We start from the raw sequence: 255,000 nt of genomic DNA, 5'->3' as shown, positions 1-255,000 counted from the left end.
GGATCAGGATCAGGATGATGTCAGGATCAGGATCAGGATGATGTCAGGGTCAGGATCAGGATGATGTCAGGATCAAGATCAAGATGATATCAGGATCAGGGTCAGGATGATGTCAGGATCAGGAAGAGGGTGATGTCAGGATCAGGATCAGGATGATGTCAGGATCAGGATGATGTCAGGGTCAGGATGAGGGTGATGTCAGGATCAGGATCAGGATGATGTCAGGATCAGGATGATGTCAGGATCAGGATGATGTCAGGATCAGGATCAGGATGATGTCAGGATCAGGATCAGGATGATGTCAGGATCAGGATCAGGATGATGTCAGGATCAGGATCAGGATGATGTCAGGATCAGGATCAGGATGATGTCAGGATCAGGATGATGTCAGGATCAGGATGATGTCAGGATCAGGATGATGTCAGGATCAGGATCAGGACGATGTCAGGATCAGGATCAGGATCAGGATGATGTCAGGATCAGGACGATGTCAGGATCAGGATCAGGATCAGGACGATGTCAGGATCAGGATCAGGATCAGGACGATGTCAGGATCAGGATGATGTCAGGATCAGGATCAGGATCAGGATGATGTCAGGATCAGGATCCTGTGTACGTTTGAGTTCACACCATAAAACCTTTGTCTGTTTTGTTGTCTTCAGTTTAGGGTCGGACGTTTGCTGCGTCCTGCGTCTGTCCGGACCTCTCAAACAACAGTATGCTCAGGTGAGATCTGCACCACCAACACACACACACACTCACAGACCACATCACCATGGTAACTCCGATGATCTCATGCTGGTCTGCAGGAACACGGACTGGACCTGGACCAGTTGCTGGGCCCTGGTCTTTATAAGGAGCAGTTTCGGGCCAATATGATTTGCTGGGGAGAAACTCGACGACGGCGTGACCCTGGATTCTTCTGTCGCCTAGCAACCAGAGGAGCATGTCAACCAGTCTGGGTACTCCTGTATCCAAGCAACTCAAAATGAACTGTGCCCTCACAAGCGTCTCTGATTGGTCAGGTGGTGAGTGATGCTCTGCTCTGATTGGTCAGGTGGTGAGTGACGCGCGGCGGCTGTCAGACCTTCAGTGGTTCAGGTCGGAGTTTCCTCAACAAACTCGAAGTGTCAGAGTTCAAAGTTCAGAGGAAACCAGGACAAAGAGGGGGTGGAGCTTCACTGCAGGTAAGACGTGTCTATGTCTGTGTGTGGGGGAAGCTTTGGACTCATTGGTTACCTGTCTCTCCACCAAGGTTATTATAGTTTTGAAATTTTCATTAGTTTTAATTTTTATTTAGTTTTTCAGTTTGCTTTTTTATTTCAGTTTAGTTTTAATTAGTTCAACAAGTGATTTTGTAGTTTTAGTTTTTCCAGGTATTAAGAGAAAGCTTCGACACCAAATATGGTTCATCAAGTGCTTTAATTTCATTCTTTAACCATCACCTGCAGGACAGGAAGTAATCGAGGGAGAAAACGAAAAGACGACGAAGCTGAATTTATCTGCAATTCACTTTAGTTTGAGTTAGTTTTGCATTGTTCATTGTAGTTTTTATTTAGTTTTTGTTTTAGTGCAATTGTCGTTTTATTTTTATTTCAGTTACCTAAATTATTTTTTCATTGCTAGTTTTAGTCTTAGTTTTCATTAACTATAATAACCCTGCTCTCCACCCGTCTTTCCTTCAGGTGTGGATGACGCGGAGTCAGAGTGTGGGTTGGACAGTGGCGTTGCATTTGATTGGATAATCAGTAATGAGGCCAACGCCCCCTCATTAGATGAGCAGCTGCATCCAATCCTGAGGCTGGCTGAGGAAGCAGCTTCATCACCAATCATCACGGATCAATAACATATTGATCAGATCCGATCAGTCTGTTTACGCCAGGTTTCCAGAGATGGGTGCGGTCACGTGATGGAGTCGTGGTCACGTGACGGAGTCGTGGTCACGTGAACCTGCTCGAGAGCAAAGTTAGATGTAACAAGTCTATTTAGCTGATGGCCACTATGGAAACAGTCACACACACAGTGCTGTGTGAATGTGAGGAATCAAACCGCCGACCTTCAGACGAGTTGCTGCCTCCAAACAGAACTAGAAAACAAAATGTGATAAATAAAATGTTTTCAAAGAAGTGTTTCATTTTTTATCCATTATTTTTAAAGCAGAAATTAAATTAAACGTTTGTTCAAAGTAGAAAACAGTTCAATTCTTAAGTATCGTTTATTGATCCGATGCTGAACATGACCTCATGAAATATTATGAGTTAGTTAGAATAAACTATATTATGACATGCATGTAATAAAATGTTGTAAAGATTTAACATTCAAACTAAAAGAATAAAACACAGTCTCAGTTTAGATCTAAATACCAGTGACAATGTTTTAATTTATAAAATCTCGACATGATTTATTACAATGAGTAAAACAGTGACGGCACCAGATTCCAGGTTCAAACGTTTCCGGACTTTATTCATGATCAGGTCAAAGGTCACCTGTAGACTTGGTGTGTCTCTGATTGGCCCCTGGTAAACCTCATTTGGCAGTGGAATGCCTCACTGTGATTGGCTTCTTTAAACCATTCACCCAAAAACAAAATCTATATATCATTAGCTGACAGGAAGCTAGTGCTAATCAATCAATCAATCATTAATTATTGTGTTATTATTATTATTATAAGAAATCTAATCAGAGTAACAGAAAACTTTCAGACAAACAATTAGTTTCTTGTGGGTTAATTAGTTGTTAACGAAGGAATGGTTGTAAGTCACTGATAAACTCCCTTATTGACAAAAACATCAGCAGCTCTTGGTCTGGCCCCTCCCTTCAGTGGGGGAGGAAAAAGGGGGTGTTTGAGGAGCAGGGTCGGAAACTTCAAATGTGACTTAAGATTCAGAGAAGGAATCACTAAGAGGAGGAGGGGAGGACACAAAGCAGCCAGCAGAGGGTGTTAAAGGATGAGGGGGAGGAATGTTTTGGCCACAGAGCTTGAACCTAACTCCTCAACATCCACCAGAGGGAGCTGAAGGAGTAACAAAGGGTCAGCAGCAGGAGGCGCTAGTATAAAGAGTGAATGGAACATTTGGCCACAGAGTTCCCTGATGTCGATCAGAGGGGGGGGGGGTTCAGCAGGAGTTGAGTTCCTCCATCGTCTGATTCAGCGTCGCCTGAAGCTCCATGTTTGCGTTTCTGGCTGAAGTCAAAGTATCTGAAAACAGAATCAAACAGTCAAATAGGAATCAGTGCGACTTCCAGACCACAATCTACTCGTCTGCTTTCAGTCGAACCTTCCAAGTCATCGATGGTTTTCTCCAGTTTGGCCACTGAACGCTCGGCACACTCCGCTCTGCTCTCGGCCTGGAACAGACGACCAGTGGAGACGGAGTTTTAGTAACTTTACGATGGATGGAAATACTCGTGAATATTTGATTAACAATATTTGTGCCTGACCTCTTTGAGTTTCCCACTCAAGTTCTTGATCTCCTCTTCATACCGGTCCTCTTTCTGAGAATACTGAGAGAGAGAGAGCGAGAGAGCGAGAGAGAGGTGAATCTGTGTTTTGTGTCTGAATCAGGTTTGACTCCAGTTTAACACCAATAACAACACTTTGAATTTTGACTCCAGACATTTTAAGACCATAACGAATTCAATGTCAGACGCATGTTTTATTGTTTTAATCAATAACATGCGTCTTGTCGATCAGTCGCATGTTATTGGTCTCATCGATGAGCAACGTCCTCTGTTCTGAGCTCAAGAGGAAAACTAGAGAAACGTTAACAGGACAGAACGAAGGTGAGGCGGAGTTAACAACACGTTATGTCACGTGAGGTCAGGGGGAGGAGTTCCTCTGCTTTGATTGACAGCAGGTGGGAGATACCTTGTCTTCAGTTGCCTGCAGGCTCTTCAGTGATTGGTCAAAACTCCTCAACTGCTCCTCCAACCTCCGAACATTACTGACAGACAGACGAGTGGACAGACGGACAGATTATTAATTAATAGAAGTATATATCAGTATAAATATATACATGTATATATACATGTATATATATACATATATACAAACCTCTCAGCTCGCTCCGCTCTGTCTTCAGCTCGTTCCAGCTCTGCTTCCACCATCAGATGTTTACGAGCCACCTGTCAATCAAACATTACTGACACAGGGTCACAATGAGGGTACAGACACACAGACACAGACCATGAGGGTACAGACACACAGACACACACCATGAGGGTACAGACACAGACCATGAGGGTACAGACAGACAGTCACGATGAGGGTACAGACTCAGACCATGAGGGTACAAACACAGACCATGAGGGTACAGACTCAGACCATGAGGGTACAGACACACAGACACAGACAATGAGGGTACAGACACACACACCATGAGAGTACAGACACACAGACACAGACCATGAGGGTACAGACACACAGACACAGACCATGAGGGTACAGACACACAGACACACACCATGAGGGTACAGACACACAGACACACACCATGAGGGTACAGACACAGACCATGAGGGTACAGACAGACAGTCACGATGAGGGTACAGACTCAGACCATGAGGGTACAAACACAGACCATGAGGGTACAGACTCAGACCATGAGGGTACAGACACACAGACACAGCCCATGAGGTTACAGACACACAGACCATGAGGGTACAGACAGACAGTCACGATGAGGGTACAAACACAGACCATGAGGGTACAGACTCAGACCATGAGGGTACAGACACAGACCATGAGGATACAGACACACAGACACAGACCATGAGGATACAGACACACAGACACAGCCCATGAGGTTACAGACACACAGACCATGAGGGTACAGACAGACAGTCACGATGAGGGTACAGACACAGACCATGAGGGTACAGAGAGACAGTCACGATGAGGGTACAGACAGACAGTCACGATGAGGGTACAGACACTCTCTGACCTCCTCATATTTGCGGTCAGCCTCCTCAGCGATCTGTTTGGCTTCTCTGAGCTGAACCTCCAGATGCTCCATCTTCTCCTCGTCCTTCAGAGCTCTGTTCTCGATCACCTTCATACCTCTGAGAGACAGATGGACAGGGACAGATGGACAGAGACAGATGGACAGGGACAGATGGACAGAGACAGATGGACAGGGACAGATGGACAGGGACAGATGGCATGTTATAGGAGGCGTGTGGTGTGGGGGTTTGGTGTGGGGGTGTGGTGCATCTCCGACCTCTCGCTCTCGTCCGCAGACTTCTCCACCTCGTCCAGTTTGTGGAGGGCGGTGGAGAGTCTCTCCTGAGCTCGGTCCAGATTCTCCTCACTGAGCTGCAGACGACGACCCAGAGCTGTCACCTCCGCCTCCGCCTGCAAGACACACCGCAGGGACACAGTCCGGGACCCATCATCAAAGTGTGTATCATCAAAGGCTTCATGCTGAACTGAACTCCACAGATACACTACAGACACTACAGACACTACAGACACTACAGATACTACAGATACTACAGACACTACAGATACTACAGATACTACAGATACTACAGATACTACAGACACTACAGATACTACAGATACTACAGATACTCCTTTAACGTTCACAACATTCTTTGTTCAGATATTTGTGGCATCTGAACAAACCTGATGCACAAACAAGTCCACTGAGGAACCAGCAAGGAATCAAAGGTCGGTGATTCGATCCCAGTCTTTCCCATCCGCATCCCAAAGTGCCCTTGGGATAATGAAAACTGCCCCTCATAGAAAAAACACAGACTCATTCACAACAGCATCAAACCCTCTTCTTTATTCAGATGAGAGGTGGAGCAGCTGGGTGCAGCAGACAGAGACAGGAAGTGACGTGCTAACTCTCACACATGCACCTCCTCCGTAATGTCGTGGCTTTGGCACATGGAAAAGCTAACTTGGTTCCTAAAGGTTCTCATAACTTCAAACCAGCCCTCGCACCAGGTCCAACTTGGTCAAAAAGGGAAAACTGAGGAACGACAGAGGAACAAACTAAGAACCACTGAGCACCTGACTGAACCCCTGCTCCACCTGTACAGGTGTGTGTACCTCCTCTTTGCTCCTCTTCTCCTTCTCCACCTCCTTCTGCAGTCGCTCCGCCCTCTCCTCGGCCTCCTCTGCCTGATCCTGCAGAACCTTGATCTTCTTCTTCACTGCATCGATGCTGTTCACTCCTCCTCCACTCATCTTCTTCTTCTACTGCACAAACAACAGACGCCCTTTGCCGTCACATCATTGGTTCAAACGTCTCATGACGACCACACTGGATTTATATGTGTTTATAATGTCTGTTGATCTTCAGTTGCTGTAGAAATCATTTTAGTAATATTGAGACCAAACATTTGAGGCAAGTGAAATAACTTAAGTTAAACTTTAGTTCAATTCTAATAAAGAAAAATGAACTGAAACGATGTGTTACACTTTCTGCATCGTGTTTAAAACAAGTCAGATTCTCATAGATTTTCTCTTGTTTGATGACATCACAGTAATCACTAACATCAGCTGCTGGTTATTTTATTTCGAGTCCAGTTCACATGAAATGTGAACTTTATGTAAAACGTATGTGACAACAGGTGCGTTTGGCTTTAAGCAGTTCTGTGCAGCGCTGGTTTAACGTGATGCATGCTGGTTAGACTTTGTGATGTGACCCTAAAACATGGCGGGAGAGAGCCAGCTGCAGTGAGACTGTGGGTGTGGCTTGATGCCCCAGTAGTGAACTGTGAAGTGGCTGCACAGGGTCAGCCATCTTAAGTGAGAATCCAAACCGTAAGAAGCAGTCATGCTCAATTTAAAAGGGAAGTGGAAACTGCAGAGAGGAACTGAACCACAATTCATCAGTTTGCCGGAAGTTGGCAAAGAAAATACCCATCAGTCACTGCGCCTCGCTGGAGCACTTAAAGGTACAGTGTGTAGAATTTAGTGACATCTAGTGGTGAAGTGTCATGTTGCAGCTGAACCCCTCACCCCCCTCTCCTTCCAAACATGAAGAAGAACCTGTGGCAGCTTCAGTTTTCATAAAAACTCAAAAGGTTTTAGTTTGTTCAGTCTGGACTAAAGTAAAAAACATGGTGGCCTCCGTAGAGAGGGTCCCCTCCATGTAAATAGAAAGTATTTAAATATAAAGTATTTAAATATAAAGGTTCTTTTCTGAGGTAAAGAATTCATATAATTTAGATGAAATGAATTAGTGAAAACATCATGAGGATTATTCTACATTAAATTTCTGCCAATAGACACCAAAGACTCAGAGCGCACGCTATTACAGATCACAAAGGAGTTCACATACATCTCCGGACTTATTCTGCATTAAATTCTTTTCTTCATTATGACAAGTTACATCTTGTAAATTCACATTTTCAAGTAACAAACATTCCAACACAATATGTTTAGTCATGGTAAAAGTTTTTGTTTCAATAGCCAATGATTTTATTTGAAGAGGGCGATTGAACGTTATATTTCCACAGCAGTGGTGCCTTATTATTCATATTTATATGTTTCTTATGTGGCGATAACTAAAGGAGAAAAAAGATCTATGTTTCTTTCTGCACTCATGTTAGACTGTGTACTTATACTGTGTACTTATACTGTGGCCTTATTTTCAGTTTACTTCGTTTTTCTTTGTGCAGAAACACGAGGATTTAAAAAAAACATCTGTTTCATCTACAACAAAAGATGACGTGAGTTCTGTCTGTACTGCAGCCAGGATGACGTCAGAGGATCGATCTTAAATGAAACCTCGTTGATACACCTGAGGTTATTTACCAGCTTCTAATGACGTCATCAATCATCGATCGTGTGTAAGATGGTGACTCGTCGTGTGTTCGTAGAGAAAAGTGATGATATTGTTTGCGTTTGAGAAAGTGATCGATGATTATTGATTATTTGAGTGACGTGCTGATGATCAGCAGTTAGCACGTTAGCTACTGGTGCTAACCGCGGACCAACGCCCTGTTAGCCTGTTAGCCTGTTAGCAGAGTGCAGAGCGAGCAGGGACCATGTGAGCTGTGTGATGTTTGTCACCTGTTCGAGTCCCCTGAAGAAAACACACCTGAGCCCGTCACTGCCCGGTTAGCAGCAGGTTAGCGGGTAGCAGCAGGTTAGCTGTTAGCAGCAGGCTAGTTGAAAGCGGCTAACGGTGCAAAGCTGCTGTCTCACTTGTATTTGTAGAAACCGAACAGAAACAGAGTCTGGTCTCTCCGTCTGCGTGTCCTGGGCTTGTTCTTGAGTCCTGGTCCTGGTTCTGGTCTTGGTCTCCACTGTTTCCTGGTCCAGCCAACTCCCAACTAACCCCTCTTCCGGGTTAAATTCCCTCCACAGGATGTGACGTAACACGCGGGGTTTGAAAATAAAGTGGTTTCTGGTGAAATCAGAATCTGAATCAGTTTCATGAATTCAATCACGAATAGATTCGATTTTTACTTTGATCAAAACAGAAAGATGTAAAACCCTGTTACCATGACAACAACTACCAGCACAACTATGATACCCACGTGTTCAGTGTTTCCAGCAGCTGCTGTCACAGTTCTAATAGACTTTACTACACATCTGTGTATTTACTGCTCCCCATGGTACACACTAACCTTTACATACAGGCTGACGCTAACACACCATGACTGGGACAACTCAAAGTAAAGTATGACTCTCGATGGTCGCTTCACTGATGAGAATCAACAATTCACGATCGATCATTAGTTTAAAAAGCAGATCGATTGATAGAATAACTATGGAGCAGAAGAGAGAAGGTAATGTCAGACAGTGTAATGAATAAACCTCCAACTTAAAGATGAAGCCTTTTATGATTTCATGTCCAGAAATAAAACCACAGACACATTTTCCAGCTGATTAGATTTATAAAAAAAAAAAACACACAGTCAGAGCAGGAAAATAATAAAGTTACGGCAAAAAACATTTACACTTTTCTTCTCAAATCTTTTTACACAAATGTCACTTTACAGACGTAAACATGAAAATAAGAAGCTGCTGCATTCGCTACATATTGAATCAGCTCAGTCAGAGTTTCAAACTGTTGCCCAACATCTCAGCCTCATGATCAATACTACACCAATATTCATAATAATCATTAATATTACAGCATAATTACATCACACATGGAACGTTCTGAAGAACAGAAACTGTTAGAAAAATAAAAACAGTTTTTTATTTGTGGAAAATCATCAAACTGATAAAGTCCAGTTTTTTTTGTCTTCTGTTAAACTCGTGGTTGAGTCCAGTTTGAAAATGATAAACAGCAGCGCCACCTGCAGGTAGATCGCATGATACAAAAACACCTGAAATGTTTTTTACAGTTAAAAGATGATGAATCTGTTTGATAAAGATCCACGAAATTCACGTTTGATACGTTTTGAATCTTATCAATAATTTTTTTGCATCATGTGACAGATTCAACTTCATCTTGTTCTTCATCAAAATTTTAACATTGAGTCACTGAAAGCATCATCATCATCATCATCATCATCATCATCATCAGTGTTCCATTTAAAACACTGAATCATCATATCATCCAACATCAAACAAACTCCGAGCCAGGACAGTGTCATGGCAACAGAGTCGGTGGCGACACAATCCAATAAGTTTGTAGTTGATCTGGTTCTGACTCTAACGTTTCTACAAACATGGTCAATGACAGCATTAAATAAACAGATTGGTCGTCCAACCGGCCAATCAGAGAGACAGAATCTGTAAAGGTTCTATACAAGTGACAAATCCAGGCTAACATGCTAACAGCTTCAGTCATATAATAAACAGCTCTGACTCAGAGACTCAGAGACTCAGAGACTCAGAGACTCAGAGACTCAGAGACTCAGAGACTCATTCAGTGGCAGCAGCAGGATTTAACCCTCTGAAGATTCAGGACAGAAATGTAAAGACTCAATGGATCATTGTGGCCCCGCCTTCTTTTATAACCTCCACTGGAGCATTTGTGGGAGGGGCTCCAGCTGACCTGATGATGTAAACAGGTCACAAGATCTTTTCTTCATGAACATTCAGTAAAAAAACAACAGCGTCTTTGAAATAGGAACATTTGTCATCATCAGCTGGTGACATCGAAGCGACATCAGCAGAGTTCCTGAGGTCAGGTGGAGGTGTGTCACTAACTTGGCTCTGCTCCACACTCGCTCTCCTCTGGGATGTCCTGCAGGTCTGAGAGGTCAGAGGTTACAGGTCACCATTGGAACCAACCATACAGCGCACTGATCAATAATGAACAATAGCTAATATATTCATTAACAAACAATACACTGATCAATTCATTCTGTAGATCAGATACCAACCTCTTGGGCTGTCAGAGCGGGGAGAGATCATCATTTCCTCCTCTATCTCCTCCTTTCTCTCCTTGCAGCCATCTAATTGATCAACTACATTCTGACTGGCCAATGGCACAGTGGGGCGGGGCTCCAGTTCCCTGCTGCCACGCCTCTTGCTCACCTGTTGACACAGACACCTGAGATTAGCTTAGTTTAGCTTCATTTAGATCAGATTCTTAGTTTAACATACCGCTTCCTCCTTGATGACATCTTTGATTTCTCCATTGCCCCTCCTCCTGCTGCCTCGTTCCACCTTCTCAGGCTCCTCCTCCCTCAGATGCAGGCGTGTCAATTCCTGCTGCAGGAGCTCCACCTGTTGCCGTAGCAACATTGTCTCCCCACTGGTGTCTAATCCTGTGTCCCGCGAAATAGAGCGACACATGCAGGGACCAGAAACGGGACCAGAGGTGGAGCCTTGGGTGGAGGGGGCGGGACCTGCTCTGACTGACAGCTCCAGGATTGAGTCTTGACAAATCACAGCAGCCTGGGGGTGGAGTCAGTGGGCCATTAACTATTACATCATCATTACAGGAGTAACTGACATTCAAATGATCAATGTTCGATAACAACAAGGATAAAGACAACTCACCTGCAGGGCGTGAAGATGGAGGTTCAGATTGACCAATAGCTGACGGGCTTCCTGTGAAGACGAGTCAGCTGTTAAAAACTGCTCATTTTTGTTCAGATACGTAAATATTTATTTCCCACACAACCGCATCACAGCCAGCTCACAGTCAGATTAACGCCGGATCACGGCAGGAGATTTTCCTGAGTATCAGGGTTTCAGTCACTTTCTTCTTCAGGTTTTATGAAGAGACATAAGGGAACTCTGGTTCTTCACGAACCATCTTCTTTGACCACAGTGAAAACGTCTCATCAACAGGAAGATCTTACCTCTGACCTCTCTGACCTCTAACCTCTCTGACCTCTCTGACCTCTGACCTCTCTGACCTCTCTGACCTCTCTGACCTCTAACCTCTCTGACCTCTAACCTCTCTGACCTCTCTGACCTCTAACCTCTCTGACCTCTGACCTCTCTGACCTCTAACCTTTCGTGATTGTTTCTATAAAGTTTTGCCAGTTGACAGTTTTGAATGGGGTTTAGTGTTTTAGCATTTTAGAAGAAGTGTAACTTTATTCACCTTCAAGAACGAGTTTAATGTGATTATGATTCTTTATTAAACAAGGACAAACAACGGCTGGATGGATTTCTGTCACATGATCAAGAAGTGATGACTTTTACCTTGTTTGCAGTTCGTTCCTGCAGCTGGTTCCCGTTTCTGTCCTGAGAGACAAAAACAGAAAATAAACTTCCTGTTCAAAATGTACACTAAATCACATGGTACCGTTACTATGGCAACAGACAAGATCAATATGTTTGTAAACAATAGAGAAACTTTTCATTCCAGATCATTAAGGAATAAAACTTGTAGATTTAATTTTAAAAACCTTGAGGGTTTTTGTTTACCTGTGACGAGGTGTTGTTCAGGTCAAACGAGCCGTTCAGAGAACCAGAGTCACCGTCTGAGACACAGGTGAATGACAGTGTCATCAGTCAAACACTAGGTGGCAGTATCAGTATTCACAGACAATTCGAACTGTCAAAAAGCTTCAATCTGAGAATGTTATGATTCAGGTGATGGTGAGGAGCAAATATAAGAATATTATTGTTAATTATAGTTTTTGTACAGTGATTCGTTTCAAAGGTTATTAACTAATGACAGAAATGTGATGACGAGTGACAGGCTGACTCACTGCTGAGCTTCTGGTTGCCGTTGGTTACAGTCGATCTCTGCGTGTTGGAGTCAAACAGCAGCTTCGCCAGTTTGTCGACTGAAAACCAAGAAACAGGTTCAAAGCTCAACGTGGTCAAAACAAAGTACTTCAACAGACGTCAGATCAAACAGAGCGGCACCTTCAGCGAGGGCGGCAACGAGCAGCGGCTCCCCCCGAGGAGCGTGAGGAGTGTCGGCCCTGAAAAGGTTCCTGCAGAGCAATGAGCTGGAGGAGCTCCTGGTGGAGGAGGTGCTCACCTCCATACCTCCTCCTTCTTCTGCTCCTCCTCTTGCCTCCACCAGGTCAGAAAACAGAGTGGCGCGCTCCTGCAGTAGCTCCAGCACCTCCCTGTTCTTCTGCTGGATATCAGCTGAGAAAAGGAGAGGAAATGAGGAGGAGAAAAAACCCACAATGATCACTTTTTTGAGAGAAAGAGCAGAAGAGGAGGAGAAGGTGCAGTAAGAGGAGTGGGAGGAGGAAGTGCAGTAGGAGAAGTGGGAGGAGGTGCAGTAGGAGTAGGATGAGGTGCAGTAGGAGTAGGAAGAGGTGCAGTAGGAGGAGAAGGTGCAGTAGGAGGAGGAGGTGCAGTAGGAGGAGGATGTGCAGTAGGAGGAGGAGGTGCAGTAGGAGGAGGAGGTGCACTACCTGTGATTGTTCTCAGTAAAGCTTTGTCTTCAGTCTCAATGAGAGGAAACTCTTCTCTGGACAGACAACTGAAAAAAACATTATACAATGAAGTACTGAGTACAAGACACTACTTCACCCTGTACTGTATGAATACCAGAACTACTGAATGTAGTACTGACCTGAGAGCAGTACTACAGTATTACAGTACTGGCCTACTGAATGTAGTACTGACCTGAGAGCAGCCTGCTGGATCCACATCATCCAGGTACGGCGGTCATCTTTGGAGGAAGCGTGCAGTTCATACATCACTGGAGGGGTGGAGTCACTGATCAGGTACATCCCTCGCTCCTGATTGGCTATGTCTCTGACAATCAGGTTAGTCAGAGACAGCACTGGAGACTTATCCTGAGACAGAAAGACAGGTCAAACAGTCAGACAGGGTTCAGGAGGTTCAGGAGGTTCAGGAGGTTCAGAGGGTTCAGGAGGTTCAGAGGGTTCAGGAGGTTCAGAGGGTTCAGGAGGTTCAGAGGGTTCAGGAGGTTCAGAGGGTTCAGAGTGTTCAGAGGGTTCAGAGGGTTCAGGAGGTTCAGAGGGTTCAGAGGGTTCAGGAGGTTCAGAGGGTTCAGGAGGTTCAGGAGGTTCAGAGGGTTCAGAGGGTTCAGGAGGTTCAGAGGGTTCAGGAGGTTCAGGAGATTCAGGAGGTTCAGAGGGTTCAGAGGGTTCAGGAGGTTCAGAGGGTTCAGAGGGTTCAGGAGGTTCAGAGGGTTCAGAGGGTTCAGGAGGTTCAGAGGGTTCAGGAGGTTCAGAGGGTTCAGAGGGTTCAGAGGGTTCAGAGGGTTCAGGAGGTTCAGAGGGTTCAGGAGGTTCAGAGGGTTCAGAGGGTTCAGAGGGTTCAGGAGGTTCAGAGGGTTCAGGAGGTTCAGAGGGTTGATCTGATTTGTTGATTCTGTGTCTTGTGGACAATGTGGAATCTGGAAGACCAGCAGGAAGACCAGGGCAGGGGGACAGAAGTGATGGAGGTCGTCAGTGGAGGGTCAGTGAGGTTTCAGACCTCACGAGTATTTAGAATGAAACATCAAGAGAAACCTGAGGAGTCGGAACCGTGTGTGTTTAAAGTAGAAACGATCTGTGGCCTCCATGTTGATCAGACACTTCTCCTGGTTTACTTCTCTACACAACGTGGGACGTCCTGTTCTTCACATCAGGACGGGACCAGTTCACACTGGAGTCTGATCCGGTTCACGTTTTAAAATCAGTTTCAGTGTGGATGTAGTCTATGTGGCAGAGAGAGGTAGAGAGACAGGAGAGAGAGGTAGAGAGAGGTAGAGAGACAGGAGAGAGAGAGAGAGAGGTAGAGAGACAGGAGAGAGAGAGAGACAGAGAGAAAGAGAGAGAGACAGAGAGAGAGAGAGAGACCAGGTGGGACTCACCAGTGATGCAAAGGTGAATTTCTGATCTTTGTCCTGAAGGAAAACCAGGATGTCTGACATCAGCAGCACCTGCACATCTGGACAAAAGCACAGGGGCTGGTGAGTAGGTGTAAGCCCCGCCCACACAGTTACACCTGTGAACAGGTAAACTGGCGATACTACCTTTCATTCTGGAGCCCTGGACCTTCCAGAGGAGTGACCCCTCATGAAGGAGCCTCCTCCTCAGTAGCTCTCCTCCTTTGAACACTCCTCCTCCGTGGACCTCTGCCCGAGCCCTCGGGTCCAGACGGGCCTGGATCTCCTGCAGCCTCCTGGTTCGGTCCAGCTCCAGAACCTCCTGATCCACCGAGCTGATCAGACCCTTCAGGAGCTGCAGTGCCTTGCTCAAAGCCTGCACCTCCTCACTGCCTAGAGGTCACAGAGACAAGAGAGACATGGTCACATCAGAGGTCAGAGGAAAGATAATTAATAACAATATTTCTGTAGTCTGAACAGAATACTTGTATACAGTGTGAGAAGAATATTCATGTACATATACACAGTTCCTTGAGTTTAGTTCTGTGTGTGTGTGTGTGTGGTCGAGCTGTGATACATCTCCTTGAGCAGCTGTGATGTCCTGCAGGGGGCAGCACTGGTTCCCACTGTACCACCACCTCCACTGGGTGGAGGGGGGGGTCCCAGTCCGTCCAGTCTCTTTAAGTCAGCAGTCGTGATGCTGCAGCCAGCAGAGTCACAGTAGGTGATCTGGAGCGCCCCCTGCAGTCCCCTCAGCACACACTCTGACCTTTGTTATAAAGTGATGGGTGTGGTTCATTGTTGCACCAGGTTCTTATGATGTCACACGTCACCTACCTTTAGTGTTGTCGAGGATTCGCTGGATGATGACGGGGTACTTGGTGATTCGTTGTGTCACCAGCAGGATGCACTCCTGGACGCCATGACGACGCAGCAGAGGACCACGACAGACACGCTGAGCATTATGGAGCAAAAGAGGTAAACAGAAGTTTACTTCAATCCAGTTCAAACTCAAAGGTACAATAGGTGTAAACCTAGACTGAAAAAGGATCATGTCAGCAGCAGGTTTAAAGGGGGTCAAAGTGAATCTGAGTCCAAATCAGTTCATTCAAGATGAATACAGGGAAACAAACTAAATACAGTTTACACAGACTGACAGAGACTCATTGACTCAGGACTGAAACCAGATCTGGTTCAATCTAAACAGGAAGAAAGAGTCTCATTCAAATCTGTCAAACCACCAGATCAAACTCAGCCGAACCAGGTTCCTGTCTAAACCTGGTCCCAGAGATTCAGTCCAGGACCAGGTTTTATCCTCACCCTGACTAACTGCTGCAGTCTTCGGTCTCGAGCAAAAACTTCTTTGTAGAGTTTCACAGCTTTCGGGTGTCGACTGCAGAACTCTGAGTAAAGTTTCTTCATGTCGTCTGCACACGCACCTGAAAACTGCACACACACACACACACACACACACACACACACACACAATTACATCATAGAATATATACATTTTTGCAGGTTTTAAAAACCAGGACTCTTCATGTGTAAAAAATGTTTGACTCAATCATGACAACATGTTTCCATGTGTTGTTGCGTGGTCTCTGCCCCTCAGTCACCGGTGCTGTCATACCTGTCTGAGCAGCAGGTCTCCGATACTGCGGACAGTGAAGTTGCTGGAGCTGCCCTCCATCAGTCCCTCCTTCCTCTTGTTCAGCAGCTCAGACAGGAAGTTGGAGTGGAGCTCCAGCAGCTGGTCCAGACAGGGGAAGATGGTGTGAACCACACCCGCCTCCAGCATCACCTCTTCCTGCATCCCCCGCCGGTAGACGCCCTCCATGATCCGCAATGTCCGCACGTGATGAAACTCCGTCTGGATCAGCTCTGAGAGACAGACCATAAACTAGTTAGTCCTGATGTGTGTGTGTGTGTGTGTGTATATATATTTACACATGTTTGTACCGTAGATGACGTCCTGCTGTTTGATGAGGTCTTTGTGAAGCGTCTGCAGGAACTTTGGTTCGACAGCGAGACTCCAACTGTCGGCCTGAACACAGCTGCCCTCCACCTGCAGCTCCTCCAGCAGGGGGCTCCACCACCATTCACCTGCATACAATATGCAACATATTACAAACACAGGAGACAGAGGTCCCACTGTGTTTCCCACAATGCATCATGATAAATAGAGTCCAACCTAGGGTCAGTAACTAAGTAATATCTCCCATCATGCATTGTGCTCTCTGCCGCGAGCACAATGCTATAAACATATAGATAAAGGGCCCATTCTAGTTATGAAAACAACAATTTGTACAGTTTAGATGAAACAAACTTGTGAAAACATCTCTAAGATTATTTTATATTTAATTTCTAACTATAGATAATTTCACCTCAATCTTACACACTGGACCTTTAATCCAGTTCCGCAGCGCCCCCTGCTGGTCATGGGAGTATGTTTTAATAAGCTGTTAGCTGCCAGCGTCTCGATGGTGACCCCCGCAGGCCAGAAAGGACCACTAATGTTTTCACTTCTGATACTGAATCACTTGACATGTACCATGTGACACTGAACGAGCCAATCAGCTGCAGGCGTCACAGAGGGACGTGTGATTGACAGATGATTGATCAATAACTGTGATTGACTGACCGTCGTCAGTAAGGGACTCCATTGACAAAGTTCTGCTCCTGAAGTTTAAAGACTCGGTCGACTGAGAGAAAATCTTCCTGAGACCTGCAGAGTCCTCCAAACCCCTGAGAGACAGACAGAGAGAGAGGTGAGAGACAGGTCAGAGAGAGAGGTGAGAGACAGACAGGTCAGAGAGAGAGGTGAGAGACAGACAGGTCAGAGATAGACAGGTCAGAGAGAGAGGTGAGAGACAGACAGGTCAGAGAGAGAGGTGAGAGACAGACAGGTCAGAGATAGACAGGTCAGAGAGAGAGGTGAGAGACAGGTCAGAGAGAGAGGTGAGAGACAGACAGGTCAGAGAGAGAGGTGAGAGACAGACAGGTCAGAGATAGACAGGTCAGAGAGAGAGGTGAGAGACAGACAGGTCAGAGATAGACAGGTCAGAGAGAGAGGTGAGAGACAGGTCAGAGAGAGAGGTGAGAGACAGACAGGTCAGAGAGAGAGATGAGAGACAGGTCAGAGAGAGAGGTGAGAGACAGACAGGTGAGAGATAGACAGGTCAGAGAGAGAGGTGACAGACAGGTCAGAGAGAGAGGTGAGAGACAGACAGGTCAGAGAGACAGGTGAGAGAGAGAGGTGAGAGACAGGTCAGAGAGAGAGGTGAGAGACAGACAGGTCAGAGAGAGAGAGGTGAGAGACAGGTCAGAGAGAGAGAGGTGAGAGACAGACAGGTCAGAGAGAGAGAGGTGAGAGACAGGTCAGAGAGAGAGGTGAGAGGCAGGCGGGTCAGAGAGAGAGGTGAGAGACAGGTCAGAGAGAGAGGTGAGAGACAGACAGGTCAGAGAGAGAGAGGTGAGAGACAGGTCAGAGAGAGAGAGGTGAGAGACAGACAGGTCAGAGAGAGAGGTGAGAGAGAGACAGGTCAGAGAGAGAGGTGAGAGACAGGTCAGAGAGAGAGGTGAGAGACAGACAGGTCAGAGAGAGAGGTGAGAGACAGACAGGTCAGAGACAGACAGGTCAGAGAGAGAGGTGAGAGACAGACAGGTCAGAGAGACAGGTGAGAGATAGACAGGTCAGAGAGACAGGTGAGAGACAGACAGGTCAGAGAGAGAGGTGAGAGACAGACAGGTCAGAGAGACAGGTGAGAGACAGACAGGTCAGAGAGACAGGTGAGAGACAGACAGGTCAGAGAGACAGGTGAGAGACAGACAGGTCAGAGAGACAGGTGAGAGACAGACAGGTGAGAGAGAGATTATTATTTGTTGTTTTACAGGAAACCTCTTGATAAAATTACAACAATAAAAGAATCATGTATAAAAACAATTATAGATAAAATCATAATATATAGTAGTAAATAGTTCTGGACTGTTGCCACGGCGATAAGATGTGTTTGCTCAGTCTCACCCTGCGATGTTATTGGTGGAGACGCTCTTAGCGAGCGAGAGTCCAGAGCGAACTCGTTTTGAGCCGAGCAGCGACTGACGACGTTCGGACGGATAGATGGCCGAGCTCGGACGCTCCTTCATCATTGGAGCTGGAGACGAAGAGAAGAAGACATAAAGCTTGTTGTTCTTTCCCATGATGCAACTGGTCTACCACTGTGTCAGACTGACAGGATAAGAGACAGACAGGCTGAGAGACAGACAGGTAGACTCACTTTTGGTCCGGAGGGCGACGCTCTGCAGAGCTGAACTGTTTCTGGCCATCGACAGCTTCTGTTGCTGTGAGAGAGACAGACAGGTCCCCAAAGAAGACAGACAGGTCATTGGTGAAGACAGACAGACAGATAGACAGACAGGTCCCCAAAGAAGACAGACAGGTGATCAGTGAAGTCAGACAGACAGACAGACAGGTCTCACCCTCTGTTTCATCTTGGCACAGTTGGCCAAACTGTCTCTGCAGCGGTTGTGAATGGTGACATTGCAGGCTGAGAGACAGACAGGTAGAGACAGAGACACCTTTTATTGTGTTGAGCTTTGATTATTAACAATTATTCAAAATGACCACAGATGTATGTTGTGCATGTTTAACATGTATGTTGTGAGGATGTTACCTGGGCAGCTGAGCGCCTCCTTGGCGGTGATGCTCCTGTTGCAGGACGAGCATAACGTGGTGGAGGACACAGTCAGAGACGTGAACAGGTGACCGTTACTGTACCTGGCCTCTCGCTCCCTCGCCTCCTTCTCTCTCACCTTCAGATGCTCCTTCTCCTTATTCTGATCAAACACACGATCAATCACATCTGATCAATTCATCTTCACATGTGTTCTACAGACCAACAATCACAACAATACTACAGACCAACAATCACAACATCACTACAGACCAACAATCACAACATCACTACAGACAAACAATCACAACAATAGTACAGACAAACAATCACAACAATACTACAGACCAACAATCACAACATCACTACAGACAAACAATCACAACATCACTACAGACAAACAATCACAACATCACTACAGACAAACAATCACAACAATACTACAGACAAACAATCACAACAATACTACAGACAAACAATCACAACATCACTACAGACAAACAATCACAACATCACTACAGACCAACAATCACAACATCACTACAGACCAACAATCACAACATCACTATAGACAAACAATCACAACATCACTACAGACCAACAATCACAACATCACTACAGACAAACAATCAAAACAATACTACAGACAAACAATCACAACATCACTACAGACAAACAATCACAACAATACTACAGACCAACATCACTACAGACCAACAATACTACAGACAAACAATCACAACAATAGTACAGACAAACAATCACAACAATACTACAGACCAACAATCACAACATCACTACAGACAAACAATCACAACATCACTACAGACAAACAATCACAACATCACTACAGACCAACAATCACAACATCACTACAGACAAACAATCACAACATCACTACAGACCAACAATCACAACATCACTACAGACAAACAATCACAACATCACTACAGACCAACAATCATAATAATACTACAGACCAACAATCACAACATCACTACAGACAAACGATCACAACAATACTACAGACAAACAATCACAACATCACTACAGACAAACAATCACAACATCACTACAGACAAACAATCACAACAATACTACAGACAAACAATCACAACAATACTACAGACAAACAATCACAACAATACTACAGACAAACAATCACAACATCACTACAGACAAACAATCACAACAATACTACAGACCAACAATCACAACATCACTACAGACAAACAATCACAACAATACTACAGACCAACAATCACAACATCACTACAGACCAACAGTCACAACATTACTACAGACCAACAATCACAACAATACTACAGACCAACAATCACAACATCACTACAAACAAACAATCACAACATCACTACAAACAAACAATCACAACATCACTACAGACAAACAATCACAACATCACTACAGACAAACAATCACAACATCACTACAGACAAACAATCACAACAATACTACAGACCAACAATCACAACATCACTACAGAATTGTGATTGGTTGATGGCAGTTTACCGACAAACACCCAATCACAGCCTCACGTTGTATTTGTTTCCGTGGTGAAGGTTTATGTTTACAGGTGACGTGTTTGTTCATGTGACATCATCAGACGTGTCAGTAAAACAACAGAAAACTGTTCACTCATCAGAACGACAAATAAATACTGATCAGCTGATCAATCAATAAATAAAGAGCTCAGTGATGGAGGGAAAGAAAGAGAGCTCTGTCTGAGGGAGGTCATGAGACAGAGAGAGAGGAGAGAAGGGAGTGAAGAGAAGACAGAGAAGAGAGAGAGACAGAGAGGAGAGAAGAGAGAGAGGAGAGAAGAGAAGAGAGGAGAGAGAGGAGAGAGAGAGGAGAGAGAGAGGAGAGAGAGGAGAGAGAGAGGAGAGGAGAGAAGAGAGGAGAGGAGAGAAGAGAAGAGAGGAGAGAGCGGAGAGAGAGAGGAGAGGGGAGAGGAGAGAGAGGAGAGAGAGAGGAGAGGAGAGAGAGAAGAGGAGAGAGAGGAGAGGAGAGAAGAGAGTGAAGAGAAGACAGAGAAGAGAGGAGAGAGAGGAGAGAGAGAAGAGGAGACAGAGAGACAGAGAGAGAGAAGAGAGGAGAGAAGAGAGAGAGAGAGAGAGACAGAGAGACAGAGAGAGAGGAGAGAAGAGAGAAGAGAGAGGAGAGAAGAGAGAGAGACAGAGAGACAGAGAGAGAGGAGAGAGAGAGGGGTGGTTACTACTGAATGATCTGAGTAGAGAAGTAACAAAGTAGTGAAGTAATAGATTACTCACAGTAATGAAGGTGCAGATCAGCTCATTCTTGATTATTAATTCGTATTGAAATGTGAAGCTGCCGTTTATGTTTCACTGTCACTTCCTGTTCACACTCATCACTTCCTCTCTCTTCGTGTTGAAGGTTTTCTCTTGTTTGATATTTTCTTATCGATCGTATTGAATCTTGTTTTCATGTTTTCACTGATAACCGGATTCTTTATTGATCCTCACTTAAAGAAATAAAGAATAGTTGTTTCTAATCTGACAGTGGATTCATGAATCCCTCCCTGACACTTCCTGTATGACCACACTATAGTTGTGAGGACGCTCCGACCCTAACCCCACTGGCACCAATCAGTTTCTTTTCACAGGTCAAAGGTCAAAGTGGGCAGAAGATGGAATGAAGACATCTCCACACTTCCTTTTTCTCACTTCTTCTACAGGAAGCCTGTTGAACTTTGTCCACAGAGGTTCCTGTCCCAACCTCGGCGTCCATTACAAACATCGCTCTACTCCTATAAGTATTAATAACAGATGTTTAGAGACATTATCTACACGTCTTAGATGTCCCCTAGTCCTAAATCACCTTCTTACAGGCCGTGAAGGTTTATGTATCAGGCATCAGAGTGGAAACCTTCTTTTCTCCTTGTTTACCATCTGTCCTCAGTCTGTTGAGCTCGTTGATACCAACTCCGGACCTGAACCCCCCCCCACAGCTCACAATGATGTACTGAACCTAAATTGGTCCTCATAAGTATAGAAAGACGTGCACGCACATACAGACACGCGCACGCACACATATACGGCTCCCCTCCCCCCTCGTTTCCTCCTGCAGGACAAAGCGGCCACGCTGCTGTTAACGGACACACACTAACACACACAGACACACACTAACACACACAGACACACACTGACACACACAGACACACACTGAAACACACTGAAACACACGCAGACACACAACTCACACATTTAAAACATCGAAGCATCTAAACTGAGGAAAAAGTCGTTTCCCGTTTCTGTTCAACTTCACCGTCTCTCTCTCTCTCTCTCTCACACACACACTCTCTCTCTCACACACACACACTCTCTCACACACACACACACACACACACACACACTGATCACGGATCGATCTTCTTCAGAACCATCGGTAACATCTGTCTAACGGAACACACGGTGTTTCGAGACGTGAGACAGACAAAGAGAGAGACACGGAAAGTGACGCGGACTGACCCACAACCCCCCTCGGTGTGTGATCGGTAACGTGTGTGTGGTCTGATCGGATCCCGATCACAGGGATCGATCAGTGAAGTGTGTACTTGTAGTTTCGTGTGGACGCACCTTCAGGTTGATTTCCTTCATCCTGTCCTGTCTCCTACTCTCCAGCAGCCGGGACATCCCCGCCCTCAAACCCAACACACCTCCGCTGATCGATCACCCGCCCTCCCGCTGACCGATCACTCATCGATACTCGATCTGCTGATCGGGAGGATCCGTTCGGTTCTGGTCCCGGAGCGGTCTGCGGTCTGATCCCCGGGGGCGGAGCTACTTTCTGACTGACAGCGCTTCTGTCTACTTCTGACCAATCACAGCTCAGCCCGCTGCTGTCGCTCTCAGCCAATCCCCTCACCGTTCGCCTATTAAACCCCGCCTACCAGCATCTGTCAGGGAGCGCTTGTTTAAGACACCGGCGCGGTGACGCTTCGGATGTTGGGTGGAGTTAGTCTCTATGACAACGTGTCAATGTGCCACAGGAGCCTTACAGCCAATCAGAGAGCAGCACGAGGTCACATGACACCGGTGACGAGGAGCACCGCCCGCCCCGCGGATTGCTGCTGTGCGCCGGTGTTCAGATAAAGCGAACCCGCGAGATTCTGAGCGGAAACACAAAGAAACACGAGACAATATACAGTACACAAATACTGCGTTACACAAATACTGCGTTACACAAATACTGCATCACTCCACACAGTACTGCGTTACACCAATACTGCATCACTCCACACAAATACTGCATTACACAAATACTGCGTTACACAAATACTGCATTACACAAATACTGCATTACACAAATACTGCGTTACACAAATACTGCATTACACAAATACTGCCTTACACAAATACTGCCTTACACAAATACTGCGTTACACAAATACTGCATTACACAAATACTGCGTTACACAAATACTGCATCACTCCACACAGTACTGCGTTACACAAATACTGCATCACTCCACACAAATACTGCGTTACACAAATACTGTGTTACACAAATACTGCGTTACACAAATACTGCATCACTCCACACAGTACTGCGTTACACCAATACTGCATCACTCCACACAAATACTGCGTTACACAAATACTGCGTTACACGAATACTGCATTACACAAATACTGCGTCACTCCACACAGTACTGCGTTACACCAATACTGCATCACTCCACACAAATACTGCGTTACACAAATACTGCATTATACAAATACTGCAATACACAAATACTGCATCACTCCACACAAATACTGCGTTACACAAATACTGCATTACACAAATACTGCATTACACAAATACTGCGTTACACAAATACTGCATTACACAAATACTGCATTACACAAAAACTGCATCACTCCACACAGTACTGCGTTACACCAATACTGCATCACTCCACACAAATACTGCGTTACACAAATACTGCATTATACAAATACTGCAATACACAAATACTGCATCACTCCACACAAATACTGCGTTACACAAATACTGCATCACTCCACACAAATACTGCGTTACACAAATACTGCAATACACAAATACTGCAATACACAAATACTGCAATACACAAATACTGCATTACACAAATACTGCGTTACACCAATACTGCATCACTCCACACAAATACTGCGTTACAAAAATACTGCATTACACAAATACTGCGTTACACAAATACTGCAATACACAAATACTGCATCACTCCACACAAATACTGCATCACTCCACACAGTACTGCGTTACACCAATACTGCATCACTCCACACAAATACTGCGTTACACAAATACTGCATCACTCCACGCAAATACTACATTACAAAAGTACAGTGTTACACAAATACTGCGTTACACAAATACTGCATCGCTTTACTCAAATACTGCGTTACACAAATACTGCATTACACAAATACTGCAATACACAAATACTGCGTTACACAAATACTGCGTTACACAAATACTGCATCACTCCACACAAATACTGTGTTACACAAATACTGCATCACTTCACACAAATACTGCATTACACAAATACTGCAATACACAAATACTGCATCACTCCACACAAATACTGCGCTACACAAATACTGCATCACTCCACACAAATACTGCGCTACACAAATACTGCATCACTCCACACAAATACTGCGTTACACAAATACTGCATCACTCCACGCAAATACTACATTACAAAAGTACAGTGTTACACAAATACTGCGTTACACAAATACTGCATTGCTTTACTCAAATACTGTGTTACTGTGTATGTAGTAGGTCACTGTGCCTAGCACTGTGGATCTAGTGCTGTGTGTACTACTATGAGTAGAACTGTGTAGTACTGCGTGTGCAGTACTGTGGGTAGTCCTGTTCGTAATAATGTCTGTAGTACTCTCTGTAGTATTATGTGCAGTATTATGTACTACTGTCTGTAGTATTGTGTGTGCAATACTATGTGTAGTAATGATATTTCCGTTCAATCCTTTCATATAAAACCAAAGTCTGTGTTTCACTATGCAACAAACAGGAACTCACTTCTGACCATTATAGAATTAGAGAACTCGACCGCTCCGTCCACTGAACGAAGCCGCCGCCGTGAACCTGGAGATTCTCCATCAAACCTCCTGAGTGAAGATCCAATCTGTGGGAGAAGTTCAGCTTCTCATCCCTCACAGAGACACTGGAGACTTTAGCTTCTTTAGCTTCTTTAGCTTCTTTAGCTTCTTTAGCTACTTTAGCTACTTTAGCTTCTTTAGCTACTTTAGCTACTTTAGCTACTTTAGCTTCTTTAGCTACTTTAGCTTCTTTAGCTACTTTAGCTTCTTTAGCTACTTTAGCTTCTTTAGCTACTTTTGCTACTTTAGCTACTTTAGCTTCTTTAGCTACTTTAGCTTCTTTTGCTACTTTAGCTACTTTTGCTACTTTAGCTACTTTAGCTTCTTTAGCTACTTTAGCTACTTTAGCTTCTTTTGCTACTTTTGCTACTTTTGCTTCTTTAGCTACTTTAGCTACTATAACTACTTTTGCTACTTTTGCTACTTTTGCTACTTTAGCTACTTTAGCTTCTTTAGCTACTTTAGCTACTATAGCTACTTTAGCTACTTTAGCTACTTTAGCTTCTTTAGCTTCTTTAGCTACTTTAGCTTCTTTAGCTACCAACACGTGAACAGCTGAAGCCCCATTGAAGATGAGCCGACCTCTTATTTAACATTCAGTTGGTTTCAGGCTTTTACACAACACTTGTGTTTAGTGTTTCCAGTTGCCATGTAGAAATCTGAAACCTCTTTATGTTTAGTTTTTCAGATGCAGGACCACAGCTGTGGTCACATCGTGGGTCATTGACCATGATCACAAGACTTGTGGACACACAACATGTCTCCTCATCTTCATCAGTAACTCCTCCTTCATCTCTATCAGACATGTCCTCATGTACAAATACTTTAAACCTGAAGTTACAAACTGTTTCTTCTAATGTAGAGAATCTGTTGTTGTGTTGATGTCTTCAGTTCATCAGCATCTATTGTCCTCGTGTCCTGGAGACGGATCCTCACATGAGACTCTGAGCTTCAGTTACTGCTCAGAAAGTGTCTCTGTAGTTTGACTCTTGTTGAGTGAAGGACAGAGGACGTTGCTGCTTGTTGACATCGATGAGACAAACTGGATATGAGACAAACTGAATGTGAGACAAATCAAATGTGATGATTGATTGATTGACCTTCCTGCAGCAATTCCAGTTATCAGTTAATGTTTTAATCCAGATGTTCAGAATGTCCCTGGTGCAGTGACGAGACCTGACACCAAGTAGAGATGCCACTGCCTCTGTGTTATTGAAACCAGCATCTACTATATGCCTCAACACCAGAGTCCATAAATCAATGATTCTACCAAACGCCAGAAGAGGGCAGCTCGAGGCGAGGCCATTAGAAAAGTTACAAAAGGTCTGTTCACTCACACATTTACAGTTTCCAACAGAAACAGATGCTTCTAACCTCAAACTGGCAGTTTTTATTAAAAGAATACTTCAAATGTCTCCATAGCACATCACGTGCCTGTCTGGAAACACTGCACCGAACCATGGCCACCTTCCTCACAGGTTGCACTTCCTCCAACAAGCCTGTAGGGGGCTCCATGTAACCAGGTGATTAATGATCAGAGCTCTTCTTCTCCCTCTGAATCCCAGTAGTTTTCCTTTCACCTTTAAACTCCCTCTTCGCTCCATCTTGTAGATTTTACTAGAAGACATGGAACCGGTTCTTTCCCACTGAAACTCAGGAAACATCATTTTCTCTGTTTATCTGAAGAGTTTGTCACAAACACGAATAGATACTTCCTGTAGCCGTTTCAGAGTAAAAGCGTTTCACTTTCTGGATCCATTCATTTGTTCTAAGGGGGCTTTGTTTGTTATCGACAAACCGGAAGTTGCAGGTCTTTGTGCGTTAGAGTCTTGACATTAAGTTTAGTTCATGACTTGTATCCGAGGAAACACGGAGATAAACCAACAGGAGGGTCACAGGGGATCCACAGGGATCCACAGGAGATCCACAGGGGATCCACAGGGATCCACAGGGATCCACCACAGATCGACGGGTTGGTGACATCAGCTTTAAGAGAACTTTCCCTTTAACTCACCTGACGTGACCACACCTGAGCTTCATTTCCGGACTGTGTGACCACAAACAGCAGAAGAAGAAGAAGAGGAAGAAGAGGAAGAAAAGGAAGAAGAGGAAGAAGAAGAGGAAAAGGAAGAAGATCACCTCCTCGGTCAGTGTGTGACCTTTGACCTGTCGATCACTTTTAATCCAGTTCTGTCTCATTCCGGTTAGCATGTTAGCATGTTAGCACCGAGCTAATGGCCAGTTTCCATTGAGTTCAATTATTGGTGAAGTTATTTCTGATCACTGATCATTAACACACACGTGATCCTTAATAACGACGTAACACTCGACTCGAAACCGAGTTGGTTCGTTTGTTGTTGTTTACGTCTCATCTGAATCACGTCATGGCCGCCATGTTACGGTCAGTGACGTCATATGTAGCAAACGTACCTGTAGACTGACCTTCAGTCACGTGACCAGGGGCCTGTACTGTAAGTTAAAGGTTCAGTGTGTAGAATTTAGTGACATCTAGTGGTGACGTGTCATGTTGCAGCTGAACACCCCTCCCCTCCCCCTCTCCTTCCAAACATGAAGAAGAACCTGTGGCAGCTTCAGTTTTCATAAAAACTCAAAAGGTTTTAGTTTGTTCAGTCTGGACTAATGTAAACAACATGGCAGCCTCCGTAGAGAGGGTCCCCTCCATGTAAATATAAAGTATTTAAATATAAAGTATTTACATATAAAGTATATAAATATAAAGGATTTAAACATAAAGTATTTAAATATAAAGTATTTAAATATAAAGTATATAAATATAAAGTGTGTAAATATAAAGGATTTAAATATAAAGTATGTAAATATAAAGTATTTCAATTTAAAGGGTATTTTCTGGGGTAAAGAAAACAACAATTTAAACAATTTAGGTGAAGCGAACTCGTGAAAACATCATGAGGATTATTCTTCATTAAGTTTCTGCCGATAGATCCTCTCACCTGAATCTCACACACTGGAGATATGAGCACATTGAAGGGGCGGGGTTTACTGCATATGACCAATCACAGACATGGACAGTTTGACTGACAGCAGAGCTGAGGATCAAACTGCATAAGAAAACAAAAGAAACAGTTCCAGCTGCTAAATGCAGGAAGAACATCTGGTAACACATCTGGGACTGTGTCCATGTTTTTATAGTAAAACTCAGGGATGGGCAGTGCTTATGATACATGTATTTCAAATACATGTATCATAAATACATGTATTTCAAATACATATTTCAAATACAAAATAGTATTTTGTAATTGGAACTTGATAGGTTTGATGGAAAATCATTCATATTTGACACAGTCGTTTTTTTAGATCAGAATATTGAGGTTCAGAAAACTGATGATCCAGAGAAGAAGAAGCACAAATTGAGAAACGTGTTGGTCAGCAGCTCTCCTTCCACTTGTAGCATAAATTGCTAAAACATTCTTTTAACATTTCCTGTTTGGTTTTAGTGTTTGTTTTAGTTTCCGTGGCTAAATCTAATTTACTGAGTGTTTTAGCTAAATTTTTGACCTGAGCAACATCAGCAGCCCTCACAGTTTATGTTTGGTTGTGCACGGCTTTCACACTGAACTCTGCAGAACTCTGCAGATCCTCAGTATTATCTCCAGAGGAGGTGCATGTGTTGATGCTGCTTCTAGTTACCATGGTGATTTACCTCGATAAGAAGTGAACGAGCTTCGTAGAACTGAAAACTCTGAATTAAACCTGAAGTTAACCTGATAACCACAAATCCTGCTTCTTAGTTCTGTAGGTGTAGATAAACAAACATGATGAGTCTATGATTAAATGATTTAATTTATTTATTATAAGTCTAATCTCAGTAAAACCAAAAACACATTTATATTGATGAACTGTCCACACAGGAAACTGGACAGAAGACAGAGAATGAGAAGACACACTGAGGGAGAGGACGAGGTGGTGACATCATCAATGACGGAGTCTAGCACGCTGCAGTGGCCTGGAGACAGACAGATAGGTGGAAAGACAGGTGAAGGACAGACAGGTGGACAGACGGGTGGTAAGATGGGTGAAGGACAGACGGGTAAAAGGGACAGGATGAGTGTGAGGTCAAGCGAGGAGACAAGTTGGACAGAAAGTGAGAGAGAGCTGATGGCAGATAGGCGTAGGAGGTCGGGATCAGTTGGAGAGTGGGAGGGGTTGACGACATACCTGGAAAAGGAGGTGGAGCCTACAGAGAATCACCTCCCAGAAAAAGCTGCTCAGGTGTTTAGTCCTGCAGTGACCGTCCTACCCTCCCTGTCCTCACCCAGACAGAGTGAGGCATTCTGGGATATGGAGTCAGAGAAGAGTCCCTTCCTGGGTCCCAGAAGAGCATCGCAGGACTACAACCAACATGGCTGCCAGTACGAGTGGACCAAAGACACGTCCCCTGCCAGATGTAAGTGAGACGTTTACTCACCTGTCTCACCTCCTCTCCCCTTCACCTATAACTTGTCTGTATCTCAGGTGGGCGGGGCTGTCCCAGTAGAGACATCCTGAAGATGGGTGTATCCTTGGTGACCTCAGCGCTCTTCTTCCCCTTCCTGGTGTGGGGGGGATTTGTGTTCCTGCCGTTTGACGCCCCCTTGCTGGATGGCGCCCCCTTGAGGCTCGTCTACACATTGCGCTGCTCGGTGTTTGCAGCCACACCCATCGTCCTCGGTGAGTCCAACGGACATCTTCTGTCAGTGGGTGTCTCCATAGCATTCGTCTCACCCATCCGTCTCTCACCTGTCCGTCTCAGGTTGGTTGGTCCTGGGCGTCACTCGGCTCCGCTCGGGCGTGTTGCGGCCTCTGTTTGATGATGAGACGAAGGAGGCGGAGCTTTATGATGTCACCATCCACTACCGCTTTGTCTCTGACTCCACCTCCTTGTTCCTGATCTACTTCCTGCAGCTGGTTGTCATGGCAATGTACCTGAGCCAAGAACATCTGAAGCTTGTCCCCCTGCTGACGGTCGTCTTTGCCTTTGGACGGTAAGTCATGTGACACGTTTTTAAACATTGAGAGGAGCGAATGATTTACGTCTCAGGCGGATTTCACCTGGTCATTTCAATTGCGATTGATTTGTGTCTCAGGCTTATTTACTGGGTGGCTGCTGCTTTTGGGAGCAGTGTTCGTGGTTTTGGTTTTGGCCTCTCTTTCCTGCCGAGTCTTGCCATGATGGTCGCCAACATCTACTTCATCTTCACGGTGGAGGCGGCAGGTTCCATTTTCAGCCTCCTGCCTCCTCCTGAGACGCTGACTCCGCCCTCCGGCAGACAGAGGTTCTGGGGATGATCGACAACTTTTCTGTTTGTAATCATTTGTTTTTTAAACTGATTTTTTATGATCTGAAACCAAAACACCAAATAAGAACAGTTGTTTATAAACCCCGCCTTCTTTACGTATAGCCACACCCACCTGATGTTTGTTTGGAATCTTTTATCTTTTCAAGTTTCACAATAAAAGAATAAAACACATCACTTCCTGATTCTGTGTAAAGAGACAATGAGTGTTCACACATGTTTGTGATCTGATGTGGTCTGTGAGGTCTGATGTGGTCTGTGAGGCCTTTGAGGTCTGTGAGGTCTGTGAGGTCTGATGTGGTCTGTGAGGTCTGTGAGGTCTGATGTGGTCTGTGAGGCCTTTGAGGTCTGTGAGGTCTGTGTGGTCTGAAATGATCTGATCCTGACTCTGATGAAACAGTTTTATTGTAAAAACATTAAATAATCTTGAAGTTTGATATCTACACAATTTACAGAGTCGAACCTTTTCACAATAAAAGTTCTTCAGATACAAATTGAACTGTTTGGCTGCTGTGTCTCTTCTGATTGGTTCATGTCAGTCCTCCTCCTCATATGCTGCTGGCTCATTGGGCGGAGCCTCGTCCTCAGAGCTGGTCTGACGCGCGGCCGTCCGAAACAAACGCATCAAATCACGAAACCTTCGAGACACCTGGAGAAACGTGGGAACGTTACTGACGCCTGTTTAAAACCTCTCACCAACCAATCATACATTTACATTGAGCAGACGCTTTTGTCCAAAGCTACTTACAATAAGTACATTTGTCACAAGAGAGAAACCACAACATATCACCGTCGATGGGGTAAAACCAAATATAGAAACAATAGTCAGGCCCTCATCTGAGGATCGTAACTGCTATTTGTGAAAGATTCTTTAAGTGCATAAGTTCTATGATGAAGTGCTAATCAGACGATCATACAAGTGCATCATTTTATTTGTATTATTTTTTTTGGGGGGGGGGGTTGGGAGGGAGTCATGCTATGCAGGGTCGAGTTGAAGTCTAAACAAATGAGTCTTGAGTCTTTTGCAGATATGAAGAGCGATTCCGCTGTCCTGACTTTGGTCGGGTGTTTGTTCCACCACTGAGGTGCCTGAACAGAAGAGTCTCGACTTCGCTGTGCGTCCCTCCATCGCTGAGAGCAAACAAAGCAGAGAACGAGCAGTCACTCACCTCACTGGAAGTCTTGTTGCCAAGCAGAGTAGAGATGGACTGGAACGTGTTCTGATTGGCTCCTTCCTGCTGACACGTGGTCAGGATGACTCGGTCCGCCTCCCTGAGAAACAACAGGAAGTTTAAACACAGTGTGCTCCTCCTGCTGAAGGGGAGACGTAGGAGGAGGAGGATCAGTACCTGGTCCACAGAATTACTTTCTCTCCACTCGCAGTCAGAGAAATGTTCTTTGCACAGACGGGGAGATCAGGAGGCGCAGAGGAGGGAGAGGTGGCAGAAGAGGAGGTGATGTAAGAAGAGGAGGTGATGGAGGAAGAGGAGATGGAGGAGGAGGTGCAGACAGAAGGAGACGAAGAGGTAACTGATGTAGAAGTGAAGATGGAGGAGGACACAAAAGAAGTGTTGGTTGAGGAGGTGACAGAGGGAGCGAGAGAAGAAGAGGAGGTGATGATGGGGGGTTGTAGTGCCTCCTCTCTTCTGCTCCTTGTCATTGCAGGACTCTGGTCTCTGTTCTTCCTCTCATCTTCATTGTCCTCATCGTCCAGCTCCTCCTCCTTCTCATCAGTCAGACGGAATGAGCCTTCCCATGATGCACTGCTCTGATCTGATTATATATATATACATACACACACACACACACACACACACACACACACACACACACACACACACACACACACACACACACACTGGTTTTGTTAATAACACCACAACTGGTTGTACAGGTGTGTGTGAACAGGTGTGTGTGAACAGGTGTGTGTGAACAGGTGTGTGTGAACAGGTGTGTGTGACCTTGAGGTGGACTGTCTTCCACAGACTGCTCCAGATATTTGTCTCCTGATTGGTTGTGGACAGTGGTGATGTCAGAGTAAAGAGGGTCCAGACTCTTCATGGCTCTGGACACGCCCCCTGAGGTCTGGAGGGAGAATGAAGAGTTGAGTTTCTGTCTGAGACCGGTTCACACCTGGGCCCTGAACTACGAAGCTGGATTTGTGGTTATCAGAGTAACTTCACAGTTTTCAGTTCTCTGAAGCTCCATCACTTGTTATCGGGGTAAGTCACCATGGTAACTCATGGTGAACACAGTGAGAATACATGTGAATGTGATGGAAACACAAAGGAGATTATATTCAGGTGGACTCTTAATGACTGAACAGTTTTACTGTAAAAACACTCCAGATGTTTAACAGATGTTCTTCCTGCGTTCAGCAGCTGGAACTGTTTCTTTTATTCAGATTATTATTATTCAATAGTTTGAGTTAACTTAACGAGTTGCTAACCAGCGTCATGTGACCACAGCCTGACTGTGATTGTTAGGTTCAGCTGGATAAAGAGATCCTGGATATGTTGAACCAACTTCATAGTACAGGACCCTGATGAAAAATGGAGGACAGACCTTGTTGCCAAGACAACGAGAGCACCCTTTCCTCGTGTGTCTGCGGATCTTTGTGTTGTGACAGGGACATGGCCAGTCTTTATCCGACCAATCACAGTCCTGGAAACACACACGTGGTCAGAACAGAGTGAAGGTGTGAGAATAATAATGACTGGAAGCTTTATTGACCTTGTAATTTTTGTGGGCAGCCATCTTCCTCCTCTGGCGCCGGCTCGTAGCTGGTTGGATTTTTTGCCCCTCCTCTTCCTCTTCAAGTTCTGGGAGTGTCACTTCCTCAAAGCCACCACTGGCTCCGCCTCCTGAGACCGGGACAATGCCATCCCCACTGTCTAAACCACACACTCCCTCTTCTGGCCAATGAGCTTCTTCGAACTGTCCGGGAAAGGCGGGAGGGGGGCGGAGGTCGTCAAAAAACACCCAGAATTCTGCTTGTAGATGGGTGTGGCCTTTTAGGAGTGTGACCATCTGAGCTTTCAGCTGAGAACCAAGAGAACAGGTGATTATACTTCAATACGCAGAAACATAGCTGATCAATAATGTAAACAAACAGCTGCTCAATAATATCAGATCAATACCCAGATTGATAGATTGATTAGTTACCTCATGGATGCTGTCTGGACTCAGGTCAGGACTTGTCTGAAGAGCTTTGATGATTTTCTGATAATGTGATGGATTTTCTCCAAAACTGATTTCTAACTGTCGCAGGAAACGCCGGCTGCGATCAAAGGCCTGCTGCTCCTCCCACTGCAGAGACATACGTAATCAATACCCCAGATAATCAATACATCTGATCAGAGACACAACAAATGGCGCTCCCTGTGCTCACCAGGCCACACTGCAGCGCCTGCTCAGGTTGCAGGAATGCGGCAAAGTCTCGGAGGAGGTCAGTCCGATCTCCCAGGATGCACTGCAGTCTTCTGAACAGCAGCACCACTCCCTGTCCATCTCCCACCTGCTCAAACTTGTTCAGCAGTGACACAAACTCCTCCACCTGTGCAGGTACGTCCTGCAGCGCCTCACGCACCTGCCAACACAGAGACCGAGGTTAACGCGGCACAGAGCGCCCACATCGCCGACAGTAACGGTCGTCCTCTCACCCGGCTCAGGTAACTCTGGGCAAACGCCACGTCTTTGCTCTCTCGCTGCGGGTCGTTGTCCAGGATGTTTTCATCAAACAGCAGCAGCAGTTTCGCAGAGTCTTTACTGCGACGCTCCTGACGACGACTCCTCAGGCTGCCAAGAGGTCGGGTGCGACCTGCAGAGACCGAGAGCTCAGGAAAAACACCACCTTGACATTTGGTGACACAACAGAACGACCTCTGACCTCGACCTCTTCCAGGACACCTTCCTCCTCCTCTGGGCGTCCCTTCTCCGGATGGCATCTCCTCATCTCCTCCCACTGTACGACTCCTCCCCTCTTCGGACTCCCCCCCTTTAGGCCCCTCCTCCTCCTCCTCCTCCTCCTCCTCTTCCTGAGAGCCAGCGGATGTCGGTGAATGATCCTCCTCCGAGTCTCCGTCAGCACAGAGACGCCGCTCTGCCGCCAACCAGGTCAGCTGCTTCATGGTCTCCTGAAAGGTCAGAGGTGTCATGTGTGTTCAAAACAGAACACAACATACTAAGCTCATCTTCAGACACGTCACTGTCGCAGGACTACGACGACAACGACTCTAAGAACGACACATATATATATATTTATTTAAATATTTATTTATTTATTTATATATTTAAATTTATTTATTTATATTCATTTATTTATTTTTATTTATTTATTTATATTTATTTATTTATATTCATTTATTTATTTATATTTATTTATTTATTTATATTTATATATTTATTTATATATATATACTGAGCTGTGATGCTCTGCTCATATTCACATTAAGTTCCAATGCATTATGGGATTAAAAAAAAAAAAACCCAAACCCAAATTTTTAGGTGGTGCATAGTCAGCCAGCCACCCAGTCAGTCATTAATACAGTCAGTCAGTCAGTCAGTGAGTCACACAGTCAGTCAGTCAGTGAGTCACACAGTCATACAGTCAGTCAGTCAGTTAGTCATACAGTCAGTCAGTCAGTCAGTGAGTCACACAGTCACACAGTCATACAGTCATACAGTCAGTCAGTCAGTCAGTGAGTCACACAGTCACACAGTCATACAGTCAGTCAGTCAGTCAGTCTGTCAGTGAGTCACACAGTCATACAGTCAGACAGTCAGTCATACTGTCAGTCAGTCAGTCATACAGTCAGTCAGTCAGTTCGTCAGTCAGTCAGTCATACAGTCAGTCAGTCAGTCAGTGAGTCACACAGTCATACAGTCAGTCAGTCAGTGAGTCACACAGTCATACAGTCAGACAGTCAGTCAGTCAGTCAGTCAGTCAGTCAGTCAGTCAGTCACACAGTCATACAGTCAGTCAGTTAGTTAGTCAGTCAGTCAGTCAGTCATACAGTCAGTCATACAGTCAGTTAGTCAGTCAGTCAGTCATACAGTCAGTCATACAGTCAGTCAGTCAGTCAGTGAGTCACACAGTCATACAGTCAGTCAGTTAGTCAGTTAGTCAGTCAGTCATACAGTCAGTCAGTGAGTCAGTGAGTCACACAGTATACAGTCAGACAGTCAGTCAGTCAGTCATACTGTCAGTCAGTCAGTCATACAGTCAGTCAGTTAGTCATACAGTCAGTCATACAGCCAGTCAGTCAGTCAGTCATACAGTCAGTCAGTCAGTCAGTCAGTCATACAGCCAGTCAGTCAGTCATACAGCCAGTCAGTCAGTCATACAGTCAGTCATACAGCCAGTCAGTCAGTCAGTCAGTCATACAGTCAGTCAGTCAGTCAGTCAGTCATACAGCCAGTCAGTCAGTCATACAGCCAGTCAGTCAGTCATACAGTCAGTCATACAGTCAGTCAGTGAGTCACACAGTCACACAGTCAGTCAGTCAGTGAGTCATACAGTCAGTCAGTCAGTTAGTCAGTCATACAGTCAGTCAGTTAGTCAGTCAGTCATACAGCCAGTCAGTCAGTCACACAGTCAGTCAGTCATACAGCCAGTCAGTCAGTCAGTGAGTCACACAGTCATACAGTCAGTCAGTTAGTCATACAGTCAGTCATACAGTCAGTCAGTTAGTCAGTCAGTCATACAGCCAGTCAGTTAGTCAGTCAGTCATACAGCCAGTCAGTCGGTCACACAGTCAGTCAGTCAGTCAGTCAGTCATACAGTCAGTCATACAGTCAGTCATACAGTCAGTCAGTCAGTCAGTGAGTCACACAGTCATACAGTCAGTCAGTGAGTCACACAGTCATACAGTTAGTCAGTCAGTCATACAGCCAGTCAGTTAGTCAATCAGTCATACAGCCAGTCAGCCGGTCACACAGTCAGTCAGTCAGTGAGTCACACAGTCATACAGTTAGTCAGTCAGTCATACAGCCAGTCAGTTAGTCAGTCAGTCAGTCATACAGCCAGTCAGTCAGTCATACAGTCAGTCAGTCAGTCAGTCAGTCACACAGTCAGTCAGTTAGTCAGTCAGTCATACAGCCAGTCAGTCAATCATATAGTCAGTCAGTTAGTCAGTCAGTCATACAGTCAGTCAGTCAGTCAGTTAGTCAGTCAGTCATACAGTCAGTCAGTTAGTCATACAGTCAGTCAGTTAGTCAGTCAGTCACACAGTCATACAGTCAGTCAGTCAGTCAGTCACACAGTCAGTTAGTCAGTCATAGAGTCAGTCAGTCAGTCAGTCAGTCAGTTAGTCAGTCAGTCACACAGTCAGTCAGTTAGTCATACAGTCAGTCAGTTAGTCAGTCAGTCATACAGTCAGTCAGTCAGTCAGTCAGTCAGCAGCTGAAGGGGCCTCATAGTCGTCGAATAGAACAGGAAATAGAATCTTCACATTAGAGCTGAACTCCCATCATGCACCCTGCCTCTGTTTACCTGCAACTCTGGAACAGACAGCACCGACTCCTCCGACGCTGATGACATCACTTCCTCCTCGTCTTCATCCTGCGTGAGGTCATCAAAGTCCTCCTCCTCTTCCTCCTCTTCTTCCTCTTCCTCCTCCTCCTCTCCGTGTTGGTCCTGATCTTCATCCTTATTCTTCTCTCCCTCCTCCTCTTCCCTCTCTGCTCCCCCGTCCTCCCTCTGTCCCTCCTCTCGCTCCTGTCTCTGCTCCTCCCCCCCACCACCACCACCTGTTTCCTCTCCTCCTCCTCCTTCTCCTCGTCCCTCTTCGTCATCTCCACTAGCCTTCTCTCCTCCACTCAAACTGACCACTCCCTCCATCGTCCAGTCCCCCTCCTCCTCCTGACTCTCCTCCTCTCCTGGGGGGTGGGGCCTGGTAGAGGTCTGCTTCACCTCTGCCAGCCCCTCTCTGATTTGTCTGTGGAGCTGTTGACCAGATACATGTTGGGAGGAGGAGGTGGGCGGAGCTGGCTGCGTCAACACCATCTGCAGGAGGAAGCAGCCAGGCTTTATGGTGGCAGCTGAGCAAGGGATGATGGGGTTTGTAGTGGACAGTGAGGGGAGGGGTAGTATAAGGGGGGCCGTACTCTGCTGTGTCCTCTGGCCAATATGAAGACAGGACTGCTCCGCACAGACAGGGTGAGAGGGGACTGGATGATCAGCAGCCAATGGGGCGGCCCCACAGACAGGAGGCGGAGCCAACAGAAGGGCTCCTGAAACAGGTGAGTCGGAGCGTAACGTGATACCTGGAGGAGAGAGAGACAGGTAGCTGTTTGGCTGCACGACTACCCGTCTGTCCGCCTGTCTCTCTACCTGTCTGTCCGCCTGTCTGTCCGCCTGTCTCTCTACCTGTCTGTCTGCCTGTCTGTGTGCCTGTCTCTCTACCTGTCTCTCTACCTGTCTGTCTGCCTGTCTGTCTACCTGTCGGTCTGCCTGTCTCTCTACCTGTCGGTCTGCCTGTCTCTCTACCTGTCGGTCTGCCTGTCTCTCTACCTGTCTCTCTACCTGTCTGTCCGCCTGTCTCTCTACCTGTCTGTCTGCCTTTCCCTCCGCCTGTCTGTCTGCCGGGGCCTTAGCGAGTGGCAGCAGAAAAGCATTGTGGGCCAAGTTGAAGAGGCGTCTTTGGCGGGGGGGATGGGGGCGGGACGTCTTGCTGAGGTAATGTGGGTGGAGCCTGAGGGTGCAGGTCGGGGGGAGGGAGGGGGGGTAAGAGTTGGAGCCCAGTCGGGTCTTCTGGACGATCTGTTGACTGTTCTACAGGTGAGAACATCAGAGAACAGGTAGAACGTGACCAGGAGGTGAGTTAACATATTATATTTGTTAGAGATGAGTCTAACTGACCTTGAGCCAGCTGGGCATGTTGGAGGTGTTTCTGTCCACTGGGGGGCGCTGGTCTCCCGGTTGAACTCTGCTGCAGACGCGTGGCAGCGGTGGAACGACATGATGAGTCATAAACAACTGAAAACACAAGAAGAACTTCAGCCGTCACTTCCCTTACAGCTGTTGTAAGATTCAGACCATGAGTAGTGATGTCAGTGATGTCACAGTGATGTCACAGTGATGTCACCTTGATGACGTTGTCTGTTGGCCCTCTTGGTCCGCTCATCTCTTTGATGTGTTTCTTTAAACTCCATCGATTCTTACACAGCAAGTACGAGCTGATCAGATGATCCAAGTCAACAGCCCCCTCGAAGTGCTTCAAACCCAGAACAATTAGCCTGCACAGATGCATCATGGGAGACATGACAGTATGTGAGCATCAGACTCTCAGTGTTGTGCATTTGTTGTGTGGTCGTGTTGATGTACCCGTCTTCTCCTGCAGTGTAAATACTCCTCTGGTGTTGGCTGTGGAGGGCAGGGTTCAGGCTGCACACAGGAAGTAGTTCTGGGTAGAGAAAGACAGGTCGTGTGGCGAAGAGCCAGGCGGCGTGTGGGGGGAGGAGAGGGAAAGCGTGACCTGGAAACAGAAGAAGAAGCTGAGACGCTGACGGGTCATTTCTCTGACAACACAAACGCTTGGTTCTCCTCCTCACTGTTGGTAGCAGGCATCATCCTCGGAAGCCACCGTTTGGATGCAGCTGGATCTGCAGCAGCTGGTGGTTGCTCCGCTCTCTGCTCAACCTCCTGCAGGAGAGCCAGCGCCCCCTGGAGGTTACACACTCTGAAACTGCTGGGGAGAAAAAGGTCCTCCTGACGTCTGGCAAACTGCTGCAACTCATCCTGGAGAAGGAGGTGCATGTGGTTATGTTTCTGACGACATTTCCTGATTGAAATCAGGCGGCAGCACAAGATTTTTGATTATCGACGAAACTTCAGGTTCATCTTTGTCCGTTCCTCAGTTCTTCAGTTTTCATTCTATCAGGATTAAGCATGTATGTGAAATGGACTGAAAACATAAACACACACAACTGAAATGATCACTAGTTCAGTTACAGATTGTGTTAATGAATCTTACTGTATTTATCAATGTGTTATCATCTGACCTGTATTTTTTCTATATTTCTTATAATAATTAAAAATAATTTTATTAAAAATTGAAACATCAATTCAGTGTGGTTCCTTTTGAGTATTTCAGACATCAGCTCAGGTGAATTGTTTGGTGGACTCACCAGGTAACGTTTGGTGATGCAGGCTTCCTGTTTCAGTGCGTCGACGTGATGACTGAGCAGGTGAACTTGAGTCAGCAGCTGGATGTGCTGTGACAAACATTCAGTCAGTTCATGATGAGTTTCTAACCAGTGGTGTGATTAACTTATAATAATGGTTTGTTTGATTTAGAATCATCACAGCACAGAAACAGCTGTTAAGAGTTACGATCGACCTTTTCATAATAATGGACTCGTCTCTGTACTCGTCCTGTTGGATCTTAGTGCAGTAAGGTGGGGGAGGGTATTTAACGTACCTGCTGTATCTGCTGCTGCAGCTTTAGTTTCTGGACAGAGTCCAGGTGGAGGGCGGGGCTAACCAGGCTCTGCAGCACTAAGATGGGCGAGGTCAAGTTGAGATGTGGGGTGGGTGTGTCCTTCCGATGTATGTTGTCATGGTGATGGTTGGTCGTGTCCTGCAGCGCCCTCCTCTGCTGCAGAGCTTCGTACTGCTTTTTAAACATCTGCCGTCGCTCAGTTAATAGGTCGGCTAACGGCGCCTCGAAACTGCAGACAGAACACTCAACACTCAACATGTTCTTATGGTTCCTCATCTGTTCTACAGGTTCCTCATCTGTTCTACAGGTTCCTTATCTGTTCTACAGGTTCCTCATCTGTTCTACAGGTTCCTTATCTGTTCTACAGGTTCCTCATCTGTTCTACAGGTTCCTCATCTGTTCTACAGGTTCCTCATCTGTTCTACAGGTTCCTTATCTGCTCTACAGGTTCCTCATCTGTTCTACAGGTTCCTTATCTGTTCTACAGGTTCCTCATCTGTTCTACAGGTTCCTTATCTGTTCTACAGGTTCCTCATCTGTTCTACAGGTTCCTTATCTGTTCTACAGGTTCCTTATCTGTTCTACAGGTTCCTCATCTGTTCTACAGGTTCCTTATCTGCTCTACAGGTTCCTCATCTGTTCTACAGGTTCCTTATCTGTTCTACAGGTTCCTCATCTGTTCTACAGGTTCCTCATCTGTTCTACAGGTTCCTCATCTGTTCCCTCAACCGTTCTATGGGTTCCTCATCTGTTCTACAGGTTCTTGAACTGAAGTCTGATCAAAGATTGAACAATGTGCTGTGTTAACAGATTCTATTATGACATATCTGACAAGAGTGAAACAGTATGTCGCCCCCTGCTGTACTCTTCTTCAGTTTCTGTTTGAAGAAGCAGCAGCGAAGGACTTTTCTTTTCCTCCCGACCCAAACAGTAACAGCACGTCTCTGCTGCACCGTCCCAACGGGAGGACGCCACTTTGATTGTATGTCTGGACCATTCATATACACAAAACAACATTTATCATCAATAAAATCAAAAGGCAGATGTCTCCTCTCTGAGTCTGGTTCTTGAGGTTTCTCTCTGTTAATGAGGAGTTTCTCCTCCACAGACTCAAAGTGCTGCTCATGGTTCAACTGTTGGTTTCTCTACATGAAGAAGATCTGAAGCTCTTCACCTTCTCTGTGAAGAGTCTGGAGATCATGGATGTTAGGATTTGGTGCTATACAAATAAAACTGAACTGAATTGATTAGTGATGATCAACAGTGGGGGGGTTGTCCAGTCTGATATAGATGAATGTGTTTAATTAGATAAATGCTTTTATACAGATGAATATTTATATAGATTCCTGTTTATATAGATTCCTGTTTATATAGATTCCTGTTTATATAGATGAATGTGTTTATAGATGAATATGTTTATATAGATGAATGTGTTTATATAGATGAATGTTTATATAGATGAATGTTTATATAGATGAATGTGTTTATATAGATGAATGTTTATATAGATGAATGTGTTTATATAGATGAATGTTTATATAGATGAATATGTTTATATAGATGAATATGTTTATATAGATGAATGTTTATATAGATGAATGTGTTTATATAGATGAATGTTTATATAGATGAATGTTTATATAGATGAATATGTTTATATAGATGAATGTTTATATAGATGAATGTTTATATAGATGAATATTTATATAGATGAATGTTTATATAGATGAATGTGTTTATATAGATGAATGTTTATATAGATGAATATGTTTATATAGATGAATGTGTTTATATAGATGAATATGTTTATATAGATGAATGTGTTTATATAGATGAATATGTTTATATAGATGAATGTGTTTATATAGATGAATATGTTTATATAGATGAATATGTTTATATAGATGAATGTTTATATAGATTAATATGTTTATATAGATGAATATGTTTATATAGATGAATGTTTATATAGATGAATGTGTTTATATAGATGAATGTTTATATAGATGAATGTTTATATAGATGAATGTGTTTATATAGATGAATGTTTATATAGATGAATGTGTTTATATAGATGAATATGTTTATATAGATGAATATGTTTATATAGATGAATATGTTTATATAGATGAATGTGTTTATATAGATGAATATGTTTATATAGATGAATATGTTTATATAGATTAATATGTTTATATAGATGAATATGTTTATATAGATGAATGTTTATATAGATGAATGTTTATATCGATGAATGTGTTTATATAGATGAATGTTTATATAGATGAATGTTTATATAGATGAATGTGTTTATATAGATGAATATGTTCATATAGATGAATGTTTATATAGATGAATGTGTTTATATAGATGAATGTTTATATAGATGAATGTTTATATAGATGAATGTGTTTATATAGATGAATTTTTATATAGATGAATGTTTATATAGATGAATGTGTTTATATAGATGAATGTGTTCATATAGATGAATGTTTTTATCCTATACATAGGAATGTCTTGAAGTGTGAGAACAGACGTCTCTGTTTTACCGTAAAGCTTGAGGGATGTTGAATTTAGGTGCAGCCTGTGACGGGGCCTCCTCTTCCTCTGCTGGCTCCTGCCCCTCAGCTCCCACCTCCTCCTCCTGGAGCTGCAGAGTGACAGCATCACATGAAGTGACACAAAGAGGTATTTACATTAAGTTGCCGATAAACTTTAAACATAAATTCTTGTATCTGCAGTTTCAGAAACGTCTTTCTCATTCGTTTCTGGTGGAAATTAATTTATTTCCACAGGAGACATTTTTGCTGTAATACCATGAGTGACCAATGCTCCTGAGCGGTTCCACTATATCCTGGTCTTGAAATAACCATGAAGTGAACTCACCGTCTCAAAGAGCTCGTCCAGCAGCTCATTGACTTCCCTCTCTGAAGAAAAAGAAGAAGAAGAAGAGTGACCACAGCGCCGCCTCAGTGGTGATTCAGAGACTTCAAGAATTCAAGTCCATAGAGTCAACATGTCGTCGACAGGTCTGATCTGAATGCACGGATGAGTGAGTGAGACAGGGAATGGATGAAGACACCTACTGGTGATCTGGACAGCTCGGTCTGTTCTGTAGTCCTCCAGGTCAGGTTCATCCATGTCGTCCAGGACGTTGTATTCAGGGTCATCATCATCATCTGCTTCCTCTAGTGATGTAATCAACCCCAACAACAACAACAGACACACTTCCTGTTTGTTGGAGCAGACAGCAGGAAGCTCTGGTTCCTTCAGGACTACAGTCAGAGCTCAACACACACTTTTTTTCTATAGATGAAACCCAATTCATAGCTCGGACAAGGAGCCAGACTGAATGATCATGTGTGGCTGCAGCTGAGTTGCTCATCAGTAAAACTTGCATCGTGTTGAATTAAAACTTTACCAAATCGCTGGTTCAACAAATATGAAGAAGTAGTGAGTGATGGACAATTTGAATTGTGATGTAATTTAAAAAAAATGAAACTTCCTGCAGTAACACATTCAATACCTTTGTCCACATAATACATGTTACACATATTTACACATTCATGTCTGGACTTAAGCAACAAATGATTGAAAATAAAAATGACAGTTTGGTTCTGGTGTGACGATAATAAAAAAATAAATAATGAGGCAGACTAAATAAATGTGATCGTCTCAGACTCTAACCTTCATTGTCAGGGACCATGAGACCCTGCAGCCACTTCGTCCAGTGACGGTCCTCCTTCTGCAGGGCGGCGCTCAGGTCGTACATGTCAGCTGTAATATCAGGGGCCAGAAGCTCCGCCTCCAGCTGACCCAAAGGAATGTTGACCAGACGAACTTTAGAGCGTGTTCGGAACGCCAGACAGCCTTCATCACCTCCGTCATCCTCATCATCTTCTTCAGCCTTCCTATGCAGAGACTGACACACAGACCGTTACTGTGTAGGCGGGGCTTCATGTTACCATGTTTAAAGTGTTGCTGAAGCTAAAACTTGCCAGATAAAAGGTGAGGGTGGAGCTTAATGTGACTTGGTCAAATGTGTGAGTGGGGCTTGGGTGGTGTTACCTGGTTAAAGGTGAGGGTTGCACCAGAGTCGAGCTCCTCCTCCACAGCATTGAGTCTATCCATGAAGGATTCAGCAGGAGTTGAGAGGAGCTGCTGACAGGTGGAGATCATCATTTGCTGCCTCAGATGACCTGGAGAGCTCTAAACAAGGAAAGAGGTCAGAGTACCTGTAGGAGTCAGAGGTCAGAGTACCTGTAGGAGTCAGAGGTCAGAGTACCTGTAGGAGTCAGAGTACCTGTAGGAGTCAGAGGTCAGAGTATCTGTAGGAGTCAGAGTACCTGTAGGAGTCAGAGGTCAGAGTACCTGTAGGAGTCAGAGTACCTGTAGGAGTCAGAGGTCAGAGTATCTGTAGGAGTCAGAGTACCTGTAGGAGTCAGAGGTCAGAGTACCTGTAGGAGTCAGAGTACCTGTAGGAGTCAGAGGTCAGAGTACCTGTAGGAGTCAGAGTACCTGTAGGAGTCAGAGGTCAGAGTACCTGTAGGAGTCAGAGGTCAGAGTACCTGTAGGAGTCAGAGGTCAGAGTACCTGTAGGAGTCAGAGTACCTGTAGGAGTCAGAGGTCAGAGTACCTGTAGGAGTCAGAGGTCAGAGTACCTGTAGGAGTCAGAGTACCTGTAGGAGTCAGAGGTCAGAGTACCTGTAGGAGTCAGAGTACCTGTAGGAGTCAGAGGTCAGAGTACCTGTAGGAGTCAGAGGTCAGAGTACCTGTAGGAGTCAGAGGTCAGAGTACCTGTAGGAGTCAGAGTACCTGTAGGAGTCAGAGGTCAGAGTACCTGTAGGAGTCAGAGTACCTGTAGGAGTCAGAGGTCAGAGTACCTGTAGGAGTCAGAGGTCAGAGTACCTGTAGGAGTCAGAGTACCTGTAGGAGTCAGAGTATCTGAGTAGGAGTCAGAGTACCTGTAGGAGTCAGAGGTCAGAGTACCTGTAGGAGTCAGAGTACCTGTAGGAGTCAGAGTACCTGTTGGAGTCAGAGGTCAGAGTACCTGTAGGAGTCAGAGTACCTGTAGGAGCTCATGGGTCTTCTGGTCTTCTGGTCGTCTGGACTGAAATATCCTGAGAGGCGAAGACAAACTGTCTCCATCACTGAGGAAGATCTACACACGCACACGCACACACACACACACACACACACACACACGGTTTCATGGTACAGTAACAGAAGGTTACAGCAGATGTGAAAGGTCAAAGGTTCACTAACTTCTTCAGCTGTGTCTTCATCCTCTTCTTCATCATCAGGACAATACTCTTCATCATCGTCATCCTCGTCTTCATCAAGATCAATGTCAACAAACTGAGGAGGCTGCGAGATGGACAAGTGAGAGACAGAGATGTGTTAAGAGAGACAGACAGGTAAGAGACAGACAGACATAAATCATTACTGTAACTCACCTTGACTGTGTTCACAGCTGACAGACTCCAGTTCAGTGGCTGCAACCAGACAGACAGGTGGACAGAGAGACAGACAGGTGAGAACAGTGGTTTAACAAATTTGTTTTAATGTAAAGTAGCAGAGAGGATCATGGGAGGTTGAATTCACCTGTCCTTCCTGGACAACCTGTTTCAGTCTGGACCGAGTCATCTTAGGCTCCTGATGGAAACAGACAGACAGTCAGAGAGACAGGTACAGAGACAGACAGGTAGACAAGTTGTCTCTTCACATGATGAAACACGGAGACTCACAAACATCGGAAGGTCCTGAGTTTCTCTGATGGTAGTTTTCATCATGGCCACAACATGTTCGTGTGTAATCACCTCCTGACACAGATCACGACACAAGTTACAAACATGATGTGTGTAGAAAGTTATACATGTTACATATGATGCTGCACAAAAGATCTGATCACCATTGTGTGCATTTATACGTGTGTGTGTGTATATTTTTGTGTTTTGGTGCATGTCACTCACATGCAGGATGGCCCGTACATTGCTGGACGTCAGGTTGTGCTGTCTGGACTTCCTGTCCAAGTCGATGTCCAGTCGTCCCAGTTCATCCTCACTGGACTCGCTCCTCTCTGTGGTGACCACCTCCTCCCTCGTCACCCCGCCCACCTGTGGTGAACGAAGCAAGTGTGTTCTTACCACTGAGGAACTTCCTGTGCGAGGCTTGGAGACTGTCGCTGACTTCCTGTCCTGTCTAAAGACACTTGCCAGTCCGTCCATCTTCAGACATTTAAAGAGCACAGGACAGACATCTCCGGCTGCTAGACGTCTCCGGCCTGTCCTCTGAAACACAGCAGATCAATACTCACTAATAAATATAGTCATAATAAATATGCCAAGTAAAACCACAGATACGATCGTATAACTGAGACGTTACAGGTCAGGTGGGTTCTGTTGAAGCTCCAGCAGCTGACAAAGGTTCATCCTCTGAGGAGAATCTAGATCTTTCAGAAACTCCTCAGAGGATCTCAGAGGATCTTGTGGGTCTCTGAAGACCCTGGTCCTCCTCAGAGACTGGAACGATCCACAGCAGCTCCACGATAACAACATGATGTCATGGTTCAAAGGAAGGGACTGGTCAGTGGGAGGAGCTTTACACAGTTTGATCTCTTATCTCCAACTTAACCTGGAGCCGGTCAGCTGGTAAACATGTTACCATGGTGATTTACCTGGTAACAAGGGAACGAGCTTCATGGGACTGAAACTCCTTCAGGTTAACTGACCCGGGTCACAGGCGGAAGCGGCTCATTCAGAAACAGCAGCTAACAGACGCTAACAGAAGCTAAGCTAACCCAGTATGAGCCACTGAGCTTACTTATTACCGTGTGTGCTGGTTTATGGCGGGAAGAGGGATGAAAGAGAGACGAGCAGAGAAAGAAAGAAAAGAAAGTTTGTGTTTTACCGTCTCACTGATGTCGGCAGCCATCACTCCGTCATGTTAGCAATGTTAGCTCAATTAGCTCTACTTCCGCCAACAACAATGACACTTCCGGGCCGAGTCCTTCACAATAAAAGTAGAGTGTCGGGAGGTTTGGGTTTTGTTGCCACCTGCTGTTCAGGGTGAGGAACAACCACGATCACAAACCACCACAAGAATGAAACCAGGGGGTACTCCATCAGTGGCTAAACGCTAATCCTGGCTTACTTTGACAAGTCAGGCTTATTTAAGTGAGAGATCCGCTCCATGACTTCAATGAATTCTTGCTCAGTCACCATAGTTACTTATACTTCAGAGTTAGCCTGCTCCGTATCACGATTACTGTCGAGCAGTTGAGACGGAGTCTGATCCTCTGACGTGATCCGAGTAAAAAAAACAGAGACATCAAGTCGGACACCTTTTACTTCTTCTTGTAGCATCAGAGACGAGAACAATGAGCGATCTCACAGCTTTTAAGTTTTAAGTTGCAGTCAGGGGCAGTTCTGGGATCAGACCCTATGAAAATAAGACATGGGGGGTGCAGGGTTGAGAGGATAAGAGGGTGAAAACCTTCAGATGTTCAACACGACTAACAAACAAATAAACTATGTTAACTACATTTATCTGCTCACACACTCACTCAACAAGTCCAAGAACACAGTGACGATAAAACCACAAAAACTTTGGAAAAGAAACTCCTACTGGAACAAGACTCACACACACACACACAAACACACACACACAGACAGACATTTTATTGTCGTTGTGAAATATGAAGTTCTGGTGTCAATTAAACTTACATGTCTGTGGTTGGTCATATGCAGTAAAAAAACAGCAGTCGCTTGCCTTTCCATAATTGCAGAGCAACACACACACACACACCTACACACAGGTATGAATGCTGACAACGGCGTAGGCTCCGTGTGTACCTACGGCAAAGCTTCAACGCAGATCTGCGATTGTTAGGTTAAGTTGAGCTGGATATCAGAAAAGATATCCAGGGTATGTTGAGCATGCTTCGTAGTTTAGGCCCCAGATGTTTATAGTATGTTTAAATAAATATTAATGATGAAGATTGAGGTCAGTTTCTACTACGTCAGCAAATCCTGTGTGTGTGTGTGTGTGTGTGTGTGTGGTAGGGAACTGTATGTTGCTATGGAAACACTTCTGCAGGAATCCAGCACATTGTTACCATAGAAACTGTGTTTCCATAGTAGTAACAGTCAGTGTGTGTGTGTAGTTCTTCCAGCTCTGTGAAGACCAGTCAGAGTTCTTGTCCTCACACAGTGAAGACAAGTGAGGACACAGATTTATATTGTGATCAGGTTTAAGGTAGTCCGGGTCCCTAACCCTCCAGGTCCAGGTCCAGGTCCAGGTCCAGGTCCAGGTCCAGGTCCTGACAACAGACTGTAAACAAATGAATGCACACGTCTCCACTTCCTCTAAACATGAAGATAAATTGTCTCTGATTGAAACTCTGCCACCTTGTGGTGATGACGTCACTTAAAGTCAGCGTCTGAGCAGTGTTCGTGGAGTGGAGCCATGGTATCAAGGTCCCGCCCACACAAGCTCTCGACCAATCCTGAGTCAGTGTCAGCTGTCAATCACAACGCCTCAGCCCGTCTTCATATCATCAATAACTGATGAACCCGAAGTGATGAGAGACACTGGGACAAACCCAGAGACTGAGGAGGGGACAGAAACTGTTTGTCCCATCTGCAAACATGGAGGAGGTTTATGACCTGTACTGCCGCCAGACACCAGGGGGCGATGGAGATGACGTGACCGATTGACTGTGGTGATCAGTGACTATCGATTGAACAAATGAAGTGATGGGGGGGGGGGTACCTGGATGTTGCTGGAGCGGCTCTGGAGGAGGGAGGGGGGAGGGGGAGGGGGAGGAGCGACGCAGCGGCTCAGTCTCAGTCAACATCGATAACTAACGATGAACGTTCTTCATCTCTGCGGTAAGAACACACTCATCTTCATCTTCATCACCTTCAGCTGACCGTGTGTGTGTCTGTGTGTGTGTGTGTGTGTGTGTGTGTGTGTCTGTGTGTGTGTGTGTGTGTGTCTGTGTGTGTGTCTGTGTGTGTGTGTCTGTGTGTGTGTGTGTGTGTGTCTGTGTGTGTGTCTGTGTGTGTGTGTGTGTGTGTGTGTGTCTGTGTGTGTGTCTGTGTGTGTGTGTGTGTGTGTGTCTGTGTCTGTGTCTGTGTGTGTGTGTCTCTGTGTGTGTCTGTGTGTGTGTGTCTGTGTGTGTGTCTCTGTGTGTGTGTGTGTGTGTGTGTGTGTGTGTCTGTGTCTGTGTGTCTCTGTGTGTGTGTGTGTGTGTGTGTGTGTGTGTGTGTGGGTGTGTGTGTCTGTGTCTGTGTGTCTCTGTGTGTGTGTGTGTGTGTGTGTGTCTCTGTGTGTGTCTGTCTGTGTGTGTGTGTGTGTGTCTCTGTGCGTGTGTGTGCGTGTGTGTGCGTGTGTGTGCGTGTGTGTGTGTATGTGTGTGTGTGTGTGTGTGTCTGTGTGTATGTGTGTGTGTGTGTGTGTGTGTGTCTGTGTGTGTATGTGTATGTGTGTGTGTCTGTGTGTGTGTGTGTGTATGTGTATGTGTATGTGTGTGTGTGTAAATATAGAAATCACTGCGTCAGAGGAGACTGACGTAAAAAGAACAGAATTCCTCCACAGTCGGACACCTTCATCCTCCTCTTCCTCCTCTTCCTCCTCTTCCTCCTCATCCTCCTCATCCTCCTCTTCCTCCTCATCCTCCTCATCCTCCTCTTCCTCCTCATCCTCCTCTTCCTCCTCCTCAGTGACTGTATATAAAGACGATCACTGACTGTAGTTAACAGACCAGCTGTTTGGTCAGTAGTTGGTTAACCGCTTGTTTTGTTTTGTCGTCTGCATCTGCACATCCTGCAGGGATCAGACGACACCGTCACAGATCCTCAGCATTATCTGCTCCGTCATGATTGGCTGTTCACAGGTGAACTGACGTTGTTTTCTCTCCTCCTCATGTGACGTCTCGTGAAGGACGGCTGGTCAATGTTAAGCTCGGTGGTCAGGAAGTCTGAGGTGACACAAGGGATCATGGGAGATGCAGGTCCCCTGCAGACCGAGGGAAATGCCCTCCTCAAAGCCGTCTTCCAGGGAAAGCTGAGGCTAACCCGCCTGCTGCTCGAAGGTGGTGCCTACATAAATGAGGGCAACGAGCGTGGAGAGACCCCCATCTCTGCCGCCTGCTTGGGGAGCTACGACGACCCGCAGACCCAGCAGAGAATGCTGCGTTACCTTCTGGAGAAAGGTGCGGACCCAAACATCCCAGATAAGAGTGGAAGGACAGCGCTGATGCATGCGTGTGCAGAGAAGGCGGGGAAGGAAGTGGTGACATTGCTGCTGGAGAACGGAGCTGATCCCAGCCTCAAAGATTACTCTGGATCCTCCGCCCTGGTCCATGCTATTAACAAAGGCGACCACGACACCCTGCAGGTCCTGCTTGATGCCTGCAAGGCCAAAGGCAAGGAAGTTATTATTATCACCACTGACACGTCTCCGTCAGGAACCAAGAAGATAAAACAGTACCTCAACTCTCCCCCCTCCCCAGCTATCGTGGATAAGTTGTCTCCGGACTGTATGTCTCCCTCGGAGGTGGAGATCGCTACCTCCTCACCAGGAAGAGATAAGAGCGACGAAGGAATCTTCAGCTTTGCCCTGACCTCAGCTTTACCTTTACCTTCAGCTCGAGCTCCAGGTGAGAAGAGGCCACCACCTCGCAAACTGCTGAAGAGGCTGAACTCGGAGCCCTGGGGCCTGGTGGCGCCCTCTGTGCTGAGCAGCGTTTCTCCGGACCGGGTAGACAGAGATCTGGAGGAGGAGAGTTGCTGTGATCTCAGCAGGACAGTTGCTGATATTAACGGCCTTTCTATCACAGAGCCGGTCAGACCTCTGCTGTCACGACGACACAGCATTGAAACCCATGACCCCTGCTCCCCCAAACTCATCGACCGGTCCTGCTCAGAGGACTGCCCCACCCTCTCTGGCTCTTGGGCTGACAAAGTTCAACAACACCAGATCTTGTATCGTAGGAACACAGCCCCGGAGTCACAGGAAAATGCTGGAGGACCGGTGGCAGTTCCAGCTCGGGTGCTGGCTTATCCGAAACTGACCCGGATGGAGCACTATGAGTCAGACACTCACCTCTGTCCAGAGTCCATCCCTGGATCTCCAGACTCGGGTCGGGTGTCTGTGGAGCGGAGAAGGTACAATGCCTCCCCCTTGTCCCTGTTCACCAGTTCCCCCAGGGAGTCTCTGGAGAACATCCCCAACTCTGTGTCCCCCATTACCGTGCGCCGCCGTCCCCCAGGAATCCTGGAGCGAAGGGGCTCTGGAACTCTCCTTCTGGACCACATCTCCCACACCAGACCTGGCTTCCTGCCTCCACTCAACATCAACCCTCAGAGACCCATCCCTGATATCCGTTCAAATGGCAAGCCCCCCTCCCCGGTTCACTCTGCACACAAGATCCTGGTCCCAGTGGCCCCGGCTTCGCCCAAAAGGGGGCAAGACTTCAAGATGAAGAAGAAACTCACGAGAAGACACTCAATGCAGACGGAGCAGATGAAGCAGCTCTCCACCTTCCAGGAGATTCTGGCTGAGAAGGTCATTGAGTCCAATGGAGATTGATGACAGGAGGCTTCAGAGCAAGGCATGATGGGTAGCTGCAGAGATGTAACCATGCATCTGATGAACATTTAAAACCACATCTTTTTATCTGTGGAGAGCTGCACCTACGAGGATTTCTTAGAACTGAAGAGTTCCGACTCAGTTCATTTAAACCGGATTTAAATCTGAAACTAGAATCTGATCCTGAGTCAACATCAGTTTAATTTAAAGTTGTAACAAACAGAACGTCCTGAAAATTCTGACGATGTTTGACGATGAAAACTTCATATAGTGAATCTCAGAGGTGACACCTGTTTGAACAGCTTCAGGTTTGTTACCCATTCACATATGAATCTAAGATATTTTTACGTCACCACTGAACTGTTGATGAATCCAGAGTCCGGACTTAAGATGAGCAGGTCTCTTCTGTTCAGGTCCCAGTCGCTCAAGTTAACTCTGAGCTGAACCGATCACAAACTCTCAACAATAGAACATTTCCTTCAGTCGTGTATAAAAAATATTTATTTCACAGAGAAAAGCTTTAATGTCTCCTGTTCCATGATTTAAACTTGACGATCAGATGTGGTTGAGATGAATTTACTTTGAAACTGAGGACTGTGAAGGCAGCACCACCTGCTGGACAGATACAAACAAAGGAGAAAATATAAAGTCAATGAAATTCACATTTGGTCGTTAAAGTTAAATGTCACATTTTTAAAGACAGGTCAGAAATGAATGGAATTATTTGGTTTCATAAAATCTTGCTTCACAGAAAGGAAACATGAAACTGTGGAGTTCAGGTTCCATCGAAGTTTTCTGGGTTCAAATGTCTTCAGGTTCCTGAAGCTTCCTCTTTGATCTACTTCAGTTAAAAACTGATGAATGTGAAAATGCTCAGACTTGATGTTTACAGATGCACTAATTTGCACCAAGGTTGTGTCCATGTTCCAGCTGAAGAAGAAAACATGATGTTGACGGTCGGAGGCTCTGAAAACTAAAAATAACGTAATACATTTTGTTTTCATTCATTCATAATGAATCGACTTTGCTGTTCATACAGTAACTTTTCACTGTTTCAGTGTAAATGAATCTTTATTTCACAGAGAAAACGTCGCAACACACAAATCTTAAAGTCGAACTTCCAAAGACGTTGTGTTGTCTGTAAATACTGGAACGACTCCTGGTCCACAACAGTTACAGGTCAAAGGTCAAAGGACCGAGTCCAGTTCAGACTGATCCAGGATAAAAACATTTCACAAACTGAAACTAAAGAAAGTTTCATGAATGATGAAAACGAGAAAAATAAACATTAAGAAGCCTGTGACGTCGTCGTGACGACCAGGCAATGAATCAAACAGGCACACATCGTCATTAACAAACTGCAGCTGATGATCAAATCAAACACACCCCGAGTTCAGCTGCTCCATCAATTCCCACTCATCGCTGGGGTTGCCATGGTTTCTGAATCTTCCCTGTGACGGGAAAGATTGGATCAATTGAAAAACTTCAGGAAGTGAAATTGTAGTTTTTCTCCTGGTTCTTTTACAGGACACTTTCCTCAGCTGATTCACTGGAGTTGATGTTGATCTGGATTCCAAAACTGTTTTTCCATCTGACATGATGTGAACAGTGGATCCGGGACTAACTCTGAACCTGATCTTCATCTGAAACCTCGGACACATTCGCATAAATGTTCCTTTGATTTGTATGTGAATAGAAAGATCAAAGGCTCCAGGAACCATGAGTACTGAACTCTAAGAGCTTTGTGTCTTTGAACAGAAAGATTTTAAACTTTCAGGACGGAGTGTTCATCCTTATCTGGTTCAGACTGGTTGGATCTGATTCAGTCTGGTTCTGGTTCTGACTGGTTGAATCTGGTTCAGACTGATTGATTCTGGTTCAGACTGGTTGGATCTGATTCAGTCTGGTTCTGGTTCTGACTGGTTGGATCTGATTCAGACTGATTGATTCTGGTTCAGACTGGTTGAATCTGGTTCAGACTGATTGATTCTGGTTCTGACTGGTTGAATCTGGTTCAGACTGATTGATTCTGGTTCTGACTGGTTGGATCTGGTTCTGACTGGTTGGATCTGGTTCAGTCTGGTTCTGGTTCTGACTGGTTGAATCTGGTTCAGACTGATTGATTCTGGTTCTGACTGGTTGGATCTGGTTCAGTCTGGATCTGGTTCTGACTGGTTGAATCTGGTTCAGTCTGGATCTGGTTCTGACTGGTTGGATCTAGTTCAGACCTGCATCCGAACCGTGCTGTTGTTGATGCTTGAAGTTTAAACTAAAAGTATTTTTGTAATCCCATCATCTGACAGAAACGTCTCTATTGAATCTGTGTGAATCTATTTTTCTTCTTTCACTTTGGTTGTGAAACAAACTGTGGAATAAAAACTTGTTTCATCTTCTGTTGTAACAACTTTCACAGCCTCATGATTATATATATCAATATATCCTGGTCTCACCCGGTCCTCAGATCGAAGTGGACTGATGGAAAACCAGCAGGGACGACACTTCTCTAATTTAATATGATCATTTAGTCTGAAACTAAGTTCAACACGGAGTCGTTACTTAACCAGGTAACCAGCCAGTTACCCAACTAGTCAGTCAGTTAAATTTGAGGATCCACCACATTGCTTTTTTTTAAAAGAAGAAACAGACAAATATCAGTCAGATGATATTATTGATCAGATGTTATTGATCAGAAAAATTTAAATGACTGACAGTGATATGCAGGTCACAAAGATAGGAAAAAGATGCTTCACTCTAATTCATATTGAAGGATACAAAAACACATTCTGTAGTGACACATTAAAACCCACTCAAATTTAAACAGTGAGACATCTTTTCACCAGACACTCTTTTAATTAGAGGACTACAGTTCAGGTTGGTGCAGATAGAACTGAAGGAAGAAGAAATCTCACTTTGTTGAACAGAAAGATTCCATAGTGACATATCATTACAAAGATGGGACAGATTCTTCACTGTATAATGAAAGGTTGATTATTAGGCATTTGAATTGGTCTCACGTTCACAAAACATCATAAAGCTTATTTGATTGAATATAAACAGAGATAGGAGTTAAAGATGTGTCACTCTGTAGGACACAGTGGCATATAAACATAGTGTAATGAGATGTAGCAACAGAGATAGGAGAGTAAAGTATGAGCATCACTGGGTTCATTTTTTGAAGAACTTCTTGTTGAGCAGGAAAATGAGCAAGTTGACATTTATCTTCGCCTTATCAAACATCTTCATCACGGCCACGCCCTCATACTGCAGCTGCAGCAGATCCTGCAACACACACACACACACACACACACACACACACACACACACACACACACACACACACACACACACACACACACACACACACACACACACACACACACACACGTTTTAGTGGTGACCATACCAGCAGGACTGATGCTTCCAGTAACATGATGAACGTTGGCCTGGTCTGTACCTGGTATTTGAGCAGAAATTCTTCCATCTCAACTCCGAGGAATCGAGTTTTGACTCTGAAGCTTCCTCTCTCTGGTCCAGGAACGATGTCAAACACCACGTTTTTAAACCTGGAACCGGGAAACACACATAACTGTTTACGACTCTAAAACAGTTGACATTAAATGGAGAGTTCACTGAAGAATGAAAATTCCTTGATTATCTCCTCCACACTATGATGGAGGGGGGGTGAAGAGCACAATCCAATACAACTGAAGTACTTGGTGATCACTTCTTCAAACGAAGGAGGCATGTTCACATTCACACACACACACACACACACACACACACACACACACACACACACACACACACACACACACACACACACACACACACACACACACACACACACACACAAGCTCTTGCCCAAGGGCATGCACAGGGTGCACAGTCACATCACTACTTCCACTAGTGGACATTAAGGCTAAAAACACGATGTGAATGACGCCATTTTGAGCAAATTTGATGTCGGGCTCGTGGACACTTGTTTCTGAAGAATCCGTCTTGTTACTTCAGTTGTGTTGGATTCTGCTCTCACGCTGCTCACGCCTGAAACTCCAGAAGTGTTTCATAGTGGTGAGTAGATAATGAGTTTTTAACAGTTTATGTTAAAAAGTGTGACATTTATAATTTGCGTTGTATAATAACGTGACGTATACACGTGTGTTCTCACTGTGTCGGAGGCAGGTCTTCGATCTCCAGCAGAACTCCCTTCTCCTGCAGCCGGGTGGCGCTGTAACTCAGCACAGGAGGCTTCTTCTTCCCTGTGCTCTCTGCGGTCTTCTTTTTGTTGGATTTACTGTCAACCAATCACATTGAGTCAGTGTTTGAATGAGGAACTCAAACAGCCAATGAAAGTGGGACGTTCCATCTGTACCTGGCAGTCAGATTGTCCAGACAGGAAGTGATGTAATGTCTGTAGTAATCAACCTGTTCAGTGTGGAAGCTGCTCTTCACCTGCAGACTGCTCAGAGTCTGACGGAGCTTTAGTAGCTCCGCCCCCCGACGCTGACGGTGCAGACGCTGCTGACGAATGTCCTGCGAGTGGGGGGATGGGGAGTCGTGAAAGTTACATCAACCATGACAAGTCCGTCTCTATGGGAACCGATGTCATTTAATCTGCTGAGGATCATTAAACTGGTGGATAAGCAGGTTTTAAAATCACATGATGTTTAGTTGTAAAAACAAATGACAATGGTTCTTCTGTTGTTCCACCTCACGATCGATGATAACGTCACGAACTCAACTAATGAAACTAATGAACCGAAACCTGAACGAATTTCAGCATTCAAGTAAAATGTCTGAAATATTTTTATTCAATTATTAGAATGTCGAGAACATGTAGATACTTTAGTTCTGTGAAATTCTTTTAATTAGATTATGTCTTTATTGTAATTTAAATCAGAGGCTTCGTACAACATCTGACGGGTTTTAACCGTTTCATGAAGGATTTTTTCAACAGCTCTGATTGGTCAGCAGTGGAGGAACAAGAAGTGTGTGTGTGTGTGTGTGTGTTGCATCACCTTGGCAATCATCTGTAAGATTTGATTTTCACTCTGAGGTGATGTCAGGACGCCGAGTCCCTCTAGACGACGAAGACTCCTCAGAATCTTCCTCTTCTTCTCCTCCAGACTAAGGTTGCCGTTAGCGACCAACGACTGGTTTCTCTTCATCTTTTCAGGGGTTCGCGCATCTTGTCGTGCTCGTCGCTGCATCAGCCAATCATGGCAGACTTCCTGTTTGGACAGAGCACTTACAGTTTCTGTCTACTGTACAACTGTAACCTAACCTGACCAAACTTCACCTAAACTAACTTAAACTGTAATAACCTAAATTAATTTAACCTGAACTTATGTATTCCAACCTGACCGGACTTATCCTGGCCTAGCTTGACATAACCCAACTTGACCCAACTTAACCTAACCCGTCCTTCACCCTGTCCTCGTCTGTGACACATCACGGAGCACCAAATGCCAATTTGCCTCCGAACCGTGACTTTTGTTGGCAACTTAAAAAAACCCATTAAAAACTTGTTTGTGGCTGGAGGCTTAACGAGCTCAGTTACCGTAACATGTCAGCTATTGCTACACAGTTTAGCTAACATTTACTTAGCAAGCTCTTTTCCTAACTCTGGCTTTCGTCTGTTTCAATCACTTCTTTACTTCAACTGTTAGCGACCAGCTCATCTCATTAACTCCTGTAACGATGTGAGGGTTAAGTCGCTGTAACTTTATAAACACGTATGAAGGTATGAGCATGTGTGAGTTACCTGGTCATGTGATGGGGATGTTCTCAGGATGTAACTCAAAGTGTCACCTGGTTGAGTCCTGATGACGTCGATGATCAGCTGCTTTGTGCTAATTTTTAAAGAAAGTTTTAAAATCATCATAAAAGGCAAAATAAAGGACTGATCTTAGTCCCATGAGCAAGATGACAGACTCGTTTACATGAGCAGGTGAAGCTAACAGGCTCAGTTACCTGAGCAGCAGACCTCTGGCATCTGGTTTGTCATCAGAATCGTTGAAGATGTCGAACTTGTTGGTGAGAGTCAGAGAAACTTCGGTCTTACAGCTGTGAGTCAGAGCCGACTCTGGGTCTGATGAAGATAATGAAGACTCTCCTGGAGGACAGAAAACATTCAGACTCAGATGGGTTCAGCCCTGAAGATCCTCATGTTCCTCATGGTGGCGCTGATTCATCGAGTCCTGAGGCTGTTCACAATTTACAGATTTAGTCACATCAGATCTCAGGATCTCATATCTATAGAGAAATCTATATAGCACAAAGTTACAATTAATAATAATTCATATTTATAAACAGACTGCGGAGCAGAGTGAAGTTAGAAACCTGTGTGTTCATCCTACCTTGTTTATCTGCACTGAAGATTTTATAATCCAAGTTTTTCATCAAATGAAACTGAATTTTCTTTATTACTGTTCACATGTGGTTCATATAATTCTGAATGATTTACTGAACTGATGTTATTGTTTCATACAGTTAAACATACAACAATCTTACTATTGAACAAATCACGTGTTAAAAGGAAACTCAACACTTAAACACTGAACTTTCTCTGTGATTTAAAATAAACACAAAGACAGACAGAGAGATGCTTGTGAAATTAATCGGTAGATTATATATTCTGTCAAACATTCATTTATTGTATTTATGCTGCGGCTTTGTTTCTTTGTTTAATTAATGAATCAACTATCAATGATAAAGTGGAACAATGCTGTAGAAGTTGCAGTACCAATGAGTTCCTGCAGGGGGGGCACTGGTCCCAGGTCTCGCAGCAGCAGTCTGAGCGGATCAGAGGAGTCCGCACACAAAACGTCCTGATGCTCCAACAACAGCTGAGCAAAGAAACAGAGGAAACAGTAAACTGCGTCCAGGTGCAGACTGAGGTCCAGGTGCAGTGTGTCCTCACCTTGTGTGTGTTGAGCAGCTCGCTGACAGAGATGTAGATGACGGGTCTGCTGACGACGAGCAGCTCGGAGAACTCATCCACACTGAATCGCTCCTCAGGTTCAGGAACGTCACACACACTCAATAGGAACTTCCTGTTGGACGCAAGGAACCATCAGATGTCGTTCTGGAGAACCTGAACCAGTCATATGGTTACCATGGTTACACGGACACTGACCTGAACCTGTTATGAGTCTGGCTGATGTACTGGTTCAGAGCTCTGACGTGGTATCCGTCTCCGTGGAAGCGTTTGTTGGCAGCGCCGTGTTGCAGCATGCGAGCAATGGAGCCCAGGACGTGTCGCTGCTCCGGTTGTAGGGACGAGCCGGCCGACCGGTCCACCACATCGAACCCGTCCGGAGCCACAATGGCCGGGTTCATGTAGCGATAGTAGACCAGGTTACCTACGATCTGTTCAAATATTTAGACATGCTCAATTTAGACACGTGTATGTTTATATGTTCATTTATATGTTAATGTATTTCACACATGCATGTACATCAAATATATATATACATCACATCAAATGTATATTTTTTTTCCACAGGTGAAAGAAAATCAATAAATCAATCACTGATAGGTGATAGGTAGTAATAGATGAAATAAGCTTTTATTGTGAAGGAGCTCTTCTGGGCTCCACTTCCTGTTGCTCACCTTGTAGAGCTCATCGTCGCTGGCGTCAGGAAACTTTGTCTTCAGAGCGTCTCTGAGAACCTTTGCTGTATAACGTAAACCATACCTGAGAGGACAACGTCAGGAACACAGGTGAGTGGTGAACAAGGGAAGTGGTGGACAGGTGAAGTGGTGGACAGGTGAAGTGATGGACAGGTGATGGACAGGTGATGGAAAGGTGAAGTGGTGTAGACGTACGGCAGCTTGTGCAGGTTGCATGTGATGGCGTTGAGTACTCGGTCTGTAAGGTTCTTCAGGTTGATGATGGAGACGTCGATTCTTCTCTGAACTTCAGGGTGAGACAGAGCGTCCTCAGGTGAAACATCATAAGGTAGAGTGCTAGAGATGGGTGAGATAGACAAGACAGGTGAGACAGACAGAGGGGTGAGACAGACAGGTGTTCATGTGTGTACTCAGACTCAGTTCAGACCTCTTATGTCCGGTCTGGCTCTCGGTCTGGTTGATCCAGGTCTTGTAGACGTCCACCGGGTCAGTCCTGATGCTCAGAGACCGGTCCTGCAGGACGTCCTGCAGAGCAGGACACAGCGCCTCCCGCAGAACGTTCTGACCATGAGCGCGACGGTAAAAGTTCACCAGCATCTTGATGACGGTGGGATTTCCTGTGACCACATCCTGAGGCTGATCCACCTTCAGTCTGACACCATCACACAGGTTATTGATGAGTGTGTATTCAGTGTGTACGTGTGTCAATGTGCATTACTGTACGTGTGTCACCTGATCTCGTAGCGCAGCGCCTCAGTGAAGAGCTGCAGCAGCAGGTACGCCTCCCGGTGGTCGGAGCCGTAATTAAACAAACTAAACACCAACATCTCCATGAAGGAGGTGGAGCGAGTGTGAGGCATCAAGAAGATCAGCTGAGCCAGGTAGAGAGGCTGCGTCTACACACATGAGGAGGTGAATAAGAGTGTGTGTGTGAGTGTGTGTGAGTGTGTGTGTGTGAGTGTGTGTGTGTCTCACCTGCAGCAGGTAGAACAGGTGTGTGTGTGTGTGTCTCACCTGCAGCAGGTAGAACAGGTGTTGATAGGCCTCCAGTCTCTCTCTCCTCTCTCGGCTCAGAGCCTTCAGTCCTTTACTTCTCTCTACGTCCATCATGTCCGACAGCTGCTCCTTATTCTTCCTGGTCAGCTTCTTACAGTGAGACACCACTTCCTGTTACAAAGGGCGTGAGGTCACTTCCTGTTAACAAGGCTGTGAGGTTAGAAGAAGAAAATGCACATTGTGGTGTAGTGAGCCCAACGTTCTGATACCACATTTTTGTTATGGGCATCAAATGCACGTAAGTCGATGTTGCGACAGTCAATCAGCGCAGAGACTGAAACTCACTGGACTCAGTCGTGGCACTGACCCGACAGCAGGTGAGCAAGAGGGCGATCGAACTGGTCACTGCTCAGCCTGAGGTGGCACTGTCATTTCACAAGCCGGTGAAAGTCCCCGAGCTGTGAATACATTTGCGTCTCGCTGGGCATGAACGCACCATCACATTCAGATTTGGTTTGTGAGACTGCCCTCCTGTTTTCCTGTACCTCTGTGAATACAGTGCCCACTTCCCGTCTCTAGGATGTGAAGCTCTGTCAATGTAAATCACGATGACTGTGCTCTTTTGATTGTAGCTCTCACGTCACATCTGTCCTGTCGTTCGTCTCAGATCGGTTCTGTGCAGCAGATTTACCGTATTCTGGAAAACCAATAAAACTCACTCACTCCTGCAAACTCCACTAAATATTGGGGTCTTGGGGTCTGGTGGGGGCGTGGTTTGTGGCTGAAATGGTAAATGTTCTGTTTTTAAACAGATCTTTTCTCTTCTCGTTTGCACTCGAAGCCCTTTACAGATTATTTCCATTCACACGTTCATACAGGACATCTATGGGCAGCACTTTTTTTTAAATTAATTTATTTTTTATTCGGGGCTCAGTATCTTGCCCAAGGACACTTGCAGACAGGGACTGGAATCGAACCTGTGAGTGCAGCTACTCGTCGTCTGAACATGAACAGTGTTGACCTGTAGGTGGCGTCTCACCTGCAGTGTGGCTCGGTTCCGGACCAGCAGGCCAATCTTCAGGTCCATCAGGTCCAGGTCCGCCTCCAGCTGCCGGTTGAAGCGGATGCTCCTCACCACCTCCTCCCTCAGACGCAGAAGCTCCGCCTCCTCTCTGATGTCACCGTCACCGAGGTCGAGCAGGTGAACAAACTTCCTGACCACAGACAGAGGGGGCGTGTCCGAGTGCACTAAGACAGGAGACCGGTGGGAGGAGGAGCAGATAGAGTCAGTCCACATTGAAACAGGATTAACGAACCCGGATCCAGCGGATCATTAGTGAACTTACCCAACATCCTGTACTGATCTCTGGCTCTGCTCGCTCTGAAGAACGACTGGATCTTTATCACAGCGCCCTCCTGTGGACACACACAGCAACTCTGATTAACACACAAGATAGACAAATGGACAAACAGGCAGACAAGTAAACAGACAGACAGACAGGTAAACAGACAGACAGTCAAACAGGTAAACAGACAGACAGACAAACAGACAGACAGGTAAACAGACAGACAGACAGACAGACAGGTAAACAGACAGACAGACAGACAGGTAAACAGACAGACAGACAGGTAAACAGACAGACAGACAGGTAAACAGACAGACAGACAGACAGACAAACAGACAGACAGGACTCACGTTACGTTTGAAGAAACTCAGTCGTGCTCGATATTTTCTTTTCATCAGCCACATCTTCAGGAATGACTGAATCTGTGAACATATGAAACATATCATCATGACAACATGTCAAGTTGCAGAAATCCCACATATGTTCTACGACGACAACACGCTTCACACATGTTGATGAAAAGACAGTGACATCTCACAAACTAACATGTTGTGTTTGTTACCTTGACGACGGCTCTCCAGTTCATGTAGAGAAACTGCAGCCGCCGTCTGTACGCCCTCTGCTGGACAAACCTCCTCCAATGAGACTGAACACACACAAACACACGAGACGTGTTATCTGTTCTCCTGATGTTAATGGATTAATCAGATCAGTGATGTCTCACCTGGATGATGACGACAGCAGGGGTGTGGTTGATCAGGAAACGTTGTCGAGCCTCCAGCTGTTGTCTGATCAGGAACCCTCGACATGCAGCCTGCAGACGAACAACGAGGGCTTCTCTGCTCCTCCAGAGGGCGCTGCGACTGTACAAACCCGACACACTGCTGATAACGTCCTGCAGGTGGAGACATGACAATACTACTGTCGACCAATCACAGAGAAGAACAGTAATGTCATGTGTGCGTCCCTCAGGTGTTTCTCACCTGTATGTCGTGTCTGTCCATGAACACACTGTTGTGCGTGAAGCTGTCCGGTTGCTCCCAGGTTCCCTCAAGTCGGTTCAGGTGAAAGTAAAACAATGAGCCGTCGTCCGTACGGACTCGAATCCAGGAACTTCTGTTGTCTCCTGGACACACAAGCAGATTGTGTCACACGGAGTCACAGATCAGAACCAGTCACTCCTGATACTGATCAATATCTTTACTGTTGAAGAATCAATCAGTTTGATCAGGAACTTAATCTGGGTTTGTTTCAGACTGCCGTCATGTCCAGGTCAGGAGTCAGAGACAGGTCAGGGGTCACATGGTGTTACCTGTGTCCATCTTGTGTGTGATCAGGTTGTGTAGTTGTCTCTGATATTCCGCTGCACATTCTCTGATGATTCCCTGAAGTTGAAGATCAGGTAAAGACAAAACACGAAGAGTCTGAGAGTCTCTGTTCTCCTTCACTGCCTGGTTTACTGCTGCGACTGACAAACACACTACACACACACACAAAATCAATAAACTGCTGTGACTGACAGACACACTATACACACAATCAATAATCGACACTCGCACAAAGAGGTGATAACTAATCTTGGTGAATAACTCGCACCAATATGGTTGTTTCTGTTATCTCCGTTTTCTTCTCTGTTGTGTTTTCTCTTGTTTAACTATGTACGTGCTATTTGTTAAACTAAATCTCCCTCTTTCAATTGTGTATTTTCTGTTGGTGAACACAACATCATTACAATAATCATGACTCACACTTCAAAGCTCTCTGACTCTGTTGATTGGCTCTCCTCACTTCCTCCTGGATATCAGCCAAACACAGCTCAGCTCCTGGGTCTCTGCTCACCTGATTTGAGAGGAGGTCACATGACTTCAGGCTGACAGGGATTGGTTGTGGAGTAGAGGTCAGAGGTCAGAGGTTACCTGAGCTTTGTGCTGACGTGCTCTGCTCAGCAGCGTCAGGTATCGACGGGCGTTGTCAGGTAGAACGTCCTCCAGGCCACAAGAGGGCAGCAGCAGAGCAGAGAGCAGCTGCTGACTGTCTCCTCTGATCACAGCCTTGTTAATCACACCCACAACTACGAGATCTGAGGTCACAGGTCAAAGGTCACAAGTCAGGTTTGGTGTGACGTGTATTGTTGTTGTATAGTTGTGTGTGTGTGTGTGTGTGTGTGTGTGTGTGTGTGTATGCATACTCTGTTGTGCGTCCTGCACCGAGCTGTTGACGCTGTTGATTTCCTCCTGCAGCTGATTCCAAGTGAGTTGAGCTCCGCCCCCTTGCTGCTTCACACCTGCCATGTGTTCAAAGTACCTGAACACGCCACAGACACAACATAAACATGGTGCGTCCTTGTGTTCAGTGTTTTGTTGTTTGTTAGACAATGTTCTGTTCTGTAGTTGCTGTGGCCCAAGAAAAATGTCCCCATGGGAATGAAGTATAAACAAAGTATATTTGATTTGAACACACCACATACATGTACAGGAACACACCAGACATGTACCTGAACACGGAACACACACGAACACACACACACACCTACCAGTGTCGAGCTTCAGCCATCTCATCTTCCCATTATTAGAATTGTTACTTTTACACTTGGTTTTATTTGTTATTTAATAAATTACAGTGAACCTGACGCAGGCTGCGAGTCAGAAAGACCCCCCCGCCCTTCACACTGTGGTGAAACAGTAAGACATTAAAATAGAGGCTTACAGGACAAACCCTTCTGATGATGTCCTGCCTCTATAAGGACAGACAGACAGACAGACAGACAGACAGACAGACAGACAGACAGACAGATACCTGTCCAGCAGGGTGTCATCTACATCAGAGAGTCCTGCAGATGAACTGACCAATGAGGAGCTGAACTGCTGCAGGTTTCCCGCCTCCAAAGACTGATTGATGAGAGCGACAGCTGACAGCATCTCCACAGCAACGAAGAGCTCCTCCTGCTGCAGCTCCCCCTGGTGGAGAGCATGTGGACCATGAGTGCTGGTCCATCAGTTACACCAGCAGTAGCCACCTGTATGGACGTCTCGTGTGTGTGTGTGTGTGTGTGTGTGTGTGTGTGTGTGTGTCTCACCTGTCCACTCTGTCTCTGCAGCAGCTGAAGTTCTCTGTGATACAAAGCAGCAGCAAAAGGAAACACCTGAGGCAGCTGGAGGTCAGAGGTCATCAGACAGCTGAGTGTGTGTCTGGGGTCACTGCGACGTAACGCAGCATTGACACTCTGCACGGCTGCTTGCACTGAAACACACAGACACACAATTAACTCATGAAACACAGATGGGGTGTCAGTCAGTCTGATTGGACGTCAGGCCTCCTGGTGGTTCAAGGCGGTGCCTCCCTTCTGAAACATCAGGACACCTTGGCTCGTGTTGGTGCAATGACAGTAACTGTCCAGCAGGTGTCACTGTGGTGGGACACTCACTGTTTCTGGCTCTCTGGGCCTCTTCATTGGCGAGGGTGATGCTGTCCTGCAGGTCATCAGGGTCCAGAGGATCAAGGCAGCCCTCCTGGTGTCAGAGGTCACAGAGGGGGGAGTCATGTCACGTGTATTCATATATATGTCTGAATTTATTTCAGTGTTCACATACCAGCGCCCTCTGCTGGCGGTCTACTGACAGCTGGTCCAGGTACCAGGGGCCGTTGTCAGTACGGAGGCCTCTGAGGGCCAAACATGGCAGCTGCAGAGCAGACAGCAGAGACAGCTCATCTGCAGAGTCCAGAGCTTCATCCACCTGCTCCACGGCTGAACGCACTGAAAAGAAACAAATCAATAATCACCTCTGGTCACATTGATCAATCATCAGTACTCACACTGGTTGATACTGATCGTTTCTCACCGTTAACGACGTTGATGTTATTCTGAATTTCTCTCTGAGTCAGAAACTCTTCATACATGTCTTTATCTTCTGAACCTGCACACTACACACACACACATACACACACACCATGTGATGTCAGTGATAGAACACGCACTCTGCTGACTGGACAGACTGATTGACCCTCACCCAACTGCTTGCTCGTTCAGCTTTTCTTCTTCTAGCCTGAAGCAGCATCTCCTGATAGACACTCATTAGCGCCTCCTGTAGGTTACGCAGCATGGCGTTAGGATTCCTTAGAGCCCTTGTGGTCACACCCACTTCTCCTCGGTCCACTGCTTCGTTGATGGCGATCACTGCTGCATGGACTGATGGGAGAAAAGAGAAGGGGAGGTTCCAGTGTGATAATGAGAGGAGAGGCTCACAGCCAATCAGAGGGGTTCTCTTTACCTGCAGCCTCGTCCACAGAAAGCTCATTGGCCAGGATTCCTCCAATCTTGTTGAACGCCGGCATCTGGATCCCATATTTATCCAATTCCAACTTCATGTTGTTGATCTCCTCCTCTGGAAACATGAGAAAAACATGTGACTTGTGTGTAGATCAGACTCACAGTGAAGGCAGCAATGTCAACAACAATAACTCTCGTCACGTATAAAAGTAAAAAATGAAATGAAGCCGTTGATCAAAGTGTTAGTTGTAAACAAACCGCTTCATGTCCAGTGTTTCATTCATTATCGCCACTGTTGCAGCGCCTCTTTCTAATTCTTCGTGCCAGTTTCATGAACTAAAACATTTTAGAAACTTGGTCCATAACATTGTTAGACATGAGTCTTTCTCTCCTCAGTCTAAGAAGCTCTACACCTTCATGCATGTGCACTCTGGTTAACAGAATATTCTGAATGACCATCTCTACATTTAGACTTAAAACATTCCTCTTTGATAAAGCTTATAGTTCTCGTTAGATCACGTCAGACCCTAACCATCTCTTAATTATGTTCCATTATTCCTCTCTCTCTCTCACCCCCCCTCTCTCTTTGTCTGTCCATCTCTCAATTCAATAGGCGTTATTGGCATGACATTGACATGACATTGACATGTGTTGCTAAAGCACAATTACAATTATGTTGAAACTACTATAATGTATTAATATAAATTACAATGAACGAAAGAAAACAGGAGATGGAGCTAAATACAACATATCACATGTCTAAGTTTCTTTTATTGTGGCAGGAAGTGACGTATTTAGCTGCCAGCTCTGCCCAGTCTTTGTTTTTCTCTAGAATGACGGGAGATGTCTCTCCCACTCTCATATATATTGAGTATCTGACTCCGGAGCTGCAGGATCCAGACACTCAGCATGTAACGTGAATTATGATCTGTTAATGTACAAATAAAATGGAATTGAATGAGGTCAGTGGGAGACACTGATGATGTCATTCAGTTTGTTTGTTTTTTACCTGTAAACTTGACTTTCCCATAGAGGTCATGGATCTGTGGAGCCACGCCCAGTCTGTAGAGATACAGGCTGCAGAACGACAGGAAGACAGACAGACAGGTGAAGAGACAGACAGACAGGTGAAGAGACAGACATACAGACAGACAGACAGACAGACAGACAGACAGACAGACAGGTGAAGAGACAGACATACAGACAGACAGACAGACAGGTGAAGAGACAGACAGACAGACAGACAGGTGAAGAGACAGACAGACAGACAGACAGGTGAAGAGACAGACAGACAGACAGACAGACAGGTGAAGAGACAGACAGACAGACAGACAGGTGAAGAGACAGACAGACAGACAGACAGACAGACAGACAGGTGAACAGACAGACAGACAGGTGAACAGACAGACAGACAGGTGAAGAGACAGACAGACAGACAGTTGAAGAGACAGACAGACAGACAAAAAGACAGACAGGTGAACAGACAGACAGACAGGTGAACAGACAGGTCAAGAGACAGACAGACAGGTGAAGAGACAGACAGACAGGTGAACAGACAGACAGACAGACAGACAGGTGAAGTCACCTGAGTGCGTGGATACAGTAGACAGTTCTGGGCATGTTCTTCTTGTCGTACACGTCTGTTGTTTCAGGATAAAAGATCTGAAAACAAACACTGGTGATCAATAAATACTCTGATCAATAAATACTCTGATCAATAAATACTCTGATCAATAAATACTCTGATCAATTGATGCGTTCACTGACCACTGGCAGTCCTAGCTTCGTCATGGCGTTCCTCCAGTGATTGATGTTGTCAGTGTGACGGAACTGAAGACCAACAGCCTGAACAGATCAATACAGACGATTGTTGATTGTGTTGTGTATCAACATTGTGTGTCTGTTGTGAATCAGCGTGTGGCTGTGTGACCTGGTATCGTTGTTGCTCGGGGTCATAGATCTTCTTCAGAGGGACGGCGCTGGGAGCGAATCGACGACCCAGTTTAGCGAGAATGACTCCGTTCCTGAGCCCCTCCTCTAGGTCAGTGGGAGCCGGAAGCTCCTCCCCTAGACACGCCTCCATCCACCTAAAAGAGTAAAAACAGTAGAATTACTGCACATTACTGCACATTACTACACATTACTGCACATTACTGCACATTACTCCACATTACTGCACATTACTCCACATTACTACACATTACTGCACATTACTACACATTACTGCACATTACTGCACATTACTGCACATTACTGCACATTACTCCACATTACTACACATTACTGCACATTACTACACATTACTGCACATTACTACACATTACTCCACATTACTCCACATTACTCCACATTACTACACATTACTGCACATTACTACACATTACTGCACATTACTACACATTACTGCACATTACTGCACATTACTCCACATTACTGCACATTACTCCACATTACTGCACATTACTGCACATTACTACACATTACTGCACATTACTGCACATTACTGCACATTACTGCACATTACTCCACATTACTCCACATTACTGCACATTACTCCACATTACTACACATTACTGCACATTACTCCACATTACTCCACATTACTGCACATTACTGCACATTACTCCACATTACTCCACATTACTCCACATTACTGCACATTACTGCACATTACTGCACATTACTACACATTACTGCACATTACTGCACATTACTGCACATTACTGCACATTACGATGATCCAGGTCTGGGAGGAGATCCCCCAGGACTCCACCCTCCGACTCATCAGGAGCATCATGTTGCTGTCAGGAGACCATCCAGGCACCAGAAGGCCACACCCACTGAGTCACATGATGACTTGATTCGCACGTTGCCTCAGCGTTGGTTTCACTTTGTTCCTGTTCAGGTTTGAATCCAGCCTCACTGGGTCGATGGTTTCTAGAACCTGGACTGATCCCGGACAGAACCACCAGAACCTGACACCAGGTGTGAACACTCACCTCTTGGCCTCCTCCAACCGGCACAGGTACTGATACGCAACATTCTGGACCCTCTGTTCATCCATCTGCTCTGCAGTCAGACGCTCGTCTACACAACAGACACACAACGTTAACACAAAGACAGACACACGACGTTAACACAAAGACAGACACACAACGCTAACACACAACACAGACACACACAACACAGACACACAACGTTAACACAAAGACAGACACACAACGTTAACACACAACACAGACACACAACGTTAACACAAAGAGAGACACACGACGCTAACACACAACACAGACACACAACGTTAACACAAAGACAGACACACAACGTTAACACAAAGACAGACACACAACGTTAACACAAAGACAGACACACAACGTTAACACACAACACAGACACACACAACACAGACACACAACGTTAACACAAAGACAGACACACAACGTTAACACACAACACAGACACACAACGTTAACACAAAGACAGACACACGACGCTAACACACAACACAGACACACAATGTTAACACAAAGACAGACACACAACGTTAACACAAAGACAGACACACAACGTTAACACACAACACAGACACACACAACACAGACACACAACGTTAACACAAAGACAAACACACAACGTTAACACACAACACAGACACACAACGTTAACACAAAGACAGACACACGACGTTAACACACAACACAGACACACAACGCTAACACAAAGACAGACACACAACGTTAACAGCTGCAGGTTAGTTAACAGCTGGAGGTTAGTTAGCAGCTGCAGGTTAGTTAACAGCTGGAGGTTAGTTAGCAGCTGGAGGTTAGTTAACAGCTAGAGGTTAGTTAACAGCTGGAGGATAGTTAACAGCTGGAGGATAGTTAACAGCTGCAGGTTAGTTAACAGCTGGAGGTTAGTTAACAGCTGGAGGTTAGTTAGCAGCTGGAGGATAGTTAACAGCTGGAGGTTAGTTAACAGCTGGAGGTTAGTTAACAGCTGCAGGTTAGTTAACAGCTGGAGGTTAGTTAGCAGCTGCAGGTTAGTTAACAGCTGGAGGTTAGTTAGCAGCTGGAGGTTAGTTAACAGCTAGAGGTTAGTTAACAGCTGGAGGATAGTTAACAGCTGGAGGATAGTTAACAGCTGCAGGTTAGTTAACAGCTGGAGGTTAGTTAACAGCTGGAGGTTAGTTAGCAGCTGCAGGTTAGTTAACAGCTGGAGGTTAGTTAGCAGCTGCAGGTTAGTTAACAGCTAGAGCTTAGTTAACAGCTGCAGGTTAGTTAACAGCTGGAGGTTAGTTAACAGCTGCAGGTTAGTTAACAGCTGGAGGATAGTTAGCAGCTGGAGGATAGTTAGCAGCTGCAGGTTAGTTAACAGCTGCAGGTTAGTTAACAGCTAGAGGATAGTTAGCAGCTGCAGGTTAGTTAACAGCTGGAGGTTAGTTAACAGCTGGAGGATAGTTAGCAGCTGCAGGTTAGTTAACAGCTGCAGGTTAGTTAACAGCTGGAGGATAGTTAGCAGCTGCAGGTTAGTTAGCATGTAGGACTCACAGCGGTTCTCCGCAGCGGTGTGATCCGCCATGTTGACGGTTCCGTCGGTTTCTTCTCGGTTGAAGTCGTTGTTCGGTTGATTTCGATAAAAACGTGAAGAAGAAACTCGAACGTTACCGACGAGACGAAACCTTCAGAATGTTTCCGGTGTTTGAAATCTCCCGCCACTCTATGATTGGCCGGCCGGTCAGCTGCCATTCTGATTGGCTGGAATCTTGTCGCGTGGAATTGTGGTCTGTGTAGTTTTCATATGATTTGAATGACAGCAGAGATGGGCGGGGCCAGACTTTATAAGTTCGGTACCAGATACTTTTTGTTAGAATTTTACTGATACTGATAAATAAAACCGCTAAAATGTGCATATAACTAAATATATAAAGTAATAAATAAAAATATTGTTCAAAAACACAGATTAAATAATAGTAAAAAGAAATAATATTAGATATAAATTAAATATTACATAAAACTCAATTTATACATAAAAAACATAAATTATTCAAATTCGCACTCCTGATTGTGACTGAAAGAACTTGGCAACTTGCTTACTTTTTGATTCTTTATAAAGATTTCCTCATCCTTGTCTTATGATAGCAGCAAATAATCTTTTTACATAAGAATCACACTTTATAAAGAACACTTAACAACGGTAGTGTGTTTTTAGTTTGTATTTTTGTATGACTCATTGTCTCTCCTGGCGTGTGCTCTCATTTTCTTTCCCCCAGAGCAAAAGTTCTTCACCTGTGAGTATCACTTTTATTTCCATCTATCGCTGCATGTTTGCATCAGTGTTTGGTGTCTGATTCCCTGGAACAACATTATATTACATGTGTATCAAACTCCTGCCGCAATCCTCCCCTGGATGTTCCGGTGTTTGCTGCAGAGGACTCCTGCTGGCGTGCTGTTCCCTCACAGGAGGCTGATGCAGTAACAGAGGATTCACTGGTTGATGCCTGTCCATCACAACTGCACAGGGCGTGTATCTCAGTGATGAGCCGCGTTCTCATGGTTTCCACATGTCCAGGATGACAAAAGACAATGTTTTTTAACCTAATGTCCAGAGAGAGTCTGTTGTGTGCAGCTACATGAAGTGTTTCATGAGTGCAAGTCTGAATATGCCAGTCCTGGTCAATAAAATGTCCTGTCACAGTCAAAGAAGCTTCAGTTCCTCACTGTCCACATATTACTTAAAAACCTCACATGTCATTGTCTTTCAGGGTTGTTTAGATGTGTTCAGATAGCTTTGGAATTTCACATGACATCAAGAATTTCCTCATTCTACTGTAACCCCTCCCCCTCGCATCTCCTTCTTCCCCAGTCCCCACCCCTTGCAGCACCTCCTCAGTGTCAGTGTTTGGCTGCTGTGAACAGGATCCTGAACCGATCTGGATCAGACGGAGGTTCTGTTCTTTGCTGCTGTTGTGTTGGAGTGAAAATAGAACATGAGAAGACGAGCAGGAGAACAGGAGACTGCGACCTAGGAGAACACATTCAGGTAAGAACACAGAGACCAGGTCTGAGATTCAGGGTCGAGGTGAAGGAGGTGAGGTCACAGCTGCAGAGAGGTGGAAGGTGGCATCATGAAAACATGCTAACACACTGATCCTACACACACACACACACACATACATGTGCACGTGTGTTTAGTATGACAGGAGCTGTGAGGATCAGTTGCCATGGGAACTCCTCATTCTTTCCACATTCTTATCACTGATATTTAATCAGCACAAAAACAACTGACGTTAACAGACAGAAAGGTGGTCTACAGACGTCCAATCAGAGCACAGCATATAAACTGGCATGGTTCTCAACCTGAGGGTCAGGACAGTAGTGCAGGGGCGTCACAAGATTAAATTAAGATTATTTCAGTTTTCTTTTATTCTGCCTTGACATACGAAAACATTCTGTGTCAAACAATGTAACCGTCACTGTCCGCTTACTTCTGTCCTTTACGTTGTCATGGCTGTTAAATAATACATCCTCTAGAGGGCAGCACAGAGTTGCGATAAAGTTCCCCTTGTCCCGGGTCAAGTTTCTTTTATTGATCTTGTTTCTCCTCTAAAGGTTCCACCATTGTTGAAGTGTCTCCATTGTGCCCTGTGGTCGTCTCACTTTAACTGTTGGCTACACTGATCTGTAAACTTGAGAAGACGTAAACAAATACAGGAAAAATTAACACAGAGTTGACAAATCTAATTTTCACAACACAAACAACAACACAGCAACACAAACAGCGTAAACAACAACAGTACAGTACATTTCAAATGAAAAAAGTTTTTCTGTTCGTCAGAACTGTCCAATCATCAAACCTCAGTCTGGACTCCTCCTTTTCTGCAGGATGTCAGGTGATTGGTCCATTCTGAGGTTGTCGCCACTGTCTCCACCCAGCAGCTATGTAGCGCCACCCCCTATAAACATATCTCAGCCCCGCCCCCTCTCAGACTGGGAGGCTCCCAGTTTCACTCAGGCTGCTCAGTTCCGTGTCGTTGCCACCTTGGTCCTCTTCCTGTTTGCTGCCTGCAGTAACCTGGCCCTATTGGCCAGTGTCTGGTGTGGGCGTGGCCGGCGGCTGGCATCTCACTTGCGCCCGCTAATGCTGAGCCTAGCATCGGCTGACCTGATGATGACATTCGTGGTGATGCCTCTGGACGCAGTGTGGAACAGGACGGTGCAGTGGTACGGAGGAGACGTGCTCTGTAAACTGCTTTGCTTCCTGAAGCTGTTTGCCATGCATGCCTCGGCCTTCATCCTCGTTGTCATAAGCCTTGACCGCCAGCACGCCATCCTGCACCCGTTGGATGCTTTAAGCGCTCACCGCAGGAATCGACAAATGGTTCTGATGGCCTGGAGCCTTAGCCTGCTGCTCGCATCACCACAGGTAGATATCTTGACATTTTTCTTGTGTTTTCTGTGTGTTTGACGTGTTTGATGTGTTAGCTGTGTCTGATGTATGAGATGTGTTTGATTTGTTTGACGTGTTTGACGTGTTAGCTGTGTTAGCTGTGTTTGACGTGTTTGATTTGTTTGACGTGTTTGCTGTGTTTGATTTGTTTGACGTGTTTGCTGTGTTTGATGTGTTTGACGTGTTTGATTTGTTTGATGTGTTTGATTTGATTGACGTGTTTGCTGTGTTTGATGTGTTTGACGTGTTTGATTTGTTTGATGTGTTTGATTTGTTTGACGTGTTTGCTGTGTTTGATGTATTTGATGTGTTTGACGTGTTTGCTGTGTTTGATGTAATTGATTTGTTTGACGTGTTTGCTGTGTTTGATGAGTTTGATTTGTTTGCTGTGTTTGCTGTGTTTGATGTGTTTGACGTGTTTGCTGTGTTTGATGTAATTGATTTGTTTGACGTGTTTGCTGTGTTTGATGAGTTTGATTTGTTTGCTGTGTTTGATGTGTTTGACATGTTTGACATGTTTGATTTGTTTGACGTGTTTGATTTGTTTGACGTGTTAGCTGTGTTTGCTATGTCGATGTGTTTGACATGTTTGCTTTGTTTGCTGTGTTTGCTGTGTTTGATTTGTTTGACATGTTTGCTGTGTTTGATTTGTTTGACGTGTGTGATGTGTTTGCTGTGTTTGATGTGTTTGACGTGTTTGCTGTGTTTGATGTGTTTGATTTGTTTGACGTGTTAGATTTGTTTGACGTGTTTGCTGTGTTTGATGTGTTTGATGTGTTTGATTTGTTTGACGTGTTTGACGTGTTAGCTGTGTTAGATGTGTTTGATTTGTTTGACGTGTTTGCTGTGTTAGCTGTGTTTGACGTGTTAGATTTGTTTGATGTGTTTGATTTGTTTGACGTGTTTGCTGTGTTTGATGTGTTTGATGTGTTTGATTTGTTTGACGTGTTTGCTATGTTTGATGTGTTTGACATGTTTGCTGTGTTTGATGTGTTTGATTTGTTTGACGTGTTTGATGTGTTTGACATGTTTGACGTGTTTGCTTTGTTTGGCATGTTTGGCATGTTTGATTTGTTTGACGTGTTTGCTGCGTTTGATGTGTTTGACGTGTTTGATGTGTTTGATGTGTTTGACATGTTTGCTTTGTTTGCTTTGTTTGATGTGTTTGATTTGTTTGACGTGTTTGATGTGGTTGATGTGTTTGCTGTTTTTGGCATGTTTGATTTGTTTGACGTGTTTGATTTGTTTGACGTGTTTGATTTGTTTGACGTGTTTGCTGTGTTTGACATGTTTGACGTGTTTGATTTGTTTGATTTGTTTGACGTGTTTGCTGTGTTTGGCATGTTTGATTTGTTTGACGTGTTTGATTTGTTTGAAGTGTTTGATTAGTTTGACGTATTTGATGTGGTTGACGTGTTTGCTGTTTTTGGCATGTTTGATTTGTTTGACGTGTTTGATTTGTTTGACGTGTTTGCTGTGTTTGACATGTTTGACGTGTTTGATTTGTTTGATTTGTTTGACGTGTTTGCTGTGTTTGGCATGTTTGATTTGTTTGACGTGTTTGATTTGTTTGAAGTGTTTGATTTGTTTGACGTGTTTGATGTGGTTGACGTGTTTGCTGTTTTTGGCATGTTTGATTTGTTTGACGTGTTTGATTTGTTTTACGTGTTTGCTGTGTTTGACATGTTTGACGTGTTTGATTTGTTTGACGTGTTTGCTGTGTTTGGCATGTTTGATTTGTTTGACGTGTTTGATTTGTTTGAAGTGTTTGATTAGTTTGACGTATTTGATGTGGTTGACGTGTTTGCTGTTTTTGGCATGTTTGATTTGTTTGACGTGTTTGATTTGTTTGACGTGTTTGCTGTGTTTGACATGTTTGACGTGTTTGATTTGTTTGATTTGTTTGCTGTGTTTGCTGTGTTTGGCATGTTTGATTTGTTTGACGTGTTTGATTTGTTTGAAGTGTTTGATTTGTTTGACGTGTTTGATGTGGTTGACGTGTTTGCTGTTTTTGGCATGTTTGATTTGTTTGACGTGTTTGATTTGTTTGACGTGTTTGCTGTGTTTGACATGTTTGACGTGTTTTGATTTGTTTGACGTGTTTGCTGTGTTTGGCATGTTTGATTTGTTTGACGTGTTTGATTTGTCTGAAGTGTTTGATTAGTTTGACGTATTTGACGTGTTTGACGTGTTTGCTGTGTTTGACATGTTTGACGTGTTTTGATTTGTTTGACGTGTTTGCTGTGTTTGGCATGTTTGATTTGTTTGACGTGTTTGATTTGTTTGAAGTGTTTGATTAGTTTGACGTATTTGACGTGTTTGACGTGTTTGCTGTGTTTGATGTGTTTGATTTGTTTGACGTGTTTGATTTGTTTGAAGTGTTTGATTAGTTTGACGTATTTGACGTGTTTGCTGTGTTTGATGTGTTTGACATGTTTGACGTGTTCTCTACAGGTAACGGTTCACAGCTCCTGCTTTAAAGCTTGAACATGAAATCTCTTCAGGAATGTTCTGATTAAAAGTGAAGCCCCCCCCCGCTGTTAGCTCTGCTAACTGTGCCCTTTGGTTTCTGTAAGAAATACTAACAATGCTAAGATGCTATGAGCTGGAAATAGTGAAGCTTCGTAAACAGTGAAGACTCTGAGGCCTCCACGAGACACACCACACACAGTGAGATCAGAGCTTGTCAGGAAGCAGGTCAGGTCAGTGACTTTGTTGAAGAAACAGTGAAACACAGAGTTTTTGTTTCCTCCTCCACTCTGACCTGCTCTCACTTTAACTAACTAACACTCATCACTAGTTATCAGGACCTGATCAGTACATGAAGTTACTTAGTTTATGAGGCTCATTTAAACATCATGTAAATGAGTCGTCAGTACAACTATAGACTGTATATAAAGTACACAGTCTATAGAACATCACAGTCAGGAGTCACAGTGTTAAAGTGAGGATCTGTCATCTAAACCATCCTGTTTACACCTGGTGACATAAACCCTGAGCCAAATGTTTAATATTTATTCAAAAGCTATTTTTGTGAACAGAGCCAGAGAGTCATGGTCCAGTTGAACAGGATGAACTTTGCGTCCATTTGTAAAAAAACACACAAACAAATGTACTTTTATCAGAAGCTCAATAATTTTAACATTGATTTTACTTGTGTGAACTTGTTTTATTGAGTCAGTGCTCACTTTTACTTTTACCTGTTGTCTTATTGTCCATAAGAAAGAAACAGTGAATGTAGGGCATCGTTAAAGTATGACTGACCTTCCTCGTCCTCATAAGACGAGATCTCTGAAGAAGGTCTGTCTTGTTGGAAGCAGATTCTCTCGGACGAATAGATTTAAAAGCTCATTTGTCCCTTTTTATATTGTATTTATCAACATTGTATTTTTTGGATTGTCTGTTTTGTCATGCACTGATCCACTTCAGGGACAATAAAGATTTTTTGACTTGACTTGAATACGAGTACGTCTTTCCTTCCCTGGTTGTCTCTCCTGCTGTGGGACAGTGGCAGGACAAGAGGAATGTCCTGAGATGATAGAGTTTGAGACTCTGTGAACAAAAGGACTCTATAACATCAGTGTGAAGGTTCCAAACGTACGCGCTCTCTATAACCTGTCTGTCTCTTTGACCCTGTCTCCAGCTCTTTATCTTCAGGACCATCATGGTAGACGGTGCAGACTTCACTCAGTGTGCATCTCACGGCAGCTTCAGTCGCCGTTGGCAGGAGACGCTTTACAACATGTTTCACTTCACCACGCTGTACATTGTCCCCCTGCTGGTCATGAGCTGCTGTTACAGCCGGATACTGCTGCACATTCACCAGCAGCACCTGAGGGACAAAGGTAACGCACCTGAAACACATTGAAAATACTGCATTACATCACTGATGACATCCTTCCTCAGCAGGTGAATCGTATCTGCGTCGCAGTGGCACTGACATCATCCCGAAGGCTCGAATGAAGACTCTGAAGATGACAGTGGTCATTGTGCTGTCCTTCGTCGTGTGCTGGACGCCGTACTACCTGCTGGGGATCTGGTATTGGTTCCAGCCTGAAATGCTGCATGTCACACCCGAGTATGTCCACCACGCCCTCTTTGTATTTGGGAACTTGAACACATGCTGTGACCCTGTCATCTACGGCTTCTACACACCGTCCTTCAGGGCTGACCTCGCCGTCTGCTTCCGCCAGACAACAAGGGCTGCCGGTGCCTTGCCACGGACGCCAGACCGACTGTCTGCCAGGCAGCGTCCTCACAGCAAGGAGCACGGCCCGCCACCAACAACCACGCAGCCGACTGACACCAACTAATCTGAGGAAAGGTCTACACCAACATGAACCAATCAGAGGATAGGTCTACACCAACATGAACTAATCAGAGGATAGGTCTACATCAACATGAACCAATCAGAGGATAGGTCTAAATCAACATGAACCAATCAGAGGATAGGTCTACACCAATCAGAGGATAGGTCTACATCAACATGAACCAATCAGAGGATAGGTCTTCACCAACATGAACCAATCAGAGGATAGATCTACACCAACATGAACCAATCAGAGGATAGGTCTACACCAACATGAACCAATCAGAGGATAGGTCTACACCAACAGGAACCAATCAGAGGATAGGTCTACACCAACAGGAACCAATCAGAGGATTGGTCTACACCAACGGGAACCAATCAGAGGATAGGTCTACACCAACATGAACCAATCAGAGGATAGGTCTACACCAATCAGAGGATAGGTCTACACCAACATGAACCAATCAGAGGATAGGTCTACACCAATCAGAGGATAGGTCTACACCAACATGAACCAATCAGAGGATAGGTCTACACCAACATGAACCAATCAGAGGATAGGTCTACACCAACAGGAACCAATCAGAGGATAGGTCTACACCAACAGGAACCAATCAGAGGATTGGTCTACACCAACGGGAACCAATCAGAGGATAGGTCTACACCAACATGAACCAATCAGAGGATAGGTCTACACCAATCAGAGGATAGGTCTACACCAACATGAACCAATCAGAGGATAGGTCTACACCAATCAGAGGATAGGTCTACACCAACATGAACCAATCAGAGGATAGGTCTACACCAACATGAACCAATCAGAGGATAGATCTACACCAACAGGAACCAATCAGAGGATTGGTCTACACCAACGGGAACCAATCAGAGGATAGGTCTACACCAACATGAACCAATCAGAGGATAGATCTACACCAACATGAACCAATCAGAGGATAGGTCTACACCAACATGAACCAATCAGAGGATAGGTCTACACCAACAGGAACCAATCAGAGGATAGGTCTACACCAACATGAACCAATCAGAGGATAGGTCTACACCAACATGAACCAATCAGAGGATAGGTCTACACCAATCAGAAGATAGGTCTACACCAACATGAACCAATCAGAGGATAGGTCTACATCAACATGAACCAATCAGAGGATAGGTCTACACCAACATGAACCAATCAGAGGATAGGTCTACACCAATCAGAGGATAGGTCTACACCAACATGAACCAATCAGAGGATAGGTCTACATCAACATGAACCAATCAGAGGATAGGTCTACATCAACATGAACCAATCAGAGGATAGGTCTACACCAACATGAACCAATCAGAGGATAGGTCTACACCAACATGAACCAATCAGAGGATAGGTCTACACCAACATGAACCAATCAGAGGATAGGTCTACACCAACATGAACCAATCAGAGGATAGGTCTACACCAATCAGAGGATAGGTCTACATCAACATGAACCAATCAGAGGATAGGTCTACACCAACATGAACCAATCAGAGGATAGGTCTACACCAACATCAACCAATCAGAGGATAGGTCTACACCAACATGAACCAATCAGAGGATAGGTCTACACCAATCAGAGGATAGGTCTACATCAACATGAACCAATCAGAGGATAGGTCTACACCAACATGAACCAATCAGAGGATAGATCTACACCAACATGAACCAATCAGAGGATAGGTCTACACCAACGTGAACCAATCAGAGGATAGGTCTACACCAACATGAACCAATCAGAGGATAGATCTACACCAACATGAACCAATCAGAGGATAGGTCTACACCAACATGAACCAATCAGATGATGATGCAGAAATTTAAAAGTCAGATTTTAGTTGTGATTGTTTTGGTCAGATTTGATTTATTAATTTATTTATTGTGATATTTTAAATATATGTGATCAATGATTCATTAATTCTTCTTCATTAATCAATAATATTTACTGAAAATATTTACGTACTGTTTGTTATTCAGAGCCGTTTGCTTTGCTCTGATTGGCTGCAGCTTCCAGACCCACCGAGTCATGTGACCGTCATCAACCATCACATGACAGAAAAATAAAGAACAGAGAGTTTCTACATCAGTTTTATTTGGTTTTATGTGTCAACAAATATTCACAAATAGTCTTCATCATCTTCATCATCTTCATCATCAGAAACATGATGTGAATCAGTGACAATAAAAAAAATCATTTCATCAGAATTTAATGTAATTTAACATTTGTAAATGTTTGTAAATCTATTTGGTGTAAATCTGTTTAAAATCACGTTAAAGCTTTTGGGAAATTTTTGTTTTTTAGACACTATTAAAAATAAAATGTTTCCGAGAAAAGAAATCAGTAAATTAAAGCTTCACTTTTCTCATTGGTTCTAGCTTCATTCACTAAGCAGCATCAGGTTTTCTAACCCTTACGTTTGTGAAATAACATGATGATGACCTCATAGTAACGTGATAATTACTTCATTTAACATATTATGACGTTAAATTAAGTAAAATGTGTGGTTGATCATTTGCTCGACCTTCAGCTGAAAACAACTTTTATCAAATTCTAGAAACATTTTCACACTTTCATTCAACTACAAGAAAAAGTTAAAAATATTGAAAACAGGAAAAACATGTAATAATTTGAATATTATCAGTAACAATCATAAAAAAAATCATTTTGACAGAATTTCCTCTTCTCAGAAAAATCTGAACTGAAAGAATCAAGTTCTGTCAACAAAACATTTTTATAAAACATTTTCTGTTGTTGTACTCTGACGCTGACCAACGACCTTTGACCGTGAGGACAGAGGACATGACTCTGAGACAACATGACCTGATTTGACCTAAACGATACTTGATGTAACTGTGGTTTGATGGCAACCATGGCAACTGAATGACATTTCATCAAAGTGACGTCAGAGATGTCAACATGTCTCTACAGATCTGAGTCAGTGTCGTGAGGTCACAGCCTCACTGGGTCACAGTTGTTGGTTCACAGGGTCATGGGGTCAAGAGGTTGTGGGGTCACTGTCAGCAGCAGAGACAGAAGATGTAGAGACATTCAACCATAACCTGAACTCACAGACTCTGGTTGTAATAATTATTATTGATCGTTTGGTCGAGGCGTTTCTTTCACTCTTTTGGTTTTGACCGTTTGCAGACGGATCCTGACACACGAAGCTTTTTATGTCACAATATAAAAAATGGTGAAAATTCACTGAATATATAACATGTGTTTTGGTTCAGTTTGTTCTTCGACTCTGAAACAAGAAACCGAGCAAAAACAAACAGTTTGAACAGCAAAAACTTTTTATCTTTGGACATCTATCAGCTCGCTTTTAAATTTAAAAGTTTTAATTTCTAATTTTGGCTGAAACTTTTCAGAAGCTGTGACGTGCTCGTCTAAAGAAAAGTTCTAAAGAAGTCAGAGGTCAGGTCAATTACGGGTGACGAGGCTTCAAACACCTGCAGGCAGGTGACAGGAAGTGGTTTGCCTCCGCAAAAAAAAAACATCGAAACTTTCAAACTTGAGACAGAAAAGTGACAAGACGTTCTGTTCAAACTTTTCTGTTTCACACGTTTTTCTCTTGGCTGTCGACCCTTTGACAGTTTTGTCGACCTCAGATCTGATCAATTTCCTTTGTTCTAGAACCAGAAGCTGAATTTTATTTAAAGGAAACTATTTCAGACTCTGACAAAGTGGCTGACGTCACTTCCTGTCAACTACAAATCAAAATGATGACAAGTATCATAAACAGACTGAAGTTATAAGTTAGTAAATATGTAAAATTACTGAACAAAATAAAACTTTTGTTTGTCTGAATCGTGGAGGAAGTAGCTTCAGTCTGACAGGAAGTGTCAAACAAAAACAAAGTCAGAGAGCTGAAGAGCGAGGGGCGGGGTCAGACAAGCAACATTCAGATTTGAAGGGCTTCAGGGTCAGGTCGGGGTCAGTTTGGCACAAAGAGGTAGGCAAATGACAAAGTGGCCTTTTGGTTTCAGGGAGGTGACCAGCAGCAGGAGACTCGGGGTGTTTCCAGTCTGAGGTCGCTCTCTTTGGAGGTAGTTTGCTGGTGAAGCGGGGGGTGGGGGTGGGGGACTGTCGGCTTTCTCTGCGTTCTGACTTGAGGTGAGAAGCACTAAAAGGCTAAAGCAGAGGACAGTTGACGTCCTCCTCAGACGCCTGCTGACCAGAGACATCATAAATCACTTTGGCTCTGGGCCCCAGAAGATGGACACGCTGCAGCGACGCCCCCTGCTGACGGCCCGTCTCTGGTCAGACCGGCTGAAGGACTCATCGTCTCAGGAAACTCGGCACTGACGGTGACTAAATTAAAATGAACCAAAGAAAAAAGGTTTTGGTTTCAACAGCAAACATCAGCAAGTGATGTCACACGGGAACCGTTCACATGAGCTACATGAAAAAAGAATCTGACTTTGGTTTCAGTGTGAAGAAGAATTTCTTCATCTGAACGTGTGCGTTTTCATCCCTGTGACATCATCATCTTCATTAATCTCAGTGTGTCCTTCAGGGGGGTGTAAGGCTGTCAGAAGCACAGGAGCCGGGGGGGCAGGGGGAGGTTTATCCAGTGCCTGTGATTGGCTGGACGGGTGGTGTTGGTTCAACCATGACCATCACTGGAGGAGGGGCAGAGTCACATCTCTGTGGGAGGAGTAGATGGGTCAAAATTAACAGAATATTTACCAGGAAATGAAACGTGGTAATCAACGAGGCAAAGAGACGTCAGAGACGTCAGAGACCAGATGAGGATTAAACGTGATGAGGAGGGAGTGAAGCCACAGACAAAGAAGATTCTCACTGATCTCACAGACTCAGTTAAAAGTCAGGAATCGTTTGAGAAACTGCAGAATTGATTTCAAACTCAACTTATTCACATGTGCTGTTCTCCACAGCTGCCCCCCCCCCGATGTGTGTGTGTGTGTGTGTGTGTGTGTGTGTGTGTGTGTGTGTGTGTGTTACCTGGCTGAGCTCAATGTTTTCAGGTGTTTGACCTTTAGGACCTCTGACATCATTAAGGGTGGGTGGAGCATCCCAGCTCACTGCCTTCCTACAGAACAGGCTGAAAATAGAAAAACTATGAAGATGATGAAGATGATGACGAAGATGATGAAGATGAAGATGAGGAGGATGAAGATGATGAAGATGAGGATGATGATGATGATGAAGCTCTTACCTGCGTCTGTATCCCAGCAGGATGAAGATGATGCAGCAGAGGATGCAGGCGAGGCCACTGTGGAGCCCGACCAGCAGAGTGGAGACGGATCCATCAGACTGATCACAGTTACAGGTCGGACCAGCTGAGAGAGACACACACACACACACAGGTCAGGGGTCAGAGTTCAGAGGTCAGGGGTCAGGGGTCAGGGGTCAGGGCCTACCTGATACTGTGTTTCCTCTCTCGTCCAGAGACACGAGGCGCCGGTTGGCTGGACTGTCTCCATTCCCATTAAACGCCACCAGCTGGATTTCATACACCGCTGCAGGTTCTACAGGAAGTCAAGAAAAACAGATCAGGTCTGATGTGTTCTGGACTCTGGTGCTGCACATGAACCAGTTCCACTAGATCCTCATGGACCTGCTCTGACCAGCAGCCTCAGCAGAGCTAACAGTTCAATTAGGTTGATTCTACGCTGAGGTCAGGGGACACGCTGAGGTCAGGGGACACGCTCAACATGTGGAGGGTCCTCACACTTCTCCTGGATTTATTCAGGAGCTCAGGAGAAAGACACATGATCCTTCAGAGAAGAGACAGAGAGACACTGACCCAGGTGAGACACTGTGTGTGTGTTGATGTGAGCAGGGATGGTTTCCTGTCCCTGGACGTTGGGGTTAGAAACCCTGCGGTACTCCAGTCTGAAGCCCTCCAGCTTCCCGGGCACCGGCAGGTCCCAGTACACCTGCATCGCCGTCTGGTTCAGAACCTTCGTGAAGAAACTGGGAGAAGTGGGAACTGTGGGATGGAAAGAGACAGAAAGATAAAGACACAGAGAGACAGAGAGACGAAGAGAGACAGAGACACAGAGACACAAAGAGACGCATGAGGACAGTGTTAGGACATGAGGACAGAGTCAGGACACGGGGACAGAGTCAGGACATGAGGACAGTGTCAGGACACAAGAACAGTGTTAATACATGAGGACAGAGTCAGGACACGTTAGGACACGAGGACAGAGTCAGGACAGAGTCAGGACAGAGTCAGGACAGAGTCAGGACACGTTAGGACACGTTAGGACACAAGGACAGTGTTAGTACACGAGGACGGACCTCCTCCCAGCGTGGTGGCTGTGATGCTGTTGGACCTCTGACTTCCTCCCAGAGCAGAGTAGGCCTTCAGGTAAAGGTCGTAGGTGGTGGCCTCCTCCAGGTTGTTGAAGTGGTGTGTGAAGGTGGTTTTACTGACGGCCTCCTGCAGTTCCGCACTGTCCGGCTCTGAGGACACACAGGGGACATTCAGGTAAATCCAACTTTTGTCTCCAGCCAATCACAGAGAAGGAAACAATCATCTGACCTCCGAGTCGTCGTATGTGCAGAACGTATCCGATGATCATGTGACTGACGTGTTCCATGGGCTGATCCCACGTCAGCTGCAGGCTGCTCGAGCTCAGGGCCGTTGCCCGGAGCCCGGTGGGGGCCTCAGGGAGTTCGGGCCCCTGGCTGATGGCAAGACGAGCGCTGGCCTGGTTTGTACCGACGCTGTTTTCAGCGATGCACTGATAGATGGCCTCATCCTGAGGTGTGATGCGAGTGATGGCAAGTGTCCTGCAGGGGGAGACAGAGACGTTCATTCTTCGTCCTCGATGACATAAATTCAGTCAATTAACTCTTTAAGGTTCTCACGTGTTTCCATTGGTCAGTTTGACGTTGCCGCTGGGTGTCAGCAGTTTGCCGTTCTTCAGCCAAATAAGGTGTGGTTCAGGGACGCCGGACGCTGTACAGCTGAAGACAACACTGCCCCCTGCTGGTCTGGAGACAGACTGAGGCCACTGCACAAACTCTGGAGGAGCTAGAAAAAAACAAAATATGATATAATTTCTTACTTATATACTGTAGAAATATTTTAGATACAAATAAATCATAAATAATAATATAAAATATAGAGATTATGTGTATATATACATATATGTATACAAATTATATGTTAGGATATATAATATTATGTCATATTATACAGTAAGGTTGTATGTCTGTAAAGTGTGTTCTCTTATATTAAATTATATTATGTTATATGACATTATGTTATATTATATTATATTAATAATATTACATTATATTATATTTTATTAAATTAAATTACATAATATTACATAATTTTATATTTTATTACATATTACATGTGTTCCAATACTTCTTCTTCTTCTTTGTTTTCAGATCTTTTTATAAACTGTGGTGCAGAGTGAAGTTAGAGAACTTTGTGTTCATCCTTCCTGGTTTATCTGAATATTGTTCACATGTGGTTTATATAGAAGTTTGAGTGATTTACTGAACTGATGTCGACTGTTTCAGTCTGTTTAACAACCGACAACCTTCAGACCCAGTTCACAACTTTTCAAAATAAAAGCTCTGTGATGCAGCTGACTATAAAAGATGTTAACAACAAAACAAACACTGTGCTTTTACTTTGAAGCCAAATTGTCGAACAACAATGATTGTGTGAATGTTGTTTCCATGACAACAATCAGCTCTTTTCTGATTAGATAAAAACAATCAGCTGTAGTTGATCTGAGGACCAAAAGAAGACGTGGTCAACTGACTGAAGACACACTGCCCCCCCCCCCCCCACTGACTGAAGACACACAGACACACACACAAATAAATGAGTTCATGTGAACTTGAACTTGTCTGTGACCTTTGACCCCTGAACACATCCTGCATCAGACAGACAGGTGCTGTCTCGCCTCCCCTCTGTCTCCACGGTAACAAAGAGTCTCTGTGTCCTCCATTAACCTCCTCATGCTCCGCCCCATGCCCCTCTCAGAGGGGGGTCAGAGGTCAGGTGGGGAAAGGGGGAGGGGTGAGGGGGGTGAATAGAAAGCATTTATCAATGGGGGGGGGGGGGGGGGGGGGGTCATTAACAGAGAAATAAAGTTGATTTGTGAAGGAGGCGACACACACACACATCAAGTTCAACAGTAAACACACACACACACACACACACACACACACACACATTAAGTTCAAAAGCAAATACACACACACACACACACACACACACACACATCAAGTTCAAAAGCAAACACACACACACGCACACACACACATCAATTTCAAAAGCAAACACACACGTCAAGTTCAACAGCAAACACACACACACACACACACACACACACACACACATCAAGTTCAAAAGCAAATACACACACACACACACACACACACACACATCAAGTTCAAAAGCAAACACACACACACGCACACACACACATCAATTTCAAAAGCAAACACACACGTCAAGTTCAACAGCAAACACACACACACACACACACACTGAAACGTTTCTTCTCTACACTTTGAGGAACAACTCAGTAAAAAACTGAGGATGTGTTGACTTATGTGCTGTAGTTCTGGTTGTGTTGTGGTTCTGGTTTGTGGTTTTGTTGTAGTTGTAGTTGTAGTTCTGGTTGTGTTGTGGTTCTGGTTTGTGGTTTTGTTGTAGTTGTAGTTCTGGTTGTGTTGTGATTCTGGTTTGTGGTTTTGTTGTAGTTCTAGTTCTTGTTGTGTTGTGGTTCTGGTTTGTGGTTGTGTTGTAGTTGTAGTTCTGGTTGTGTTGTGGTTCTGGTTTGTGGTTGTGTTGTAGTTCTAGTTCTTGTTGTGTTGTGGTTCTGGTTTGTGGTTGTGTTGTAGTTGTAGTTCTGGTTGTGTTGTGGTTCTGGTTTGTGGTTGTGTTGTAGTTGTAGTTCTGGTTGTGTTGTGGTTCTGGTTTGTGGTTGTGTTGTAGTTGTAGTTCTGGTTGTGTTGTGGTTCTGGTTTGTGGTTGTGTTGTAGTTCTAGTTCTTGTTGTGTTGTGGTTCTGGTTTGTGGTTGTGTTGTAGTTGTAGTTCTGGTTGTGTTGTGGTTCTGGTTTGTGGTTGTGTTGTAGTTGTAGTTCTGGTTGTGTTGTGGTTCTGGTTTGTGGTTGTGTTGTAGTTGTAGTTCTGGTTGTGTTGTGGTTATGGTTTGTGGTTGTGTTGTTGTTGTGGTTCTGGTTTGTGGTTGTGTTGTAGTTGTAGTTCTGGTTGTGTTGTGGTTCTGGTTTGTGGTTGTGTTGTAGTTGTAGTTCTGGTTGTGTTGTGGTTCTGGTTTGTGGTTGTGTTGTAGTTGTAGTTCTGGTTGTGTTGTGGTTCTGGTTTGTGGTTGTGTTGTAGTTGTAGTTCTGGTTGTGTTGTGGTGTCAGCCTGGATGAAGTGCTCATTGTGAAGTGTGACTCTTCACATGCTAATCCTTATTCTAATGAAGCTCAGTCTGAGACACAGACACACAATGAGCCTGTGTGACCTCTGACCTCTGACCCCACCCCTTCTGATCTGCAGCTGGAGCGTACGTGAATATGTTATTGTCTGAATATGTGTTTATATATGATGACATATGTATATATATACGTATATGTATATATATACGTATATGTATACATATACGTATATATATACATATAAATATATATGTATATGTAAATACATACATAATACACATATATATATAATGTATATATATTATCTATGCTATATAAATATCATCAGAACTTTATTCTCACCTCCTCTCTTTGACCTTCAACAGGTTCCACATATTAGCTACTACATTATTTATTTTATATTATTTTCATATTCCTCAGTTTTTGTCTTGATCTCTGTCTGTATATGTGTGTACTGTATACTGTATGTGTATATGTGTGTATGTGTATAGATGTATATGTGTGTATTGTTGTAAACAAATGTGTGTTCACCTTGAACGACGAGTCGTCCGAGCGCTGTTCTTCTCGAGCGACTTCCTGGTCTGTTCGCTGAACAAACATAAACTCCTGAATGTTGCACAGTCGCATCAGAGATCATCAGGTTTCCTGTTCCCAGAACCTGGATCCCCTCCACACCCATGGAGCGGCCATCTGCACACACACAGACACACACAGACACACACACGATCAGATCAGGTGATAAAAACACAGAGTTCAGGTGTTTGTTGAGTTTTATGGTGAAGCTGTTACCGAGGCGACTCCAGGACACAATGGGGCGGGGGTTCCCTGTGGCGATACACTCCAAGATGGCCGTCTGGTGGATGTTGATGGTGAGGTTCTGAGGTCCAGACAGAATGACAGGCTCCTGGTAGATTCTGGATCCTGCAACTGGACCCAGAGAAACCAGAAACCTTCATTAGCACAGAAACCACATCAAACCTGACTCTGCCCTCAGTCTGGTCTGTCAGTCTCTTTGCTCTCAGTTTGGTCTTACCAGTCACAGACAGCTGGGCCTCGTGGCTGTATCGAGTGTTGGCGATGTTTGAGGCGACACAGCGAAACAAACCACTGTCCTTTCGCTGAACGCTGGTGATTTGCAGGATCCCGTTAGGGAGCAGAGTGTACCTGTACGTAAATATACATGAACAGAACATGTATTAATACACGTTATTCATTTTGCATGATGTGTTAGTGTGACAGTTCCAAATATACCTGGGGTCCGCTGTGCTCAGTGGGCGTCGGTCTCTCTGCCAGGTAATGTTGGCCTCTGGAATTCCATTAACCTGACAGGTGAGTCTGGACACACCCCCTTCATCCACAGCAACAGACTCTGGGTGAGACAGGAACTTAGGCAGGGCTGGGGGGGGAGTGAGGTCATTATATATATATGTTTCTGTATGTTACATGTATGTTTCTGTATGTTATTTGCAGTGACTCACATGCGAGCTGGACTCGGGCCTTGCGGCTGATCAACATGCCGTAGCGGTTCTGGGCGGCGCAGTCGTACTCTCCTGCATCCGCCTCGTTACTCTCTCGTCTCTTGGAGAAGTTTCTGATGAGCAGCGTTCCGTTGCTGAGCACCGTGGCCTTGATGCCGGATTCCACAGGAACACCATTCCGTCTCCAAGTGATGGAGATAGGTCCCTCCCCTTCTACCTGACAGTCAAGCATTAGGGGGCGGTCCCGCACCGCAATGATATCATTGGGTTCTTTGAGGAAGGCCAGCTCTGATGCTCCGCCCACACCTGAGAGGAGGAGACACGCTTTTACATCCAGGAACTTTAGAAAAAATAATAGAATGAAGTTTCAGCTCGACTGATGGATGATGTCATTGTTATTATTATCATTATTATTAACAACAGAAAATACTCACTGAGTGAAATGATGAAGATGAGAATGATGATGAAGATGATGTGTCACTGTATCGAACACACGCTGCTCAGAAGTGTTTCTTTATCAGTCTCATGTGATTGGTGCTTCAAAGGCTCATGGGAAATGTGATTTGGTGATAAGAAAAACCAGAAGCTACAGATTTTATATCAAAATAAACACACACACTCACATCCTCCTCCCCCATCACTCAGGCGACAATGCCCCCCCCCCCCATCCTCCATCTTGAGCTGGCCCCAGCTGGTCTGTGGAAGAAGGACAACCTGTGATGTCACCCCCCCCTGCACTGACCCCCCAAAAACCTCCCCTAGAACTCCGCAGACCCCCTCCCCTCCCTCTATAGTATGAATGACAACAATAATGACAAAAGTCTGAAGCAGACACAACAGCCCCCCCATCCCAAAAAACACCAGGACCTCGAAATACACCAGACAACCCCCCCCCCACCCATCCTGCAGCTGCTTCACTTAAATTCATTCACGTTCTTTTGTTTCAAGTTCAAGTTCAACTGGACTGAGAGCCGACACTGAGCCGACAGGATGAACAACTCAGGGTCACATGCTGGACGAGAATCAGCACAGCTAACAATCTGCTCTGGACTCATATTCAGGTCCTGGTCTGAAGTGAACCTGCAGACAAACTCACCAGAAAGTGATTTATTTACGTGTGAAAAGATGAAGAACTGGATGAAACTAAACTTGCTTTAGTTAAATGATGTCAGATTAAAACCTTGGCCTCAACGTTCTCTTAAATTCAACCTGTATCATTGATTTCAAGGCCAAAACACCTGATGACGCCAAGGTGCACAACTGAAGTTATGTCCCTAGCATCACATCTGTGGTAACCTAAATTGTGCTGAAGACCTTCAAACGTATGAAAGACATTCACTCTCTAGTCGGATATTCTAAGATTGATGGTTTCATTTTTTTTTCACACAAATATCAAAACTGATCCAGACGCTGCAGGTTGAACTCAACTAACAAGAGTTTGTTGCAACAGTTAGAGAAGATTCAAATAATCCACCTGACCTGTTTTTTAGCACTTGGATATACGATGACCTGGATGACTGAGAATCTTCACAAACAAATAATAAAGTTACTCTGGAACCAAAACCTGAAACTGAGTAGAAGTATGAAGTGTAAGAGAGTAAAGGTGCAGAGTAAGGATTTGTTGCAGGTTGTGGCTGATGTTGGGAATTTGTGTGAAAAATGAGGACGTGAGGACATGAGGACGTGAGGACATGAGGACGTGAGGACACAACTCTTTGTAAGTGGTCTGATCTGCTGATGGGGGGGGGTCGTTAAAATCACAGAGCAGACGGTCCACCCCCCCCTCCCTCGTCACCCCGACCTCTAAATCCCTAAAATCCTTGTCGACCCTGAAAGGTCGTCAGAGGTCATGAGAGCCTCGGTTCAGCAGCCCTCCCTCTCTTTCTGTGGTCTATTGTCGCACGCCCAGACTCTGACCGTGACCGTGAATTTCATGACGCGACAATAACCTACCCCCCCCAACACTCAGATACACACACATACTCACAGAGAGACACACACTCACACACATACACAGAGATACACACACACACACACACTCACACACACACACACACACACACACACTCACACACACACACACACACACACACACACACACTCATTGGCATCATGCATCGTCTCGCCTCACTCTAACCATCACAACTAGATAAGTAACACAAACCCTAAAAGTCCTCACCCTCAACACACACACACACACACACACACACACACACACACACACACACACACACACACACACACACACAGTCTTTTCATTAAACTGTTATCCGCCTCATGACTTCACATTTCATTAATAATCATAACCATAGTAAACATGTCAGACCTGAGCAGCAGATCATCATCATCATCATCATCATCATCATCGTTGTGGTCGTCTGGCTCCGCATCTTCTTCATGAGTTAAATCCAAATCATCAGAAACATCCAGAGGTTCATCACAAATCTCCTGTTCTTCTCCTCCTCTCCTCTTCCTCTCCTCTTCCTGCTGTTGATCCTCTGATCTTCTTCTTCTTCTGATTCAAACTGGCCCACAGTGACTGACACTGGGGGCGTGGTCTCCGTGAGGGGTGGATCCACATGGTCCACAGGGACCAGGGGGCGGGGTCACTGATGAAGTCGACCTGAATCTGACATTTATAACAAATAAAAATGGAAGGATGGAGGAGAGATGAGAGGAGAGATGAAGGAGATGAGAGGAGAGATCAGAGGATAGATGAGAGGAGAGATGAAGGAGATCAGAGGAGAGATGAAGGAGATGAGAGGAGAGACGAGAGGAGAGATGAAGGAGATGAGAGGAGAGATCAGAGGAGAGATGAGAGGAGAGATGAGAGGAGAGATGAAGGAGATGAGAGGAGAGATGAGAGGAGAGATGAGAGGAGAGATGAAGGAGATGAGAGGAGAGATGAGAGGAGAGATGAAGGAGATCAGAGGAGAGGTGAAGGAGATGAGAGGAGAGACGAGAGGAGAGATGAAGGAGATGAGAGGAGAGATCAGAGGAGAGATGAGAGGAGATGAGAGGAGAGACGAGAGGAGAGGAGAGACGAGAGGAGAGATGAAGGAGATGAGAGGAGAGATGAGAGGAGAGATGAAGGAGATGAGAGGAGAGATGAAGGAGATGAGAGGAGAGATGAGAGGAGAGATGAAGGAGATCAGAGGAGAGATGAAGGAGATGAGAGGAGAGACGAGAGGAGAGATGAAGGAGATGAGAGGAGAGATCAGAGGAGAGATGAGAGGAGATGAGCGGAGAGATAAGAGGAGAGATGAAGGAGGGATAGAGGAGAGATGAAGGAGGGATGAAGGAGATGAAGGAGGGATGAAGGAGATGAGAGGAGAAATGAAGGAGGGATAGAGGAGATGAGAGATGAAGGAGGGATAGAGGAGAGATGAAGGAGGGATAGAGGAGATGAGAGGAGAGATGAAGGAGGGATAGAGGAGATGAGAGGAGAGATGAGAGGAGAGATGAAGGAGATGGGAGGAGAGATGAAGGAGATGGGAGGAGAGATGAGAGGAGAGATGAAGGAGATGGGAGGAGAGATGAGAGGAGAGATGAAGGAGATGGGAGGAGAGATGAGAGGAGAGATGAAGGAGATGGGAGGAGAGATGAGAGGAGAGATGAGAGGAGAGAGGGAGAATCAATCATTGATGTCTGTAGATCAGTAAAACATTCATGTCGTTCATGCTGCAGTCCGTTAGGTGGCGCTGACGATCCGATTAGACGCCTTAATCAAACTGAAGAAGAAGAGCAGGATGTAAACAAAGATGGTTAATGTCGTGCGATGCTTCACTGAGCAGAAAATCTGTGTCTGACTGATGAAGAGGAGACACGTTGACCTGACGGTCAGACACAAGCTAACTGCTAACAGTTCTACTGGTGCTAATACAGAGCAGCTAACTGCTAACAGTTCTACTGGTGCTAATACAGAGCAGCTAACTGCTAACAGTTCTACTGGTGCTAATACAGAGCAGCTAACTGCTAACCGTTCCACTGGCGCTAATACAGAGCAGCTAACTGCTAACCGTTCTACTGGTGCTAATACAGAGCAGCTAACTGCTAACCGTTCTACTGGTGCTAATACAGAGCAGCTAACTGCTAACCGTTCCACTGGTGCTAATACAGAGCAGCTAACTGCTAACCGTTCTACTGGTGCTAATACAGAGCCGCTAACTGCTAACCGTTCTACTGGTGCTAATACAGAGCAGCTAACTGCTAACCGTTCTACTGGTGCTAATACAGAGCAGCTAACTGCTAACCGTTCTACTGATCAATCAATCAACATTTATTTATATAGCACCTTACAACAACCAAGGGTTGACCAAAGTGCTTCACAATTGCAAATCAAACATACACAAACAGCAAACACGAGAGAAGAACTTCAGTTTCAGTTGAAGGCTAAATCAAACAAGTATGTTTTTAGCCTGTTTTTGAACAGAGGCAGGTCAGTGGTGGTGCGTAGCTCAGAGGGCAGTGCATTCCAAAGTTTGGGACCTGCTACTGCAAATGATCGGTCACCCCACTGTTTGCTCCTGGACCGGCGGACCTCTAGCAGGTGCTTCAGGGTTTCGCTTATGTAGGTGATCCTAATACAGAGCAGCTAACTGCTAAACGTTCTACTGATGCTAACAGGATACACTGTATTACACAGTATCACGTTTTTAATGTGTTCAACTTTAGAAACTCTTTGACCTGAACATTAACGTGTGTACGTGTTAAATATTGTTGTTGTTGTTGTTGATACGTACTGAAATCAACAACAGGTTCTGTAAACACGATCCACAGTGTGGAACAGGAGAGCAACAATATTAGATATGATATGATAATATTAGATAATATTAGATATAAAACCCACACGTGTCACACATGTTCTATGAAGATCACATTGAAATCTCATCAGTTTGATGTTCTGTGCAGTCAGGACTCACATCCTGCGGCAGCTGATCTGGTTTGAGGAGCAGCTGTGATGGCGGGTCGTGGTCGTGGTCGGAGGATGATGAGTTTCAGTGTGGATGCTGTCGGCATCAACAGAGGAGACAGTTTACCTCCGACCATCCAGCAGCCGACACCTGCATTCCCGGTAAGACACCAGGACCTGACGTCTGTTCTACGAAGTGAGTTCAAGAAATCCAGGATTTCTTTATCCAGCTCAACTTAACCTAACAATCACAGACAGGCTAAGTTGTCACACGACGCTGGTTATCATCAACTCGTTAAGTTAACTCAGGTTTTCCTCATCAAGATCTGAGTGTGTGCACATAAAAGGGTCGGAGTTTACTGTCTATGACCAATCACAGACATGGACAGTTTGACTGACAGCAGAGCCTCATATTTCACAACGAGGATCAAATTATCACATTATAGAAATTAGAGGAGGTGGAGTATAGGTCTCCTGATTCACACTGACTCTAAGGACACAATGTCTCTGAGGACACAATGTCTCCGAGGACTAGGGCTGTCAAAATTGCTCCAAAATGACGTTCGAATATTCTCTCTAAAAAAACACATAGGTTTGAACCATTCGAATATATGCGCATGCACATCATGTCAATAACAGGAGGACAAACTAATACAACGAGACATAACTACTTGTATAGGTATTTTTATCTCAGTTTTAACATAAAACATATCTACACATTACAAAATAAGTAAATGAACTAACCGTAAAACTAAGACCATAAAAAAAGACCGCTCCGTCGCTCGCCCCCCTCTCTCTCTCTCTATGCGCGATGCGCACACTGATTTAAATAAACAATCTGTTAATAACGGTCGGTAATAACCATAGACTGTAAAGGTAATAACTGGTCTCTGTGGCTGACATGAGCTGAAGGTAGCGGGAGTGTATGCTGCGAGTTTAGGAGGCACGTCAGCCAGAGCTGTGTGTGTGTGTATGTGAGTGATTGAGTGAGTGAGACTGCTGCCTGCTGAACAGCAGGTCGCAGGGAGAAGGATCTGAAGTGCCCGTGTTTCGGCCACAACACTCCGCCGAACCGAACCGATCCGAAACCAGCCCAAACTTTTATCCACCCGCCTGGAAACCCTGGTCGCGTCTCACTTTCAGAAGAGTGACGCTGTGCAAGTGCAACTCCTGTCCCTGACCTGTCATTCAGTGCGCCCACTCGACAAGCAGCCGCTTGTGTTTTTTTCCAAAGTCGAATATTAATTTTCACAATCGAATATTCGGTTTTTTTTAATATTCCAATATATATTCGAATTTAGAATATTCGTTGACAGCCCTACTGAGGACACACTGTGACGGAAACCTCTGACATCACTACTCAATAAAAACACATGGACATATTTTCAGGACCTGACTGAGTGTATTTGTTGTTTTGGGGACAGGAGGAGACAGGGGGATCTGGAGACAGAGAGACTGAGACGTACTGACTGAGTTAGAGATCAACTGAACCAACCAGACGTTGTTTAAACTTCTCTTATCCGTCCCTTTAAGGAGAGTGTATAACAGTGTAGAGCCACTTTGGTGAGTGTTTGAGTCCCAGAGAGAGAGGGGGGGGGCTGTCACAAGGTCTATACCCCCAAGTACTTCTTAAAGGATCAAAGTACTTAAGAATGTGTGGTTCTCCTCCGCTAACACTCCCAGTACATCAGTATCAGTAAGTGAAGCAAAGAAAAAGTTAAAACAATCCCAGATGTTCTTCCTGAATTTAGCAGCTGGAACTGTTTCTTTCCTTTTGATTTGTATTATTCAACAGTTTGATCCTCAGCTCTGCTGTCAGTCAAACTGTCTGTGATTGTAATCTGTAATAATACAGATTCAGAATTTAAAAAACTTGTCAAACTTTAACAGATGAATCATCAGTATCACATGCTCTGTGAGACATTCTTCATTAGATGAGTGCTTCTGACAGCAGTGCATTCTGGGAGTCGTAGACAACTGTTTGTGTGTGTTGTCCAGGCAATGGAGAACAAGCCCCTCCCCCTGGCGGCTGGCGAGGAGGCGGAGTATATGTTGGCTCTCAAACAGGAGTTCAGAGGAGCCATGAGGAGTTTGCCCTGCTTCATCCAACCAGCTGCCCCTCACAGAGGTCAGAGGTCACAGCATACACGTCCTCACTAACATGGTTTAAAGCTCACAGATTCTAATAATCCATATGAATTTCATAGAGAAACATGTTTGAATCATAAGCTTCGTTGTGAAAGTCTTTTGTTTCCTGCACAGATGTGGAGAGGTACTCTGATAAATATCACAGCTCGGAGCAGACGGACAGTCTGATCGACTGGACTCCAGGTCAAATCAATACATATTTATTGATCCTTTGATTTGTGCTTTAACATTCAGCTGTAAGCTCAATACTGTGACCAGTGGAGGGCGCTACAATCCTGTCGTCCAATGAGAGCAAGAGAGAGTCTGACAGGTGGTGCTTTCTGATTGGTTGTTTCAGACTGGAAGAGATTACCCAGAGAGCTCAGAGTCGTCAGGAAGCCTCGCAGAGACGGTCTGTACTCAGAGTAATCTGATTACACAGTAATGTGATTAAACTCTTGTGTCAGTAATATATATTTCAAGTGGAGTGTGGTGTCTGATGGGCGGATGGACTTGTCTTCCTCAGGTGTGTCGGTCAGTCGCTTGGTTCCATCAGGTCAGAAGAGACAAGTAAAGGAGAAGGAGGAGATTCTGCTCAAACTGGAGGTGAACAAACATTCATCAATAACCTGCTGGTCCACCTTAAACACCTTAACTGTCTCTTCCACCTTAAACATGTAAACTGTCACTTCCACCTTAAACACCTTAACTGTCACTTCCACCTTAAACATGTTAACTGTCACTTCCACCTCAAACATGTTAACTGTCACTTCCACCTTAAACATGTAAACTGTCACTTCCACCTTAAACACCTTAACTGCCACTTCCACCTTAAACATGTTAACTGTCACTTCCACCTCAAACATGTTAACTGTCACTTCCACCTTAAACAAGTTAACTGTCACTTCCACCTTTAACTCCGATAAATGTCACTTCCACCTTAAACATGTTAACTGTCACTTCCACCTTAAACACGTTAACTGTCACTTCCACCTTAAACACGTTAACTGTCACTTCCACCTTTAACTCCGATAACTGTCACTTCCACCTTAAACATGTTAACTGTCACTTCCACCTTAAACACGTTAACTGTCACTTCCACCTTAAACACGTTAACTGTCACTTCCACCTTTAACTCCGATAACTGTCACTTCCACCTTAAACACGTTAACTGTCACTTCCACCTTTAACTCCGATAACTGTCACTTCCACCTTAAACACGTTAACTGTCACTTCCACCTTTAACTCCGATAACTGTCACTTCCACCTTAAACACGTTAACTGTCACTTCCACCTTTGTTGGTTCCACCTTAAAGAGTCTGGAGCAGAAGGAGCAGCAGGGGAGCTCAGAGGAGGAGGAGGGAGAGGAGAAGAAGAAACAGGAGGAGGAGGAGGCTGAGGGAGAGGAGGAGTACGATGAAGAGGAGTTTGGAGAGGTGAGTAAAACTGCTCAATTATCAATATTGGTGTTTAATCAGATCTGTCCATTAATCTGGTTCAGGTCGTTGAGGGAACAGGCTCAGAGACGTCTTGCTCTTGTGGGAGGATCCTGAGGCGTCCCCAGGCCTGATGGGATATGTAGTCTCTAAGCTCACACCTGACGCAGAAAACAAAGACACATCTGTTCTGACTACACCTCGGTTCTAAAGATGACGACATCATCATCTATATATATATATATATATATATATATATATATATATATATATATATAATAAGAAGTATCTTATTTCACTTCATGGTTGTTGTTGTTCTGGGTTTGTCCCCTCGTGGTTGATGCTCTCATTGTGAGTCGCTCTGGATTAAAGAACAGCTAAATAAATGTCATGTGACCTCGGGTGGGGGTGGAGATAGACCAGTGGATTGAAAGCTTTGCTGTGCAGCTCCGCCTCCATCTCTCTTCACTGCTGGTGCTCACCAGCGGGTTCATAGATCGCTGCCTCGACAGAAACCAGATGTCCCCAGTTCACCCTCACTACTCGTGATCAGTGAGGTTTGTTAGATGTACTTTTATGATCCACTCGTGTTCAAACACTTTGTGTTTGTCTGCAGGAGACCGACTACATCATGTCGTACTTTGATAACGGAGAGGAGTTTGGAGGAGACAGTGACGACAACATGGACGAGGCTATTTACTGAACACACTCCGTCCAGCAGCTGTTTTCAAAGACTCAAACGACTCTGTGGACTCACATCTCACCAGCGTTTTTCAATATTTTATATGTCCGTCTGTTTGTTGGAGAATCGAGTGGCAGTTTGTTCACGGGTTGAGCGCACACTCTACGATTTTAGCCAGTTTTTACCCCAAATTTTTGAGTCATACAATTTTTTCAGCATCGTTGTGTGTCGTCCGGTCTACAGGGCGATCGAGCAGCAACTCAACGCTCCAGACTCACCGTCACGTGTGCCGATACATTTCTGACATGTCAGAATTTTCGGTGGGTTGAAGACCACAGAAGACTGAAGTGTCCTGTAGGGGGCGCCGTCTCTGACAGACCTGATCATTCATCTCAGTAAACTAATGAATCAAACTGTAAATAACTGTTGTTTGTAAAAAAGGTTAAAAAAGTCGGGTGAATTTACTGTTGATGTGAATCAGCTGCTTTTTAATAAACATTTTAAATGAGTCTAATGTTTCTCATTAACGCCCCCTGCTGTTCAATTGTACCATAACATGTTTAAAACCCTGTTGTTTGTTTACATAATTCACTGACGTACGCCAACGTGTCGGCCATGTTGGAATCAAGTTGACATTCTTTTAACTGCCTGATGCTTGGAGGTCGGAGGTCAGGGGATCAATGACTTTGACCTAATGTTGTGACACTTTGCTGGTAGTCGAGTCATGTGACATAAGAACCAATCAGGAAGAGACATGTGCGTCAATTGAAAAGTTTCAGTTTGTCCAAAGAAAAACTTGTGGCGTTACCATAGCAACAGTTATGAGTATCAGTGTGGGCGGAGCCTCACTCTTTTCTCCAGCTGCTCAGAAACATCAGGAACAAACGTCTCAGATGAACTTGTAGGTCAAAGGTCAGCTTCACAGTGACGTCGTGTTCTCTTCTGTTTACTTAGATCTGCTTCATGTCAACACTAACTTCCAACAACATTTAAATCAACTTTATTTACAGTCACTGATTTACAAACACCCGCACACTGTACAAATAAACAGGGTCAAAGGTCAGCAGGAAACAGCGATCTCTGACCTTCAGCTTCCATCATGTGCTCAGTCGGTTTTCATCTGTTCAGTTTGTCATCAAACCTGCCACGACACAGTCAACAAGAACCTTATGAGAACCTCAGGAGAACCAACAGAATGGTACAGGTACCGTAGAACTCAATGCAACAGTGTAATTCAGTTGAGCACAGTAGAAAAGGAGAATATAGTCGTAGTACACAGTAGAACTATATAAAACACAGTAGAAAAGTAGAAGTAGAGTAAACAGACGTAAAGCAGAATGTGTCTATTCGTGTTGATTGCAGTGGAATGACTGTGAAAACTAATTTCCCCCGGTAGACAAAGACAAAACAGTAGAACACAATAGAGGAGTACAACACGGTAGAAGAACCGTTGAACAGTGGAAGGACAGTGGAGGTACATGAAAACACAGTAGAACAGTAGGAGCACAGTAGAAGTACAGTAGAACATAGAACATAGTAGAACAGTAGAAGTGCGTTCTCACTGGCGGATGGCGTCAGGGATCTGGAGTCGTTCTGTGGGGATGATCTGTGAAAGCTGCTGAAGACTCTGAACAAAACGAATCTTCCTGCTGAACTTGTCACTGTGGACACAGGTCAGAGGTCAACCACAGGGTCAACTCTGTGCTGCCCTCTAGTGGATGTATTATTTAACAACCATGACAACGTAAAGGACGGAAGATAAACATTTAGAAGAAGTGATGATGTCACAAGTGTGAGTCCCACCTGATGAACGGTTTGACGACAGTGATCAGAGCCTTAATGTACCAGGCAGGATGAACAACCAGCAGCCCCTTTAGATCCTTCTTCAGCCTGGAGACACACATGTCACACATCTGTTACCATGGAAACAGGACAGCTCCACCCCGCAGAGATGTCCTGCAGAGTAAAACCAGCGTACCTTCTGTCGATGGATGTGTAACACTGATGAAGCCACTTGATGGAGGGAAGTTTGTTTCTCGGTGCCATCGCACACAGGTAGACGAGTAGGTAGTTCTCCGAGACCATCAGGTCCAACGTCCCCACGATGTACCTGTCCATAAGACATGTCTTCACACACATTGTCCTCTCTCTCTCTCTCACACACACACACACACACACAGTGACACCATGTTTGTGTTCTCAGGTTGATGAAACTTGTCGACTCACCTGAACAAGTTGTCCATGACATACTCATAGTCGTCCACCGTGTTCTCAGGCAGGTAACAGGAGGTGAACAGGATGATGGCGTTCATCCCGTCCCCATAGTAACCTGACAACCAATGAGAGGAGTGTGCCACACCACACAGGTGATAGGTGTTACAGTTAAACTTTAAACTTTATGAAATTCTTTTTACACTCATGTTTTCATTTTATACATGCATTAACCCACAATCCCACACATGCACATGCACATTTTTGGAGAGAGATGGTAGAGTGATGGGCAGCCCCCAGGAAGAGCGCCCTATGAGCAATTGGGGGGTACGGTGCCTTGCTCAAGGGCACCTCAGCAGTGCCCAGGAGGTGAACTGGCACCACTCCAGCTACCAGTCCACCTTCCATGCTTATGGTCCATGCTGGACTTGAACCGGCCACCCTCCGGTTCCCAAGCCAAATCCTTATGGACTGAGCTACTGCTGCCCTGTTGTTGTGTTATAAAATAATAAAAAGTCTGGGGAGAGGACATTCAATATTTGTATTTGTTGAACAGTTCAGTATCTGGCCTGTAGTTACTGCTCTCTGCCTGCAGTGGGCAGTGCATGTGTCAGTTTCAGGTAAGAAGTGTTTGACCTCTGACCTCCGTGGGACAGGACCTGCAGGTATGGCTCCAGGACACTCATGTTGACCTGGTACTCCTGTCCGGAGATACAGAACTTCCTCCAGCGGCGCCCCCTGGTGTCCACCTGGTCCAATCCCATCAAACTATCTGAATGCTCCACTGGGCTTCTGACCACGCCCACAGCCCCACCCCTCTCCATCTGAGAGAGGTCATCTGTCAGAAAAGGTCAGAGGTCACATGGTCACATAGAGACAAAAAAACGAGCAGCAATGACAAAATAAATCAGCTGATGTCTGACTCACCATCCCACTCCAGCTCGCCGCTGTCAGGCAGAGTCCCGGTCTCACTGCCCGACGGTGTCTCCAGCGCCTCCAGGTTGATGTCCAGTGACGGCGTGTCGTCTGGCGTCGCAGACAGAGCGGCAGCTGAGAAGCCATCGTTACTGGGGTCATGAGAATCTCTGCGGCTCAGAGTCAGGCTGAGAGACGGGGCCGCCAAGCGCTTCTTGGCCCCACCCACAGCCGTACCTGATAGGGCGAGGCTGGTGGATGGGGCTACTTCGAGCAGGGGTGGGGCAGGAGAAGCAAAACATTAAAATAAATAAAGATGAAATTAATAAAACATTATTTTCTGAATCTGTTTGTCTGAAATATTTTGTTGATTCATGTTTGAACTTGTTTCATGTTGTGAGTTGATCAGAATTTAAATTATTCATGGTCTCAGGATGTTCAGCTACTCACCTCCTGACGGACGCTCTGCTTCCAGACTCCCACAATCCTCTGGGAGAGGCCTGGATCAAACCAATTAAGTTCATTCAAACTTCATATCAATCTAAATATTTGTAAATAATTCTCATCTTTCGTTTCTCTACTTCTTTCACAGTGGCGCCGCGAGCAGCATGTGGTCATCAGTGTTTACATGTCTCGTGTCTGAGCGTCCTTGTTTGTGTTTAACAAGCTGTGGTCGGACTCTGTGTTTCTGTTGTCATGGCAACAATTGGACTGATGGATTCAGGAGACAGATCTAAGACAGATGAGGAAACAACCTGAGGAGGTCAAAGGTCAAACATCACCGACCTGGGGAAACCGTCATCCTGCCACTCCTCCCTCAGCTCCATGTCCTGGATGTTGGGGGGGTCTGAGGCCCCCACAGGGCCCCTGCAGGAACAACAGAGATCATCACCGTCATCAAGTGAGGACCCCACAAGACATGAATACCTACCAAACACACACTCACACACACCAACCAGTCTGACCACTCTGATTCACCTGAGCAGGTGAGGGGCGGGGCTCCATTGTTCCTCTGTTTGTTGTTAGTGAAGCAAAGTGACACGCCCACTCAGATAACCCCACCTCTGTGTGCCTGTGTGTGTGTGTGGGGGGGGTCATGTTTCCAATGTGTTACCTTCAGGGTCCGACAGGACGAACAGCTGCGGTTCTGTGATTCTAAACCAGGAGAAGTGTCTGATCAACATGGAGGCCACAGATCGTTTCTACTTTAAACACACACGGTTCCGACTCCTCAGGTTTCTCCTGATGTTTCATTCTAAATACTCGTGAGGTCTGAAACCTCACTGACCCTCCACTGAGGACCTCCATCACTTCTGTCCCCCATGTTGGTTTTCACCAGCTGACCCCCCCTCCTGCACCACATGATGAGGGATGTTCATCTAAAGAGACGTCAACGTTACTTTGGTTCAGATTCAGGTCACATCTGTTCAGACTGAGCGTTTCAAGAAATCACATCTGATTTAGAGCCACGTGTCCCCAGGTGTCCCCAGGTGTCCCCAGGTGTCCCCAGGGGACTCCAGGGGACTCCAGGTGTCTCAAAGTACCGCAAGGTGTCTCCAGATGTATCGTTAGAGGAAGCTGTAGCACCTAGCAGCAGACCCTGATGCATTGTGGGTAATGTAGGCATCAGATATTGCACAGAGAAAAACTGACGATATGAACGATTTCAGACTTCCTGTCTGATGACCCACAGCAGACAGGAAGTCAGCTGACATCACTAACATGGCACGACTCATTCACTGAGCGTCTGAAGAAAGAACGCAACACGACAACAACACAACTTCAAACAAACGTCCTCTTTCTTCTGGTACAGGAAACACAGTGTTACTTTTACATACCTGTCCGTGTGGCCACTCATGATGTCACGATGATGTCACAGCGTGTTCTGACCAACATGTATGTGCCTGCTCAACGATGTGTGTGTGTGTCAGTGTCACAGCTTCCTCTCTCTCTGAGGGAGTTCCCACTCGGCCGCCCTCTCTCTCTTTCTGCTCAACAGGTTCAGTTACATTTCACAGCAGAGCTGCCGTCTGATTGGTCGACACTCACCTGCTCTTTGTAGACAGGTGAGACAGGATATCAGATTCCTCTGACTTTATAAATATCAGCCAATCAGCTGCTAGACGTATTTAAAGAACAAGGACCTGACGGGAGTCCTCAGGGTCCTAATGCTGACAAATGTATCATGTTTATATACAGTCACTGATGGTCTTTACATATGATCAGATTATTGATCATATTAACAGATTCATCAGATTAAAGAACAGAGTTCATGTATTCATTTGTATAAAATACATCTTACTTGAGAAGTTTTAATGTCTCAAACATGTTTTTTGTTTTTTCGTTGAGTTTTGATTCCACCATCAAGTACAAAATAACATTTATTACATTATAATGAAAAGAATTTCTTGTAAATGAAACTGTTTTCAAACAGAAGACACATAATAACTTCCTCTTACTGCAAACTCATAATTTCCTGTTCCTGTTTCACAATAAAAGTCTTTCCAACCCTTCAGTCCTGCTCTTCAGTCAATGTCTTATTGTGAAATATCCGCAGGGAGTGTTACAACATAGAAGAATCAGATTGATGTTGAGATCAGGCAGGTGAGGGCAGAGGAAAGGTGAGGACAGGTGAGAGACAGGTGAGGACAGACGACAGGGAGATAGGTAAGGATGCGGGGGACAGGTGAGGACAGAGGACAGGGGAGACAGGTGAGGACAGGGAGATAGGTGAGGATGCGGGGGACAGGTGAGGACAGAGGACAGAGGAGACAGGTGAGGACAGGGAGACAGGTGAGGATGCGGGGGACGGGTGAGGACAGAGGACAGGGGAGACAGGTGAGGACAGGGAGACAGGTGAGGATGCGGGGGACGGGTGAGGACAGAGGAAACGTGAGGACAGGGAGACAGGTGAGGATGCGGGGGACGGGTGAGGACAGAGGACAGAGGAAACGTGAGGACAGGGAGACAGGTGAGGATGCGGGGGACGGGTGAGGACAGAGGACAGAGGAAACGTGAGGACAGGGAGACAGGTGAGGACGGTGGGAGACAAGTGAGGACAGTAAAGCAAGAGAAACATGGAGTCACCACTTTCTGACACACGACGGATGCGATGACAACTGTGAAATAAAATCTTTATGTTGTTGAATTGATTGAATATTTGAATTGATCAATAAAACGTCAATAGCAATATTCAACCAAACGATCAAACAAAACTTTATTGATCTGACAGATTTCTGAACAGGGTTCAGGGCAACAGTGACGTTAATACTAAAGTAAACCGAGCTCAAGCCCAATTCATGCTTCTGCGTCGGAGCTACGCCATAGGTACGCACGTAGCAATGGCGTGTGTTACTAAGCGGATCATGTTGGAGCTGATAGATGTTGAAGAGCAAATAGATTTTATTAAAGAACTGCAACAAAATAAAGACGTTGTCCGTGTTCCTTCCTTCATCTCAATTCAAAAATGGCACGCCTTCTGGAGATGCTATCAAGCGGACAAATCACAGCTCTGATCTGCGTCGCCTTGACGCATAGTTTCATTTTTGGGGAGGTGCACGTCAGAGAGTACAACGTAGGGCTCTGCGTAGGGTACATGTCTACACGTGGGCTATGATGTAGCTTCAACGCAGAAGCATGAATTGGGCTAACGATGTGTGCTAACGTGTGTGCTAACTACGTTAGCGATGGAGCATGAATATTGTTAGACTTTTCCTGGTCCTCAGCTCTCTGAAACTGCTGCATGTTCGGACTGGACGACTTCATGTAGGAGAACGATTTTACATGAGACAACAAAGAGAAGGAGCACTCACTCTGAGGGCCTGAAGGGGGCAAGAGAGACAGACATTATGTTGGACTGACTCATATATCTGAAAATGACTTAAGAACATCTGTATGCTACTCCACGCTAGCAAGCATGGCATTTTGATACTCAGATAATATAGTGAAACAAAGTGTTGCGCTCTGTCTTCCTTCTGTTCAGGGACAGTTTCACTTAAGGTTCATTATGTTGGTTTTTCTCTGAAAGCGGTCCCTGTCGGGTGGGGTGACAAAAGGCCGAAGCTAGCTGGTTAACATGCTGATTTGAGTCAACATTGGTGTTTTCATGTCTAGAAACAGATTTTAGCAACTGTAACAAACTTTGACAAACCTTCAGAAATTTTAATCTGCATTGATTGTTGTCATTATCAACGTTTCAGTTGTTAATAATTGATTATTATTATTATCCCCTGAAGCCCCTTTGGATGAACAGTGACACTGCAAGACTAAGAGTCTGGTGTCAGAGTCTGAACCGATCCAGAAAAACACACCAACCTCCGACTGGTTCTGAAGATTTGGTTGTTGGTTCTTTTGACATCGCCCATGTTCAGATTTGAAACATAAACAAACTCCTAATCGTCTCGGTTCCTTCATCGTTTTCAGACTTCCTGCTGAGGTCAGAGGTCAGTTCCCTCCTCTGTCAGCCATCTTGCTGACCTTCTCCACCAGGTCCTGAGTGCTGATGTGCGGCAGGCCGTCGTCCAGGGGACAACCCTCCACCAGACTGTTCATTGGAGTTGGAGGGACCCGAGACTCCTCCTCCTCCACATTTCCCAGGCAACCATCTCCGTCCAGCTCCTTCAGGAAAACTTTCACGATGGGGAGGACCTTCTTACGAGACGCCAATGTGTTTCCTGGATTTAACAAACATTGTGTCAGTAGAAATCAATCAATAAGAATCTGAAGGAACCAGTTCAAACTCTGCCTCCACCGACCAATCAGGTTGCAGCGTCTCTTCTGAGTTACTGTTGAATAAAGGCGACCTTTGACCTTCGACCGTCATCACATCTTTTTATCCAGTTTACTTTTGTCATTATGTTTAAAGTGTCGCAACTGTTACTATGGAACCGTTGGTCACTGGACGTCACAACATTTTCTAGCGAAACTGTGGAAACGTGGTTTTCAATCTTGGACAGGTTACCTTGCTGATAGGCTGTGATGTGAGGATGGGGGCTGCTGATTGGACAGAGATTGAGGGCGGGGTTACAAGCCTGTTCCAGGTAGTGGCTCATCTGAGGAGGGTGGACAGCTGTGATTGTCATGGCAACTCAAACACACCCATCAGTCAAGACGATGTCCGATCATGTTTACCTGTTGCCTGCAGGTGCGGCTGTGGCTGAACACAGCAAGCTCTCTGATTGGCTCTTTGCTCTCAGTGAAGGAGATGGTCATCAGCAGCAGCAAATCAAATCCCAACCCCTGACAGAAACCTGAGAGCTCCGCTTCCAACTCCGCCCTCTGAAGGAACTCCTAACACACACACGTACACGAGTGTTGTACAGTGTAGTTCAGTATCAGAATCAGAAAAAGTGGTTGGGTATCGGGAGCGCTCGTAACAGGCAGCACACGACTTTGTGCATGCGCACTATTCTGATGCAGTACAGTCATACATTCTATGCAGGGCAGTATGCAGTATAGTGTGTACTGACCTCCAGTGTGATGTAGAGAACAGAAACAGCAACATTGAGACTTCCTGAAACAGCTTTCATGTCCTTCAACAACATCTGTTCAGTGTTCAGACCTAAGGACAAAATACTGCAATAAATACAACAAAATGCTGCTGAAAATACCACAAAATACTATACTACTAAAACATACCAAAATAAATATTACAAAATACAGAAATAAATACTTCTCATAATGCAATGAATACCTTAAAGAACAGGTGAACTCACCTGAGACGTCAAACTTGGCACTCTCCAGCAACTGGAAGAGAGCGCCTCTCTGTGGCAGAGTGGGGAAACGATTCTCCAACATGGAGACATACTGACTGTCTTTAGGAGTCACTTTGCCAGCAGCAGGAGCCATGTTGACACAGTCCAACACCACGGCCGCTATACACACACACACACACACACACACACACACACACAATGTGTGGTTGCACAATGGTTGCACTCTGGAGCCGTGTTCATACAGTATGTCAACAAGCAACAACGTCCTCTGTCCTTCACTCAACAAGAGTCAAACTACAGAGACACTTTCTGAGCAGTAACTGAAGCTCAGAGTCTCATGTGAGGATCCGTCTCCAGGACACGAGGACAATAGATGCTGATGAACTGAAGACATCAACACAACAACAGATTCTCTACATTAGAAGAAACAGTTTGTGACTTCAGGTTTAAAGTATTTGTACATGAGGACATGTCTGATAGAGATGAAGGAGGAGTTACTGATGAAGATGAGGAGACATGTTGTGTGTCCACAAGTCTTGTTGTGATCATGGTCCAGGACACACACACACACACACACACACACACACATACACACACACACACACACACACACACACACTGTTTACCGTAGAGCAGCTGAGCGAGCTGCTGGTTCAGGATCTGTGGAGCTTTCTGGATGATGCGTTCCGTTACCAAGGTAGCGCAGGATCCCACTGTTTCCACAGTAACAGGACAAGAGGGAGAGGGCTCTCTCTCCAACAGGTGATGGTCGATCACCTCCACCACCGCCCCCTCCAGGTCACTGTCTGAACTGTAGGAGAGAGACAGGTGTGCTCATCTACTTCAGAAACCAGACGTTCATGGATAGAGGTTTGGAGATTTCTCGATTCTTAGATACATCACGATGCAGACGTGTACTCTGCATCGATGCAGTGACTGAACATTATCGTGTTTTCAGCTACGTTCATAGTTTCAGCGGGTTTCCATCGCTGAATAATTCTAACACCGTTATTAGGACACGTACAGGACTGACATTTACTTTGCTTCATCAGGTTTTTGAGATTGAGAGGCCAGTGAAGATGCTCACCTCTAGTCATGGACGAGGATACCTATGCAGGCTAACATACTTGTCACATGTTGTTTACTTGTCATGTGCTGTTGTTTACCTGGGTAAGACGTTGTGGTCGACCAGTGTCAGCTGCAGGCGTCCGTCTCGGTGCAGGACTCGGAGGTCGAGCTGGTCTCTGAACATCAGGAGTTCTGGAGACAATCCAGTTTGTTGCAGCAGGAAGACGACATCTGAACGCAGCAGCAGCTCTGACTGACGGATGTTCATCAGAGGGAGAGCGAGCATTTCACTGGGCGAAGTCTGAGAGAGAGAGGACGGTCCACTTTTAATGTGGAAAACTGACAGGAAGCAATTATTTGATCAACAGACTGATCTCACCTTGGACAGGAAGTAGGCGTAGGCCAGGGCGGACACCACCGAGTCCACATCACACGCCTCGTTACCCAGAACAATGTGGAACAAAGGACCAGGCTGCTCTGTGTTCGCCTGAAGGACGAGAACCACGACGCACCGTTTAAACACGGAACATGGAGCTCAACATTAAAACTACATAACCAGAACACATTCATCACATGATGATAACATGATGATCACATGACGAACACATTCATCACATGATGATCACATGATGAACACATTCATCACATGATGATCACATGATGATCACATGATGAACACATTAATCACATGATGATCACATGATGATCACATGACGAACACATTAATCACATGATGATCACATGATGATCACATGACGAACACATTCATCACATGATGATCACATGATGAACACATTCATCACATGATGATCACATGACGAACACATTCATCACATGATGATCACATTAATCACATGATGAACACATTAATCACATGATGAACACATTAATCACATGATGATAACATTCATCACATGATGATCACATTACTCACATGATAATCACATGATGAACACATTCGTCACATGATGATCACATTCATCACATGATGATCACATCAATCACATGATGATCACATTAATCACATGACATGATGCATGCATGATTGTCCTAACACAATGCATGATCATCCAGTGTTGCAAAAACGTCACCAGGTCACGTGACCTTAAAAGATCGCCTGTGTCGTCACAGCTCTGCTCTGATTGGCTGAAGGCTTCAGTGACATGAGTATTTTAAAAACATCTGTTTCATCTAGAACAACAAATCAAAAGCTGGGAGATCGGTCGTTGTTCGTCACTGACGCTACGAGAAGTTAAACGTGACGTCAGAAGATCAGTCAGACCAAGTCGAACACATCTTTTAATCACATGATTTAATGACCGAAAGTTTATTGTGAAAAGTGTAACTGACCGGAAGTCATTCAACCAGTATGAGCTACATAACCTGAGCTAACAGGCTAACACAGCCTGTGTGTGTGTGTGTGTGTGTGTTACCTGCACGGCTCGGTGGCAGCTCGATAGAAACTCCTCCATCTCCCTTTAGCGGTTAGCAGTTAGCGGTTAGCAGTTAGCGGTTAGCAGTTAGCGGTTAGCAGTTAGCGGTTAGCAGTTAGCAGTTAGCGGCTCCTGTCACTTCAACCTGAGCGTGAGTGTCGTTAACATGGCGGGTAAAAGGTCATGTCGCCTTCAGGGATACATTCAAACCTCGGACATACGAGAGTTTGGTGCTGCACGTTAAAAATGAGCTGGACAAGATTTAACAGCTACGTTCTTACAATTCAAATTATACTAAAACATATTCTTATTTTTTGAGTAAAGATTCAATCAGAAAGGTTGTACAATATCCGGAACAAAGTGAAGGAACATAACAATTTACAAATAAAGTAAAATACTAACTAAAACTGTGATGACATTACACTGCTGAAAACCAGTTTTCTTCATGTTGTAGTAACATGAAGAAATATTAGTTTATTTTAAAAATCATCAGATTGTAGTATGTTCATGTTTCAGTTTATATCACTGATGTGTTCACATGATTGTTTCTAACAGTCATTTCTTTGTCAGGTGTAACTATGAGTTGTTCTATGAGGTACAAAACTGGATTCTTTAGAAAAGTTCAATTTTATATATTATTACAGAAACTCAAAGTCAGGTCAAAAATATTTTACAGGTTTCATTGACCAATGTGTCATTTCAATGTTGTAAAAATAAAAGACATCTTGTTTATATGGTCCAAGTTGATTCTGTTAGGGTGAATGCAGCCAATTGTGGAGACAATGAACGCAAATGACAAATCTAATCTATATGTCAGATTCTGTTTCTGGCTCTAAAACACTTAAAGAGTCACCGTGTAAAGGGTCCTGTACCATTTCAATTGTAAAAAAAACTACTTTCCATCAGTCAGTGAAGGCATTCTGGGAAATGTAGTTGTTGATCATTTATTAAAAGGAATTAAACAGATAAACATCAGTTTTCACTCAGGTCAGTTCTGAGGTGTGTTTTTATTGGCTGTTCCAGAGTCAGCTGATCTCTGAGCTAAAACAACATTCATGTTCAGGTTCAAAATCTGATCTGAGCAGTTTTACATGTAAAAACTTAATTTTTCAATCAAAAGGATAAAAGCAGTTTTTATATTTCTCTTGTGAAGTTTGAATGTTCCAGTGTGATGTTTAGTTTCTGTTCATCCTCAGTAAAAAGAACATGTGACAGGATGTTGTTGCCTGTAATGAAGACTGCAGCCTGTTGGGGGTGCTGCTCTGACTTGACACAGACTGTTGAGTTGTGTCGGCTCGTCAGAGACGAGCAGAGACCAACGTCACTCAGGGACATTTAAACGCAGCATTAGAGACACTGTCAGGAGTAGCTGACCTCTGACCTCTGAGGACGATGCCTTCGCTGACTCAAACATGTTGTCTTTATGAATGACATCATCATATTCAGTCATCAGCTGTTTCCTCTTCCATGTGTTGAGAGCTCCGTTGACCTTTGACCCCAGAGACCAAGTCTAGATCTTCTCCACATAGTTTCCAGGAAACATTCCCTCTCTGGCTCGCAACCGGCCGAACCACCAACCAGACGGATCTGAGGACACACACATACACCTGAGGACGAATCCAAGACTGAGACAGATTCAGAGAACAAATCAGAGACAAGAGTACGAGTCCAACACCGAGTTAAAGTCCATGACAGAGTCAGAGACGAAGGATGAGTCTTTCACAGAGTTTGACACCAAGACTAAGTCAGAGCCTGGGGATGAGTCTGAGTACATGACCAATCTGAGACAGACCGAGACTTAGTCCAAGACAGAGCTCAGGACTTAGTGTGACACTGGGTCCAAGACCAATCTTAGACAGTCTGAGACCAAGGAAAAGTCTGAAATCGAGTCTTCAGATAGCAGTCTGACTTTAACTACGGACGACTAGTCTAAGAACTATCTAAGATGAGCCAGCCACCAGGAGGCGTCATGCTGACTATCTTTATTTACAGTCTGTTGTATGAGCAGTACCTTCAGTGAGTATGTCGATGACATCATCAGTGTTGAAGCTGAGCTCGTCTGTGTCCTGGGCGTCGTAGGCGTACAGAGCTCTGCACTGAGGACACCGAGGCTTTGGTTTGGGAGCAGGTTTAGGTCGACCTGCTCCAGGAAGAGGCTTCACCTCCTTCGACCGGCGTCGCTGCAGCCTGCAGGCAACACACAGGTATTACACCACCATATTTATTCAGTGTAGCAGAGAGGGCCTGGAGAGCTTCTGGTCTGAACCAGACAGACTCCAGGTCACTTAAAACCTGAATAACATCTGATCTTAAGGGGATATTTAACCCGATTCCATTATGAGGATACAGGTGAGTCACAGTTCAGTGGGTCACTTCTGGTTATACTGGTTCTAACGTCCAGTAGTTTTACTGGATCAGTTACTGACCCTCACTGAAGACAAGGGTTATATCTGTTATATGAGTGGTTGTAGCAGTGATACCAGATTTGCACTGGTTAGTGGTGACCCTGGTTGTTCGGGTAACACCGGGTTGCTCCCAGAGGTCTCACCCTGCAGCGCCCTGTTCAGGGACGTCCATGAAGCCCATGTCGTATTGTTTGGGGGCATGGTGGCTGGGGCGGCGCTGGCTCTGGAAGCGGGGCAGACTGGGTTGCTCCATGCTAGACTGCTGCCTCAGCAGGGTGCCTCTAGAGGAGGCGGGACCTCTGGGCGCTCTGCCCCCTCTTGAGTGAGGCGCTAAGGAAAAAAATAATAATTCAGACCAACATTGAAAACATCGGGTGATGTCTTGTTTGGTTATTTCTTTCTCTAAATGGTACCTGAATTGTACTGATTGCTGTGTGGAGCCTGGTTACCCATGTAGCGGCTCTTTCGGTTGTCCTTCCTCGTCGGTCCTATGAATCAAACAGACAGGAAGTGACAAGGAGCAAACAAAACAATGTGACGATGACTGACTCATGTCAGAACTTACGTGAGTTCTTGGGCAGGCCTGGTCCAATGGACACCTGCAGCATCTTTCCACTGAGCTTCAGGACCGCCTCGTCCCCCTGACCCACCTGGAACTGGATCTGTCGGGATCCTGCAGAGCTGAACGGACCCCAGCCCCCCTTCTTCACCTTAAACTCCAGACTACAGAAAGTAAACATGTTTTATCAAATCAGTTTAAATTCTTTTGATCAAATTAGCGATTATTAGTCTGAAGTATTATTCACATTTTTATATTTCAGGTGAAGGGTTTAAATTAGTTCAGTTAGTTTTCAGTAAGTGAGTTGGTTTAAACTGTGACTCACAGGTTGTTGAATTTCAGTGGAAGCTTCCTCTCAGTTTTCTCATGAAAACGTTTGACAAGTAAACTGAGGAATTCCGTTTTAAAGATGCTCTGAAGAACGCTGTCATACTCTTCCTCATGAACGACGAAGAAATCATCCTGCAGAGAGCTGACAGACAGAGAGACGGAGACCGTTGTTTTGTTACATCTGAAGAATCAGTCACCTGTTACTTCAGTTGTGTTGGATTCTGCTTGAACTCTGTTTCCCCCTGAGACTCCACAAGTGTTTTGTGGACTCAAAAACTTCACTGATTCTACTTCTAGTCCCACTCGTGGTTCTCTTTGTGGTGTTGATGCTGGTTCTAGTTCTACCTATGATCTAATTCTGGTTTTGTACCTCAGTGAAACAGACTGGATCTTGTTGAGTTCGATCTTCCTCTTGAGAACTTCCTGGATCTGACCTTTATCTGGACCCTGTTTCACTTTCTCTCGACCAATCAGATACAGGAACTTTGGTGTTAGGATCAGGTCTCGTTTCACCGTCTGTGGGACAGAACCGAGAGTTCAGTTGGGCGTTGTGTCTGAAACAAAACCTACTCCGACTCTTCCTGAGTTTTTACCCTAAATCTTCGGTCGTATTTCACCACCACGTCAGCAAAGTCAATCCTCTCTCTGCGGCCGACGAACTGTCTGATCTCGGGATGGTTGTCTGTTCCAATGTAGTCACCCACAAAGTTCCTGTTGATGCTGTTACTGCGACGTTCCTTCTTGTTCAGCAGGACGTCGGACGCTGGAAGAAACCACTCATCACTTGTTAAAGAGAAAGATGCCGTCCAAACCTGTCAAGCCGATTCCTAGTCACATCTTAGACAACAGTCTTACCTTCCTCCCTCATCTTGACATACTTGCGGACAGCGATGTGTTTGCGCCACGCCTTTTGGATGACCCGAGCATAACCATTGTACTTCCTCTCTCTCATCTCCTCCAGCAGGAAGAGCTGCAGAGAGAATAACAGAAGCACTGAAACATTTCAAACTGAACAGTCTAGTTCAGGACAGTTCTGATGTTCTGGTTCTCATGTAGAACTTCAGCTCCTTCGTCTTGTCTTCATCATCAGGGACAATTGGAGGTTCAGTGTCTGGATCGTGGACAACTTGTTCTCTCTCCTGAGTCACAGCTTCTACTTTGAAACTTTACCATGGGATGAAACACTTCCTGTACACTAAAGTTTCATACCGACTCTGGAGCTTTGATGAAGACCTTGGTCTTGCCAAGCTGGAACTGGTCCTGGTCCATGTTCACACAGTGGAGGAGGTGCAGTACTCCTTGGCGCTCGTCACCCTTCCACCGAGGCCAGGTCTCTTTGGTCAGGATGGCGTACCTGCAGCACATTCATGTTTGTTGTTCTGTTACTGAGGAACGTTTCTCCCTTGTTGAGGGAACTGTTGTGTTTCTCTATAATTTATGTAAAGTGTCTTCACATAATGTGTGTTGGGATTTCATGATATACAGATAAAACTGAATTGAATCCCTGGGATTCTCTGGTAACATGTCCAGATCAAACTGGGCCCTTCTGACGATGAGCGTTATGAGGATAATAGGACCTCTGACCTCTGCAGGAACTTGTTGAAGACCCGTCTGTAAGCATATCCAGCCCGGCGGACCCGGATGTTTTCTCTGAGGCCCAAGTACTCCACTTGGTGTCGGACTCTGTTGTCCTCCCAGTCTCGAGGTCGTTTAGTCTCGTTGGGTTTGATGCAGCGGATGTAGTGAGGCGTGCACTTCATCAGGGTCTGGACCAGAGTGTTGGCTTGTTTCTGAAAGATAAGGGCAGCGTCGTGTTGTTGAACGTTAATGTATTAACTTTGAGTTGTATTATTTATTAATTAATCAATTCAGTTCTATCACACTCTCTCACCTTGATCTTGCTGCTGGCGGTGGACGGACGCCCTCTCTTCTCTGCCTCCAGGTTCTCAGGGAACAGAGCTCTGATGAACGGACTGAGCACAAACACAACACACACCAACTTGATCCGTCACAAGGTCTGAACCTTCACACAAAATGTCAGATATATCTTAACAGGACAAATCTCCAAATCTCCAAAGGACAGGTACGTCCCGCAGGACAGGTGCATCCCAATACTTACAATTCGCTGCTTTGCATCAGCTCTATGATGTCATTGAAGAGTACGTCTCTATTCCTCTCACAGAAACCGCTGACATCATATGACACCTGCAGAGATAGACGGACAGATTGACAGGTGAACAGGTAGACAAGTGAACAGGTAGACATTTAAACAGGTAGACAGATAGAAATGTGAACAGGTAGACATGTGAACAGGTAGACAGGTGAACAGGTAGACAGATAGAAATGTGAACAGGTAGACATTTGAACAGGTAGACATTTGAACAGGTAGACAGATAGACATGTGAACAGGTAGACATGTGAACAGGTAGACAGATAGAAATGTGAACAGGTAGACATTTGAACAGGTAGACAAGTGAACAGGTAGACATTTGAACAGGTAGACATTTGAACAGGTAGACAGATAGACATGTGAACAGGTAGACATGTGAACAGGTAGACAGGTGAACAGGTAGACAGCTACCTTCCCAGCGTAGTGGTGAACCACGAACCCTCTGTTCCAGCTGCTGAAGTGTTGGTGAGTGCCGATCTGTCCCTGAAGTTTCTGTAGCAGCGTCTGATCTGCTCCTTCTCCTTTAGCGTGCATCGTAGCACAAACATCATCCAGGATACTCATGATCCCAAGAGGATTCTGGGAAATTATGAGAGGGTCACCATCAGTGTGATGATTAGAAGGCAATGTAAGAAATATTTAAAACTCCCTGACAAGCAACATTTTGTAAAATGGTTGGTCTAAGAACTTTTCAATTCAATTTATTTGCACATCATCAAATCATGATAAACATCAAGGTTCTTTACATATGAAGGTCGAGACTTTAAAGTTGTAGAGAAACCAACAGTTCAATTGAGCAGCTCTGACTCTTTAACTGGAAGAAAGACTCAACGTGGAGAGAGAGGTTCAGTATCTTGCCAAAGGACACTTTGGGCACAAGGGGGAGACGAGGGATCGAACCCCGACCCTCTTGTTAGTGGACAACTCGCTCAGCATATATAATATAAACCTTATTCTACAGTTGAGAAGACTTCATCTTCATCGGTGACCTTTCTGACCACAGTCTGTTCTATGATTGGCCGACTCACCAGTTTGGACTCGATGAGGTCACACACCACTTTATTGTTAAAATACTCGATGGGCGTCCATTTGATTCCCTCCTGAACATATTCCTCCTACAGACAGAAAAAAACAGGCGACATAGAGGAGATCAAATGATTGACAGAACAGTCAAAGATGTGTGTGTTTGTATAATGATGTCACGATGGGTCACCTGTTCGGCCTTTAGTGTGAGTTCAATAAAAATCTGCTGCAGCTTCTCGTTGACAAAGTTAATGCAGAACTGTTCAAAGCCGTTTTTCTGAAAGACGTCACAAAACTAAAATTAGATCACAATAATATAATATAAATAACATCAGTCACTACCTGTTCTCACCAGCAGAAGTCAACACCCCAACAGATTTCACTTTCATCCTCTACCAGAATTGATTTCCTAAATTTCCCAGAATGCTGTTCATTGACCCTAAAGGCAGGAACTTCTATCTACCAGTGTTATATTCTACTTTCTCTCTTTGTACGAGCCGATCATTGTAAGAACAATTTAATAACCAGATGAGTTGTAGTCAGATCAGCCCTAAAGGCCGTGGTTAAGTTAGCGCAGGTTCAGAGTAATTCGGCCTAGATTAACTGTTAATACTAACTTGGTTTGTATTAACTTGGTTTAGATTAACTCGGTCAAGATTAACTAGGTTTATATTAACTGGGTTTAGATTAACTCGGTCAAGATTAACTGGATTTGGATTAAGGGCTAGTAAATTCATGTAGCAGGTGAACCAGTGAAGTATGAAAGTTGTAAATACCTGGAAGATCTCAAAGCCGTAGATGTCGAGCACGCCGATGTTCAGGTCTTCCTGGTCCTTCTGAATGGCTTTATTAACGCACTGACACACACACACACACATAAATAAAACAATAAAGTGACGTGTAAAATGACAGGAGTATGAAATTGGACGTAAAGTGAGAGCAGAGAGTTAAACTGACGTCGACAAGGAAGTCGAAGAGTCGGGCGTACAGAGCTTTGGACAGAGCGTCTCTGGAGAAATACGCCTGCTCCGTGTTCAGCGTGACGGAGATTGACTCGGTCTTCCCGCCCCACTTACTGTCCATAATCCTGCTGGTCAGTTTACTGCAAAGACCGTCCTGATGGATCCCCAAAAGAAAGGACGGGAACGCCAGGACTGAGAGACAGGGACAGAGAGACACAGTAACATTAGATCATATGATTGCAAGAACACAAGAATATGAGATCATGAGAACATGAAAACAGGAGAACATGAGAAGAGGAGAACAGAAGAACATGAGAACATGAGAACATGAGAACAGAAGAACATGAGAAGAGGAGAACAGAAGAACATGAGAACAGAAGAACATGAGATCATAAGTAGAGGAGAACAGAAGAACAGGAGAACAGGAGGGACAGAGAGACACTGTAACATTAGATCATAAGAACACAAGAACATGAGAACATAAGAAGAGGAGAACAAGAGAAGAGGAGAACAGAAGAACAGAAGAACTTGAGAACAGGAGAACATGAGAACAGAAGAACATGAGAACAGAAGAACATGAGAACATAAGAAGAGGAGAACAAGAGAAGAGGAGAACAGAAGAACAGAAGAACTTGAGAACAGGAGAACATGAGAACAGAAGAACATGAGAAGAGGAGAACATGAGAACAGAAGAACATGAGATCATAAGTATAGGAGAACAGAAGAATAGGAGAACAGGAGGGACAGAGAGACACTGTAACATTAGATCATATGATCACAAGAACACAAGAACATGAGAACAGGAGAACATAAGAAGAGGAGAACATGAGAAGAGGAGAACATGAGAAGAGGAGAACAGAAGAACATGAGATCATAAGAACACAAGAACATAAGATGAGAACCACGTAAGGTCTAGTTGCGGATCTTACAGTCCTGACTTTCAACCACAGCATAGTTGTTTTCTTCTCTGAAACTGATGTTTCCTAGATGAAGAATTCCTGCAACGAGTTGAAGAACCGAGTCCTGATCCTCCACAGACAGACCCACAACTGACATCGCCCCCTGCAGGACAGACAGGTTAGAAAACAGACAGACAGGTCAAAAGACAGACAGTTTAATAAACAGGTCCACAGACCATCGTGTCGCAGAACTCCTTCTTATCGTTGACATCCTCCACTGTGTAGGTTCCTGATTGGTTGAGGTAGCTGTAGTAGTCAGGGGTCGTGACCCCAAGGTTCTCCCTCTGCTCCCCACTCGCCCCCTCCAACAGCTGAGGGCAAAGGTCAGAGTAAAGTCACATTGAGGTCATGTTGTAGCACATGTTGTAGCACATGTTGTAGCACATGTTGTAGCACATGTTGCAGTACATGTTGTAGAAAATGTTGTAGAAAATGTTGTAGCACATGTTGCAGTACATGTTGTAGTACATGTTGTAGCAAATGTTGTAGCACATGTAGTACATGTTGTAGTACATGTAGTACATGTTGTAGTACATGTTGCAGTACATGTTGTAGCACATGTTGTAGCACATGTTGCAGTACATGTTGCAGTACATGTTGTAGTACATGTTGTAGCACATGTTGCAGTACATGTTGTAGCACATGTTGTAGAAAATGTTGTAGAAAATGTTGTAGCACATGTTGCAGTACATGTTGTAGTACATGTTGTAGCAAATGTTGTAGCACATGTAGTACATGTTGTAGTACATGTAGTACATGTTGTAGTACATGTTGTAGCACATGTTGTAGAAAATGTTGTAGCACATGTTATATAAAATGTTGTAGCACATGTTGTAGCACATGTTGTAGCACATGTAGTACATGTTGTAGTACATGTTGTAGCACATGTTGTAGCACATGTTGTAGCACATGTAGTAGCAAATGTAGTACGTGTTGTAGTACCTGGTAGTAGATGTGAAAGTTTCTTTCTCCTTCATTCTGTGAAACAACTCGACTTTTCTCCAACAAGAAGTTGGAGATTTTTCCTCCATCAGGAGCTCCGCCCTGACTAAACTGGATCTCAAAGTATTTACCCTGAGAGGAGGAGACACATCTGTTTCTGTAAACATCTGTTTCTGTTCACATCTGTTTGTGTGGACATTTATACATTTACTCACAAATCTGCTGGAGTTGTTGTTGCGGACAGTCTTGGCATTACCGAAGGCCTCCAGCAGAGGGTTGGACTGCAGGATGATGTCTTTAACATGCTACACACACAGTCACATGTTCATCAGCAGCAAGTAAAACACTGTACTGTGTACTAATCAATACTCTAATCTGTACTTTGACTAGTAGTCTGAGAAATATTGTGTACTGACCTGTACTTTGTCTCCTCCTCCAGACACTTTGGACACGTAGCTCATAATATATTTGGCAGCAACAGTTTTTCCAGCTCCACTCTCACCGCTGAGACAACAAAGATTCAAACAACAAAGATTCAAAAAGTACGTTATGGGTCGAGCCCTGGGTTCTTCTCAGTTGGACGTTTCCGATGAACTTCCAATGAAAGGCGGGAGGGGACCATGTTCCTGAACTACCTCAGCTGACTCTCCTCCGAGGTCCCCCTATCTCTGCCTTGTGGCTCGGCTCCCTGTTCACCACAGCAGCGTTGTACGACACCCACATTACGGCTGATGCTGCACAAATCCAACTCTCTATCTGCCGCTCCGTCTTCTCCTCACTCGAGAGTAAGACCACAAGATACTTAAACTCGACAGCAAACCTCCCCCGTCTGCCCCAGAGGTCACAGTGCGATGAAGCCAACAGAACCTCATCATCTGGAAAAAGAGAGGATGCAGTTCTGAGGTTCCCAAATAGGACACCTCACCACGGCTGTGCCTTGAAATCCTGGATATGCAAATCATGAGCAGAATTGGTGACAAACCTGGTGAAGTCCAACACCCACCAGTTTGACTTAATGGAGACGATAGAGACAAAGCTCTCACTTTGCTTATACAAGGACCACCTGCCACCCCATAATCCCATAGTACCCCCAGTGTCCAGAGGCTCATGGACGATGCCATTGGCCGACAGCCATCACAATGTTGACCCACCTTAATGATGCCCCGCCCCTGATCGACACTGACACGGGTGCGGCCTGCCTGTACTACAACATACAAGCTACAGTGGAATCAACCGTATGTAGAGATCAAGGGACAGAATCGTTGCATTTAGATAATCTGCTTACAGTGATCACTTCAGGTCTTTTCATGTTTGGACGTCAAATATTTTTTATAGTTGTTAGCGTCTCTGTCAGTAATTTACTGCTCCTCTGTGTCTTGTATTGGAAATGTGTCTTTTGTGTAGGTATTACTGCATGAGCAGATGTGTATGTGGAGGACTGACCGAATGGTTTATCTAAAAGGGCATCTCTTGGTATCTCTGGTTGGGATCAAACACCCGGGGTCTCACAGAGGGGTCGTCCACAGAACGTGTGAACACATAAGGACAGGATGTCTCCTCCACTGATTGAAACTACAGGAGGGTAATAAATACCTTTGCATGCTTAGTGGGAGGGGGCTGTGAGTATGAGAACACAGATGATCCTACGTTCTGTGCTCATGTGGACATGTCCTTCAGGTGATTGTACTGAGTCCATCTGCAGACGCTGAATTAAACTCACAGAAGCAAGAGTTTGACTTTGTGCTTGTTTCACAGAGATGATCACCACAGTCTCCATCATTCATCACTGAACCAGCTCCTCTACACACGTGTGTGATCACGTTTGTGTCTGTGTGTGTGTCTGTGTGTGTGTCTGTGTGTGTGTCTGTGTGTGTGATGTTATACTTCATACATCACCTGACCCTTTAAGACATGACTTTATGTATGTTTGTTACATGTCTGCTGAAGCGTGTGTTTATTACCTGATGATGACGCACTGGTTCTCGTTGTCAATCATCATGTTTCTGTACATGTTGTCTGCCAGTGCGTAGATGTGGGGGGGGTTTTCATACTGGGCCTGGAGGGTGGGGGGATGAGGATGGTTAATGATGTCATAAATTCAGACATTTGTGAGTGGTTATCTTACCGCTCCCTGGTACAGCTCCACCTCCCTCTCAGTGAAATATGGAAGCTGTTTGAACGGATTCACTGAGATCAGAACTGGACCGATGTAGGTCTGACACCAGGTCAAGGACCAGAACCAGAAGGTGTCATTTATCTCACATTCTGCCGTCACGTAATAATCATTTGAAAACTTTATTTCCAATCAAAGACCTGAAGTGATTCGATCAGAACGTCAGAGGATACAAAGATGTAGTCGTCCATGTATCTCTTCTTCAGGTTGTCTGTGATGGCGTCCTCGCTGATTTTGGACAGAAGCACCATGTCGTCCACACCACTCACCTTCACATTCTGGGCCAGCCAATGGTAACGCTCCTTACTGCCCTGAGGGGGGAGAGGGGAGGAGTCATACCTAGTCTGTGGATCGCACAAATGTTAGACTTAGACACACACACACACACACACACACACACACACACACACACACGCACACACAGTCAGTCGCACAGTCGGTCACACAGTCAGTCAGTCAGTCAGTCACACAGTCAGTCAGTCAGTCAGTCAGTCGGTCACACAGTCAGTCACACAGTCAGTCAGTCAGTCGGTCACACAGTCAGTCAGTCAGTCAGTCGGTCAGTCAGTCAGTCAGTCAGTCAGTCACACAGTCAGTCAGTCGGTCAGTCAGTCAGTCGGTCACACAGTCAGTCAGTCAGTCAGTCAGTCACACAGTCAGTCAGTCAGTCACACAGTCAGTCAGTCGGTCAGTCAGTCAGTCAGTCAGTCACACAGTCAGTCAGTCGGTCAGTCAGTCAGTCGGTCACACAGTCAGTCAGTCAGTCACACAGTCAGTCATACAGTCAGTCATACAGTCACACAGTCAGTCAGTCAGTCACACAGTCAGTCAGTCGGTCAGTCAGTCAGTCGGTCACACAGTCAGTCAGTCACACAGTCAGTCGGTCACACTGTCAGTCAGTCACACAGTCAGTCGGTCACACTGTCAGTCACACAGTCAGTCAGTCACACAGTCAGTCACACAGTCAGTCAGTCAGTCACACAGTCAGTCACACAGTCAGTCAGTCAGTCGGTCAGTCAGTCAGTCGGTCACACAGTCAGTCAGTCACACAGTCAGTCGGTCACACTGTCAGTCAGTCACACAGTCAGTCGGTCACACTGTCAGTCACACAGTCAGTCAGTCACACAGTCAGTCACACAGTCAGTCACACAGTCAGTCACACAGTCGGTCAGTCGGTCACACAGTCAGTCGGTCACACAGTCAGTCACACAGTCAGTCAGTCGGTCAGTCAGTCAGTCGGTCACACAGTCAGTCAGTCAGTCACACAGTCAGTCAGTCAGTCACACAGTCAGTCATACAGTCACACAGTCAGTCAGTCGGTCGGTCAGTCAGTCAGTCGGTCACACAGTCAGTCAGTCAGTCACACAGTCAGTCGGTCACACTGTCAGTCACACAGTCAGTCAGTCAGTCAGTCACACAGTCAGTCACACAGTCAGTCAGTCAGTCGGTCACACAGTCAGTCAGTCAGTCAGTCGGTCAGTCAGTCAGTCGGTCAGTCAGTCAGTCAGTCAGTCACACAGTCAGTCAGTCGGTCAGTCAGTCAGTCGGTCACACAGTCAGTCAGTCAGTCAGTCAGTCAGTCACACAGTCAGTCAGTCAGTCACACAGTCAGTCATACAGTCAGTCAGTCAGTCAGTCACACAGTCAGTCAGTCAGTCGGTCACACAGTCAGTCAGTCAGTCAGTCGGTCAGTCAGTCGGTCAGTCAGTCAGTCAGTCAGTCACACAGTCAGTCAGTCGGTCAGTCAGTCAGTCGGTCACACAGTCAGTGAGTCAGTCAGTCAGTCACACAGTCAGTCAGTCAGTCACACAGTCAGTCATACAGTCACACAGTCAGTCAGTCAGTCACACAGTCAGTCAGTCGGTCAGTCAGTCAGTCGGTCACACAGTCAGTCAGTCACACAGTCAGTCGGTCACACTGTCAGTCAGTCACACAGTCAGTCGGTCACACTGTCAGTCACACAGTCAGTCAGTCACACAGTCAGTCACACAGTCAGTCAGTCAGTCAGTCAGTCACACAGTCAGTCACACAGTCAGTCAGTCAGTCAGTCACACAGTCAGTCACACAGTCAGTCAGTCAGTCAGTCGGTCAGTCGGTCACACAGTCAGTCGGTCACACAGTCAGTCAGTCAGTCGGTCACACTGTCAGTCACACAGTCAGTCACACAGTCAGTCACACAGTCAGTCACACAGTCAGTCATACAGTCAGAAGGATCCAGGATTTTTTAAATCTCTGTCTTTAACTTTGTGTGTGTGTGTTTGGTGGGACACACCCCTTCCTGAATTCCCAGAATTCCTCAGTCTTGTGGGATCTTGTCGTGTTGAGGATCAGTGAACAGTGACGCCCCGACATGTTCCCCTCGACACACTGCTGGTGTGTGTGTGTGTGTGTGTCTGTGTGTGTGTGTCTGTGTGTGTCTGTCTGTGTGTGTGTGTCTGTGTGTGTCTGTCTGTGTGTGTCTTGCATATTTTAATCTGATGATCAATAAATTGATTGACAGGAAACATCCTCCTCCAGCTCACTTGGCTGTCTTCTGATTGGCTTAGGCCTGATGAGGGGTTTGGTCTGACAGGTCTGACAGTGGTCTGGTGGTGTTCTGGGGCCCCTGGTGGTCTGGGGGTGGTCTGGGGCCGGTCTGGGGCCCCTGATGGTCTGGTGGTGGTCTGGGGCCCCTGGTGGTCTGGTGGTGGTCTGGGGCCCCTGGTGGTGGTCTGGGGCCCCTGGTGGTCTGGGGCCCCTGGTGGTCTGGGGGTGGTCTGGGGCCCCTGGTTAAGCTAACATGTGCATGAAGCACAGACTGTTTGCATCATGATGTTTGACCCTGTTCACTTTCCGTACTCCCCCGAGGACGGAGTCTCAAACAGTCACGACCAGTTTCATGTAAAACTCAAACTTTTTTTTATTCATTCAGATTCTTTGATTCATTTTGTTTATTTTTATTTGTAAATGTTTTTTATTTTCTAAATCAACAATGACTTTTTTTCAGATCCTTCTGTTTCAAAAACAGCAACAGATCTGAGATCTGATTCTGATTCACTGTAAACCAGGTCCTGATCCGGGACCAGGTCCTGGATCAGGATTAGAACCGGGACCAGGTCCAGGATCAGGATTAGGTTTTCGTCAGTCTTTTCTCACCGGAGATAAAAAGTGAACTCACCATGTCTGCTCCTCCTGCTCTTCACTTCCTGTTTCAGGTAAAAGTTGAGACGTCTTGAGTTGGTCTCAGGTGAATCCAGGTGGACTCAGACTGAACCCGGACCAGAAGAGTCCGGATGAGATGGTTCAGTTCAGTGGACCCAGACTGGTTCTGTAGCTCCGAACATGTCCCAGTGTTTCTGCGTCTGTTTTTCTTCAGTCTCTAAACTCTGCAGGTGTGGACAGGTAGAGTCCCGCCTCCGCCCCCTCCCTGTGGAACTTTGGGTAATGAAGTCCGGATGGGGAACAGCTGGAGCTCTGCTGCCCCCTGGTGTCAGAACACAGGCTTTGTCTCATGTAACTCCACTGATATTTGTTGTTTTAGACAAGAGACAATGGGACAAGATGGAGGAATGTCCCTTCTTGACGATTTGTTTAGTTTAAAAGACACATTATTATTATATTATAATAATACTTATATTAATATTATTTTTTAAAGTTTACACACTGCTGGGCCCCTGGTGGCCCCCAGGTCTCTGGGAGTTGAGGTCCTATGAATGTTTACGCTGCAGAAAGTATCGAAACAGTTGAATTTTAAAGCGTCTGCAGGTCCTGGTCCAGAGGCCTGAACTGAGAAGCAGGTGTGGTGTCTGTGGTGTGATGTGTAGTCCTCCCCATAAAAGAAATGTATCTTTAGGTTTGAGGTCCACAGGTTTTGAGGAATTTGGAGAAAGCCTGAACGTATGGTAGGGCATTAGGTCACAGTTCTAAGTGCTACACTAAATTTGAGCTAGTGCCTTCTCTTTTTCTGTCACCGAACAAATGAGAAGAGCTGGATGAAAACCAGATGTGTTTTCTTTAGGTTTATGCAAACAACACTCCGATATAAACGAGGAGTTAAAGTTGCCCCCTTAGAAGAGATTCACATTGACTTCGGATCTCTCCATAGGCAGATTGCATTGCTTGTATTGATGCTGAACTTTTTGTAATAAACATTTTATACAATTAAGACGGTGTCATCGGAGGTTCCTTCATCATCTTCACATCATCTCCACCCCAATATACGACACAGGATTTGTGGTTAACTTCAGGTTTAATTCAGAGTTTTCAGTCCCATGAAGCTCGTTCCCTTGTTACCGGGTAAATCACCATGGTAACATGTTTACCAGCTGACCGGCTCCAGGTTAAGTTGGAGATAAGACATCAAACTGTATAAAGCTCCGCCCACTGACCAGTCCCCTCCTTTGAACCATGACATCATGTTGTTATCGTGGAGCTGCTGTGGATCGTTCCAGTCTCTGAGGAGGACCAGGGTCTTCAGAGACCCACAAGATCCTTTGAGATCCTCTGAGGAGTTTCTGAAAGATCTAGATTCTCCTCAGAGGATGAACCTTTGTCAGCTGCTGGAGCTTCAACAGAACCAACCTGACTCGTAGGAGCAAAGTACTCACAGTACCACAGACTGCATGTACTTGTGTTACCTGTTCACTGTGGCTGATGCAGAGGAGCTCAGTCAGTCATTATTTTACACCTTTATCACAACGTCTTTCACTAGTTCTATTGTTTTCTACGAGTATCTGGTAGTGATGTCATGAGAACCGATACTTCGGTACCAAGCCGATGCCGAAATTCTAAAAATGTCACAGTACTCTTTGCAGTACCTTTTGTAGTACCGTAGGTACTGAACAATACTGGCCCGTCGCTGTTGCTGCTTCAGTCCATGTCCAGTGTCCTTGTCTCAGGCTGTGTTGTGTCCTCACCCCCCCACTCACCTTCGCTCACTTTACACATTAACAATTAACACTGATCAGAAGTTATAAGAACCTGAACTGGACGTTTACTTTGTGTTTGTTTGATTCTCTCCAGAGTTTGAAAAAATCAGACACAGACACACAACTCGGCACACAACTCGGCTACTACTACTACTGTACTACTGTACTACTGTACTACTACTGTAGTAACTGCTGCTTGCAGCCTTGCACTGAAGTTTGTGTGTGTTAGTACAGTGCGTGTGCAGTTATAACTGAAATCTCTTCATTTTCCTTCATGTTCTGTTTCATAATGTTAACAGTCTTGTCTATTTTTTACTTGAAGGCCACTGTTGTTTTTTGAATGTTCAAATATTTTTAATAAAAACCTGTGTGTTGAAGCACATGGGATTTATTGTTATGTTTTTACTGTGGTATCGAGAATCATGGAAATGTTAAAAGCATATAACATGATACTCGGGATGTCAAGATACCAAAGATGTAGTAGACGATACAGATGACAACTATCAGTATAGAGCAGAAATATATTTAAAGTGTTTTGATATATAATAGATAATAATAGTGTGACAATCAGTTTGTTTGTGTGTTTTATTTCTGCAGCTGAGCCTGAAGCCACCAGGGTTTCACCTGAAAGACTAGAAGTGTCCCACAGTGAGAATTCATGCAAATGATGTGATGGAGACACCGATGAGATTATTTCAGATCCATTCTAGTTAACATCAGTTTTACCATAAAAACAATCCAGATGTTTCATCAGCTGTTCTCACTCTGGTTGGTGGAGGCATAGAAAATCTTTGTACATGTTTTGGCAGCTTGTTGTTTTGTTGTTGTTTTGAAGCTCGTCTTCACTCTGGGTTAGATGAGTAGAATTTGAAAAACCTTTATTGACAGGATTGACATTGTGAGTGTGAAACATAAAAAGAGGTTTCTGACTAAACAGTGATTTTACTGGAAAATTCACTTCATTTAATAAAATACTCAAAACATCAGTGGATGAATCAGCTGATCGACACACGTCCACACAGTTTGTTTAATGAGTTTGACATCATCTGCAGTTAAAGGGCTAACACATGAAAAACAGCAGCGTGGTCCATTCCACAGTCTGTGGTTGTTTGTGCTCTGCTCAACAGCACTGAGGCAGCTTCCTGTTCTCAATCTGTAAAACCATGATCACGTTCACATCTAAAACTGGGCTGCTCTCTGATTGGCTAAGAGTCCGACTGAGTAACCAATGAGGAACTCTGCGAAGAAGAGGAGGAGGAGCTGAAAACAAAGTAGAAACAGAAAAAAAGAAAAACAAAAAGTGGAATAAAACCGGCTCAGTCTCTGCAGTCGAGTCATAAAAGCTTCAGTCTCACACACGGTGCGGTGGTGCAGGTCACATGATGCCGTTGGTGAGGTACTGGAAGCCGTCGTACAGTTTGGTGGTGAGTGACCTCATGGACCCGTCGACCAGCTGATCAATCAGCAGCTGCAGCTGCTCCTCCGTCAGACTCATGTGGAAACGTTCCTTCAGACCTCGCATGGTGCTGGAACCGTGGAAACACGGCAGCTGAGTCCCTGAGGGTGAGAAACCAGCCAGTGTCAGGAGTGTGTGTGTGTGTGTGTGTGTGTGTGTGTGTGTGTGTGTGTGTGTGTGTGTGTGTGTGTGTGTGTGTGTGTGAGTGTGTGTGTGAGTGAGTGTGTGTGTGTGTCTGTGTGTGTGTGTGTGTACCTTGCTGCATGATCTCCACAATCTGCAGAACTCTGTCCATGTGTTTTCTGGCTCCGATCAAACCCTGAAGCATCAACATCTTGTAGTAGTTGAACATGTCTCCTTCTGGACCCCCCATCACCTGAAAACCACAAACAGTGTTTCACTAAAAAAAGACCACACCCTCCTCACAGACCACACCCTCCTGCCCAAAGTCCACTTCAACTGGAGAACGTCAGTGACCTCCTGATGGATCCCCAAAACGCCCTTTAGTGTACAGGAGAACACGTTCTACACAAGCAGAACCTCATCACTCAGCCCTGGAACCTAATCGTGACCACGAGAAACTCACATCCACGAACTCAGCTGTGAGTTTGAAGGCGGACGTTTCGAAGCCAAGGTTTTTGGGTGAGCTGGAGAGGATGAAGCCGAAGTCAATGTGGATGATGTGACCTTCAGCATCCAAGAGGATGTTTCCGTTGTGCCTGATAGGACAGAGGAGAACACAGGAGGGTGAGAAGTCATTAGAACTTATCTACAGCATTTAATCCCTCAGGAACATTAACCTCTGGGAACCAGCTGGGGTGCACGGGTGATGTCATGACCTCACCTGTCTTTGACCTGCAGCAGGTAACAGATGAGGCTGTACCCAGCACAGCTCTGTACAAAGTTCCTCTGAGCGGACAGGAAGGCCTCGGTGGTCGGAGCTCCATGTTCCTGCAGGAAGTAGTCGAGCAGAGACAGCTGGCTCTGCTTCTTCACCTGGTGGAGCGACACAGCGTTCATCACAGGCTCGATCATCCCGCTGTCTGAGGACAACACCAGGATCTTGTAGGGCTTTATCCAGAGGGGAACACGCTCCTGTTCCCAGATCGACTACAGGTGAGGACAGAACAGGTGAGTTTCTCATTGATCAGTGCGTGTTGGTCTTGTGATCTGTCATGTGTGTGATGTCACAGCGTTACCTTGAGCTGCTGCAGCACCTGAAAGGCGAGCAGCTCCTGCCTCAGGTCGTCCCCACATTTGACAATAACAGACAGAAGCCTCCAGTTTGGGAGGTGTCCATACGGAGATCCTTCTCTGATCCTCCTACAGGACACACATACACACTGCAGTCAGTAGAGACGACACCCGGACAGGAAGTGGACGAACTGAGGTAACCTCCGACGTCAGCTGACGTCAACATGCTGACAGAAGTTCCCGTGTCAGTTTGGCGTTAAAGCTCTGAACGGAGACAGACATCACAGCGGCCCCATACACACCTGGTATCAACATGTGGTTTTTGTGATCCGATCACAAGTGGACAGCTCTGAGTTCAGGTCTGATATCCGATCAGATATAATTCTGTATATAGGAGCAGGTAAGTGAGATCGGATCACAAATAGTCACAGGAGACACATTCAAGACACATTTTAATTCCAGGCACGTACTTAACACTGGGGACTTGTGATCGGATCTCTGAGGACGGATGTTAATACCAGGTGTGAACGGGGCCAGTGAGGTATCAACTGAACGTGAAGATGAGGCAAAGAGCTGAATTGCTGGTTAGGAATTGATTGAAAAACTAAAATCTACTCGTGGAAGAGTCCGGAGTTCATCATGTTGACACACAGTCTGCAGGGGCGTGTCCCTGAATGCAGTGCCACCTACCGGACCTTCTCTTCCCACGGCTCCTTCAGGGCCACAGCCGACGGGTCTTCCGGGTCCCGTTTAAAGGTGGTGGGGGCCTGAGCCAGCTGCTCCGAGAGACGGCGCCTGAACAGAAAACACACACATACGTAAACTGTATCCACAGATTAACTCTGAATTTGTCAGGCTTCTTTCAGACATTTGCTGAACTGAGATCCTCCAGAGAGGCTGTGTGTGAAAATGCAAGTGCCCGAGTAAGAGCTCTTTCTTTGCTTACGCCATATTTGGCTTTTGTGTGCATGTAGACTTTTAGTATGAATGCTACGTTTAATAAATGAGGTGTTTGGAGTGGTTACTGACCTGATGTCTCCAGCGGCGATGAACACAGGCTCTTTACTCTCCAGACTGGTGATACTGTCGACAGAGAACTGACTGATGTTGTCACAGCTGCTGGTGTGAACCTCTGGAAGCTGCAACAGATCAAGAAACAGCACATCACTGATCAACAGGTCCTGACTCCGCCTACAACTGCTGCAGGCGTTCTAACTGCTGACATCACATCCTGTCCGAGAACACTTGGGTGCCATCTCACCTCCACCTGCAGCTCCCCGATGTCATCGACAGACCAGGCCTCGTCGTCATTGTCGTAATTTGGGACCACGGAGAAGCTGCCGGCTCTCTGCTCCGCCGACATGCCGCAGTCCGGCAGATTCTCCACGGAACGTGTGCTCCTGATCCGGTTCTCCGGGATCCGGATCGGAACACTGGACGTCTCAAAGTTCTCACACTCCAGAACCTCCACATAGATCAGGTATGGTGCCTGAAACAGATCATGTGACTGATCAACAAGGTCACAGTAACGTCTTGTGGACACACTCCATGTGTGGTTTCTCTTTCTTTGTGTGGACATGTAGCTTCATTGAGGTTAGAAACAGGTTAATATCAAATTATATCAGAGAGTGTCTTCAGAAAGACAAACGTGTGTGTGTGTGTGAGTCTCTAACCTTGTCTTTGGAGTTCAGAACCACGGCCTGTGTGTGCGGCACTCGGACCACGTGGTGATCAAAGGCGGCAGTGGGCAGCCACACTCGAGCTGGCAGCTTGTGGTTGAGCAGGGACAGCTCGGAGATCAGTCGCTGAGTCTTTTGCTCTTTGGTCGGCAGCGTCGCCAAACGTTTCCCAATCCCCATGAGAGACTTAATGAACTCCCTCTGAGGAGCCAGACGCACCGGCTGCAGACAGACAGGAGGAGGACAGACGGACAGGTAGAGGATAGACAGACAGGTGGAGGTTTGAGTCTCTCTTCAGGTTTCACGTCTGTCTCAGATGAAAAAATAAAAGTGGAGCTGCAGCAGTGAATCAACAAATTCATTGCTAAAATAATCATCAATTAATTGAGCAACAGAAAAATATTTAAATGTTTGGATCAAGTTTTTTTCAGTCACGTGACTGTTTGTAGATTGAGCTGGTGAACGGCTCGTGGCTCAATAATAATCCATCTCAATAATGATTGTAGATGGATGTGATTGATTGTTTTGAGTCACAGCAGCAGCTTTTTGGACATGAGACACAACGTGTAGACAGACGATGATGTTCACATGTTTCATCAGAGACCAGTCGCTGTCCGACAGAGCAGAGGACGAATCCATCCCACACCAGGTGATTGGATCCAACAGAAAAACTCAGAATCACTGAACAAGAACCAGAACCCAAACACTTAATTTCCCACAATGCACCCTGGAGGGAGGTCGGAACACGAAGCAGGTGAACTTACGGGACCAGCCTCAAACTCCAGACTGTCTGAGCTGCAGCTGCTGTCCTGGAGGTCAGAGGTCAAAAGGACGTGAAGAAATAAGATCAATAACTTTGAATTGATTTGTTAATAACAAAAATAATGAACAGAATAAATAGTCATGTGAATCTTTCCTCAGACTGATCGTTGCTGCAGCTCCTCCTTTCAGCCTCTGTCTCAAACTGTTTAGCTCCTGTCTCTTTAAGACCCCCCTCCTGATAAAGCCCAATCTGCTCTGATTGGTCAGCTGGTCCACTCTGTTGTGATTGTTCAACCAGTTTTAGTAAGTGTAGGAAAGGTTAACTTAACCTGGTTGTGTTTTGTTTGTTTAACCCTATCAGCTGGTCTACACAACTGTTCCTGGTCTCATGATGTCACGTGACATCACAGCAATGTGGAAGTAATATTACAACGATGTCCTGATGAAGAAGTGACAACACAGCGATGAGGAAGTGACATTACAATGATGCACGATGATGAGTGTGTTACATCACGCGATGAGGAAGTGACATCGTGGTGATGAGGAAGTGACATTACAATGCTGCACGATGATGAGTGACATCGAGTTATGAGAAAGTGACATCACTGTAATGAGGAAATTAAATCACGTGGTGAGGAAGTGACATCATGCAAAAAGGAAATTAAATCATGTGATGGGGAAGTCATCAGCCAGAGGAATGAGGAGAAATTTCATGTCCCACGTATGTTCTTGTGACATGTGCAGTTTTGTTGATATAAACAGAAACTGGTGGCGTCTCATGTGTAGAGGGACCTGAACCTAAACCCGGACCAAGGGCTCCATTTATGGTTTAATGTGGGCGTGTAGAGGGCGGGGCATGAGGTAGATCCACGTATGCACGTTTCCAGGTGGACTGTGATTTATAAAGGGATCACTGTGTTAAGTTGTGCCTGTGCACGGTTTTATACATTTTATAAATATCTGTTTTTTAAATGAGGCCCCTGGTCCTGGACCTTGTCCTAAATCTAGATCTGGTTCTGGACCAAGTCCTTAACCTGGAAGTGGACATGGTTCAGGACTTGCTCCAGGTCCAGGTGGTACGCAGAGACCTGGGCGGGGGTGTTACCTCGTCCTGGCTGCTCTCCACCTTTGGGTTACTGGCTGTCCTCTTCAGGTTGCTGCTCAGGCTGATGCTGACTGTGGCATCTGACTTGGAGCGCTGGTGAGTTCGTTTGGAGGGCGACAGGCCGTGGTCTCCTCCAAGGGGCCCGGGGCCAGCGGTGGGAGACGTTATGGGACAGAAAGGTGTCAGAGTCAGGGGTTCCCTGCGAGCTCGAGCCCCCGCAGGTTTGAGTTCATCGGACAGGATGAGTTTCCTCAGTTTGGTTCCTCTGGAGTGACGCTGAGTGGAGATGTGCATGTCGGAGGAGTACGCTCCAAGAAGCCAGGCACACTGAAGACTGAAGGAGATGCTCTGTCTGCAGCGATGAACCTGCAAGACATCAACACAGGGACACAGTTTGACCTCTGACCCTTTAAACCAACAACTAGATTCAACCTGAGACGAGTCACATGTACCCTCTGACCTCAGGGGGCATTTACGCAGTGTCAATCATCTCAGGTGTATTTATGACCACCAGAGCTGTAGAGTCTCAATACATGAACTGAAGTTCACATGTTCCTCACATGTTCCTCACATGTTCCTCACATGTTCTGGAGCTTCTGTATGTGAGAATAAATGTCTGAGTCAGTGACTCTGGGCATTTTCTGGATCTTCTCCTGGAAAGACGAGGAGGTTCCAGATGTTTTGGTGATGAGGGCCGACGCCGGTGTGGACGAGCTGTAAACAACAACACTGATCTTTCCACAGCACAATTTATACGCCATGTCCCGCCTCCTGCTGCTCTACAGGCTCCACCCCTTGCCTGAATGTCCCCCCCCACATGTTCCTGTTGTTGTGAACGAGTCGGACGATCTGCTGCTTCACAACATGACTACGCAACATTTTACACAGTTCGTGTCTGAAAACATCTTGAGTCCTCATGTCCCCAAGGTTCAATTGGCTGTAATACAAACCTTCACCACTAGATCACTAAATCCTTCACACTGAATCTGTAACTAAAAAAGAAACTTCTTGGCTCCACCTCTAACTGCTGTTACCTTGGTAACCATGTTTTCAATAACACCCTTTGATGATGTCACTGATGACATCTTTATAAAGTCCAGGTAGTTGTTGGGTATTACCTGCTGGTTTCTATAGTGACACCAGGTGATTGTAGGTAGTGACTGAGCTCTGATGAAGACTATGACGTGTCTGAAAGGTCAAACAGGTGAAGTCAAAATAATTATATGAATTATATTGAGTTAGGCTCCACCCACACCCAGACCACACCCACCACGTATGGCTTGATGGCGTCCCCGACGTCCTCGTCCATGTGGATGTACATGTTGAGCAGCTGCGGCAGGAAGAAGTCGACCTCCTCGTGGGGGAAGCTGAAGAGCCGGTTCCCGATGTACGCCTGGACGCCAGGCTCCTTCGAGTTGTGCAGGTAAGATATCGCCATGGAAACATCAAACAGCTTTGACTCAAACAGGCGGAGCAGCCACGACTGTTTGGAGGGATTGTGTCTCTGCCGCCGCCGGGCGCTTTTCACTGAGCCGGGGGCCGGGCCTTCTGGGTCGTCCTCTTCCTCGCGGATCTTCGTCGGTTTCACGGCAGCTGTCAGGGCTGCGGGGGGGCAGGGGGGATCTGGACCGTTCTGCAGGTCTGTGACATCGCCCTCCACCTGCTGCAGCTTCACCTTCTGCAGCACCTCACGACACGCCTGCTGAGCCACCTCGGCGTCGATGACCAGGGTGAGCTCCCCTGCCCCCTCACTGATCACACCCAGGGGAGGGGTGAGGGCCTGGGGGGGGGCGCACGATGACGAGGGCGTGGAGGGGAGAGAGAGGGAGGACGAGACAGAGAGGGAGGGGCTGTTCTGCTCGGAGGGGGCGGAGGAAGGCTCTGACTCTGTGTCGTCCATTGTGGCCGCTGGGAAGCTCCGCCCTCCTCCACTGAAACACACAAAAAAAGATCCACGGTCAAAGAAGAGATCACGGATAAAGAGCCGGGTCCCGCGTGTTAAAACCATGTGTTAATACTACATGTTAGTACTACATGTTAATATTACATGTTAATACTACATGTTATTACCAGTGGTTAATACTACATGTTAATATTACATGTTAATACTACATGTTAGTACCAGTTGTTAATACTACATGTTAATATTACATGTTAATACTACATGTTAGTACCAGTTGTTAATACTACATGTTAGTACCAGTTGTTAATACTACATGTTAGTACTACATGTTAGTACTACATGTTAATATTACATGTTAATACTAAATGTTAGTACCAGTTGTTAATACTACATGTTAGTACCAGATGTTAATACTACATGTTAGTACCAGTTGTTAATACTACATGTTAGTACTACATGTTAGTACTACATGTTAGTACTACATGTTAGTACCAGATGTGTACTGAGTGTGTGTGTGTTTGAATTGTAGAATGTTTCAATGATCATTCTTTGTTCACTGTGATAAAAGAGCTGAGACTCTGAGTGGTTTAATTCCAACACAAAGAGAGACACACACAGACACACACACACAGAGACACACAAAGACAGACAAACACACACTCACACACACAGAGACAAACACACACACACACACACACACACACACACACAGAAACACAAAGACAGACAAACACACACTCACACACATAGACAAACACACACACACAGAGACAAACACACACACACACACACAGAGAAACACAAAGACAGACAAACACACACTCACACACATACACACAAACACACACACACAGAGACAAACACACACACACATACACAGAGAAACACACACACACACACAGAGAGACACAAAGACAGACACACACACACAGACACACACACACACACACACACACACACACACACACACAGAGACACACAGAGACACACACACACACACACACACAATACAAAGTTTAAACCCTCCGGACAGTTAGCCTAGCGTTAGCTTAGCACACACTATTCCACAGCTCCAACCCTCCATTAAGCTAACAGGCAGCTAACACTTGCTAGTTAAGACACAGTCACCATTAACCAGCTACCTAGAGATTAGCACTGTTGATAGCTTACAACACAAAGTGAACCAGCTACATGCTTTAATAACACGGAGACCGTTAGCATTAGCATTGACCGGCAGGTATAAGGCTAAGTGTTTTCGAAGCCTAATGCTAAGCTAACGTTAGCCAGGTCAGGGGCCCAGTGACGTGCTCAGGTGAGTTGTTGTTACCTGGTGACGCTGCAGAGTCTCTCAGCTCAACTTTTATGTCCAGTTAGTTTCCATTGATTCAACACTTATCTGCTGCTGCTTCCGGTCTGACTGTGCTGTTAGAGCGCCCCCTGCTGCACCGGATGGACGCTACTGACCATATGTCACTTCTTTATATTATGACTTCACACTGACGTCAAGCTGTCTGTATATAATAGCACAGTTGAAAACTTTGGGACTTTAGTTCGTTCCTAAAAAACTATTTAAAACAACAAAAAATAATCAAAGATTTATTTTAAATCTTTTCCTTCCAATATGCAGTTTAAAGGTTCAGTGTGTAGAATTTAGTGACATCTAGTGGTGAAGTGTCATGTTGCAGCTGAACACCCCTCCCCTCCCCCTCTCCTTCCAAACATGAAGAAGAACCTGCGGCAGCTTCAGTTCATAAAAACTCAAAAGGTTTTAGTTCGTTCAGTCTGGACTAATGTAAAAAACATGGCGGCCTCCGTAGAGAGGGTCCCCTCCATGTAAATATAAAGTATCGTCAGAAACCAGATGATGCCACAAGTGTGTTCTCTTCATGAGTCATGACATCACAGACGAGCTGATGGTGCTCAATAGTCATAACAATAATAATCAATAATAAGTCTGATCAGATCAAAGTCAGTTTGAAATAATACACCGACTGTTGTTATTGTTGATGTTACATATTTACTATCAGGTTATAAATGATCATGTTGCATCATCTGAAACTTGATGTGAAAAACTTTTTAATCTAACAATTTTCTAACTTATCAGAACATCATTTTCACGTTTTTCACAAGTTATCATTATATCGCAATAATAAGTATATATATACATATATATATACTTATTATTGCACACATATATATATATATGTGTATATGTGTGTGTGCAGCTGAATATATAACATCATTATATTCCATATTCCATTATGAGTCAAGGAAACCAGCAGACTTTGCCAGACGCTCAGACTGGCGTACAGAGCACGTTGATTAACGTGCACGCTCCACATGAGTAAGAGAGCAATCATCATTTGTTATTGAAACTCCATATATCGTTTCAAAATGTCTCCTCCGAGGAGAGGACCATGCTGATTGACTGTGATCCACAACCTCCGCCATTGTGCCTTGATGATAAACAGAGGCGGCCCCAGCACAGAACCCTGGGGAATTCCAGTAGTGACTGGAATTGGCTGAGATTTGAAAGATTTGAGTCGGATGAAGTTAATATATATTTATAGTAAAGACATACAGTTTTATCAGACACGGACAAGAGGAAACAAATGTGAGACACTGAACTTTATTGAAACACCATGAGTTTACAGTGTGAGCAGCAGGAGGCGCTGCAGGAGACACACTTGATTGACAGGTTAGTTTTATTCAGAGAAAACAAAGAGCCTATGTTTGTGTTCAGAGAAACAAAGAGAAGAAAGAGGAATCATCTCAATGATGTCACAGAGATGTTATGCTCTCACACCCAGATGTCGGACGTGCAGTCTCCTCCTGGATACCTCAGCTCATGGGCGAGAACCGGACCGCCGGGTTCTTTACCAAAATCCACTAGGAAGTTCTCGTTCAGGGTCAAACCTCCGCTGACAGAGTTCACATCGATCTGCATCATCACCGAGCCGTCTCTGAACACACAGGTCAGAGGTCAGTACTGGATGATGTCAGAAGTCACGCACTTGATAATTTCAAATATTAGATGAGGTAAGAGGTCATGTTCCTGATGAGGTCAGAGGTCACACACTACGTGAGGTTGAAGGTCATGCACTAGATGAGGTCAGAGGTCACCTACTTGATGAGGTCGGGGTAGAACTGTTTGTCCCAGCTGCTGAACAGAGATGTCGTCACGTACAGTCTCCGACCGTCCAAACTCAACTGCAACATCTGAGGACCTCCAGAGACACGCCTCCCCTGAGAGACAGACAGGTGAGATAAAGAGTGAGACAGACAGAGGGGAGAGAGTGAGACAGGTGACAGCTCAGTATATAAACATCATCGGAACTTAACAGAAATATAAAAATCTTTTCAATCCTCTGACTCTGGAATGCACTCAAACTATCAATCAACTCAATCAATCACCGCAGAGTGAAGGTGGACTCGGACTTCCTCTGCGCATTTCTGTCTCCTTTCCTAACTCCTTGCCCTTTCTTTCTGTCTCACCTGAATGATGCGTGGGCGGGGCTGCGGCTGGTTTTCGGGGTCCTCCCGGACCCTGACTGGTCCGTCACTGACAATACTTCCTCCTAGAAACACCTGGAAAAGACAGACAGGTGAACTGTCTCACTCTGGTGCTTTACCTGATCACCATCATCACTGGACAAATGTTATGACATCTTACCTGGCCAACCAATCGGGGGTTCTTCCTGTCTGTGATGTCATACTGTCTGATGTCACCGTGCAGCCAATTACTGAAGTAGAGGAAACGGTCGTCCAATGAGATCAGGATGTCTGTGATCAGACCTGCAAAAACAGACAGACAAATCAGACAGACAGGTCAGACAGACAGGTGACAGGTCAGACAGACAGGTGACTGGTCAGACAGACAGGTGACAGGTCAGACTGACAGACAAGTACCAGGCATCTCTGGCAGCTTCCATCCCTCCACCTTCTTGCTGGGGACACTGATCACCTTCTCTGCGGCCCATTGACCGTCCTGAAGAAACAGAACCAGAGAAAACCAGATGAAGATTTATTATTAAAACCAGATTAAACCCTGATCTTTAAATCAGATTAAATTTGAGATCCAACTGATCGACAAACACTTGAATCTCAGAAGGATGAAGAAACCAGAAGGCCGTGGTACTGACTGGAGCTTTGTAGAATCTGAAGACATTTGATTGTAGAGCACAGCCCACGTAGCCCTCGGTGGCGTCGGGGTCGTGGAGGAATCGGACCTCGAGAGGAATAGCGCCCTCTTCACCCAGATTGAGAGTCTGCAGCTTCCTGTGGGTGGTCCAGTCCCAAACATGGATGGAGCTGCCGTAGTGACCTGGGAAACAGACGTGTTGCAGGTAGTTTGATGTTTGCACATTTGTAAAGTTGAATGGAACTTAATGTTAAACCCTGAGGTTCTGACCAGAACCTAGAACCCTGTGATATAAACTCTGGTGGGATCAGATCTCTGCTGGTGTTTCCAACGTAACCCTCTGTGACAATCGGGTTGTATTTCTGGATTTGAACCTTGAACCATGTTATACTGAAAGAGTCTTATTTGAATACAAATGTGGGTTCATGTGGAACAGATTGGACTATTAATGGCTTCTGTATAAAGAACCCTGTGTTCTGAATTCTTGCAGGGATCAAGAACCCTGTTGTTCCTCATAGGAGACTTGAACTTAATGGAACTGACTGAAGATTTACTGGTACTACTAGAACCACATGAATTATGATATAAAGTTACAGGAAGAGAAACCAAACCACCGAACTGAGCAGAGCATCTCGAGGATCAGGACCAAGACTGTATTTTAATAACGACCTGTATTTTCAGGTCGTTAAAGGATTAAATGTCTCTGGCAGGAAAACGTTGACTCCTCCCGACTCACCTTCCTGGACGTGGGTCGGATTAAAACCATCGGCCAGAGCTTTAGGTGCGCCCCATTCAGTGCTGATCATGACGTTGTGTCGAGGTTGGTACCAGAAGTCGTACCCAAAGGGCACTGCTTCGTCTGGTTGCTCCCAATTCCCGACCACCTCAAACGTTTCACCATCCAGCAGAACGAATCCACCTGAGAGGACAACAGCAGCTGTAGCACTGAAACTGTCCACTAGAGGCTGCTAGTGGATTAGGTCTGTCTCTCACCTTTGCCGTTCCCGGACGGATCTCCCATGCAGCTTATCATGATCTGACCGTTACCCAGACAATGAGATGTGTGAGGATTCGCCAGGTTACATTTCCAGAACAGATCCACGGGTTCGACCATCTGAACACAAACAATCCACTCAGTGACGGTGACACCTAGTGGTTGGAGGCTTCATGTCTACAGGTTGTCAGTCTGTCTCATTCTTATGAACACGATATCTCAAGAACACTTTTAAGGGGAATTTCTTCAAATGTGGTACAATAGTTCACATTGTTGGGGTCAAAGGTCACTGTGACCTCACAAATCCTGTTTTGCCTCATGAACACAATATCTGAAGAACAGGAGAGAGAATCCTCTTTAATTCTGCACGAAGGATTTCGATCTCAAAATGCTTCAAAATGGTACAAATGTTCAATCACACTCAAAAATGAACAGATGAGAATTCAGAGGTCAAAGGTCAAGGTCGCTGTGACCTCACACTCTGAGGTGTGAACGATCCCCGACCTGCTGCAGGTGAGCGTGATGTTTACTTCTTGTTCTTCAGCGTCTCAGAGGAAACATGTTAATGATCAAACTGTGACTCAGCAGAATCTGAGGACAACAAGTCAAAGGTTTTTACAGCTGCAGTCCGACCTCAGCGTGAACCTTCTTTTTCCCTCTGGGTCTGAATCATCCAAACACGTGTTCAGCTCTGAGTTCACGTGGAAGACAAGGAGGACTCAGATGGTTCAGACCAGGACTCGGCTGAAGACCTCTGACCTCAACAGTTTCATCGTAAAATATCTCCTGTGTTCGTGCTGACTGAATAAAAACCTGGACACAGACATCTTTATTTAAGATCTGCTCACATGATCACGGATCAGGTGTGAGCAGCTCTGTCACTGGCCTCTCACTGATTGGCTGAGCTGCGCAGGTCGTTTGTACCTTGTGCAACTGCGGTGCTCTGGGATTCGACCCGACGTCGACCACGTAGATCCTGGAGGAGATGAGCGACGGCAGAATCAGACGGTTTCGGGTCTTGGAGACGTCTCCGAAGCAGCTGCTGCAGGCGTTCCAGCCGGAGTGATGTAGCTCGTCTCGAAGGTTCGGCATTGGCAGCCGATGGATCACCTGCGAGGACGGAGGTCAAAGGTCACAGCGGGTTCAAAGGTTGTTTGATTTTTTGGTTTAAAAATGCAGCAGTGACCTTACCTGACAGTAGGTGGCAGACTTTGGGTCGATGTCGACCGTTGCCAGGTAATCTGGTTTCAGGATGTCAGTGTTTCGGTAGATACACGGAAGGTAGACAATCTGCTCCCGAGGACCTACAACCACACAACAACACAACTGTCTGTATGTCTGTGTGTGTGTGTGGTGGTGTGTGGTTGTGTGTATGTGTCTCACCCTTCATGGCATCCAGCGGGCTGCGGTATCCTGGTCCACATCCTGAACAGCTTGCTGAGAATACACAACAACATGTAAAAGACATGATCCTGAGGGGTCAGAGGTCACAGTCTGATCTCTGCTGGACGACGTCCGGTCAGATTCAGGATCAGCAACTTCTCATTCTCCGACTTCACTTCAGCTTTTATTTATCAGACGATCACACAGCAGGAGGTTTAATAATCTGACACACAACGACATGACAACACACAACTACACAATACACAGAGGTTTATTAATGATCACACACACTCACACACGCTCACACACACACTCAGACTCACTCACTCACACACTCAGAAACACACTCACACACACACTCACTCACACACACACACACTCAGACACACACACACACACTTAGACTCACACTCACACACACACACACACTCAGACACACACACACACACTCAGACCCCCCCCCCCGCAACACACACACACTCACACACAGACACACTCACACACACACTCACACACAGACTCACACACAGACACACTCACACACTCACACACAGACACACTCACAGACACACTCACACACACACTCACACACAGACACACTCACACACACACTCACACACAGACTCACACACAGACACACTCACACACTCACACACAGACACACTCACAGACACACTCACTCACACACACACACTCAGACCCCCCCCCCCGCAACACACACACACTCACACACTCACACACACTCACACACAGACACACTCACAGACACACTCACACACACACTCACACACAGCCTCTCTCTCTAGGATTTAAAGGGACAGGACCTGTTTAATTGCAGCTTCAGTTTGAACAACAATAAAATCAAAAGAATCAGAAAATGATGAACGAATTGATTCTGGTGTAAATTCACTGCTGCTCCTGAAGGTGAAGACGAGCTGGAGGATAAACTTCTCTCAGTTTGATTTCATGAGAACAAACATTTTCCACATTTCGTTCATAGCCAGTCGATGGTGCTAGATCTAAATTACAGGTTAAATAAAGAAATTAACAGAACTTTCAGAGAAATGATTTTCTCCAGAGACAAAGTTTATCTGATTAAACATAATTTAAGATTTATGCTGTAGTTCGTTAAAGAGCAAACACACACTGGTCTTCCTGTAGCTGTAAGGACTCACTTTTTATCTTCATAACTAAACAACAAGAATATGATTCCAAACAAAATCCAACCGCTCACACAGCCACTGATGCTGTGGGGACCTCAACATGTCCTCAACATGTACGAATGACACACTTCTGGAGTCTCAGGGATAAACTTTGTTAGAGCAGAATCCAACACAACTGAAGTAAATATGTGTTGTTGAAAATGTGCTGAAATATTTATTGAAGCTTGACGAGGAGGAAATCAGAATTCATCCACACAACATCTGAGCATGATTCCTGCCGTCACACTTCAAACCCCAACAGATCCTTTCATCTTTGGTCTGCTCGTTCCTCTCAAGTGTAGCTTCTGGTTCTGGAGACAGTGTCTGGTCACAGTCTCATATCTGTGATGTCCAGGGAGTGAAGCCTTAGACCTTCACCAAGCTCTCACACTTCTCAAACAGCCTGTTGCCCCAGAGAGGACACCATGAGAGGACACGAGACAGTGTCTACCAACATAACATAACAATTTGAATGATTCTTCAGACGTATAAAACAGGAAACACACAACATGTCTCCATCCTGCTCCTGTGATGTCATCAAGTGTCCACAAGCCCCGACGTTCAAATTCAACTGGAAACGACGTCATTTACATCAAGTTTTTAGCCTAAATCTCTGCAACTGGAGGGAGCGATGCTAACGTGCACTCCGCGCACGCCCTTGAAAGAAAGTAATGAAGTAGCATGAACGCGTCTGAGGAAGATCACAGAGGACCAGTGGAATTTGAATGTCGGGGCTTGTGGACACTCGATGACATCACAGGAGCAGATACGAAGACGTGTGATTTCTGTTTTATTATGTCTGAAGAATCATTCACATTTACTTCCGTCGTGTTGGATTCTGCTCTAACAAAGTTTACCTCTGAAGCTCCAGACGTTTCAACCCCCCCCATCATGCAGCTGAGTAGATAATGAAGTTTCATTTTTCAGTGAACTATCCCTTAACAACGTACAAAGTGGAGTGGTAGAGCTCACCCATGTTGCAGCCGCTGGTCTGATCAGGTTGTGAAGGTCTTTCTCTCACCCTCTCTCTCTCTCTCTCTGTCTCTCTCTCTCTGTTATATAATCAACGAATCAGAAAGCAGCTGAGGAGCTGAACATTAACCCTGTGACGCCCACAGATTTTATTCATAATGAATCAATCAGTCAATTTGTTATAATGTGTTGAATACACACACGTCTGTGTATGTGTGATTGTGTGTCTGTCATCTGTGAGTGTGTGTCAGTTTGTGTGTGAGTCTGTGAGTGAGTGTGTGTCTGTGTGTTCTTTTCAGTAATGATTGACAGTTTAAGGTTCGTTTGTGGTTGAAAGTATAAAGACTCTGACCTCAGACTGTAAATAAAGATGGACGACATGACAGCTCCCAAAGTGAAGCCAACTCATCCCTATCGCCCCCTGGTGTCTGGCTGCAGTATAGATCATAGCCCATCCTCTTCCACGTTAGCAGGTGGGACATGGACCAAACTAAAAATTCAAAGTAAACTTTAAATAAATGTTTGTCCAAGGTGTTTTCTGTCGTTTGAAGTCGTTCTTATCTCACTGATGTTTGTTCAAGAACAATTCAATTTGCTCACTTGTTAAAAGCAACAGATGAACATGCATAAATATTAGGTGTTAATAATCACAATGAGTGACCCAGAGAGCGTGAACAAGTTTTATGGTCACATTGTTCCCTGTGATACTTGGTGTTAATGAAGATTAACGTGGAGGATTAAGTGATAATTACCTGAAGTCAATCACAAAAAGATGTCACTCCGCCGGCCTCTGCTCTGACAAGAAAGTTTCACCTCGAAACGCCTCAGAGGTTGTTATGACGACAGCCTTCTGGCCACCACCTTCACCTGCGGTTTGAACCACAAATCAAACACTGTAGGTCACGAACTGTCTGAATTTAGTCTCAGGGAGGAAGTTAAAAATTCCAGAAAGATTTTGATTGGATGCAGAATGAGTCATCGAACAGTGAAGTTTCCTTACAGGAAGAAAAATAACGATTGAAATGAGAAATTCAGAGATTCGACCTGGAACATGAACCAGTGAGTTTGACTTGATGCAGCGCTGACTTAACATGATGCATGCTGGTCCTAACACAATGGTGTTAACACAATGCATGCTGGTCCTAACACAATGGTGAGGTTACTTCATTTTGTACCCGTAGGTAGATCTGTTTTGCAGCAAAAAGAAAAGAGGAGGGATCGATTCAAGAGTTGAAAATGATAACACACTGTCAGAAAACAAGACGACAAAAACATGACAAAAAGTGCCAAAATGTTTCGCTATCAATAGAAAAATTAGAAAAGGACAAATGTGGCTATAACTCGTTCAAGTGAACAACTGCAGCTGGAACTAAAGTATTTCTACAGCGGTCTGTTTTACTCTTGGTACTATAAATCTTCGACCAGAGGGGAGAAGCTGAAATTCCTCATGCAGAGGATGAGTCATCATGTGTAGCGGAGCTGGCTGTCCTCTGTAACTGGTGTACAGGGACCAATAATCAGCCGACTGGACCATTTCTTTTAAAGACAGTTGACCAAACCATGACACCAAAGATGTCTGATACAACAGACTCAATAAAAGAATGATTTGTCAATATGAAAATAAAACATTTTCCTTAAACATCACAAACATTCGTGACCCTTTTTGCAAAAGCTTCGCTGTTTGCTTCAAAGTTCAGTTTGGAGTCAATCATAGTCTCAAGCTATTTGTAAGATTACACACATTCCACAGTTTGACCTTTTGAGAAGTGTGTCTTCAAGTGTTTTCTAAAGTCAATGACCATGTCCTTGGTTTTTGAAATGTTGAGTTGGAGGAATGACTCCTCGCACAACTTAACAAAGTGCTCAACAACTGGCTGAAGCAGACTCACAATCACTGAATCATCCGCGTACTTTAAAATGATCCTATCTTTAAATGAGCTCTGATTTCTATTTGTATGACGGATAAAAAACAAAGGAGAGAGCACACACCCTTGTGGTGAGCCAGTTGAAGAGCAAACTTTATCTGATAAAAATCTATTCACTCTGCCTCTTTGTCCTGTTTGTTCAAAAGTCTAAACTCCAGCTCACAAGATCCAAACTTTAATGTTCTAAAAGCTGACAGGTTAAACAGCTGATGAAAAATCAATGAATAAAAAACCTCTAAGTGTTTAAAAAGCAAATTGAGGAGAGTGAGTGAGGCGTCATGAGGCACAATGCATGATGGGCCTAACACACTGGTCCTAACACAATGCATGATGGGCCTAACACACTGGGCCTAACACAATGCATGATGGTTAGAATTTCTGTCCGTTTTCATCCAGTCCTGCAAAAAAGGTCACATGACCTTAAAACATGACAGATGTTCTCCAGCTTCAGCAGCTGTGACATCACAGCTCTGCTCTGATTGGCTGAAGGCTTCAGTAACACGTGTCTAATGTTTTTATTCTAAGAATTCAGATGTTTTCTGTAAATCTATATATGAAATGTGTTAAACACTGAACCCTCTGTTTCCACCTCTTCATTAAAACTCTATATGTTCTATATACGTATGATTGTGTGAGTATATATGAACCACTGACTGTGCTGTTGGTTTCTTTTTGTTTCTGTTTCTCATGTTTGCCTTATTTTCTATTTCTATGTGCTGGTTAATAAAAACGTTTCTGTCCAGAGACGATGTGATGCATTTTCATCTTCTGTAAATTTACAGTTTTTAATTTCTGCTGAAACAAAGTTCTTAGTCACCTTCGTTGTTCTTTGTTCATAAACACGAGGATTTCCTCAACATCAGTTTCATCTGCAACTAAAAAAAAGATGTGAAATCTGTAGTTCTCGTCTCTGAAGCTACAAGAAGTAACAAATTAGTTATTTGACTCCACCCCTGCAGCCGCCGGACGATGACGTCAGACGTTCAGACTCAGTCAGACCACGTCCAAGTTACTTCAAACATCAGGATTCACTTTGTTTCATGTCACAACAAAAACTCTTCCTGGAAAATAAGTTTGACAAACTTTATTTAATTTGTTGTGTTCATGGTCATATATTTATTCATGTTCCTGGGTCGGAATATTCACATGATCGATTATTTGATGAATCATTAACTGACGTTTATAAACTAATAATAACTAATATTAGTTATTATTATTAACTAATAACTAACAAATAAAACAGACTCAATTTGTTTCCCAGTGCATGCTGGGACAGCTCTGTCGGCTGTTGAGTGGCTGACAGGTTGCTGGAAGCAGAGCTTCATCAATGACCGACTCCAGCAACATGATCAACGTACGTAAAAATCTATGGCGAAAAAACCAACATCAGTTCGTCTCTAAAAAGATTTTCAAGGTCCAGACAAAACCAAACATGTTTTTATGAGTTCAAATGTCAGTGAGCGAATGTTTACATCACCTGGAGAAGAAACGTCCAATGTCTCTATACAACGTCGGGACAGGTGTAAGTTCAGCTGATCTGTGACTTTCAATCAGCCAATCCAGTTTCACTGTTGGTTCCTGGTCTGAACCCTGAACACATTCACCTGAAGTCACACCTGTAGCAGAGCTTTAGGTCACCGCCAGGAGAGGTGTGTTTCTTTGATTGACAGGTGTCCCAGCATTTCACACTTAGCTGAGATGGTTGTCCCGCCCCCACATGCATTAGTTACCATTTCAGGGACGGCTCAGGTGTTTACAGTTCTTCATCCACTTCTTTATCGTCTGTTCAGCTTTTGTCCATCATGTCTTCAGTGTCGCCCTCTGCCTCTACACCCTCTGCCCTGCTCTTTATCTTCCACTCGTCCCCGACTTCCTCTCCTATCACGATTCTGGTCTCTCGTCTCTCCTTATTCACCTCCTTTCTGTCCTCCTCTGTCTCTTTTCCTTCCTCCTCGCTATCCTCCTCTATCTTATTATGCTTCCTTGTGTCGTCTTGCCGACTGTCATCCTCTGTCGTCTCAGTCTCCTTGTTCTCTCTCCTGTCCTCCTTCACCTCCCTCTCTTCACTCTTCTCCTGTTTCTCCTCTGATGTCTCCAGTCCTACTCCTCCTTCTGGTTCCTCCGTGGTATCCTCTTCATCTTCCAGCTCCAGCAGATCAGATAAAGTGGATTCCAGAGATTCAGGACCCAGCATGGTCTCAGTCAGGATCTTGAAGAGATCCAGTTGGACCTCCTCTGGCTTTTGTTTTGTCATTGTCTCTTGTCCCTCCTCCTCTTTCGGAAGAAGACCTGTCAGCCTAAATGAATTCTCCCATATCTGGGAGAGTTTGTTCAAGTGCATCAGGGCCTCCACCATCCAGTCAACCAACAGCTGGGCCACATTTGCTTGGAGCTGCTGCGGTGACGTCTCCTCCAGCTCCTTTGGGTTTCCAGCAATGAACTTTGCCCAGCGCAGCAGCATGAAGCGCTGCAGCATCGGCTTCACACAAATATCCAGAGGCTGAAGGCTGAAGGAACAACCTCCAGGAATCATTGCAGGGAGGGTACCTGATCCACTGATGGATGTAAGAAACTGGTCGCCCATGTGTTCCCTGTGTCGGTCCAAGACCAGAATCGATCTACTGGGCTGAGTTCGACTGCACACATGCTGATGCCAGACCTTGTTAGTCCAAAGATCCAGGGCTTCTTCTACTAAGAGACTCTCCGGTCCAGCCTCCAGCAGGATGAACTCAGGCAGGACTTTCTCATCCAGCTGCCGGTTTGCCAGCACCAGAGATGGCAGCATGGTACCGTCTGCCAGCGCTGCCAGGTACACAGTGACAAGAGGTAAAGACCCAATGAGTTCCAAAGCCTCTGAGCGGCGAGACTTGTCCTGGACTAACCTCAAATCCACAAAAAGACACAGCTCATCCATCGCAGCAACTGTGCTGTCAGACAGTTTGTGGACCCTGATGATCTTCTGGGTAAACTTCCTGAAGGATGTGACTTTGGCTTCAAGGGAAGACGGCAGGGTTCGAGCTAGTGTGGCCGCTGTGCCAGTGTTCTGTATGCCCAGCTGGTGCTGCAGCATGAAGCTCACTGCCCAGTCATATGAGATGCGGAAGGAGTCACCGAACCCTCCCTTCTTCTTCAGTGTAGAGACTTTGTGAAAGAGGTTGCTCTCTGTGATCGGAAGCTGCTGTTCACGCATGGACAGCACCCAGGCCACCAGGCGACTGCCACCATCACCGTGGACATTCTGTTCTTGTTCACATTGCTTCAAACGCTTCTTGGCCTCCTTCAGCCACATTTGGATGAGCTTGGTCTCAGTTGAAAAGACCCTTGAGGCTTGGCGGAGTCCATCACACAGAGCAAACAGAGCGATTCTCAGTTGACGGGCTGTGAGAATATCTTCACGCTCTTTCGAGTAAGACAAGTTGGTTGCTAGTTGGGCGTGGCAGTTTGTTGTTGATGGCAAGTCAGATACCGGATGTTTTACTTCTTTGATTAATTCTTCCTTAATATCTTCAGTTTCTTCATCCATGTCATCAAAATCATCTACTCTCTCATCTTCAGAAAAGTCAATGTCCTCCACAGGGGCCATTGCCGCATCCATGTTGTCTTTGACCTCGTCCATCTCCACTGCTCCGCTGCAGCACAAATACACAAATGTTCTTCAGTTAATATGAAACATACAAAACATACAAGATGAAAAAACTTGAATGAACCTGACACAGTCAAACTTTTTAATACCAGACCCAAAAATAATCATGCTCCAAAATTAAGAATCCAATTTAGCAGAAAGAAGCATGTCACACATTTAATGAAATGTATACCTTATTCTGTCCTTGAGAAATCCAACTTTTGTTGAACCTGTTAAAACAGCAGATGAAACATTTAATGTCCAAAGTTTAACAGGAATAAATCAACTTAGTTACAGAGCTGAACAGGATCTTTGACTTTCACTGTAGACTGACCTTTGTTCAGAGGCGACAGACCGTGATACTCCCAGAAACAGCTCGGGTGTTTACACAGGTTGGCTTTACAGATGACGCAGCCGTACACGCTCTCATGTCGGATGTTCTTCAAATTGCAGTTCTTGCACCTCTTGGAGATGGCGCTGATCTTTACCATCCTGTGTCTTTGTTTAACTACTTCTTCGGCCACCTCCATTCTCATTCCACGGGAGCTGGCAATCTCCATGGTCTCAAAGTATTTCTGGGCACACTTGGCGAGCTGGTTCCCCAAACGCTTGCGGAAGTTGACTTGAGTAAAGAGGCCATCTTGCACCCAGGCAGGTGGGTTCTCTTTGCGACTCTCTCGCAGTACGATGAAAGCGTTAACAATGCTCAGGTTGATCAGAAACCAGAAGAGACCGCGCCAGTGTCGATCCTGAGGGATTCCTCCAAGCGGGTTGCAGGCCAGCAGCTGTTTGCAGATGTCGACCCCTCGCATATTCTCCTGCAAAAGGCGAAAGGCCATAGGGCGATTTATGGGGTCCAAGCAGCCCACTTTGGTCTGAGACCTCCTCCAAACAGTGTCTGGTTCACCCAGAGATGCATTAGTTGACAGGCAACCCATCTCCTTGGTGTCCCTCCAGCGGGTGGCCAGTAGGGGGCCACACTGCATTTGCAGGAAGTCCCCGGGTTTCTCTACCTTACCCTCATCCCACAGCTCTCTGGGCAAGATGGGGCTGGGTGGAGGGAAGGAGCTGGAGGCGTAGATGCCCTGGTTCAGCAGCTTTTGCATGAGTGGGACAGAAGTAAGGGAGTTGGCCAGGTAGAGCTGATGGTGTTTGTCCTCCAGACCCTTCACCAGCCCTGGCACCACGGTGAAGCCTGGCTCCTTTCCCGCCTTCTCCCCTACCTGGATGAAGAAGCGGTGGCAGTAGCCTGACTTGGAGTCACAGAGCAGCCACACCTGAGGCTGGGTCTTTGGATTCCCTTTAACTCGGCAGCTCTCCTCCTCCAGGCTCGGCAACAGCGCCCTGTCGATGGTCAGACTGCAGTTTGGTTGGTAAGTGTTCCACATAGCTCCACCCAGGATGTCCAGCATCGGCCTGAAGATGTGCAGCGAGTCACTAGGGTTGTTGGTGCCACGATATTCATCTGTGGCGAAGCTGCCCATGCGGATGTTTGCAGCAATCTGCTTGAAGCGTTTGAAACTCATGGCTCGGTAGAAGGTGTAGCTGTTGTCGTAGTGACTCCAGGACCAGTAGTGCGATGGGTCTGGCAGGTTCTGAATCCCCATCAAAACAACCAAGCCGATGAAACCTTTGACTTCATGCGTGGTGACAGGGACCCACTTAGGGTAGAAGGACCCCAGGAACTGGCAGGTCTTAACATGAGCATTGGTCTCTTTGGTGATCAGTTCCACCAATGCTGCAGGGAAGAGGAGGTTGAAGAAGTCAATGGCATCGCTATTCTTGGTCAGGTGGTGATGGGGCCCACTGCTCTCCTTGAATGCCACAATGGTAGACTCTGTGCTATTGCTCTCCGCTGGCTGCTTCCAAAAAGCTGCTGACCTCCAGGATGGATGAGGCAAGTCCTTATTCTGGTCTGGTTCCTTCTCTTCTGAGGAACACTGCTCTTCATCGTAGCAGAACTGGATGTCAGGTTCCACATATGCTGAAATGAAGCAGGATAATATAATTTACAATATTTATTTTCACATAAATATTATACACAGGAATCAGTTAGTTTTCATGTTCTGAAGATCTTCAGTCATCCAGGTCACAGTTTATTCAGGAGTTGTACAAATTAACATAGAAAACACAAACAAGGCCAGTTGTCTATGTTTACTTGTACAACTTCTGAAGATGTGAATGAAGTATTCAAACTGCAGAGTAACAGAAAGTCTTTATTTGGATCATGAACTTTGTGCTGGAAGCTGTTGACCAATCACCACAGAGTGGGCTTTATCAGGAGGGGGGGTCTTTAGGAAGGGTTCTCACACCACTTTAATGCTTTTTACGACCTTGATAAATATACTGGAAGACCCCTTCTCTCTGTTGGAGAAGAGAATTTATATAAACCTATAAATAAGCTTAGTAAGATGTCAGAATAATAGCATTGACTGAGAGTAACTGTTGGAGCTATTTACTGTTTTCTTTAGTGATTAATAGTTAAACATTTGTTTATTTCATTTATTGCTTGTTTGATATAAGTAGTAGCAGCCAGACACCAGGGATGTTTGTAAAAATAAAACAAACTGTGATGTGATGAGATTGTGTTAAGAAACTGTTGAATGCATCACACACTGACACGGAGACATTACTGTGGCATCACAGGCTCATTGCAGTTCCATAGCTGACCACTTGTAAGACTGGGAACTGTGTGGCGCTGTGTCGTGATCTGCCCACATAAATACTTAACATTCAGTGTAGAAGAAATCCACACCCATCGGTGTTACGCTATTTAAAAACATAAAACTGTCAGTCTCAGAACTTAAGTTTTAAAGACGTTTTTATGGCGAGACACTGTGAGTGACAATTTTCATATCAGCCTTAATTGCACTGCCCGCAAACTGAATACTTTGCAGCAAATTTATGGTCAATTTAAGACAAATTAATGTTCGTTGATTTTAATTTAAAAACCCTGTAAAGAGACAGGAGCTAAAACCAAGTGTTTGAGACAGAGGCTGAAAAGAGGAGCTGCAGCAATGGACAGTCTGAGGAACGTGATTCTGTAAGTTAGAGCATGAAAGTATTTTACAGTCAGAACTGTGACTCTCACCAAGCTGACAAACTACTTCACTTTCAAAAAGTTACAATGTGTAACAGATTCATGATGCTCCTGTTTCTGATTCTTCACACTGAACAAACTCCGACATTATAAAGAATTTATGAACCAGGAGATCTGGATCTGAGATTAGTTCTTCATTGACAGAGATGCAGTGAACTTCCTCCACAGTTTCTCTGGAGAACGTGTGTGAACTTAAATGTACGAGAGAGAGACCCTCCAGAGTTTCTGCACGATTCCTCTGTCTGGCCCCTCCATCATAGTGCTGAGTAGATAATGAGTGACTTTTCATTTCTGGGTGAACTATCCCTTTAAGTCCACAGAAAGTCCAAAGGAGCCTATCAAGTGTGGGGGTGATGACGCTTTTAACATATGTCGTACACGTAGACGACACCAACGATGTCACGAGAGATGGTGGTGATAAACATTCATGAAAAGACCCAACAATCACTGTAAGCAAACATAGTTCGGCTGGTCTCCACAGCAGAATTTATACGTCATGTCCCGCCTCCTGCTGCTTCACAATCACTGTAAGCAAATGTCTGAAAACTGCTGCAGAGACAACAGATGGAATAAACTGGTGAAATGAGCTGGAGTAGAAATTTAAAAACCTTTCTCTGGATGTATTTTCCTCCTCCACATTGTCGGTTCAGTAAATTACTAGTTAAAAATTCCGTTGGCCTCGAAACGTGCTGATGTACAAACAGTCTTTCTGCTGTCGACTATGTTTCCATGGAATGTAAATAAAGTCAGCTTTATTTACATTGGCTCCGTCAGAGAACAGGAGGGAAACAGATCAGTGGTTCTCACACAAAAACGTCTTTACTCAAACTTGATTCTTTGATTTGTCTGTATATTTAAACATCTTGTAATATTTATATATCTACATTATTCTATTCTATTATTTAAACTTTATCATTTAGCATGGTTTTTTAAAATAATTTTGTCTTGTTGTTTTTGCTCTTTTTCTTAATGTTCATTAGTTCTTTTCCTTTTAATGACAAAAAAATAATTTAACTATAATATAAAATAATTGTTCGAGCCCATTTGTTTCAGTTGATTTTTTTTCCCTCTATGTTTCTGAAGTTGGTTTTGTGTAAAACTGTTTTTAAAATAAAGGTTTGTTGTTGAAGTGACTCCTCGTGTTGTGTTGACGTCTCAGTGTGTGATGTCTTACTTCTGATGTGACACGTGGCGCTGTGGTGCTCCGGGTTCTTCAGAAGGTGATCTGCCATTTGGTCGGCGTTCTGAGGCCTGAAGTTGCACTGAGAGCACTGCAGCAGGAATGGACTGGTGGACACAGAGACACTGTTAGTCACACGGGTCTGTGACGCCACCTGCAGGATTGTTACTTTATTTTGAACTGTCCCTTGTGTTTTCTTAATGCCATGAAAAACACACACACACACACACACACACACACATAATAATATGTGTGACTAATAGAAGTATGACTTCAGCCTGAGGATGAAGAGTGACACCTGCAGGTCAAACTCAGTCACTGGTCAATTAAAGCAGAAACAACATGAACCTGATCAAGGAGTCTCACCATGGAGGAGGAAGTCTGTGCAGTAGAACAACTTTGTCTTTGGAGCGCGGAACATGGTGACTGAAAAGATCAGGAACAAGTCATCAACATTCAGACATTAATAAACTTTTAAACACTGTGTGTGTGTATCACTGTGTACTACGAGTACTCTTACTGTATCATGTGAGCAGCGTAGGCTCTGGAGCAGCAGCTGCTATACGGACACAGCAGACAGTGCACGTGTGTCGGGTAGTGAGCCGACAAATCTGAGGCGTCAGTTCCACATTCCAAACACACCAACCTGTCTCCATCATATGATGATGTCCTGCAGGAGACGAGCAGAAGAGACATCAGGGACACGACAACACGTCAGAGACAAGGCAACGCGTCAGAGTCAAGGCGACATGACAGAGACACAGTGACACGTCAGAGACACGAAGACACGTCAGAGACAAGACAACAGGTCAGAGACACAACGACACGTCACAGACAAATGAGGACATGTCACCTGTTGACTCTGCGATTGACTGGTCTCTTGATGGGGGGCCGGAGGGATCTGGAGAGAGCAGTGTTTCTCTGGATCGGAGACTTCTGTGGCTCTGTCTTGATGTGAATTGGTTGGACGAGGGAGGAGGGGATCTGGAGGAGCCGCCCACCTGCTGAGGTAATCGGAGGCCTGAACTTCCCGTAAGTCCTGATGGTCACCTGGAGACGCAGACGTCAATAATAAGAAAAACCACTTGTGTTGATGCGATTTAAATCAGTTCTTAAGGTTTTGACAGACTGGAGGTCAGTAAGGTCCTAGACAGCTGACCTTTGAACCCGGCGGCAGTCCTTCCAGCTGTGTAGGTCGACGAAAGCTGCGGTGGTTTTCCAGTTTGTGCTGCATTTTGTCTTTGAGGAAGACAAACTGAAGACGACACCTGTTACAGTGGAAGGCCTGGTTGATCTGTGACAAGGTGAAAAGATTCATCGCTTCATCAGATGAATTCAAAACAGAAAAAAATGGATCAACAGAAGTTTGCAAGGAACAGTTAAGTTAAGTTAAGTTGTATGTATGAGCTGTCCGGCTGGTTGTCTGTTAAGGGTGTGGTTAGTCAGCGTGGTTACCTGGTGAGGGTGTGGTTAGTCAGCGTGGTTACCTGGTGAGGGTGTGGTTAGTCAGTGTGGTTACCTATTGAGGGTGTGGTTAGTCAGTGTGGTTACCTGGTGAAGGTGTGGTTAGTCAGCGTGGTTACCTGGTGAGGGTGTGGTTAGTCAGTGTGGTTACCTATTGAGGGTGTGGTTAGTCAGTGTGGTTACCTGGTGAAGGTGTGGTTACCTGGTGTCTCAGCAGGTGCTGCTGGTAGTTGATGGGGTTTCTGGTCACCTTTAGACAGAAAACGCACAGCAGGAAGCGAGAGTCCCTGTGGAAGCTGGCAAAGTGCTGAAGGACATCTGAATAGAAGGACGAGCGATACGAGCACACCTGCAAATCACAACTGAGTTAATACCGAGGAAAATCATTAGGTAGCACAGGTCAAAGGTCAGAGCTCAGACCCACCTGGCAGATGTAGGGCATCTCTCCTGGCTTGTGGCTGGACTTCATGTGGTTCAAGAAGGCTGGCTCGTTCTCAAACGCCCACTCACATATACGACACATACCTGAGACAGGGAGACAGTCAGGTGGGTCCGGAGTCTAGACGGGTGAGTCAAGACTGGTCAAGGCTCAATGCTCCAGAGTGTGACCAGAAGTCTGTGAAGTGCGACTAAAAATGTTCCTTGGTCACACTGGTGAACCAAATGTTTAGCTGGTGTGTCTCTGTTTTGATCCTCATCTGCTGCAGAGTCTACACCCACACAGGCCCCGCCCCCACTCACTCACTCACTGACAGAGACAGTGAAGCAGAGATGAGAGAACAGAGCCGGTGATTGTCGAACTGTGGCTACAAAAAATGTGAATACAGGGTTTATGAGACACGAATCTAAACACGTAGAAAACAACATGCAGACAATCAGACAGCCCTAGTTGTTTATAAATATATAGACCTAATGGAACAGTGTTTTATTGCAGAGCTTAAGGTGCAGCGAAGTCAAGTCCTATGTCAGGTCCAAGTTTCAAGTCAAGTCTCGGGATATTGAGGTTGAAGGTGTGGTTCTTACTGGAGGAGGGGACAGAACCATGCACCTGCTCCTGGTGGCTCTGCAGCTGAGCTGGAGAGGAGAACTGCCGGTAACAGAACCTGCAGCACTTCCTTTCATCACCAGCACTTACTCCAATTAGCTCAGAGTGCTGGAGCATGTGCTGCATCAACCTAGACATACACACACGGGTTATTGCAGGTTAACACGCAGACCATTCTACCCCAGAGAGCTCCGGTGTGTTCAGGTGCTCAGTGGCCGTACCTCAGGTTGTTCTCTGCGAGGTGTGTGCAGATCTGACAGGTGAAGGTGGAGGTTTGGATTCCCAGGGGTTGTGGCTTCCTCAGACTCAGGTCACCTTCAAACGTCCCATAGTAGAACTCCTCCACACTCATCACCACCCTGTGGGGGTCGGCGGAAGGTGCTGAGGTCCTGCTGGGAGTCGTTACGAAAATAGGGGTGGGACAAGAAGCTGCAGGACAAGATGAGACACAGAAACTTTTCATGTGGTCACATGCATGTGAAACAAACTTCGGGCTGTGCCCAAATTCAAGCACTGCATACTTCAGAAGCTAGACTCCCCTAAATGTGTCCATTCATTCCTGAGCAACGAAGGATCCAACAAGCCGTACTATCCCAGGATTCATTGCGTGCCAGTGATTAAGTCAACGAGCTGAGCAGCAGTAACTGAAGCTGCTCAAAGTAGCTAACGATGAAACAGTGAGAGTGAGAGCTGATGATGCAGATAGGAAATCATATAAGAATCAGAAAGGGAAAAGTGTTGTGAAGCAGAATTAAAATGGTACCTGTATTGATTATTGGTCCACTCGTAGTGCTGCTGATCACAGTGAGAGTGGTGACTCCATTGGCTGAACTGGAGGGAAGGGCAGGAGACCCTGGCAGCTTCAAGGTGTTGGCCCCAACCAGCTGGGTCATCTGGAAGTTAACTAGAAAAAAAAAAGATCAATACATCAGTCAATCAATCTGATCAATCTGATCAGTCCCTCTGCGCTGACTGACTGGGTCCTGGTGTTCTGGTGTGGATGGTCAGTGTGGCAGGTAGCTGCATGGCGGTAAAGGTGGACCCGGGCTGAGTGGGACCTCCCGAGGGGGCAGGGCTGGTTCTGGTCAGGACATTCTGACCCTGGGGGTGGACGGGGGACAAACCCACTCTTGGCCGTACCAGCTGACCCAATGACGAGGCTGCAGGGACAGGAAACATCAGCTATGATCAATAATCAGATCAGATTTCTGATTATTAACTGATGGAGTTGGGGGGGTGTCTTACACTGGATCAGGGTGAGCGGCTGGACTGTCTGACCCGGCTGCAGGTTCAGGAGCAGGGGTGTACCAGGGTTCACCACCGTCTGCACTGGGAAACCCTGTACAGGAGACAGACACATGACATCATGGTGACATCACGGTCATTGAACAGAGGAGAAACAAAAAGCACAAGGTCTTTTCTCAGCTCCCCCCTTCACAGTTTATTTGTTGTAATTGATTTACGATGCATGGTTCCTCTGTTATCTCGTCATAATGTCACATCTTCACCCCCACTCATGCTGGACATTGAAGCCTGGTGGTAATGAAGTAGCTTTAAGGGCCGTCAACACCGAGGACGAAATCAACACCTGTGAATATATATGTGGGAGAAGTTTCTGACTTAAAGATTTAAAGCTGGAGTTTTTAACTGGTTATGAAACAATCTTATTTTAATACCGCTGCCTGTTTATAAGCGACAACAACAAATAAGACAATCAGAGTATGAATTGTCTTTTTCTATAAACAACTCTCTATGTCTGGACGGATGAGTCGGAGCAACGATTTACGACAGTCAGGCTGCAAAAACCTATGTTTAGGTGGTGGGAGATAACAGAGGCAGGGGAAGCGAGCCGGGCTACTCTCTAGGCTATGCTAAAGGCTATAGATTTCTTGTGCCTGTATAAATGTATTTAATACTCAATGTTAAATCATTTCTATCATTTGTCTTAATCAACAGACAGGTTCATATTTGATATGTCTTTATTTTCATATGAATATGTTGAGTATTTTGATCTTTGGCAGTTTCTTGGTGTTTTTCCTGAAGTCACAACACGTGTATCTTTTTTTCACTCCTTCCAAAACTAATGCTCATGTTGTCTGGACCAAGGTTTTTACGACAGGAGACAGTGGAGACACACTTTTGTCCAGAGGAGCCAAAATCAACTAAAATTGAAAAATTCCTTGTGGGACCTTTAATGAAGGATAGAAACTCTGACAGCCAATCAAAATCCATCTGAATTGACAGGGCAACACATTCAACATGGCTGATGACGTTGCGGTGTAAACTCATAACTGAGGTTCAAACACAAACCTGGAGTCAAAAGATCAGCGATGGATTCAGACGAGGCCTCACAATCGGCAGTGATATATGGTTTGTGTGTTTTGACCAGTGAGTCTGATGTGACTGGACAGAAAGTGTCTGTGTAGACGTTAATGGCCCTTCAGTAAACTTGGCTATTTATTGTATGTCTGTTTCAGCATAATTAATCAATCAAATTGTATTTGTACAGCCCACATTCACAGATCACAATGAATTAGAACTCATTCAGCTCATAAAATGGAAAATGTCAGGTTATGTAAACATAAAATAACCAATCTATTCACTCATGTTTCTAGAAATGTCTTTAGTAATTTGAGGGATGTTGTGTTGAAATAATCCTTCAACTGTATTTATCAAGTTTCAGGTCACATGTCAACCGTGTCTCTCATTCACAGTACACATGTCTGATATAAGCGAGCTTACATTAGCTTGTTGTTCAGTTAGCGGGTGTAAATATCAAGTCACAGCTAATCTTTACGTAAGAACGAAGAGAACCAAGACATTTCTTCACTGGCCTTGGCATCAGACTTCCTCTTTCTTTTCCTGTTGTACAGAATTAACTGTTTCTCAAACGTGTCCAGGTCGAGGTGTGAAGAACACGTCCGGCTTTTCTTCAGGTGTGAAACGATCCTGAAGTATTTTCCTCCACATCCTCCACACATCACCATCTCTCCTCTGCTTTCAAACGTCCGACCTCTGTCATCTTCAAATCTGAAACGTTCCACATTTGTCTAAATGAAACGGAGAGAAACGAGTCAGAGCAGCACGTCGCAGTGTTTCCAGTCCGACAATCAGACATAGCCAGCTCTGAGTTCATCTGCTGGACGACGTCTGAACTTTTCAATATAATCAGCCTGAGTGCTGCTGCAGATCAGCGTCACACTTTTAAATTGAACATACAGGAACTTTACAGATGAACTTTGGTCTCAGTGTTGATATGATGTTTGTTGTTGTCGCGTTAATTAAAACATCGAGCAGAGACACTCGACTTTGTTACATTAGAAATCATAGATTCTTCCTCTTAAAAAACGAGATGATCAAAAGGTTATAAGCAATCAAATTTACTGTATACGGCACCACAGACGTGTAGCTGGAGGACGCATTCACCACTAATGCACTGTTAGTGTAGTGATCGTGGGGACCACAACAAAGGGTCAAGAACGTCCGCCAGAGGACATCCTCTCATGACCACATTCACAGACCACACAAGCTTGAGACGTTTTCATGTTTTATTCTACGACATTAAGAGACATTATATTACAAGACCACAGAGGTCGTCTACGATGCTGAACATCATCTCAGCCTCTCAGTCATGGTTTACGCTCAGCTCCGACAAACTGACGCTGACTTTCTGAGAGGAAAGATTGACGTCTGGCACGAATCAGATCACTATTTATTAAGTAGTGACAGTGAAGGCATGTGACTGTGGTTTGTTTACTAATCGAGAGCACTTAAGATCACAATCATGGGAAGCTGTGTGTGAGTGCATCACCTACGAACATTCTCAGAGGTGAACGACTGAGTGGGCTCTTTTGCTGGGAGTTTAATTTTATGATCTGAAAATACCATTCAAGTCTTTTCAGTTCAGTCACTAACGTCTCTGTTTCAACTAACTGACGCACTGGGAAAGAAGAAATAGTGGGTTTGGTGTTTTGTGTGTGAACTCTCAGACGATTACATGGTTTATACTCACATGACAGATGAAAACTAGTAGAACAAAACTTTCAGTGCACAGGTACACAAAGTAAGTACACAGACCCTCAGATCACACACACACAAACAAAACTGTATTACTTGGGTGCTACAGTGGTAAATTTGTTCCTTTCGGATTTTTGCAGCAACGTACAGCTCTGTATGTAGGTGTATTGTGATCACATGACTCTGCAGGTCGTATTGTCTCCTACTCTCAGGAGTTTGGACCAATGACTGTAAATAAAGACGACAATACGTCTGAGATACAAACACTGCCATCTTGTGGGGATGGCATCATTTACAGTCAGAGTCTGTGCAGTAGTGGAGCCGTGGTCCGACCCGTACACACACTTGACCTATCTTGAGTCAGTGACACAAAACATCAGTGAGATAAAAACGACCTGAAATGACAGAAACCATCTTTGACAAACATTTATTTAACGTCTACTTGGATTTTTTTTTTAGTTTGGTCCATCTGCTAACATGGAGAAGGTGGGGTTTGTGCCCTATACTGCAGCCTGCCAGCAGGGGGCGGTGTGGCTGTCATATGGTCTATCTTTATTTACAGTCTGTGGTTTGGACTAATAACTAATGACATAGATTTATCAGCTGAACATCAGTAACTTCAGAAGTTGTACAAGTGTACCAGGGAAACTGGACTTGCTTGTGTTGTTCCATTTGCCTACATACATGAAGATACCATGACCTGGATGACTGAGAATCCTCCCAGACATTATCAGCGGTCAGCATTTACTGTATCTGTTGTGTCTGATCAACATTATCAACGCTGCGGCAGGAAGTAACTTCTAAACACAAACATACACACTCTGAGGGTGTGTTTGTTTTCTGTACCTGCGTGGTGAGGAGAATGGGCTGGGCACTTCCTGTCCTGGGGTGTGCTGGGAGGAGAAACGTCCCAGCTGCTGTCTGCGTCAGGATGAGTGGTGGGCCCTGGGTCACCAGGGGTGGGGCTGAGACAGCTGGATTGGAGGAGGTGGGGAGGCATGGGACATGGGGAAGGGAGGAGGTGACAATGGGGGGAGGAGGAGGAAGCATCACTGACGACACAAGACGAAGAGCAGAAGCTGAGGAGAAGAAAACAAGTGTTAAACGTCATCATGTGTCGCTAAACGACATCTTTAATCACTGTCTCTGTGTACAAGCTGGTTTTCATATCCTACTGGGGACACACTGACAACAGGGACTCGTGTTACCATGGAGACGACACTGACGTCCTCACAGATACAGACATAAGGTTAAACATGAGGTTTGTGTTTGGGTCAGTTGTGATGTTAAGTTTGGGACTCGGACAGTGGAACAGGTTTGTGTGTGTCTCTTTGTGAAGTTGTATTTCTTTAGATCCAGAGGAACACACAGGTATAGATGAATTATATTTTGTATTTGTCACCACACAGGTACCTGAAGGTGTGATGGATGGAGGTCTGGGGGGTGGAGTCTCTGAGGTTTGAAGAGGTGGAGAATCCTCCACTGTAGAGAAACACATGTTGTATCAAAACAATTTGTGTGTCTGTGTTTTCTGTTTATGTGTGTGTCTCACCTGGTTCTCCATAGTTGTCAATGTAGTCCATCTCGTCTTCATCCACGCTGTCGTCCACCTGTTGCCATGGCTCCAGCTCCTCCTCCTCACATTCCATAAACAGCTCTGTATCCATGTTGCTATGGAAACGGCAGAAACATCTGGATTCACAATATTTAAAAATAAGAATGAAGTCATTTATTATACAAAAATCAGCAGCAGAAATAAATGCTCATGTAAATAAGACATCAGCTTCTGATTCACATTTAATCTCTTATTATTATTATAACTGAATACAGTTTAATAATAAGACTATTACTTTAATAATAATATGATTAATATCATGTCTGATTTGTTTAACAATAGGATTATTATAACAGAATACAGTTTAATAATAAGATTATTCATATTAATAATAAGATTATAATAACTGATTACAGTTTAATAATAAGGTTATTCATATTAATAATAAGATTATAATAACTGGTTACAGTTTAATAATAAGGTTATTCATATTAATAATAAGATTATAATAACTGATTACAGTTTAATAATAAAGTTATTCATATTAATAATAAGGTTATAATAACTGATTACAGTTTAATAATAAGATTATAATAACTGGTTACAGTTTAATAATAAGGTTATTCATATTAATAATAAGATTATAATAACTGATTACAGTTTAATAATAAGATTATAATAACTGGTTACAGTTTAATAATAAGATTATAATAACTGATTACAGTTTAATAATAAGGTTATTCATATTAATAAGATTATAATAACTGATTACAGTTTAATAATAAGGTTATAATAACTGATTACAGTTTAATAATAAGGTTATTCATATTAATAATAAGATTATAATAACTGATTACAGTTTAATAATAAGATTATAATAACTGATTACAGTTTAATAATAAGGTTATTCATATTAATAATAAGATTATAATAACTGATTACAGTTTAATAATAAGGTTATTCATATTAATAATAAGATTATAATAACTGATTACAGTTTAATAATAAGATTATAATAACTGATTACAGTTTAATAATAAGATTATTCATATTAATAATAAGATTATAATAACTGATTACAGTTTAATAATAAGATTATAATAACTGATTACAGTTTAATAATAAGGTTATTCATATTAATAATAAGATTATAATAACTGATTACAGTTTAATAATAAGGTTATTCATATTAATAATAAGATTATAATAACTGATTACAGTTTAATAATAAGGTTATTCATATTAATAATAAGATTATAATAACTGATTACAGTTTAATAATAAGGTTATTCATATTAATAATAAGATTATAATAACTGATTACAGTTTAATAATAAGGTTATAATAACTGATTACAGTTTAATAATAAGGTTATTCATATTAATAATAAGATTATAATAACTGATTACAGTTTAATAATAAGATTATAATAACTGATTACAGTTTAATAATAAGGTTATTCATATTAATAATAAGATTATAATAACTGATTACAGTTTAATAATAAGATTATAATAACTGATTACAGTTTAATAATAAGATTATAATAACTGATTACAGTTTAATAATAAGGTTATTCATATTAATAATAAGATTATAATAACTGATTACAGTTTAATAATAAGGTTATTCATATTAATAATAAGATTATAATAACTGATTACAGTCCTGTTGTTCTTTTGTTGTTAAATTAACTTTAATCAACACTCAGGTGTGCAGTGTCGCACTGCGGCCGCAGGGGGAGCCACTTCCCGGGTGAAGCGTCTTTGTCCTGGCGGGAGACGTCAGTGTGAGCGAGTGGTGAACCGGGTCGGCCCGGGTCGGTCCGGGTCAGTCCGGGTCAGCCCGGGTCGGTCCGGGTCGGTCCGGGTCAGCCCGGTACCTGGTGGACCCGGTCCCTGAGACCGACCCCGCCGCGCACTGAGCTCTGCAGTGCGTTAGTTACAGAAGCACCGCCCCTCCGCCAGCACATCACTAACACGAGCGCCTCGTACACGTTCCCGCCGGAGTTGTCCGCGCGTGACTAGAGGCCGAGCCGATCCGAACCGGGCCGAACCGGGCCGAACCGGGCTGAACCGGGCTGAACCGGGCCGGTCTTACCTGGGGCTGGAGCCGCACTTCTCACGCTTCTTCTTCACTCACGCTCCGAGTCGACGGAAGGCGGGACTTCCCGCTGCTGCTCGTGTCGGAGCCACCCATTGGACTATACTGGTACTACGTCACTTCCTATTTAGACAACGCGGCTTCTCATTGGCCAGAGTGAATTTTCTGGAGGTGCTTTGCGGGTTTTCAGGTTTGAAATGATAACACGCCCCCCAGCGGCTGGAGTCAGGACGACACGGACCGAGTCAACATGGAGTCCGAGGGGCGGTGCGAGGACGCCATTTTGTTTTTGTTGTGTTTGGATGGGGGCGGGGCGACATGGTCTGACGTCACAGGCTGATGACCCTGACAGACACACTGAATCTGAAACGTAAACTACAATGAAAATATATAAATATATCAATAAAATATATCAATAAAATATATCAATGAAATATATCAATGAAATATATAAATAAAATATATCAATGAAATATATCAATGAAAATATATAATAATAGAATAAACTCTGTCACTCTTCATCAAAACATCTCGAGTTCTATCGTTCACAGAAAGTTAGTTAAACTGAGCTGAGTTACAAATCAACGAGTCAGTGAGAGAACAACTGAAACATGTCAACGTTTGAGTGAAGAAATAAAAGAATAACATGTGTTGTGTTGTTGTTCTGTTGTAGATGTGTCGTAGATGAGATGTGTTGTAGTTGTGTTGTGTTGTAGATGTGTTGTAGATGTGTTGTGTTGTAGTTGTGTTGTAGATGTGTTGTAGATGTGTTGTGTTGTAGTTGTGTTGTTGTTGTGTTGTAGTTGTGTTGTAGATGAGATGTGTTGTAGATGCGTTGTGTTGTAGTTGTGTTGTTGTGTTGTAGATGTGTTGTAGATGTGTTGTGTTGTAGTTGTGTTGTAGATGTGTTTTAGTTCTGTTGTAGTTGTGTTGTAGATGTGTTGTAGATGTGTTGTGTTGTAGATGTGTTGTGTTGTAGATGTGTTGTAGATGAGATGTGTTGTAGATGTGTTGTGTTGTAGTTGTGTTGTTGTTGTTGTTGATGTGTTGTAGATGTATTGTTGTTGCGTTGTGTTGTACATGTGTTGTTCTTGTTGCGTTGTGATGTAGTTGTGTTGTTGTTGTGTTGTTGTTGTTGTTGATGTGTTGTAGATGTATTGTTGTTGCATTGTGTTGTAGTTGTGTTGTAGTTGTGTTGTGTTGTTGTTGTTGTTGTTGTTGATGTGTTGTAGATGTATTGTTGTTGCGTTGTGTTGTACATGTGTTGTTCTTGTTGCGTTGTGTACTTTTTGTTCTTAACTCTGATCTCAGATAAACTCGGTTCAGGATAATCTGCTCTAATCTGTTAATCTGCCCCGCCCCCTGTCCTCGGCCCCGCCCCCTGGCCTGGCTCGGCCTCAGTGTGTTCCGGCAGCAGGATGAGAGCTGCAGCTACAGGAGGGTTTCTGATGCTGCCGTGGCCCGGGGCCGGGGCCGGGGCCGGGGCCGGGGGGTCGGACACAGGGATGGAGGAGGTTCGGGGGGGCCTGCTGCTGAGGTGCGGAGCTGTGCTGGGACTCTCTCTGATGTGTAAGACGTCTCATTCTTCATCACTCTCTCATGTTTCAATGATTCACATCAGTTTCACTCTTCGACCTCCTGTCAACATTTAAAATCATTAGTTCGTCACACTGGAAACTAATTCTGTCAATCAATTCATCATCAGTGAGAATAATCGTCAGCAGCAGTTCCACAGTTTCTGATCAACAGTTATAGTCATTATTGATGTAACCATGAGTTTATGTGACTGTGTTTGATTTGTGCTGCAGTGATTTTAAATCAGACGTTAATCAGATGAATCTGATCCTGGATCACTTTGATTTATGAAACAAAATGAAACTCACTGATGTCACATGTTCCCTTTAACATCCTGATTGTGAGTCTCTGTCTGAGCATCAGGAGTCGAACATGAAAACGTGAACAAACACACGTTTAAATGTTATTAATTCAACTTCAGCGTTTCCTTAACTCACTTTAGTTTTCAGCTTCTTGTCACACTGATGAAATGATCACGTTCATGAACGTCTATCTTATAAAACCACTAAAAACCGAGACTGGGATGAAAAGATTCAAGTTCTGTTTCAAAAAATACAAATTACAACAAATTATTACATTCATCATGTTGTGCTGTTGTTTCCATGGTAACAGCTCTGTGTGTGTGAACAGGCGTGGCAGTGCTGAGGAGGTGGATCGCAGGTGGCGTGTGTCGTTGTCCAGTTCGTCTGGACGGAAAGACGGTTCTGATCACCGGAGCAAACACTGGCATCGGCAAAGAGACGAGCAGAGATCTGGCACATAGAGGTCAGTGTGTGGTTGTGTTTTACTCACATTGTGGGGACATTTACATTATTATTATTATCATCACATCGTATTTAAAAGATATCGAATTGGCCGTGACTTTTTAAAGTTTGATGAATTAAATTATGAATTTAAAATTTAAAATATTTGAAAATTAAGCGAGCAGACTTTGTTAATGTGACACTTGCAGAGGTCAGAGGTCAACGTAACGTCAGAGGCTGAAACCATCTGAACCGATTACAGGGATTATTGTGTGTGTGTGTGTGTGTGGGTGTGGGTTCAGTTTGTGTGTGTGTGTGTGTGTGAGACGTTTTCATCTGTGTGATGTTCAGGGGCCTCATTTAAAAACATACTAAAAGTCTTCATGCGCACAAAGGCCTGGAAATGTGTTTTGTCAAGTTTGTTTTTATAAATCCTAATGTTAGCGTGAGAAGTGGCGTACGCATCTTTTAGACCTTGTTTTGTTTTGTCAAGTTATAAATGAGCCCTTGGTGTGTTTCTGTTGTGGACCAGGGGCCCGGGTGGTGATGGCGTGCAGGGACCTGACGCGGGCGGAGCGAGCAGCAGAGGAGATCCGGCGGTCGACAGGAAACGGTAACGTGGTGATCAGACACCTGGACCTCGCCTCTGTTTACTCCGTCAGACAGTTCGCTAAAGATTTCCTGGACAGTGAAGAGCGACTGGACATCCTGATAAACAACGCAGGTGAGTCTGTCTACCTGTCTGTAACAGTCTGTAACTGTCTGTAACTGTCTGTAACTGTCTGTACCTGTCTGTCTGTATCTGTCTGTAACTGTCTGTACCTGTCTGTCTGTAACAGTCTGTAACTGTCTGTATCTGTCTGTAACTGTCTGTATCTGTCTGTAACAGTCTGTAACTGTCTGTACCTGTCTGTAACAGTCTGTAACTGTCTGTAACTGTCTGTAACTGTCTGTACCTGTCTGTACCTGTCTGTCTGTATCTGTCTGTACCTGTCTGTACTTGTCTGTAGGAGTGATGATGTGTCCAAAATGGCTGACAGAAGATGGTTTTGAGACTCAGCTGGCTGTCAATCATCTGGGTCACTTCTTAATGACCAATCTGCTGCTTCCGAAACTGAAGAGCTCCGCCCCCAGTCGAGTGGTCAATGTGTCATCCATCGCCCATCGGGGAGGTTTGACCTCTGACCTCTGTTTGACCTGTGACCTCTGTTTGACCTCTGATGTTTGTTGTTTTTAAACCTCATCCATGGTTTTTTCTTCAGGTCGTCTCGACTGTGACGACCTGTTCTTCAGCAGGAGGCCGTACAGCTCACTGGAGAGCTACCGACAGAGCAAACTGGCCAACGTCCTGTTCTCCAGAGAACTGGCCCGACGACTCAGAGGTCCCCGCAAACACTAAACACTTGAAACAACACGATAGTTTTTAAACCACAAACTGTAATTAAAGATGGACGCCATGACGCCTCCCAAAGTGAAGACAAACTTTCTCAATCGCCCCCTGGTGTCTGGCTGCAGTATAGGTCATAAACCATGCCTCCTCCATGTTAGCAGATGAGACATTAATTAGTGATCGAGAGCATGTGTGGGCGGGACCTTAAAATCACTGCACAGACTCTGAATGTAAATTACATCATGGCAGTGTTTGTATCTTTATTTACATCCAGTACTGACTGTGTACGTGGTCTTCAGGTTCTGGAGTGTCGTCGTTCTGTCTCCACCCGGGTGTTATCCGGACTGAACTGGGTCGTCATGTTCAGGGCTGGTTCCCCCTGCTGGGGGCGCTGCTGAGCCTCCCCTCCCTGCTGCTCATGAAGACTCCCAGTCAGGGCGCTCAGACCAGCATTTACTGCTCCATCACACCGGGTCTGGAGGAACGATCCGGATGCTACTTCAGGTAGAGGCTGGGGGTGGAGTCTGAAATAGAATACACACAAACTGTTGAGTTTCATGGTGCAGGTGTTTCACAGAGACTTCTTTACATCGTTTATTTAATATGACTGATTTATTATTGATCCATGAGCTTGTCTGTGAAGATTCTCAGTTGTCATGGGGACACTGCGTCTTTAGGAGTTTGACATGTGGAGATACAAAGAGAAAATGACGTTGTCCTACACAATGCTTCTTCAACTGTCTCATGAATGATGACTGAGGAAGACAGAGTCAAAAGCTCTGGAACAGAAATAAACTCATTTTATCACATTAGCTGAATCTGAAGATATTTTCAGACATGAATTGAGGTTCTGACGTTTTCCTCAAATGTTCAGGAGGTTCTGTATGTGAGAACACAAACGTCTTTTAATAAAATGTCTGAGTACGTCCATGTGTGTGTTCAGTGACTGTGCAGAGAAGGACGTCGCTCTGGAGGGGCGGGACGATGCTGTGGCAAGGAGGCTGTGGGAGGAGAGCGCCCGATTGGTTGGATTAAAGGACACGTGCTGACTTCTGGGAACGGCAGGGGAAGTGAAGGATCAGACAACAGCGCCCCCATCGGGGAAGAGCACCAGCATCACTGTAATTGACAGCTGACTAGAGCCAATCAGAGGCATCAGTTCAGAGTGATAAGAATATCAATGAATCTAACTTCACTTCATCTCATCACAATAAATATTCATCAGTATTCAGTGAATATGAAATAAAAAGAGAGTGGGTGTTCTACGAGGACCTCCTTCATGTTTGGTTTGTGGATTAAATATAATGTTGTTGATATAATGTTGATGTGTCATAAGTTTTATCTTTTTTAATACAGAAGTTAAATAAGTTACATTCATTCAGTTTTATCTTGAAGAAAAAACAATCTAAAGAAAAAGTTGTTTTAGTTGAACGCATGAATTTTGTATATACTTAAAAAGAATCTTCTCCACAAACCTCAAACATCAATCAGTGGTTACCATGGAGACCACAGAGACGAGCAGCGGGTGGCCGGTCGGAGGTTGAGCTGGTTCTGTTGACAGGACGTTAGCATGGTGGCTAACTGCTGTTAGCGGAGTTCGAGCTATTTGGATTTCATTTACACACACTGTGACCTCATTGCAACATAAAGAGACGGATTAGTTCAACACTGATTCAATCAACACTGAGATAATCATTTTTATTTTTTACAATTGAAAAATCAAACGTCATTAATGGTTTATTCATTTTTTAAACTCTGAATCTAAACGGAGTTCATGTTCATTTATTCAATTATTACATCATTTAGAGTCAAATAGACCATAAAGCACCGGATGTAAGGGGGGTGGATACCACAGTGTGATTGACAGCTAAAACTATCCAATAGGTACAGGTGGGCGGGCAGTGTCTACGGGCCCCAGTCAGGCTCCACCCCCCACTCCTCCAAATATGGTCACTTCTGGCTTCAAAAACTGAGGCCTTAAAACAGGTGACGTCTGATCTGTGGGCGTGTCAGTAAATAATCTGCACATCTGTCTGACCCACTTTACAAACATCTGTCCACACACACACACACACACATATATATATATATATATATATATATATATATATATATATATATATATATATACATATTATACATGTGTAAGTATGTGGACACCTGATCACATAACATTTAACCGGTGGAGGGCGCTGTGGGGCTGCCGAGGAGCCGCTGAGCCAGCGGGGAGTCCGGAGGAGGAGGAGGAGGAGGAGTAACCGGACACCGACTCACAGAGCGGCCCCCGGCCGGTCAGAGAGCAGCGGAGTCCGGCGGCAGCAGCAAGGAGCAGCGGGGCGACGAGGGGAGCCACACCGAGCACCGACAGCTGAGGAGCGGCCGAAGCGGACTTTACCCGCTGTTACCGGCTCATCGTCTCCTCCTCCTCCCGCCCCACCGAGGACGGATAACGGAGTTACCAAGAAGTGAAGTCCCGAAACCGGCAGCATGAAGAAAAACTGCTCCGGGAAACGGGTGAGTGCAACCGGAACCGACCCCCATACCGGCCGCGCGTGACGGTTATTTTAATCACGTTTAACCTGAGTAAGAGGAACAATAGGATTCTCCTTTGAAGCTTTTATTTTGAAGGAAACTCTGACCGATACATCAATCCACTTCCGGTTTTCACAATAAGAGCGGTTTAAAGAGGAAAAGTGAGAAAAAGATATAAATACACAATAAACCGACAACAAACATACAATAAACACACAACAGATTTAAAACAGGCATACAACAAATACACAATAAACACAACAGATACACAACAAGCATAAAATAAACATACAACAAATAAACAACAGATTTACAACAAACATACAATAAACATACAACAGATTTAAAACAGGCATACAACAAATACACAATAAACACACAACAGATTTAAAACAGGCATACAATAAATACACAATAAACACACAACAGATACACAACAAGCATACAATAAACATACAACAAATAAACTACAGATTTACAACAAACATACAATAAACATACAACAGATTTAAAACAGGCATACAACAAATACACAATAAACACAACAGATACACAACAAGCATACAATAAACATACAACAGATACACAACAAGCATACAATAAACATACAACAAATAAACAACAGATTTACAACAAACATACAATAAACATACAACAGATACACAACAAGCATACAATAAACATACAACAAATAAACAACAGATTTACAACAAGCATACAATAAACACACAACAGATACACAACAAACATACATTAAATACACAACAAACATACATTAAACACACAACAAACATACATTAAACACACAACAAACATACATTAAACACACAATAAACACACAACAAACTGATAAAAAAGATTGAATAGTGGAGATAAAAGAAAGTGACCAGTGTGACGAGCTGAGTCATCTATTACAATTTAGGTTGAAATCTTTAACCTGACTTCACTTCCTGTTTCCTGTGTACAGGGTCCACAGGATTCTGCGTCACAGAACCTTCAGCCCGATAAAGTGGGCTGGATCAGAAAGTTCTGTGGGAGAGGGATCTTCAGAGAGATCTGGAAAAACCGGTTTGTGGTTGTGCGAGGAGATCAGCTGTTCATCTGTGAGAAGGAGGTGAGTTAAAAGGGGCGGGGCCACATCGTTAGCTAATAGTTGGAGGGGATCAGTAGCTGGTGCCTCGTTTAGAACTTTAATTGTTGCCATGGTGATGCGGTGTCATGTGCGATGCTCCACATCCTGTTTTTTATGGACTTACAGAACATCTGCAGGTTCTAACAGACCTGGTTCTGATGTTCTCTGTTCCAAGTTTAAAGGATCACTTTAAACAAACAGATTTGGTGTCCAGGTGTGTAGTACTGTGTCGTACTGTGTAGTACTGTGTCGTACTGTGTAGTACTATGTCGTAGTCTGTAATGTGTGTGTGGTTCTGTGTGGAACCAGAATGTTCCTCCTCCACTTTCTATGGTTGAAATTCTGCAGGAGTCAAGTTTCAGTCTGAGCTGCAGACACACAGAGGTCTCTGGTTTCACTGCTGTAACAGGACGGAACGTCCTCACAGAACCTTTATCACACACAGAACATCCTTGTAGAACCCTAAGCCTGAAAGCCTCTTATCATTTCTGCTTTCAATCGATTTGCTAAACGCGACAAAAGCTTTGTTGCTGAAATTGAAAAAATATCTGAGAGAAGTTCTAGAAATGGAGGAGGTTCAGACAAGGTTCTGAATATTGAGCTGTGATAGACAGAAGATCAAGGACCCAGGACGCTGCCCTGTGGAACCTCACTCCTCAACGTCCTCACAGTGGTTCAATGTTCAGACCATTTTAATTCATGAGAAACTTCTGCTTTCAGCAGCTCAACTTCCTGTTTGACCAGGAATAGAAACACTGTGTGACACCAGAGAAACCACACACACACACACACACTCACACTAACACACACACACACACACACATTTGGGGGGGGTGTCAGATCACGATTTGATGGGGAAACCTACTTCACTCAGGTATATAGGCGTGTGTGTGTTTGTAGTGTGTGTGTGTGTGTGTGTGTGTGTGTGTGTGTGTGTGTGTGTGTGCGTGTGTGTGTGTGAGTGTGAGTCCACTAAACAATTCTGGAGTCTCAGGGGTAAATTCAAGGTCAGAGGTCAGACTCATCATGTCAGAGGCTGAACTCTGGTTATTGAACATTGATCATTTAACGACTGACAATACAGACAGAGTGTGAGAGTGTAGTGGGTGTGGCCTCTCTCCCAGGAAGTCTCAGTTTAAAGCTGGTTAATAATGGATGTTGTTTCCATGACGATCAATGAGCTGCAGTTTAGCTTTTGGAGACACACAAACTCCTCTGTGGGTTTCTTCTGTGTGTGTGTGTGTGTTTGTGTCATTATGAAAATCACTTGATTTTCTATTTAAATCGACTGAAGAAAGTTTCCATGTCTGTTTGACTTTGTTTGACTTTGTTTGCATGTTGATGTTGATCTGAAACCGAAGAATAAAAACCAGCCGGCAGTCGAGTTTCAGGTAGAATTAGAAGCAGCTGAGTTGAAACGTTAATAAAGTCACCTGAGAGTGGGCGGGACTTCAGGGTTTACCCCGATAAATAGTGAACAGGCCCCTGGGAACAGAGGCTCCACCCCCTCACTGTCACCTGACCTGTGACCTCTGACCCTTGGTGCAGGTAAAGGAGCCGAGTCGGGCTGATGAGCTGTTTGATCTTTCTGATTACGAACGCTGTGAAGAAATACGCAAGAACAAGAGTCGCAGCAAAAAGAGTCACAGCAAGTTCAGACTGCAGCGCTGCAGCACGCCAGGCAACACGGTACACCTGTCTTTCTGACTGTCTGACTACCTGTCTGTACACCTGTCTGTCTGAATATGTATCTGTCTTTAAGAAGAATAAGAATCAATATCATTCACATTTACTTAAAGATGTAACTTCAACAATTACAAACAAGTTAGCAACACGCTAACACAAGCTAAAACTATTCTACAACATGCAAACACAAGATAGAACAATTCATAATTTGTTATTAACATGTAAAGAGACAAATATCAAATTATCATCAGATAGTTCAAACATGCTAACAACCCTAACCCTGATCTAAAAACTAGTAAACAAGCTAGCATCAAAGTTTTTTTTCGCATAAACACCTATTAAATAAAAACTAAAAACAATGTAAATGCAAAGAACATTTCACAAAATGTGTGATCATGCTAACATTAAAGACACATGCTGAGAGGAGAAAAACCTAGTACTACTTGGGCTTTAGCATTCTCAAACAGGCTAATAACTGCTAATACCAAAACAAACAGTTACTATACCTACATAGTAAAACAAGGAATAGAATTAAAAGTTAATTTCAAGCTTAATCATTCAAATAACTAGCTTATAACAAGTTTAAACATGCTAGAATCAAAGACAAAAGCTAATATACAGACATGCTAACACAAGTTATCTGCAATACATCTAATACAAAGTTAATAGCTAATAATAAGCTAAACATACTAACAAGAAAGTAGCAATAACATGTTAGCATTATTATAGATTCAATATTTGCTGACAATAATCAAGGTAACAAAAACATTGACAGTTAACAGTGGAAACAAAGCAACAAGCTAATGTTTAATTGTAGCTGGAAGCTAACAGTGATGTAGTTGACGTTAGAGTTCATGTTAGTTTGATTGTGTTCATTTGTAAATCATTTAAATAAGGTGAATGTTTGCGGTGTAGGCTCCGAACCTGATCTTCCTGGCCGTCAGTCCTGAGGAGAAAGAATCCTGGATTAACGTCCTAAACGTTTCCATCACCAGAGCGAAGAACAGGATCCTGGACGAGGTAAAGACATCGCCCTCAGATTCATGTGATAATAACATCAATATTATAATTCAATTAAAAAGATAATAACATCAATGTAAAGTCTGAGCAGCAGAGTTCTTGGAGCAGTGGCATCAAGGACAAGGTCTCGACCAATCCTGAGTCAGTATCAGCTGTCAATCATGACGTCTCCGCCTGTTTTTATATCATCAAATAACGATTTAAACCAAACTGATGAGAAACACTTGAACAAACATCAGTGATCGAACGTCATCTTTGATTCTTTAGTTTGGTCCATGTCCTATCTGCTAACATGGAGGAGGTTAATGAGTAATACTGCAGCCAGACACTAGTGGCTGATCCAGATGATTTGGCTTTAGTTTAGGGATCCGACATGTTGTTTATCTGCAGTTTATAGTTCAAACCGACAGTTTGTTTGTCTCCTGTGAAGCTCGCAGTCATGAATCTTTATTTTTATTCCAGGTTCAGTGATTTTCTCTGCTCTGTGTCACTGACGACTGATTTTACAAACTTCCTGTCGTCGTGTTTATTTCAGTTACAGCACCAGAAAGTGTGTCTGCTGAATCACATGCAGACAACAACCTTCGCCTTTTTTCCACCAATCAATACTCTGATCAATACTCTGATCAATACTCTGATCAATACTCTGATCAATACTGGTTCTCTCAGCCATCGTGTTCACGACTGAAAGAAACGTTCATGTCATCGATGTTGTTTTTTTCCATCCAAGTTCAAATCAGTGTAAAACAACAAAGACACAATCTGATCGTAGTTTATAAACATACACAGTTGTATTCATATAAACATGAATAATCAATATAAGATAAGATAATGTTCTTCTCGAGAACCCAGTAAACCTCATGTCTGATCTGTTTGGCACCAAATCCTAACATCCATGATCTCCAGACTCTTCACAGAGAAGGTGAAGAGCTTCAGATCTTCTTCATCTAGAGAAACCAACAGGTGAACCATGAGCAGCACTTTGAGACTGTGGAGGAAATGATGGTGCTGAGTTATTAGTATCATTACAAACATCATCATTGTTGTAATCATTATTATTATTAATGACACATTATTCATATTATTATTGAACTGACTTTGGCTTTGAAGAGTTGGAGGTTTTTTTATTCACTTCAATAGACAGCTTGATCACAGCAGCATCTGGTGGTGGTTAGAGGAACTGTAGCTGACGCGTTGTGTTTCAGGTAACCGTTGACGACTCGCAGCTTTCTCATCTGACTCGAGATCGAGTGAAGATTCCTCACAATCGTAGACTGCCGAGCAGAGGCCACCTGCTGGCCGTGGTTAGTATGACAGTTTCAGCATCAAATGTTGTTCTTTAAGACTCTGACAGCTGAGGATATTTACAGCTGTTTTATAAATAATAAAAGACTCCTCCTCCTCCAGGCCTCGACGTCGTTGTTGGACGGGACTTTGACTCTGGACCTGATTCAGGAGGAAGGCGCTCCACCAAAGGAAGCAGTCGTCTGCGATGCGCTCAAGGTCAACCTGGAGACATGTCTCCTCAGTCCAGACTGTCCCAGGTCCAAAACTGACGGCACTCTTTCTGCCAGGACTGCTGATGCTTCTGGGAAATCCCACAGCCTTCCTCGTGAGGTGGCAGTGGTGTGGAAGCAAACGCCTCAGCCAGGACAGCATCTGACGACGGCAGGGAAGAATCGCTGCGTCTCCATGGACGAGATTCTGTCACATTCAGAGAGTAAAGTTACTAAGAACAAGACTGCGACCATGTCAACACCGACCGCCACCGTGACACTGATCAACCAGCTGCAAGAGCTGATCGGCAAGAAGCTGCAGAAGACGGAGCAGCTGCTGACAGAAGTGCGGTGGGAGGCGAAGGGGGAGGAGCCGGCCGAAGCAGAGAGACTCCTGAAGGAGGCGGCGACCACCTGGCGTCAGGCCCGCGAAGTTCTGGAGGAGGTCAAGGAGCTGAAGGTGTTGTATCGAGAACTGGACTCACTGTCTCCCCTTAGCAAGAAACCAAACCCAGACGTCAGAAGCTGATGTGACTCAGTCTGGTTCAAACCGGTTCAGTCCGGACCAGAGAAATTCAGGGTCAGGAGGAGACTGATCAGTGTCGAGTGATGTGAAACGTTCAGAGAAAGAAAACGAACAGAAATCCAGCTGAGGTCACGATTCTGTCCTCAGCTACAAAATGTCGGAACACACCTGTGGAACCTTCACTTATCTGAAGTCTCTGATCAGACATTAGGAAAATGTGCCAAGACGAATTGGACCCGAGGAAAAACCTCATATTCTACATCTCCGTCATTTCTGCTCAGATGACGTGAAGAGGATGAAGTTTTATGCAGCTGGACACAAACTGGAGAACAGACGGTACGAGCGCAGAATTTCATTTCCTCCCAATGTGAGGAAGTCAATCGCGTTCATGTTGACGGATCGTCTCCATCACATGGAGAAGGTTCTGACTTTTAAATGGACGAAAATTGTCGTAACATGAAGTGACAGGTTCAACGTGAAGGAGTTAAGCCTAGTTTATGCTTCTGCGTCACGTCTACGCCGTAGCTACGGTGTAGCTACGCCGTAGACGCAGACCCCTACGCCGTAGCCTGACGTGCGCCTCCCAAAAATCCTAACTACGCGGACGTCGACGGGGACCGTAAGCGCTGTGATTGGTCCGCTCAGAACGTAAGTTCCGGCAGTTGCTTTTCCGGTCTTTCTTCCTCGTCGTAAAAAACACCTCCGCAAACGTTTTCTTTGTAGCTTGCGCTTCAACATTTGCAATATAAGCATTTGTTCTTCAATATTGATGAGCTCCAACAACACATACAGCTGCTCCACCTCGGTCGCCATTGTTTACTGTTGTTTACTTTACGGAAGAAAAAGCGAGGATTCGGCTAAAACCACACAAACACACCGCTACACCCCCTAGCGGCATGGCGGTGAATTGCAGAGCAATGCGTTCCCTCGATGCAGAACTTCGAATGCTCAACGACCTACGCCGTAGGTACGGCGTCGACGTGACGCAGAAGCATAAACTAGGCTTTAGTGACATGCATGATATTTAGAGACATCTGGTGGTGAAGTTACACATTACAACCAACCTCGAGGAGACGAGAACTGAGAGCAGCATCAGACACGTCACACATTGTTCTCACACGTGTTCACATTGCGCACTAAAGAATTTTGTCTGAGACACGTACGTCTAAACATCTGACTCACTTTAAGTGAAAACAAAGATGTCGTATTTTATGAAACGCATTCCTCTTCCATCAAACTGTCTCTCCGAGGTTTTTTTGTACCTGGTTTGTTTCTGGTGTCAGTTAAAGAGTTAAAGATGAAAGGATGTCGGCCTTCAATACAAAAACTTTATTAACACTGACAGAAACAAATCAAATCAATGAATTTCTGTTCTGAGGCGACGTCAGTAAAATCTCTTAAAGAGGTCAAACTTGCTGAGTCATCACTTTTATCATTTGATTTTCCTCATGTCCGATCTGTTTTCTTCTGACGTCATGATTCTGAAATCAATCTTGATTCACTTTGTTTCTCAACATCAGAATAAAGTAAATTTGGAAAATGGAAACTTTGACTTGAATAAATTAAGTTTGATCCGTAAACGTCTTCACTGATTCATAACTTGTCAGTGACGTCATCAGGCAGCTGATCTGACTCCAGCCGATGGATGTGATGACATCATCAAGAGGGAAATTTACAAGAACCGACTGTTTCACTTCCTGTGTGTGAAGCCGCACCCAAGTCCTTTACTCCCATATAAGGAACATGTGTCTTTGTTCATGACAAATACGATGAGCAGCTGTGGACACACACACGAACACACACATTTAAGTAAAATAAAAGTGTTCTTTCAATTAAATATTTCAAATGTTAAAGGATGTTTTTAACAAAATTAACTGAGCTGTGTTGCCACTGTGTGGTGATAACCAGAACTGCAACAATTCAGAAGATATCTTTAATAATTTTAAACATGTATAAAAAAAACATTTATTCAGGTTTCAATAAAAAAAATTGCAGTTTGTAAATGTCTCTTTAATTTCTATGATTAAATAAAATAATTAACCGGACGCAAGAAGAAAATGTTTGATTCACATTTCATGTTCTTTTTAAGTTTGTGTCACAGAATCAAATGTACTAAACTTCCTGTCATGTGACACTGGTTGTCATGGTTACAGCTTCAGCTACTGGTCTTACACTTTGACAACAGGTAAACAACTAGCATGTTGGTCATCGAAACATTTTCTGATTAATTATTCATTCTCTCATTTGTCATTATTTCTTTGATCAGAATTAATTCATTTTATTTTCCAGAAAAAAACCTTGGTACCTGAATCTTTGTGATGTTAATTGACAATTATAATTTATTGAAGGAGATGACTCGACAAGGTTTGACTGAAGGAATCAGTTTTTAATCAAAAAACATCTGGTTACATCAACGATCAGACGACAGGAATAAAAAAATAAAATCCAAACCACAGAAACCAACATGGACGACGTCACTTGTATTTACACGGAGCGACAGACCAGAGCGGCCGCAGCAGAGGGCTCAGCGAGTAACAGTCGATTTCATAGTCCCAGAGTACACGGGGGTAGTTTTTTTACTAACTGAACTTCTGGTTGAGAAATTCCAGAGATGAAAAAAATGAGTTTCTTAAGTGACAACACGACAGAAAAAACGGACCAATAATCAATGAACTGATACAGAAAATAATTCAGATACAGCTGATTTAAAGCTTTAAAGTTTTCACTGCACCAGAAAATAACAGAACACAACGTCAGAGTCTTGTCATAAAAAATTTAAATAGTTTTTATGTTGTCGCTCAATTTTCATCTGATGACAAACCAGCGGTGTGTTTTTTTCTTACAGTGTAGAGTCACTGCTGCAGCACCGACTCTACACTGTAAAAAGTTAAACATGTCAATATGGAAGCCGATCCATCACAGCTGTTCCCTGTCTGTCTGACGCACCCGGCGAGGTCGGGTGTGTGTGTGTGTTAATTATTCATCATCATCGTCGTCGTCGTCATCATCATCATCATCATCATCCTCCGCTTCCCTCTTCCTCTTCTCCCCCTGAACACCAGCGACGTCATCGTCTGACGAAAATAAGATCATACAAGTTATTAAAAACAGACACACAGCAGGTGCTGCCTGTTGTGTGTCTGTGTTCAATCTCACACACACACCTCTTCCCTATTCTTTTGTTAATGTAGTTGTTTTTCAAATCCAACATGTTGAACAAGTTTTAATAAAACATGTCGAACATGTATGAAACAATAACGTTCATACATAAAAACCACACGTGAACAGAATAAAGAACATCTTGTAAATAAAAAGAGACGATGAACCAAGTGACAGAATATCGCAGAAGAGTTTGAGGATGAGTCACTGAGAAGAATAAAAACAAACAAACCTCCGTCCTCCTCTTCGTCCTCCTCCTCTTCCTCCACATAGTCTCCATCATCTTCTTCATCCTGACAGCAAACATTTACAGTGAACGATAGCACCTCTCTGTGGTCACAGTGTGAAACTACAACCTGCTGATTCTGAGTTAACGTTATTAACCAACTCGTCAGAGCAAATCACCTGACAGGAAGTGACATCACACTTCAAATATAATATAGATTGGCCACACACACCTGGATTCCCTCCTTCATCAGGTACGACAGTCCGACCTCTTCTCCTTCAGACTCTTCATCGTCCTCGTCCTCATCTCTGGTTGGTCCGGCTTCATCGTCATCATCTGGAACAAAGTTGGAACTCAACGTCTGATCTGATGATCACCTCACGTCTGTGTTTCCATGGAAACTCTTACAAACCGTATCCATGTTAAAATGTTTTTCTCGCTCTCACCGTTGTCGCCCTCAGAGTCTGGAGCCTCGTTGTCGTCCTGGTCGAATCCGTCCAGGTATGTGAGCTGAGGCAGCAGCTCGAACACGGCCTCTCTGTAGTCGTCCAGCGTCGTCACCTCACAGCTGTACAGGTCCAGACTCTTCAGGTTCTTCAGGCTCTGCTGCAAAGACACAAAGAGACACAAAGAGACGCATCGTCTTTATTCCACTTTTCAAACTAAGGCCCTCTTCGTCCGACCACTTGGCTCTGACCCTACTCGTTAATAGAACTCGCCCCTTTAATGTGCGTCTGTTGTGACCCTGCAGCAGCTGGTGGTTCTGATGGACACGCCCCTCGCTTCAGGACCTGGTGTGATTGACAGGTCAGACTCACCAGAGGCTCGACGCCGCTCAGCTCCTTGATCTTGTTCCCGCTCAGGTTCAGGGACGTCAGATTAGGACACTTCTCCACCAGCTTGTCCAAACCCCCGGAGATGGTGTTGTCGCTCACCTCCAGCTGAAACACACACACACAGACACACACAGTTAGAGGCCATCGGTGATGTCACAACATGGCCACCGCTGCACTGCATCACTCACCTTGTGTAGTTTGGGGAGCGACGGCAGTTTGGAGAGAGAAGTGAGGCCGACGTTCACCAGGCTGAGGATCTCCAGCTCCGTGTACTCGTCCGTCAGCCCCTCCACCTCCCCGTCACCGGAGCGACAGTTATCCAGCACCAGCTCGGCCACCTGGGCACAACACAACTCATTATACACAACACAACTACACAACTCATCATACACAACACAACTACACAACTCATCATACACAACTCCATCATACACAACACAACTACACAACTCCATCATACACAACACAACTCCATCATACACAACACAACATCATACACACAACTCCATCATAGACACAACCCATCATACACACAACACAACTACACAACCCATCATACACAACACAACCCATCATACACAACACAACTACACAACCCATCATACACAACACAACCCATCATACACAACACAACTACACAACTCCATCATGCACAACACAACCCATCATACACAACACAACCCATCATACACAACACAACTCATCATACACACAACACAACTACATCATACACAACCCATCATACACACAACACAACTACACAACTCCATCATACACAACACAACCCATCATACACACAACTCCATCATGCACACAACACAACTACACAACCCATCATACACACAACACAACTACACAACTCATCATACACAACACAACTCCATCACACACAACACAACTCCATCATACACAACACAACTCCATCATACACAACACAACCAATCATACACAACACAACTCATCATACACAACACAACTACACAACTCCATCATACACAACTCATCATACACACAACACAACTACACAACCCATCATACACACAACACAACTACACAACCCATCATACACAACACAACTACACAACTCCATCATACACAACACAACTACACAACTCCATCATACACAACACAACCCATCATACACAACACAACTCATCATACACAACACAACTACACAACCCATCATACACACAACACAACTACACAACCCATCATACACAACACAACCCATCATACACAACACAACTCCATCATACACAACACAACTCCATCATACACACAACTCCATCATACACAACACAACTCATCATACACAACTCCATCATACACAACACAACCCATCATACACAACTCCATCATACACAACACAACTCCATCATACACAACACAACTACACAACTCCATCATGCACACAACTCATCATACACAACACAACTACACAACTCCATCATACACACAACTCCATCATACACAACACAACTCCATCATACACAACACAACTACACAACTCCATCATACACAACACAACTCATCATACACACAACACAACTACACAACCCATCATACACAACACAACCCATCATACACAACACAACTACACAACTCCATCATGCACACAACTCCATCATGCACAACTCCATCATACACACAACACAACTACACAACCCATCATACACAACTCCATCATACACAACACAACTACACAACTCCATCATACACAACACAACTCATCATACACACAACTCCATCATACACAACACAACTCCATCATACACACAACACAACTACACAACCCATCATACACAACACAACTCATCATACACACAACTCCATCATACACAACACAACTCATCATACACACAACACAACTACATCATACACAACTCCATCATACACACAACACAACCCATCATACACACAACACAACTACACAACCCATCATACACAACACAACTCCATCATACACAACACAACTCATCATACACACAACACAACTACATCATACACACAACTCCATCATACACAACACAACTCCATCATACACAACACAACTCCATCATACACAACACAACTCCATCATACACAACACAACTCATCATACACAACTCATCATACACAACACAACCCATCATACACAACTCCATCATACACAACACAACCCATCATACACACAACACAACTACACAACTCCATCATGCACAACTCCATCATACACAACACAACTCCATCATGCACAACTCCATCATACACAACACAACTCCATCATGCACAACTCCATCATACACACAACTCCATCATACACAACACAACTCATCATACACACAACACAACTACACACAACTCCATCATACACAACTCCATCATACACAACTCCATCATACACAACACAACTCCACAACTCCATCATGCACACAACTCCATCATGCACAACTCCATCATACACACAACACAACTACACAACTCCATCATGCACAACACAACTCCATCATACACAACACAACTCCATCATACACAACACAACTACACAACTCCATCATACACAACACAACCCATCATACACAACACAACTACACAACTCATCATACACAACACAACCCATCATACACACAACACAACTACACAACTCCATCATGCACAACTCCATCATACACAACTCCATCATACACAACACAACTCCATCATGCACAACTCCATCATACACAACACAACTCCATCATGCACAACTCCATCATACACACAACTCCATCATACACACAACTCCATCATACACAACACAACTCATCATACACACAACACAACTACACACAACTCCATCATACACAACTCCATCATACACAACACAACTCCACAACTCCATCATGCACAACACAACTCATCATACACAACACAACTACACAACTCCATCATACACAACACAACTCATCATACACACAACTCCATCATACACAACACAACTCCATCATACACAACTCCATCATACACACAACACAACTACACAACTCCATCATACACAACACAACCCATCATACACAACACAACTCCATCACACACAACACAACTCCATCATACACAACACAACTCCATCATACACAACACAACTCCATCATACACAACACAACTCCATCATACACAACACAACTCATCATACACACAACTCCATCATACACAACACAACTACACAACTCCATCATACACAACACAACATCATACACACAACTCCATCATACACACAACTCCATCATACACAACACAACCCCATCATACACAACACAACTCCATCATACACAACACAACTCCATCATACACAACACAACTCCATCATACACACAACTCCATCATACACACAACTCCATCATACACAACACTCCATCACACACAACTCCATCATACACAACACAACTCCATCATACACAACACAACTCCATCATACACAACACAACTACACAACTCCATCATACACAACACAACTCCATCATACACACAACTCCATCATACACAACACAACTCCATCATACACAACACAACTCCATCATACACAACACAACTCCATCATACACACAACTCCATCATGCACAACACAACTCCATCATACACAACACAACTCCATCATACACAACACAACTCCATCATACACACAACTCCATCATGCACAACACAACTCCATCATACACAACACAACTCCATCATACACAACACAACCCATCATATACAACTCCATCATACACAACACAACTCCATCATACACACAACACAACTACACAACTCCATCATACACAACTCCATCATACACAACACAACTCATCATACACAACTCCATCATACACAACACAACTCCATCATACACAACTCCATCATACACAACACAACTCCATCATACACAACACAACTCCATCATACACACAACACAACTCCATCATACACAACACAACTCCATCATGCACAACACAACTCCATCATACACAACACAACTCCATCATACACACAACACAACTCCATCATACACACAACTCCATCATACACATTCAATCACACAACCCCGCAGACACACAAAACCCCGCAGACCCGTTTAAATGAGTTTCGGGTCTAAACAGAGAAACACGTAAACACATGACGTCACCGGCAGCTGCTCGGATAAAAGGAGGGAAACGGAGTCTCCGGTGAAGCGGCCTCACAGGTCGGTACCGGCCGGTGATGACCGGGGGTCCACCGCTGCGGGGGGGGGGTTCACCGGAGAGGACACGTGGTCGGAGGTTACAGACTCTGCTTCCAACGGCACGAGGATCGAAACGGGACCAGAGACAAAGAACCAGGAGCGACTGAGTTTCCACTCTGACCCGCTGCTCCTCCGCCTCTGACCGGGACCAGAGCTCCGGTCAGAGGCGGACCAGAGCTCCGGTCCGACGGTGTGATCAGACCGGGACAGAGGGCGGGGGAACAGGGGAGACCGCGGGAGTTTCGTCCATGTTGAAGAAGCCGTTTTCTGGGTCAACATGTCGGACTCGTCGCTTCTGTGTGGGGGGGGAAACACTCACCTCCGCCGGGTTCCGGCTCCTCAGCTCCACGCTCACCCGCTTCTTCATGTCCATGCTGCGGTCCGACAGTGCGCGTGAGGCCGCTGCACTGAACTGAGGCTCCGGCGTCAGGCGGCAACTACACCTCCATGTTCCACAGCAGGCCCCGCCTCCTCACCCTGAGCTCCTATTGGATGAAAGATGAGTCACTCAGCAGACCACGCCCCCAGCTGCTGAGATTGGCCAGAAGAGCAGCGGCTGTGACCAATCAATGGACGAAGATGATACGTTCAAACGTCATACACGCCCACTCTTTGTCATTGTTGGCGCCATTTATGACACATTCAGGTTCCCTCGGTCTTTTCACTGCTGAAGCTTATAGGTTTAAAAAGGTATATTTACTGTGTTTATACTCTTTAACCCAGTGAATTTATATATTTGAATTAATAATTAAAACAATACAGTCATGATCAAACTATTTTCTATTGAGATGACATGTCAAATGGTTAGCCCTCTATGTTGCAGAGGAAATTTTATTTTCTGATTCAAATAAAAAGTCATTCAGCATCAAATTGGAGAATTAATCAATAAAATAGTTGAATAAAGAAACAGCGATTTTATAATAAAAGTTTATTTTGAAGAAACAGCAGATGTTATACACACTTTCAGTATAAAAGAGTCACAGCATAAACAGGTTGTGATGTCATGAGGAGCAGGAAATCAATTTTGGTAGATAATCAATAAAAGTCAACATAAATAAACCTTGAGGTTAAAGGAGCAGTGATGTCAGAGTCAAACTGAAGTTAGATGATGCTTTGAATCTGAAACCTTCACTTATTTCATTACAAAATGTATTCAGTTCATTACTAAAATTCAAATATACAAATATTTATCATTAAACATGTTTCCTGATGTTCAACTGTCAAATAATTTCCAGAATCAAACTAGTGAATCTCCACGAGGAAATCTACAGACGCAAACAGACAGTGAAGAAAAGGAAAATGATCAAATCTGAAACTGAGCAGAGACAAAGATCAGTGTCACATCTGAGCAATCAATGAAGACTTAGATAACACTGAGACGATCCTGTGAGCTTAACTTATTCTGTGGAGTTTTACTTTGAAAATACCTGATAGCTATAAAGCAGTGACTTCCTGTAATGTCAGGAGACCTAGGCCCTGAACTATGAAGCAGGATTTGTGGTTATCAGAGAACTTCAGGAGTTTTCAGTCCTATGCAGCTCGTTCACTAGTTATCGGGGTAAATCACCATGGTAACTTGTGCTGAACAGATAACCTGCTCCAGGTTAATTTGTTGATAATAGATCAAACAGTATAAAGCTCCGCCCACTGACCACGTAATATATTTTTACCCAGCTGTCCATGCCTGTGATTGGTCATATGCAGTAAATCCCACCCCTTTCATGCGCACTCTACAGTAAAACCTGAGTTAACTTAATGAGTTGATAACCAGCATCATGTGACCACTGAGCCTGACTGTGTCATTAAGTTAAGTTCAGCTGGATAAAGAGATCCTGGATATGTAGAACTCTCTCTGTAGTACAGGCTCCAGTTCTGGCTCTGGTTCTACAACAGGAAATCTTTATGTTCTGTTATTCAGTGGACTGACCTTTTAATATGTGACTGGTATCCATGGAAACTTATTTGATTGACAGGAGGAATAAGGTGCTGCTGTTGGTTGATTGTCTGAAGCCGACCGATGAGCAATGGAGTGTTGTTTACAACTGTGTGTAGGAGCATGAGGTGGGCAGGGCTTATAGAAACATCTCACACACACCTGTTGCGGGGTGTCAGAGCACATGCTCTTGTGGCGGCAACATGTGCAGCACCTGGTCAAGCAGCTGCAGGGCCCGGTATAGGTGAACCTCCAGCCAGCAGGGGGTGTCTTTGATGCTCTGTCGTGGGTAGTCACACCCCCAACCTTTAACGAAGCTCAGACGCACGATACACAACCTGCGCAGGTCATCCACACCCAGACCTGCCGGTGTACACACACCTGGAGGAGGACAGGAAATTCACACAGTCACAACACACAACCCCTGTCTAACACAGCTTTTATTTTGAAATATTTAGGATAACATTAGATCCCAGAGGCCTGAACTAAGAAGCAAGATTTGTGGTTATCAGGTTAAGTTCAGGTTTGATTCAGGTAAACACCAGGTTTAATTCAGAGTTTTCAGTCCCATGAAGCTGGTTCCCTTGTTACCGGGTAAATCACCATGGTACGACATGTGACCACTTGGCCTGACTGTGATTGTAAGGTTACGTTCAGCTGGACCTCAGAAAGAGATCCTGGATATGTTGAACTTACTTCGTAGTTTAGGCCTCAGGTCTCCCTGTGTGGATGTCAGACACATCGCATGAGCACCAGAGAGAGAGAGACAGCTGATACTCACCGACAGCAGGGGCGACTCCTCCAACACTGTTCGGGCCGGGAATCGAACCAATAAGCACAGTGGCCTGAGCTGCTGCTGCTGCTTGCCGCTGCATCTGTCTGTGGCACTGCCGCAAGTCGAATACCTGGACAGACGGATAAGAGACAGCCAGGTGAGAGACAGACAGGTACACCAGAGTGTTGTCTTTATATTGACACACTCACCTTAATACAAGCTCCCGGGTAGATCTTACGAACTCCGTCTCCAGGTGCTCCGCTGGCCTCACAATCCAGGTAGTAACTCTGAATGAACACAGAGTGGTCGCTAAGGCAACGCATCCAGACATCTCCCTCCCCCCGACACTCCAGCTGAACTCCTCGACCGATGTGAAGCCTGCAAGAAGAAGATGCAGAGTAATAATGAGGGAGACAGACGGCTGTAGGAGTACTACCCCTCGCCGTCAGGCTGACCTCACCTAGCACGGTGGCTGGTGGCACTGCGATGGACGTTGCTCAGCTGTCCCAGACAGAAACGATCTCCTCCTGAGGGATCCACGTATCCATCCACAGTCACCAGGGGATAGCTGGACTGGACCTTAAAAATCTCTCCAACCTGGATGTCCAACTCAAAGTAAGAGATCGAACACCAGAACTCTGGACCTGAGACACGTTGGGGACAGAGATGTCAGAAGAGAGGACGTGTTTTGAAGGTGATGACACTGGGGTAGATTTCATACCGGGGTGGTTGGACACAGGTTGTGGATACGGAGTGGTGCTGTGATGCTGAGACCCTGCAGGAACAAACACTCACACTCAGTGCGACGTTCCACAGAACCACACTAACATTTCCCATGGTCACATGATCTCGTACAGAAGCAAGTATTAGGGGAGTGATGAGAATGATGTAATGGAGGCTGCTGGTGGCTCCGCCTACTCTGTAGAGGTCCTACATCACTGTAGCGGGCGAAGTCATTACCTGTCCAGGTGGCTGCAAAAACATAAGACAAACATCATCATTTCTGCCACGAATAACTTGATTACTTCTACTGCTTCAACTAGTACCCACTGTACTTGTATTAGAAGGGTTGCTGTACTCTGGGCTCTGCTGGTGTGTTGTGGTTGGAGTGGACAGGTGAGGAGGCTGAGGGGTGATCGGAGGATTCCATTTAGGTGGCGAGGCCCGACCCCCCTGGCTCTGAGACAGGTCAATCTGAAGGCCTCCCGGGCCCTCACCGCCAACACCCACAGCCCCTACCTCCCCACTAATGCCTCTTCTACCACACATGGAGCTGCTGCCTGCAGGAGAAATGACAGAGTCAGAACCAACCATCCAGAACCACTCAGAACGGAATGGAGGCTGACGTGCCACGGTAAGCACATTGCATCATTTCCTGTTTTCCTACTGCTGGTGGTGGTCACTCTCACTGAACTGCCACCGCAAAATCTGATCATTTCTATATTACCTTGGCTAATCGCTGATCTACAGTTAAATATTGACTTATATCACTCCCTACTCTCTAGTGCTCTAGCGACTGTGTTGAGCCCACCCTCATAAGCTAACACCTTACAGCCATGGCTTCTCTCCCTCCCTTTTGTTCTGCTGCTCTAAGTGTCTAATGTTCACTTACTCCTCTGCCTCCTTTAACAGTAGTGGTACATGTAATAAATGTAGTGTATTGGCAGCGATGGACGCAAGGCTTAGCAGTTTGGAAGCTTGGCTCCACAGCTGAGAACCTTTGTTAGCTGTAGTTAGCCAGCCCCTGTTAGCCGGCACAGAGCCAGCTAGCTTAGTCACTGTTATGATACCATCAGTAATTCCTCAGTTCATGTGTCTGCTCCTTCATCTCTATCAGACATGTTCTCATGTACAAATACTTTAAACCTGAAGTTACAAACTGTTTCTTCTGATGTAGTGAATCTGTTGTTGTGTTGATGTCGGCCATGGCTCAGCGGTAGAGCAGGTCGTCCAATAATCAGAAGGTTGGCAGATCAATCCCCACTCCCGCTCACCACGACCAAGGTGCCCTTGAGCAAGGCATCACCCCCCCCCCCCCATCTGTCAATGCGTGTTTCAACAGGTGCCAACTGGATGGGTTAAATGCAGAGAACAATTTCATGTATGCATGTAAAGTGTTAACTTGACAATAGAAGTAAATCTTCTTCTTCAGTTCATCAGCATCTATTGTCCTCATGTCCTGGAGACGGAGCCTCACATGTGACTCTGAGCTTCAGTTACTGCTCAGAAAGTATTTTGGTAGTTTTACAAATAAAATCGGATTGATTGATTGATTAAGAACCATCCAGAACCACTCAGATGATTCAGAACAATCACATGGTAATTTAGAGATAATATAAAAAGTTTGTTCAAAGTGACCTGGAGGTGACAGTGGCATGCTGGGATACATGTTGACAGGACGGGGCTGGTTGTAGGGGTCAGAGTGGGGGGGCAGCTCAATCTTCAGACAGTCCTGAATGAACTCCTCCTTTATCAGAGTGTGAGGACCTGAATGAAGACAGCATGTGATGTTATTGATAGTGTTACATGAAGCTATGCAACATTATCTTACAATAAATGAAGCTAAGCTTTATGAAGCTACAGTACATGATGCCAAGCTACAAGACGCTAAGCTACATGAAACTAAGCTACGTGATGCTACGTTACATGAACCTAAGCTACATACAGTTAAGCTATGTGAAGCTAAGCTATGTAACATCAAGCTACATGATGTGACTTTTTTGCACTAATGTATCAGAACATTTGATCCATGTGATAAAATTTAAAATTAAAATTAAAATAAATTAATGAAACTTAATGAAACATGGCTGCCAAAGAGAAAAACTTTTAGTATAAATACCCTGTGCATGAGGTGAGACAGGTGAGTGTCTACCTGCGGTGGTGGGAGACGCCACCCTCTCGTAGTGATAGGGGTTCACACACACACTGTCGTACTTCAGGTCAAACGCAAACTGACAGAACTTCATGTGTTTGAGTTCGTTCTTATGGAGGTCGGGCCAACGCCACAGACGAGTGTAGATCACATGAGGGAAACCCTTTCTACCTGCTACCTGTGAGAGACAGACAGGTGAGAGACAGACAGGTGAGGGACAGACAGGAGAGAGACAGACAGACAGGTGAGAGACAGTCAGACAGACAGGTGAGAGACAGACAGGAGAGAGAGACAGACAGGAGAGATACAGACAGGAGAGAGAGACTGACTACTGTGTTCACACTTCTCCTGGATTTATACTTTATGCAGGAGCTCAGAAGGAGAAAGAGAAACTGAGTCTCACTGTGACATTTGTGTTCATCCTCCAGGGAAGATACAGAGAACTGAAGAGTTCAGGTCTGAAGCTCATATCGAACCTCCTAGAGAACCTCACAGAGAACCTCACAGAGAACCTCCTAGAGAACCTCACAGAGAACCTCGCAGAGAACCTCCTAGAGAACCTCACAGAGAACCTCACAGAGAACCTCACAGAGAACCTCGCAGAGAACCTCACAGAGAACCTCCTAGAGAACCTCACAGAGAACCTCCTAGAGAACCTCGCAGAGAACCTCACAGAGAACCTCCTAGAGAACCTCGCAGAGAACCTCACAGAGAACCTCCTAGAGAACCTCGCAGAGAACCTCGCAGAGAACCTCACAGAGAACCTCCTAGAGAACCTCGCAGAGAACCTCACAGAGAACCTCCTAGAGAACCTCCTAGAGAACCTCACAGAGAACCTCCTAGAGAACCTCGCAGAGAACCTCGCAGAGAACCTCACAGAGAACCTCACAGAGAACCTCCTAGAGAACCTCACAGAGAACCTCCTAGAGAACCTTGCAGAGAACCTCGCAGAGAACCTCGCAGAGAACCTCACAGAGAACCTCACAGAGAACGGGTTTCACATCCAAACAAAAAGAGTTGATCTGTAACAGTGTCACACTGAAGACTCTGCTCTGTGTATGTGTTCCTATATTTGTGTCTTTGAGAGGACCATTTGAAGACTAGACCTACAGAGTGAGGACACTTTGGTCTGTGCTCACTTTTTCAAAGGGCTGTTTGATGTTCAAGAATTTTACTGTGAGAATAAAGTTTAGGGGTTAGGGAATGCATTATGTCAATAAGTGTCCTCACTAAGATAGAAGTACAACCATATGGTGTGAGTGTGTGTGTGTTTCTCTCCACCAGGAGGGGGGGGGGGGCTGGTTTGTTTTGTCTGAAACACAGGAAAGGGGCAGGGTTAAGAGTTTAGTCAGACAGTGTGTGTGTCTGTGTGTGTACATGTCTCTTTGTACACTGTAAAAAATCTGTCTTGAACTGAACATTTTAAGAATGAGATTTTTAAATGTTTGAGTGTAGGGAATAAATCTGTTTTAAAGAACCAACATTGGAACCTTGTTTAGAACCAGTGGAACCTCTTCCTGCAGCCAGATGAACCCCATAAAGAACATAAAGAACACTTCAGTCGCAGTCTAACATGACGTGTTTCCTGTATCGCTGATGATGTCACAGTGTCCTGGATTCTGATTGGTAAAATGACCAAAAAATGAGTTTTTATCCATTGAACAGTTTTTAATATCTGTCATCAGATCAGTTCCTACCTGCAGGCGTCCATCCAGCGTCCTCTGGATGGTCACACACTTGCTGGGATGGACGCCGTTGGTGGTAACCGCGGTGACGAGCGAGTCCAGCTCGTCTTTTTTCTCTTTCAGCTTCTTCACCAAGCTCTCGATCGCCCGCTTAGCGAAGCCCTCATTCTCTCCACCCTGTCGGTGACACATGAGGCTGTGAACGATACTGAGGCAGGGGTCACCACTGCTGGGGGCGGAGTCAAGCACCGACATGGTCACCTGGAGAAGAGATGTATATAATGACTGTATATAAAGAACATCACTGACTGTATATAAAGACATTAACAGACAGACAGGTAAACAGACAGATCCCAGTCTTCCACATGTCAAACTGTCCTTGAGCGAGACACTAACTAAATCAAAATGCCTCAGACAGATGTTCTCACTGTAAAACTGTAAAAACACAGAGTGGTCATATAAAGACATTTACCTTCTAAACCATTACCATTTCCAGACATGTTAACAGACAGACAGGTACAGACAGAGAGACAATTACAGACAGACAGAGAATTACAGGAAGACAGACAGGCAGGCAGACAGACAGACAGACAGACAGACAGACAGGCAGGCAGGCAGACAGGTACAGACAGACAGACAGACAGGTACAGACAGACAGGCAGACAGACAGACAGACAGACAGGCAGGCAGACATACAGACAGGCAGGCAGACATACAGACAGGCAGGCAGGCAGACAGGCAGGCAGGCAGACAGGCAGACAGGCAGACAGAAAGGCAGACAGACAGACAGACAGACAGACAGACAGGTACAGACAGGTACAGACAGGCAGACAGACAGGCAGACAGACAGACAGAATCAACAGTTGTCTAAGATCAAATCTCAGTGTTGATGAATCTTCAGCTTCACTCACCAGGACTCAGCTCTCTCTGCTCGGCTGTGATCCACAGTGTGTGTTGTGTGTGTGTGTGTGTGTGTCTGCTCAGAGTCAGACTGTCGGGGGGGGGGGGGGGGGGGGGGGGGGGGCCAGACATAACAGGAAGTCATCTGATGTCCGTCCTTGGAAAATAAGAGCTGCTGACATCCAGTGTGTTGTTCACTGTTATTAACACTGATAATATCACAGCAGTAACATGGGTCCTCAGCAGCAGATGATTCCACAGAAACACACAAACAACTCACTGGAGATTAGACTGAAGCAAAGACAAGACATTTATAGAAGTATATAAATATTCATCACATTAATATAAAGTTTATAAAGACGTGTCACTGCTGCATTATGAAGAATTCACTTCCTGTTGTTTAACATCATAATCTGCATAAACAAATATTAACTAGTATAAACAAGTGTAAAATATAATCTTGTTCTACCACTTTCAGCTTTTATTCTGAAGGCTACAACCAGAAATGCTTTCCCCACTATTTGTTTTGACGTTCTGTCAGAAAATGTGTTTGTGTGTGTGACTCCTGGTTTAGTGTGATAACTCTCCTGTGTGTACATGTGTCGTTACCCCTGGTAACCCAGGGCTTTTAGCACCACCTGGTGGTGATGAGAGCGCGGTACAGTCAGATCATCATCAGCTTCATGTTTAATACAAATGAAGCAGAATAATGTAATATGATATGATATAATATAATATAACATAATATAATATAGTGTAATGTTATGTAATATAATATAATATAACATGATATAATATAACATAACATAATACATTATTTTTTTGTAATTTAATGTAATATACGGTAAGATTCTATATTATATTATATTACATTAAATTATATAATGTAATATAATATTATAGCAGCCTGATCAACGTTGCTGTTACTGAAGATTAGCTGTTAGCTGCTGTTAGCTGTTAGCTGCTGTTAGCTGCTATTAGCTGTTGTTATCTGTTGATTTTGAACACTGAGATGTTACCGGGCTAACGTTAGCAGGCAGTAGTGCAGCTTGTTTATACAAATGTGGTGTGATTGGAATGTCTGGAGAAGCTACAGCGGCAGCTCTGCCTCTGACTACTAAAGTCTGCGTTATATTCATGCTAATAGGCTAAAGCTAATTATCAACACTACACGCTTTCTGTGTCACATGAACCTGACGAGCTAACTACAACAAGCTAACTACAACAAGCCAACTACAACAAACCAACTACAACAAGCCAACTACAACAAGCCAACTACAACAAGCTAACTACAGCAAGCCAACTACAGCAAGCCAACAACAACAAGCCAACTACAACAAGCCAACAACAACAAGATAACTACAACAAGATAACTTCAACAAGCCAACTACAACAAGCCAACAACAACAAGCTAACTTCAACAAGCCAACTACAACAAGCCAACAACAACAAGCCAACAACAACAAGATAACTACAACAAGATAACTTCAACAAGCCAACTACAACAAGCCAACTACAACAAGCCAACAACAACAAGCTAACTTCAACAAGCCAACTACAACAAGACAACTACAACAAGCTAACTACAACAAGCCAACTACAACAAGCCAACTACAACAAGCTAACTACAACAAGCTAACTACAACAAGCCAACTACAACAAGCCAACTACAACAAGCCAACTACAACAAGCTAACTACAACAAGCTAACTACAACAAGCTAACTACAACAAGCTAACTACAACAAGCCTACACACTGATTACAATCTATTAAAACAGTATGTTGTGAATCAAATCAAAGATGGGAGGAGTGAAGGTAAACCGTGTTGATTAAAAACATGTTTCAGTTTCTCTCAGATTCTTATGGATCAGCTGATTCAGCAGAAGGTGGTGACCTCTGACCCTGTCCTGCAGCAGCAGAGGGCGCTGTCCGGTCCCCCTCTAGCAGTCCTGCTGGTGAAGAAGGAGCCATCGACGCCGATGCTCAGCCCACAGGTGAGTGAAAGGGCTCGTCCTCAATATCATCATCCTCACCATCATCATCACTATCATCATCATCACCATCATCCTAACTATCACCATCATCCTCACTATCATCATCATCACCATCATCCTCACTATCATCATCCTCACCATCATCCTCGCTATCATCATCCTCACCATCATCATCATCATAACCATCATCCTCACTATCATCATCATCATCATCATCCTTACTATCATCATCATCATCCTCACTATCATCATCATTACCATCATCCTCACTGTCATCATCCTCACCATCATCCTCGCTATCATCATCCTGACCATCATCATCATCATAACCATCATCATCATCATCATCATCCTTACTATCATCATCACTATCATCATCATCACCATCATCCTCACTATCATCATCATCATCCTCACCATCATCCTCACTATCATCATCATCATCCTTACTATCATCATCGTCACTATCATCATCATCACCATCATCCTCACTATCATCATCATCATAACCATCATCCTCACTATCATCGTCATCATCCTCACCATCATCATCATAACCATCATCCTCACTATCATCATCATCATCCTCACCACCATCAGCTCTGAGAGTCCATGTTTCCATGGTAACAGCAGTTCTGAGATCTTTTTTCAAATTTCAAAAATTGCAGAGGGGCGTGGCCTCCACAACTAGGGGGTGCAGCCTCAGCAGAGACAACTTACCAACCAAGAGACAGCTGGACGTCGCTGGACGAGTACATGTCGAATGGGGGGTGTTAATGTTATTAATGTTTGTATATACAGAAAGAGTCATTGTTTCACCAGATCTTAATTTGTGGTCTGATGTGATGCCACCTTCAGGAACAGGCTGGATATGCATATGTTGAGTTCACTGTTCACTGTCTGTGTTGGAACTCTCTGTGTCACTTTAGTTCTCAAGTGTTTTAATAAAGAAAAAAAGACTATGATGTCATCAGATGGCCACGCGTTCTACTGCAACACCTGAATAACTACTAATAACTACAGTACTATACACCATAGTAATACTACAGCACTACACTGTATTTATACTACATTACTACACCATATCAGTACTACAGTACTACACTATATATACTGCAGTACAACTCTGTATTCATATTGCAGTACTCTACTGTCATCATGTGACGACCAAATGTTTAAAGACTCCAGTTCTGATCTTTGTTTCAATGTCTGAAACCAAACATTTAATAATAAAACATTTTCAAACTCTGTCATGATGATGTGAACAAATAAAAGTGAATGAAGGAATGAGCCTCTGTCACGTCACCTGTCTCTATTGTTTAGTTGTTGTATTAATCTGTCCAGCAGGTGGCAGCAGTTCAGCTTCAGAGTCAATTGATCAGTGACATCGTCAGACGTGTGAGTGAAATCATTTATTACAGAATGAAAACATCATACACTTTCTGTGGTTGTCATGGTAACTCAACTGATCAGTTATTGAATAGAAATCACCAGACTGAATGTTTCTTATTGAAGCACTGGTCATCCTGAGACTGATCAGTTGATGAGCTGGTGATTTAGTCCTGAAGACGATCAGAGGTCACCTGGTCCGGAGATCAGCTGGTCAGAGGTCAGAGTCCTGCACCAGGGGGAGACTGGTTATAGCCGAATCCTCGCTTTTTCTTCCGTAAAGTAAACAACCGTAAACAATGGCGACCGAGGTGGAGCAGCTGTATGTGTTGTTGGAGCTCATCAATATTGAAGAACAAATGCTTATATTGCAAATGTTGAAGCGCAAGCTACAAAGAAAACGTTTGCGGAGGTGTTTTTTACGACGAGGAAGAAAGACCGGAAAAGCAACTGCCGGAACTTACGTTCTGAGTGGACCAATCACAGCGCTTACGGTCCCCGTCGACGTCCGCGTAGTTAGGATTTTTGGGAGGCGCACGTCAGGCTACGGCGTAGGGGTCTGCGTCTACGGCGTAGCTACACCGTAGCTACGGCGTAGACGTGACGCAGAAGCATAAACTAGGCTTAAGACAAACTGTTGATCATCAACATCATAGCTGATGAAAAACTTTGACACAAACAAGAGACTCTAACTGGGTTAATACCAGATCACATGATTAGTATTACTTTTATATTATTACTAATTAATAAAAATAACATGATCAACAAAATCAAATTCACAAATTATCTGACTAATGATCGCTAGAACCTTCTAGAGGAGAACTGGAACCTTGATGTCAATGAAATCTCCTCAATGATATTGAAAAACCTTCTCAGAATTTACAATCTCCTCAGTGATCTTTAGAACCTCCTCAGAGATCGGTACAACTTCCCCACAGATATTAGATACACATCAGTGACATTAGAACCTCCTCAGTGACGTTAGAACCTTCTTAGTGATGGGTAGAACCTTCTCAGTGACGTTAGAACCTCTTTAGTGATGTTAGAACCTCCTCAATGACGTTACTACATCCTTAATGACGTTAGAACCTCATCAGTGATGTTCAAACCTTCCTGGTCACGGGTAGAACCTCCTTAGTGACGTTAGAACCTTCTCGGTCATGGGTATAACATTCTCAGAACCCCATCAGTGACATTGGAGGTTCATAATTACCTCACATTCATGCTTTCATTATTTTTCAGCTTCACTCTGATCTCACCTGTCTGCAGGTGATCCTTGGCTCCTTCCCTCCATCAGTTCCAGATCTGATTGACAGCGATTCCCAGGAGGAGAACTGGGCTTAACTGACCAATCACAACAGCCTGAGAACGTTAAGAGAGGTTAGTTATTGTCTGGCTATACCTGTCTATCCGTCTGCACCTGTCTGCACCTGTCTGTCTGTAACTCTCTGACTGTACCTGTCTGTCTGTAACTCTCTGACTGTACCTGTCTGTCTGTCTGCTGCAGGTAACATGAAACAAGAAGAAGATCCTCACCTCATTTGGAACTTCATACACTCCTGTCACTGTAGAACAAAGAGATATTGTCAGTACTACTAATACCCTGAATGCTGCAGTAGCTACTAATACTCTGGATACAGCAGTACACTGTTGTCCATACTACCAATACTCTGACTACTGCAATACTGTAACTGTTGTTACCATAGTAGTAGTCGAAGGTGGCGGTGTAGTCGTAGTCTGCCGTTGCCGTAGGGATGTCATCATAATCTCTGGTCAACTCTTCTTCGTTTCCTGTGCAGAGAAATCAGTGAGTTCATCTAAGGCTAACAGTGTCTCTCTGCTTCCAGTGTTTGTGCTAAGCTAGGCTAACAGGCTAACAGTGTCTCTTTGCTTCCAGTGTTTGTGCTAAGCTAGGCTAACAGTGTCTCTCTGCTTCCAGTGTTTGTGCTAAGCTAGGCTAACAGTTGTCCTCTTCTTCCAGTGTTTGTGCTCAGCTAGGCTAACAGGCTAACAGTGTCTCTTTGCTTCCAGTGTTTGTGCTAAGCTAGGCTAACAGGCTAACAGTGTCTCTTTGCTTCCAGTGTTTGTGCTCAGCTAGGCTAACAGTGTCTCTCTGCTTCAAGTGTTTGTGCTAAGCTAGGCTAACAGTTGTCCTCTGCTTCCAGTGTTTGTGCTAAGCTAGGCTAACAGTGTCTCTCTGCTTCCAGTGTTTGTGCTAACAGTGTCTCTCTGCTTCCAGTGTTTTTGCTAAGCTAGGCTAACAGTGTCTCTCTGCTTCCAGTGTTTGTGCTAAGCTAGGCTAACAGTGTCTCTCTGCTTCCAGTGTTTGTGCTAAGCTAGGCTAACAGTGTCTCTCTGCTTCCAGTGTTTGTGCTAACAGTGTCTCTCTGCTTCCAGTGTTTGTGCTTAGCTAGGCTAACAGTTGTCCTCTTCTTCCAGTGTTTGTGCTAAGATAGGCTAACAGTGTCTCTCTGCTTCAAGTGTTTGTGCTAAGCTAGGCTAACAGTTGTCCTCAGCTTCCAGTGTTTGTGCTAAGCTAGGCTAACAGTTTTCCCTTTGCTTCCAGTCCTTGTGCTAAGCTAGGCTAACAGTTGCCCTCTATTTCCAGTCTTTGTGCTAAGCTAGGGTAGACTAAACATACAGAAGTCAACTTATGAATAAAAAAACCATCACACACTTAAATAAGTATAATTTGGAGTACAGGTAAATCCCACTTGAGTGGAATCAGTGTTTGTAAGTTAAACTGATTCATGTTATTTCCTTCGTCAGGCTTCATGTGAGGATGAGCGAAGTCTCGGCACAGTTTGGATCAGGTTCTTTGTCTCGGAGCAAAGTCGCATGTTCAGATGTAAACACGAGTCACATGCCAGGACTCGCCTGCAGTCTGAATTCAGGGAATCAGCTGTGACTGCTGACCTGAGGAACACCTACAACTCAGGGATAACATACCACAAACTATTTGTCCAGTAATATGATAATATTATGTTGTTATCAGATGTTTGAATTCTTCTTCTGATCATCAGTCTAAGATATTTATCATAAAGTATCAGGTGGAGGAGTTTAAATGAAAATACTTTTCTACTGTCTGTTTACACAACTGATAACTAATCATGTGATATCTCATTGACCAAGTGAAACAAGAAATTATCATTCACACATTCACTTCCTCTGTTCATTCAAGTACAGAATCCACCTCTGATCAGAGAAAAGGACAGAAGAACTTCACCCTCTCTTAAAGACGATCCACAATGTGTAGAAGGTGACTTCTTCTTCTTTGCTCGGTTTAGTGACGGCTGGCAACCAATGTCAAGGTACATTACCGCCACATACTGTATTGGTGCATTGAATCATGTGTGAAGTCTGCACAGCTTGATTGGAGACAGGAAGTTTTAGACAATTTTGGAACTTGCTCTGTCTACTCCAAGCATCCTCCTGGTATTGCAGTACCTGCAGGAACAGTTAACCAACACAGTAGTTGGCGGTAATGCACCTTGACGTTGGTCGCCACCCGCCAATAAACCGAACAAAGAAGAAAAAGAAGTTTCCAACAGTTGTTTTCCACTGTACAACACTTTCTGAAAACACAGACACGACAGACAAATGAATTAACCACTGCTTCACTTGGCATCGTCTAAAAAGAGCCATCACGTGGATATTAAGATTGAAAAGAGCTAAGGCTGCAGCTGCCATAACACCAGAATCTTTTCTGCTTCACACTCTCTCTTCAGAGAGTTCTGACATTTGGTTTCAGATAGATTCTAGAAGTTTGGTTGGTGGGAACGTGTCGAGTAATTTCCTGCAGCAGCTTCAGGTCTGGACACGTTCTCACTGAACTCAAGTGAACTTCGTTGCCGAGAGAGAAACAGCAGAAGAACAATTCTTTACTTTCACCTCAGTTCTGTTTAAAAAGATGCTTCACCTTTAAATCTGTCTGAATATAAAACACAAAAAAAAAGTTCATGTTTAAAATACACACACACACACACACACACACACACACACACACACACACACACACACACACACACACCTCTCAACTGTTAGAACCAACTCATTCTGTTATCTACCTTCAGAGGTCACTCACCATAGCAGGTCGACATCAGCAGAACAAACCAGAGAGAGAGACAGAGCAACACGTTCATCCTGGACGAGAGACACACACTGACTGAGGGGAGGGGGGGTGGTGTCCGCTCTCTTTTAACCCTTTAACAAACAGCTGATTTGTCTCAGATGAATTCAAACCCTAACCCCAGAACTTTATGAACAACTTCATCAGCATTTCTCTGTCTGTTTATTTGTTTGTGTGTTTGTTTGTGTGTTTGTTTGTCAGAGAAGAACACTCCTCAGTGATCTTTAAAAAGTCAGTGATCTTTAGAACCTCAGTGATCTTTAGAACCTCAGTGATCTTTAGAACTCCTTAGTGATCTTTAGAACTCCTCAGTGATCTTTAGAACTCCTCAGTGATCTTCAGAACATCAGTGATCTTTAGAACTCCTCAGTGATCTTTAGAACATCAGTGATCTTTAGAACTCCTTAGTGATCTTCAGAACCTCAGTGATCTTTAGAACATCAGTGATCTTTAGAACTCCTCAGTGATCTTTAGAACATCAGTGATCTTTAGAACTCCTGGGGGTGATGACATCTGCGATGACGTGATGTCACTGTTACATCAACACATAACGTAAAGCTTCAGCTTGAATCATCAGAAACTCTGAACTATGTGTTTGGACGCTGGAGCACAGTGAAGCTGTTGTCATGGTGACCAGGCTCACGGCTGAAGTCGATTGGCCATCTGCCCGGCCATAAAAACACATCACCTATGACAAACGTGGGAACGAGTCTGAGCTGTGACCTCTGACCTCTCTGAGAATGACTGTGGAACTGTAACATCTTTCTCAACAGCTCAGGGTCAAAGGTCGCGCTGACGGTTTGTCATTAAGTGTTGCGGGTGTTCCCCCACTGAGGCCCGAGGACCCTCCAGGGACCTCACAGACCCTGCATAGGTCCACCAGGGATCCAAGCAAAACAGGGCTGACAGAAGAAATTGTGTTTTCCCAGTAGAGTAACACACAGTTTACATCAAACCATTATTTATTAATCATTTACTAACTATTTCTGCATGATCATTTCATGAGTTACTAAAGGTGACTAAAGATGACTTGCATATACGTGAACATAGCACTTATTACTCATCTAAAAATTGCATATTAATGTATATGAATGCTTTGTAAATGATAAGTTCATTAACTAAAGGCTAATAAGTGACTCATGACTGATAAAGTTTAAGTTTTATAAAGTTTTACCAAAACTGTTTCTTCTAATGTAGAGAATCTGTTGTTGTGTTGATGTCTTCAGTTCATCAGCATCTATTGTCCTCGTGTCCTGGAGACGGATCCTCACATGAGACTCTGAGCTTCAGTTACTGCTCAGAAAGTGTCTCTGTAGTTTGACTCTTGTTGAGTGAAGGACAGAGGACGTTGCTGCTTGTTGACATCGATGAGACAAACTGGATATGAGACAAATCAAATGTTACTGATTGATTGATTTAATCCTGAGGCCTGAACCACAAAGTGACATATCCAGGATTTCTTTATCCAGCTGAACTCAACCTAAAAATCCCAGTCAGGCTAAGTGGTCACATGACACAGGTTATCACCTTGTTAAGTTAACTCAAGTTTTCCTCATGTAGATATGAGCACATGCACATAAAAGGGGCGGGGATTGATGCATATAACCAATCACAGACATGGGCAGTTTGACTAAATGCAGGAAGAACATCTGGTAAAACATTTGGGATTGTGTCCATGTGTAAGTTGTGTAACTCTCTGAAGGAGGCAAGAGTAAACCCTCTCCTGAAGAAACTCCCCCTCAACCCATCTGAAGTAAACAACTACAGACCTGTCTCTCTTCTTCCTTTTCTTTCCAATGCACTCGAGTGAGCCATCTTTAATCAGCTCTCCTCCTATCTTCACCAGAACAACCTTCTGGATCCTTACCAGTCTGGTTTCAAGGCTGGCCCCTCAACTGAGACGGCCCTCATTGCTGTCTCTGAGCAACTTCACACTGCTAGAGCAGCCTCTCTCTCCTCTGTCCTCATCCTTCTAGACCTTTCTGCTGCGTTTGACACAGTGAACCACCAGATCCTTATTTCCTCCCTTCAGGATCTGGGTGTCTCAGGAACCCTGTATCAGAACCTTGTCCTCTCACTACTGGGTCCCTCAAAGTTCTGTCCTGGGTCCTCTCCTCTTCTCTCTGTACACAAACTCTGTCATTCACCCAACCTCTGCAGCTCCTCCAGAATGCAGAAGCTCGACTGGTCTTCAATTTAAGTTCACTCTGCTCCTCCGCTCCCTTCACTGGTTACCAGTGGCTGCTCGCATCCGTTTCAAAACACTTCTTGCTGTGAACTGATCAGGTCCAGTCTACATCCAGGACATGGTCAAACCTTACACCCCAGCCGGTCCACTCTGCTCTGCATCGACCAATCCGCTGCTCCCTCACTGTGAGCTAACCACTCAACAGAATTACGACTGTTTGCTAGATGTGTGGAGGTGAAGTGAAGAAGCCTCTTGATGATAAAATTTAAAATCCCATGATGTGGCCTCTATAATGAGCTTTGATTTGAAACACACTGTCTCTGAGGACACACTGCGACGGAAACCTCTGACGTCACTACTCAATAAAAACACATGGACATATTTTCAGGACCTGACTGAGTGTATTTGTTGTTTTGGGGACAGAGCGACTGAGACGTACTGACTGAGTTAGAGATCAACTGAACCAACCAGACATTGTTTAAACGTCTCTTATCCGTCCCTTTAAGCAGAGTGTGCACCATAAAACATGGTAGAGCCACTTTGTAGAGTGTTCGAGTCCCAGAGAGAGAGAGGGGGGGTTGTCACAAGGTATATATCTGTTAACTATCTATCCCCCAAATAGAGCTCAAAGGATCTTGTGGGTCTCTGAAGACCCTGGTCCTCCTCAGAGACTGGAACGATCCACACCAGCTCCACGATAACAACATGATGTCATGGTTCAAAGGAAGGGAATGGTCAGTGGGAGGAGCTTTATACAGTTTGATCTCTTATCTCCAACTTAACCTGGAGCCGGTCAGCTGGTAAACATGTTACCATGGTGATTTACCCGATAACAAGGGAACGAGCTTCGTAGGACTGAAAACTCTGAATTAAACCTGAGGTAAGCCTGATAACCACAAATCCTGCTTCATAGTACAGAGCCCAGGTTTGTGTGTCATGTAAGTTTAATGTTTAGACACAATCAGGAAGTGACCTCTGACCTCAGCTCTCAGCTCTTCCTGAAACAGAAACTCTCCCTTACACTGCGTCACTCTGCTGGAGAGCCGGAGTCTGTGTAGGAACTGGAGAACCTGCTGCTACTCGACGTCGACTAAGGAACATGAAGGTGCAGCTGAAGATTCAGCTGCTGAAGTTCTGCTTTGTTCTTTTAAACAGCGTCTTCCTGGTGAGTAACTAACAGCAGCATGTTAATGATGAACAAATGAGTGTGACCTTTGACTTCTGTCTACAGGTTCTGGGTCTGAGCGTCTCCGGCTGTGGTCTCTGGATTCTGTTTGACTCAGGAAGCTTCCTGACCGCTGTCTCCTCCGGTAGCTGACTCTGACTCACATGTTGTAGGTTCATCCTGTGAGGGAAACATGTCACAGCCTTGGTGAGTTGTGTGTGTGATTGAGTCTGTGTTTTTGTGTGTCTGTGTTTGTGTAGTGGAGCTGCGTACAGTAGCAGTGGGGCTGTTGGTGATTGGTGGAGTGGTGACGGCTGTCAGTGTCATTGGATGTGTTGGAGCTGATGGAGAGAACAGAGTCCTGCTGCTGATAGTGAGTCACAACAACACCTGTGATGAACAGAGAACATGGAACAGAGAACATAGAACAGAGAACAGAGAACAGAGAACATAGAACATGCTGACGGTGACTGGGCTCTGCTCTTCCTCAGTACCTGGGTTTCCTCATCGTCCTGGTTCTGGCTCAGGTGTTCGTCACACTGCTGCTGCTCATCAACAGAAACAAGGTGAAACAAGAACACACCTGCTGCGTCTGAAACACAAAGTTAATGTGTTGTGTTCTGACATGTTGTGTTGTGTTGTGTTGTGTTGTGACAGATTGAAGTGGGTCTGAACACAGCAGTGGATCACATCATGTTTAAGTACAGAGGCAGCAGCGTTCAGGACACACTGATGGACAGTGTGCAGCAACATGTGAGTCTGTTTCATGGTTTTTGGCTCTCACTTTAACTAACTAACTTTAACTTTAACTAACTAACACCATCACTAGTTAATTCAGTTTCCTCCTCCGCTCTGACCTGCTCTCACTTTAATTAACTAACACTCATCACCAGTATAGTCGTCAGTACAACTATAGACTGTTTATAAAGTACACACTCTGTAGTACATCACAGTCGGGAGTCACAGTGTTAAAGTGAGGATCTGGATTCATGATCCGACACCATCGACTAATAACTAAATACATGATGGTTAGTTTGTCAACAAAACCATCCCAATAAAAAATGTGTTAGTTCAAGTGTGATGTGGCACAACACTGTTGGTTCGATTCCCTGTTGTCTGATCTGATTCGTGACACAATTGAATTAAACAACATTAATAAATCTGGTTGATTGACAGGGGAGGTGCTGCGGCAGGACAGGGCCTGCTGATTGGCTGAAGAACTCTTACATTCACAGTCTGAACCTGAGCATTCCACACGTTCTTCCGTGTTCCTGTTTCACATCATATCATCGCAGTGTGGACTCGTCCTGGTGCTCGGAGCAGCTCAACTTCACGCAGCCTCCTTTCGGGCGAGGAAACAGTTCGTATGATCAGGTACTGATGTTGTTTTATTTGTTACATTATTTTAAATACTGATGATAAAATTAGGTACTGTTTTTGATTTTATTCTATATTACGTCGTCTTACATTGTGTTGTCTATTTTACGTCATGTTTTACGTTACGTTGTGTTTTACGTTGTGTTGTTTTATACATTGTGTTGTATGTTATGTTGTATTGAATGGTACATTGTGTTTTACCCTGTATTTCACATTTTGTTTTATGTTGTGTTGTTTGTTATGTTTTGCGTTACGTTGTATTTTACGTTATGTTCTATGTTACTTTTTACTCTGTGATTTATGTTGTGTTATATATTGTGCTTTACGTTATCTTTATATTGCGTTTCATGTGGTTTTACTTTGTGTTATACATTATGTTTTATATTATATTTAGTTTATGTTGTGTTCTACTATGTGGTTGTTAAACTGGGTTTGTCGTTGCAGGGATGTGAGGCGACGCTCAGTGATTGGCTGCAGGAGAACGCTCTGACGATCGTGGGTATGGACGTCAGCCTCATGTTGATTCAGGTGAAAAGACTTGTAAATGTTGTAAATGTTTGTTTCTTCTTGCCAACAGAAATTGTAGGTTTGTAATGAGAGCAGCTGTGTCTAGGTGGCGCTAACTGGACTTAGGTGCTGTTCAGTATAAACTCGTGAATGCGTCTCTCTCCAGGTGCTTCAGGTCGTGGTCGCAGTCGACCTGTATCGAGAGTTCGGAAGGAAATCCTCTTTTGAAATGATCCAATCCTGATCCTACCGACGGTCTGGACCACAGAGACCCCCTGCTATCACCATGACAACGCTGACCGTATAGGCCCCTCCTACCTGACTCATCACCCTGACAACTAGGGAAGGGAACAGATGTAGCTGATAATAAAAACATTTATTAAATCCTTGTTAGAAAATGTTACTTAAATATATTATTGTGTCATGATGAATTATTTACTTTTACTGCTCCACCTTTAATTTACATGTTCAGATCAATTAATAATAGAAACATTTTTTTTAATTTGTGCATAAAGTTAATTCAAATGAACGTCTTCCAGTGTGACACTGATCAAACTCACAAAACTTTAAATTGCAGATCCTGAACACATGAATATCTTTTACAATAAAGGTTTGAATATTTCATCATGTAAAAGTAATGATTTTTAAGTAATGACACACAATGAATCAAAATTAAATGATATATGTAAAAAAAGTTTTATATCTATATATTTAATTAGTTTGATGCTAATAATTAGATTTTAAGTTCAGTATTATTTTCTCCAACAGTTCAGGAGATTTAGTTTCAACAATCTAACACGAAAAACAACTAAACAACTAAACATTCACTGAAACTTGATCAGAGTTCATTTATGTTCTTCTACTGAACTGTAGATGTTTATGTTCTCTATTTGCTATCATTTACTCTTTGTATGTTTTATATGCTTTGGGTTGAGTTTCATCTTCAACTTAATAATAATCATTTGTCAGACTCTGACCCTCTTGTGACCAAAAGCCTAAAACTGCTACAACCTTTACCAATTGATGTGTGGAAGGGAATCAGCTGAGCCACCAGCTGATGTGGGCGGGCTTTGAGATCAGCTGCTGTCAGGTGAGCTGAGCTTGACCTCTGGGCTACCTGAACCGCTCAATTTCAATCAGGACCAAGGAAAGAAATCTTCATTTGAATCTGCATAAGTTACATTTGGCGCTATGGCTTTGTTCTGGGGTCTTCCTGCCCTCCTACGTGCCAACATGGAAGCAGCAGCAAGACCTCGAAACTAACATACAGGCAAACCTACGTGGGGGAGCCAGTAGGAGGAGCTGGTTTGTCCAACAAGGAAGCCAGTTATACTAAATTGATTTATTAGTGGTACTGTGTTATGCATTTACACATGGAGTTAAATGTTGCACCCTTTGAGGTGTGCATCCTGTTGTTTGTTGAATTTGGTAGTAATGTGGTCACGCCAGGTCATCAAACATGTTACGTCTTGTGCAGATTGGACAATGTGTAGTTAAATTAGTGGAACCTTCTGTTTCACTGTTATATGGCCACAGGCTGCTTCGTTTAAATTGTGTAGGGGGAGCTATTGAGCCATATTGCCACAACCGTATTCGACACCACACCACAGAAATGCACTCTGACAAAAACTTAGTTTGCACTGACCAAATCTGAAGTTGATCCGACCAATCCTTCAGGAGGAGGTTGCCAGAGGCACAGTATGTGTGAATCACCAAAAATGACCTCTTAATCCAAAAATGGCCAGGCCGTGAACATGAGTCCTTGCAGTGGTTGCTGCTTGAGCCCCCAATAAGCCAGCATAGGGCACTCATATCTTCAAGTCGAGGATGGCTTGAGCCTTAGACCACAGGTAATGTTCACAGGCAGAAGATGACCATCATCCGGAGGTAAGAACGGAACTCCGGTGGAGACTGGAACTTCATTTTCCAGCGTTCTCTGCAGGAATGTGATGCCCTCGATGGTTACTGGAGTGATGGCATCGATCTGCGGTGTGGCTGCATAGTGGGCTGAGGATGAAGACAAGCCGCCTGAGCTTGGAAAGAATAAATGTTGATGGCACTGAACTGGACTCCAGGGCTTGGATTCTGGAATTCATGCTGGATAAGGCTGACTGGAAGGGATGTCCACTATGTCTGTGGAGTCGTTGCTGGCACTCGCGCTCATTTGGCCAGCAGAGCAGTGGTCGGAGCTGGAACTGCAGTGGAGTTGTGGCTGCAGTGTTTCCTTTTCTCAACAGCTTTCTTGGGGAAGTGAGAGTTGGATACATCCGCTGGTTGGGCTCAGTGCGAAGGTTTTTCATTAACAATGTGAAGGTTTCTGATGCAAGGCCCCAAATTTGAGCTGTGATATTATTTTTAAACAACTGGCACTGGCCATTCAATGATACTGGGAGACTGAAGTCAGTCGATGCAATTGTTAGGTTAATTTCACCTGGATATCAGAAATCTACCCTGGGTATGTTGAACCTGCTTCATAGTGAAGCCCTGGGTGAGTCCAGGTGTGTTCCCTGGTGAAGTGATGAAGCTGAGGAAGTTTTAGTGATTGGCCAGTGTTAGCATTTTAGCTGCTAGCTCAGCAGTTGCAAAGGCCTTAAAAACAGATGTAGCTTCAGGGCTTTTCACACCTGAAGGTCTGAACTATCCATTATAGTGTTTTCACACCGAAACATGGTTCTGTTTAATCTGGATCGAATCCACCTGCTGTGGTCTGAGGAACCTTTCACACCTGATATTTTAGTTCAGACTGAACTGATGAAGGTGTGAAAGAGGGGGGTTGAGGGGCAGTGAAGCAATTTTTATTTTATTTAAAGCTTTATTTAAAAATATCTCAGTAAAACAATTCAAATGATTCAAGTACTTTTCAAATCAATTAAAAGCCGAGTGAAGTACAACAGTATAAAAGTAGCAGCAGTGCCATCTGGTGTTCAATCCAAGAATTAACAAGTCATTAGAACCAAAAAATTAAAAACATAGATCAATCAATAGAAAATCTGTTCAATTGAATCTTTCAATGTTATAAATATGATAAATATATTAACATATAACAGTGAATATGTTTGACAGAATCTGTTTCTTTTAAAGTCATCGGATGTTTTAATGCAGCAGATTCAATCTCATAATAAAATCATAAATAAATGATAATAAATAATAGTGTAAAGAATTCTGTCTTGAGCGTCTCACTGGTTCAAATATATCAGTCCACTGAAAAGACAAAAATCAATCAGTGTGATATTATCTGCGCAGTGCTGCCACCTGCTGGCTCCAACACTGAACACACCGCAGGGATTTACGTACAGAGTCAAAGTTTGATGGAGAAGAAGAGGAGGAAGAGGAAGGACACACTACAGAGTCCTGGTGTGATCCGCCCTGAAACACACACAAACACATTCAGTTAGTGTTGTGTGTGAACACATCTTAACACTGAACCCGTCCACATAACGATATAAAACTGACAGTGACCTCACACAGATGTGTTATCAATCAATTAATCAGTTTATCAATTAATCAATTAATCTCTTTCCTTTCCCAAATTTCTTTTTATTTCTTCCACCTTCCCTTCTCTTCATTTTCTTTTGTTCTTCAGTCAGCTTCCTGATTCTCTCTCTCTTTTGTTTTTCCTTTTTTTCCTTTTTCTACCCTCTGTTTTTTCCTCCCCTCTCTTCTGTCATCAGGTGAAACTGACGCTGCATGAATCATCCAATCAGGGCTCAGATACTGACCAGGTGTTGCAGCAGGTCGTGGTTCAGTGTGACAACTCGACACAGAGCGTCGACATCAGGGGAGAGAGAGACGAGCGGCTCCACACACATCTGATACTGAGACAGTCTGTCGAGCAGCTGGGAGCCCTGAGGACCAATCACATTCAAGAATCAGAAGGTTTAGTTTGTCCAGTCTGAGCTACTATAAAAAAACATGGCTGCCTCCGTAGAGAGGAGCCAACTTTCACCTAAATCTTCTCACGTGACGTTTTCTTCTGAGAGACTTGATTTGAAATCTTGTTTCTGATTTTCAAAAAGCTGTAGCGCCACCATCAGGACAAATGGTCACATTTACTTTGTGACATGTAATAAACACTTCAGCCTGTAGGGGCACTGGCAGCACATGTTCTCAGTCGTTTATAGCTGAGAACACAACAATTTTAGAAATGCTGATTATGAATGCTGTTAAATTCTATGGTGTTCGAGTGGATCGGCTGCGATGTGAAGCCAAAGCTCACGTGTCCCATGCTCACACTGTACCGTCACTGAGGACACACACCGTCACTGAGGACACACACCGTCTCTGAGGACACACACCGTCACTGAGGACACACACCGTCACTGAGGACACACACCGTCACTGAGGACACACACCGTCTCTGAGGACAAACACCGTCACTGAGGACACACACCGTCACTGAGGACACACACCGTCTCTGAGGACAAACACCGTCTCTGAGGACACACACCGTCTCTGAGGACACACACCGTCACTGAGGACACACACCGTCACTGAGGACACACACCGTCTCTGAGGACACACACCGTCACTGAGGACACACACCGTCTCTGAGGACACACACCGTCACTGAGGACACACACCGTCACTGAGGACACACACCGTCTCTGAGGACAAACACCGTCTCTGAGGACAAACACCGTCACTGAGGACACACACTGTGGTGGAAACCTCTTACATCACTATTCAATAAAAACAGCAACCTGACTGAGTGTATTTGTTAAATTAATTAATTTGATATTTATAAATTTAAAACAATATCTGGTTGGTTAAGTCGATTTCAGCCGCTAACACTCTCATGTCTGATGGTTGGTCGGGAGCAATTATTCGCTGCTCGATTCCCTCTGGACACTGTACCACAAAACTGAGAATCGACAAAACAATTGGGGCGAAAACAGCGTGAATGGTACAGTGTATAGTTAAAAGTGTTAAAAGTGTGTAGTTAAAGACGTCAGTGTGTCGAGGTGAAGTTCACCTGGTTCAGGTCCATCACGTGGCGCTGACAGGGCGGAGCCAGAAGATCTCTGGGGAAACTCTGCAACAAAAAATAAAACCATGTGACCTTCAGCACACAACTGTAGGTGAGTTTGTGTGTGAAGCTATATAACCACTGGAAGTGTATTTATTTGCTTCTCTTTGTTTCTGTTGTGTTAATTTGTGTGTGTATTATTTAATGTTTCTAATTTGGTGATTAATGAAGAAGAAAACAGACGATGTGATGAATTTCATCTCCTGACCGTTGGTCGCTATAGTTTCAAATTTCTGCTGAAACAAAGTTCTCAGTCAACTTCGTTGTTCTTTGTTCAAAAACACGAGGATTTTAAAAACGTCTGTTTAGACGTTGTGAGTTTGTTCATTGTTCTCGTCTTTGACGCTCAAGAAGTAAAGTGTCTGATTTGACTGAGTTATAAACTCCACCCCCTGCAGCTGCAGAAGATGACATCAGTCCAACTAGAACGCACCTGATGTGACCTGAAGAATAAAACCATGTTTTTAAAATGTGTGTATTTTTGAACAGAGTCTGGTGAGAAGAGTTTTCTGTCTCACCATCTCCTGGAGGATGCTGCTGAGGTCCTGCAGCGCCACCTGCAGGTCATCAGCAATACTGAGCATTTCAGGGTCCTTCAGTATCGCTCTACCTGCAGCAAGCTCCGCCCACAACCCCAGGAAGAGGAGGATCAGGTACCCACAATGCACTGCAACGAAAAGACGAGGGGTTTTACATTCATGTGGAAACTGTGGACACAATGATCTATCATCTGAAATTTTTGATTTTATGATGTCAATTCAACAGAGTGAAACATCTAATGATGTGAATCAGGACCAGAGAAGTTTCTAACCAGATTAAACTTGATGGAATCAGGTAAGACTCAAAAACACAGGACAAATTCTCAGGAAATATAAAATATCATGAAGCTAGTTGGAGCCACAATTTATATCAATTTCTATAAATGATTCCCCATCTATCTCTATCATGCTAATGTAGTTATAGTTCTAATAGTTTAGTTATATAAATCAACGAGCAAATAATAGAATATATTCTATACAATATTGAAGTTCAGATGGAATCAGCTGAATGTTTCCGGTAAATCAGATAAATTACAGTCGGACCAGTTTGAGCTCATCATCCATGAGAAAAGATGTTTGGAGGAAGTTTTCTGCACACGTTCCTCTCGTTATGGATAAATGATGCATCATGAATCACGTCACGGTTCTTTCTCAAAAACTACAGAGCAGATTAGTTCAAGTGTGAGATTTGTGAACGAGATCCTGACTAAAAAAACTAAAATATATTGTTGTTTAATAAATAAAAAATAAAACTTATTCTGATGAGACTGACTTGATTGTGTTTGTGTTTTTGTTTGTTTTCATTTTCAGTTCTATTACTTTTGTGATTTATTGTTTGATGTCAAATATGATTATTTTCTTTATTTGTCTTTTTGTTTTTAACCTGACGGAGTTGAGCTGCAAATTAATAAATTAACAAATAATGTATAGATGCTGCCGCTGAGGGAGGAGGTTAAAACTCACTTCTCTGCAGATGGTCCTGGTCTGATGGCCCCGGTCTAGTGGTCTTGGTCTGGTGGTCTCTGTCTGGTGGTCCTGTTCTGATGGTCTGGTGGTCCCAGTCTGGTGGTCTCTGTCTGGTGGTCTCTGTCTTATGGTCCTGGTCTGATGGTCTGATGGTCCCAGTCTGGTGGTCTCTGTCTTATGGTCTCTGTCTGATGGTCCTGGTCTGATGGTCTCGGTCTGGTGGCTTCATGTTGCAGATGCTGATATTTATCCAGGTGTCAGTGAAGGTGTGTTGTTCTACGTGACTCTTCATCACATCATCACAGATTTTTGAACATTTCTGTTGAACTTCACGCTTCATGACGATGAATAGCTGACAAATCCCAGCTGCTGACACTTTCGCTCTTCACTTTAACGTTCAGACTCCTCAAAGAAAATGATAACGATCATAGTAAGAATCATAATAATCACATTAATAATAATAATCTTTATTTAAAAAACCTTTGTTTAACAACTGAAGATTTAAAGCAGCATTACTGATCTGGAAACAATTACTTCTAATAATTTATCGATGTATTAATGTGTTGGCAGAGTTATTTCCTGTTTCTCCAGAAAGGAAAGTTTCCTGTGTCATTGTTTTCTTTGATAAAGTCAAACTTACTGGAAGCCACACACACACACACACAGATGGGGCGTGCTGGAGCCAGTAACAACCTGATTTGTTGATAACATCTCAACAGAAGTTGTGTCATTTGTCTTTGAAGTGATAGTTCAACCAAAAAGGGAAATTTACTTCTCTACTCATCACTGTGCCGATGGAGAGTGAGGTGTTTGAGAACTACACCATTGACGGATTTTTAATCTAAATATCATCTCATATCCTCTGGAGCTGCGTTTGCATGTGGATCACAGAAGATATTCAGGTTAAAAACTTGGAGTAAATGACCTTGTTTCCAGTTGAATATGAATGTCGGGGCTTGAGGACACTTGGATGAAGAATTGGTCACGAGCGACTTAAATTGTGTTGGATTTGACTGCAACATTGTTAACCCCCCCCATCATAGTGGTGAGGAGATAATGAGTGAGATTACTTTATTCATCCCCAAAGGGAAATTAGGTCGTCATAGCAGTCCAGTATTTGAACAGAGACCACATGTCTCCTGTATTAGCTTCACTACACTGGCTTCCTGTTACATTTAGAATTTAAAATCCTCCTCCTCACCTACATTAATAATAAGACACCATCAAACCTTAAAGAGCTCAAAGTACCATATCACCACTAGAGCCCTGAGCTCCCAGAATTCAGTCTGTTGTCCCTCAAGTCTAAAAGTAGAGGAGGAGCCAGAGCGTTCAGCATCAAGCTCCTCTCCTGTGGAATCATCTCAGGTTCAGTTCTGGAGGCAGACTCCCGCTCTACCTTTAACATTCAAACCTTCCTTTAAGATAAAGCTACAGTTAGAGCTGGTCCAGGTTTGTCTTACGGACCTCGGGGGATGGGGGGATGGGGGGATGGGAGGATGGAGCAGCCGTGGATGTCGAGGAGGAGATCTCCAACCTTAACAGTTTGTGTTTACATTGAAACACGTCAATCAGGTTTCACCATGAAGCAGAAAGTGATTTTATTTTGTCTCAGCCTGAAGACGTCTACATAACAATATTCAGTCAGTCATAGCACCACCTATTGGACACATGAGATGACATGATTGAATCATTGCTACTTGTATCTTTAGTTATTATAATTATTTTCAAGTCGACTACAAGACCCAGAATGCACTGTTGTAAGAACGCTCTGAAGAGATCAGAGCGAATGAGCAATTTTACTGCAGAGACACAATGTCAGCGTGACAATGTGTGATCACTGCTCCTCCCACCTGATGATGTCACATCCTCATCTCACACGTGTTTTATGCAATTTTTTTTCTTGTTTGAGATGTAAACGTTAAAATGAGGAAACATGAAGCAGATTAAAACATCATCACATGTTCTGATTAAAACCTCACTTCATCTAAGACAGATAATGAACATGTCACCACAGACGTGTCGTACTGCTGTCAGTTACAGTCTAAGTGGAGTGATGTCATCAATAACTTCCTGCTGTTTCAGGCTCTGCTCAGAGGTCCCAGCACGCCGAGCGGCAGCAGCAGCAGTGTCAGGTGTGGTTGTGCTCGTTGCTCGGCGGACGTGACCAGCAGCAGGTGAACTCTCTCCTGCTCTGAGATCATGTTTTTGGCATCCTGCAGCGCACTGACGGCGGCTGTGCTGGAGTTCAGGTCTCCACTGGTGATCAGGTCAAACACACAGGCCTGGTAGTAAACATCTAGTGCAGGAAGCAGCGTAGCACAATGGGAATGGGCGCTGACCGCAGCAGGCTGCGAGGAGTCCAGCAGCGGCGGGCGCAGCGTGTTGAATCTTTGGGAGGGGGGGCAGCCCCACACACACAGCTGCAGGTCCTGCTCGGGGCCGAAGGCCTCCATAATGCCACGCGGCGACCGGATTGATAGGCCGAGCGACCGGCCGCTCTGACGCACCACCAGCAAGGTGCCAATGTGAGCTGCGCGGATCTCGACGTGTTGGCCAGCAGTGTGAGTCCAGACGGTCAGGATGTGGCGACCTTGCAAATCGCCACTCGACACTGAGCCGTCAGCGAACGCTGCGGGGACATTGTCCAGCTCGGCCTGGTAGAGCTGCTGATCAACACACTGACGCATGTTTTTAAAGATGATGGTGATCTGTGAAGAGACAAGACAACCCAGTCAGAGACACTTCCTGTCAGTCATCGTCAGTGTGACCATGCCCAGCAGTGATGTCACAGCATGTGAGGTCACTGTCTCTGTGGCCCACAAAATCAAACACTGAAAACGTTTGTTAATAAAGTTTCCTCAAACAAGATGGCCACGTCCTCAGCTGCGTTGCATTGCAGGATTAAACCCAGAAACAGGAAATACTGCAGCACATGAGAGAGAGGTAACCGGTTCGCCCGGTGAACTCTGTGACTCACCTTGGTGAGCGCTGTGCCATGTGAGCTCGCCCTCTTTGGAGAGCTGGTGGCCTGTATGTACAGGTATTCGTTATCCATGAGAGGCCACGCCCCCTGCATGGAACACGTCTGGAAGTCATCGTGGAAGGTTCTAACATGCGGGTCTCCAAACACGCCGCAATGCAGGTACTCTGGTGTCCGACCTTCTCTGCTCAAGAAGCTCCTCTCGTAAAGGCAGGCATCTCCTGACAGAGTGCCCTGAGGCAGGGGGCGGGGCTGGGCCGTGGGCCCAACTCGGGGGCAACGGTGCTGGATCAGCAGGTCCTCGATGCCCTGAACCGCAGAGTGGTACGCCAGGTCACCGCGACACGCCCGTGCCATCCGCTTTGTGCACATGGCGTAGGAACGCAGGGCGCTGCAGTAACCAGTGTTCACCGCCTCCCTGCTCAGAGCTGCTCCATCTGGTCCACCGCCTCTTCCAACACCACCAACCCCGCCAACGCTGCTGCCGCCCCCGCTGCTGCCGCCCAGGTCCAGTGTCGCAGCCACAAAGTCAGAATTACATCTCAGGATGCGACAGGAAGCTGCAACTGCAAAGACAGGAGGAACATCAGAAATGTTTTCTCTTTGTTTATAAATGTGAGCTGCTGAACAACAGGCACCTGTAACCCTAACCCTAACCCTAACCCCAGATGAACTGAACCTAACAACCACAGTCAGGCTCAGTGGTCACATGACGCTGGTTAGTTTTTAATAATAATACAAATCACAATAAAAGAAACAGTTTCAGCTGCTAAATGCAGGAAGAACATCTGGTAAACACCTGGGGTTGTGTCCATGTGTATAAGTAAGTAAGTGTGTGTGTGTGTGTTCCTACCTTCAGGTAAACTCAGCTGGACCAGCAGCAGACTCAGGTGGATGTAGAGTTTCCATGGTAACATGGCCCGAGGCTTCATTATCAGAGACCAGCGCCACCCTGCAGGACAGAGTGAGAACTTTTAATATTTACACTGATGCTCAGAATATTAGGAACAGAACAAGTGTGTGTGTGTTCTACACATTTGTGGATCTGGTCCTCATCCTTTAGTTATCATCTCGCTGCTCCAGGTCCAGACTGCTGGGAGAACTCCCATCATGCACTGAGCTCTCTCTCTCTCTCTCTCTCTCTCTCTCTCTCTCTCTCTGACTCCTGGGTAGGAGGACACACTGTGGTGGAAACCTCTGACATCACTACTCAATAAAAACACATGGACATATTTTCAGGACCTGACTGAGTGTATTTGTTGTTTTGGGGACAGGAGGAGACAGGGGGATCTGGAGACAGAGAGACTGAGACGTACTGACTGAGTTAGAGATCAACTGAACCAACCAGACGCTGTTTAAACTTCTCTTATCCGTCCCTTTAAGGAGAGTGTATAACAGTGTAGAGCCACTTTGGTGAGTGTTTGAGTCCCAGAGGGGGGGGGGGGGGGGGGCTGTCACAAGGTCTATACCCCCAAGTACTTCTTAAAGGATCAAAGTACTAAAGTATGTGTGGTTCTCCTCCGCTTACACTCCCAGTACATCAGTATCAGTAAGTGTAGTACATGTAGACTGTCTGTGGTACTGTGAGTACTTTGCTCCTACGGGTCAGGTTGGTTCTGTTGAAGCTCCAGCAGCTGACAAAGGTTCATCCTCTGAGGAGAATCTAGATCTTTCAGAAACTCCTCAGAGGATCTCAGAGGATCTTGTGGGTCTCTGAAGACCCTGGTCCTCCTCAGAGACTGGAACGATCCACAGCAGCTCCACGATAACAACATGATGTCATGGCATGTTTGTGTTGTTGATGTGTTTGTGTTGTTGATGTGTACAGGTTTGGACTCACAAAGGTAAAAACAAACACTTAGACAAACATTTCATTTTAAATGAATCTGACCTCTGTGACGGGGGAGGGGCTCTGTGTGGTGTGTCATATATATATATATATATATATGACAGCTAAATTTAAACTGCTGTTGCCCCCAGACTCACACACACTCAGATATACACAGACACCAGCAGCCACATATATGAAAATACCATAAAATACAAGGTATAAATACACAAAAAGGAAAATGAAATACACAAAGTGCTGTGGAAGATACGACAGACGAGGTGACACTGGTCTGAGTCTGGATCTGACAACAAGAGATGGAGCAGGGGCTGATGGGAGATGGAGTTGAATCACTTGTGTGTGAAACCTGTAGAACATTTCTTACCTGGCTCAGGATCAGAGTCCGTCCATGTTCTCCGTCCGTCCCACACACACACACACACACACACACACACACACACACACACAGTCCCACACGCTCCTGAACCTGCAGCGGACTCTTCAGCTCTGGAGTCTGACTCCAGGTTCTTTTGCCTCGTGGTCGTTCACAGCTGACGGCTGAGATTCAGTTTCTAAATAAATCACCAACAAGCAACAGCTGCTGCTCAACCACACACACACACACACACACAGACACACACAGACACACACACACAGACACACAGACACACATACACACAGACAAACAGACACACAGACACACACAGACACACATGCACACAGACACACACACAGACACAGACATACACACACACACACACACACACAGACACAAACACACACACAGACACACATACACACACAGACACACACACACACACACAAATGAATGAAAATATTTAAGAATTGAACGATTGAATAAAAATGTAAAGACGCAGAACTGGAGTCAAAATGTAAAAACAGTTCTTATATTTAGTTTTGTCAACATTAAAAACCACAAACAACAATCAAGGAAAACAAATGTTCAGTGAAATCTGTCTCATGTTCAGATTCACACTTGAAGGAAATGAGTAGTTTGATCTCAGAACTGAAGCAGTGGGACCATCAAGACGTGTTGGTTCAGACCAAATGTTCTGGTTCAGGTTCTGGTTCAGGTTCTGCTCGGTGCTCACTAAGAGAGCTCTGCCTCCACAGACCTGGTTCAGTGAAGTTACATCTCCTGACACATCTCTGGACTCACAACAGAAATAACCTTTTCAGAATCAACAGGAAACAAAACTGTGGAACATCTGATTTAATATGTAAACTTCAACTGTTTTTATGACTAAATATTCTCTCTTCAACATGTTCATGTGTTGAAGAGAGAATGTGCCCTGAACTTTTAAAAGATAAAAATCATCAAATATTATGGTCATTTAAATGTGATTATAAAAGTGTAGAAGGAGTCCAGCAGTGAACTAGATTTAGCGTTGAGTGCTAAAACATCATCACCATCACGAGCTAGCATCAGTTCTGAAGTTTCTCACAGGGCCCCTCCTATCTCCCCTGGCCCCTCCCCGTGCCCCCTCCCATCGCACTTGCTCCCTCCCCATCTCACAAGGCCCCTCCCATCTGTCAATGCCCCCTCCCCATCCCCCAGTGGCCTCTCCTCATCTCACGGTACTTTTAACAGAGAAAAACGTACATGTCACGTGAGAGAGGAAATAGTCCAGAAAAAAGTTCCAGGAAACAGTTCCAGGAAATAGTTCCAGAAAAAAGTTCCAGGAAATAGTAACTGGAAAAAGTTCCAGGAAATACATCCAGTAAATAGTTCCAGGCTTTTCCTGGTCTCAGGTCTAACGTGTCGTCATAATTTTGGATGTGGTTTTGTTATCAGAGTAAAAGTATATAAACACAGGTAGTGAAAGTTATCAGAGTACAAGTATATAAACACAGGTAGTGAAAGTTATCAGAGTACAAGTATATAAACACAGGTAGTGAAAGTTATCAGAGTACAAGTATATAAACACATTGGATCTCAGATGTTCACCAACAGAGGTGAAAACATCGCCTCCTTGAGGAAACATGACCACAGTGCGACAGCGAATAGGTTTCAAGAACATTTCAGATTCAACACTGATGCTTAGCAACTAAATGAGTGTTTGGTTTGTGCCGAGAGGTCAAGACAAACAAAAGTCATGTTCAGACTTGAGCTCCAGGTAGAATCCAGAGTCTCGTCTCCAGAGTTCATGTTTCACAGCTGAACAACTCAGCAGCAGGTTTTCTGCTCAGACTCGTTCAGCATCAGATCCTCCTCTTTCTTCAGGTGAGAGGTGGAGCAGACAGACAGGAAGTGATCATGTGATCATGTTTACATCACCTGACACCATCGTCAGCTCTCATCACCACAAACTGTCTTCACGTCTTCGTCTGTCTACTACGTGTGTGTCAGCACTTTGTCTCCAGAGATTTTTGTTTGTGTTTCTTCATGTTTGTGTCACGTGTTAGAAGCTCATCACCCCCCCACTCCCTCAGTGGATCAGTGGAGGACGCTCTGCTGTGTCCTCACTTCTCCTGGACTTAGACTTTATACAGGAGTGAAGGAGGAGACAGACAAACCGAGTCTCACTCTGACATTTGAGTTTGTCCTCCAGAGAAGATCCAGAGAACTGAGGAGTTCAGGTCTGTAGCTGCTACAGACACTTTCTTCTAGTGAAGAAATCTAGAGAACTCGTCAACGAGTTTCAGCAGTGAAACTTAACATCGGAAGCAAATGAAGATTCCTTTAAAGCATTCATGTTCATAAGAATAAGATGTTCTGACGGACTCTGGCCACCAGGTGTCATCAGAACTGAGAAGCAACATTTGTCAGTATATTAGTTAAATTCGAGTTCAAATCGAGATATGCATATTCAAATACACAGAAACATTTTTTTGTGTGTGATGTCAATTTATTATTGATCAGCTGATCAAAACAGGAAGCTACTGATGGACGGTTGAAAAAACACAAAAGACATCAGGTGGTTTCTTGGTAAAGGTTCTTATCCTGAGCCAATTAGGGTGCTGCAGCGAGGGGGGAGATGCTGAGGCATGCTAGCTGCAGAGACATCGGCAGGGGTCTCTCCCCCTCTTGCTGGGGATTCGCAAGAGATTCTGGGAAGTTCTCACAGCACTCGGTTTGAAGTGTGGGTCTGAAAAATCTCTGTTTCGAGGGCTGTACAGCCCGAACACTCTGTCCCTCCCCCTCCATCCCAACAAGTATCAGGTCACACTACACCTACACGTGAACGCGCAAAACGGAGTGGAGGGGCTAAGGGATAGGGAGAAGGGGTTGAAATGGGATTAGGCCATAGTGTTGATAAAGTTAAACTTTGTTTTCAATGAGTTTGACGGAATCTCAACGTGAGATACCTTCTGTTCGTACTCTGCGTTCATTTTGTCTGTATTTGTTCTCGTCTTCTGAAGTTTTTTTAGGATAGGAATGACACAGTGGAAAAAGACAGTGCCACTGGAAACCATGGGGGGCAGTGTAGCCACAGTTAAGGTGAGTTAACCACAGCACATGAAGAAGAAAGCAACGTTTACGTCATTTGAAACAGACAAATAATTTTTACGTGACGACACACACACACAAACACACGCAGACTCAGACAAACTACAGTTAAAGTGAATTCAGAGAAGCTCAGGGTCTGTGTGTGTGTTTGTGTGTGTTTGTTTGATTGTGGGTTTGTGTGTGTGTTTGTTTGATTGTGGGTTTGTGTGCGTGTTTGTTTGATTGTGGGTTTGTGTGTGTGTTTGTTTGATTGTGGGTTTGTGTGTGTGTTTGTTTGATTGTGGGTTTGTGTGTGTGTTTGTTTGATTGTGGGTTTGTGTGTGTGTTTCTGTCCATCTGCTGCTCTCAGACATGAATGTGCATTAGAACTTGTTTACGATGAGACTTGAAGTCTTCAGGCACCGTGTCTGAAACGACAACAACACAAAATGATCACAACAACACGTCAGAGTAAAGATGCCACATGAACCTCTCGTACCCAGCGTGTTCGGGGTTAAAGGTCGTACCGTTGCATCTGTAGCGCAGGTTGGACCAGATGATGTTTTCCTGGGAGAAGCAGAAGACGCCGAGTCGGCCTCCTCTCATCGTGGTGTCGATCACTACGCCGGAGTCCGCCACCATAGACGTCCCCTCGAACAGTTTCACCCTGAAACACAGAGACACGCCGGGATAGAAAACAAACAATGTGGTTACTATGGTTAACTAACTGGTAAATCACCATGGTAACTGACACTGACCTGAGAGCATCAACAGCTCAACTACTGACCAATCACATTACTGGAAAACCAGATGTCTGAATTACGAAGCGAGTTCAAGATATCCACGATATCTTTCCTTCCCTCCCTGTTTAAAACAGAGAACTTTATTAAAACTGTCAGAGCACAGAACTGTACTGTTTGTGTACATCTTCTGTCTCAATAAAGTTATTTTTTTTAATAAAACGCTGAGTATAAGTGAAGTGGGATTTTCTCTGCAACATGGTTCTCCTTTCCTAACTCCTTTCCTAACTCCTTACGGCTTCTTCTTCGTGTTACTGTGGAGGATCAATCAGCGCAGATGAGAGCTGTTCACTGATTGATCCTCCGCTTTAAAAGGCAGCAGCAGAGCTGCTTCAGAGAGCCACACAGGACATGAGCGAGGCTCATGGAGGCACGAGGAGACACGGACACTGGACCGAGGTACCAGCTGAAAGGCAGGCAAAGTGAAGTTGCATGTTTTGAGTTTGAGTGATCAATAAGGATGCTGCAAAGCAACGCCCTTGTCTCTGGCTGTGTGTGGGATGGTCAACTGCCACATCAACGTTCTCTCTTCATGTTTTCTTTCTGTCACTGAAACGATTCTCCACATTGAACACAAACTGAAACTTTGGTGTCATGTAGATAAAACGTTTTCTCTCCACACGGACTGTTTACCTGCGAGTGACCAAAGCTGATTGGTCAAACTAGAAACAGAACCCAGAAGCCCCCTGTCCCTCAGAGAGAGAATCTGAGCCATCTTGTGTTCATCTACTTGTGCCCGCTCCTCATATTCACAGAGCATCGTAGGACCACTTTTCTGAAAATCAAGTTTAATGTGAATTTAAACACCAACAATAATGAAGCTTATAAAGTGATAAAATATCAACCTGACCTCAACTGTTTTTAATCACGTTTTTTTTAACGGTACACTGAGGAGGAGTGGCCTCGCTCTTTCTGTTAAAACAGGAAGACCGATGCCTTTTTACAGTGCATCTTATATCAAAGCTCAACAAGTGGCATACCTGCCAGAGTCTCGTTCGTCATGGAGATGAGTACAATAGAGTACTGGGTCGCCCTGGAGAAGTTTAGAGTAGAAATTAGGATGTGAAAGAAAAAAGAGGGGGACAGATAGTATTATAGTACACTGTAGTACTTTGAGTAATACTACAGAGTACACCAGTACTACTACTCCTCAAAAACCAACTCCGGACCAGGAGGTTTTAACCAAATTGATCGATATCCAACCTCCCCTTCCTGTCCTAAATCCTTGAGATGGTTGTAGCCAATCAGCTGTGAGAGTTTCTCCAGGAAGGTAATATGAAGACTTTCAGTGTTAGAACTCATCACAGCACGGAGACAGTCTTAAAGTCACTAATGACCTTCTCATAGCTTCAGATGTTTGTCTGTCCTCGTCCTGTTAGATCGCCCTAAACTGGTTTGAATCATATTTTTTAGATCGATAAATGTTGAGTCATCTGTGCGTACACCAAAGTTAACCACGGTGTTCCTCAGGGTTCTGTGCTTGGCCCAATTCTATTCTCACTATATATGCTTCCACAAGAAATATTATCAGAACACAATATATATATATATATACATATCTTTTGTTTTCATCCTGGACCATAGATCCTGATGGTGTCAGCTGATGGTGGACCATGATCACAACCAGACTTGTGGATACACAACATGTCTCCTCATCTTCATCAGTGACTCCTCAGTTCATGTGTCTGCTCCTTCATCTCTATCAGACATGTCCTCATGTACAAATACTTTAAACCTGAAGTCACAAACTGTTTCTTCTAATGTAGAGACTCTGTTGTTATGTTGATGTCTTCAGTTCATCAGCATCTATTGTCCTTGTGTCCTGGATCCTCACATGAGACTCTGAGCTTCAGTTACTGCTCAGAAAGTGTCTCTGTAGTTTAACTCTTGATGAGTGAAGGACAGAGGACGTTGCAACTTGCTGACATCGATGAGACAAACTGGGAATGTGAATATGAGACTATAAAAATAAAATGTGATTGATTGATTTGATACAGTCAGGATCCAACACACCTGTAGACCCGGTTCAAGGTCTCACCTCATGTATCCGACCTGCGGCCGGTGGCTCAGCTGCCAGCGGTACGACGTCTTGTCCTTCCAGCCAATGTTTCTCGGGTCCTTCCAGAGCAGCTTCACCTCTCCAGGGGTGTCTCCGGTGTGCCACAGAGCGTTCCTCAGAAACTCACCCGGCCCAGTTCCAGACTTTACCGCCTGCAAGGCAGACACTGGAGTGTGAATCGATTCATGATAACTCAGTTGCACTCATCAACAACATACTGCTGGTCTGATTAACAAGGGCAGCAGAGAGCTGTATCTCCTCTGATTGGACAGTAGAGTAACACCTTGAGCTGCAGGGCGGGCTGGGCCATGGCTCTGAAGGGGACAGGCTGCCAGTACGTCTGCTCCATCTGCTTCCACATCACTACGTAGAAACTCGACGAGTCCTGGTAACCAAAGATGAAGCCGGCGTAGTCGTCATCCGTCACCGTGTTGACGTGAAATGTTCCCTCGAAGTCAACGCCATTGAACGCCGTGTATCCTGCAGACACACGGGGAGCGGATGGTCTACACTGCGACGAGGACTGAGGACAGGGGAGCGGTGACGTAATAAAGGTTCAGGTGGAAACACGTACCCACGGCGAGACCGGGGTCACTGTTCATCGTTTGGACGATCTCCATCCCCTGGAGAGAGAGACGAGATCAACACAACGAGGATAATCCTTCCTGTTCACAGTCTCCTGAACTAAACAGCTCCACCATCAGCTCATCACACAACTGCTGCTATATGTTGGTCGCGGTAACCAGACAGAATTCACTGAAGAGTCAACCAAATATCAAAACATGAAAACACATTTGATGAATCTGCAAATAAAAGAGTGAACTCTGGGTAAAAGGTCACCTGATTCAGAACCACCCAGTTTGGGTCGATCTGGGCGTCACCCTCCGGGTCCAGGATGACAGTCTGATAGGCTCTAAAATCTGTCAGTGTGACCTCAGCGCTCTCTGGACACACGTCGATCAAATCCACCACGGCGTCGTTGTCAAAGTCGTTCTCACAGACGTCTCCGACTCCGTTCGCTGAAGACAGACAGACAGGTCAGAGAGAGAGGCAGAGGGAGACAGGTGAGAGAAACAGACAGATTGCTACCATCAGAGTCTTTCTGGTTGGGGTTGACGATGAGTCTGCAGTTGTCGTGGTCGTCGAGGACGCCGTCATTGTCGTCGTCATGGTCGCAGTCATCTCCGAGGCCGTCGTTATCAGAGTCAAGCTGGGAGCTGTTGGGGATGTCAGGACAGTTGTCTCTGCTGTCCTGGAGACCGTCTCCATCCCTGAAGTGAAACATGTTCGATAGACGAGTTTAGTTCAGCTTCAGTCAAACTTCAGACAAAAGATCAAAGACTGTAGATAAAGATGGATGACGATGGACTCTCTCTCTCTCTCTCTCTCTGACTCCTGTTCTACGAAGCACAAACACTCTCACACACTCTCACTCTCTCACACACACACACACACTCTCACTCTCTCACACACACTCTCACACACACACACACTCTCTCTCACACACACACTCTCTCACACACACACTCTCACTCTCTCACACACACTCTCTCACACACACACTCTCTCACACACACTCTCTCACACACACACTCTCACTCTCTCACAAACAAACACACTCACTCTCACACACACACACACACACACTCTCTCACAAACAAACACACTCTCACACACTCTTACTCTCACACACACACACTCTCTCACAAACAAACACACACACACACACACTCACTCTCACACACACACACACTCTCACACACACACTCTCACACACACACACTCTCTCACAAACAAACACACTCTCACTCTCACACACTCTCACACACACACACACTCTCTCTCACAAACAAACACACTCACTCTCACACACTCTCACTCTCACACACACTCACTCTCACACACACACACACTCTCACACACACACACTCTCACATTCACAGCCAAATATCTCGTATACAATTGCTGCCATTTTTAGTTGTTGTTATCTTGTCGTCCATCTTTATTTACAGTTTGTGGTTTAAACAGATGTGGGCGGGGTTAATGAGACGTACGTGTCCTGGTTCGTGTCACAAACGTCTCCCACCAGGTCGTTGTCGACGTCCGTCTGACAAAGAGATGAAGACAGAATGTTTTTTGACCTCTGACCTTTGTTAAGGTGTGTCTGTGTGAATATGATCATATATAACATATTATATATTACCAGCTCTTTGATTACTGGTCTGTATTTATATGGACAATTCAAACTTTTTCCATGATACAGTTCATCTATGTGCAGCACTTCTCTATGAGAAGGGGAAATTTGTGTTTCAGTATCTTGCCCACACACACTTCAACATTCGGATGGTGAAGCTGATGGATTGAACCGCCAACGCTTCTGGTTAGAGGACGGCTGCTCGAACCCCTGAGCCACAACTACTTAGGTAATAACAGCTCGTTGGAAGACTAATGACGAACATGACGTACGTCTCAAGAACATCGAGGCCTGGATGAGTCAAAACTTCTTACTTCTAAATTCAGACTGAGGTCGTTGTAATTGACCCTCAACATCTCAGAGAATCACTGTCTGAACAGAGAATCACCTTGGTGTCAGTTTGTCCTCCAGCTCCACTGTGAGGAACCGTGAGTTATGTTCGACCAGGACATTTGACCAACATATAGAACAAGTCTCTAGGACAGCTTTCTTCCACCTGCACAATATGCAGTTTTTTTCGATTGCTAAACGACAGTGGGCACAACTGGACTCACATGTGCAAAACTCTAACTACCGTCTGCACAGCAGCAGTTCATGTGGACCAAACTCTATTTCGTTTTTCATTGCTTGAACAGTTTTCAAAACTCTACAGACTTATCCCATGACTTTAACCACAACCTGCACAACACTGTGGCTTTACAGCACTTTGTTCAAATGCTAACACACTGCTGTCAAAACTGTGAACCACATTCAAAACAGAATAGATTTCAGCCTTGTGCCTTTCAAACACTGCTGATTGCAATTTCAGCTGAAAGGCTAAGCAGGTGTCTTGTTTTAGACTTGTTAGTGATCACACACATATATATATATTACAGTATATATAGGTAGAAGCCAGAAAGACTCATTTGGGAAATGGAACAAGGAGGACGGGTTCGTGGAGGGAGAAGGGTGGCAGGGAGAGGGCGGATGCGTGGAGGAAGACAAAGAAGACAAAGAGTTGTTATTTCAGATGAAATAAGGGCTGAACTTATGGACCATGTCGTGAACCATGGTCTCTCATTGAGAGAGGCAGGGTTGAGGGTGCAACCATATCTGCAAAGATCCACAGTGACATCTGTAATGCGAATTTTCCATCATACAAACAGGTGAGAGTTACATCCTTACAGTGAATGAAAACATTACAGGAATCTATTTTGTATTGCAATTATAGAATATTTACACAGATATATATTACAGTAAGTTTGACTGTAAAATATATTTTTACAACAGGACCCAAAGGCTGCCCCCAACAGGGGGAAGAGGAAAATATTTTCAGATGCGCAGGAAAATGCTATTGTTGACATGGTTGGTCTCCACCCACATGACCAAATGTCTCTTTTGGAAGCCATGCGTGCCGGATGTGAGGACACGAGTCCAGAGGACTGCCAGGGATGGATGAGGACTTCCAGAAGGTTCTTCCCCAGGTGCATGGCAAGAGAGAACATCAGCTGTGATGTTGATGAGAACCTGTGGCCTGATGCTAGAGGCAGGATTAGCCCCTCAGTTATTTGTTTGAATTACACTATGTACTTTTAGTTTCTACCTTTTTTTTCTCATTACTGTAATTCTGTAAATTACTACAGACTATTGAAGCAAACTGCTAATTTTCATTTACCTTAAAGAATTGTTATGTTCTAAAAATTTTAATAAATCATGTGAAAGAATTTCACTCTTTTCTTTGAAGAAAATCTTACTTTGTATGAAGTCTCTGAAATCGTTCAAACTGTAAAGATGAAAAGTTTGTATTTTCTGTATTAGTGTTTGATGCTAGTGTTTTTACTCTCAGTGTGTTCTGAGTGACAGTGTGTGTTATCTCAGTGAGGGTTGTGCATAGTGTTTGGCTGCACTGAGCGTGTTTTGAGACATGTGTTAAGAGTTGTGTTGCTTGGAATGAGTTTTGCAGGTGATGTGAACTGTTTAGCTCAGGTGACTGTTGGTAGTGCAGACTGTAGTTAGAGTTTTGCACATGTGACTCCAGTTGTGCCCACTGTCGTTTAGCAATCGAAAAAAACTGTAAGAACATTAGAAACATCCGGTCTCAGAAGGACGCTGAGAAACTCGTCCATTTGTTCTCTAGACTAGATTAACTCTTTATTATCAGGACGTCACAGGAAGTCTGAGAAAAGTCTCCAGTTGGTCAAAGTGCTGCAGCAGAGTGCTGACAGGAAGTAGAAGGACAGATCTTATTACTCCTGTCTTTTCTACATCGGCTCCCTGTAAAATCCAGAATATCAAGATCCTGCTCCTCACATTTAAAACCTTAACAATCAAACCTTCATACGTCAAAGAGCTGATAACACCATGTCATCCAGAAAGATCAGTTCACTACCAAAACACAGGTTCTCCTGTGGTTCTAGAGTCAGTAAGAGGAGAACAGGAGGTAGAACCTTCAGCTACCAGGCTCCTCTCCTGTGGAACCAGCTCCCACTCTGGGTTCTAGAGTCTGTAAGAGGAGAACAGGAGGTAGAACCTTCAGCTACCAGGCTCCTCTCCTGTGGAACCAGCTCCCACTCTGGGTTCTAGAGTCAGACACCATCTCTACATTTAAAGTTGAACTAAAAACGTTTCTCTTTGATAAAGTCTATAGTTATGGATTACGTTCTGAACCATCACTTGGTTATGAACTCCTTTTCCCTTTTTTAGATCTGAAATAGAAAATCAACTGAGAAGGATCTAGCCAAGATGCTCATCATGCAGTCTTTATGGAGGGGAGTGCCAGGGCATGATATTTACACCGGGGGTCACAGTTATGTTAAGCTGCTGCATTTAATTATCACTCTGTTCATTATAACAACTATTGTGTCCGAAAAAAATTAAAGTATGAAAGCCCTGTGGTCGACCTCTGAGGTCATGTGACAGAGGTCAGAGGTCATGTGATGTCAGTGTAGAGGTGAACCTGCATGGGGTTACTGAGCTCAGGACAACTGTCACAGGCATCTCCCACGCCGTCTCTGTCTCTGTCCGTCTGCATTGGGTTTGGCACCTTCTGACAGTTATCGAGAACGTTGGGAATCCCTGCACACACACACACACACACACACACACACACACACACACACACACACACACACACACACACACACACACACACACATACACACAGGTCTGTAAAGCAGCTGAGATGTCTCACTCTGTCCAGTCTGTCTCCTACAGCGTCTCACACAGGTCAACCTGGACGAAGTGTGCTTTCCTCTCACCGTCTCCGTCGATGTCCTGGTCGCAGGCATCTCCCTGTCCATTGCTGTCGGTGTCTTTCTGGTCACTGTTGGGGACATTGGGACAGTTGTCGCAGGCGTCTCCAAATGAGTCGCTGTCTGAGTTCTGCTGGTCTTTGTTTGGAACCAATCGGCAGTTATCCTGAGGGACAGAGGACATGTGACCACATGACAGCAACAACACATTCTGTGGTTGCATTTGTTTTCTTTAGGGTGTCTTCTGACTCACCTCCACATTCTTGATGCCGTCTCCATCTGCGTCCTCATCACACTGATCTCCGATCCCGTCGTTGTCAGCGTCCTCCTGACCAGAGTTCGGTGTGAACACACAGTTGTCCTGGTGGACGGGGGACAGAAACACAATGTGATGTCACAGGTCACTGACATCCGTCACTTGTTTCGTCTGTGAGTCTCACCTGTTTACAGTGTTTGTTGTTGTCCATGCAGGGAAGAGAGCGGTCAGGATACCCGTCAATGTCCGTGTCCGTGCCACACGTGTTCCCGTTACCTGCCCATCCCACATTACACTGCAGACACATGCACATGACAGGAGTTAATGAAACTGTGGCGTTGGGATCAGACTGACTGAGCCTCTGAGCCAGGCAGCGATCTCACCCTGCACGAAACCTCCCCGTTCCTCTCCATGGTGCAGTGGGCGTTGGTGTCACAGGGGTTAAAGGTCAACGCAGCGCATGACTTCCTGGGGAAGCAACCTGATGTCTGGTTGCCAAGGAAACCGGGTTTACAGCCGCCACACTTGTATGAACCCTGAGAAAGAAAAGAGGTTTGATCCTCTGTCCACCAGGGGGCAGCGACTGACTACTGATCACAGTGTGTCAGAGAAGAAGAAGAAAACTTACCACAGTGTTGATGCAGACGGAGTTTGAGACACAGGCGTCAGGGAGGTCGACACACTCATCAATGTCTACACACTCCTGACAACACACAGAGACACACACACAGAGACACAAAGACACACAGATGTAAACACACACACACACATTGCATCATCATCATCATCATGTCCCTCATCAGTTGTCTTTGTGTGTTTGTGTGCTTCTCACCTGTTTGTGTGTCTTTGCGTAGTCCAGTCCAGTACCAACCAATGGCACCCCCCACAGTCCAGGAGGACAGGGCTGACAGCTGAACCCACCAATTGTGTTGACGCAGGCGTCAGGAGAGAAACATGGCTGCAGCTCGCACTGAGGGGCGGGGTTATAAAATATTACAGTCATCACGTTTGTATAAGATGACGTAGCTTCTGACACCTAAGCTACAACGTGAGGGAAGGTTACGATGGATTTTAAGATAAACACTGTTGTGGAAAACGTCCTGATCGATGGTCAACTCGTCAGTGAAGAAAGAGTTCAGGAGTCCTTTAACGTCTGGTGCTGAAATATTTATTGAAGCTTGACGAGGAGGAAATCAGAATTCATCCACACAACATCTGAGCATGATTCCTGCCGTCACACTTCAAACCCCAACAGATCCTTTCATCTGTGGTCTGCTCGTTCCTCTCAAGTGTAGTTTCTGGTTCTGGAGACAGTGTCTGGTCACAGTCTCATATCTGTGATGTCCAGGGAGTGAAGCCTTAGACCTTCACCAAGCTCTCACACTTCTCAAACAGCCTGTTGCACCATGAGAGGACACGAGACAGTGTCTACCAACATAACATAACTAACACTATATCACACACACACAGACACACACTCTCACACACTCTTTCTCTCACACACACACACACACACACACGTGTGTAAAGGGTAAAGACAGCAGTCAGTAAATGTTTGTAGAGGAGATGGTTCAATAATAAACTACTGACCGAGACGCTAACAACTATAAAAAATATTTGACGTCCAAACATGAGAAGACCTGCAGTGATCACCGTAAGCAGATTATCTAAATGGAACAATTCTGTCCTTTGATCACTACATAGTAGTTTTACATATGTAAAACATATAGTGATATAAAATAGTTATTTCACACAAGGACACGTCCTCTGTGTGAATGTTTATCTTGTTGTCATTGTGTTTGTGTCGACAGGCCTTGTCTCGTTACCTCGTCGATGTCCTGACAGTGCGTCCCGTTGCCACTCATTCCAGGTTGACAGGATCCACAGGTGTATCCTGGGTAATCAAGACTGTCCACACAGGAGACCCCTTTATAACACGGGTTAGGAGAACAACGAGAGCGAGGCTCATGGAAACCTGCAGAGAGACAGGGACTGTCTTCAATCAGGTCCTCAGTCGTCCACCTAGTCCATGTCCATCAGGACGTCAGAGACTTACCACAAACCTGACATTCCAGGATGGTGTTTCTGATCAGAGACATCTCCTTCACCTGAGGACGAGACCATGAGACATCAAATCTACAGGTATGTCCACACTACTGATGTCTCAACTGTCCAGTCTATAGGGTTATGGTTAAAGTTAGGTGAGACAGACTGGACATCAGAGGACAGGTCAGACAGAATAGACAGGTGAGACAGACATGACATCCTTTCCTCTGATGTCCTGTCTGTCTCACCTGTCCTCTGATGTCCTGTCTGTTGTCTCACCTGTCCTCTGATGTCCTGTCTGTCTCACCTGTTCTCTGATGTCCTGTCTGTCTCACCTGTTCTCTGATGTCCTGTCGTAACTCTCCCAGGATCTGGTTGAAGATGATGAGCTGACCAATCAGAGCCTTGGTGTGTTCACCTGAGGGATGACATCATCACACTAACATGAAATTGATGAGTTTTGATTTTTATAAAAAATAATATTGATTCAACTCACCCAGGATGGAGTTCATGTCCCCGCCCACTGAAAAACAACAAGGAGACATCATGACTGACAGGTCAGACTGACTCCTGATAGGTTGGGTGGGTGTTAGGGTGGGACCTCAATACCGTGGCTCCATTTTATATACAGTCAGTGATCGTCTTTATATACAGTCAGTGATCGTCTTTATATACAGTCAGTGATGGTCTTTATATACAGTCAGTGATGGTCTTTATATACAGTCAGTGATCTTCTTTATATACAGTCAGTGATGGTCTTTATATACAGTCAGTGATCATCTTTATATACAGTCAGTGATCATCTTTATATACAGTCAGTGATCATCTTTATATACAGTCAGTGATGGTCTTTATATACAGTCAGTGATCTTCTTTATATACAGTCAGTGATGGTCTTTATATACAGTCAGTGATGGTCTTTATATACAGTCAGTGATGGTCTTTATATACAGTCAGTGATCATCTTTATATACAGTCAGTGATCTTCTTTATATACAGTCAGTGATGGTCTTTATATACAGTCAGTGATCTTCTTTATATACAGTCAGTGATCGTCTTTATATACAGTCAGTGATCGTCTTTATATACAGTCAGTGATCGTCTTTATATACAGTCAGTGATGGTCTTTATATACAGTCAGTGATCATCTTTATATACAGTCAGTGATCTTCTTTATATACAGTCAGTGATGGTCTTTATATACAGTCAGTGATCATCTTTATATACAGTCAGTGATCTTCTTTATATACAGTCAGTGATGGTCTTTATATACAGTCAGTGATCATCTTTATATACAGTCAGTGATCTTCTTTATATACAGTCAGTGATGGTCTTTATATACAGTCAGTGATCTTCTTTATATACAGTCAGTGATCGTCTTTATATACAGTCAGTGATCGTCTTTATATACAGTCAGTGATCATCTTTATATACAGTCAGTGATCATCTTTATATACAGTCAGTGATCATCTTTATATACAGTCAGTGATCTTCTTTATATACAGTCAGTGATGGTCTTTATATACAGTCAGTGATCATCTTTATATACAGTCAGTGATCTTCTTTATATACAGTCAGTGATCGTCTTTATATACAGTCAGTGATCTTCTTTATATACAGTCAGTGATCGTATTTATATACAGTCAGTGTCTTTATATACAGTCAGTGATGGTCTTTATATACAGTCAGTGATCATCTTTATATACAGTCAGTGATCTTCTTTATATACAGTCAGTGATGGTCTTTATATACAGTCAGTGATCGTCTTTATATACAGTCAGTGATCATCTTTATATACAGTCAGTGATCTTCTTTATATACAGTCAGTGATCGTCTTTATATACAGTCAGTGATCATCTTTATATACAGTCAGTGATCGTCTTTATATACAGTCAGTGATCATCTTTATATACAGTCAGTGATCGTCTTTATATACAGTCAGTGTCTTTATATACAGTCAGTGATCGTCTTTATATACAGTCAGTGATCTTCTTTATATACAGTCAGTGATGGTCTTTATATACAGTCAGTGATCGTCTTTATATACAGTCAGTGATCATCTTTATATACAGTCAGTGTCTTTATATACAGTCAGTGATGGTCTTTATATACAGTCAGTGATCATCTTTATATACAGTCAGTGATCTTCTTTATATACAGTCAGTGATGGTCTTTATATACAGTCAGTGATCATCTTTATATACAGTCAGTGATCGTCTTTATATACAGTCAGTGATCGTCTTTATATACAGTCAGTGTCTTTATATACAGTCAGTGATCGTCTTTATATACAGTCAGTGATCATCTTTATATACAGTCAGTGATCTTCTTTATATACAGTCAGTGATGGTCTTTATATACAGTCAGTGATCGTCTTTATATACAGTCAGTGATCATCTTTATATACAGTCAGTGATCTTCTTTATATACAGTCAGTGATGGTCTTTATATACAGTCAGTGATCGTCTTTATATACAGTCAGTGTCTTTATATACAGTCAGTGATCGTCTTTATATACAGTCAGTGATCATCTTTATATACAGTCAGTGATCTTCTTTATATACAGTCAGTGATGGTCTTTATATACAGTCAGTGATCGTCTTTATATACAGTCAGTGATCATCTTTATATACAGTCAGTGTCTTTATATACAGTCAGTGATGGTCTTTATATACAGTCAGTGATCATCTTTATATACAGTCAGTGATCTTCTTTATATACAGTCAGTGATGGTCTTTATATACAGTCAGTGATCATCTTTATATACAGTCAGTGATCGTCTTTATATACAGTCAGTGATCGTCTTTATATACAGTCAGTGTCTTTATATACAGTCAGTGATCGTCTTTATATACAGTCAGTGATCATCTTTATATACAGTCAGTGATCATCTTTATATACAGTCAGTGATGGTCTTTATATACAGTCAGTGATGGTCTTTATATACAGTCAGTGATCTTCTTTATATACAGTCAGTGATGGTCTTTATATACAGTCAGTGATCATCTTTATATACAGTCAGTGATCATCTTTATATACAGTCAGTGATCATCTTTATATACAGTCAGTGATGGTCTTTATATACAGTCAGTGATCTTCTTTATATACAGTCAGTGATGGTCTTTATATACAGTCAGTGATGGTCTTTATATACAGTCAGTGATGGTCTTTATATACAGTCAGTGATCATCTTTATATACAGTCAGTGATCTTCTTTATATACAGTCAGTGATGGTCTTTATATACAGTCAGTGATCATCTTTATATACAGTCAGTGATCTTCTTTATATACAGTCAGTGATGGTCTTTATATACAGTCAGTGATCTTCTTTATATACAGTCAGTGATCGTCTTTATATACAGTCAGTGATCGTCTTTATATACAGTCAGTGATGGTCTTTATATACAGTCAGTGATCATCTTTATATACAGTCAGTGATCTTCTTTATATACAGTCAGTGATGGTCTTTATATACAGTCAGTGATCATCTTTATATACAGTCAGTGATCTTCTTTATATACAGTCAGTGATGGTCTTTATATACAGTCAGTGATCATCTTTATATACAGTCAGTGATCTTCTTTATATACAGTCAGTGATGGTCTTTATATACAGTCAGTGATCTTCTTTATATACAGTCAGTGATCGTCTTTATATACAGTCAGTGATCGTCTTTATATACAGTCAGTGATCGTCTTTATATACAGTCAGTGATGGTCTTTATATACAGTCAGTGATCATCTTTATATACAGTCAGTGATCTTCTTTATATACAGTCAGTGATGGTCTTTATATACAGTCAGTGATCATCTTTATATACAGTCAGTGATCTTCTTTATATACAGTCAGTGATGGTCTTTATATACAGTCAGTGATCTTCTTTATATACAGTCAGTGATCGTATTTATATACAGTCAGTGTCTTTATATACAGTCAGTGATGGTCTTTATATACAGTCAGTGATCATCTTTATATACAGTCAGTGATCTTCTTTATATACAGTCAGTGATGGTCTTTATATACAGTCAGTGATCGTCTTTATATACAGTCAGTGATCATCTTTATATACAGTCAGTGATCTTCTTTATATACAGTCAGTGATCGTCTTTATATACAGTCAGTGATGGTCTTTATATACAGTCAGTGATCGTCTTTATATACAGTCAGTGATCATCTTTATATACAGTCAGTGATCGTCTTTATATACAGTCAGTGTCTTTATATACAGTCAGTGATCGTCTTTATATACAGTCAGTGATCTTCTTTATATACAGTCAGTGATGGTCTTTATATACAGTCAGTGATCGTCTTTATATACAGTCAGTGATCATCTTTATATACAGTCAGTGTCTTTATATACAGTCAGTGATGGTCTTTATATACAGTCAGTGATCATCTTTATATACAGTCAGTGATCTTCTTTATATACAGTCAGTGATGGTCTTTATATACAGTCAGTGATCATCTTTATATACAGTCAGTGATCGTCTTTATATACAGTCAGTGATCGTCTTTATATACAGTCAGTGTCTTTATATACAGTCAGTGATCGTCTTTATATACAGTCAGTGATCATCTTTATATACAGTCAGTGATCTTCTTTATATACAGTCAGTGATGGTCTTTATATACAGTCAGTGATCGTCTTTATATACAGTCAGTGATCATCTTTATATACAGTCAGTGATCTTCTTTATATACAGTCAGTGATGGTCTTTATATACAGTCAGTGATCGTCTTTATATACAGTCAGTGTCTTTATATACAGTCAGTGATCGTCTTTATATACAGTCAGTGATCATCTTTATATACAGTCAGTGATCTTCTTTATATACAGTCAGTGATGGTCTTTATATACAGTCAGTGATCGTCTTTATATACAGTCAGTGATCATCTTTATATACAGTCAGTGTCTTTATATACAGTCAGTGATGGTCTTTATATACAGTCAGTGATCATCTTTATATACAGTCAGTGATCTTCTTTATATACAGTCAGTGATGGTCTTTATATACAGTCAGTGATCATCTTTATATACAGTCAGTGATCGTCTTTATATACAGTCAGTGATCGTCTTTATATACAGTCAGTGTCTTTATATACAGTCAGTGATCGTCTTTATATACAGTCAGTGATCATCTTTATATACAGTCAGTGATCATCTTTATATACAGTCAGTGATGGTCTTTATATACAGTCAGTGATGGTCTTTATATACAGTCAGTGATCATCTTTATATACAGTCAGTGATCATCTTTATATACAGTCAGTGATGGTCTTTATATACAGTCAGTGATCATCTTTATATACAGTCAGTGATGGTCTTTATATACAGTCAGTGATCGTCTTTATATACAGTCAGTGTCTTTATATACAGTCAGTGATCGTCTTTATATACAGTCAGTGATCATCTTTATATACAGTCAGTGATCATATTTATATACAGTCAGTGATGGTCTTTATATACAGTCAGTGATGGTCTTTATATACAGTCAGTGATCATCTTTATATACAGTCAGTGATCATCTTTATATACAGTCAGTGATGGTCTTTATATACAGTCAGTGATCGTCTTTATATACAGTCAGTGTCTTTATATACAGTCAGTGATCGTCTTTATATACAGTCAGTGATCATCTTTATATACAGTCAGTGATCATATTTATATACAGTCAGTGATGGTCTTTATATACAGTCAGTGATCATCTTTATATACAGTCAGTGATCATATTTATATACAGTCAGTGATGGTCTTTATATACAGTCAGTGATGGTCTTTATATACAGTCAGTGATGGTCTTTATATACAGTCAGTGATCGTCTTTATATACAGTCAGTGATCATCTTTATATACAGTCAGTGATCATCTTTATATACAGTCAGTGATCATCTTTATATACAGTCAGTGATGGTCTTTATATACAGTCAGTGTCTTTATATACAGTCAGTGATCATCTTTATATACAGTCAGTGATCGTCTTTATATACAAAACGAGCTGCCACAGTCGTGTTAATGAGTGGGAGGGGCTAAAGGTGAGTTCACCTGAGTTGTAGGCGGAGCCGTCTCCCTGGAACGGACAGTCAGTCAGAGCTCCAGCTTTAGCAACACTGCCCCCTAGAGCCAGTCTGAGGGACTCCACTGCCCCCTGAGAGGCAGAGCTGTGTCAGTGACGACCTTTAAAACTCAGTCAATTTTCCTTGATTGTTAATTATCATTGATTATTGTTAATTATTATTGAATATTTTTGATCGTTGTTTATTATTATTGTCGATTGTTGGCTGAATCTACTCCTGACAAACCGCACGGCTCTGACCTGTAGTCGGGCGTACGCCTTCTGTCCATGTCTGATCTCCACCCACTCCGCCTCCCTGGGCAGAGGGACCAATGGCGGCAGACCCTGGCTGGAATCGGCCAATCGGCAGTTGACGTAGAGCTCCATGTTCATGTTGTCGCGGTGAAGACCTCCGAGCCTCAGGATGATGGAGTGAGTCCGCCCGTCAGCCAGGTTGGCGTTCTGCAGGTTGACCGTGTGGAGCTTCCCATCGGCTCGGACATAACGAACCAGGACTGCAGGAGGAGAAGAAGAGTGAGGAGCTCTGACCAATCAGGAAACAGCTTGAAACAACCAGGAACTTGTCTTTGAAGAATTCCTGTAGAGGGCTCCACAAAGCTCTGTTCCTAACTGTCTCTGTCCTCTTCACTGTTGTCATGGACACTAAAGCGTTTAAAGAAATTTTGAATGACCTTTATTGATTTTCCCCATGATGGCAAGCTCCAGGTACTTCCTGTTGTCCTGTTTGCTGTAGAGACCCAGCAGGACTCCGCCCAGCTTCGCCGGCAGCCGTAACGTCGACACCACGTACACGTCACTGAGTGCGCTCAGCCCGGCCGACAGCTTCTCCACGGCTGCCACGCTCTGTCTCGAGTCCTGAAGACCCAACACGTCGATCACTGAGGGGAGAGAAGTCATGTGATGAGCAGCTGTATGTTTTTTCAACTAAACTATCACAAATCGTAGCCACTCTACTTGCTGATGATGAAATCACCATGACAACGCAACAACACAGACGTTTTTGTCACCTCACTGTTGCTATGGTTACAGGTGAGGACACTGAGACACCACAGAAGAAGAAAAACAATCTGATTGATGATGGATCACAGTGAAGCAGAAACGTCACATCACGAGGACCAATCATATTCAAGATTAGAACCATAGGTCGGCTGTGACGTCAGAGCAGCTGTCCCAATACTACAATTACAACAGATGTTTCCCGCGCCGCGGCTGTCAATCAAATCCATTCGCGATCCCTCGATCATCGATCACTGATCGTTTCAAAATAAAGTTCTCACATAAAGAACGTGTTTGTACTCGAGTACGGAATACTGCTACATGTACTTCGTTACTTTGTAACGTAGTTAGGGTTCGGTGTCAGTACCTTGAACGTCCGGTGAGTCCAGGACTCCAGCGACCAGCGGGACACACAAGAGGGACAAAAGAACCGGGAGCATGACGAGAGGAACCGGAGAACCGGAGACGAGTTCAGCAGAACCGGAGAACAACCGGAGAACCAGAGGCGAGTTCAGCAGAACCGGAGAACAACCGGAGAACCAGAGGCGAGTTCAGCAGAACCGGAGAACAACCGGAGAACCAGAGGCGAGTTCAGCAGAACCGGAGAACAACCGGAGAACCAGAGGCGAGTTCAGCAGAACCGGAGAACAACCGGAGAACCGGAGACGAGTTGACCGAGCAACAGCTGAGTCCGGGGACTGAGGACCAAGTAACGTGCGGGTTCACGAGACACACACTTCTGCTGCTGGCGCGCGCACAACGCTCCTCAACAGGGCTCGTGCTTGTGGAGTTATTAGCATAGAGCGCGCGACTGAAAGTACACGCACGCGCGTGCACATGTGCTAAATGAAATCTATTTACTGTGACGTCATCACGGTGTCACTGTAATTACATCACCTGGTCACAGGTCAAAGGTCACAGGTCAGAGTCTCTGACCTCCATTCAGTCCTGCTGCGACTCACCCGAGGGCCCCCAACCACACTGCAAACACATGTATGAAACACACATGATTAAAACATGTATGACACACATGGTAAAAAAACACATGTATGAAACACACATGATTAAAACACATTTATGAAACACACATGATTAAAACACATGTATGACACACACATGATTAAAACACATGTATGACACACATGTATGAAACACACATGATTAAAACACATGTATGACACACATGTATGAAACACACATGATTAAAACACATGTATGAAACACGCATCTCATTTTCTAATTGAGCTGAACTCAAGTGAAAAACAAACAAAGATCCAATGAATGTGTCTTAAACAAAACGTGGAAATACAAACAATAAAAAACTCTAAACTAAAGATTATTTTTTATTATGTTTGAAAAAATGTTTTTGTCAACTTCAGAAGTTTTAGAGTGAAATCACATCAAAGAATTGTGTTAAGAGACTTAATGTCTGTTTAGTTCAGTCTCTGAGTGTACAACACGTTTTATTGTTGTATGTGGACTGAAATAAACAATGAATGTGTGTGTGTTTAAACTCAGTTTCCTGTCGTCTCACACTTCACTGTTTGTTTCTCATTCTGGGGCGTTGCCGTGGAAACCTCTTTTTAACAGCAGGTCGGGGGTGAGGGGCTCAGAGATCTCAGCAGTTCCCAGATCAGTTATTTCATTAAACCCTGAGTGGGGGCTGGGGGTGGGGGTGGGGGGGGTAGTGACGCAGTGAACACACAGACCTACAGACACAGACACACACACACACGCACAGACACACACACACACACACACAGACACACACAGACACACACACACACACACACACACACACAGACACACACAGACACACACACACACACACACACACACACACACACACACACGTAGCAGGGTGAACAGGAGCCAGGATTCCAGAGTGATGGCGTCATGTGCAGCTGAACCTCTCCAGGGCCCAGACCCAGTCAGGGAGGTGTGTGTGTGTGTGTCTGTGTCTGTGTGTGTCTTTGTGACCGACTGTGTCAATGTGTGTGACAGTGTGTATTTGTGTGTGTGTGTGTATGTGTGAGGGACAGTGTGTCTGACAAGGTGTCTGTGTTTATCTGTGTGTGTGTCAGTGTCTGTGTGTGTCTGTGTGACAGTGTGTATCTGTGTGTGTGTCAGTGTGTGTCTGTGTGTGTGTCAGTGTGTGTGACAGTGTGTGTCTGTGTGACAGTGTGTATCTGTGTGTGTCAGTGTCTGTGTGTGTCAGTGTGTGTGACAGTGTGTGTCTGTGTGACAGTGTGTATCTGTGTGTATCAGTGTCTGTGTGTGTGTGTATCTGTGTGTGTCTGTGTGTGTGTGTATCTGTGTCTGTGTGTGACAGTGTGTGTCTGTGTGACAGTGTGTATCTGTGTGTGTCAGTGTCTGTGTGTATCTGTGTGTGTCAGTGTGTGTGACAGTGTGTATCTATGTGTGTCAGTGTATCTGTGTGTGTCTGTGTCAGTGTGTGTGTGACAATGTGTGTCTGTGTGACAGTGTGTATCTGTGTGTGTCTGTGTGTATCTGTGTGTCAGTGTCTGTGTGTATCTGTGTCTGTGTGTGACAGTGTGTGTCTGTGTGACAGTGTGTATCTATGTGTGTCAGTGTATCTGTGTGTGTCTGTGTCAGTGTGTGTGACAGTGTGTAACAGTGTGTGACAGTGTGTGTCTGTGTGACAGTGTGTATCTGTGTGTGTCTGTGTCAGTGACAGTGTGTATCTGTAAGTGTCTTATGATTTGATGCTATACAAATAAAACAGAACCATGTTCCATCAGTGTTGATGCAGGGGCAGAACACGTCACTCAGAACCTCAAGAACCTGTTGAATGTTCCGACATGGAGTCAGGATCATCACATGAGGTAAAGCAGCAGGAGCTTCATTGTCATGGGGACCATCTTCAAAAAGATCGTAAATGTTTTAACTTCTTCTCTAACACATTGTCGAGCTACATTCTTCTTCATCTCCTCCTCATCGTCGTCCTGATTCTTCCATCGTTATGTGACGTGATGAAAACGATTCAGCTTATTATTTTTTTATAATTTTATTTCATGAACTAATTTATTGTTTCATATTTTAAGAATCTGAAAATAAATCAGTGAGTTTCATTGTTGACAGTAACAAAAAAAATTGTATTTGAAGAAAGTTCATGTTTTGGATCAAATTAAAAAATCTAACAATATTAAAGAGAAAATGACCAAATTGACATTCGTCCAGGGCGACGATCTGTCTCCTGTCAAACATCTGGATCTATCAGTCCCTCATCGCCCGTCTCCTTCCTCCTCGTGGTCTTGGGACACGATGGTCTGCAGGTCCAGCGGCTCCTCCAGCGCCTCCTGCTGGACATGTTGGATGGACACAATGCCGGTCAGGAGGGCGTAGCTCAGCATGGCGCCCAGAGCCACCAGAGCCGACAGGAACTGCTTCCTCCGCTTGTTGGGGACGTGGTCGAAGTCTCCACCTTCGGGTTGAGACGCCATCTTCTGATTGGAGCTCTCTAAAAAACAAGATTGAGGACATCAGCTGTGTGAAACATCTGGGAGCAAACAAACATCTGTCCTGAGACAATCTCTTTACATGATGTCATCAGTGATGTCACACAGCTGTTATATCTGTCAACGCGTCTTCGGTTGATAAAAGCAGCATTTTATTGTGAAAGGGACTGGTCACACTCACCTCGGTCGTCTCGGGGGAAGTAGAGCAGCAGGATGTTGGTGCAGAAGCTGCTCAGGTTGTCCAGGGACTTCAGATGCTGCTGCAGTTTCCCATTGGGCAGTTTGGACTTCAGGACGGGCGCCAAGTGACCGAACACGTAGGCGTCCAGAGACGACGGCCTGCAGACGACACGCAGCAGGTTCAACGTGTCAACACTGAGAAAAACTTGAAACTGTCGTCTGACTATAAACTAAGAGCTGAATAACAACTACAGTTAAATCTGTTTAACACTGAAAAACATCCCAGTTAGCAGCTACGAACAGTACGTCACCAGACAAACTTACGAGTCTCCGAAGAAGAACTTGTGTGAGCCGAGTCGTTGGGACAGCAGGTTCATACATTCTGCAGCGTCACGGTACAACTGAAAAACAACCGACGAGAAGAAAGTAACAGAATCAGCCATCGAGAACAACTGCAGGGTGGCCATTTTGATTTGTGCTATTTATCTGCGGGAACCAGAGACTCAGTTTAACTGCTTGTTCACGACAGAAGCAGGTTGATCACATGACCTGACTCCATGTTTCTCTTTAAAGTTACACAGTGAAAACTACATGGTGCTTTCATTTTGTGTTGTTCCTTTAATTTATATGAATGTTTGATTTTAAATTGATATTGATTATTTTGCTTGTATTCAATGTTGTTATTTTTCGATATCTTATTATTGTGTATTGTTATAGCAAATATAAACATGTGCCTCTCCTCAGCAACACACCTGCTACCTTTATCATTGTGAATCCTAGCTGGTCTGGTGCTTAGTGCCCCCTAGTGTCTAAAAATTTGCTAAAATAACAAATAATAATAATCATAATATATCAAACTAATGCAATAGCTTCTACATAAATGCTGTGTAATCAGGCCGTTCTTCTAGTTCTTCTCACTTTTAGAGTTTTAACAACGACGATTAAAAATGATGTTTTACTGATTCTTGGAGTCGAACGTTCGTCACACTTAAATCGTATTTTCTTCACGTTTATAGCTGTTAAGAAGCTGCTTTAGTTTCCTGAACAGAATCACGTCAAGATGTTTAAATCCTTTACTAACTATCGACTTTAATGACCTTCCCTTTAACGCCCCCTGACCTTTGACCTTTTTCCAAAGTGGAAGCTTTGTTCCATACGAGCAGTTTTCGAACAGAGAGAACCACTGACGAGTTTTTTCCTTTGCCTGTAAACGTTCCGACCACTTGAAGGATCAGCCTGAACACATGGAAACCATCAGGTTGTGTTGTGATGTCACTGCGGCCAAACGCTGGCTCACAGTGATTCAGTGTGCGATTCACTGCAGCTTGTGTCTCATGGCAGTAGAGTTTAGTTCCAGGTGAGAATCGTCCTCACCTCCTTCTCCAGCTCCTCTCCGGCCTCCAGGATCTCGTCTCCTCGCAGCAGTCGCAGTTTCTCCAACTGCTGCCGCTGCATCCGTCCGGGCAGGAAAAAGTTCAGAGGGAAAGGCATGTGCTCTGCGTACCAGCGGCGAGTCACATCCACGTAGTTCTTTGGTTCGACCCAGAACGTGTAGATCTACAGAAAAGAACAATTTGTATTAATGACAGAACGACTGTTTTGGATCCGAACACCAGACGAGCATCTCACCAGAGCAGGCATCAGCTTCTCCTCCATCAGAGAGATGAACGCCAGACTGTCAGCACCTTCCTTCGCCGACAGATCAAAGTCTGCGTTAAATTTCTGAAAAACACAAATCACGTTAAATAAATGTTTGTCAGAGATGTTTTCTTATCACGGATAGTGTGAGGAAGAGAAGAAGCATCGTCTTTATATACGGTTCATCTTTATTTCTAGAATAAAAGTGAAGATGAAAAAACAGAGGATGAACATGTGACGTGTGAAAAGGAAACATGAAGAGAAAAAACGACGTGTGTCTAAAGTGAATAAAGTTTAATCTGCAGCCGATCGTGAAGCAGCAGGTTTTCTGCTCTCAGCTTCTTCAGCAGCTCTTCTCTCGCTGCGGTTTCTCACCAACCTACCGCAGCCAGGAGGCAGCGAGCATACTGGGTAATGTGTTCCAGCTGCAGCTCCAGCAGTTGGCTCAGATCATTGGAACAAAGAGCAGCACAGAGTCAACCTGCTTACGTCCACACGACTGATTTGGAAAGTTTGTCCTCAGGACGTCGACTCTCAGCAGTACACACATGAACACACACATTCAGTCCTTCAGGTTATTTACCAGGTCGGTTAAAGGTGGATCCTCATGGGACCACGAATAAATTCATCATCTACACGTGAGCTGGAAAAACGAACTGACAATTGTTTTATGAAAATGATTCATCAATTAGAAAAATTATTATTTTATCAATCATTGAATTATTCTTTCAAACAAAAATAAAAATCAAACACATAAAACAAATGTGTTCAATTAAAGGTTCAGTGCGTAAGATTTAGGTAAAAATATCTTCAGTTAGAAATTAAAATATGTAAAATATGTGTTTCATCTAAATTGGACAAATAGTTTTCTTTACTAGAATGGGCCCTTTGTATATAAATACTTTATATTTACACACTTTATATTTACATCCCAAATTGGACAAACTAAAACTTTTGAGTTTCTATGACAACTGAAGGGGGGGTGTATTCAGCTGCAACACGACTTCACCACTAGATGTTACTACATTATACACACTGAATCGTTAAAGCTGCCACAGCTTCACACACACACATCAGTAAGGCTCCGCCCCCTACTCCTCCAAATATGGTCACTTCTGGTTTCAAAAAACAGAGGCTTTAAAAATAAGGCTTACCAATCCACGTCACAGTGACAGTTGACAAATGTTTCCGTGTTTACTCACCCTAACCCTAACCCAATAAAACAACTTCCTGTTTCTCTGTAAAATGTCATGGAAACTTGTTCAATAGGGCTGGGATAAAAAAAAAGATCAGATATCAATTCATTAAAAGGAGGAATCAGTCTTTTCATATTTGCCTCCTCCCATGAGTGAACCCAGTTCAACCCTAACCCTAACTATAACACCCTAACCCTAACATAACCTAAACCTAAACCTAAATTTAACCTAACATAACCTAACCCTAACATAACATAACCTAAACCTAACCTAACATAACCTAACCCTAACCTAAAATAACCTAAACCTAACATAACCTAAACCTAACCTAACATAACCTAAACCTAACCCTAACATAACCTAAACTTAACCTAACCTAACATAACCTAACCCTAACATAACCTAAACCTAACATAACCTAACCCTAACATAACATAACCTAAACCTAACATAACCTAAACCTAACCCTAACATAACCTAAACTTAACCTAACCTAACATAACCTAACCCTAACATAACCTAAACCTAACATAACCTAACCCTAACATAACCTAAACTTAACCTAACATAACCTAACATATCCTAAACCTAACATAACCTAAACCTAACATAACCTAAACTTAACCTAACATAACATAACCTAAACCTAACCCTAACCTAACCTAACATAACCTAACATAACCCTAACATAACATAACATAACATAACCTAAACCTAACCTAACATAACCTAACATAACCTAACATAACCTAAACCTACCATAACCTAACCTAACATAACATAACCAAAACCTAACCCTAACATAACCTAAACTTAACCTAACATAACCTAAACCTAACCCTAACATAACCTAAACCTAACATAACCTAAACCTAACATAACCTAAACCTAACCTAACATAAACCTAACCCTAACATAACCTAAACCTAACCTAACATAACCAAAACCTAACCCTAACCCTAACATAACCAAAACCTAAACCTAACATAACCTAAACCTAACTTAACCTAAACCTAACATAACCTAAACCTAACCAAAACCTAACATAACCTAAACTTAACCTAACATAACCTAACCCTAACATAACCTAAACCTAACGCTAACATAACCTAACCCTAACATAACCTAAACCTAACCCTAACCCTAACATAACCTAAACCTAACCCTAACATAACATAACCTAAACCTAACCCAACATAACATAACCTAAACCTAACATAACCTAACCTAACCAAAACCTAACATAACCTAAACTTAACCTAACCTAACCCTAACATAACATAACCCTAACATAACCTAAACCTAACATAACCTAAACCTAACCCTAACATAACCTAAACCTAACATAACCAAAACCTAACATAACCTAACCTAACCCTAACATAACCTAAACCTAACATAACCTAAACCTAAACCTAACCGAACCTAACCTAAAGCAACATAACCTAACCCTAACATAACCTAAACCTAACCTAACATAACCTAAACCTAACCTAACATAACCTAAACCAACATAACCTAACCCTAACATAACCTAAACCTAACCTAACCTGAACCTAACCGCACCTAACTTAACATAACCTAAACCAACATAACCAAACTTACCCTAACATAACCTAACCTAACATAACCTAAACCTAACCTAACCGAACCTAACTTAACATAACCTAAACCAACATAACCTAACCCTAACATAACCTAAACCTAACCTAACCCAACTCTAACATAACCTAAACCTAACCTAACCCAACTCTAACATAACCTAAACCTAACCTAAACCTAACATAACCTAACCTATTGTGTATATGACAAATAAATCTCTTGAATCTTGAATCTAACCTAACCCTAACATAACCTGAACCTAACCTAACATAACCTAAACCTAACATAGACTAAACCTAACATAACCTAAACCTAACATAAACTAAACCTAACATAACCTAAACCTAACATAAACTAAACCTAACATAACCTAAACCTAACATAACCTAAACCTAACCGTAACATAAGCTAAACCTAACCTAACCTAAACCTAACATAACCTAAACTTAACCTAACCCTAACATAACCTAAACCGAACCTTACTTAACATAACCTAAACCAACATAACCTAACCCTAACCTAACATAACCCTAACCTAACCCTAACATAACCTAAACCTAACCTAACATAACCTAACCTGACATTACCTAACATAACCTAAACCTAACCTAACATAACCTAAACCTAACATAACCTAACCTGACATTACCTAACATAACCTGACCCTAACCTAAATCTAACCTAACATAACCTAAACCTAACCTGACATTACCTAACATAACCTAACCCTAACCTAACCTAACCTAACCTAACCTGACATTACCTAAATCTACCCCTAACATAACCTAAACCTAACCTAACCCTAACATAACCTAAACACAAATGTGTCAGGATGAAGAAGAGGAGCCGTACACGTAGAAGACAAAGACGTCCATTTGGAAAGACGAGGAGATTCCAGATGTTTTGGTGATGAGGGCCGACGCCGTGTGGACGAGCTGATAAACAACACTGATCTTTACACAGCAGAGTTTAGACGTCATGTCCCGCCTCCTGCTGCTCTACAGGCTCCATCCTTCGGTGTCTGCTCTTTGATTAGCCCGAAAGGTCACATGACCTCCACTGACGACCTCTGACCTCCAGAATTAAACTTACAATGACTTTTAGATAACACTCTTTCTCCACCACTCTGTTCCTCTGAGGAACCAACCATAATAAGCAGGAGTGTCTATCTGTAGCTCCAAGCTCCTTAAATTAATTTTATTAACGTCGTCATCACAGTGGAAACGAGCCCTGACAGATGTGCAGGTGTTTACCTGTTTCCTCAGGTGAATGATGATGTCAGAGGGTCTGGACAGACTTTCTTTTTGATTGGTCCTCAGAGCAGGAAGTGAACCTGAAGGAGCAGAGTCGACATGTGACAGAGAATCACAGGAAATTGATGCTGAACGTGTGAGAGGAGATCAGACTAACCGCCGGGACTCCGCCAGGGGTTGGACATCTTCCTAAGTTTGAGGGGAGCTCCTGCAAACTGAGCATAGGCCTGCGGAGACAAAACATCACAAACATGTAATAGACACAACACCAGACTGTGGTCACGTCTGACCCCAGAGCATGTTAACATGTTTATCTTTATCAACAGAAATGAGTAGACTACTGCTGAAGTTGTATGTGAGTTAGGCCTACTAGTTATTTTTAATGAGGCTTTGTTAAGTAGCCTAATTAATTGTTAGGTAGGCTATCTCTCTCTCACCCTCTTTTTAGACTTGGTGCCTTTTGGATCGTTTTTGAGTTACATTTTGACAAAACCTGTCAGACCTAAGTATTATTATGTTTTTGGTTAAGTTATTGTTTAACAAGATTTTTTTTTAGATTATTTAGATTTTCTATTTGGAACAAACGAGGGTCAATTGTGTTTAAGAGCACCGGCTCGCAGCTGCAGGCTCCTCTGCTTTAGAGCGCACATCTTCAAGTCTAACCATTGAACGACATTCTCGTAATAAAGATCTCATCCAGGAACAACACGCTGTATTTTGTATTTTCATTGCATTGTTAATATAGAAAAGGTTAAATAATGTATTTTAATTGATACATTTTTTTTAATGATTAATCGAAAATTGATCGTTAATTCCCCCGACGATCGATTAAGAAAATTTAATCGAATGCCCACCCCTAGTCTGTGTTTCAGTGTGTGTGTGTGTGTGTGTGTGTCAGTGTCTGTGTGTCAGCTTGTTTCAGTGTGTGTGTGTGTGTCTGTGTCTGTGTGTCAGCTTGTTTGTGTGTGTGTGTGTGTGTCAGTGTCTGTGTGTCAGCTTGTTTCAGTGTGTGTGTGTGTGTGTGTGTGTGTGTGTCTGTGTGTCAGCTTGTTTGTGTGTGTGTGTGTGTGTCAGTGTCTGTGTGTGTCTGTGTCTGTGTGTCAGCTTGTTTGTGTGTGTGTGTGTGTGTCAGTGTCTGTGTGTCAGCTTGTTTCAGTGTGTGTGTGTGTGTGTGTGTGTGTCTGTGTGTCAGCTTGTTTCAGTGTGTGTGTGTGTGTGTTCTTACCAGAACCACCAGACAGTCGGTGCTGACGGACGGTAAACCCCAGTCTCCTTCCCAACAAAACAACTCATTCGGCGCCGCCATCTTGAGCCCGGACACTGACTCTTAACCCGGAAGACAAACTCCGCTTATTTCCGGTTATTTCCCAAATAAAATGCTTTTTTCTGTGGGAGTTGTGATGAGATCATAGATTGCAATAAAAAGAGTGAGAGGAGGTTTCTCATGTTTTTAATATTTTCAGGAGCTGAGACATTAACTTCTCATTCTAACTCATAATAAAACGCAAAACCTTATAACATCTCAAACTAGAAGGAAAATAATATTGCTCATATATTATTACAAAAAACTTGAGTGCATCTTCGACAACCGCCACTAGATGGTGCTGTGGTTGTCCTGGCTCTAAAGCTAACAATCATGTGTAGCACTAAAGCTAACAGTCATGTGTAGCACTAAAGCTAACAGTCATGTGTAGCACTAAAGCTAACAGTCATGTGTAGCACTAAAGCTAACAGTTAGCACTTCCTTACATGTGCTTATTGACACACGTGACTGCTGCTGTCACGCTGCTTCAGATGGAACCTGTGAACTTGTGATGTCATCACAAGTGTTTAAGTGGTTAAGACATGAGAATGATGTTGCTTAGCAACAAAATGGATGATAATACTGACGTTACTTTTAGCCACAGAAGCTAGAGGCTTTTTCTGACGTTCTCAGTTACACGTGGCGTCTACTGCACTTGTGTCCGTCCTGGGAGACGGATCCTCACGTGTCTCTCTGAGGTTTCTACGCTCTTGTCCCTGTTAGAGGTTTTTAGATAAAGTTTTTCCTGACTCTTGTTGAGGGTTAAGAACAGATGATCACAGCTTGTTAAAGCCTATGAGACAAATTGTGAATATGGGTTAGCCTATACAAATAAAATTTGATTGATTGATTGATTGAATTTCATTAGATCTATTATTAAACTATGCTTTAGGCTGCTCGGTGGTTTAGGTTTCAAAGGGCCCAATATTTGTAGCCTGCCCCTGGCTGCAGCTAACCACAATAGCATCGGCGTCAGCAGCAGCAAACACACCACTTCGCCATATACGTCACACACAAAACTACCCACAAGGCCACCTTCTTAAAGGGACAGGCTTGGCTCATCACAGTGTGCTGGGTGTGGAAGTAGGAATCAGTTTTCTAACATGTTAGCATCAGCTGCTGATAATAAATCAGGTTCATCACATTTAAAACAAACCAATTCTGTAATATTCATATGTTAAATCTCATTATGAATGATCCATGTTTTTTGTAACTCAACTTTTATTTTGCATTTTATTCACACTGAATTTTCACAGCTGGATTTCTTGTACAGATAACTGATCCCGCTGAGGTACGGCTGCTCATGCACGGTGTCCTCGTCCCTCTCAGAGCTCAGATTTGAGTGTTGCATGTATCTGTCTATTTGTTTGACTCCAACTATACTCCACAGTCCCTCAGCCTCCATCAGCTGCAGCTCCCTCTCCAGATCCTTCTTGTATTCCTTTGATTGCGGTCCTCTTGTGATACACACCAGGCCTCCTGCAAACAAAGGACAACTCTCACTTTAAATACAAACCCTGTGGTTTCTCAGCCCCAAGTTATGAAGTCTGAAGGTTTTCATCTCGGCTGTACTTCATCCCAACGACTGTGTTTTTTAATCACTTTTTCTTCTAAAGCGTGGACACTCAGTTTTAAAGCTGGACTGTTTATTTTCATGCTTTTACTTAATCCCGTCACTCACACTCAAACAGCCTCTGGTTGTGCAACTCTAAAAACTAAATAGACGACACACTCTCTAGTTTCCTCTGTATTTAATGGAACAGCACCAACAACGAAGGTAACTCCAAGGAGTGCACAGATATTTTCATTTATCATTGCTACATCTGATATTCTATTGGTTAGGCAGTTTTGACTTGTTGCACTAAAAAAGAGCAGGGGTCTCACTTATAAATGAGTGCGTGGGATTCATACTAAAAGTGTGAAAAAAGTGCCACAAAGCTGATTATGGCGTACGCAAAAGCAAAATCTGATTTATAAAACCATGTGCAGGGACACCTGAACACAATGTTCACTTTATAAATCACAGTCCACCTGGAGACGTTTGCACTTGGAGCTTCCTCATGCCCCGCCCTCTACACGCCCACATTCAACTATAAATGGTCAATGCAAAGCACCTCATGATTATGAAATTCTCCTGCTGACCAATGGGTCTCCACGGTGAGTCATGACAGAGTCACGACATCAAACGGTGACATCGAGGTGTCTGAAGAGGAGCTGAAGAGAGATTCACTGTGACAGCAGTGATGTCACTAATACAGGAAACACACTGATACTCTGCTGCTGTTCATACAGTGAGTGAGAGGGAGGACAGACAGAGAGAACAGAAACTAAAAAAAGATCCAATTCAGAGGTGAAGGTAAAACAAGAATCGCTCCACACTGAACATCGGTTTTGTCACCTGTTCATATTTTAATCATCCAAACTGCAGGATTCTTAAATTCAGAGACAGCTGTGATGTCGCCAATACAGAGTTTGTCACAGCAGCCGTTCAACATTCACAGAGAGTAAGACACAAAAAGACAAAGTGCACTAAGTGTTCATCGCCACTTTCCTGTCTCCAAAATGTTCGTACGCATGGCTCAGAGTTTGTGTGGAAATGCGCAAATTTTCCGGTCAAGTTTGTTTTTATAAACCCTAACGTTTGTGTGAGAAGTGGCATACGCACGTTTCAGGCCCCATTTTGTGTGGAAACTACATGTGGTTGATTCAGAGTTTTACTGTATCAACTTAACCTGACACCAGTTTTACCTTTCGCTGAAGAATCCTGCATAGTTACAGTGACGGCTGTTAGCTGCTCACATGGTTTGGCGGCATGGCAGAGTTCCCTGACAACACTGACCGGAGCGAAACCAGCACACAGAGCGCCAACAATGATCACCACATCAAACACACCTGAAGGAGGAAGAGGAACAGGGTTCAGTTTCTATAGAGCACACTTTCATGTTTCAGCATGTTACTGAGGCAGAATACTTCATAAAGGTGCAGTGTGTGTACAGTATGTTTGTGCGTACAGTGTGTGCAGTGTGTCAAGCGTGTATATAGAGTGCACACAGTGCGTGTACAGTGTGTACAGTGTTTATATTTAGTGTATACAGTATATAAAGTGTGTACAGTGTGTGTAGAGTGCATACAGTGCGTGTACAGTGTTTATATTGAGTGTATAGTGTGTACAGTGTGTGTATATAGTGTATACAGTATGTACAGTGTTTATATTGAGTGTATAGTTATGAGAGTTATTAGAGTTATGGTGCTATAGGATTAGACTGCCGTTGAATGTCTCATTAATGATGTTAATGCATGTTACAAACTAAACTTCTCCCCTGGAGTGTCTGTGCTCTCTTGTCCAGCAGGTTCTCATGGATCATGGCTGCTCCCGGTCATGGATCGTGGTTGCCACTACTGCCATGGCCCTGCCTGACATCCACTCTTGTTATTATTATTATTCATAATTCTATGACATTAATATTAACTTGTTTATTATTGTAGCATTGTTTACATATTACCACCACTGCTACTGTAATCATTGTTTTTCATTGTAATTGTACAATATGTTTCTGTTGCTTTGTTCTGTACACGTGACATCCATTGCACGTCTGTCCGTCCTGGGAGAGGGATCCCTCCTCTGTCTCCCTGAGGTTTCTTCAACCTTCTTTTCCTGTTAAAAGGGTTTTTTTTTGTGGGCAAGTTTTTCCTCACTCGAACCGAGGGTCTAAGGACAGAGGGTGTAGGGGTCCGCGTTGACGCGACGCAGAAGCATAAACTAGGCTTTACTCCCTGTACAGATTGTAAAGCCACCTGAGGCTAAATTGTGAATTTGGGCGATACAAATACAATTTTATCTTATTTTATTTGATGATGATCAGTTTATTATATTTTGATGAATCTGTTTCAGGTCGGAGTGACTCATCTGTGTCAGGAGACGATCTTGGTCCTGTCTCATCGCGAGCTGCTCCGCGCAGACTCCCTGCATCTTCTTCATCTTCATCATCATCTTCATCATCTTCATCATCCTCCTCACCATCACCGAGCTGCTCCTCTGCGGCTCCTCTGCGGACCTTCGAGCGGACCTATGCGGACTGAAGCTCCGGCAGCAGCGGCCTGTCCTCGGTGATTTCCCCGCTGGATGTGAAGCTCAGAGCGGGGAGACAGCAGCTGTCCGTCGGTGTCCCTCCGTCTCCTTCTCCCGCATCCCGCTGCACTCAGCCTCAAAATGGCGGACATGATGGAGCTGGGACCCGCCTACGGTGAGAAGCAGGCCCGCTGTGCGGACACACATCCCGGGTTAACTTCCAGCTGTAGCTCGGTGTATTCCGGTGAATCAGACTGAAATGTCCCGGGGCAGTTTAGTGTGGTGGTTTTAATTATTGGCATTTTTATTGATAAGTGATCGGCTTCTATTGGTGTTATTGATCTGTCTCCACCATTAATGGAATCAGTTTAATCAGTTATTTAAAATGATTAAATACATTATTTTATTAAATTAAATTAAATATGAGATTTTATAAATTCAGAGGAAAATTGCGGACAGAGCATCTGCGTCACTTCCGCTCTTCTGTGATGAAACTAATCGATGATTGTTTATTCGTCAATAATCGAACTGATGAAAACAACCGAACGTGGTAAACTGCGCGTTCTCGTGCTCGCACCCTCTGTCTATCGAGGGCCTTCACGTGCGTGCGCATACCCGTCTGGGTGGGTACCAGGTGACGTCATGTCTGTAGATTTGACAGTTTATTATTTTGTCAGTTTTTATTTTGGAGTTTGGTTCATTTTATTTTGAAAAGTGAGTCCTGGTAATGTAACAGAGTATTTTTACTCACATACTTATCTACTTTTACTTGAGTACAACTCGTCACTACCTCACAAAGATTCAGAGAAAACATGAAAACAACCTTCGCTTGTGCATCACTGAGGTCCAGCTGATCAATACATGTGATCAATACATGTGATCAATACATGTGATTAAAACATGTGATTAAAACATGTGATTAATACATGTGATCAATACATGTGATCAATACATGTGATCAATACATGTGATTAAAACATGTGATTAATACATGTGATTAATACATATGATTAATACATATGATCGATACATGTGATTAATACATGTGATCGATACATGTGATTAATACATGTGATCAATACATGTGATTAATACATGTGATCGATACATGTGATCGATACATGTGATTAATACATGTGATCAATACATGTGATCGATACATGTGATCAATACATGTGATTAATACATGTGATTGATACATGTGATCAATACATGTGATCGATACATGTGATCAATACATGTGATTAATACATGTGATCAATACATGTGATTAATACATTTGATCAATACATGTGATTAATACATGTGATCAATACATGTGATTAATACATGTGATTAATACATGTGATTAATACATGTGATCAATACATGTGATTAATACATGTGATCGATACATGTGATCAATACATGTGATCGATACATGTGATTAATACATGTGATCAATACATGTGATTAATACATGTGATCGATACATGTGATCAATACATGTGATTGATACATGTGATCAATACATGTGATGCGTGTGTGTGTTGGTGTGTGTGTTGCTAGGTAGCGAGCTAAGCTGCTCTCAGCTGTTTCCAAAACATGACCTCATCTGAGAGTGTAAAACCTGAAGCAGGACTTTTATTTTGAAATTAACTTCAGCAGCTGATGATGAAACAACTTTTTATTTTATTATTCTGAAATGTTTAAATATGCAAATGAGAGATGGGTGGGGTTAAGTTAGAAAACAAAGGTCCTCACAAGTGTAGAAGAATGTGTGTTTGTTGTAGACAGGGATCAGTGTGATGTCATCACTACCCTAACCCTCATGATGTCATCCCTTGTTGTAGCATGATGACGTCGCCAGTGACTCAGCTTGATGTCGTCAGTCTAAACGTTATGTTAGTGATGACTATTCACCATTGTTGCATTGTGGGAACTGTAGTCTCCAGTGTCAGATTACATGTCAGTTTGATCATGGAACTCTTCTCTGTCTCAGCCATGTCTCCGGTGCTGGCGGGCTTCCTGGGAGCTGGTGTTCTAGTGGTGGTCGTAGTGGTTCTGGTTCTTCTCTGGTCGTTCTGTCAGCGTCGTTACCTGCGTGTCACCGGGCGCTACAAGCTGCGTGGAGACCGTTACTGCGATGCTGAGGACCCACCCTACAAGTTCATCCACATGCTGAAGGGCATCAGCATTTACCCAGAATCCCTCAGCAGCAGCAAGAGGATCGTTCGCAGCGTCCGCCAGGTTGACTGCTCAGACCGTGATGCAGTGCGAGGCCCAGCTGCTGCATCCACCGCAGGGCGGGGCATGGTGCTGGTGGACGCTGAGAACAACGTCCTGGATGTGCCGGGGCAGCTCCAGATGAGTCACCTGGTTCCCCCGGCCAGACGGATGGAGCGGGCCCTGCCAGTCCGTGCTGACTACTGCTGCCTGGACAGCAGTTCAGCCAGCAGCTCAGCCAGCAGCAAGACGGCGTCCCCCTTCACCCCCGCTTCCTCTGAGCCAGAGCCGGAGCCCAGCCTCGGCTCCATCAGCCTCACCGTCGACTACAACTTCCCCAAGAAGGCCCTGGTGGTGACCATCGTTGGGGCCCGGGGCCTCCCCGCCATGGACGAGCAAGCGGGCAGCTCGGACCCATATGTCAAGATGACCATCCTGCCCGAGAAGAAGCACCGTGTCAAGACCCGCGTGCTGAGGAAGACTTTGGACCCGCTGTTCGACGAGACCTTCACCTTCTACGGCGTGGCGTACAGCTCGCTGCCCGAGCTCAACCTGCACTTTCTGGTCCTCAGTTTCGACCGGTTTGCCCGAGACGATGTCATCGGTGAAGCGGTGGTGCCGCTGAAGGGCGTGGACCCGAGCACAGGTCGAGTCCACCTGAGCCAGCAGATCAGCAAGAGGAACATGCAGGTGAGGGACGATGGATTCAGAGATTCTGACTTCAAATTTAATATCTGATGTCACTTAGTTGTGTTTTATTGTTAAATAACTTTCTAGCACTGTTCTTTTCTGCTGCTGAATAAGAGTCAAAGTTATTAAACAATAATGATTCAGATGATTAGTTCATATATCATGAAGAAAAGAATCCTCGGTCTTTACAGGAACAGGATCTCTGTGTTTATCAGGCTACAAACATTATTATATATTATTTATCATCTTAATTATTATCGAACAAGATCAGCTGATTGTTTAGTGTCTGTAACTAATCACAGTCACTCTACGGCTGTGTCCTCCTGCTGCTGATGTTGCAGTCACCATGGCAACAGGCTGACGACCTCAGAACTCTCTGTTGTTTCTTCTTTATTGAGTTAACGTTGGATTTTTGGATTCATGTCAAGATGTTAGTGACAGAGACGTTCTGTTGTCCTGCGGAGGTCTCACTCTGAAGGGTTAGAAACATAAAGAAAAATCACAACAATGTTGACAAAAGAAGCTGAATTAGCAAGTTAGCAGATTAACTTTAGTTTCAAGAAACATGTCAAAGTCTTAAACCTGGTGCTTGTAATATATTTAGATATATTATAATTAAGGCTTGGTGATTAATTGAATTTCAATTAGGATTATGGCTTCCAACGATTACGCAAGTATTCGACATAAAACAAATTTTTATCCCACGTTTAATTTTGCAGTGAGGCTCTTGTTTTGTCTTGCCTGATGCTGCCTTGGCCACACGGCCTGCATGAGCAGCACGCTGCAATGTCCTGGGGCTATATACCTCTATAACCCTCAACAAGAGGGTAGGAAAAACTTTATCTAAAAAAAACCCTATTAGGGGGAAAGAAGGTAGAAACTCATGTGAGGAGCCCTCTCCCAGGACGGACAGAAGTACAATAGGATATTATAACGCTGTGGCATGTTCGATGTGCTGCCAGCTAAATATCCGATAGCAGTCGCGCATTGTTGGCTTTTCTACGATCTACTTGCACTAAAGAATGAAGTATGAGATGTCAACATCCGGCAGAGAGACCGAGAAAACAGAGGGAGCATCCAGCACAGTTTCTGACCTGGTGTCATGTGACGTGACCCTAAGTGACAAAGTCTCGATGGTCTCCACCAGAGACTCAGTGTGTGTTGTTTCCTGTGTTTTAGTGTGAGAGTCGTGGCGAGCTGCTGGCGTCTCTGTCCTACCAACCTGTGTCTCATCGTCTCAGCGTCGTCGTCCTTAAGGCGCGGCACCTCCCCAAGATGGACATCACCGGGCTGTCAGCGAGTGAGTACGACCAGCTGGAAACCTTAAGTGCAGTTTTTACTTTCCATTGATAAAGACGATTAGTGACTGTGCTGCACAGTTAATCCCAATCTTTGTGTGACCCTCTGCAAATATATTACGGCAAAAAGCAGTGGTTAAATTAAAAGAGATGTGGAGGCTGTTTTTCACTCTGTCTCTAGACGGCTCAG

The 255,000-nt window shown here is 44.2% G+C and overlaps 26 protein-coding genes and 5 long non-coding RNA genes across 70 annotated transcripts in view; 11 read left to right on the top strand and 20 right to left on the bottom strand.

The window, feature by feature from the left end:
• LOC109644352 (phosphomevalonate kinase) overlaps nucleotides 1-2,126 on the top strand; it is a 3,597-nt gene extending 1,471 nt beyond the window's left edge. The window contains exons 1-5 of one of the 2 annotated variants that reach the window (XM_069536790.1): nucleotides 1-386; nucleotides 495-726; nucleotides 810-962; nucleotides 1,058-1,187; nucleotides 1,686-2,126. The exon at nucleotides 1-386 is cut by the window's left edge and continues 1,250 nt beyond it. In XM_069536790.1, coding sequence (XP_069392891.1) covers nucleotides 382-386; nucleotides 495-726; nucleotides 810-962; nucleotides 1,058-1,187; nucleotides 1,686-1,846 — 681 coding nt within the window. In that variant the 5' untranslated portion in view covers nucleotides 1-381 and the 3' untranslated portion in view covers nucleotides 1,847-2,126. The remainder of the gene's footprint in view (nucleotides 387-494; nucleotides 727-809; nucleotides 963-1,057; nucleotides 1,188-1,685) is intronic. The other variant, XM_020109707.2, reaches the window with a different exon arrangement.
• Nucleotides 2,127-2,348: 222 nt separating this feature from the next.
• LOC109644353 (tropomyosin alpha-3 chain-like) lies at nucleotides 2,349-8,793 on the bottom strand. 10 transcript variants are annotated; one of them, XM_069536781.1, is made up of 9 exons: nucleotides 8,165-8,793; nucleotides 6,059-6,208; nucleotides 5,220-5,353; nucleotides 4,944-5,061; nucleotides 4,055-4,125; nucleotides 3,869-3,944; nucleotides 3,442-3,504; nucleotides 3,279-3,348; nucleotides 2,349-3,199 (listed from the first exon to the last, which is right to left on the bottom strand). In XM_069536781.1, exons 2-9 carry the CDS (start codon nucleotides 6,194-6,196, stop codon nucleotides 3,117-3,119), a joined length of 753 nt encoding a protein of 250 aa, XP_069392882.1. In that variant the 5' UTR covers nucleotides 6,197-6,208; nucleotides 8,165-8,793; the 3' UTR covers nucleotides 2,349-3,116. The 10 variants fall into 10 exon arrangements, with proteins under 10 accessions (XP_069392882.1, XP_069392881.1, XP_069392883.1 ...); XM_069536780.1 differs by having other exon boundaries at nucleotides 8,030-8,331; XM_069536782.1 differs by having other exon boundaries at nucleotides 6,059-6,205; nucleotides 8,030-8,331.
• Nucleotides 8,794-8,839: 46 nt separating this feature from the next.
• On the bottom strand, nucleotides 8,840-22,706 carry arhgef2b (rho/rac guanine nucleotide exchange factor (GEF) 2b). Its single transcript, XM_069536778.1, has 22 exons — nucleotides 22,474-22,706; nucleotides 18,857-19,019; nucleotides 18,663-18,730; nucleotides 18,461-18,524; nucleotides 18,208-18,337; nucleotides 16,825-16,928; nucleotides 16,143-16,286; nucleotides 15,814-16,064; nucleotides 15,504-15,629; nucleotides 15,021-15,138; nucleotides 14,331-14,576; nucleotides 14,169-14,245; nucleotides 12,971-13,143; nucleotides 12,757-12,824; nucleotides 12,251-12,481; nucleotides 12,091-12,168; nucleotides 11,804-11,859; nucleotides 11,579-11,620; nucleotides 10,925-10,975; nucleotides 10,526-10,819; nucleotides 10,303-10,456; nucleotides 8,840-10,171 (listed from the first exon to the last, which is right to left on the bottom strand). The coding sequence occupies exons 1-22, from the start codon at nucleotides 22,528-22,530 to the stop codon at nucleotides 10,122-10,124; spliced, it is 2,745 nt and encodes a 914-aa protein (XP_069392879.1). The 5' UTR covers nucleotides 22,531-22,706; the 3' UTR covers nucleotides 8,840-10,121.
• A 3,878-nt stretch (nucleotides 22,707-26,584) lies between these two features.
• On the top strand, nucleotides 26,585-30,825 carry tmem79b (transmembrane protein 79b). Of its 4 annotated transcripts, none has more exons than XR_011245824.1 (6): nucleotides 26,820-27,157; nucleotides 28,902-29,437; nucleotides 29,506-29,700; nucleotides 29,783-30,014; nucleotides 30,117-30,635; nucleotides 30,682-30,825. XR_011245824.1 is itself a non-coding variant. In XM_020111519.2 (5 exons), the coding sequence occupies exons 2-5, from the start codon at nucleotides 28,924-28,926 to the stop codon at nucleotides 30,316-30,318; spliced, it is 1,143 nt and encodes a 380-aa protein (XP_019967078.1). In that variant the 5' UTR covers nucleotides 26,585-27,157; nucleotides 28,902-28,923; the 3' UTR covers nucleotides 30,319-30,825. The 4 variants fall into 4 exon arrangements, 2 of the variants coding, with proteins under 2 accessions (XP_019967078.1, XP_019967080.1); XR_011245825.1 differs by having other exon boundaries at nucleotides 26,860-27,157; nucleotides 29,310-29,437; XM_020111519.2 differs by having other exon boundaries at nucleotides 26,585-27,157; nucleotides 30,117-30,825.
• Nucleotides 30,714-46,821, bottom strand: gon4lb (gon-4 like b). Of its 5 annotated transcripts, none has more exons than XM_069536762.1 (30): nucleotides 46,682-46,821; nucleotides 45,745-46,062; nucleotides 45,520-45,594; nucleotides 45,377-45,427; nucleotides 45,229-45,267; nucleotides 45,038-45,139; nucleotides 44,841-44,933; nucleotides 43,841-43,981; nucleotides 43,460-43,694; nucleotides 42,859-42,960; nucleotides 42,659-42,699; nucleotides 42,322-42,422; nucleotides 39,749-39,998; nucleotides 39,456-39,542; nucleotides 38,880-39,066; nucleotides 38,653-38,803; nucleotides 38,414-38,564; nucleotides 38,188-38,304; nucleotides 37,840-38,100; nucleotides 36,820-37,671; nucleotides 34,216-34,462; nucleotides 33,989-34,146; nucleotides 33,718-33,915; nucleotides 33,492-33,635; nucleotides 33,060-33,368; nucleotides 32,892-32,990; nucleotides 32,288-32,411; nucleotides 31,676-32,099; nucleotides 31,496-31,598; nucleotides 30,714-30,975 (listed from the first exon to the last, which is right to left on the bottom strand). In XM_069536762.1, the coding sequence occupies exons 1-30, from the start codon at nucleotides 46,703-46,705 to the stop codon at nucleotides 30,862-30,864; spliced, it is 5,298 nt and encodes a 1,765-aa protein (XP_069392863.1). In that variant the 5' UTR covers nucleotides 46,706-46,821; the 3' UTR covers nucleotides 30,714-30,861. The 5 variants fall into 5 exon arrangements, with proteins under 5 accessions (XP_069392863.1, XP_069392859.1, XP_069392860.1 ...); XM_069536758.1 differs by having other exon boundaries at nucleotides 36,820-37,815; nucleotides 37,852-38,100; XM_069536759.1 differs by lacking the exon at nucleotides 46,682-46,821 and adding an exon at nucleotides 46,157-46,265 and having other exon boundaries at nucleotides 36,820-37,815; nucleotides 37,852-38,100.
• Nucleotides 46,822-48,544: 1,723 nt separating this feature from the next.
• On the top strand, nucleotides 48,545-51,502 carry LOC109643928 (ankyrin repeat domain-containing protein 34A). Its single transcript, XM_020109186.2, has 2 exons — nucleotides 48,545-48,663; nucleotides 49,718-51,502. The coding sequence occupies exon 2, from the start codon at nucleotides 49,730-49,732 to the stop codon at nucleotides 51,365-51,367; it is 1,638 nt and encodes a 545-aa protein (XP_019964745.1). The 5' UTR covers nucleotides 48,545-48,663; nucleotides 49,718-49,729; the 3' UTR covers nucleotides 51,368-51,502.
• Nucleotides 51,503-54,197: 2,695 nt separating this feature from the next.
• On the bottom strand, nucleotides 54,198-70,320 carry iqgap3 (IQ motif containing GTPase activating protein 3). The gene is made up of 38 exons (XM_069536764.1): nucleotides 70,159-70,320; nucleotides 68,611-68,698; nucleotides 67,542-67,698; nucleotides 67,379-67,456; nucleotides 67,197-67,273; nucleotides 66,621-66,688; nucleotides 65,613-65,726; nucleotides 65,352-65,530; nucleotides 65,184-65,265; nucleotides 64,935-65,098; nucleotides 64,769-64,853; nucleotides 64,421-64,584; nucleotides 64,141-64,301; nucleotides 63,533-63,648; nucleotides 63,261-63,424; nucleotides 63,093-63,183; nucleotides 62,657-62,824; nucleotides 62,328-62,470; nucleotides 62,069-62,239; nucleotides 61,907-61,990; nucleotides 61,695-61,766; nucleotides 61,345-61,414; nucleotides 61,038-61,246; nucleotides 60,017-60,169; nucleotides 59,735-59,898; nucleotides 59,430-59,654; nucleotides 59,198-59,338; nucleotides 58,982-59,066; nucleotides 58,506-58,738; nucleotides 58,290-58,422; nucleotides 58,113-58,215; nucleotides 57,341-57,482; nucleotides 57,132-57,219; nucleotides 56,386-56,598; nucleotides 55,740-55,900; nucleotides 55,536-55,661; nucleotides 54,822-54,930; nucleotides 54,198-54,646 (listed from the first exon to the last, which is right to left on the bottom strand). The coding sequence occupies exons 1-38, from the start codon at nucleotides 70,187-70,189 to the stop codon at nucleotides 54,533-54,535; spliced, it is 4,926 nt and encodes a 1,641-aa protein (XP_069392865.1). The 5' UTR covers nucleotides 70,190-70,320; the 3' UTR covers nucleotides 54,198-54,532.
• A 1,190-nt stretch (nucleotides 70,321-71,510) lies between these two features.
• On the top strand, nucleotides 71,511-77,500 carry LOC109647897 (gonadotropin-releasing hormone II receptor-like). Of its 2 annotated transcripts, none has more exons than XM_069536770.1 (4): nucleotides 71,511-71,650; nucleotides 72,493-73,033; nucleotides 76,701-76,902; nucleotides 76,967-77,500. In XM_069536770.1, the coding sequence occupies exons 2-4, from the start codon at nucleotides 72,494-72,496 to the stop codon at nucleotides 77,368-77,370; spliced, it is 1,146 nt and encodes a 381-aa protein (XP_069392871.1). In that variant the 5' UTR covers nucleotides 71,511-71,650; nucleotide 72,493; the 3' UTR covers nucleotides 77,371-77,500. The 2 variants fall into 2 exon arrangements, with proteins under 2 accessions (XP_069392871.1, XP_069392870.1); XM_069536769.1 differs by having other exon boundaries at nucleotides 76,964-77,500.
• LOC138413470 (uncharacterized) lies at nucleotides 72,162-72,603 on the bottom strand. Its single transcript, XR_011245826.1, has 2 exons — nucleotides 72,465-72,603; nucleotides 72,162-72,296 (listed from the first exon to the last, which is right to left on the bottom strand). It is a non-coding gene; the product is annotated as an uncharacterized lncRNA (long non-coding RNA).
• A 1,973-nt stretch (nucleotides 77,501-79,473) lies between the features above and the next one.
• On the bottom strand, nucleotides 79,474-90,808 carry LOC109647285 (immunoglobulin superfamily DCC subclass member 3-like). 2 transcript variants are annotated; one of them, XM_069536766.1, is made up of 14 exons: nucleotides 90,600-90,808; nucleotides 88,274-88,579; nucleotides 88,047-88,191; nucleotides 87,829-87,959; nucleotides 87,585-87,722; nucleotides 87,327-87,485; nucleotides 84,248-84,413; nucleotides 83,919-84,169; nucleotides 83,675-83,839; nucleotides 83,175-83,360; nucleotides 82,789-82,896; nucleotides 82,584-82,707; nucleotides 82,370-82,469; nucleotides 79,474-82,051 (listed from the first exon to the last, which is right to left on the bottom strand). In XM_069536766.1, the coding sequence occupies exons 1-14, from the start codon at nucleotides 90,670-90,672 to the stop codon at nucleotides 81,971-81,973; spliced, it is 2,133 nt and encodes a 710-aa protein (XP_069392867.1). In that variant the 5' UTR covers nucleotides 90,673-90,808; the 3' UTR covers nucleotides 79,474-81,970. The 2 variants fall into 2 exon arrangements, with proteins under 2 accessions (XP_069392867.1, XP_069392868.1); XM_069536767.1 differs by lacking the exon at nucleotides 90,600-90,808 and adding an exon at nucleotides 88,708-88,903.
• A 1,163-nt stretch (nucleotides 90,809-91,971) lies between these two features.
• Nucleotides 91,972-97,939, top strand: polr3glb (RNA polymerase III subunit GL b). Of its 3 annotated transcripts, none has more exons than XM_069536775.1 (8): nucleotides 91,972-92,112; nucleotides 93,185-93,347; nucleotides 95,184-95,313; nucleotides 95,448-95,516; nucleotides 95,671-95,724; nucleotides 95,839-95,918; nucleotides 96,629-96,748; nucleotides 97,365-97,939. In XM_069536775.1, the coding sequence occupies exons 2-8, from the start codon at nucleotides 93,234-93,236 to the stop codon at nucleotides 97,449-97,451; spliced, it is 654 nt and encodes a 217-aa protein (XP_069392876.1). In that variant the 5' UTR covers nucleotides 91,972-92,112; nucleotides 93,185-93,233; the 3' UTR covers nucleotides 97,452-97,939. The 3 variants fall into 3 exon arrangements, with proteins under 3 accessions (XP_069392876.1, XP_069392877.1, XP_069392878.1); XM_069536776.1 differs by having other exon boundaries at nucleotides 91,983-92,112; nucleotides 93,189-93,347; XM_069536777.1 differs by having other exon boundaries at nucleotides 92,066-92,843.
• A 475-nt stretch (nucleotides 97,940-98,414) lies between these two features.
• bnipl (BCL2 interacting protein like) lies at nucleotides 98,415-105,010 on the bottom strand. 4 transcript variants are annotated; one of them, XM_069536771.1, is made up of 10 exons: nucleotides 104,871-105,010; nucleotides 101,343-101,423; nucleotides 101,007-101,056; nucleotides 100,569-100,823; nucleotides 100,285-100,479; nucleotides 99,657-99,759; nucleotides 99,409-99,540; nucleotides 99,234-99,320; nucleotides 98,993-99,091; nucleotides 98,415-98,571 (listed from the first exon to the last, which is right to left on the bottom strand). In XM_069536771.1, the coding sequence occupies exons 1-10, from the start codon at nucleotides 104,918-104,920 to the stop codon at nucleotides 98,547-98,549; spliced, it is 1,077 nt and encodes a 358-aa protein (XP_069392872.1). In that variant the 5' UTR covers nucleotides 104,921-105,010; the 3' UTR covers nucleotides 98,415-98,546. The 4 variants fall into 4 exon arrangements, with proteins under 4 accessions (XP_069392872.1, XP_069392873.1, XP_069392875.1 ...); XM_069536772.1 differs by having other exon boundaries at nucleotides 100,569-100,820; XM_069536774.1 differs by lacking the exon at nucleotides 104,871-105,010 and adding an exon at nucleotides 102,395-102,774 and having other exon boundaries at nucleotides 100,569-100,820.
• Nucleotides 102,846-104,254, top strand: LOC138413471 (uncharacterized). The gene is made up of 2 exons (XR_011245827.1): nucleotides 102,846-103,527; nucleotides 103,589-104,254. It is a non-coding gene; the product is annotated as an uncharacterized lncRNA (long non-coding RNA).
• prune (prune exopolyphosphatase) lies at nucleotides 103,749-108,955 on the bottom strand. Its single transcript, XM_069536768.1, has 10 exons — nucleotides 108,878-108,955; nucleotides 108,772-108,842; nucleotides 107,718-107,825; nucleotides 107,437-107,639; nucleotides 106,897-107,081; nucleotides 106,271-106,429; nucleotides 106,025-106,116; nucleotides 105,687-105,845; nucleotides 105,517-105,607; nucleotides 103,749-105,229 (listed from the first exon to the last, which is right to left on the bottom strand). Exons 2-10 carry the CDS (start codon nucleotides 108,808-108,810, stop codon nucleotides 105,000-105,002), a joined length of 1,266 nt encoding a protein of 421 aa, XP_069392869.1. The 5' UTR covers nucleotides 108,811-108,842; nucleotides 108,878-108,955; the 3' UTR covers nucleotides 103,749-104,999.
• A 744-nt stretch (nucleotides 108,956-109,699) lies between these two features.
• Nucleotides 109,700-123,704, bottom strand: myo1eb (myosin IEb). Its single transcript, XM_069536765.1, has 27 exons — nucleotides 123,452-123,704; nucleotides 120,468-120,605; nucleotides 120,247-120,336; nucleotides 120,083-120,177; nucleotides 118,538-118,625; nucleotides 118,337-118,426; nucleotides 118,122-118,253; nucleotides 117,356-117,490; nucleotides 117,150-117,282; nucleotides 116,216-116,412; nucleotides 116,035-116,115; nucleotides 115,449-115,535; nucleotides 115,264-115,350; nucleotides 114,647-114,814; nucleotides 114,185-114,270; nucleotides 113,957-114,038; nucleotides 113,650-113,855; nucleotides 113,275-113,419; nucleotides 112,921-113,035; nucleotides 112,659-112,828; nucleotides 112,436-112,581; nucleotides 112,061-112,207; nucleotides 111,742-111,899; nucleotides 111,590-111,664; nucleotides 111,320-111,506; nucleotides 110,783-110,958; nucleotides 109,700-110,358 (listed from the first exon to the last, which is right to left on the bottom strand). The coding sequence occupies exons 1-27, from the start codon at nucleotides 123,452-123,454 to the stop codon at nucleotides 110,282-110,284; spliced, it is 3,294 nt and encodes a 1,097-aa protein (XP_069392866.1). The 5' UTR covers nucleotides 123,455-123,704; the 3' UTR covers nucleotides 109,700-110,281.
• A 2,349-nt stretch (nucleotides 123,705-126,053) lies between these two features.
• On the bottom strand, nucleotides 126,054-134,749 carry pi4kb (phosphatidylinositol 4-kinase, catalytic, beta). Of its 3 annotated transcripts, XM_069537462.1 has the most exons (13): nucleotides 134,628-134,749; nucleotides 132,668-133,328; nucleotides 131,398-131,763; nucleotides 130,295-130,339; nucleotides 129,525-129,752; nucleotides 129,113-129,340; nucleotides 128,881-128,990; nucleotides 128,542-128,646; nucleotides 127,857-127,980; nucleotides 127,502-127,767; nucleotides 127,244-127,376; nucleotides 126,913-127,033; nucleotides 126,054-126,758 (listed from the first exon to the last, which is right to left on the bottom strand). In XM_069537462.1, exons 2-13 carry the CDS (start codon nucleotides 133,295-133,297, stop codon nucleotides 126,577-126,579), a joined length of 2,538 nt encoding a protein of 845 aa, XP_069393563.1. In that variant the 5' UTR covers nucleotides 133,298-133,328; nucleotides 134,628-134,749; the 3' UTR covers nucleotides 126,054-126,576. The 3 variants fall into 3 exon arrangements, with proteins under 3 accessions (XP_069393563.1, XP_069393564.1, XP_069393565.1); XM_069537463.1 differs by lacking the exon at nucleotides 130,295-130,339; XM_069537464.1 differs by lacking the exons at nucleotides 132,668-133,328; nucleotides 134,628-134,749 and adding an exon at nucleotides 132,516-132,569.
• Nucleotides 134,750-135,913: 1,164 nt separating this feature from the next.
• On the bottom strand, nucleotides 135,914-145,531 carry selenbp1 (selenium binding protein 1). 5 transcript variants are annotated; one of them, XM_069536753.1, is made up of 14 exons: nucleotides 145,395-145,531; nucleotides 142,745-142,859; nucleotides 142,345-142,482; nucleotides 139,819-139,872; nucleotides 139,627-139,739; nucleotides 139,360-139,545; nucleotides 138,435-138,555; nucleotides 138,178-138,360; nucleotides 137,443-137,624; nucleotides 137,210-137,288; nucleotides 136,974-137,095; nucleotides 136,796-136,888; nucleotides 136,428-136,546; nucleotides 135,914-136,263 (listed from the first exon to the last, which is right to left on the bottom strand). In XM_069536753.1, the coding sequence occupies exons 4-14, from the start codon at nucleotides 139,823-139,825 to the stop codon at nucleotides 136,101-136,103; spliced, it is 1,368 nt and encodes a 455-aa protein (XP_069392854.1). In that variant the 5' UTR covers nucleotides 139,826-139,872; nucleotides 142,345-142,482; nucleotides 142,745-142,859; nucleotides 145,395-145,531; the 3' UTR covers nucleotides 135,914-136,100. The 5 variants fall into 5 exon arrangements, with proteins under 5 accessions (XP_069392854.1, XP_069392855.1, XP_069392856.1 ...); XM_069536754.1 differs by lacking the exon at nucleotides 145,395-145,531 and adding an exon at nucleotides 144,735-144,754; XM_069536755.1 differs by lacking the exon at nucleotides 142,345-142,482.
• On the bottom strand, nucleotides 144,987-162,134 carry pogzb (pogo transposable element derived with ZNF domain b). Of its 3 annotated transcripts, none has more exons than XM_069536750.1 (20): nucleotides 162,001-162,134; nucleotides 159,898-160,016; nucleotides 159,759-159,827; nucleotides 159,192-159,424; nucleotides 157,163-157,378; nucleotides 155,574-155,667; nucleotides 155,306-155,488; nucleotides 155,092-155,232; nucleotides 154,550-154,757; nucleotides 154,307-154,458; nucleotides 153,708-153,808; nucleotides 153,486-153,632; nucleotides 152,979-153,113; nucleotides 152,673-152,869; nucleotides 152,340-152,489; nucleotides 152,186-152,245; nucleotides 151,814-151,926; nucleotides 147,874-149,523; nucleotides 147,733-147,769; nucleotides 144,987-147,546 (listed from the first exon to the last, which is right to left on the bottom strand). In XM_069536750.1, the coding sequence occupies exons 2-20, from the start codon at nucleotides 160,010-160,012 to the stop codon at nucleotides 145,704-145,706; spliced, it is 5,844 nt and encodes a 1,947-aa protein (XP_069392851.1). In that variant the 5' UTR covers nucleotides 160,013-160,016; nucleotides 162,001-162,134; the 3' UTR covers nucleotides 144,987-145,703. The 3 variants fall into 3 exon arrangements, with proteins under 3 accessions (XP_069392851.1, XP_069392852.1, XP_069392853.1); XM_069536751.1 differs by having other exon boundaries at nucleotides 159,898-160,037; nucleotides 162,001-162,096; XM_069536752.1 differs by lacking the exon at nucleotides 157,163-157,378.
• Nucleotides 162,135-163,406: 1,272 nt separating this feature from the next.
• LOC109645107 (retinol dehydrogenase 13) lies at nucleotides 163,407-166,979 on the top strand. Its single transcript, XM_069536749.1, has 7 exons — nucleotides 163,407-163,572; nucleotides 164,209-164,343; nucleotides 164,854-165,045; nucleotides 165,332-165,493; nucleotides 165,584-165,703; nucleotides 166,011-166,215; nucleotides 166,655-166,979. Exons 1-7 carry the CDS (start codon nucleotides 163,422-163,424, stop codon nucleotides 166,758-166,760), a joined length of 1,071 nt encoding a protein of 356 aa, XP_069392850.1. The 5' UTR covers nucleotides 163,407-163,421; the 3' UTR covers nucleotides 166,761-166,979.
• LOC138413467 (uncharacterized) lies at nucleotides 164,949-165,357 on the bottom strand. Its single transcript, XR_011245823.1, has 3 exons — nucleotides 165,228-165,357; nucleotides 165,110-165,197; nucleotides 164,949-165,079 (listed from the first exon to the last, which is right to left on the bottom strand). It is a non-coding gene; the product is annotated as an uncharacterized lncRNA (long non-coding RNA).
• Nucleotides 166,980-167,884: 905 nt separating the features above from the next.
• Nucleotides 167,885-175,649, top strand: plekho1b (pleckstrin homology domain containing, family O member 1b). The gene is made up of 6 exons (XM_020110619.2): nucleotides 167,885-168,225; nucleotides 169,211-169,357; nucleotides 170,924-171,064; nucleotides 171,977-172,081; nucleotides 173,287-173,385; nucleotides 173,489-175,649. The coding sequence occupies exons 1-6, from the start codon at nucleotides 168,199-168,201 to the stop codon at nucleotides 174,104-174,106; spliced, it is 1,137 nt and encodes a 378-aa protein (XP_019966178.2). The 5' UTR covers nucleotides 167,885-168,198; the 3' UTR covers nucleotides 174,107-175,649.
• Nucleotides 175,650-176,468: 819 nt separating this feature from the next.
• LOC109645108 (acidic (leucine-rich) nuclear phosphoprotein 32 family, member E) lies at nucleotides 176,469-183,399 on the bottom strand. Its single transcript, XM_069536748.1, has 7 exons — nucleotides 182,857-183,399; nucleotides 178,513-178,662; nucleotides 178,307-178,429; nucleotides 177,935-178,094; nucleotides 177,721-177,824; nucleotides 177,495-177,555; nucleotides 176,469-177,177 (listed from the first exon to the last, which is right to left on the bottom strand). Exons 1-7 carry the CDS (start codon nucleotides 182,908-182,910, stop codon nucleotides 177,080-177,082), a joined length of 750 nt encoding a protein of 249 aa, XP_069392849.1. The 5' UTR covers nucleotides 182,911-183,399; the 3' UTR covers nucleotides 176,469-177,079.
• A 51-nt stretch (nucleotides 183,400-183,450) lies between these two features.
• smad10b (SMAD family member 10b) lies at nucleotides 183,451-190,806 on the bottom strand. Of its 2 annotated transcripts, none has more exons than XM_069536743.1 (11): nucleotides 190,714-190,806; nucleotides 189,815-190,063; nucleotides 188,085-188,295; nucleotides 187,604-187,732; nucleotides 186,301-186,525; nucleotides 186,101-186,217; nucleotides 185,967-186,020; nucleotides 185,706-185,889; nucleotides 185,455-185,623; nucleotides 185,252-185,375; nucleotides 183,451-184,851 (listed from the first exon to the last, which is right to left on the bottom strand). In XM_069536743.1, exons 2-11 carry the CDS (start codon nucleotides 190,055-190,057, stop codon nucleotides 184,646-184,648), a joined length of 1,662 nt encoding a protein of 553 aa, XP_069392844.1. In that variant the 5' UTR covers nucleotides 190,058-190,063; nucleotides 190,714-190,806; the 3' UTR covers nucleotides 183,451-184,645. The 2 variants fall into 2 exon arrangements, with proteins under 2 accessions (XP_069392844.1, XP_069392845.1); XM_069536744.1 differs by having other exon boundaries at nucleotides 188,118-188,295.
• Nucleotides 190,807-198,691: 7,885 nt separating this feature from the next.
• LOC109643213 (CD82 antigen) lies at nucleotides 198,692-203,835 on the top strand. Its single transcript, XM_020108246.2, has 8 exons — nucleotides 198,692-201,567; nucleotides 201,634-201,712; nucleotides 201,828-201,940; nucleotides 202,059-202,133; nucleotides 202,225-202,320; nucleotides 202,744-202,941; nucleotides 203,389-203,472; nucleotides 203,618-203,835. The coding sequence occupies exons 1-8, from the start codon at nucleotides 201,502-201,504 to the stop codon at nucleotides 203,693-203,695; spliced, it is 789 nt and encodes a 262-aa protein (XP_019963805.2). The 5' UTR covers nucleotides 198,692-201,501; the 3' UTR covers nucleotides 203,696-203,835.
• A 7,720-nt stretch (nucleotides 203,836-211,555) lies between these two features.
• hjv (hemojuvelin BMP co-receptor) lies at nucleotides 211,556-215,361 on the bottom strand. The gene is made up of 4 exons (XM_020109648.2): nucleotides 215,176-215,361; nucleotides 213,816-213,914; nucleotides 212,960-213,528; nucleotides 211,556-212,690 (listed from the first exon to the last, which is right to left on the bottom strand). Exons 2-4 carry the CDS (start codon nucleotides 213,892-213,894, stop codon nucleotides 212,061-212,063), a joined length of 1,278 nt encoding a protein of 425 aa, XP_019965207.2. The 5' UTR covers nucleotides 213,895-213,914; nucleotides 215,176-215,361; the 3' UTR covers nucleotides 211,556-212,060.
• A 310-nt stretch (nucleotides 215,362-215,671) lies between these two features.
• On the bottom strand, nucleotides 215,672-236,610 carry thbs3a (thrombospondin 3a). Of its 7 annotated transcripts, XR_011245810.1 has the most exons (25): nucleotides 236,265-236,610; nucleotides 235,573-235,779; nucleotides 235,142-235,395; nucleotides 234,871-234,973; nucleotides 229,323-229,349; nucleotides 229,162-229,244; nucleotides 228,837-228,888; nucleotides 228,607-228,755; nucleotides 227,613-227,750; nucleotides 227,409-227,483; nucleotides 227,164-227,316; nucleotides 226,965-227,075; nucleotides 226,778-226,885; nucleotides 226,531-226,690; nucleotides 226,230-226,348; nucleotides 223,155-223,207; nucleotides 222,190-222,371; nucleotides 221,941-222,119; nucleotides 221,675-221,723; nucleotides 221,384-221,580; nucleotides 221,080-221,252; nucleotides 220,022-221,001; nucleotides 219,675-219,816; nucleotides 219,000-219,105; nucleotides 218,772-218,908 (listed from the first exon to the last, which is right to left on the bottom strand). XR_011245810.1 is itself a non-coding variant. In XM_069536718.1 (23 exons), exons 1-23 carry the CDS (start codon nucleotides 236,335-236,337, stop codon nucleotides 218,608-218,610), a joined length of 2,847 nt encoding a protein of 948 aa, XP_069392819.1. In that variant the 5' UTR covers nucleotides 236,338-236,606; the 3' UTR covers nucleotides 215,672-218,607. The 7 variants fall into 7 exon arrangements, 2 of the variants coding, with proteins under 2 accessions (XP_069392819.1, XP_069392820.1); XR_011245809.1 differs by having other exon boundaries at nucleotides 219,000-219,816; XR_011245811.1 differs by lacking the exon at nucleotides 219,675-219,816.
• A 234-nt stretch (nucleotides 236,611-236,844) lies between these two features.
• Nucleotides 236,845-239,363, top strand: LOC138413466 (uncharacterized). Its single transcript, XR_011245822.1, has 2 exons — nucleotides 236,845-237,836; nucleotides 238,660-239,363. It is a non-coding gene; the product is annotated as an uncharacterized lncRNA (long non-coding RNA).
• Nucleotides 238,910-246,610, bottom strand: mtx1a (metaxin 1a). Its single transcript, XM_069536747.1, has 8 exons — nucleotides 246,471-246,610; nucleotides 245,403-245,472; nucleotides 245,246-245,325; nucleotides 241,186-241,278; nucleotides 240,931-241,113; nucleotides 239,881-239,957; nucleotides 239,558-239,715; nucleotides 238,910-239,378 (listed from the first exon to the last, which is right to left on the bottom strand). The coding sequence occupies exons 1-8, from the start codon at nucleotides 246,549-246,551 to the stop codon at nucleotides 239,143-239,145; spliced, it is 978 nt and encodes a 325-aa protein (XP_069392848.1). The 5' UTR covers nucleotides 246,552-246,610; the 3' UTR covers nucleotides 238,910-239,142.
• LOC138413465 (uncharacterized) lies at nucleotides 243,939-245,239 on the bottom strand. Its single transcript, XR_011245821.1, has 3 exons — nucleotides 244,622-245,239; nucleotides 244,180-244,569; nucleotides 243,939-244,088 (listed from the first exon to the last, which is right to left on the bottom strand). It is a non-coding gene; the product is annotated as an uncharacterized lncRNA (long non-coding RNA).
• A 1,141-nt stretch (nucleotides 246,611-247,751) lies between the features above and the next one.
• LOC109644464 (methyltransferase-like protein 27) lies at nucleotides 247,752-250,569 on the bottom strand. Its single transcript, XM_069537619.1, has 3 exons — nucleotides 250,510-250,569; nucleotides 249,297-249,471; nucleotides 247,752-248,027 (listed from the first exon to the last, which is right to left on the bottom strand). The coding sequence occupies exons 1-3, from the start codon at nucleotides 250,567-250,569 to the stop codon at nucleotides 247,786-247,788; spliced, it is 477 nt and encodes a 158-aa protein (XP_069393720.1). The 3' UTR covers nucleotides 247,752-247,785.
• The window catches only part of syt11b (synaptotagmin XIb), an 8,320-nt gene continuing 3,597 nt past the window's right edge, over nucleotides 250,278-255,000 (top strand). Inside the window, exons 1-3 of the mRNA XM_020109858.2 lie at nucleotides 250,278-250,792; nucleotides 252,599-253,512; nucleotides 254,692-254,812. Coding sequence (XP_019965417.1) covers nucleotides 250,759-250,792; nucleotides 252,599-253,512; nucleotides 254,692-254,812 — 1,069 coding nt within the window. The 5' untranslated portion in view covers nucleotides 250,278-250,758. The remainder of the gene's footprint in view (nucleotides 250,793-252,598; nucleotides 253,513-254,691; nucleotides 254,813-255,000) is intronic.

Source organism: Paralichthys olivaceus, chromosome 13 (assembly GCF_024713975.1).
Source record: "Paralichthys olivaceus isolate ysfri-2021 chromosome 13, ASM2471397v2, whole genome shotgun sequence".
Lineage (NCBI taxonomy): Eukaryota > Metazoa > Chordata > Actinopteri > Pleuronectiformes > Paralichthyidae > Paralichthys > Paralichthys olivaceus.
This window is presented reverse-complemented; position numbering and strand designations above follow the sequence as displayed.

Coding starts and splice junctions, on each gene's coding strand:
- LOC109645108 (XM_069536748.1), bottom strand. CDS start 182,910: ATGGACATGAAGAAGCGGGTGAGCGTGGAGCTGAGGAGCCGGAACCCG. Junction 178,663..182,856: donor GGAGCCGGAACCCGGCGGAG/GTGAGTGTTTCC, acceptor TGTTGTGCCCAG/GTGGCCGAGCTGGTGCTGGA. Junction 177,556..177,720: donor TGATGAAGGAGGGAATCCAG/GTGTGTGTGGCC, acceptor GTTTGCTGTCAG/GATGAAGAAGATGATGGAGA.
- gon4lb (XM_069536758.1), bottom strand. CDS start 46,705: ATGGCTGCCGACATCAGTGAGACG. Junction 39,067..39,455: donor GCATCACCAAACGTTACCTG/GTGAGTCCACCA, acceptor CTCCTTCTCCAG/GATGAGTTGCAGCAGTTTGC. Junction 37,816..37,851: donor AGAGACAGGCGGACAGACAG/GTAGAGAGACAG, acceptor GCAGACCGACAG/GTAGAGAGACAGGCAGACCG.
- tmem79b (XM_020111519.2), top strand. CDS start 28,924: ATGAGAAGACACACTGAGGGAGAGGACGAGGTGGTGACATCATCAATG. Junction 29,438..29,505: donor AGACACGTCCCCTGCCAGAT/GTAAGTGAGACG, acceptor TCTGTATCTCAG/GTGGGCGGGGCTGTCCCAGT. Junction 30,015..30,116: donor GTCGTCTTTGCCTTTGGACG/GTAAGTCATGTG, acceptor TTTGTGTCTCAG/GCTTATTTACTGGGTGGCTG.
- pogzb (XM_069536750.1), bottom strand. CDS start 160,012: ATGGATACAGAGCTGTTTATGGAATGTGAGGAGGAGGAGCTGGAGCCA. Junction 155,668..157,162: donor AGAGGAAGTCTGATGCCAAG/GCCAGTGAAGAA, acceptor TCTCCTGTACAG/GGTTTCCCAGTGCAGACGGT. Junction 154,758..155,091: donor TGGACCAATAATCAATACAG/GTACCATTTTAA, acceptor CTTGTCCTGCAG/CTTCTTGTCCCACCCCTATT.
- LOC109647897 (XM_069536769.1), top strand. CDS start 72,494: ATGTCAGGTGATTGGTCCATTCTGAGGTTGTCGCCACTGTCTCCACCC. Junction 73,034..76,700: donor TGCTGCTCGCATCACCACAG/GTAGATATCTTG, acceptor CCCTGTCTCCAG/CTCTTTATCTTCAGGACCAT. Junction 76,903..76,963: donor GCAGCACCTGAGGGACAAAG/GTAACGCACCTG, acceptor ATCCTTCCTCAG/CAGGTGAATCGTATCTGCGT.
- LOC109645107 (XM_069536749.1), top strand. CDS start 163,422: ATGAGAGCTGCAGCTACAGGAGGGTTTCTGATGCTGCCGTGGCCCGGG. Junction 163,573..164,208: donor GCTGGGACTCTCTCTGATGT/GTAAGACGTCTC, acceptor GTGTGTGAACAG/GCGTGGCAGTGCTGAGGAGG. Junction 165,046..165,331: donor CATCCTGATAAACAACGCAG/GTGAGTCTGTCT, acceptor ACTTGTCTGTAG/GAGTGATGATGTGTCCAAAA.
- smad10b (XM_069536743.1), bottom strand. CDS start 190,057: ATGTCGGTGCTTGACTCCGCCCCCAGCAGTGGTGACCCCTGCCTCAGT. Junction 186,218..186,300: donor CAGCAACCCTTCTAATACAA/GTACAGTGGGTA, acceptor ATGTTTTTGCAG/CCACCTGGACAGGTAATGAC. Junction 185,624..185,705: donor GCCACCAGCCACCGTGCTAG/GTGAGGTCAGCC, acceptor TTCTTCTTGCAG/GCTTCACATCGGTCGAGGAG.
- selenbp1 (XM_069536757.1), bottom strand. Junction 137,625..138,177: donor TCCGACCCACGTCCAGGAAG/GTGAGTCGGGAG, acceptor TCTGTTTCCCAG/GTCACTACGGCAGCTCCATC. Junction 136,264..136,427: donor TTCTACCCCGACCTCATCAA/GTAGGTGACCTC, acceptor CTGTGTGTTCAG/AGACGGCTCGGTGATGATGC.
- arhgef2b (XM_069536778.1), bottom strand. CDS start 22,530: ATGTCCCGGCTGCTGGAGAGTAGGAGACAGGACAGGATGAAGGAAATC. Junction 18,525..18,662: donor GTGCCAAGATGAAACAGAGG/GTGAGACCTGTC, acceptor TCTCTCTCACAG/CAACAGAAGCTGTCGATGGC. Junction 11,860..12,090: donor CGGCAACCAGAAGCTCAGCA/GTGAGTCAGCCT, acceptor CCTGTGTCTCAG/ACGGTGACTCTGGTTCTCTG.
- LOC109643928 (XM_020109186.2), top strand. CDS start 49,730: ATGTTAAGCTCGGTGGTCAGGAAGTCTGAGGTGACACAAGGGATCATG.
- bnipl (XM_069536771.1), bottom strand. CDS start 104,920: ATGGGCGATGTCAAAAGAACCAACAACCAAATCTTCAGAACCAGTCGG. Junction 99,760..100,284: donor GCAGGTCCTGTCCCACGGAG/GTCAGAGGTCAA, acceptor ATTGGTTGTCAG/GTTACTATGGGGACGGGATG. Junction 99,321..99,408: donor TACACATCCATCGACAGAAG/GTACGCTGGTTT, acceptor GTGTGTCTCCAG/GCTGAAGAAGGATCTAAAGG.
- pi4kb (XM_069537462.1), bottom strand. CDS start 133,297: ATGGACGACACAGAGTCAGAGCCTTCCTCCGCCCCCTCCGAGCAGAAC. Junction 129,753..130,294: donor TGGAGTTTGAGGCTGGTCCC/GTAAGTTCACCT, acceptor GTCTGTCTGCAG/CCGGTGCGTCTGGCTCCTCA. Junction 127,981..128,541: donor CCGTGGGAAGAGAAGGTCCG/GTAGGTGGCACT, acceptor TGTGTCCTGTAG/GAGGATCAGAGAAGGATCTC.
- LOC109643213 (XM_020108246.2), top strand. CDS start 201,502: ATGAAGGTGCAGCTGAAGATTCAGCTGCTGAAGTTCTGCTTTGTTCTT. Junction 201,941..202,058: donor ACAGAGTCCTGCTGCTGATA/GTGAGTCACAAC, acceptor GCTCTTCCTCAG/TACCTGGGTTTCCTCATCGT. Junction 202,942..203,388: donor GAAACAGTTCGTATGATCAG/GTACTGATGTTG, acceptor TTGTCGTTGCAG/GGATGTGAGGCGACGCTCAG.
- myo1eb (XM_069536765.1), bottom strand. Junction 115,351..115,448: donor TCACACTAAAGGCCGAACAG/GTGACCCATCGT, acceptor TTCTGTCTGTAG/GAGGAATATGTTCAGGAGGG. Junction 112,208..112,435: donor ATCCAGTCTGTTTCACTGAG/GTACAAAACCAG, acceptor TCTGTCTGTCAG/CTCTCTGCAGGATGATTTCT.
- LOC109644464 (XM_069537619.1), bottom strand. CDS start 250,569: ATGGTGAGGAGGATGATGAAGATGATGAAGATGATGATGAAGATGAAG. Junction 249,472..250,509: donor AGATGAAGAAGATGCAGGGA/GTCTGCGCGGAG, acceptor TGTGCTCTATAG/AAACTGAACCCTGTTCCTCT. Junction 248,028..249,296: donor GCAGGATTCTTCAGCGAAAG/GTAAAACTGGTG, acceptor CTTTGTTTGCAG/GAGGCCTGGTGTGTATCACA.
- thbs3a (XM_069536718.1), bottom strand. CDS start 236,337: ATGCTCCCGGTTCTTTTGTCCCTCTTGTGTGTCCCGCTGGTCGCTGGA. Junction 234,974..235,141: donor AGGCGTACGCCCGACTACAG/GTCAGAGCCGTG, acceptor TCTGCCTCTCAG/GGGGCAGTGGAGTCCCTCAG. Junction 226,349..226,530: donor CCAGGACATCGACGGAGACG/GTGAGAGGAAAG, acceptor GTGTGTGTGCAG/GGATTCCCAACGTTCTCGAT.
- iqgap3 (XM_069536764.1), bottom strand. CDS start 70,189: ATGGCGGATCACACCGCTGCGGAGAACCGCT. Junction 65,099..65,183: donor TAACATCAACGTCGTTAACG/GTGAGAAACGAT, acceptor GTTTCTTTTCAG/TGCGTTCAGCCGTGGAGCAG. Junction 56,599..57,131: donor CATCCCCATCACATGACCAG/GTAACTCACACA, acceptor CTGTCCAAACAG/GAAGTCTGCCATGATTGGCT.
- mtx1a (XM_069536747.1), bottom strand. CDS start 246,551: ATGGCGGCGCCGAATGAGTTGTTTTGTTGGGAAGGAGACTGGGGTTTA. Junction 239,958..240,930: donor GAGAGGAGCTGGAGAAGGAG/GTGAGGACGATT, acceptor GTTGTTTTTCAG/TTGTACCGTGACGCTGCAGA. Junction 239,716..239,880: donor AAGTTCTTCTTCGGAGACTC/GTAAGTTTGTCT, acceptor TGTCGTCTGCAG/GCCGTCGTCTCTGGACGCCT.
- prune (XM_069536768.1), bottom strand. CDS start 108,810: ATGGAGGAGTTTCTATCGAGCTGCCACCGAGCCGTGCAG. Junction 106,117..106,270: donor TGCCAAGTTTGACGTCTCAG/GTGAGTTCACCT, acceptor TTTTGTCCTTAG/GTCTGAACACTGAACAGATG. Junction 105,230..105,516: donor CATCACAGCCTATCAGCAAG/GTAACCTGTCCA, acceptor TGTTAAATCCAG/GAAACACATTGGCGTCTCGT.
- hjv (XM_020109648.2), bottom strand. CDS start 213,894: ATGAAGCCTCGGGCCATGTTACCATGGAAACTCTACATCCACCTGAGT. Junction 213,529..213,815: donor CCAGCTGAGTTTACCTGAAG/GTAGGAACACAC, acceptor CTGTCTTTGCAG/TTGCAGCTTCCTGTCGCATC. Junction 212,691..212,959: donor ATGGCACAGCGCTCACCAAG/GTGAGTCACAGA, acceptor GTCTCTTCACAG/ATCACCATCATCTTTAAAAA.
- LOC109647285 (XM_069536766.1), bottom strand. CDS start 90,672: ATGAAGAAGATGCGGAGCCAGACGACCACAACGATGATGATGATGATG. Junction 84,414..87,326: donor CGGACGACTCGTCGTTCAAG/GTGAACACACAT, acceptor GTTTTTTTCTAG/CTCCTCCAGAGTTTGTGCAG. Junction 83,361..83,674: donor AGCCACCACGCTGGGAGGAG/GTCCGTCCTCGT, acceptor TCCATCCCACAG/TTCCCACTTCTCCCAGTTTC.
- polr3glb (XM_069536775.1), top strand. CDS start 93,234: ATGGCGGGTCGTGGTCGTGGTCGGAGGATGATGAGTTTCAGTGTGGAT. Junction 95,314..95,447: donor ACCAGCTGCCCCTCACAGAG/GTCAGAGGTCAC, acceptor TTTCCTGCACAG/ATGTGGAGAGGTACTCTGAT. Junction 96,749..97,364: donor ATGAAGAGGAGTTTGGAGAG/GTGAGTAAAACT, acceptor GTTTGTCTGCAG/GAGACCGACTACATCATGTC.
- plekho1b (XM_020110619.2), top strand. CDS start 168,199: ATGAAGAAAAACTGCTCCGGGAAACGG. Junction 169,358..170,923: donor TGTTCATCTGTGAGAAGGAG/GTGAGTTAAAAG, acceptor CCCTTGGTGCAG/GTAAAGGAGCCGAGTCGGGC. Junction 171,065..171,976: donor GCAGCACGCCAGGCAACACG/GTACACCTGTCT, acceptor TTTGCGGTGTAG/GCTCCGAACCTGATCTTCCT.
- LOC109644353 (XM_069536781.1), bottom strand. CDS start 6,196: ATGAGTGGAGGAGGAGTGAACAGCATCGATGCAGTGAAGAAGAAGATC. Junction 5,062..5,219: donor TCTGCGGACGAGAGCGAGAG/GTCGGAGATGCA, acceptor TCTGTCTCTCAG/AGGTATGAAGGTGATCGAGA. Junction 4,126..4,943: donor CTGACCGCAAATATGAGGAG/GTCAGAGAGTGT, acceptor TTTGATTGACAG/GTGGCTCGTAAACATCTGAT.